Source organism: Myotis lucifugus, unplaced genomic scaffold (assembly GCF_000147115.1).
Source record: "Myotis lucifugus unplaced genomic scaffold, Myoluc2.0 scaffold_68, whole genome shotgun sequence".
Lineage (NCBI taxonomy): Eukaryota > Metazoa > Chordata > Mammalia > Chiroptera > Vespertilionidae > Myotis > Myotis lucifugus.
Genome location: NW_005871116.1, coordinates 1,327,261 through 1,615,618, shown reverse-complemented (window position 1 = coordinate 1,615,618; position 288,358 = coordinate 1,327,261). Strand labels below are relative to the sequence as shown.

The window sequence follows — 288,358 nt, the reverse complement described above, 5'->3', positions numbered from 1 at the left end:
AGGGAACTAATGCGCTTCTTGTTATAGCTCTTCCTCTCACAGGTGTAACCATAGCTGCTCCCCACACCTTCACCTGGTTTACTGTCTTTGGAGTCCATAGCAGGAGATGATAATGAAAGGATTGGAGGGACGTCTCACTGTAAAATTTCCTGAGCTTGCTTTAATGTTTCTCTTGGTGAATACTTTATGAATAAAGTTGGTTTTCCTCTAAAACTTAATGACTTTGGGGCTATTTTAATATTTTAAAACAGGGCTATAAACTCAGAAAATTCCCACACGTCCATGAACTGGGGACATAAGTGCATCAGGTGGGAAAGGAAGGTGAGGGAGCCCAGCTTCCTCTCTGGGAATGGGCACACCTGCTGGATCAGGCCGTGAGGATGAAGGAGAAGGCACGGGGAAAGGGAAGTGCCTACTGGAACCCGGAAGGCTTTCTGGAGCTGCAGGGGAGACCAGGACTTTGACACTATTTTTAGTCTTTTAAACCCATTCTAGGTTTCCTCCACGGGCCAGCTGATGCCGGGTTTTCAGACCCATTTCTCTTCCTCATAACTGCTTCTCAGGATACAAGAAAGTCTGTAAGTTGATTACACACATACCCACAGGCCCTTTTTCTTGGAAAAAATGTAGAGCTGAGGGTGAGAGAGGAGATGGAAGGAAAAAGCCAAGCTTCTCACACTTTAAGGAGCATGCAGATCACAGGGATCATGTTAAAATGCTAATTCTGATTCTGAAGTCTGGGGGGCGGGGCGCGGGGGAGGGAGGGTAGGGTCAGAACTTCAGTCTTTCTAACAAGCTCCCGGTATGTTGATGCCTCTGGTCTTCAAATAACACGTTGAGTAGCAAGGGTAGAGATATACCAGCTTGTACATTTGCAGTGCATTTAGCTTATTATTTGCCTACCTTTGGTTGGCCATCATAATTTATGATTTTTGACAGCTGGGCCATCCTCTCCTTGTCTTTAAAGTCATAGAAGTATAAAGGAAGCATCAAATACAACGTTTGTGCCTCCCAGGTATGGTTAGGAGAGCAATAGCACTTCCGAGAGGCCTTGTGTGGTGGCATCAGAACATTTCTCCTAGTCCAGGACTGAGTCCTGCGGATCTTCTGGACTCAAAGATCTGTGTCAGCCCACCGAGAGTTGGTCTCTAACTTAAGAGAGACCTCTGTTGAGCAAGCTCAGAGCACTGATGCTAAAACTGAAATGCCAAGTCATTAATCTACCCTGGAGAATCCAATTCTCATGTTTGTTGAGACCAGGTCACGGAACCTCACCTGGGCTAGAGGATATGAGAGAATGACAGTGTAGCACTCAGTACTGGGTGGCTTTTAGCCATTTATTCCCTGATACTGTAAGCAGTGCAACAGAATGTACACGTGGTATGTTAGGGTAATGCCACCTGATGTAACAAATAAGCCCTCACATTTATAAAAGCTCAAACACAATATAGTAAGTCCCCACTTAATGTTCGGTTCTGTGACTTAAACTGAAATGACATAATGAAACCGATTCTACCACAGGCTAATTGATAGAAACAAAATTTAAGTTCCCACAGCGTCTCATCAATGTTATGATGAAATGATATTGAACAAAACAACATTGCATTTATTTTTCACTCATGAGATAGCGTCATGCATCTGCTGTTCATCGTCCCCCATGAAGTGATTCCGGGTGGCAGATTGCTTCATTCTGTGGTTCTGCTATCTCTAGGGCTTTGTGATTGATGATATCCTTTGGTCTGAAAGTGACACCCATCACTTCTGCTTGGATGATAACTAGTCACATGTTTACATCTGAGAGCAAAGGAGGCAGGGAAGGATAATTCCAGGCAGGAAGCCTTATTACCAGTGAAAAACTATCTAAATCAGGAGAGCTCAAAATGTGGTGGACAACTAGCTTTCTCTGCCGATTGAAATAGCAGTCCCCATTGCCTCCGCCCCCCTTTTTTTCCCACGGAGGCATGCTCGGTGGTCTGGGTAGCCAACATGGAGTGAGATATTTCTTCGCCAGGTTGGAGAAGTGTAGAACTGAGGTCTTTCTGTGGGGATTGTGGCTATGTCCTCTCACACACACTGGAACACGTTATTTATGTGTTAAGTGAGAAAATTTTTGCCCTAGTGTCAGATCTCTCGTTGGAAAGCTAATTATAATTATGAGGTTCTTTGGCCATTGGAACCAGAACAAAGGGTATGAAGATTAAGTATTTAGTGAAATTAGGCTGACAGTTAATCGTATTCATCTTGCCAAGGAGACCATATTACTCTCTTGCCAATAGTCCCTGGAGAGGACTAACAGAGATGCCCTCTCTGACCTCTCTCTTCACAGCTGACTAACAGCCCATAGGAGAGACACACTCTTCACGTTAGATGTGTTCATTAGACTTGTCAGTGACATCATTACGGTCAGCCCTGCCGGGCCTGCCTGGGGGCGATGCTTATCTCTACAGTGTGCTTTTATATACCTCTGTTCATTCACTGTGTATAAAATATCAGTGTAGCCCAGCCGGCATGGCTCGATGTTGAACATTGACCTATGAGCTAGGAGGTCAGGGTTCAATTCCAGGCAGGGCATATGCTGGGTTGCTGGCTTGATCCCCAGTGTGGGCCTGCAGAAGGCAGCCAATCAATGATTCTCTCTCATCATTGATGTTTCTCTCTCTCCCTCTCCTTTCCTCTCTGAAATCAATAAAAATATATTTTAAAAAAGAAGAAGAAGAAAAAATATCAGTGTAATTTTAGTGCTGCTGTGAGGGCTCTAGTATTTCCTTGTAATTTGGAGTGTAGCTTACCGTAGCCCAGTGAACTGACCACAGACAGCAGGTACTTCCTTGCTTCGTAGTAGAGGGGAAATTAATCAGAAGATAATGTGACTAAATCCACACGGTTTACTAAACCATGGGAAGGAGGTGACTCAGGGTGAGGACCACCTAGCTGGTTTCAGGAGGGGGGCTGGGCACCAGCAAGACCAACCACCTGCTTAGAGGCTTGGAACTTTGGGCCAGCCCACCTTCTGAAGACCAGAGGGGAGCTGGAGATGGAGCTCAGGCCCATGGACAGTGATGTAATCAAGCCCATCTTATCATGTACCTTACTAAGACCTCTGAACACGGAGGCTCAATGGTTGGTGAACACATTGATGTGTGGATGTGCTGGAGGGTGACCCTCCTGGACTCCAGGAGGAGAGGAGAGAGCACTCAGCATTTCTTCTCCGACTCCTTCCCATGTGTCCCTTCATCTGGCGGGTCCTCCTGATTTATATCCTTTATAATAAAACTGTAATTGAAAGTGTAGAGCTTTCCTGGGTTCTGTGAGTCATTCCAGTAAATTACTGAAACTGAGGAGGTCACGGGGACCTGCATTTTAACCAGCTGGCTATAAATTCAAGACTTCCATACAGAAACCTTGTCTGAGGGTCCAGCCTGCCTGGCCTGCCCTGTGGAATCCAGACCAAGACTGCAAATTCAACTCCTGCTGATGCCAGTCTGCCAGCTTGCCCTGTAGATACCAGACTTGTCAGCCCTCACTGTGGTATGAACTGATTTCTCAATATAAAGCTCTCTTTTCTCTCTATACCACACACACACACACACACACACACACACGCACACGCGCGCACGCACGCACACACCCCAACACACTATTTGTTCTGTTTTTCTGGAGAACCTGACTAATACAGAAGTACAAGTGGCCTGGGAACCCCCAAAGTAAGAAGTAGCATCTGATGTCAGAGAATTCTTGTTGAGGATCTTGCCCTGGAACCTGTGGGGTCTGCCTTAATTCTGGGTGGGTAGGGCCAGAATGAATTACAGTACTCCTAGGTGGGGTTGAAACAGAGTAACTAGATAAGTCGTTATTCACTACATTAGCTCATATTTCAAGGCCCAATTTACAAGTTAAAGCCTTTATATCAAGCATGTCAAACTTGGGGCCCACAGGCCACATGCAGCCCACAACGAATATTTTTGTGGCCCAGCCAATATAACGGTATGTAAGAAACCAAAACCATTATAAAATTTTTATAACTTAATTTTTACAATATCCTGTTATACATAATTATTAATAATGAAGGACAACGTTCGATAATGACTGATGACTATAATCGTGTTGCATTCATGTTCCTTAAGCGCCTTACCGCAGGCGCACCATTTCTCTCCACTAATACTACCAGCGAATATTTTAGCAGCCGATGGCCACGTCATTAGTCTTGGACTGACTTGTTTGGTGTGCGCAACAGGAAATAATTGATTTTTGGAGAACAAGAAAAATAGGTTTATTTGCGTTACGCTTATTAATTTGTGCAGTTATTCAGTGTCTGGTAAGTTAACGTTCAAGAAAAAGTATTAATTTTTATTAAAATGTTCTATTATTTCATGTTAACGATGACTCATTTATTTTAGTCCTTTGTATTCAGCATGTCTCTATCGAAATAAACCCACGTTTCTATGAAAATTATTTTTTTGTGGCCCCATACACTTGAACCTTGTTTATTTGGCCCGTGTTAGCCTTTGAGTTTGACATGTGTGCTTTACTCAATCTTCCAGTAAGATTGACTTGCTCTCTCAGTCTCCCATGCCTCTTTTGTTGAGTACATATGTACCTTTATATCCAACCTACTGGTCAGATGGATAATAAAGATTACTGTATTTTCTCTAATATGCATTCAGGCTAGCACGTTACTATTGTGCTGTTGTCAATGGATAACAGTATCTTTATTTTAATATTAAAATGTTTCCTGGTTATTTTGCATTTTTGTCTGGTGACTAGCACAGTTTATACTTTGCAGAAACTAATTTCTAGTAAAAAGAAAAAGTCCTTCGGAGCCCCTGCGAGTCCTTCTCCTTGATGAGAAGTCTTTACCCAGAGTAGACAAAGAACCGGCCCCCAATTTCCCGGGGAGGGGCCACCAGACTAATGCAAATGCTCCTGCAGAACTCAGCATTGAAATGTTGTTTTTCAAACCGCAGGGGCTGGGCGTGCTATTTGCCCTGGGTATTTACCCGTGTCGTGAGGAGTGTGAGTGTATTCTGTGGACTCACCAGGCTTTGTTTTCTTTGAACAGCTGCCTCATTGCAAGCTACATACAAATCCCACACAAATGACGCAAACCATTAACATTCAGAAGTAGAAGTTGATCTAGAATAAGGTAAATACATGAACAAACAAAATGACAATGCAGATATTCATCAGAGAGATGAAACTTTGGAAAGTTCTCTTTGGAAAGTTCTCTCTCCACCCCACCCTATTGTTTCCCCACTTCTGTGGTCACAGTGGTTAAGAGTGCAGCTGGGGATGGGGAAGACAACCGACTTCTTCCACGTGAGTGCACATGTACTATCCTCTCAGGGAGGCAGTGCCTGCCTCTGCCTGCCTGAGCATCCTGGCCTGGCATGCTTCGATCCTGAATGGCCACCAGGAAACACAAGGACAGATACAATGTCATTCACGAGTGGTTGATTCATGAACTCCACATTTATGATTGCGTGTCTTCTAGATGTTAGAGACCGTGTTTAGCAATTGGCATCAATCTCAATAAGTCATTGTCCTCTCTGCCAGAGTGCTTAGAAGTTCAGAGGGGAATCAGACAAATTAGGAAATTACACATCAGTGTGGGGACATGAGGGGTAAGCAGAAGGTACATTAGGATTCCTCCATAAACCCTGGGAATTTATTATGCCACACCCCTGATTAAAATTCTCTCAAGTACCCCCTTCCCCTCCAGACTAAATCAAAACTTCTTAGACTGGCATGTCAGCTGCTCAGCCATGGCCCCCCGCCAGTTCTGCCAAGTGTCATCTCAGCCACTGCTCGGCAGCCTCTCTGGACTAGGAATGCTGAGCTAAGTAGATGCCCACCGATGGTTTCCACTCAGCCACCTGCCAAATGGCCCAGCATTTGCCATTTTCTCCATGAGATACATAGACACCCACCTTGAGACTTGGCTGTCCTCTTGCGTATCCTGCACAGTCCGTCGTGTATGTTCCCAAACCTATGTAGGCCAGCTGTACTTGCTATTGCAATGCTGTGATGCAAGCTGATGAAACATGGGTATACAAAGGAAGACTGATGTTGATCTATCAGAACAATCTTGAATGGTGTGAAAAGACTTGATAAAGGCAGGTTGCAAGAATTCTGCTAGCATAGGGTTGGAAAGGTGATGGCAAAAGATTGGAGTGGCAGGTGTCTTTAAAAGTTAGGCAACTGCACTTGGATTTTTTGGAAAGATCTTTTTCATTTTAAAAAAAAAGCAGAATTCTAAAGATCAGAGGATGTGTTATAGCGTGCATTCCCTATGAATTCTAGGCAGCATGAAACTATAATCAGTGACCCATCACTCAAAGGAACAGCCATGGCCTTGGAACAGAAGATTGATGAATGGCCATACAGACATACGTTTTTAATTAAAATAAAGTGTTACAGGTAGATGCCTATTATTTTTTTGTGAAAGTGCCCTGTGTTTGACTTTCAGGAGTAAGCACCAACCCCCAATCGCTTCCAGCTGAGACAGGTAAGGAGACATCACCCAGTGTATCTGTCACTCCCACATGTTCCACAGTCTGTCGTGGCTCCGTGACTTTGAACATGCTGTTTCCTCTCTTGGAAATGTCCTCTTTGCTCTCCACGCTCCTTGGTCTGGCACATTCCTACTCACTCTCTGCTACCACATTAAGTGGACTTTCTTTACGTTACCCTTCCTGGGCCTTCTTCCTTAAGGCATCCGTGTGTGTGTGTGTGTGTGTGTGTGTGTGTGTTTCTTGCCCAGCAGCAGAACCCCCTTCCTTTATTTGGGGAACCCCCCACTCTCTGAGGCAGAGCCTGTTCCTACCCATGGCTACGTCCCAGCACATGAACTGAGCATGGTTGCAACTGACCACAGGCATCAACTCTGCCTGTAAACCAGCAGCCAGGGACGTGAAGGCACTGCTGGGAGTCTGCTCTGGGGCTGCTGGTGGCCAGGGAGGTGGCTGCTCTCAGCTTCTGGAGCTGCCGGTCATAGAGATGCAGGGTGTCTCGTGGCCTCCATGTTTGGTTCTTTGACTCTCCCAGATATTTTGTGAGCTCTCTAAAGCCTTTTATCAATTCCTTCTCTGCTGAAATTAGCCAAATTGACTTTTATTGCTTAAAGCGACTAATCCTGATACTTTGCTTTAAAGTCATGATACGACATTGTAACGGTTCCTGTGTGTCTTTGCCCCCATGTGAGCGTGAGCTAGGACCATTCCCTCTCATCTTTGTAAGCTCAATGCCCAGCACAGTGCAAACGAATACACAGCAGATCCTCAACAAATTTCTGTCAATTCATTAATTTGTGAATTAATTACTTAATTGATGAAAAAGTTTCCTCTGAAAACCCAAACCCATATAATGACAGCAGGTGGCACCAGAATGGGTCCTTTCCAGTGGCTGAGGAGAACTGTGGCCCGTTGTGGGTGTCCCTCCGTCCGTATTTATCACAGAAGACACGCACAGTCATGGAGCGTTTCATAGCATTTAATTAAATATCAGAGACTTATATACTTAGCAGCTCTGCAAAAATGTTTGTAATGCATGTGGAAAGTACATGGTCAAATGAGGAAGGTTTACTGTAGTGAACAGTGGATGTTTTCAAGAATAACAGCCCCACCCCCCATCCCCCCAATAAAAAACACCCACTGAGCTGGCAGAAATGCTATCAGATCTGTATGGTTCCAATTGTCCATCCATGGATTGTTCCCATCTTCCTGGCTTCTTCGATCTCAAAGCCCCTCTAGCAATGCTATGAAAACACAAGCATATGCATCTGAAACAGCCTACACTCGGCTTTCTGAAGCAAATTCCCATGGAAACCAGGGTGACAGAGAGGCAAAAACTGGTAGAAAATCAACCAAATAAGCAGGGCTCCCTACTTTAGGTTGTTTCATTGACCAACTTCCGCTGTCTCTCCATCAGTTTTCTTTTCATTTCTCGCTCTACAGAACTAGCAGTTTTCATCTCTCATTCACACATAGTCTCCGATCAGAAATTTTTCTTGCTTAATAAAAATCCAAAGGGTGGTTGATCAGAGAAAATTTGTCTCCTTACATCATACGTTTTCTCAGGGTATATATATATATATTCAAGCATTAGCAGCAGTGAGGATTATGTGTATGATACATGGTTTATAAATGCTTCCAGGAACAGACAGGCAATCTCACACTAAATTCAAATTATTACCTATGCCAAACAGCCCTGAAGGATTTTGAACCTGGAGGGGCTCAACTTTTCTCCTCATTTCTTTAAGAGATTGTCTGTTTTTTTCAGGGATGCAAACTTATGGCTTCTAGTCCGGACTTAACATGGAAGACTGAGTAATTTACCTGTCTTCTGTGTCTCCATTTTTCCATAAGTTGGAGGTATTGACAGTAAAGACTTCAGAGGGCCTCTCTGAATAGGGTGCAAAAGAGCCAGGTTGGGTGGGAGGTTTCCTGGGATGGCCCATCTCCTCTTTGAGGTCACCGTGGCTCCCATTTCTGCAAAGGGTGAAGAACACATGCCCACCTGGTGGAAGATGTCTTCCGCTCACATGGGCAGGCTCTGTGTTTCCTCCTTGCTGGTGTACTGTGGTATTGTTTCTGTCTCCAGCAGGCACTGTGCACATGCCTCCAGGATAGCACTTCATATGATTATAACCATTTGTTTACAAAGCTGCCACTTTCATTAAATTTTTCACTGAATGAGAGCAGGGCTCCAACCTTATTTGGCTTAGATCTCTTGTTCCTAACCCTGTGGTTTGTACATAGCAGGCTTTTCATGAATACTTGTCAAGGAAAGGAAAGAGATATCGCTCATGGAGGTCCTGTGACGATCACAGGCATGAAGCAAATCTGAGCGATGACGGGATTATATTCATTACTACTGATTCAGAGAAAAGGACTTGGAAAGTAAGAACCAGCTGAAGAGTAGATGCTCTGATTACTGTTGGGTCTAAGCCAATAGATAATATCTGTTAGTCCACCCTTGAAACTCCCTTCACAGACATTCCAAAACAAAACAGCAAAAATCAAAAATTAAAAACAACCCCCCCCAGACAAATTCAAATCAGAACAAAGAAAAAACATACAAAAGGTAAATGACAACAAGCCCCAACCAAAACCTGTCCATCTTCACTTCCCCATGCTGCATGTGCTTATTGTAACTCCATCTCCTTGAGGTTGTGGTGGCATCGATGGCTGCAGAACTTGGACAGTTTGAAGATGAAATTGGGTCGAGGCTGCCTCTATACACACAGAAGGATTATTCCCCCTTCGCTGCTACCATGCTCTGGGGTGACCAGAGTGGACAGCAGGTTTTTCTTCCATATGTGCATCTGGGAGTGGTAGCAAGAGGATTGGGCTCTTGATAACCAACAATAGAAATCCAGGGCTTCTCATTTACCACCTCCCTCCAGGGTAATTAAAAAAAAAAACCAACCAAAACACAACACAACACAAAATGAAATGGGCTTTGTGGCATTCACTTTTTGCAGACTTGGTGGGCCATGCCTGGTACTCCACATATTCTGACACCATTTCTCCCCTATTCTCTTCCCTATAGCTTTTTGGTTCTGGTGACCCTGTGTCCCCATTTGCCTGGGACACCCCCAGTTTATGCTTATTGTCCTGGAGTAACCTATAATAATAAAAGCATAATATGCTAATTAGACTGAACATCCTTCCAGACGTCCTTCCAGATGACCTTCTGGATGAAGCCGGTGCTACGAGGGAAGCCCTGGTCCCAGGTGCCTGCCGGCGGCTGGAGGGAAGCTCAGGTTCTGGGTGCCAGAGGGGAGCCGGTGCCAGGCAGCCGGGGGAAGGAAGCCTACTCTTGAACAAATTTTGTGCATCAGGCCTCTAGTTATTTATAACTTCTTTCACTTTCAAAAGTGATCCAGTTTGGACTTGAATTATATAGTCATCCTGTTATTAGTGAGGGTGGGCACTCAGGGATGGGACAACTCCTAGTTAGGAGGAAGGCACATGGCTCCAGGGAGACTGCCCTTAGACTCTGGGCATCAAATTTTGGCTCTGCCCCTGGCTGAGTGGGAAGCATGGACAAGTCACTTTAAGCCTCAGTTTTGTCATCTATAACAGGGAAAACAATAAGAATAAGAATTGCTCCCATCTCCCAGGATAGTGGTGAGGATGCAGTACCGGACACTCAGCAAGTCCTATCATAGCAGCTCTTCTTCTTGTCCTCCTCACCTTCCTTCCTGGCTCCCTCCTGCCTTCCTCGCCCCTCCATCTCCATCCTTTCCTCCACCCTTTCTTTTGCTCTTTTCTGCTTTTTGTAGTTTCTGAAATAATTGAATCCTTTGGACATCTGAAGCAGAATGCTCCTGCCACACGCTGAAAGTGGGGAGGGAGGTGTGGGGGAGCGATGATTCCAAATCCTGTATGTTACAGAGAGGGTTGCATCAGTTTTGTCTTCTTCATGCTGTGAGGGAGAGTGGGAGCTCAATCATGTTTGTTGTTCACTTGGTTCCCGTCCCGGGTTTCTTACAGTTCACTGGTTTTGGTAGAAGCTGGACATGGTGACATATGCTTCTTCTTGGTTTGATCCCAAGGGGGTGAGGAGGAGCTGTCCCTGGGAAGCTGGGTTCAATGCCAGGATTTCTGATTGGAAAGGAAATGGAGGGTGCAGGGTGGCATTTGTAGTTCCAGGCCCAAGCAGCAGGCCCTGGTACACATGAGGCCCATTCTTGCCACCTTCCCTGCACTCTGGGGACCTGGAGGGGGGGAGTACAGGGGTACCACACACACTGACATTCCCAGCCAGGCTCTGGAGGGATGCATCTCCTCTGAAAGTTTTTGGGGTGATGACTGCATGCTTGCTTGGCCAGTTGGGGCCCTGCACACCCCCTCCAAGCCTCTGCTTCTCAGGCTCCTCAAGTTGTGCAGGAAATGTGTCTTGCAGAAAGCCTTCCACTTCATCTCTAGCTTGAATGCCATCCACCTTATGAATCTGGCAGTCCAGGAAACTTTCAGGATTGAAACTCACGGTCAAATTCTGCACCAAAATAAAAAGAGAGAAGGCATAAAGAGTGCACCAGAGAGACACACTGTCAAATGTGCTGTTCAGGAAAAGATCTAAAAACTTCTGACAGGGGTTTACCAGAGCATATCAGAGATGAACCCATATGTTCTAATTGTCTCTTTGCTTTTGGAGGTGCTATGACACTTGGGGTCTGAAATCACCACTAACTGTGCCCTCCAGTCCTGAAACGTATATTTCATTTTTGTTTCCTACCTCCAGAAGCTGCAACTAGACTCTTATGAGGAATCCTGGGTTAGGAATACCCAAAAAACAAAACTTGAGGTTCAACAATTCCTAATCCTGCAATATTATTCCTGGCTGTTGGGCTGCCTTGAACATAGTGACAGAAAAGCATCAGAAGCACTCACCTTTTTTGGTTTCTTACACAGTTGCTCCAGAGTCTTCTTATGATCAGGGAGACTGGGCCATACAATAGGCTTAATTCTGAAATAAGAGGACATTGATAGATGAGAAGAATGGCATAGGAAGCAGGCACAATAGATCTTTCCACTTATTCTGAGCCAGAAATCAGAAGAATGCATTTCTAGTCTTGGCTCTGCCATAGCTAGGTGGGACACATTGGGGAAGTGACTTATTTGGACATCAGTGTCCTACCATCTGTGGAGGAGTTGGACCAGAGATGGTTTTCAGTGACCTATTCTGTGGATGAGACAAAAATAATGATACACCTCTGGGAAACAGTGCTGGAGAAAAGGAACAATGAGGCGTGGCAATGAAGTGGTTTGGTGTAGTTATGAAGCTACAATGGGACCTTCTCATCTACTCCCAATATATATGTTGTCATCTTATTCCTTCTCTTTTTTTGCAGCAACCCATTCTCTCTCATTTTTGTAGAAGTGAGGAATATTTTCTAAGTTACCCAGGGAAATTGCTTTAAGATGGTGCTTTTCAAATTGGAGTATTTGCATTCTTGGGATATGTGGCCCTGTGCTGATAGCATCTTCCTAGAGCATGGACTGGTATGTGTTTAAAACATCATTTTTTTTAATGATGTAACAAACATGAACTTTTCATAAGGTAGAATGCCAAAGTCCCATGAATGTTGTGCTAAAGTAAGACTTCACATATATTCTACATTTTTCCATGGGTGTTTTCAGTTGTGCTGGAATTCTGGAGGCAGGGCTCCTACTTCTTTAGGAGGGAAAGTTGGGGGGTGGGGAGCATTCGCCTGATGTTTGGTTTATATATTTCAGCTCTTAGGAAACTGGGAATTCATGAGTGCCTGAGAATGAAGAGGGATGTTGGCACTATAATTTCTGAAATGCCTTAGTCCCCTTTGTAGTTCTAATCAGTAAGTAGAGTTAGAGTTCTGACTCTCTGGGATCCCACATAACCACCCATTTGATTAAAGGAATTCACCTTTTTTTCCATAACACACCGGCCAAGATGACCATCACAGCCACAGAGAAGAAACTCAGAATGCTGACTATTAGTAGAACAGGCTCCATCTTTCCTGGAATGCAAAGATAGTTCTAAGTTAGCCATCATTATCAGGATGAGCTGAGTTTATTGAGTAACTCGGGTTCTGTATTATTTCTTGAATGTTGTTCTTCAGGGAACAGGATGATGTCATAGCTTTATGGTGGAATCTTGACTTCAGTAAGTGGCACTGATTTAGGTGACCAGGTTCAGAACATCTGTCACTTGAAATGTGAAAGTGACCTAGCATTAAAGATATCAGCAGTTGTCTAGCTGGTGTGGCTCAGTTGGTTGAGCATCATCCCATGCACCTGGAAGTTGCCTGTTGATTCCTGGTCAGGGCACATGCCTAGGTTTTGGGCGATCCCCAGTGTGGGGTATGCAGAAGGCAACTGATTGATATTTTTTTCTCTCATCAATGTTTTTATCTCCCTCTCCCTCTCCCTTCCTCTCTTTGAAATCAATAAAAATATTTTTTAAAAGACACCAGCACTCCCTTCTAGACTCCCGTCATCAAGAGAAAGGAGCCAAACTGGGGGGTGATAAAATAGATACCCTCCTCGCAATCTCAGTCATCTCATCCCCCAAAGGGGAGATATATGTGCGATGCTTCAGGTCCCCAGGGATCTGCCTGAGCCAAGTCCTTTGGCTTTTCTGGCCACTCTCCTTTCCTGCACCAGCAGGATATTTTCATTATTCTGGAAAGAAGGGCATGGGAGAGCCCCATCAGCCTGCCAATCTGCCTTCCACAAAAGTGTTTCCTAGAGGGGCCTTAGAAACACCAGGCACTGAGATCCCAGTCTGAATTGGTAAACTGGAGGCAGTGGGTGGGAATTTTGTTCAGAAGTATTAGCAGTGATGGCGAACCTTTTGAGCTCGGCATGTCAGCATTTTGAAAAACCCTAACTTAACTCTGGTGCCGTGTCACATATAGAAAGTTTTTGATATTTGCAACCATAGTAAAACAAAGACTTGCATTTTTGATATTTATTTTATATATTTAAATGCCATTTAACAAAGAAAAATCAACCAAAAAATGAGTTCGCGTGTCACCTCTGGCACGCGTGTCATAGGTTCGCCATCACTGTCCTAGGAGCACCCAGGCCAGTAGAGTCCAGACAGCCTTCATCAGTTGATCAACTCCCACTCCTTCCTGGTTCATCACAAAAAGGGCAACAATGGCAGGCCCTCTCCAAAGAAAGGCATCCTCTCTCTTGCTCTCGTTCTCACTCACACACTTTGACCTGCAAAGCTCTCTGCGGGAAACAGAGTCTGCAGTCACTTCTCACCTGGGCCCTTGGCCTCTGGAGTTCTGAATCGGAAACTTGGACTCCATTCACTCCAGAAGCCTTTATAATAATCAGTAGGGATGGATCGGACTTTAATCTCATACATGGCATCAGGTTGTAGCTTTCTCTGCAGGAGTGTCAGCTTTGTACTGGACAAATTCACGTGCTGAAGAGCAAAAAGTGCCACAACATTTTTAGGATGAAGAAAGAGGTGCTGCCCAGATCTCCCAACTCATTCAAGTTGAGCATCTTTAGTCATGTGGACATTCGCTCAAAGTTCTCTCATATTTGTTACAAGAAAAAGCTGGCATGTGGAAGGGCCAGCAGTAGGGTTTGACAGAGGCTCTGAGCTCATAAATGATGCGACAGTTGGTGGAAGAGGGCAGTGGTGCCGTGGTCTTTATTCAGGTGAGCTGGGCTCCCCCAACTCTTCCATCTCTTCTTTTTCCTTCTCTCTCCTTTCACATCCCAAGAAAAGGTGAAAGGGAGTGGTAAGGTGAGTGAGCAAAAACTATTTCCCTCTAAAAAGCTATAATTCTACCTTCCTCTCTTCTTTTACTCCATTCCACTGCTCCCACAACTTCCATAAGTCAATTGTTATGACTTGGTGGTGTTTTTGCCCGATTTACCTGTGAAAGTTGTGCTAAATAGGATACCTTTTAAGGATCCCAAGTAAAGAGGATTGATTTTTATTTGGTCTTGACTTATATTGTTAGCCCAACAATTTAATTTAGAAACACTATAAAAATAAACAACAACAACAACAACAACAAAACACCCCCTCCCCCAAAGGGGGGCGGGCAAACAGAGTTAGAAGAGGACTGGGCCAGAGGAGATTTGAAACTTTTACTCTTAGAAGCTTTTTTCAGTAAAAGGTACATTTTGAGCACAAAATTACTAGGGGACCTCCCTAGGACCCAGGGCCTAGGGCCAAAGTAAATGTACCTCTGGAAGAAAAAATATATATAATATTAAGAAGTTCCTATTTTATAGTTTAATACATTTACATATTTTAATTTATATATGTAACTTATTTATTCAGTATATTCATATACACATATTTATAAATTTCATAACCTATAAATGTAGTTGACCCACATACCATCCAATCATGTTCATTTTTTTCCTGGTGGTAGGCTACCTCATGTATTAAATTTTTTACATATTTCTTTTGCAAGTGTGATGTATTAAATGTCACCACAAAGTCATTTGCTTCCTCACGATAGATGACTTTTACGTCAAAAGGAGCCTCAGGTTTAACTGAAAAGGAAAAAGAAATGAGGTCAGCCTAGAGGGCAGTCAAGAAAAATAATTATAATTTTAAAGTTCACCTACTCTGAAAATCACATTCCTGTTTAGAAAACCATTTCTTCTTCTCCAGGTTCAAAGCCCGACTACATTTCCCAGCCTCCCTTGCAATTGGGTGTGGCCTAGAGAGCAGTGTGAGTGGAAGTGCTGTGCAGTACTTCCTATCCTGGCCTAGAAACCGCACATGTGTGACCCTATGCCTGGTCCCCTTTCACTTATTGGGGTCATATATTGAAGACAGTGAAGCTACAGGACGAACAAGCCCTGAATATTGCTTGGAGGACCTCCACCCACAGGTTAAACATACCCATTTGGTTCTTAAAAGAGCAAGAAATAAACTTGATGGTGTTCGAGATATCACGTGTTTAGGGCTTATTTGTTACAACAGTTGCTAATTTTACACTAAAACACATTCTTCTCATTTTTGAACACTTGTTATGAACTAGCCCCAACGCGGAGTATGTAGACTTCAAGTCTCCATTGTTCCAATAAGATCAGGTGGTAAGTCTACTCCTCGTTTCAGCTTTCTATAGAATTCGAGGGTCTGCATCCTGGCCCTGGCTTGGACCTTCCAGTGTGACCTCAGGCTGCCTCCTCCTTCAGGCTCTTTTGCTTTTGCTCTAAACCCCTCTCTGGCTTCTTCCTTCTGCCTGTCTGCCTCACAGCGTGGCTGCTAGGGTCACATGCACCATATGTGAAATGCGGTTGGAGGGAGATAGGTATTATTTCAGGCAGAACAAATGCTGAGGAAGGTATTGAATTCCTAGAAGAGCATGTGTGTTGGGCTGCCTCCCCACACTGGCAGGAGGCTTCCCCCTCTTGGCCTCTTAGCTGCTCTTTCACCAAAGCCTGGGAGGTCAGTTATCTGAAGATGTGGCAGCCACTGTTCTGCATGGCTTATCTCAAGAGGATGGGGGAACACATAAGTTAAAGTCTAACCTAAACCTGTTGTTAATGAATGAGAGAGTGTGTTCATCAAACTTTCACTCAGCAGACGGAGCTGGATTCCGGGCAGTCCGAGCTGGGCTCTCAGACTGACTTGCTGACCCAGTAAAATGAACTCGTGCGGTGGGGTTTGACCCACATACTGCCATCGGTTTCTCATAGTGCTGACTGGCCAGGTTTCTCCTGTAATGCTCCAGCAGTACTATAAAGAGGAAGTGGCTCCTTCCTTACCCTCGATGTCTCATGAAAGGGGAAGTTGATCCTCTATTAACGTGGATGCACTAGATAAAGGGACGGTGCCCTAAAAGGAAGCAGGAGGAAAGGAGATGGGTGTACAGAAACAAGTCAACAGAGAAGGCTGTTAACCCCTTGACACTTGCCAAGCCGGTTCCTGCCCTTCATTGAAGGGAATAATTAAAATTCACATTCTCAACAAGCAATCTGCCATGGAGTTCCTTCCATCCCCATCTCCCGAGGAAGATAAAGGAAGAATTAAGGGAAGACCAGACCAATATTGATTATATACCTACTAAGTACCAAGTGTGTTAGTTGTGCCATCTTCCATCAGCAATCACTTATAGCTAATATAGTCTCAGAGAGGCCCCTGTGGGGGTGGCTTAAGGGGACTGAAATTCAATCCTGTCTGACCTGATCCTCGCGGTGCTTCTTTTAGCTTTTGTTTCTGACTCTGTTGCTTCCCACTGGCTTGTTCAGGGCCCCTCTCCATGTCTGCCTCTAGCCTAAGTGCTGTCTATGAGCACATTCGAAAAGGATGCTCATTCCTCAAGCAAACAGTTTAAAACGTGTATTAATTCTTGCACAACCTGAGCAATTATATAAATGTACCCTGCCAAGAAAAGTAGGAAGGCAGGACGCTGCCCCTCTAGACCTAAAGACAGGAAGTGGGTGAGGAGGTAGGTCACTGCAGGGGAGCCCTGGCTGTGAGGTTCACTCAGGAGCATCCAGCTTACATTTCATTAAGTGACGGAGCCAGAAAAGATGCTACTGTAGACTCACCTCCACCACTCCTCCTCCTCGTTCCCCAGGGGTGCTTTCCAAAGGCCTGAGGTTCTCCTGTAATACTCCAGAGGGGTCCATGCTACCAGCAGTGTGCACACACTGCCTCTCCCCACCCCCACCTGGCCCCTCAAATGAGGCATGTCAGGTTTGTAGACTGCTGGGTGGTATAGAATATGGACCCTAAGAGCCCTGGGCATGTGAGATCTGGGGATTCCGATGGGCAGGGTGCCCCCCACCCCGGGGCTATGGATGTGCCAGGAGCGTTCACACGCTCTCCTATAAGATGCACGCGGGCCATGTGTGCGGCGTGGGCTTCTGTAGGAAGGGGCTCTCCTCTGCTGCTGCAGGGCTCTGCCAGAGGACTGAGAGCGAATAGATAGTATTTGTAATGCAAATGGTAAACCTGCAATACAGTGCTCTCTGCAGGGCACAAACTGAACACCCATCCACAGCAGCCGGGTCTCCAGATGAGCAAAACCTAGCTGGCTTGTGTCACAGACTGTGACTGTCATCCCCACCTGGCTGGCACTCACACCTGTTTGGTCTCTTCTCCACCGATACTTGTTCACATCTGGAACTTTTGCCTTCACTCTTTATTTTATCACCTCAGTGAAGTAAAGCTGAGACTAAATTCCAAGTTTCTCTTTATGGTCTCTAAGGAGTAGTGCTCTCCCTACATTAACTTTATTTTTAGAGGGTAAGTCAGGGGTGGGGTTGAGAATATGGAGAGACAGAGCCATAGTATTTAAAACCAGCAAAAGAATTCATCTTGTCAATCACTTTGAACAGTTCTTCATACATACATATGAAATCTCCACAGGTAGAATATGTACAAGTAGTTAGGATTCCACTGTACTCATGTATCATAATTGGCTCAGACCTCACCCTATACCAGGGTATCTCTGAGTATAAAGAACTTTACTCACCTCAGGGTCATAAATCTGTAAGCAATGAAAAACATTTTTTTATCCCAGTCTCTCTGATTGTTTTGATTTACTTGCCTGGTAACCAAAAGTTAAATTGGTAATTGAAATTGACTTATAACCAGTTAATTGAATGGATTTATTGATTTTATTATTATGTATATCGATATTATATAGATTCAAAGAAAACATGCAGATGAGTTTAGTAATTCAAATTATAATTATAATTTTATTTGAACTATATTTTTTAGCCAAATGTGATATATGTATTCTAGGTCAAATTAGATTCAGCATCTATCTTCAATAATAGGGTCTCTTAGGAAGGTGTGATAGTAACTTCATGTGTCAATATGGTGTCGACTTGTTTGGTCAAACACTAGTCTGAAGTACAGTATTTTTTTTAAAGACACAGGTAACATTTAAAGCAGTAGACTTTGAGTAAAACAGATTATCCTCTATAGGATAGTCTTCATCCAATTAGATGAAGGCCTGAAAAGCAAAGACAGATTCCCAGAAGAAGCAAAAATTCTGTCTCAAGAATTCTACATAAAAAACCTGCTCGAGTTTCCAGACAGCCTGGCCTGTCCTGGGGAATTTGCACTCAAGACTATAATATCCATGCTAAACTCAATTTCTAGCTTTCTGGCTTGCCCTACAAATTTCAGATTTACCAGCTCCCATAATCGTGTGAGCCAATTTCTTAAAATATCCTATATAATAAAAGCCCAGTAACCATAATGGCATAACGACTGGAACAACCACTTGACCAGTTGCTATGAGGTGCATTGACCACCTCTTGGTCCCTCCCCCTGCCCACAGGCTCCAATTGCAGCATGGCGAACAGGGAACCATACGGGGGGGGGGGGGGGCGCACCGGGTGGGTGGCAGTGGGGCAGGACTGGGGACTGGCGAGCAGGCGGAAGATGGCCGTGATTGCAAGCTAGGCCTAGGGGCCCTACCCGTGCACGATTTCCTGCGCTGGGCCTCTAGTATATATATATATATATATCTATATCTATCTCCCTTAATGGTTCTGTTTCCTCTGGAGAACTTTAATCCAGAAGGTATATTTACTTTTTAGAATGATGTGATTATTTAGCTAAACACACTCAGAATGTGGTAAGTATAGGGGGAGAAGACTACAGAAAATTTAGGAGAAGGTGAGATGAGGAAGGAAAGGACATGAGTGAGTGGATGACTGGAGACCCAGCTCCAGTTTAACACATCATATGGATGAATTTCTCTTTAATGTATAGGTTCCAACCACTCTCACTCATGGAGTGTGAAAACCCAGAGAATTATTACGGCAAGAATTAATAGCATAAGCTTCAAAACTTTCATTTCTTTTAAAAATGATTTGACTGATAGACACAAAGAATAGACTGACAGCTGTCAGAGGGGAGGGAAGTAGGGGGGCTGGGTGAAAACTTGAAGGAACCAAGCAGTACCAATTGGTAGGTGCAGAATAGCCACAGAGATGCAGTTTGCAGTGTGGGAATACAGTCAAGGATGTTGAGATAATGGGGTATGGGACAGGTGGGGTGCTTGGAGCAGCGGAGGGACCACTGTGTAGGGTGCATGTTTTTTTCTGGCCACTTTGCTGAATATCTGAAACTGGTGCAGAATGGTATTGAATGCAAACTGTGGTTGAAAAATAAAATAAAAATTATTTGTATCAGAGAATTTGCTATTCTCTAATGCAAATAGCTTTCATGATCTGTGTACTTTTAAAATCCAGAAACTCCAGAGATGGTCAATATCTTCAGATACCCAGATTGGAAAAGTCATCCCCCCCCCCCCCGCACTCTTCTTACCTATATGGACTATGCTCATTTTCCTGCAAGTTAAGATCCTTTGTCCAAGCTTCACACATATTTTGCTGTCTCCAATCAGTAAGAATTTATTTGTCTTGATGAAATATATCTCTTGCAGTTTAATAAAATTCAGGCACCCTACAACCAAAAGGGCGTCACTGTAGGAAAAAAAAAGGGCATTTGTCTTAATTCAAGTAGTAGTTTCTGTATACAATGGAATAACAACACAAGTATGCTTCATTTGTGTGGCTTCAACTCTGACCCTAAGATGATCCAGATGTTGGGACTAGCAGAAAAATGACTTTAGAGCAGCTCTTGTAAATATGTTCCAGGGCTAAACATAAAACATTGTCAAGGTTATGGAACAGATGTTTAATCTTAATGGAGAAGTGGAAACTATAAAGGAGAACAAAATAAAAATACTATAACAAGTATCTACAATTTTTTTAAATGTACTGAATGTATGGGATGGATTTAACAGCAGATTGAAGATGGCAGAACAAAGGGTTAGTGAACATGAAGATAGTCAATAGACATTATTTATTCTGAGATAAAAAGTCTTGGTGACCTGTAGAACAACATCAAAGGGATAAATGTGATTAACGGTCCAGAACAAGAAGAGAGAAAGAAAAGAATTTGGCTGAACAAATATTTAAAAAAATAATGGCTCCAAATTTCTCAAATGTGGAAAAAAAAACCACATCATAAAAGCTAAGCACATCATAGTTGAATGGCTGAAAAACAAAGACAAATAGAAAATCTTGTAAACATCCAGGAAAAATTATCACTTTCCATCAGAAACTATGGAAACCAGAAAACACTGGAATAACATCTTAAATCTCTGAAGTAAAAGGCACCCAAATTGGAAAAAGAAAAAAAAAGACCCTTTATTTGCAGACCACATGTTTGTTTACATGGAAGACCATTTTCTCCAATACAATTACAGGAAATAATGAAGTGAATTCAGCAAAGTCATTGTACAAAAGGCAGTTATATTTCTATAGTTTAGTATCAAAAAATTAGAAAATCATTTTAAAAAAGAACAGCTCCATTTCTGCAATAGAAATATAAAATGCTTAGAAATAACAGTTAATAAAAGATGTTTAAGGCCTTTGCAACAACAATTACAAAATATTCCTGAGAGCTATTAAAGAAGATCTAAATAAGTGGAGAGCTACTTTCCTGGATTAGCAAAATTCAGTAAGAAAAAGATGGAAAAATCCTTCAAATTGGCATATATAATATTAAACAAAATCTCAGCAGGATTTTATAAATATTGATAAGACAATTATAAAATTTATGTGGAAATTCAAAGAATAGCCAAAACAACATGAAAAAAGTAGAACAAATAGGATTCTGAGCTCTTGAATTAAATACTGTAAAGCTATGGTAATCAGGACAGTGTAGCACTGACATAAGGATAGATAAGTTGATCAATAGAAAGTATAGAGAGTTTGGAAATAGACTCAGACCTATAAGGTTAATTGATTTTAAAACAGGCACCCAATCAATTAAATGGAAAATAGAAAATCTTTGCAGCAAATTGTCCTAGAACAACTGAACAGATGTATGGAAAATATAAACCTCAATCTTATACAATATAAATTAGATATGGATTATGGACCTAAACATAAAGGTTAAAACCATAAAGTATTTAGAAGAAAACAGAGGAAAGTATCTTCCTAACTCTGGCAGTAGACAAAGATTGTAATGACACAAAAAAAAATATAAAAGAGAAAAATGATGGATATTTTGGTCTTCATCAAAGTGAAAAACCTCTGGTTTATTAAAATACACCATTAAGAAAATGAAATGGCAAGCTACAGACTGAAAGAAAAATAACTGTAATACATGTGCCTGACATACAAATTGTATCCAGGACATATAAAGAATTTACACCCATCAATAATAAAAAGACAAATAACTCAATAAAAAAAGACAAAAGCTTTGCCAAAACAGACATACAAATGGCCAACAAATACATGAAAAGGTGGTCAACATTATTTGTTATTTGAGAAATGTAAATAAAAATTACTGGATACTGTTTTAGACCCAAATGTTAGAAATGATTGTAGCTCATACATTGTTGGTAGGAGGTGGAATGGAAATCTGTTGCGCAGTTTCTTCTAAAGTGAAATATACACCTTCTCCCATGATACGGCAATTCCACTCAGATTTTTATTGCAGAGAAACCCGTGGAGAAACAAAACTGTGTATTGACAAACTGATTTGTACAAAAATGTTAACAACTTAAAAAAAGAATAGTCTCAAACTTGAAAAAACTCACATGTCCGTCAAAAGGAGAAAGGATTAACATTTGTGATATATTCATAGGGTGGAATTGATACTGAACAATTGAAGAGATGAATTATGAGACATGTCAACATAGATAAATCTCAAGAACACTGTGCTGTGCAAAAGGAGTGAGACAGAAAAGAGTAAATGGTGTGTTATTCCGTTTATAAGAACGATCAGAAACTGGCAAAACCAAAGTGATAGAATTCAGAACTGAGACTGCCCACAGGAGTAAAGTGTGAGTGGAAGGGGACCTGAGGCGTCCTCTTAGGGCAAAAGAAGCGTTCCCTGTCTTGACTGAGGTGATGGCTACATGTCAGATTTGTTTCTCAGAATCACTGCAGATCTGTACATTTCACCATAGGTAAGTGTGACTCCCCAAATGAATTATCAACAAAGAAAGTAAATCAAATAAATTAATAAAGCACATAAAAATTAAAGAAGTAACGGAACATATGTATCCTCATTATAAAGTCATTGAACAATGCAGGATAAAGTAAAATTACTACTTTCTCTTCTTTTCTCAACCTCCATATAATTTCCCTCTTCTGTGATAACCATGATTACCACTTTGTTTTTCCTACATGCTCTTTCAACCCAGCCACACAGCCCCCCCAAAAAGGTATAGCTGGGTCAGATTGGAAGTGGGGATTGTGGCAAAAAAAGCACCTCTGTGTAAGTTTGCTTACATGAGAAGAATCCTTCCCATTAATCATCCTATCTAATAATAGACAAACATGGTAATTAACCATACCTTCGCTACGCCTCCCATTGGCTAATTGGCACGATATGCAAATTAACCCAACCAAGATGGCAGCCGGCAGCCACACAGCTGAAGTGAGCAGGAGGCTTGCTTGCTCCAGTGATGGAGGAAGCCAAGGTTCCCCACCTGCTGCAGCCCGGCTCTGAGCTCCAAAAGCAACAAAGTTTCAATTATAGAAGCTAAACAAACCCCAGATACCTGCTTTCAGCAGGCTGTGGTCTCAGAGCTGGAGCGAGTAGGAGCCGGCTCTCAGCTCCAGTGACGGCAACAAAGTTTCAATTATAGAAGGTAAATAAATCCCAGAATAAACAAAAAAGAAAAAAAGGAGAGGCTGGGAGCTTCAGTTGCCAACCAGCCTGAAAACGGCCCTCAGCCCCTCACCCAGACTGGCCAGGCACCCCAGTGGGGACCCCCACCCTGAAGGGGGTGTGACCAGCTGCAAACAGCCATCAGCCCCTCACCCAGGCTGGCCAGGCACCCAAGCGGGACCCCCACCCTGATCCGGGACACCCTTCAGGGCAAACCAGCCGGCTTCCACCTGTGCACCAGGCCTCTATCCTATATAGTAAAAGGGTAATATGAAAACTGACCCTAACAGCAGAAAGACTGGGAATGACTGGTCACTATGACACACACTGACCACCAGGGGGCAGACGCTCAATGCAGGAGCTGCCCTCTGGTGGTCAGTGTGCTCCCACATGGGGGAGCTCTGCTCAGCCACAAGCCAGGCTGATGGCTGCCAGTACAGCGGTGATGGTGGGAGCCTCTCCTGCCTCCTCAGCAGCGCTAAGGATGTCCGACTGCAGCTTAGATCTGCTCCCCGCTGGCAAGTGGACATCCCCCGAAGGCTGCTGGGCTGCCAGAGGGATGTCTGATTGCCAGCTTAGGCCCAATCCCCCGGGGAGCAGGCCTAAGCCAGCAGGTGGTCATCCCCCTAGGGGTCCCAGACTGCAAGAGGGCACAGGCTGGGCTAAGGAACCCCCCCCCCCCCGAGTGCACAAATTTTGTGCACTGGGCCTCTAGTATAAATATATTAAATCATAGGAAACAGGCTCTAAAGAGGTCCTTTACTACCTCTAATCCAGAATACGCGTTGGTTTTCTTTAGTAAATTGGATATGTGTACATGTTTCTCTGCATGTGCTCAAGCGAGCCCTTCACATGATCACCCATGGACTCTGTGTGGCTGGAGGTGAGGTGGGCATGGAGCTAAAATCCAAGGAGAACCCTTCAACTTTAGGTGCATAATCACTCACCTTTGGGCTGCTATGGTTTTTAAGTGACTGGTTAATCTCCATTTAAGTTTGTTAATTGACTCAATATATTTTCTCTTTGTGGGACATTCCTTAACATCGTCTCCACTGCCCTCCCCCCCACCTCCCTGCCAATGTAGCTTTTTTTGTTAGTTAACTATTATCTTTTAGGGGTATATAGTTGTTCTGGTTTTGAGTGTGTGTGTGTGTGTGTGTGTGTGTGTGTGTGTGTACTTATATTTTGGGAGTTTCTCAAGGGTGTGTTCTTTTTTGGGGCTAAATGCGTTTTCCCACTTGACATAGAGTACAAGTAAAAAGCCAGTGTTTAAGGTAAGCTTGATGGATACCAGGAAGTTTTGAAGATGGCAACATTGGCAAGATTTGATGAATAAGGATAGAAGGGGTGTATTGAGGCAGGGTCCTATTTCTAAAGTTCGGGTAAATATGTGATGTGGAGAAATTAGAAGAATAATGGCTTTTAGTTCAATCAATGAGTGTAGAATATATTGGGAAGTAAAGCATGTGTGGCATATTCTGCTATAGATCCTTAACATGTAGCAAGTTCCTGGTACTGTTGGAAGTTTAAGAAGAATCTAAAATGGTATTCTCAGTTCATTCCCACTTTGGGGGGAAAGAGATTAATGAACAATGGAGTATGAAGTTCATCATATGGCTGTCTTGTGAGCCTGGGCATCCTTTTAAGGGCTCTGAATTCTAGGAGCTGCTTTATGGAGCAGGGGTGGAGTGGGGGAAGCCTTGTCAGGAGACTAAGATAAAACTGTGGCCTGGAGCAGAGAGTCTTGCTTTGAGCCACTGACCCTGGCTTCAGGCGATTGGAGGAAACTTAGTGTGCCCCTATGCGTAGTTCAACTCAATTCTATCCAATTCATTTCAATGTACTTAACTAAATTAAAACAATTTACTTGGTTGCTAACTATGTATTTATTGCCAGGGTTAGGAATGTTCTGGGACTCCATGGTCTAACACAATAGCCACTATCCACATACTTATTGAACACTTGAAATATGGCTAGTCCGAATTGAGATGTGCTCTTAATATGAAATACAGAGCAGACTTGGAAGGTTTAGTATGCAAAAAAGAATGTAGAATATGCATATTGATTACAGGTTGATAATATTTTGGATATATTAGGTTAAATAAAATATATTATTAAAATTAATTTCACCTATTATTTTCCTTTTAAAAATGTGGCTGTTAGAAAATTAAAATTTCACACCTGGCTCACACATTTGTGAATTGTATTGCATTTCTGTTGGATAAAACCATTCTTGGGTATTTAAGGAAAGGTATCGAGTAGTACTATAGGCTAACAGATTTGACCCTGTGGGACCTTCCATGGGGACATCAACTCTAAATCACTCACACAGATCCCCTTGTTCTGAAAATAGGGAGAGACTGCCGGAGACCACAGCCCTGTTTCTTTCTTCCTTCCTTCCTTTCTTTCTTTCTTTCTTTCTTTCTTTCTTTCTTTCTTTCTTTCTTTCTTTCTTTCTTTCTTTCTCTCTCTCTCTCTCTCTCTCTCTCTCTCTCTCTTTCTTTCTTTCTTTCTTTCTTTCTTCCCTTTTTATTGATTACAGAGAGCAAGGGAGAGGGAGAGATAGAAACATCAATGATGGGAGAGAATCATTGATTGGCTGCCTCCTGCATGCCCCCCTACTGGGGATCGAGCCTGCAACCCAGGCATATGCCCTTGACTAGGATCGAACCCAGGACCCTTCAGTCTGCAGGCCGACGCTCTATCAACTGAGCCAAACTGTCTAGGGCAGCCCCTGTTCTTCACCTCACCTTCATCTTCCTAAAATTTCTGCAGTCTTTTATAGTTTAGTGTGATGTGATATTTACATGGAAACATTAAAATAAAAAATTATTTCATTCCTTATTTGGCCCTGAAAAACAGAATCTATCTTGAAAATATGGGACAACTTTGAAAGTCAGTGTAGTTTACTATAGAGAGGACTACATTACCAACACTTGACAAATATTGCTAGTGAAGTCTAGAGTGTGAGGTAGAATCAATCGGCAGGGTGTAGCCTGCGACATGGGTGGTAATTGAGGAAAACAAAACATGGCACATTTGAAGTGGTATCTGTAGGCGTACATGGCAGTGACTGTGGTGCCCCCAAGAATGTGGAAATAAAGAACGTACAATTGCCTTCTGAGAACTGACTATAAAAATTATGCAAACACCTACAAGGCAGGGGCCCAAATTCAAGTACCGATGCAGGTGATATAAATGAGAAATGAGGGCCTAACTTTACGACTGATATTTAAGTCCCCATCTATAGAGGCAGCCAGAATGCTGTCCATCTATTTTTTTGATGTATGTGCCCAGTATTATGAAACCTGATTTTTACAGAGCTACCTAGATATTTAAATGCTGGCGACTTGTTTAAAAAATTTAATCACATTGAGATCTGAACCAACTCTAGTCTTAAAATCAACAAGCAAATTTCCTCGGTTTGCTTCTATATTTACTGAATAACCTTTTGATCACATTTTAAATGAAAATCATACTACCGAGAGCATTATGTACCATCTCCAGGCACTGACCTATGTTAGTTGCTCATGTTTCTATCCCAATGCGAGGCAATTGTTATGATCAGAGAGCTTGATTAATCTTCTGGGGTCACAGAGCTAGTTTTGAATTCCAACCTAGATGCCTATTCCCAGCTCCTCTGCTTTGTCACTCCAGGTACCTGACAGCTAGCTAGAGTTCTGGCAAATGAAATATCTTCAGGTCCCCCAGTGAGAGTAGATTTATACTCATATGAAACCTATGGGCCCTCTCTGTCCCTCCTTCCCCAAATGCCACCCTGAGCCCAGTAGGAATCTCCAGGTCTCTATGAGAGTTGTATCTACGACTGTGAAGTAGTCACTTGGTATGCTGGTGTTCCAGCTCTGTGATTTCGCCTAATTTGAGTTCATCCCTGAGAGACGGATTTTCACATTGAACACGAAGCAACTAGGTTTCTAAACCTGAGAGATGACGGCCAGATCAGGCAGGTGGTAAATTCATCTAACAAATGCCCCAGGTAAGCCCGCTGGGAAACAGCACCTGGTTTCTAGCAATAATCCCACCTGTGCAATGATGTTAGCAGAAAGCACAATTTTCAGTGATTTCCAGTTTCTATAAATTTATATTAAAGGGGGGGGAGCTCCATAAAGTTAGTTTCAGGGTGGAAAAGAAACCCAATCTAAGCAGCAAATACAGCTCTCCATTTAAGTAAATTTAATTTAAGATACGTGGTCCACTCTGAACCTAGGAGTTCCACCCGTCCACTCTCACGGTGTAGATACCTTTGTGAAAATAGCACCATGACCTACTAAGGAGTTCATACTTATTGTTTCACACTGAAAACATGTGTTAAGGTGATTCATTTCCAATGGAAACATCTGAATCCAATTAAAAAACCCAAATGGGGACTATGGATAGATTAAAATACAGCAGGAAATATCAAGACCTGCTAAAGGACATGGGAAAGTTTGCTCACGTGGGCGTGGAAGTGGTCAGATGGCCTGGGAGTGAAAGTGGGCAGAAAGGCCAGCCTCAGACTCCCTAAGAGAAACCACAGTGATCACTGAAGTCCACCGACGGCGGTGTGGGAACCCAGAGTCAAACCTCTATGTTTGAAGGAGGTTTTGCCCATAAAAAGGAGCGCATCGTTTGCATGAGTTGTTTGGTGTTTTCGTGTGGTCTAGTCGCAGCACAGACTCTGGATAGTGTCAGTTCCTATTCTCTCGACATATTTTATTCCTGGAAAGAATGCTACAGAAGTGAACTGACAGAGGCAGATGGGGAGCATGCTATGAAATTCAAGTTCAAGACCATATCAGTCCAGTGACTGCAGCAGGGATCTCTGCATGAACAGATGCAGGAAGCTCCTGTAAATTAAATTAATGTATGACATGGAATTCAGGGCTTGTCTGGACCCCATATCAGGGGGCGAGGATTGGCTGAGTGTCTACAGAATTGCAGAAGGCCTCTTACTGCTGGTGGATCCTGACCCACTTTCCTTACAAGGAAACCAACTAAAATTAGGTCATCTGATAGGACTTTGGAGATAGCCACACGTCAGAATTTCAGGTTAGAGTCTTTTTTTCTGGTCACCAGAGATCGTAACTCTGAACAGCAAGAGCTGATTTGTGGAGGAAGGAGAAGATGCAGCTCTCTGAGCTCTTACCAGACTTTCAAATCAGAGACTTTCTCTGCTTCTTGGCCTTTCCTCTGAGGCTGCAAGAAGCCAAGAGCCAATTTATTCCTGTGGGTTCTTGGAAAATTGATATTAAAAATAGGACCTAAAGTCAAACTGTGTTAGGAAGGTGAAAGTTTGATCTATATTCATAGATTTTTTTTAACTTAATGCCTATTTTCATTACTTATTACATACTGGCTATGCTTTCTAATTAAATTACTAAAGGATTAAATTATTTAGTCATCACAGCCTCCCTGCGAGGTAGTATATCTCATTTAACATAGGAAGAACCTGCAGAGATAAGTTACATAGCGAGCTGTAGGTCCAAAGCTGGTAAGTGGTGGTGGTGGCATTCGAAACCAGGCACCAGAGTGCGGCTTGAGGACACGAGACTGTCTCCTGTCAGGCCAAGAGACTTTTCTTAGGTGAAGCAGGATTTAAATTCTGCTATGAAGTCAGGAGGGAGGTGGGATCTCCAAGATCCATACCGTCATTTGGCTGTAGCAGCCGGACCTGAAAGATGAACCTGGTAGTTTCTTTGCAAGAGTCTCCTGGCGAAGGCCAAGGAGTCCAGGACGCCCTTGAATTCATTGGCTTGCACTATTGGATAATCAGCCCCCACACTCCTTCCTCTGCCACTGTTGCCGCACAGCACGGGAAAAGAAAGATTTCTAAGCACCCATCGGAGCCCCCACTTCTCACCATATTTCAAATTCCAGGTGGGTGCTGTTGACGTCCGGGTCATCAAAAGCACAGCTGAGCAGGTGCTGGGAGCCGTCCACCTCCAGCTGGCTGTAGCAGGAGAACGCGTAGTCGGGCTCCGCGTCTTCTAAGTCTCCTGGGGAGAACAAAGCAGCTGTCAGTGAGGCCGATGCGTGCACGCGTTTGAGAGGTGCAGTGACGTGAGTGACACGGCAGCCTTCGGGGGCGGACATGAAGAAGTGGGTATAGTTTTTCTAAAGAAGAAAAGCCCAAAGGCAAAGACGAGAAAAAGCTTTCAAAACCAAACTAAATAAAAATCAACCCAAACCAAAAGAAAACCCAAATGAACATAGATTTTTCTAGTAGAAACAAAAGAACAATTGCAATCAAGAAATGACCTCCGAATATTTCTAGATATTCCTGCCATTGGGTTAATGCCCTAGAGATCTAGAAGGAAGCACTAAGCACAGTCTTTTTTTTATTTAAACGGTGATTTCTTCTGTTGTTTGTACATTTCAAGTAAGAGATACTTCTCTCCATATTCATATGCTACCTAACCTAGCCTTTGGCTTTATTACCAATCTCCATGTACTCCCTCTCAAGAGTGTCTTTGAATGAAGGAAGGTGACAGAAGTCTTACAGTCAAGGGGTAGCTTTCTGTTGTCTAAATAGGCGTCCCAACCAAAAGCACTGTTGGTTAGCTCTGTTGTGTGGAGATTAATTTAAGGTAATTTGTCTTAAGCTACCAACTGAGGCAAATGTGATTAGAAAAAAAAATTTAGGGTGGGCCAGAGGGGGTCGATGGGCGAAAAAAATGGAACATATGTAATACTTTTAACAATAAAGATTAAAAAAAAAAGAAATTAGGTCTGACAGGACTTAGATCTCGTGGACTTTCCCATAAATCTTATAGGTACTGCTTCTGTGCTTATCGATCTCCAATAGCTAACTTATCTCATAGATACGAGCACGTTCTGAAGATATGTGGGGAACCAGAACTTTTTTACAGTCACTTTGGGAAAGTTCTGTCACAGTTGAAGGCCCTATGTTGAAATAGACATTTTGTATGTATACTTCACAATACTTAATAGAGGAAAGTCTGTCAGCAAATGGACTCAGACAGGAATGAGTGAAAACCCCGAGTCACCGCAGCCCTTCTGAGCGCGCGAGTGTGAGTGTGTGATTGTTGCAGGCCCATCAATCCTTAGACTAGATGTTTATAGGGCTTTAAATCAGATACGTCTAGGGCTTTAAATCAGATATAAAATATACTAAAGTTAACCCCAGCTGAGTGTCCACTGTGCCATGAGAGGTCCAAGCAGCACCCCCTTTATTTAACCCCCCGGCTGGTCTGCAGGGAAGTTAGTGAAGCCGGTGGTGAGTGGGCCAACCAGCCAAGAGACAGGTGGGTTCCGTCAAAGCACCGCATCTGGAGAAGCCACGTACACCAGCTGTGGGCACTGCTCTTTCGGGACATTCCTGGAATCCACCCAGCTCACAATTCTGCCCCGGCCAAGCCCCCTATGCCATGTCAGCAGGGCTCAGCCCTGCTCCTGAGCACAGTCATAAACAATGCGGGCAGCCTCCCACCCCTCAGGGCCCATGAACCATGCTCATCCTAATCCCCAGACCTAGGTCTCGGTTCCTGAGAGCGGGTGCCTCCCCCAATGGAAAGGTTCCGGGTAGTTTTAGCCTGACCTTCTTCCATGGCCGCCCTCAGACCTCCCACCCACCCCGTACAACAGAACCTATATTGCTATTTGGATTCAGACAGCCATGGGTCAGCATTGTCTCCAAAATACTTCAACATGCAAAGCCACCCAGAGAGAGAGAACAGTATAGAGGTGCTGGACAAGGGCAGAACACAGCACCCCTACCCTGCCCTCAGCCACATCGTCTGGTAAAGGGAGTTTGCCATGTATTCTCATGCAGTGTACAGAGCACTGGCCATACACTGAAGTGGGAAGGTTTCGAGGTGTAGCTCATTGACTCGTTAGCAGGTATTACTAGGCAAGAAAAATTTCCCTCCACCACTTGCAGAATTGCATGTCATTTTACAAAGAGGATGCTCTGCGTGAACGCAGCTGGAAAATGTCTTAGGTAAGAGTAACATGCACCGTGGGTCAGGTCCCCATCACTACAGCTGGACAGATGCGGGTGCACGTCCTGGCGATTCTGCTTTGGAGCTGTCGTCCTCTGTCAGCTGCCCCAACCTCTCTGAGCCTCAGTTTTCTGTTATGTAAGTTCATGTTATCGTGAGGAGCAAATGCAAAGACTGGGCTTAGAACACAGTAAGCACGCAATAGGGGTTCACTATGACTGTTAACACATTTTGAGAAATAAGTAACGAAAAGGTAAAATAACAGTTCTAATTCCGAGAATATGAATGTGAAACCTTTGGAGCTTCTTTGAAAAAGAAGAGTTCAATGTCAAAGGTGTTATTACTATGGCTTTGAAATTGCATAGGGCTTTTGAACAGTAGTGAATCAACCTATTTTTAAATGCTCAGTATCTCAGCATAGTTTTTCATAAAAGAATATGTTGGAATGTGTATTATAGACAAGGTAGTGTGATTTAGATGTCTTCCCACTGAAAGGAATTGGTTGATTAAAGGTGTAAGTGGTTTGGATTTTTAAAAACTAGTCATTATTTCTCTTGCTCATCCTTGTGGTTATCAGAGAACTAACTTATCTGTCAGCAAACAGCCGCTGATTAATTTACACACCAAACTGGGAAGTATTTTGAGATGATCATGTGGATGGAAAGTCACAAATCTCCTAAAAATGTCCGAAACTTAAAAAGCTGAAGTGAGAAACCCAGCTTTCAATTAGAATTCTTATTTCTTGTAAAAATGGTATGGTCCCAGGGAGAAGCAGAGGGAGTGTGTTTCACTCCACAGAGTGAGGTTCCTGTGTTCCGTGCCAAGTCTCTCCGCGCAGAGCTCCAGGCGGCGTTTACGGTGGAATAATGAGTGTCCCCCACACAGTGAGTCACGCATGGTCACACTGAGAAATGTCAACAATTCCTGTAATGAAAATATTCTAGGGACTTCCATCCTTAGAAGTTACTGACTTAAACCATCGAAGCTGAGTCATTAGGCTGACATGTGTGATATCTTTGATAAGAAAATACTTTTTAACTTTTAAAGTAAAAAAGTTTAATTTTCAGGAACAAATGGGTGGCCCCACTTCCCAGGTCGCCCTGCTGCTGCTGCGTTACCCTTGTCTGCAGGTTTGTTGCAATTACAATCTATTTAACCAAGCAGGCATCAGCGTCTTATAGGTACCAAGGATCCCAAAGAGAACTACTAGATGACAGTAAATTTGTTAATAGGGAGACAATTAAATGTATTTCAATGAGACAACTCACATCTTTAGCTATTGTTAGTTACTAAGAATCTCACATAAATCTATCAAAATACCTTTTTTTGAAGAAATTTTCAAATATTGTAAATTTAAATATTATAATTGAACATCCGCTGTGTCCTACACTCTTTTAGGTGCTGGGGATGCAGCAATGGTAAGTGCAGACCAAGCTGTTGTTTCTAGACGTTACTTTATCACGAAAGTTATGCTTTTGAAACCTCCTAAAAAGCTAAGCAAAACAAAATCTAGCTGATTTCTTAACAAGATATAACCTACAGGCTCCACTGTTGCATTCCATATGGGTGTTCTTTTCATTAGAGCAGAGGTATTGGCCAACATTAAGATCCACATTTGGAGGTCAAATGCATTTCTCTGGACAATTCTAAGACTTTACACACCACCTCAGGATTGCCCCCAGCCCTCAGGATTGCCCCCAGCCCTCTGTCCTGGCGGTTAGAACATACACAATGACCGAGTACATGCAAAGTCCTCCATTCCAGCCCAGTGCCCGGCTCAGGTCTGCTAGGGAGCCACCTGAAGCCATTCGCGAGATCATCTGAAATCCTAAAGAAAAGTTAGAAATGACTCACCATTCTGTGCATAGCCACTTTCTCCAGAAACGACTTGAAGTAAACAGAAAACAAGACCAAAAGCTGTACCTAGAATTGTCATTCTGAGAGAGAAAGAGAGGAGAGCAGGCGTGTGAGCCTACACGTAGGAATGAATGAGAGAGAGAAAGCGCGCGAGAGTGAGTGAAACAGCCTTAAGTCTACAGTGTTAAGGCTTTATACTCACTTAACCACAGACAGGGGGAAGTATAAACACGGCAAAAAAGAAGGCATGTGTCAGAAACAGGAAGTCAGAGTAAGAAAGTATTGCTGCTCCAAACAGAGGAGCAAGGAAGAGCTAGAGCAGTTGAAATTGTTCTACTTCTCTCATGGTCCCGGCAACCCCAAACTCACTGTGCTTGTTTGAAAGTAATGTGGTGGGTTCCAATGTGGACTCAAACTATTTCAGATTAGAGTGTGAATGGGGCCCATTTAAAAGGAATCCTGGGACAAAAATCTAAACTTAAAAAAACCTGTTAATTGTCAGGGGTGAGTTTTGATTTAAAGCAAGATTCTGCCCTTAAGGAGGTGACTTTTTGTAGGTATATGTTAAATGTTCACCTTCAAGCTCTGAGAATAGTTTCACCAGAGGAGCAGTTTTTCTGTCCTCTGGTAGTTACTTTACCTCACCCTTCAGATTTGGCACTGAAGAGTTATTTAAGAGTGACAAAATACGGCTAAGGGGCCAGATTGGCCTACCACCTGTTTTTGCAAATAAAGTTTTCTTGAAACATGGCTGCGTTTGTGCTACAAAAGTGGAACTGAGTAGCTAAGACAAAAGTGTAAAATCTTCACTGCTCGGCCTTTTATAGAAAAAGTCTGCTGAACCCTTGTTTATCGGCTAAAATAGTTATTTTCTCAGTGAATTTAAAATAGGATTCTAGTCCAGCCAGTGTGTTTCAGTGATTGAGTGTCGACCAGGAACCAGGAGGTTGCCGATTTGATTCCTGATCAGGGCACATGCCCAGGTTGCAGGCTTGATCCCCAGTAGGGGCGTGCAGGAGGCAGCTGATGGATGATGTTTCTCTTTCATCTATGTTTCTATCTCTCTATCTCTTCTCCCTTCCTCTCGCTAAAAATCAATAAAAACTTATTTAAAAAATAAAATAAAATAGGATTCTATTTGTGAAAGGCTGATTGTCACACAACTTTTCAGGAACATGTGGTCCATGTAAATCACACTAGTATCTACATATGCAGGGCAGAAGCCTGAGACAATGGGAGATGATTCAGGCTCTCCCTCCATTTGTCTACCAATCAAAACATTTCCTGTCACGGTCTCATGGATAAAGTGGTGATATTTGTTAAGCCTGGCTACCTCTTGGCCATCCTTGGATTTTTGTCTTTAAGCCATTACTAGTGTAAGAAGGCACAGGTTAAGAGCGGTTCAGTCATTCTGAAGGACATACTTCTGCTCATTAGATGAATAATTGAACCTGGTTTTAGGCTATCAAACTCTCTCTCTTGATTCACAGGGGTTCTCTTTTAGAAAAAAGTCACATGAGTACGACTCTAAGGTCTGAGGACACAGATGTTGCGTGGACAGTGGGTTATGAGCTTCTGTTTGATTCACTGTTACTCGGTAGAATCGGTCCTCTGGGCCCGTGGCAATGGTTAAATTAACAAAGATAAATAGAGTCTTTGAAAGCTGTGAGTTAGTCTCATCATTACTGTTCTGTGACAATCTCAAAATAAGAGGTGGGGCATTTGTACCAGTCTCTGAGAACCTCTCTTCAGGGCTGAGGCAGATCCAGCGACAGAGATGGAGAGCCCTGTTTATAATGCCTCACTCCAGCCCAGCCGGTGTGGCTCAGTGGTTGAGTGTCGAACCAGGAACCAGGAGGTCACAGTTCGATTTCTGGTCAGGGCAAATGGCTGAGTTTCAGCCTCGATCCTAGTAGGGGGCAGAGATTGATGTCTCTCTTTCTTTCTCCCATTTCTCTCTCTTTTGCTCTCTTTTCCTCTCTCTCAAATCAATAATAAAAAAAGAAAGCTATCATTGTAAATTTTCATAAACGAAATAAGCGTTCAAGAAGAAATCACACCAACACAGATCTCATGAACTACTCACAGGTTATCACTCCATGAGTAATTGGGTCATGTCTCTTTAAATCCTCTTGTTTATCATTTAAGTGGACTATCATTTTGATTGTATCTCTTTCCTTTAGTTGTGAAGATTTAAAAGAACAAAGCCTAGACACAATATTTTGGTACAGCATGTGCTGGTTTGCTCAGGGGATTTCCACTGGGGTGCTCGCTCTCTGCGGGTGGGGCAGGAGATGCCGAAGGACCTCAGAGAGAAACCCAGATAAAGCGTGGGGAGCTCAAAGCAATGAGCAGGCTCACTCGTCCTTCTAGGGGTGACGGGACCCAGGGTGCCTTCTCTACCTTCTTCACCCAGGTCTCGTGAGTCCTTGGGAGACTTAGGAAAATAAGGAAAGACAGCTTCACTCCAACTGTCCCCCAGATGAGAGACATTTACGATGCTGCTTTGTCACTATTGCCCATGAGAGGAGTGGAGAGAGGAGAAAGGCAGGTCAGGAAGGCAGCAGGACCCCTGAGCCCCCAGCTGCGAAGCCAGGAGCTGAGCGGTGGACTGTGCGCGAAGCAAGTCCTTGCACACAGCAACTTGGTTGGATCATACATCGTCTCGCAGCGCTCCTGTCTCTCTTCCTTCTTTTATATCTTGTCTTCCTTTAGGTTCACGAGTTGCTCTGAAGCGCTGAATCATGAAAAGGAAAGGCATTTGATCGTTTCTCACAGTGACCTGGTAAACTCCCAGAATCAACCAGCTAGCTATGTTCCTCCTTGCCATTCCTGTGATCGTTCAGACCACTTGTTAAACAGACAAAACACATAAAGATGTTCTTTTCATTTCGTACTGTGGTAGGTTCTGTGCCCTCTGTCTGTAACGGGGACAGTCCGAGAGAGCCGAGATAAGTGACTCGCAGCTGGCCCTGAGAAGCGGGACTGTTGGGGTTGGAGGAGGGTGTGTCATTACCTGGTTGTTCCTTGTTTGTCGACTTGGTGAAAGCGCACCCCAGCCAGTCCCAGATTTTTCTCTTTACTTCCCATCAGTTAAGGACAAAACATTTCTCTGGGAAAATTCGGGCTGAGCATCTGAACTTATTACGAATCTTCCCCATCTGGACTCCTCTTAGGAGCAGAAATTTCACTTCCATTCGTGACAGAAAGTATAAAGTTAGTGGGACAGACACTAATGCATGATCTCTTTCAGTGTCCTTGGGAAAGAAACTGTCTCAAAAGCAAAGTGTTTCTCTGGGCCAGTTTTTAGAGAAAGCTTATAAAATAACCCTTAAACATTTAGCTATATGTCTTCAATGAGAAAGAGTTAAGGATACTCATCTTCAGATTGAATATTGAAGGGCAATAGAGTGAAACAACAACTACTACACAACAGTAAGAATAATAAACAGTATCTGCTGCTATAGGAGTATCCTGGGCAAAATCTGATGTTTGAGAAATACTCAGAAAGTTCCAACACGTTCAAGAAATCTGTTTTAACTGCCCCTTCCCCTACAGTCACTTACCTTCTTTAATTAACAGTTAGATTTGATCCACAGCCCCTGCTTCCTGCTGGAGAAGAGAAACCCATGCCAGCTCAGCGGAGTGACTAAGGACCCCCAAAAACTGTGGGAAAAGAGAATTAAAGCCACTCAAGAGGGTCAAGTGGGTGAATCTGGCTGTAGGAAACCTAACCTTGGTCTAGTCCTAAATGAGCCTCTTTAGTATTTTATCAGTGCGTGCTGAGTCAGTCCCTGGGGCTGTCAGGGGGAGTCCCAGCATCATGAAGTTTCATTTCCAGGAGCATAATATTTTCCTTGTTGTGGCTCTTCTTTCATTTCCCTTTCCTCCTACCCCACGTCTTCAGCCCCATGCCTTGCTGTCGTTTGTGTTCTTTCTGGGCAGAGTTTGAAATGTCAAAGTTGTTTTGTCTCTACAAGATCTTAGTCTTGGTCTTTGCATGCAACAAAAATGGCATCTTTGGAGTGCCAACTGTTCCTTCTTTGCTGAAGACATTTCTGCCAGAAATGGAGTAGTTTGATGTTAGGACATGCTCACATTTCGGTAAAAGTGTAAACAAGAGTGTCTATCTCTGGGGAAAGTGACTTGCCTTCTGGCAATGACTGCAGATGGCAGTAGAGCAGCTGAAGCAGGTGTTGGCCTCTCTGTAACTCAGAGTCTCTCTCTCAGGCCCTTTCCAGAAGACAGTTCATGGTAGGATCCTGCTCATAACCCTGATGTCAGGCACAGCCTTCCACAGAGAAAAATCTGGCTCAAGGGAGACCATCCTGGGCCTTGGCCCATGGCCCTTGTGTTGGGGTGAGCTTCTATCCTCCCATAAACCACTTTCTAAGGGACTGCAGTGCTGATTGCCACACCTGCATTTAGACTCAGACAACTGGGAAAATTGGTAAAAGCCCTCTATTCTATGTCATGTGCTTCCCCTGCCAGGTTAGAACCCAGCATCTCTGTGTAAATTGAGTCCCCAAAACAGCATTGGTATCCAATAACTTCCCAACCTAAATATGCAAAGTCAACATTAAAAGTGATCCTGAGTGGTAATGTTCATGGACTGTCACAGAGAAATAGCATGTGTTCCTAAAAAAGAAGAAATAAGAGGTGTGTTTGTTGACAGACTACATGACCCTGGGCTAAGTCACTTCCAGAAAAATTTCAAGAAAATGGGGAAATAGTACCTGCTTTTGCTTACCCAGATGTAAACATTTTACTTATCGGTATCAGAAGACATTGGAATTTAATATAGAATTTTTTGTTGTAAGTATCAGTTGGGTTATGTTACTGAAAGAAGGAGATGCAGAAATATGGTGGCTCTAACAAAGGTGCAAAATTTACTGCTCTCTCATAGTAGATGATTCCTGGGGTAGGCAGCTCCATGCCTTCATTCAATTAGGAACCCAGTCTAGTCTTTCATTTCATAGGATGTTGTTCTTGTCTATGTATTTGAAGTTAGCTTACCAGCACATTGCAGTCCTTGGGAAGTAGATGCAAAAAAGTGAAAAGAAATCAGTTTCCTTTTCAAGGGCATGATCTGAAAGTTGCATATATGATATTATTTCTACTCTTAAGCTATTGGCCAGAGAGTAGTCCCCATGGCTGCTTTAGCTGTAAGGGAGAAAGGAAAATGTGGTCTAAAAAGGAGTAACTATGGACTCGAGTAAAACTGCAGGTTCTATTTGTAAAAGGGAGAAGGGGGAGAATGCATTTTGGGGAGAACAAGTAGCCTCTGCAAGAGCTGTATGCTGAGTTGTTATGCAAAAGTATGTCCATGAGAACATAGGCAGCAGTAGCTATCTCCACCTACAGGGGGAGAGAGAAGGCATTTGCTCTTGGGATTAAAGGGTGTGAAATGACCTATCAGGTGAGTGGGTCTAGATCTGGGTAGGGTGAGCTTGCACTTGGCCACTGAGGAAGTAAGAATTTTAATATTTATACCAGGGTCATTTTCTCTAATCTCAGATTTTTGCTCCTAAGAGGCTTTAAAGAGAAGTGAAACTTTAAACCCGGGATTCTAATTGGGGTACTCCATGAATCCCCTGAAACTCTAAGCAATATATGGGGGTAAAGTTATTTTTTTAAAAATTAGACTCTCAAAAGGAACTGTGACCCAAAATATTAAACTTCAATACATTGACCCCGGGGGACACCATGCGAAAGCAATTGAGTTGTCATCATGGGGCCTGTGGACTATGAGAAACCCAGGCAGCTGTCTCTGAGACTCTTGACTTGCATTTTTGGGTTCTGAGATACTGCAGGATCCTAATGCATCCTCTCACCGCCATCTCGGCAGGTGAGGGACGATATGTCCAACAGTGCAACTCACGCATCGAGTATTTGTGCTGGCTTCTACCTTCCCAACTCCGGAGCAGCTGGGAGCAGCTGTCCTTGCTTATTCCATCTCCAGCGACTGGACGGCGGTTGGCCTTTCTCCTGTGGAGGCTTCTGACCATCTTCTTCTTTCTAAGCACTGCCTGTACCTCTTCCAAAGCAACTGCCTTTCTTTCTGCAAACAGCGCAGTCTATTCCCTAACTCTGCCCCAAACCTGTGCTCTCTTAGCTACATTCTCTTCCACTGCTGGAAGCCATAGAAGAGGACTTACTTCTGCTCAATGAAGAATAATGGCAGGGGCAGGTAGGGAACTCAGGGTACATCCTGTGCTTATTTTTTCACTGAAAGGACTCTGGCTTTTTCTAGTTCATCATGGGAAGCTGAATTTTGCCTGAATTGTACAATGTCTCCCCTGAAGGCAAAATCCTATTTAAGTAAAATCGTAGGTCATTCTGGGCAGTGCTTTGTGCCCGTGTTTCCAGAGGGTCCTTCATAAAGATTTCAGAGGCTACCGAAGTGCGTAGGAGGGAAGAGGAGGAGGCTGAGCCAGGTGCTGTGGGTCTAGCTCTAGAATGGTGATGTTTTGGAAATATCAATCACTGCTTCCTCCCTGCCCTGCCCATGTGTCTTCCTTCTCCTTTTTGCCCTTATTCCTTTCTCTTCATAGAAGAGCTAGGCATTCTGAACTCTTGACTCAGGGTGTCAGCCTAGTTAGCTAATTGTTGATGGGCAAGGAAGCAAAGGGGGAGTCAGACATGATTGAGCATATTCACCCGGGAAGCGGAGGCCTGTTTTCTTCACCAGGAAGCTAGAGCTCCACACAAAGTGCATGGGGATTAGAGCATTGCCCAGCCAACTCTCCTCCCTTCCCCTCCTGGACTGTGGGGGTGTGGGGATGAGGAGAAGCAGGGGGAGGTAAGTACATGCACAATAAAGCCAAAATGGCACAGGGAGAGGTGCTTGACCATAGAGGCCTGTCAGTTTAACATGGGAAAGGGATCATTAGCCAGGGGTGGACCCCATCAGAAGTCCGAGAAAGTTTGGGAAGTTGATTGGTCATTTTGAAAAAACTCCTGGTTAAATAATCTCTCTCTCTCTCTCTCTCTCTCTCTCTCTCTCTCTCTCCCTCACTCATGAGAGCTCCAAAGGACTATGAAGCAAATATTCTAGATGCTGGCCCTTGTCTTGGCCTTGCTGAAGGCAAGATTGGATTTTTCCCTGGCAGGAGAGAAGGGCCATCACAAATAAATCACCTTGTCACCACACCACAGTCTCCCATGTGCAGATCCTTGAAATAAATGGTTTTCTCTCAACCCCGTGGAAGATTTATTTTCCACCCACAAGGGCAGAAAGGCGCTAGTTGAAAACACTGAAGAAAGTATCTCCTGGCTTTTGAATTGCAAAAGCCTGAGCCGTGAAGACAGTAAAGAGAAGAATGGCATGAAGAGAGTCACAAAAGTACTCTCACCTTCTCTGTACCCTCATATATCACACTGTCCCTCCCTCCCTCCAGCAAAGGGTTTGTATTGGGGAGGAGAGAGCGAAGAGAAGGGAGAAAGGATATGAAAAGAGGGCATGTCCCCAAGGCTCAGAGGGAGCAGCTCAGAGATGGAGCCCCTGCTGCAACCGGCCTTCCAATCCCTGGGATCTCTTCGCAAGATAAACCAGAGCCTCATCTCTCCACTATGGGGACCCTACACACCACCATAACCCAGAGCTCTACCAGCCGTCCTTCCCATGGGGCCAGGGAAGATTTTACTTCAACATGGCCATCAATTTCCCCTCTGACTGCCCACAGGGACAATGCTCTATTATGGTCTGGCTTTTCCCCCAATGAAGTTTTGGGTGAGTGATAAATACAGAGAAGACACAAAGTACAGCCTTGGACATTCGGATAGGACTGGAAAGAGGAAGAAGAAAATCCCTGAACTTGAGTCAGGTCTGAGGGAGGAAAGGGGAAGCAATTTGAGTTGAGTAGCTGTTGGTCAATATTAATTTGGAAATATTAATTATCTAGTTTGCTCCTAAGACTTCATTAGGAAACCTAAATAAAGAAGTGCAAACGAAGCTCCCGGAACTCCTTTATAAAAAATTATTTCCATTTAAGATCCCTTTGAAAAAAAAGTGAAATCCGACCAAACCGAGAGAAGAGAATTTGCAACAAGTTGTTGAGGATAGAGAGTTAGTTTTGGTAGTTTGTGTCTTTCCAGGAATTTGTCCATCATGTAGGTAGTCTGCTCTTTCATCCCTGATGTAGTAATTTGAATCTTTTCTCTTTTTTCTAGATCAGTCTAGTTAAGGGTTTGTGTAAGTTTTTTTGACATTTTCAAATGTCTTTCTAATGTACCATAGGTATATATTTTTAAAGAAAATCATACAAAGGAGAGAAGTTGGGAGGGAAATATCTTGGTGAGAATACTCCTTAAAGCCTCATTCTGATATCTGACTGGGGAAAGTATTACTAACGAAAGAGTCACATTTTAGTATTCTAGAATGATTAGCTAGAATCACAGCACAAATACAAGAAGAGATGAGTCATAGTTCAGATGATGTGATTGGAAGAATTAGATGTTGTTCATGGTAGCTACATGGTAGAAAGCATAGCTGACTTACGATGGGACAAGATCAGTGTGTGGCCGGTTTTCCAAGGGCCTTGTGAGAGGCCTGCGTGGTCACATGTGGCTAAGAAATAGGTTTTAGTGTTGGTGGGCAGTTGGCTTCCTCTATCTAAACTAATAAAAGAGAAACATGCAAATTGGTGTCACTCCGCTATGCCCACCAGCCAATCAGGATGAGCATGCAAATTAACCCAACAAAGCTGATTGTTAATTTGCATATGCAGGCGCAGAGCGAAGACTGAAGATGACTGAAGACTGAAGAGGCATGGCTTCTCCACTGCGGCCGAACGAAAGGCCTGGGTCCTGGGTACTGGAGGAAAACCAGTGCTGGCAGCCAGGGGAAGGAAGGCTTATTGCACGAATCTTCGTGCAATGGGCCTCTAGTCTTAGAATAAAATGGCTGTTGTGTATCTGTGGAGGAAACAGGGGCATGGATGCAGAGAGCTTGAGTATCCAGAGAAGGGGTGAGGGACCACGGAGAGAGAGACCCTGGCCTGAACTGCTGTGAGAACTGTCAAATGACATAAGCCTTTGGGTAAACAGACTCTTAGGCTGTGTGATGGTGAATTGAACCATGTAATAGCTCTGCTCCAAAGTCCCAAGACATTGGCAATAAATTTTATATTAGTTACCAGTGCCTTCACTGTGGGTTTGTGTGTGTGTTTAGTGTGACTAATTTTAGACTGGCTTAAAGAAGGAACAAGACTGTGAGAGGTGTTTGATGGTTTTCATACCATTGGGCCCCTGAGCTGGTCCTCAAGGGTAGCAATGGCACCACCTTCTTCCACCATAATTAGTACATGTCCCTGGTTAAATTTTCAATATATTGCCAACTCCCCTTTTAAAATTTCACTTTGAAGAGAAAATTTCACTCTTCTGATGAAAAAACATGGGACTAGATGATCTGTAAGTTCATTTTTATGGAGTGACAGAATAAATATGACTAGATTAAATAAAGGAACTAGAAGAGAGCTGATCTTTGGAATTTTCTAGCAGTTTTCATTTTTTTATTTTTATAAACAACAGGTGAAGGAGAAATAGTTGGGGCAGCGAAAACTCAAGAAGTGACAATTTACAATCTTAAAGAGGCAAAGTTTACCTTTGCAATGTATGAATCCTGTCTCTCAATTCTGTGAGACTTTTTTCTTTGTCTGATAGAAGCTTTGGCACTGCCTTTATTTTTTCATCTGCTTCCTTTGCATATTTTTTCTTGTTATTCAAAGTGAAGCTCTGGAGGTTATAGCAATATCAGTAAATAATTAAAATGACCCAAGAAGGTGAAGTTCAGCCATCCTCTCTTCTTTTTCTGTTTAATATATTCTGTCCTGGGCTGTGTGAAAAGAGAGAGGAGAGACAATGACAATCTTGTGTCACAGAGCTTCCCTTACCTGACTATTCAGATTAACCAATTGTCTCTGTTTCCTTTACACACGCTGCTGATACTTCAGGCCCACTGATCACCTAGGCATGCTGCTCTGACCAGTGGGATTGTTTATTTACCAAAGATAACTTTCATGGGTCTGCAAACTTATTTTTGCCAGATGTATTTGTTATTGTAATTACCCATGTTAGTTCAATACTACATAAACTGATGATCTATCCATATAATAAAAAGCCATTATTTCTATAAAGTCACATTTGAATTATTTTTTAAGAGTTGATTTACTCATTACATTAAAATATGGTCATCAAACTAGGTGTGTGACAATTGTTAAGGATTGGTAAGAAAAAAAATCATCTACATGTAAAGGCATTCTTCACTCAGTTTCACAAGTATCCTTAGTTTATTGGTTAATTAAGAACAATTAACTGGAAATTATTGGAAAAAGCCTTCTGAAGACACATAAAAAATAACACCAAACTCCAATTAGAGGACATTAACTAAAAAACAAAACACAAAAAAACAAAACCCTTAGTCTTCTGTCAAGATATTGGCAGATAAATGGACATTAATTTGTCAAACATGCTTAGATTATGATTTTTAATGATTTTGCTCTTTATTCTATTATTTTTAGCTAACCGACCAACTCCTACTTCTGCTAGGAGAACTTCTCCAGTTACAGCTTCGGTGTTCCTTACCCAGTGCAGGATTGTTGTGCTGTGTATGCCTTACTTTAACACTTTTAAATGGTGGTATTATTCCCATGTTAAATTCCCTAAAACTTAGAGGGGTTAAAAGACTCACTCAAAATTACATAACTAGAGTGTTCATAGCAAGAAATAAATAAATGAATACACTGCAGATCACATCAGAGAGACGGTACAGGGTGGTGGAGAGAGCCTGCCTGGGAAGCCCTCCCCTGAGCCTCCGTGCTCTAATTTAAAAAGTGCACAGAATGATGCTTTTGCCGAGACATGAAACTTAAAGCATGTAGCAGGAAATGGACATGTAACAAGTATTCAGCAAATGTGGCTATTATTGTGGTAGGCAGTTAGGCAAGACATGAGCAGGGCAGGGACGATGGGCCAGGTACTGAAGGTCACAGGGGGGAAAGGCCTGGGTGCCTAGCCAAGAATTGTAGGTGGGACCTCGTTCCCAGGGTGACCTTTCTTCCCCTAGTGAATCGCTGGTCATGCAGTTTGGATGCCCCACCCTTGTCCTCCCTAGAGATAACATCGAGGCATCAATTGTATTTCAGCTCCAGGCCCAGAAAAGCAGCAAAACCAGACACGCCAGGATGCCATGGTTGACCTCTGGACCAGCTGCATTGGATAATGAACACCAGCCAATCAGTGGAGACCTAGACCCTGAAGGGACTCACCTGGAAAGCTGCTGAATAGTCTATTGTGATCTTCCCCTGGGAGCTCCCCTAAAATCTCCCCCTAAAAGCCCTTAGGATGGAGGACCCAGCACGCTCTCCCTCCAGGGAGCAGGCATGAGCCTTTCCTCCCCACCCTGTCTCCAACGTGCTTTTAAGAACTTCTAAGCTCCAAGGGCCCTTCCTTTACCTCTATAACTTGTTTCCTAAGCCCATTTATTTTCTCAAAAGTCTTGCAATTAGCAATGGCTCCTCAAAGAGCCAAGATGATAACCCATTTTTTTCTATGAATTACTTTTGTGATTTTCCAAATAAATGTTCTCTTATAATTTGAGTCTTGGCTCTGAATTCTTTTTTTTTTTTTCTGAATTCTTTCCCAGCCAGAACCCAAGTACTGAGGTTGCTGAACCCAGGTCCGGTCTGACCCCTCTGGTCTAACACCAGGTGCTGTTCTTGCCACCACCAGCATAATCATTAGATCTGCGTTCTTTGTTGTCCTCAGCACCTCTGTTGGTGCTGCTATTGGTTTCCTTTGTTTGATTCCATGCCAACCTGGGCTCCTTCTACCCAATCCCCAAAGTCAGGCAATTCAAAATAAAGCAGGCACGTTCATCTTTGGAGGTCAGTCGCACAATGCACCGCGCCTTCCCTGTTAGACCAGTCTCTGGTCCTGGTGCTGTGTGGGTTCAGCCCTTGATCATTGTCTCCCAAGTTAACCGGGTCCCAGGAGGTTAGAGAAGGGCAGCTGGGGAGGAAGGAACAGGCTGCTTGCTCTCTGAAATAATTTAAAAAACTCATCTTACTGATGGAGAATATGAACTCAATGGTCTTCTCTGCATTCCCTACATTTCTCTTTTCTTCTTACTTTATGTGCGTTTTTATTTGCCCTTCATTTGGCAAAAAAAAAAAAAAAGATGTTTGCTTATTGTCAGTTTTCCTGTATAGAGATACAAGATTTTTGGTGATTTTTGTGTTTCCTCTCTGTTCCCATCAATTTTGGTTCACAATTGTTCAGAATGTCTTCTCCTTTTTGGTCATCAAGATGATAACCCATCGTTGTGTTTCACATTTGCAAATGAACTAAGAAATGGGATCCAAAAGGGTATTTCACTATATTTAAAGTAATAGTTATTTGGAAATTTAAAATTTCATCACTTGGAAAATTAAATAAAAAAAATGTAGTCAAGATGATATATCAGAATGTTAGAAGTATGTTAATGCTAACCACTGACTCCAGACAAAAACGTCAACCTGAATAGTGTCATTTCAACAGTTTAGTCATAAAACATCACTTTCAGTCTTTCTCTGATTAACACTGAAAAAAATAACAACCCAAAAAACCAAAGCCACTACCCCTTTCCCTCAACTTTCTAGGTAGATGTTTGGCGATTACAAGAAATGTTTGTTTACGAAGCAATTGAGGGAATGACTATGATACAAAGTAAGAATCCATTATGAATGCCGGCAGGCAATTAGGCATTGTTATGACCATAACTGAGGGGTTGTGGAATCCTGAGTACATTTTTCATAAAAACAATCTGAGAGTTCTGAATGGTGAATGGAAAAAAGCCCCAGGCAGGAGAGAGAAATACAGCTCATAATAGGAAAAGTACCAGGTAAAACCAATTCATGGGAAGACTGCATTGCAGTGACGAAGGGCAACCCTCAAAAGGCTTGCAATTAGCAATGGCTCCTCAAAGGGCCAAGTGGATAAATGCATATGCAAGGGACCCACTATCCTTCAACATCATCATCATCATCATCATCATCACCACCATCACTGCAAACACATGCTGAGCATCTTGTTTTATCTCGTTTAATTATTTCAACAAACTTATTTAGTAGGAAACTAAGCCTTTGAGATTTTAAATAGTAACCTCCACAGAGTTGTGCTGCTATTTTAAGGGGGATGCAGGTCTGTATGATTCCAAACCCATGCTCTTAACTGCTATACTAATCTGACCCAAAGAACAAAATTTAAGGACGATATACCGTGTCAGGGGGAGCAGGGTTTGCCACTCCAAAATATGCCTTTTGGGATAGAGACTATTTTAAGGCGATTATTTTTAAGAAACAAAAGACTCAGGGAAAACCTTAGCCTTTCCCCCTAACTGCTTACGAGGAACTGAGAGGAGCTGCTCCAGGAAGGGCGGTGTCACCATAGATAACTACAGTGTAATAGGAGCTAGTGTGTGATCGGCAGGAACCAAAGTCCTCTGTGTGTCCCAGTGTTCAGGTGGCCCAGCAAACATGTATTTACCAAACGCTTGCTTTCCATCTCCAGGTGAATTGCCTTCCTGTCTTTTGAAATCCCAAGCCTCAGCTGCAGATGGCTTCTAAGCCTCAACTGCCCAGTGTTTCCTCAGGGCTCACGTTCTCGTACAGACTTATTAAATTTGGTTCTTTCCCCCTGTTGATCTGTCTGATGTTAATTTGACTATTAGCCGGACCAGAAGAACCTGGAAAGCTGGGAAAGTATTTCTTCTTCTTTTACACTTGGCTAGCCCTCCTGTAAGGAGCAGGTACCCACTTCAGCTGTTTCTCTGCTGCAGTTCCCATAGCCTCCTGGGGGCTCGTGCAAATGAGGATACTGCTTATTAGTCAATGTCCTGCACTAAGTGAGGAGTCCCTGAAAGGAAGGGACAATGTCTTGTCCATTTCTGTATCACCATCATAGCACCAGCGACAGGGGCAGAAATAGAATGCTGGGAACCAGCTGGAATTGTAAGAAATGAATCAGGCTCTGTTAACTGTGAGTGCTTTGTTCTGATTAAAGAAGGCACATTCTAACCTGGCTGGCAGCTGCACTCAGGACCTGGGAGCTCACCTGGAAATCAGCCCTTCCTCCCCATTGGAGCAGCCTATTATCATGGAAAGATGAACAACCTTGTTGCAGAAACCAGAGCCCTTTGAAGACCCCAACCCTTGCATATCACTAAGATCCCCAGCCCTTTGGCATACCTGCAGGCCTTTGCAAATCTCCAGCCTGCTTACCTGTTAACTGCCCATTTGGCATACCCTTTAACTACTTCCCCATGTGCCCAATATAAGCAGCTGGCTTATGGTGGGGTGCAGAGCAGATTTTTGTGGATGACCTGCTGCTCTCCCATGCTGCTGGCAGTATTGGCATAAATGCTCATATCTGACTCAACCCTGTCTCTGCTTAATTGCCTCAAGTAGTGACAGGCAGCCTGGACCTATTGATTGTCCGGTTACACCAGGTATACTGTATTGAGAAGATGAATGCATGGTTGATTATTTTTAGCATTGATTGCAAAGTAGGAGTCATGGAATCATAACTGTATGAAACATCATTACAAGTTTTCCAGTTTAATTCCTCATAAATGTTCGCTGAGTAAAGAAAGCTTGAAAGTTAATTCCTTCATGCAGTGATTTAGGCTCACTTTTCTTTTGTTGAGGTCAGGACACATCAAGAATTGCTATGCATGGGTGTTCAGAAGAGCCTTCACATACGTGGAGACCATTGCTAGGTCATATGTAAATCTCAAATCCTATCCGAAGGCTTCTTAATGTCTGTTCAAGTTCTGCTGCTGCTTAGTCTTAGATCACAGAATGGGATTTGGGGTGCCAGTATATGCCTGCCAGCCCCGACTCCCTTGAAAGCGCTACCACATTTGCTAAAATTTGGAAAATACTCCCACACCTTCCATGAGGACAATGTTATTTCAATGAAACTTACAAGGAAAGAAGAACCTTCTAGGTTCTCAGGGACAGAGTAGCTTCTTATTTAAATTTTAAATGAGCCGACTTCAAGTTTAAAAAGAAGATTGAATTTGTTTATCAACCAGGCTTGAAATGCCCTCATAATTCTTCTTTTGACTCTCAATGAAAACGAGCCAGTGTTCTAAGCATGCTTTCTGCACTCATCTTCCTTCTTCTTTGGTCTCTTCCCTTGTTTTGCTGCAGATGACACATGATTGGCTCAGTCCAGGCTGGCTGCAACTATTCCCATCTTGGTTATCTTGCTGTGAGTTCCGATATCAAAGAAGCAAGGTCTTAACCATTGCAGGCACCGTCTTGATGTTTCTTGATGATTTACCAACTTGCTTGCCGAACAACAAAAAAGGTGTTCAGGTAGAAACCTTTGTAGAGATTAGGTTTTCCTGTTTACATGGTTTAGGCAATAGTTCTATCTTGACACCCTGGCTTTTATTTTTGTGATGCACCAGAAGTTGACGTTGTCTTAGCCACTTTGAAGCTGGGCTGTGTTCTGAGACTGACTTCAAACAAGTAGGATTAGATCTTGTTTTCCAGGCAATAAAAACAAAGTAAAAGCCATGAGCCAATTTTGAATAGAAATTCAAAGGATTCTGCACCTTCCTCTTCTGTTTGGTTTCTGAAATCCAGTTTATCCTAACCCCTTTCTTTCAATAGACATGCTACCTTTTGAGTAGGTAGCCAACGTATGGTGTAACTCAGCACTTCGGGCCAGAACCATGTTGATATCAGTTTTTGCTTACAGATGAAAATTGTTCTTGAACAAATTGTGGGAACAAAGAGCTTTGCTTAATCTGACACTCTGCTTGTGGTTTATAGGTGTTAAAAACATTTCCCCAATAAGAGAACACCCGAAATACATGCAATTAGCATCTTGGCAATTATTTAATGAAAATGGATGGATGTATGTTTTTCATCTGGATGATTCTAGAACTTGCAGACACTAGACCCTCCAAAAGCTTAATCTTGTGCCAGTTTGAGGTGTATTTCCATATGTCCTAAATAAAATATTTTATGTACAGGAGGGTCAGCATAACAAATGTGACATCCAGGTAATAGTTTACATGATACAGCCCCCTCCCTCCCCGTGCACAAGAAAAACTGCCAAATAATTTGATCCAGTCCTGAAAACAGCTTTTAATCTAGAGGTTCAAAATGATTCATTCAAATATGAGTCATCATTCTAGTAAGATGAATCAAACTGGTCACTTTAGGAGAGATAAGAGCTGACTAAGGGAGCAGTTTGGTTCTTAAGGATAGTTCTTAATAAATCATTAAGAACACTCAAGGAGAAAAAAGGGGAACCTGGAAAGAGATGTCTCTATCTGAAGAGCAGGGAAGGATAGGGTTTTGTGGTAGCATTTTCTCTAATTTTGCTCCTGCCTGATTGAAGAAGTGTTTCCATAATGATTTTAATTCATGTTCCCTCTCAATACATGTTTCGGAGAAGCCTTATATAATTGGAAATAGGTCAGCCAGTGTTGGTAAGTGATTTGCAATTGGGCAACACATTCCCGTCAAAGTAGGGCAGGTCAGTGCCCTGCGAAGCATGATTCTACTTGTGTAAGTAGGAGTTCATTTTTTCACAATCAAAAGCCACGTAACATTTGAAAACAAAAGGGAAAAAGGTAGAGTTACAGAGCCCTCTTTCCACAGTGATGAACTATGAGTCGCAATCCAGCCAATGGAACTGAAAACCACAGTAACAGTAAAAATTACCTTTAAAGCAAAGTATCATTACTATGGCACCAAATACTTCAGAATTCTGGTAAATTAGGTACCCTTAGAGGCATGCTTCATTAGGAATCATCAATAAGTAAAACACTTCCTGGATCAATGCATGATTTAAAAATAAAACAAAAAACCTGAGAGGGTGTGATTAAGAAAGGAACTTACTTTACTTAAAATTGCTTTAGAATCAGCAACATTTATATGTGAATTTGATATGGTTCTTATTTCATGCAATTCACCAACTCGAGATGACATTAATTGTAAAGTTCATTCCAGCTTCAGAGAGGCTCACTTGTGGGGAAGCAAAGTCCATCGTGTGGAAATGGCCTTGCATCAGGGTGTCTTTTTTTCACTCTAGTTCCTATAAACACATGCCTTTAATATTTGTAATCAGTAGAATTATACTGCTGAGAGAGTATTATGTTGCTTACTCTCATCCTGAACTCAGAAAGGATTCCCTATTAAAGCAGACAATTAGTATGTACCATGCTACGAAGTTATGAGGGGTGTGTGTGGAGGGGTGGGGGCAGTCAAACAGCAAAACACAAGACTTTGGTGTTTTGTCTTATGTCTCATCCTGGGTGTCCCTCCCTATCCATGGATCACCCTACATGCCCTGCAGGACTGTTTAGCTGCATTCCAGGAACCAGCGACAGGTCTGAATTCCCGATGGACCTTACCTTAAGGTGCTGGGGAGGAGGCAGGATGGGCCATCATCTCCCTGGTGCCTTCTTGTCCCAGAGAGGCTGCTGCCTTGCCAGGGAGGTGGGGCCAAACACTTACTGCCCAGTGCCAGTTCAATATTGGTCTGGAAGGGGAAGTTCTGATGGGTCAGAGGTTATCGTTTTTCCAGATGCCTTGGTGATGCCCCCACCATCTTATTCACACAGGCTTGTCTACTTGGTGGAGGTGAGAGGGACGTGATGCGATTTGCCCAGGAGGACTAAATGTTTACACCTGGTTGGCACCAGAAGCCCCGAGAACACCAACTCTTTCTGACCCGCCTTAACAAACCACAAGTAAACAGTATGTTAACCTCCGACACTGTTGTGAGAAAAGTTAATGAAGGTGACACGAAAAAATGAGGCAAGGGAGATGGTCTGTTCTCTTTCATGGTTAGAACTTTCTCCTTTGGGAAAGAAACTTCTCAGAAAAGAAAGAAGCAGAGAGCAGATGTTTTGGATAGCTGGACACCTAGATATCTCATACTTTTCAATTTCCCATAAAAATAAACGTTTTGGGTGACGTAACTGAATGTATTAGATTACATATATTTTCAGGTTAAATAACTTTGCCATTGAAATCTGTATTTTAAAAGGAGAAGGAGCTGGAAACCTATATTGTGCTCCATTTCTGAAATGGTTATAGCATTGCTTCAGACTACAAAACCGGGACTGTGGCTTGGAAACAAACTTTGATATTATCTGAAAGTCTTAAAAAAATGCAAGTGCGGCTGTATTTTTTTCTAGCTGTTCTGCTGTGTGTGTATTTTAAGTGTCTGATTGTGCTCAGATGTGGGTAAGTGGTGGGGAGGAAAAAATAATGTTTCTTAACTCTGCGGATAAGAGGATTTTAAATTCGGTGCATTTCACATACTTGGGTCATCTGCCCTACATTCTGCCTCGTGATGTGGGGTAAATACTGCTAACTTGGTGTTTATTTCTTTGGGGGAAAACAAGCTTTGAAGGGAGCTGTTGCGGACAGGTGGTGATTACTGAGCTACATAAAGGGAAATTGATGATACCTCTCAATGAGGACCTCGGGGGCAGGGGATTCAATCACAGTTATGGTGCCTACCCTTATGAGCAATTGATTTGGGGAACCCACCTCCTGTCCTCCCTGGTCATTATTGAGATACCAATCTTCACTCTGATTTTGTTTTTTCTGCTGAAAACAACCAAACTAGGAGGTATCATGTAGGCACCAATGAGCTAAGCCTGGATTCTCACACATTCATACCACAATCATTATAAGGAAATTAAGAGAGGAAGACCATGTTCTGAGAACATTGAGGGGAGGGGTGTCTCACATTTTATCTTAAAATATATGTGTAATTTGTTTTTGATGTCATACATAGGTGTTTGTTTAAAATAAAATAGGGTTTTCCCAATTTCTTTATATATAAACCTACTTACATATACAATAATACTATCATACATGCTATTTAACACAATTTTCCCCTCATTTTTGTATTTGCCATTTTCACCCACAATCACATCCTGCCACCTAAATCTAGGCTAACAACTTAGTGTGTGTCTTCTCATATTTTTCTACATGCGTATAGAATCATATATAGCAGCACACGCACATGTATATACACATAGAACACATAGTACACACATACATATGCATGCAGTTTTTGTTTTTTATTTTAGAAAATGGAATCATATAATTAACATGCTTTCCTGAATCTGGCTTTACTCACTCAACATACCTTGTGGAAATGTCTCTAAATCAACTACTTACCTCTGAAGTTTCTCTCTCTGTATATTTTTCCTTTTTTGTTTATTTTTTTCATCTTTTTAAAATTTTCTTTTATTTTTTTTATGATGACATAGTGTCCCATGACCTGCATATATCTTAATGAACTCAATCATTTCCTCTACGAGGGCCATTTTCCTCCATCTGTTTCCACTGATCTTCAAGAATGGGATTGTTGGGTGAAAGACTTCAAGTATTTAGACTTTTAACAAATGTTGTAAGATTTCTTTCCAAAAAACATGTATTAATTCACACTTCTCCCAATATGTATTAGAGTAATGTAATTTTCAAGATGCTTGTTATTCAATGTGTGCTCCATGGACCAGCAGCCTTAGCTTCACCTGGGAGCTTGTTAGAAATTCAGGGTCTTAGCTGGACTCAGGACAAAAGATTTACTGAATCCCAATCTGCATTTTAATAAGATCCCTGGGTGACTCACATGTACTTTTTCATTTTGAAATCAATGTTTTAAATCATTTGCAATCTGTGTAAAAGTGAGAGGGGGTGTATTTGTCAAGTATCCTCTCTGGAAGGATAATTAGGAAATTAGTCATAGCAGTTGACTGTTACGTGGAGCATTGTGGGACTGGCAGACAGCACTGGGGTGGAAATTTGCTTTTCACCATATATGTGTGTAACCTTTGTACATTTCCATGTGTATTATTTGTTTAAAAGTTGTTAAGAGCAACTGCTTGCAAATACAATGATTACTTTCCACCCTCAAGTCTTCAGGGAGATGGCAGCCCTGTGGCTCCAGTGGTTTCTATTGTTTGTTTGTTTGTTTTTTTTGACAAGTAAACAACCATAAGCAACATTTTGTTGAAAATGATAAGATAGCAGCACTTTACATTTTAAAAACTTAGTGAAAAACATCTTAGCAAAATCCGTTTCCAGGAGGATGTGGCACCCAAAATGCACATTTCATTAAACAATTGAATATAAGAAGTGTCCCCAAAGTCAGAAGTGATGCTTTGGTATATCACTGGGCAGACTCTCTCTTTAGTGAAGAGAAGCTAGCACAGGCAGCTGATGATGGTGACCAGGTAATGATTGCTTTTAAGTGGCAGGACGTTGCTAAGCAAGAATCATGGGGGAGAAAGGAGAACCTGGCATCAAATTCCAGTTAAGGCAGTGGTTCTTAAGTTCTAGAATATATATTTAATTTCTTCTGCCATAATTACTTAAATAGGATGGACATTATTTTTAGGGTTAATTAGGGGAGCACACACCCGTTAAAGCATCTTCACAGAAAAGGACTTGGTCTGGCCCGGGAGTCAGTATATCACATTTTAAATTCTAGTTTGGGAAGCCTGGTGAGGCCTTCTCTAAGCAGCCCAGCTTACTTTTTGAGGATATGAAAATGTAATGATGTCAGTGGGGGTTATCTGATAAGGGAACATTTGGCAGGGCAAATGTCAAATGACAGAGTGAGTCAATGTCATTGGGCACCTCCCAACTTTTTCTGCGACATCCCCATAGTGTGAAAACCGTGATCACCATCCCAAGTAACAGAAAATACACTGCGGCCATGACATTGGTACTGAATCTAGCTGCTCTAGCTTCTTCTATGCTCGGGGTACACTTTATCTCAGGATTTTACTTCTGCATACGGGCTTCTGAGTCCCAGACTGAGTTCCTGCTATACCCACAGCAGAAACTCCCAATTCATGAGAAATAGTGGTTTATTTCTGGTCTTCTCCATGGTCTAGGAAAACACCAAGTACCTAAATAAGATGGTCATGGCCAACCAGCTACCCTCTAATCAACTCTTGAGGAACTTCCAGGGACAGGGACCAGCCAGCTGTACAGTCATTGGCTCCCACCTGGTGTTCAGGCACTTCTTGCTCTCTCTAGCATGCAAATGGAATTAATTTCCCCTGTCCTCTGTGGGAAAGAGCAGCACGTGTCACCTTCCAGGGAAGTTGAGGGACAGGGGGGTGTTCTCCATTCTCAGGTCCCTGCAGCTCAGCTGGGAGGATCTCTGGGTATTGGGTGGGTGCTGGGGCAGGTGGGGAACCAGAGGATGGGAGGCAATCCAGGAAGTGCTTTTACCCAGAGTTCCCCTAGAATCAGTTAAGAGGTTTTCATAAAGTCTTATTTTCCTAAAGAGGAAAGGGGGTGGCAGTGCAAAGGAACAGGATGATGGGGTGGGCATAGGAAACACATCTGACCAAGCTCTTCCACCTCTGGGAGTTTCTGCCAGGGGAAGCGGGTGTCTTATGAAGTGAGTCTGCAGTCACTTGGGAAGTAGATCCACCAGCTGTGGTTTGGGAACGACGGTTTGATCATAATTTGATATGTGAGTTTTGAGTAAACTCGCCACCTCGGTAGCTTTGCCCTGTTTCTAGTCATAGGAGGCGGGGTGGCTACAGGAAGCGGTGCTGGCTTTTCCATTTCAATTCAGCCTTGCAGATAACATTGAGAGTTAGGTACAAGGTAGGTGCACTGCGATTCAGCCTCCTTCTGCAAAGGAACGCGTGGGCAAGAGCATCAGCAGATTGTGCAATGCGGTCATGTGCTTATTCTTGGACTTGGCCTAGTTCACCACTTCCAGGTTCCTTCAAGGCTCAGCCTTGTCCCACGCGTATGTGCAAATCTCTCTTCTATCCTCCAGTGTCTAAGGTGGATGGGACTCGCGGGTGATAAGAAATGGGCTGTAGACAGGGTTGTGCCTTTGATCTTGGTCTAGCTGTGCACCCTAGCCTCCTGGGGCTCAAATGTCTGACAGTCTAGGAATTGATGAGCAACAGCTGGAGAGCCCTGGCTGCTGCCTGCCTTCCTTCTTCAGGTTGTTTTATGGTTTCATCCTCAAGGCTTGAGTGTTCAGGTATGCTGGCCACGTCAGGGCTGCTGAACATGGCTGGGCGGTTTGTGCACTGCAAAAATGCAACCAGTTGAGAGGAAAAAGGGAGATGAACTCTCTTAGCTGATCTGCTGTGCCCGGCCACGTGCTGAGTGTCTGGAGGAAGGGACGTCTCCCCGAGTGTGTCCGTGGAGAGTCATGCGAAGGTGCTAGATGAGCGAGTGGTGACCCTGGGCACAAGGCTTGAACTGTGAGCACTGGGTGTGGCAGCCTGTTCTTGCTGCCATGACCAGTCCTTCTGACTTGCTGGGAGTGACCCCTTTGGAAAACCTGATCGTGCAGAAGCATGAATACAATCACTTGGCTTACGCAGAGTTGGCCCACGGAGGGTGTAAAAGTATTGAATTAATTATCAATATTTACAGTTTAAGACATTTTGCATAAAGACCAGAATTTCTGGCTTCCCATGGTATTGCCATTGCCGGTGACATTGGGTGGCAGCCAGTTAGCGTGTGACAGTCTTCGCTTCGCCCAGTGGCCTCGCTAACACCAAGGATAAAGGGTAATCGCTGTTTATCATCGTACTCGTGCTTGTTTTCTTCAGTAAAATTAAGGAAAAAAGTGAAGTCTATCCTGTACTCTCTCTTTTTTAATCCCCACCTTGAGATATTTTCCCATTGCTGTAGGACAGAGTAGAAGGGAGGGAGGGAGTGGGGAGAGAGAGAGAGAGGAGAGAGAGAAACATCAATGTGAGAGAGACACATCAATTGGTTGCTTCCCACACATGCCCAGACTGGGGTGGGGCATGGAACCTGCACACTTCGGTGTGCAGGCTGGTGCTCTAACCACCAACCAACGCTGGCCAGGACTATCCTGCGCTCTCTTTTAAAATTAAAGACAGACTGAGAAGCCATTTTAAAAAAACACACAAAACAAAAACCTGACCAGCTAAGTGCTTAAAAAATGCCTGTCCAGTCCCTCTGACATTTGTGTTTGCAGCCTGTGCTCTATGGTCAAATCATCTCATAACCACGCCATTGAGGAAATGGGAGGAATTCCGTTGAAAGCACATGAGTCTTCATTTGGCCATTACATTAAGCCACGAGGCTCACAGAAGAACTTGGCTTATTATGACTCCTCTGCAGTAGAGGGCTTACCCTGGGAAGTGTATTCTGGGGACTCATCTGTTCCAAACGTCCCCAGTCTAGAGTGTTTGTCAGGATAAAGGGTTTAGACCTGCCTGCTGACCTGGGAGGCCAGATGGTGAGTGGACCGCATGCGGCCAAGTCAAAGGTCAAACAGCCGGAGACTGTGATTAGACAGGAGGAGACCCACATGGGGGTGGGGAGAACAGACACATTAGGAACACAGGGAAGGCCAGCCAGGTGGCCACAGAAGGTGGGGTCCGTCTGTCAATGGGGTCAGATCCAATAAGCCAAGGCCCTGCTGGCAAAATGCTGCCAGGGCGAAGGCGAGGCTCCAGGGCATTGAAGAGGCTGGTCTGTAGCTGAGGGGAGTGAGTGGGACTTTCCTCACGAGGTTATACCTTGTGATGCCCCTGCCCGACCCACAGTGGCAGGTTAAGAGCCCACATCTGGAGACAGATCCTTTCCCTCCCGGTAGGAGTCCTAGCCTCTTACTCGCTGTGCAGTTAGGTGGATCCCTTACCCCCTCACGCCTAAGCTCCTTTTGCTATATAATGAGGGCAGTAATATACCGACCTTATACGGTTGCCTGGAGGTGAGAATTAAATGAGACAATTCTTGGAAAGTGTGTAGAACAGTAGCTGGCACATGTCAAATACCCAAGAAGTACGTATTACTACCCACTGGCTACCTCCCTCACCGCCCTTAGAAAATGTAATATTTAGGAACATGGGTCTCAGCTTGGAGGAAGTTGCCCTTTGGGAGAAAGAACAGCAGCATAGCTTTACAAGTGGCACCTGGCATTTTAAAGAAAATTTCCAGATGGCACCATGGGCGAGCTTTATGAGGGGCAGCCAAATTCAGCAGGGAATTGCCCACATCTCCCGCAGCAAGAGAAAGCTCAGTGGTGTGTCCTCCAGTGCAGGGCACTGTTCCTGTAGACTCTTCGCAAGAAGAATGGTGGCAAAGGCTCTCCTTGACTTAGAGGGACTTTACCATGAACTGGGCACAAGCAGGGAGGCCGGCGGAAGCAGCAGCCCTCAGCCTTCAGGGTGCACGGTGAAGTCTGCCGTAGGCGAGGAGGATGCTGTGGTTTCGGCCTGGTTTGTGGGGGCACAGCAAGGTGAGGCTGTTCAGACAGGGCTTGGTGTCACTGTCTCCCTGTGGTTAGCCTGAAGTGAGCAAAGACACAGCAGTGCTGGCTCGGAGCTCAAGTGCTCCAGGCGCTGCTTTGAGCCCGCATGGCCCTCTGGGGGCTTTGATCTGCAGCCACAGACTCTGGTGGCATCTCTTTCCAGATTTGTTTTGACACAGGCTTGAAAACAACATGTTACTCTGTCCTTATGCTGAGAATCTGAGAGTGAACGTGCTTACAGATTTGTTTATCCCTCTGTCACCAGCATCCTTGGTGATGCCACCAGTAACAGAGGACACCAGCTAAGCCTGTGTCAGAGAACATGACAGGAAAACCATGGGAGACCACAGGAGCTATTCCACCAGGACACACACATTTGTTATTCAGACAAATGTGCCGGTACAGTAGGAAAGGCAGATTAAGTTGGGCAAGGTGTAGGGGTAGAATTAGGGCACCTTTGTTTAAGAATATGAAATGGGTAGGGAGTTGAGAGGGGCCTAGAGGGAGCCCAGATGGTAGGGGCCACTGGGCTGACCTATTCGGGGGTTAGACCAGGTTCCAGGTCCTAAAAGCAGGTTCATTGGCTTCCATGAGTCAGTCAGCCTCTAGCAGATGTGACTTCACTCACCTCTCGTCTCTAGAGCCGCAGGGGGAGAGTCAGAAAGAAGGAATGTGACCCCCTTCTACCTGTACACACACAATCCTAAAAGGTTAAAATCAGTTCTCTCTATAGATTTAACATGAGAGATATATTTAAGATTATAGGAACAACTTTACTATAAAAAGTTCCTCTCCACCTCCTAGAATTTCTGTTAAAAGGAGACAGCCCTCTCCATTCATCAATTCATTCCATAATTATTGAACATCTAACGAGTACCAGGGGCTGTGCTGAGTGGTGCTGTGTAGAGAGCGCCTGAGAAGGCACATGGGCATTTCTTTAATTATTGTCAGCTGAAGCCAGTGGTGTTGGCAAAGCCACGTCCTGGAAACAGGCTTTGCCAAAATGCAGGAATGTTGTCAGCTTGACCTTCAGCCCAGGTGCCAGGGGGTGGGTTTTGTTATTTAGATCCAGCCAAGCACCAGGAATGAATACAACTCGGGCCCACCCAAGAATGCACATAATCTCCTTTGTCTTGACTTTTAGTAAAACTTCCTGTTTTTTGCTGTATAAAATAAATAGCTGTATTGGCTCTGGGTCCCTGTCCCTGTCCAGGTCAGAAGACAGTGGTCCCACCCGGCCCCAGCTTTTTTCTTCCATCTCTGTGTCTGTCTCTTTCTTTCATTTTCTCAATCCCCAGCCGCCCCTACTCAGTAACCAGACAGCTCTCTAGCTGTGCTGGACTCGGAGAGGAGAGAGAGACATACTTACAGTACTGTGTGAACTTGAGTGTGAGGAAAAGATAAGCATAGAGTCAGATTCTAAATAACATGCTAACATGTAATATGGCGAGCTGGCATGGCCACGGCATACTCGGCCCCAGGGCGCCTTATGTGCCACGCCAGCTCAGCCAACTTCAGTGACCCTGAGATGGGGCGGTGAAGGATGGAGAAAAGACAGACAAGAGAATAAAAGCTGGGTCTGGGTGGGATGCTGCTCCCGGATGGAGATACAGTGCCACAGACTATAAGCCGTGTCTTTATTTTATAGCAGATTCCACAAGGCAAAGTAAGGGCGTGGTCAAGATGTTTACAACATTCTCGTGGGTTTCGATCCTACTCAACTACATGCACCTGAACTCTATTAAGCCCATATCACTCAGGCACATAGGGCCACGTGTTTGGACCATAGGTTCAAGCTTACAACTATAGCTGTTGGCTATAATTGTGCTGCGAGGGCCCTGCCCTCCAAGCTTGGACTTGCACATGGCAATGAGAGGACTGTGCCCTTTCATTAGTCCGAGGCTTGAACCTGTCCAAACACTGTAGCCGCTCTCCACAATGTAATTTATTTGACAGCAAGGGACCAGAGGAAGGTTTTTAAGTAGAAGTGTGACATGCTTAAAGCAGAGTTCTGGGAAGGTTATTCGGGAGAAGTGTAGAGGCTGGGCTGGGGTAGAAAATGGGGAGGGGGGTGGGTTTGGGAGAAGATGCAGGAGGATCTTTTGAGGTTCTACTACAAGTGTCCAGATGAAAGCTGTTAAGGGCTTTTAAAATAAGGTGGACACTGTGGGAAGTGAAAGGAGAGGAGAGATGAGAGAGACATTTATAAGGAGAAATCAATAAGACTTGGGTGTGGGGGGGGGCAGAGAATGAGGAGGCAGGGACTCACTGAAGGTTTGAGTGTGGGAGACCAGAAGACCCATAAGCGATGCCCTTAATACAGGACTAGAAGGTAGGAGGAGGGGGTCTCCCCAGAGAACCTCAGAGATAGATGGAGCCATAAAGTCATCCACCAAATGCCCCGTCCAATGTCTGCATCCCTTCTGATCCCATTGTAATCCCCCTTAGGGAACCACAGGCTGGCTTGGGCAGGACGACAGCTAAGTGGCTGAAGGCTAGTATTGGGCTCCATGGGTGGGAACTCTATTGCAGGCAACTATGGGGTGCTCAAACAGTGGGCTAAGCCGAGCCAAAGTGCTCTAAAGAAAGGTGAGACCCACACACCATGGAGACCCAGCTGAAAGGGCCCTTTGGGGAGGTGGAAGTTGGGGTAGCAGAGCTGATTCAGTAGAGAGAGAATTGCAGTAGGAGCAGGACAAAGAGGTCAAGTTCTGGGCTCCTGTCATGGCTGCCAACTTCCCTGCCACCTGGTGTCCTGCCCCTCTCAGAAAACTTCCAGAAACAGGGAGCTTGGAGCTCCATGGGTTCAGCTGAAATCTGTCTTGCTGCAACCTTCACCCTAGTGTTGCTTCATCCCCTGGGGCTGCAGAAAAGAGACTTCATCTGGACAGCTTTGCAAATGGCTGGGATGGAAACCTCTCCAGTCAAGGCCCCGGCTGAGGGAGTTTGAGTTCCCTCACTTCTGAAGGGATAGATCAGCTCGTCTGCATTTATGGAGCGTGCACGTACGAGAGTATGTGGCCAGGAACCGCACATGGAGTTGCAGCAGAGGCCTGACCACCAGGCGTGGAGGAAAAGCTGTGTCTCCCTTCCTACCTGGAACTTGAGGACACTGGATTCTTTAGGGCCTGAACCACAGCAGACTAGATGCAATTTACTGGGAACAAGCCTTGTGTTTTTATTGTGAAAGACTGCTAAGCCGTACTTCCTCCATCCCGTGCTTTGAAATGGGCTATTTGTATCTTTATTGAGCAAACTGGGTAGGAGGAAGGCTTTTGGGATTAATACAAGGTTTCTAGTCTGTGTCTATTATTTACCAACTGTGTGACTTTGGGCAAGTTACACAATCTCTTGAAAATGTCGTTTTCATTATATGTCAATGGCAAGCTGCCGAGTAAGCATTTCGCAGGGTGGTGAGAAGTGAAAATTGAATGCCTGGGGTGGCTCTCGGCACGCTGCCTGCCTCTTGGTAAACCCTCGGCAATATTTGCTATTATTATCTACTAGAGGCCCGGTGCACAACAATTTGTGCACTCGGGGAAGGGGGGGGTGTCCCTCAGGCCGGCCTGTGCCCTCTCGCAGTCTGGGACCCCACAGGGGATGTCCGGCTTGTTTCGGTCCGCCTCCCTCAGCCCGGGCCCAGGTTGTTCCTTCCGCCTCCCTCAGCTGCCCAGCCGGCTTGATCGTTCCTGCCTCCCTCAGCCCCCGGCTGGCTTGTTTTGCTCCCACCTCTGCCGCCCAGCTTGTTTTCGGCCGCCTGGCTTGCTATGCTCCCAGCGGATATATGCAAATTAACCGCCATCTTGGCTGACAGTTAATTTGCATATACTCACCGATTAGCCAATGAAAAGGGTAGTGGTCGTACGCTAATTACCATGTTTCTCTTTTATTAGTGTAGATTGTTGCCTATTAGTAATATCTTAACTTGGTCATTGGGTCCTCTTTCTCTTATTAAACATAATTTAATTCAAATCTCTTCCAACATTGTGTCAACCATAATTATAATTTGCATGGATTCTGTATCTTTCTTTGAATTTCTTCGATGTTTTCTGTCACAGAGGTGAATAAGACAGACATAGTCAGTATCTCCTATAGCTGACAGTCCACTGAGGAAGAGACACACTGAATTCTTCATGTGGTAAGTCTTCTGTGCTTGCTGAAGACACTCCACTCCAATACAAATTCACTTGTCTTTTTTTTCCCCACTCAGTCTGTATTGTTTACCTTGTTCCTGAGGATATATGAGGATACCAAAAGTGATCCTGTAACATGCCATGCTGATTTCCAGAGGAGAGTAACTAGGATAAGAGACCTCAGATCCATCTCACAAAAGCAACAGATGGAGGGGAGAGAGGGGAGAAGAAGAGAAGAGAGGGAGAGAGAGAGAGAGAGAGAGAAATATGCTGAAGAGGGTGACAATTTGGTGGGTGAGTTTGATGAAGATGAAGAGAAGGCAGCCATAGTTGACATAAACTTCCAATGAGGCCAATGTTATGCTGGCAGGAGGTGGCTTTTCAAGCACTTCTTGCCGACACCTCCTGGACCATGATTCGGAGGAAATGGTGACTCCCTTGCAGGTTTTCCCCAGGAATTCATCTAAAACATCAATCTTTATTATAGATGAAGAAATGGGTCTTTGATTTAAATGGCCATTGTGAGACAGGTGTGAAGGGGGTGGAGACCTATTTAGGGAAAGAAAGAGAAGAGAAAGATAATCCAAAGAGGATTTCACATTTTGGGAAAAAGCTGTCAATGCGCTACTGTAGGTCTTTGGTAAAAGATGAACTTCAGGAGAGCAGAGGGCATCCTTATTCCTCTGTTCCTTTCTCTGGAATAACTAGAATTATTTGACAATAACTAGAATGACATGTGAATCAGCTAAATTGTAATTGTGAAATCCCTGGTAGAGTTTCTTCTGCATTTCCCACCCAAGCATGCTTCTGAGTCATTAATCTTCATTTCGAAGACAAAGTTTTGGGAACGAAGCCTTGGGAAAAGCTTAGTCCATAAGAAGCAAATTTAGGAAATGTGTCACTTCCTGGAAATAGACGATAATTACCACCTACAATAGAGACTGCTCATTGTTTTAGTGAGCAATCCAAATGTGATATTTCCACACATTTTGCATAAATGCATCAACACAGTTTAAAGCTGGTTATTATTTTACTCTTAGGTTCTTGGGCATAGCAATAAAGAAAATAACACAAAATCCCTCGCTTCCTGGCACTGACAACCTAGTGGAATGACAGACAAACAGAAGAGTAAATATATAGTTTGCCAGCTGTTGATAAGTTCAATGGGAAAAAATCAAAGTGGGGGTGAGCCGTGTGGGGGTGGTGAGTCATTTCTATTTTGTATTATGTGTTGAGGAAAGGCCTTACTGGCAAAGTGTCTTTAGAACAGAGACCTGAAGGAAGTCAGGGACCAAGCCCAGCAATTTGGGAGAAAGTCCTTCCAGGCATTGAGAGAAAATAAAAAAAAAAGCCAAGGTCCAGAGGCAGGGGCATGCCTGGTGTGTTCCAGAATCAACAAGGTGGAGTTGTCCCTTAAGCAGAGTGGGCAGGAGGGAGAATAGCAAGAGATGAGATCAGAGAGGTAGCAAGGGGTGAGATCAAGGTGAGGACTTGGACTAGACGCTGAGTGAGGTGGAGGCCAATGGCGGATTGGAGCAGAGGGGTGACGTGACCTGACTTGCATTATTAGAAATGGCTCCTCTGCTGGCTGTGGACATGCGCTTGTGATAACCATGACCTATCCATGTGGTAATCAAGTGGACAGCAAAGGAGAAGGGTGCCAGGAAGACGGGAATGGAAACTTCGGCACTAGCTTCTATAATACCCGTACATTATGGAAATAGAGGGGTCATCCAGGGATTGACTGTGGATAGAAAACACTGAACCCTGGAGACACAACAGTTTGGAGACCCAACAACATCTGTAAGAGGAGGGTCCAGCAAGATACCCTCAGAAGGAGTAGCCAGTGAGGATGGTTCATAGGAGCCCAGTCACTGAGAATATGTTATCACTCCCTTAAAAAACAAAAAAAAAATTTCTTGAGATAAGTATTGAAGTATGGTAGCAACCATCTATAGTTTAACTTTAACCCTGCTGTTTGGCTTATGTACCTATTTGCTTTGTTTAACAATAGAAAAGTTACTTTGATTTTCTGAAGTGTATAAATCATCCCATTCGATTGAATGACTATCCCATTGATTGTGATCTTACTGGTTATCGAAGCACATTCTTCTGTACCTGGGAAACAGGACAGCACAATTATCCTAAATTGTTTTAGTGGCCACAGATAATGCGTTCCAGCTGACTCAGTGGTCCCAAGACCAGGACAGCACAATGACTCTAAATTACCTCGATGGCTCTAGATAATGAGTTCCTGGCAACCCAGTGGTCTCAAGACCCGAGGGCTCTAGATAAGGTGTTTCTGTCAATTCAGTGACCCCGAGACCCAAAACTATAATTAACATGCTTAATTCTGCTTCTGTAAACTGCTTTTTTCGAGCCAGGTTCCTCATTCCAAACCCTGGGATGTAATCAATACCTTTGTGATCTTTGCCTATATAAGTCTGGTTTTGCCACCATCTTATTACTATGAGATTTGGGAATGACCCCTCATAGTCCCGGATTGCAATAAATGTGACTCTTTAATTCGACTTCTTGAGGCGTCCTTCTGTGATTCGCGGGGTACATTACAACAGTATCATTGAATTGATTGATTTGCTAATTTATACAACTAAAAAGATGCAATTGTACATCCATCTCTACAGGAAAGTATAAAAATAATATTTCATCCTATTCTATGATGAAAGAATTAGGACTAGACTACAGGAGCATGAGTGTACCAGCAGCTGATGAAGTAGCCTTCTCCTTGGCTAGTGGGATGAGCCGTGGACTTTACAGCACACGGAGCAAGAACCACAAAACGTCCACAGCAGAAAGGCCCTGGTGTGGAGCTTTGGGGGAATTTTGACTGCATCTGCCTCCTCTAGACACATCTCATAGGGATTGCTCATGTGTGGATTTTTTTTGGAATATCTTGTTCTGGCGCCTTCTATTTTTCAGAATCCCTTCAAAATGCATTCCTTCTCACTTTGAATTTTTGCTCAGAAATTTAAGATTTATTACAGAATATTCTCTGAGTTAAAGAAGCCCCCCTCATAACCTTGTAGGGGTCATTTCTACACGTACAACAAAAACATACATGACAAACACCGTGTTTGCATTGGATGTTGAAGGATTCATTGCCAAATTGTAACCATCGCAGCCTTTTGTTTTCATTTCCTGTCCTCTGTCAGTCTTGAGGGAGATCTCTCTTCATCACTTCCTTGTATATGCTCACTCCTTAGCAGAATCAATTTAATATCCTAAGAGAAGAGATTTAAAGGGAAGTTATAAACATTTACCAATGACAGGATTAATGATCACCTAATACGTGGCAGTGATTAAAGAGTAAGTAGGTTTTTATTGTTTTCCTTTGATAAAATTGTTCTCTATTTAGTTTGAATCCTCTCCTGCTTTCCCTCATTTCATAATGGAATTGTCCCATTAGCTTAAATCACGTTTATAAAAGCAATTACATGGAGTTTGGCACATAATGGGTAAGCCAAAAGATTATTTCCCTATTAATGAATAAAAAGCAGTACTCAGTTTCTATTAAAGGAAAATCCTAATGCTACATTAATCATGTCTCCAGACTTGTAGACTTTTAGAACAGCAGATTACTGAGAAGGTGGGGATTGCCTCATTTCTTCATTTTTTTTTAATACCAAGGATAGAAGGATCTGTTTTTCACCCACTTAAAATGCCCAGCTTGCATTTTAAATCACAGATATTTTTCCAATCTACTTGTAAATTATTATTATACTTGTGATTTTAAAAAAATCTTTATTGTTGAAACTATTACATAGTTTCCCTTTTCTCCGCCCCCCCCACCCCTTCTAGCCTGCCCCTGCGCCCTACCCCATTTTCACTACCCTATTGTTAAAAATAAACTTAAAATACTATCACAACGTACCAGGGATACAAACACTTGTGGAAAATATAGAATTATGTTTATGCGGTTTCTAGTTTGCTCCCCCCCCCCCTTCCCCTACACACAAATTTAGGGAAGTTTTTTTTCTTCAGAGCTGAGTTCCAAAGGTTTCAGTTTGACTGTGGCCACTTCACTCACAAAGACATGAGTTAGTTCAGCCGAGTGACACACACGCAGGCTGCTTCTCCATGTCACTGCCAGGAATCGTAGTGAATCATTGTCTTGAGGAATGCTTCTTTGAAAACACAGATCTTCTACAGTCAAAGGCCAATCTTCAGTGCACTGAGTGAAGAACTGAGAGAAGAAGAAGTCCACCAGCCAAGGACTCTGAAAAACTTTAAATAGTGCATGTACCGACTGTCAACTCGGGGGCTTAGGGATGAGCTGACCTGTGGTTATCTGACCTTCCGTAGCATGGGGAGAATTGAAAACTCCAGATACTTAAACCAACCTGGGCTACGTTTATAGCTGAAATCGCAGGCCATCATGTTCAGGAGCAGTTAATTGAGAAAAGCTTGAGAGTCTGGAAATGTTTGACCTGGGAGCTTTGAAAGCATGAGGCACTGAAGCAGCCATCATGTTTTGTTATAAAGGTAAAGGAGAAGGTGGAGCCTATTTTAAAATCAGGTGCCTTGAAGACAAAACAGCACGAGAGTCCCTTCTAGTCACACTTACAGTTATAGGAATTTGGTCCTCATGTGATTGGGTCTTCACAGAAATTCTCTTCCGATTTTAACACAAACAGATTTATCATATCTCCTGTTGAATGGGAGCCTTAACTTTAAGGCTCTATGTTCCATTTAGAGCAGTGATTCTCAACCTGTGGGTCGCGACCCCTTTGGCGGTTGAATGACCCTTTCACAGGGGTCGCCTAAGACCATCCTGCATATCAGATATTTACATTACGATTCATAACAGTAGCAACATTACAGTTATGAAGTAGCAATGAAAAATAATTTTATGGTTGGGTCACAACATGAGGAACTGTATTTAAAGGGCCAGAAGGTTGAGAACCACTGATTTAGAGGTTAGTTAAAATAAATTTACATATAATCAGCATGTGTTCATGATAAGAAACAACATCTGTTAGGTTTGTATAGAAAATCGTGTGTTCGCTTGCATTTTAAATATATTTGTCAGAGGAAATTAATGGACTCTACTCGCTAATAACCAAGTCACAATGCTCTCATTGCTCTTGTCCCATTTCACCAAAGCATTTTCTTAATAATTTAGGAACCTTTCTGGAAGATAACCTTTTTGTAGCAGATCTATGAAAGTAGAAATGAAATAAGTGACTCTACTTGAACAACTATAAAATCCAACATAAAAATTCTGGATTTTCCATGTAGATTTTTCCACAGGGTTGTTCCAGGGTTTGAACCTTTGTCTCCAGGGCCCTGCACCAGGGACCGCTTTCCTTCTTTCCAGAGCGGACACTGAATTCAAGAGGCGACATGCCAGCTTATTAGTTCTCCCACACATAGCGTTTACACAGCTCAGAAATATTTCCTGTGCAATTACCATCATACCCACTGAAAATAATAGCTAGTGGCTAACATTTATTGAGCGATCTATAGCTGCCAACCACCTTTATATCTCTATATGAAGTAATTTAATCCATACAAGAACCCTGTGAGGTATGTGTGATAATTAACCCTGTTTTACAGATGGGAAACCAAGGCATCATGAGGTCACTTGCCCAAGAGCATACAATTTGTTGGTATGAACCCTACACACGGATTGGGTTCATCAGTGTGGTCCCGAGCCTGCTCTCCTAACCACAAAGCCAGGCCACCCCCAGCAGGAGCAAAATAAAACACATGAAAATAATTATGCATACTTGGTTTCTAAATATGCACTTTTAAAATGCTGCTGCTCTCAAACACGAACCTTGTAAACAGAGTTGTTGCCCAACAGAGCTGTTAGGCAACAACCTTCACTTCCCACTGTTGATAAGAGCAAACATTGTAAAAACCACACTCTAGCTCTAGCTTGTGCTCTACTTATCTTGAGAGATCTTCAAATAACACCACTGTGGTTAAAGTTCATTTTAAAATGCGATCTATTTACTTGTACATGGATATCTGGAGCAAAAATGATGACAAGACCTGTGCCTGAGTCTTCAGAGTCTTCTTTCTTTTCCTTTCTGTCTTCCTTTCCTCCCTCCCACCCTCCTTTCTTCCTTTATTTCTCCCTCCCTCCTTTCTCTTTCTTCTTTTCTTTCCTTTTCTGTTCTTTTTCTTTTCTTTTCTCTCTCTCTTTCTCTCTTTCTTTCTTTCTTTCTTTCTTTCTTTCTTTCTTTCTTTCTTTCTTTCTTTCTCCCTTCCTCCCTCCCTCCCTCCCTTCCTTCCTCCCTCCCTTCCTTCCTTCCTCCCTTCCTTCCTTCCTTCCTTCCTTCCTTCCTTCCTTCCTTCCTTCCTTCCTTCCTTTCTCTCTCTCCCTCCCTCTCTCTCTCTCTCTCTTTCTCTCTCTCTCTCTTTCTCTCTCTCTCTCTTTCTTTCTTCTTTCTTTCTTTCTTTTTCTTTCTTCCTTTTCTATTATTCTTTCCTTCTTCCTTCCCTCCCTCCTGTTTCTCTCTTTCTTTTCTTCCTTCCTCTCTCCCTTCCTCCCTCCCTCTCGCTGCCCCTCTCTCCTTCGTTCCCTCCCCTCCCTTCTTATTCTCTCTCTCTTTCTCTTTCCTTTTTTGCTTAGTGAAAGTGAGAATAGAGCATGTTACTGGAAAGGAGACTTCTTTCATTTTAGAATATCAGAATTAAGCCTTTTCAGGTGGCAGGCTCAACTCCCCTTGATTCGCAGTCATGAGTGAGTCCTGATGGTGGTGGCCCACTGACTCTCCTTAGATGCCTCAGTGGCGTGACAGGGACGAGATGTGAAGGTCAAGGGAGGAGAGGCGAGGAAGCTGACTCAGCAGAAGCACTCTGGCAGCAAGGGAATGAGACTGAACAGACTGACGACTGGCTGACAGACACACTCTCTTTCTGCTATTGGAGCGTCAGGCCATCCTGGTGCCGGAAGCCGGGTCACTGGGGTCAGACACCCTCAGCCAGGGGAGACTGGGGAAGGTGCGGAGGTAGTTTGGGGGGCAATACATCGAGGTGCTCCTGGAATACAGTGGGTAAGGCCCCAACTGTTAGATTGCTGCCACACGGGAGACAGCCCTGCGCCAAGAGGAACCATGTCATCCAAGATGCCAGCAGGACTTCAGTGGAGGTGACTGCAAACTGATGAAACTCCCTCCTAATGAGGAAAAAAACGCGTTAAAAACAGTCTCCTGGCGGCCAGCTCCCAGGAGTGCGGGCACCTCCCAGGGGCGGCTCTCCAAGGCAGCACTGCGGGGCCATGTTCTTTTCTCTGCAAAGTGCCCACCAGCATCTTTAGCATCTTCTCTGCGAGTTACCCACCGCGGTGGCCAGTCATTCGGCGAGAGGAGGGGTGATCGCAAGTGGTCCTGACGTCTCGGGGAGTTTTCCTCCCATCCGGGACACCTGTGGTATCATTTTATGCTGCTACTTATTCTTGGCAATAGAAGATGAATGCTATTGTCCACAAGGCCAAGGGGTTTTGAAAAATCTTTTTGCTGGTTTAAAATAGAAGGGCCGCTCCCTGAAATGTGGACGGAACACGTGGGATGAAATGCAGTCTGAAGTCACGGGCTTCTGGAACCCACTGTACCCAGAAGGATGGCTAACAAGAGGGAAAAAGGGGGACAGATCCCCACAGCTGATGACTCCCCACCCTGTGTGTGACACTCACTCACCTGTCTCTCACTGCTCCTTTATCTAGTCCTGGTGAGCTCCGTCCCCACTAATTCTAGGGGTGTCCTGACTTATGCCCTCCTAACCTGAAGTGGGGAAGAAAGCTGCCCTGTACTAACGAAGGAATAAAATAGAAGACGCTGAAAGGGACACGCGACATACTAGTTTCAGCGCAAACAGCAGATGCTTGTGGAATGTGTGAATAACTTGGAATAACGGCCAGCTGTGTTTCCAAATATCTCAGACCTATTTACTAGTAAACAAAGAGACACCAATAATTCTTAAAAGAGTCCTGTAAGATGTAGAGGCATAATGGCACGCTATGGTTAAGACAAAGACAGAAGCCTATATCCTCTCCCCATCGCGTTTCAAATCAAATCTGAACTTCTCCGGGTGACCTCTGGGGTCTTTGCTACCTGGCTACTTCTCCGGGTGACCTCTGGGGTCTTTGCTACCTGGCCCAATCTAACTGCTCTGGTCTTACTGCTCTGATCTTATTGCTCTGGTCTTACTGCTCCGATCTTACTGTCCCGATCTTACTGCTCCGATCTTACTGCTCTGATCTAACTGCTCTGGTCTTACTGCTCCGAGGGCAGCACCAAGCCCTTCACCAATGCCCGTCAGCCGGTCAGGCTGCTGCTCCTGCTCCTCCCATGCAGTCCTCTCCACACCTTTGCCCAGGCCTCGCCTCTCACCTGGGAGGCTGCCCCAGCTCCACCCCACAGCAAAAGCCAGGCGGACACCCCCTCCTCTCCCTCCACTTTCCCAAACCCTGGCCATCTTTAAGGACTCGCTGTCTAGCACACACATACAGAAAGCCCTATGTTTTGAATTTCTCTAATTGTACGCTTGGGTGCTTCACCTTATGTTATTCTCATGTGGTTCCTGCACGAAAAAGTTCCTTGCAAACGGAAGTGTATTGCTCGGGAGCAGCAGCTGAGCTGGGTGCTCATGGGTCCTTCTATGACGGGCGTCCGCGGTGAGTGCTGGGTGTTGACTAGGAATCACAACAGCCGTCATTTCTGTAGCGCTTGCCACGCGTCAGAGACCATGGCAAGTGCTTCCGATGCATAATCTCATTGACTCCTCGCCACGACCCTTTAAACAGGAAGGGCTGCTATCCCCACTGAACAGACGGGAGAGCCAGCACCAAGAGAGAGTTAAAGTCAGGTTCTAGGGAGTGGTAGACCCCAAACTCAGTCCCATGACTTTCTGATTCCAGAGCCTGTGTTCTTAAATGTTATAATCATGCTTCACTGCTAGCTTATTAGAGATCCACTTCAATTATTACGAATATAGGTAGTAACCTTTGTATGAGAAAGGATCACCAATTTAGATACAAAGATATTTAAGTTTGGATCATTCCATTCCTGGGCATAGGTAGTTATCACTGAGAAGTCAAGAGAAATGCCTCTATATCACCTGTATTTTACCAAAGCTAAAGTGCTTGTATCTTAAGCTCAGCAAACGTGTTTTAGTCCAATAAACAACTAGCAGGAGCCAAATAGGAGAACTTCACGCATGTGAGAGGGTCGCAGCAACCTGCCACACCCTGGGAGGGGCCAGCCTCTGTCCTCCTACCCTTGCTGTTGGCGAGCTGGGGCTGGCCACGGTGGGGGTGCATTCAGCACGTGGGTTGAAACTTGCTTGGTTACTGAGTGAGCTCTGAGGTGCCGCTCTTCCTTTCGTCCTTCCTTTCTTCTGCTGGCTTGGTCCAGTCTTTATGTGTTTCGTCCTCAGTTTCCCCATCCACCCGATCTTTCTCAGGCACTGTGACCGCGTGTATTACGCAGACAGTGTGTACCATGGATATGTCAGCACTTGGCTGGGGATCATGGTTTCACTTCTCTTCGGCAAGGGGGGATTTATTCTCCACACGTTTCAATCACAGGCTCGGGTCGTTAGGTGGCGGGAATTATCCAGAACACAAATGCTGGCATCCATCTGGCTTTAACTATCATCTACCCCCAGCCTTCTGTTGTAGATCCAAGGTAATCCTATGGTTCTGATGAGGCAGATCCACAGTACTAAGAGAACTACCCTATTGTTTCTAGTTCCATCCATAGTATCGAGAGTACTATCCCTAGTATTTCTAGTATTATCTATAGTACTGAGAGCATTATCCCTTGTAGTTCTAGTACTATCTATAGTGTGAGAACACTATCCCTAATATTTTTAGTGTTAGACATAGCACTGAGAGTACTACCCCTAGTATCTCTAGTACTACCTGTAGTACTGAGAGTTCTATCCCTAGTATTTCTAGTACTATCTATAGCACCGAGAATACTATCTCTAGTATTTCTAGTACCATCCATTATACTGAGAGTACTACCCCTAGTATGTCTAGTACTGTCCATAGCACTGAGTACTACCCCTAGTATTTCTAGTGCTATTCCTAGCATTTCCAGTACTATCCATAGCACCAAGAGTACTAGTCCATAGCACTGAGTACTACCCCTAGTATTTCTAGTGCTATTCCTAGCATTTCCAGTACTATCCATAGCACCAAGAGTACTATGCCTAGTATTTCTAGTACTACCCATAGCACTGAGAGTACTACCCCTAGTGTTTCTAGTCTATCCATTACACTGAGTATTATCCTTAGCATTTCTTGTATTATTTATAGCACTGAGAGTACTACCCCTAGTATCTCCAGTACTATCTATAGTACTAAGAGACCCCTAGTACAGATAGCTATCTGCACTGTGCCTGGCCTGCTGCCCTGGGGGATTGTAGGCTGGCTTATCTGGCCAGATGCCATTCCCAGCTCAGCTTCCCCAGACCCTGTCTGGCTGAGTCCAGCTTCTCCCCGCTTCCTGCTAGTCCACATCTGAATGTCCCACTACGCTCCAACCTGAGCTCAGCCGAATGAGGATGCCTTTGGGTGATACTCACAGGAATCCTATAGCCGGGATAACTGGAAATCAGGTCTTGAATAAAAGGATGCTTCAAAAGAACAGAGACTTCTATCGGCTCCAGATTCTTGGCACCCAGGTCCTCAAATACTTTTATGAAGTTCTTAAGAAAGATAAAATTAGTTAATCTTACAATTCTGCAAATGTTAAAAAGTGTTTTTTACTTAATAAATTCCATAAAAATATGCTTCGACTTGGGGCCACTTTTCTTAGGCACAGGTTGCTTCCTTTACCGACCTCTAAGTAGGCGTTCTCGGCCCTCAGGTGGTGGGCAAATCTGTTGGCGTTCTGGGCTTTGTTTTGTGCTCGGAACACTTGGAGCAGTGTTTCCAGAGAAATCTTTTCCGTGTTGATATTTTCAGGAATTTCCGGTTCTCTTTCCTCCCTTTCCTCTATGAATTTCCTGTACGCACTTAGAAAGGCCTCCTCTGGTTCAGAATAGTCCTGCAGTGGGGTCTCGTCAGTAAAGAGGTAGGTCTGCACAAACAAACGAAGAGAACATGAAGTCAGACTGAATTCTTCCCAGGAACAGAGGCATTTAAAAAGCACCAACTCTGTCCCCGATTTCTTATGCCACGGAATGACAGTGCCTACCACAAGCTAGCTCCACAAAGCCAAGAAGAGAGTATGTTGGCCAAACTGAAAATCATGTCCAAATCCTAGCCCAATTCTGTTGGTAATTAAATCTAACCGAGGGGGGAGGGGGGGGGAAGAGAGAGAGAGAGAGAGAGAGAGAGAGAGAGAGAGAGAAGAAGAATTTTCTATCAGGTGAAGATTTTGGAATTAAGCACATCTATTCATCCATCCATCCATCCATCCATCCTCTCCTCCATTTTGAACAGCTGAAGTGCTACATGGCATAAGTGTGAAGCTGGCCTTGTCTCCACCTAGGAAGCCTGGGGATCATCACAGTGGCTGCCCATCCACAGTTGCCCAGGGTAGTGAAATGCACGGAGAGATGTGAAACCGCCTGCTGAGCGAGTGAAGAGTGAATGAATTCCTATTCAGATGCAGCAAAGGTGCTGGGTGGACACATAAAGACAGAGCCTGTGGGTGAGCCAGTGACTAGTCAGGTGAGAGCAGCGGGTGATACCAGAATTAAAGCGAGAAGGAAACTGGTCTCTCCGCACTATCTCCATGGAGAGGAACTAGCCTTTCCAAGGCCTGGCACGAGCAGCATGGATAAATGATTTTTCAATTTTAGCTAAAGGGTAACAGTTTAATCCTTAATTGATTAGTGTCAGATGATGCTTTTAAAATTTTTGTGGTTTTTGCTCTCTAGGGGGTTGGGACAGAATGGAACTAGTGGTTCAGAGGGAGGGGAGAGGGGAGCGAGGCTGAGATTGGGACCAGAGCGACTAGCTCGGCCTCCTGGCAGGACTGCAGGGCGTGTAGAGGGGACCTTCCCCAACACACATCTTGGAAAGACCACGGGTTTTAATGGAGGTGCGTGACCAAAGCCAGGAGGCGGGAGAGGAGAAGAGCCAGTGTGTCTGAATGAGCAATTATTAGTGGCATCAAAATTCTGTGTGAGTCACTTTGTCATCAGATTGTGGCCCTGGCAAATGCTATGTCACACTCGGGAACGCTCAGAGGCAGCCCTGAAGGCCTCCCAGCAGATGCGTCTCTGGAATGGTGCCGGACCACGAATTCCTATATCCAATCAGTTCATTCTCGCATCTCAGGGCGGGGCAGGTCACTAACAGGACCAATGTGGGCAAAGCATCAAAGAGCCAAATGGAATAAAAACGTGTGTGTTCCCAACCCCAGGGCCTCCAAGGCTGTGCCAAGATGCTATAACACGACTCGCAAACTCTGGGAGATTCAAGCGCGTCGGTTACTAATTTCCAACATCCAAACCCCACACCGCATGGGTCAGAATGAACCATTTTCCAACGTGTCAACTTCCTTCAGGTTTCACTGGGACGAGGGCATACTCATTCGTGCTCCGCTTTTGAACGTCTTTTAAATTACCCAAGAAGAAGGGGTTTAAATGGGAGGTCTGTACCACACCAACTAGAACAGCCGGCGTCTCAGAAGCAGAGTAAGAAAAGCGGAAACATCCGGGAGGTTTCTAGTTGTTTATGTGACAAGCAAAAGCAGAGCTCTGATTCAGTGCCTTGGGAGTGGCTGTGAATCTGCTGGAGGTGTGATTTCTGAGTAGGCTCATTTTGGCTTCCTGAGATGAGGTTGCCCAGGAAACTAGAACACAGTTGGAAAGGGCACAGGAACAGAGCCGCATCATCGGATGCAGGGTGGCAGGACAGGGGTGAGCAAAAATGAGGGAGGTGGGTGGATCCTGTATGTCAAACCTCCTAGGGTTCACTCCAGCCAGGAACAGGCTGGTCCGTGTGGTGTGGGACACGTGCATTCCCTGCCTGGCTCCTCTCCGGGTCGCTCTGCTGTTCTCTGGTTGTGGGTCAGTTCAGGGGCAGCGTCCTCGGGTTTTCAAAGAGCTCTTGAGAGAAGCCCTCCAGGGGAGCTGCTTCCTGGGAGGGGCAGTAGCTGACTCTGAATGGGTGATTCAGGGGTAGAGGGGATTCCACCCTGATAGCTGGCTTGGCTGCTACCCACCACGGCAGCTGTCTGTTGCTGTAGCAACAGCTCTAGCAAGGGCGTCCTTTTCCCTGGTCTCTGGCTCCTTGCAGCCTCATGGCTCCTGTTTTTACCTCTGCCTGGAATAGCTGCTCTCCTCTGCTTTACCTTGGAGACTGGGTCTCTTCCTTCCCCTCTCTCCCTCCCTTCTTTCCTGCCATGTCTACAAACAGTTGAACACTTGCGATGTGGCAGCTACTTTGGGGTAACATGTTGTCCCCAAATCAAGGTAGAAATAACTTAGCAAAAGGATTCCATGGATAAGCAACCGCCTTCTTGCCTCTTTTGCGCCCCCTGCAGTCTGGCCTCAACACCGCAGCCCGGGAGGGCCACACATTGTCCATCAGATGGCCACACTCCAATGACTTCTGGTCCCATCTCTTGGCAGGGCCTGCCAAGCCCTCTGAGCTCTCCCCCGCACTTTCCTTTCCAACCACTCCTCCAGCTCACTGCTCTCCAAGTACAATGGCTGACTCTCTGTTGCGGGGCGTACACTAGGCGTGACCCACTTCAGCTGCTTTCGCATTTACAGCTGTCTTCACTTGAAATGCTCTTCTCTCAGAGATCAGCCAGGCTCCCCACCTTCTCTGGGCCTCTGTTTATATTCTCTCCACAGAGAGCCCACCGAGGAAGAACAGAAAAACAACAACATTCCATCATGAGAGTCACAGATCTATCCTCCAAAGATCAGGGCAAGCCTAAAAAGTCATGTCAATGGATACCTAATAAGGACATTAATTAGTACCCTGGCCTGGGGCTTTTTCACCAGAAAAAGCCCAGCAATGCCAATGCCTTAGAAATCTAAGGGGAACGTGGGGTCTTGTTAGATATTAAGCTTCTCTGTCCCAGGATGCAGGTGACACAGAGCACCTGGGTTTTCAGGTGGCTGGGCTTTGGCCTGAAACACTGCCAGCGTCACAGACACGTGGGGTGTGTCTAAAGTCTGAATGGGTTTTACACAGGGTTTCCATAAAGCCTTCAAATAGATTGGGCTGGCCCCAGCTCTTTCTCATTTATCAGGATTAGCACCTCATGCAAAAGAAAGGCTGTCCTTTACGGAGAAAACTTGGATTCCGCCAAGAAACTTTGAGCAAATTTTGACAACTACAAAAGAATTTTTTTTTTTTTTTGGACAGTGGAGTCCGATTGAATAAGGCTGATTGAAGACCTAGTACATGCAACTTGGTTGTGTTAGTTACCCAGGAAAATACGGAAAGGAAAAGAACACAGTCCTTGTTAGAAGCGTAGGACTTGCTGGCATCCCCCTCCAGACCCCAGGGCTGCCCCGTTTCTGGAACTCAATTACCTCTTCTGTGAGAAGTGAAATCAGTTCGATTGGCTGGAAGATGTGCTTCCCAATGGCCACGCTGAGGGCCCTGTAGACCCCTTCTTCGGCGTTTGGGTGGCAAGCAAAGTAGAGCAGCATCTGTGTGTAGTCGAGCAGGGGTGGCTCCTTCTCAGGGTCGGCGAAGAGCCTAAAGAAAAACTGCCACACAAAGGATTTCAGCCAAACGTAAGATGCACGCACTCCGGTTGTCCATGCACTCTGTGGACAGGCCACGCAGACGCCCTTGCCCAGCAGCTGTGGAAAACGGTCACTTTCTGGGGACAGAATCAGTAAAACTAACATATAGTGCAGTGATGGCGAACCTTTTGAGCTCGGCGTGTCAGCATTTTGAAAAACCCTAACTTAACTCTGGTGCCGTGTCACATATAGAAATTTTTTGATATTTGCAACCATAGTAAAAGAAAGACTTATATTTTTGATATTTATTTTCTATATTTAAATGCCATTTAACAAAGAAAAATCAACCAAAAAAATGAGTTTGTGTGTCACCTCTGACACGCGTGTCATAGGTTCGCCATCACTGATATAGTGAATGGTATTAAATGAAGAATATGCTAAATAAAATTTTAAAACCCCATAAAAAGTAGGGCTTGGAATTCTAACTGCAAAGAAAACTGTATGCTAATCAATGGTATGAACATATTTAGGGGAAAAATGTGCTAATCAAGATGGCGGGGACCACATGTTAAGTAGGAAAAGGGAACCCAAGAGCAAGGACCCTCGGTCTGTGCTCAGCACCACCATGAGTCCTGAACATAAAGCTTCCGGTACCCCCTCTCTGTGTGGAGTGGGGAGAGGAGGAACTAACAATGCCAAAGCCACTGGGTCTCTCGCCATTGAAATCTTTAAACGGGCCCACCTTGCTCTGGATTTCGTACTTAATCTGCTGACAGTAACGTGACTTCTTCCCACAGGGGCTCACCTCCAGGGAGAGAGTGCGCTACCCACTGAGCATCCGTTGTTTGCTAAGCCTCCCTCTCATGCTGGGGACCAAGGGGGCAGCCAGCTCTATGCACAACGTCTCGTGCATTTGGCAGCACGAGGAGCTGGTACGTGGGAACCTAACATCCTCTGGGGCCCTGCAAAGCTGAGGCCATGCCTGAGACCCACAGGCCACACCTCAGACCTATTGGACCTGTTTGGGGAGGTGACTGGCTCTTCTCAAACACGTGCATACAGTGACCTGGAGAATGTTCGAAATACAGACTCTAATGGAGCCGATGGTCTGGAGCAGCCTAAGGTCCCGTACAGGTAGCAAGCTCCTAGGGGGCTCCAGTGCTGGGGCCTGGCCTGTGCTGTGAGGAGCGAGGGCCTCGATCCGAGATACCATGCTGTTCTCTATCACCAACAATCCCTACAACTGTGGGCACATCTCCTGAGACATATTAGTACATGAAGACGGAAAAGGAAATTTCTGATATTTGGCAAATCTAATAGATATGGAAATAAAAATAATGTTTATAGGAAAATGCATAAAATCGGTTATGCTAACAAAACAGAGAAGAATCAGAGTTTGATGGGATCTGTAAGTTCACTCATTCAGCCACCCTTTATCAACCGTTTGCTGAGTGTCGCTGTAAGCCAGGCCCGAAGCCAGGCTGAGATGCTGAGAAACACCCTCTGATGCTAAGGCAGCCTTCGGTTTCTCAGGGGTCATGATCCCGCTCGCGGGTTCATCCAGGACCATGCATTTCCCTCTCCTTATCCCTTGCCTTTGAGCTACTTCAGGGGTTTCCAGAAGGACTAGGAGCATAGGGGGCTGACCCTTTCCTGCTTTGCTGCTACTCGGTCCCGGGGCGACCCACACCGTCTGCCTTCTGGCTCTAGCGGCTGGGTGAGCAACTAAAAGGCTCTGCCCTCGACTGATATTTCTTTTTCTTTTTAAAAATTCAATTTTTAAAATTGAATTTATTGGGGTGACATTGGTTCACAAAACCGTACGGGTTTCAAGTATACAACTCAACAACACAGCATCTGCACATGCATCACGCACCCTTCGCTCCCAGCAAGGTCTCTTTCTGCCCCAAACATCCTCCCTTCCCCCTGCCCCCACCCCACCCCCTTTCCCTCTGGCCGTGACCACACTGTTGTCTGTGTCTATATGGGTTATGCATATGTGGTTTTTTTTTTTTGTTTGTTTTGCTTAATTCCTTCACCTTCTTTCATCCAGTCCCCTAACCACCCTCTCTTCTGACAGCTGTCAGTCTGTTGCATGCATCCAGGCCTCTGGATCTATTTTGCTCATCTGTTTATTTTGTTCATTAGATTCCACATATAAGTGAGATCATGTGGTGTTTGTCTGACATTTCTAAAAACTTCTGTCTGGAAAGGAAGGTGCTATTCAGTCTGCTGGTTTCTTGCCAAGTAATGAAGGACCTGTTCATGTCTCTGCAGATTTGTTCACAAAATCGTTCAGAGACGGCCTCGCGAAGCTTTACAGAACTGATCTCAGTCCCCCAGGGTCCCATTGTAAAAAACACCAACAACCCAGACAAAAAGCCGCCCCTGAAACTGCCACCTGTCTCGGGCTCCTGGTAATTCCCGGGCGGTCTCTCCTCCCTGCTCTCCTGCTCGCATTTAGCAGAGGTGCTCATAATATGTCATTCAATGGAAGGAAATCGCTCCCTTTGAGGTTATAACTGGAGTCATGTTCAATTTTGCTCGGCAATTTCGGACTCATGGTCTCCTGGAAATGGAATAATCGAGCTACACAGCTTGCTGTGGTGTCTAAATCTACCCTCCAACTCTTCTCCTAGCTTATTGAGTTTGGCATATTTCCATATTTTAAACATTTACACTGAAGTCAGAGTCATTTTTAGATTTTAAGGTATTGCTTTCTATTGTGGCCTCAGGAATAAAAGGTAATGGCATGACTCTATTATTACCACCAGTGTATTACCACTATCATTATAGTACTATTATGAATAGTTACTCTTGATATTTTAGATAATAATGAAAATCCAATGCGCCATGGCCAATACCATATATGCAAACTGTTGCTATGTTATACCATGTTAGTCAAAATCAGAAATGAACAAAAACATATACAGGTAAAATGACCGTTTTCATCCTAAGCTTTTTGAATTGGAAGGGCACTTAGAGACAAATGTGGTGAGTAACACATTAGCTTATTAGACAGATGAGAAGATGGAAGCCAGAGAGGTGGTAGAACTTGTCCAAGATCAACTAGAGCAGTGGTTCTCAACCTTCCTAATGCCGCGACCCTTTAATACAGTTCCTCATGTTGTGGTGACCCCCAATTTCATTGTTACAAATTGAACATAACTAAAGCATAGTGATTAATCACAAAAACAATATGTAATTATATGTGTGTTTTCCGATGGTCTTAGGCGACCCCTGTGAAAGGGTTGTTCAACCCCCAAAGGGGTCACGACCCACAGGTTGAGAACTGCTGACCTAGAGGGTCAACAGTGGAATTCTACCTAAGAGTGGGCCTGTCTCCTCCCCAGGGCTCCTCTGTGCTGCCACTTAGAGAGTGTTCCTCTTTCCCTAGGGGGTGGAGCAGAGGAACTGGAGGGTGGCAGTGGTGTCTAAAACAAATTACACAAGTGGAAGAAAAGACAAAGGAATTGATCAGTGTCAAAGTACTCAATTTTAAAAAAGTTCTCACTCAAGGATATGTTTTTATTGGAGAGAGAGAGAGAGAGAGAGAGAGAGAGAGAGAGAGAGAGAGAGAAATATTGATGTCAGAGAGAAATATAGATCAGTTGCCTCCCTTACACACCTTTTCTGGGGATCAAACCCACAGCCTAGGTATGTGCCCTGACAGGAAATCAAACCTGCAACATTTCGGTTATGAGATGACGCTCCAACCAACTGAGTCACTCAGCCAGGGCGAAGTGTTAGTTTTTTTTAAGATCTCAGTAATTACCTGTATGAGATGCTCCAGCCTATGGAATGGCAGCGGTTCAAGAGGATTTTCTGGAATTTTTATATCTTCATCCTCTGTAAACCACAGACCAGCCTATAAAAAAAATAAAAATTATTAATGTAGCATGCTGAGATATAATTATTCCGCTCAAAGCCACAGAGACTGAACTCACCTTGTGCAGGTGTCTGAAGTGGGCTGGAGAAACCTTGGAGATGCAGAAGCAAATACTAGAACTAACACTTGCATGTATTTTGATCATTTGTAATTTTTATTTTTAAAAATGTAATCCTATATAATAAAAGCCTAATATGCAAATTGTCCCCTTGACCAGGAGTTCAACCAGGAGTTTGACCGGGGGTGGGGCCAGTGGCAGCAGTGGCAAGCGGCCAGGGGAAGCGACCTCCCGCCCCCGAGGCCGGCAGCGGCGGTGGTGACAGGCAGTCTCTAGGGACCCTACTTGTGCACAAATTTTGTGCACTGGGCCTCTAGTAATGTCTATAATACATCAGTTGCAGTAGTACACATGTATAATTTACAGATGAAAATCCACAAATGAGGGATGCTAGCTGTGTCTGAACTTGGAATATGCGATGAGGCTTGAAGGTTACTGCCCTAGATTTTGCTCACACAGCAATATTTTGGAGGGGCCTGCTGCACCAGTGACAGTAGCTTGCATTCCACTCGCCCTGTCTGAGTTGCTGTCTGTTCTCAGAGCCCATTGTTGGTTCTGGAAAGTCTTTGTTGAGTAACTGACTGACTGACTCAAGAGCTCAAAGGTCTACTTTTTACTGACCTTGCTGTTTCTCAGCCCGTATCTAACACCTATTATGAAATCCCTGGATTCCCGTTTGGTAATGCCTTGCCCATCCCTCCCTTCCCACAGCTGCCATACTGGTGTGGAACCTCATTACTCCATTACAGGCTCCCCCTCCCCCCGCCCCCGCCGTCATCTAGGAGCTGGTTATGTGTCCAGGCTCCCTCTGATTTGTTTTAGCTTGTACCTTGCAACCATATCAACCCTCTCACAACTTTAATCTTGTCAAATCAGTCTCTGCTCAGACCGCTTTCTACTTTCTTTTTGACACATCGTCACAAATCTTAATGTAACCTTGAAGTGATCAAACTGATTCGAGTAACCTCTCTGCATGTCTGACAATATGTAAAGTATACAGAACTGGGCACCCAACAATATAAACTTCACACTATCTGGCATCCAATAGAAAGTTACTAGGCATGCAAGAGAAGCTAGGAAACATGACCTGCAGCCAGGAGAAACATCAACCAATAGAAATGAACACAGAAATGACACAGATGATAGAATGCACAGACAAGGTTATATTCACTTAGCGACTCTAAACATATTTCATTTGTTCAAGGATGTGGAGGAAAACATGCATATAATGAAGCAAGAAATGAAAGAAATTAATAAACCAAACATGAGCTTCTAGGGATAAAAAGTACAATACCTCAAAGGAAACATCCACGGGATGGTGTTAACAGTAGAGTCGACGTGGCAGAGGAAAAGTCAGTGAACTTGAAGACACAGAAATAGGAATGAAGATGAACTAAAGTACAGAGAAAGAAGACTGGAAAAAATGAGCTAAGCATCGGTACCTGTGGGGCAATAAACATATGACTGGATTTTGAGAAAGCAGAGGGTGCAGAAAATAATATTTGGGAAAATATCCTGAAATTTCTCCAAATTAAACAAAAAACTAAAAAACCCACAGATTCAAGAAGCTCAATGAACCCCAAGCAGAAAAATCACTACATGGAGGAACATAACAATCAAATTGCTGAATACATGTAACGAAGAGGAAATAGTAAAAGAAGCCAGCGGGGGAATGAAGAAACAGAGCTAGGATCCCGCCCCTTTCCCCCATCGCTCAACCAACTCTCAACTCCATATCCGACGGTTTCAGTGCACAGGAATCTTCCTTGATTTTTAAAACCAATGGTTCATTTAGATTAGTTTTCCAAACGTTTATAGCATTTCAGAAACTACAAAACTGTTTCAAATGTTCCACACTTGCCCTGGCCAGTGTGGCTCAGCTGGTGGGAGCATTGTCCCTTGCACCAAAAGGTCGCCGATTCGATCCCCAGTCAGAGCACACGCCTAGGTTGCAGGCTGGATCCCAGGTCGGGGCACATATGGGAGGCCACTGATCCGTGGTCTCTCTCTCTCGTGTTTTTCTCCCTTCCTCTCTCTAAAACAATAATATAAAAACAACAACATATCCTTGGGTGAGGATTAAGAAAAAAGTTTCACAGGCAAGAGGGCCACATGAGAAAGAACAAAATAACCTAATTGGAAAACGACTGATGGTGTTAAAATAGTCAGTCATCCATGAAAACGTTCACACTATGAAATGCTGACCTGAACCTGCGTAGCAAGCAGGGCTGAAATGGATAAATCGAGGTTCAGGCCACCACCCCCTGCCTCCCTGGGGAGTGAGGTGATTTCTCCTTGAAACATGGAAATGCCCTTGCAACTCGCTTGCTAGCTAGAATATGGCCAAAGGATTTTTTCTTTCAATGCTTTTCCTTAGAAAATAAATAATTACTGCACTGCTGGGATCCTGGGACGCCTGCCTCAAGAAGCCTGCGATGACACGCATGCTCCCCGAGAGCAGGAGTGAGAGCTGAACACCAGAGAACTGCACACGAGAGTGACCACACATGCACGCGTGACAGAGGCAAGCGTGTGACGGCGGCTGCAGGGCTGCGGGGAGCACAGGGGAACGGGCTTTCATGCTCGCATGCAAGGCTGAGCAAGGCGCAGGCCCTGACCTCACACACCTCGTGTCTCCTCCATCGTGAGAGCCGGGAAATCAGCACACTCTCTCATGTGGCTGCTGTGGTGAACGCGCAATTAGTCAGAAGAAAACGACAGACAAAATAAACAGCGGAGGAGAGAGCCTTCCTCGCCCCGAAAACTTCATCTCAGCGGTGGGCTTAGACTATTGCCCCGTTGACATGACAACATGGCATTGCCATAAACCTTACAAAGTTTTGCCCTAGAAGCTGCTTAGACTTTTCCCATAGAAGAACTGTTTTTGCTGAGCTGGGGAGGCTGGAAACCTGTAAAAGTCATGACGGGGCATGGTCCAGGGCCTGTCCAGGTGGCCTGGTTGTCCCGGGGCTCCCGAGGAGTGGGAACTGTGGGGGCAAGAGGAGAGGGCAGAGCAGAAATCAGCTGCTCCCGGAACACGGGCGGGGGCCCAGCAGGTATTTCCGAGTCTCTCTAAGGCAGCAGCCAGCCCTCTCTAAGAAGCTCACGCCTTTGGTAAAGCAGCTTTCTGGGTTTTGGCTCAGGACTTCGGTAAAAGTCGCTAACACCCTTTGCTCATCTCACGTTTGCGAAAAAGGATGTTTAAATTGATATCCTGTGTTAATGGGCGCGCACTGTAAACAGTGAAGGTGGCTGATTGCACCGGGCCCGCTTTTAAAAGTCTTGAGCCAAAGAGAAAAATCACCTTCACAAGTTGTAAGCTCGGGCCAGCTTGTTCAGAATTCATAAATGGCTCTACTTGGGACGTAAGTCAGAGCCTCATCACCTGAGCGCTGGTTTGATCAGCCTGGGAGGACTCTTCTTACCATGTAGTGCTGTTACCTCCGGCTCAGTTGTGAGGCGTGAGAACCTGGGGGCTGGCGTTCATTACGGGAGAAAAGAAAGCGGGCAGGGGTGATCTTTCAGTGGTGGCATGCACTTGGGATACAGGCATCTAGAGGGTATCACCCTCTTTCAAAATGAGCACCTTCCAAGTGTGAACATCTTTTGTGTCTGCCAGCAGCGTGAACTGGTCAGCAACAGGGGGAATTCAGTGAGTAGGCAGGCAATGAGCAATGCAGGCCCTTCTCAGTTATGGGGTTTCTCTCTCTCCTTCCTTACTCACACTTCTCAAAAATGAGTTTTTTTTCCTTCTGTTCACTTCCTAAAGGCCTCACCATTCCCTCACTCCTCTGCGATCCAGATTCGGCCTCTGCCAGAACTGCTCTGGTAAAGGTCCCCAGTCACATCCGGCTTCCTGGGTGGAAAGTGGGCTGGGATTAGTGCCACTGGGCGTCGATAGCCACCTGCATATACTGCTCGTAAGTGACGGTGCCGGACTGCTCCTTGTCCACGGCCTTGAACCTCTGCAGGGTCTCCAGCAGCTCCTCCTCCAGAGGGATGGGCCACGGCAGCGAGGTCACCAACAGGAATTTCCGCCAGTCCACCATCTCCGAGTCGATTGTTAATACAGAAGTTAACTCCTGAAACTAGAAGAAAACAGGAGATGCCGTTGGAATGTTTGTGTGATTCTAGGGCAGGGGTGGGCAAACTTTTTGACTCGAGGGCCACAATGGGTTCCTAAACTGGACCGGAGGGCCAGAACAAAAGCATGGATGGAGTGTTTGTGTGAACTAATATAAATTCAAAGTAAACATCATTACATAAAAGGGTACGGTCTTTTTTTTTTTTAGTTTTATTCATTTCAAACGGGCCGGATCTGGCCCGCCGGCCGTAGTTTGCCCACGGCTGTTCTAGGGTGACGCTCTATCTGCGCATGTGTCTTGGTAAGAGATTCGGGTGAAGGAAGTAGGATTTCAGCCGCTCTGCACCAGGCAGTCAGTACCTAGAGAGCGGTTCATCTTTCGCTTCTTTGACATTTGGGTTGCTGCTTACTGTTACGTGATACATTTATACACGTGTCCCCAGTTGATTTTGCATGTTTTCAACAGAGGCGGGAGAAAAGTGAGAAAGGGGCTGAGCAAGGCATACAGCCTGTAGGGAAATACTCCTTAGCCGCTTTGTCTTCTGGTATTTCTTGAGAAACAGAGGAAGATGAAAAGCAGGAACTGCCAGAATCATCTGCTTTTACTAGTCAGGACCGTCCCATCGGGTAGCAATGGACACACGCTTAGGGTCTGAGCCTCATCGGCTCAATCATGTTTCACTGACTGTGAGCATCCCTGTTCCCTCTTCCAATACCGAGCACGTGTCTTACGTTCATCCATGCCGTCATTCAATTTTTATTGGTTGCCTCCTAAATGTCAGATACAGTGCGAGTAACTGGTTATTCTTGAAACTATTGATTTATTGATCAAATAAAATTTCTCAGAGCTTTGAAGCCCAAACAAAACAGATGCTTACTTCAGGTTGAGTGAGGTGCATCCAACTGCTGGGAAGGCTGTTGGTTCCAAGGTTCAGTGTCACCAAGTCAAGAAGAATGTCAGTAAATGGTTTAATTCCTATTATGCCTATAACACAATGAAAAATATTTTTTTCAGTTATGTGACGGGGAATCACTTTACTAATATTATGTAAAACAATAACCTTTAGAGAAGCAGAAGACATTTTAAAAGCATAAAAATAACAATTTCCTGATGCTCTCCCATTATTCCTTTCCTGGGACTTCATATTTTAGTTTGGAGGGTTTTTGTTTTTTTAAAAAACCTTTTACTCAGAATTGGTTGAATTTTTTAAAAATACTTAAACTTTCCTATTATACAGTAGGATGCAAGAGTAAAATGTTGCAGAAAATATGGGATAAAGGTGTTTCAAAGGCATGCAAATAAATCACCGCAATGATCAAGGTAACACATTTATCCTCATTTCACTCTTTAAATCAGAATATATTTGTTTTTATAAACGTAGGGAGATTTGAATTATTAAATGATTGGATTGAAATTATTAACTCAACCATAAAATTGACTCACTATTTCAAAATAGAATTTTTAAAAGATCACTACTAACCTTTCAAATGCGTTGCTCTTATATACTAATCTACTTTACCCTGTCCAGCAAAGATGTTTGCTTAGTTGGTTTCTCATTTCGAATTGTACACACATGCATTTAAAAGAAATAGGAAAGCAAAATAAGTGAATCTGCTTCAGAAATGTCTAACTCCCATAGCAGAGGTTCCTGCTAGAGCTGAAGAGACTCCTACATGTATTGGGTATCTTTCAGGTTCAGAGTGTATGGCTATTCTTTTTTAGAAATAAAAAAATGAAAACTGTAGACATAGCATCTCAAAGTTTTCTTTACTACTAAATTTTTAGCATTTATAGAAGTCCAAACTGAACTTTATCATTTCCTTTAACCTTTAGAAGCATGCAGTAATCCATGCAATATTTCAGTGGTTCAAACCAAATCTACAATTTTGAGATTTGGACGGTAATTTTCTGGGGAGCAAGAGCAGAATGTGTTTTTCTTTGATATGACTGGTCATCCAGCTGGTTGTTCAGAAATAAATTCTGTATCTTTTTAAAAAAATCAAACCTGAATATTCAATTTTATAGAGATGAGGATACTTTTCAAGGTAGTAGAATTTTCAGTAAAACGATCTTTACATGCTATCGCATTGGTTTTCAGGTAAGTTAGAAATAAATCATTCATGTTCCTCAAAATGAAACCATAAAAAAACCTCTTTGGAAACAATGAAGAGGCTTGAAATACTTACAAATTCTGGTAGATGTAGAAAATATTCCCACTGTCTCTAATAGCCACGGTGCAAGCAAAGTGTTGTAAGACTATACATTTTTTATTGTTTTTTTTAGAGGGGAAGGAGAGGAGAGAGGAGAAAGGGAGGAAAGCAGAGGGAGAGGAGGAGGAGGAGGAGAGAGAGAGAGAGAGGGAGGGAGAGGGAGAGAGAGAGGAGGAGGAGAGAGAGAGAGAGAGAGAAAGAGAGAAACATTGATTGCTTGCCTCCCAAACGGGGATTGAACCCACAACCTTTTGGTGCACAGGAGGACACTCCAACCAACTGAGCCACAATACTTCTAGTTACACAGGATCTGTACACATAACTCTCGGAAAGATGACATAAAAATAACACCATTGCTTAGAAATAAACACCTCCACCCAGACTGTGAAGGCATGTGTGGATATACAAGTAGAATCAGAGTGTTATTGGAAAACCAGTTTTTGGATTTTTGCTTTGTGTGTCTGGAGATACCAAATGCCTTTTGTCTTTGATGCGAAGACCAGTGATGGCTTTACTTTTATATTTCAGGCTTGAAAATAATTTTTTTGTTTCTGCTGTGATCAAAGATGAAGTCAACATTTGTCATATTACTGGTCACTTTCATCATGGCTTCCTGAGTTGGATGAGCAATCCGAATTAGGTCTTGTGTCACCAGCTGAAGATAGTGTTCTCATATTCCATAAATGGGTAGCTTTCCTGGGGTCAATGTTATTAATGTCTGGAGAATTCATTTGAGTAGTCAGGAGATCTGACATGCCATCAGCCTTGACCTTGGCATGCCTCTGTGACTTGGTGCATTGCATCTGACGAAAGCCCCGCTGAGTTTGCCGGGAGGGTCAGCACGAGGTCCACTGTGGTCAGGATACTTGGATATCTGTGTAAGCAAACCAAAGTCACAACATCTCAGGTCAATTTGCAGATGTCCTGTAACCTAGGAGGGAAATCAAAAAATGTGAAAGATTGATATTCCCAAGATTGACCCTAATATTTGTAAGGATCAGCTAGTGTGCTGATGCTCACCCAGCATTAGCCCCTAATTTCAGCATGCTCCCCTCAGTGGGCACTTCATCGATTTGCACATTGGCAGCTGCCAATGCTGGTCTATAATGTGCCATCAGGATGGCCACCTCTTTATCTTCGAATTCTGCCATCCATATGCAAACAAAAAGTTACTGATATAAAAAGCACTCACACAGACGATCAAAGAACCGTAGGCTCAGAGTCAGCGCATATAGGTTACCGTGATTGATCTCTGCGGGCCACGATTGAAAGCTTCCAGTCACAGCTGCCTCCACCACATCTTGGCTGGCATCTCTGAAACAGCCTCGCAGCCTCGTGATAAGATGTGTCAAAACCATGTTTCTCACACCAGAAAAGTTTCCTTTTCCTTTGAGGCAGTGGCCATGAAAGTGTGCGACTGAAGCCGCCCCAGTTCTCTTGGCCTGGGCCGGGGAGAAACATATGCCCCACATCAACCATTAAATGGAAAAGCCCCTGGCAAATGATTTCCCAAGAGATCATCCCCGGCTCCTCACCTCGTCTGATACGTTCGGAGCATTTCCCGTGGCGACTCCAAGGTAGCAAATACATCCGCGATTGAAGACTTTCCGTTTTGGCTGACATGGGACAGAGTGCTAGGCTCGTTAACGACATCCGCCAGGACATGAACACATCGAACAGTGTCTGCTCAGAGAAGGAACTCTGGAAGTCCTTTGACTTTCTCACGACCGGTACGACTTCTGCCTTCACCCGTCTGTACCACAGGTTGGGAATAAAAGAGTGGTCTATCTTTCTCAAAATTATTATTTCGAATTGCTCAATAAAAATATTTCCTATTATTCTGAAAAACTAAAACAGTGGGTTAGTTCAGAATTACTCACTGAACGCAATTGGTGGACAATTGCAGGGTGTCCCTTGGGAAGGTCTGGAGGGCTGCCTGTAATCCTGCAGCCATGCCTGCCTCCGACCGCAGGAGGCATCACAGGATGGAGGCGAAGGCCTCTGAACGCAGTTACCGGGGAGCTCTTGCGTAGCGGTGAACTTGATAGAAGTGACAGGTGCTGTGGAGGAGGTCTCTGACACCGTTGTGCGGGGGAACGTTCTGGAACTCCGCCTCATAAGAGAGTTCATGGTGATGTGCTGAGCAATACACAGCCAGCACACGTGGCTGGATTGCTCTTAAAAGCAGGGCCGCCCAGCTGTTTTCTCCCTCTCAGCCAGAGGCACCATCGCTTCCAGAACCAACCAGCTTCCTTCCCCAGTCTTGGCCCGACAGCCTAAGCTGAAGATTTCCCTCTAGAATTTTCTCAGTGGCAGTTTTGATGGCCAGAGGATCCTTTCTTTCTACTGTTTGTAACCCAACGAGCTGGCAATGCACCTTCCATGTGCAAACTGCCCATGGACCAGTTCAGCATCCTCCATCGCTCCGGCTGAGAGCGCATCCCGAGGACAGAGAAAAACTGACTTCTCTCTAGTTCCTCTCTTCAATCCCCCGAGTTCTACTTTAGCAATAAGATATGTAAATGTTCTTGCTGATTTGTTAGCTCAGAACACGGGGCCAATATCGACACCCTTCGTATCATCCACCTTGCACATCCAAATCAAATCTTGGAGGGGCCTTCTGGTCTTGGTGATAGCATGGCAGGATCAGAATAAGTTCTGGACTCTCCCCAGGGTTACTTGGCTCGTGGTCCCCGCCGCCCGCTCCGTGGAGGCTCTGTTCACCGGAGGACCGTCTGCTGCTCCCATCAACGAAGCCCCGGCATGAGCCATGCTGAGCTGCTGCGCTCTGAGAAACCCAGCCCTAAAGCTGTCAGTGCCGTAGAAGAACCTCACTTGATTTCTCCTCGATTTCACTCCATGATTACGACACAGGCCACAGAACCTAAGGTTTAGGATCTCATCATATACAAGCCAGGGGTCTTTTTCTTTCTTTCTCTTTTTAGCCAGATTTTCAAAAATTGATTGTTCTTCTTTGGAAGGTAGTGGTCAAGCGTCCATGTTTTTCTCTGTGTTTCGGTGACTCGACTCAGATGGTCTGCAGGGTCCCAGCCTTTAAAACAGCTCCACATTGTTATGTTAGTGTCCGCCAAAGTCTACCCCCAGTTTTGCTTAATGCCTGCCCTCCCCCCCCCCCACTTTCTCATCGTTTCTGGAAAAAATCAAAGTGCGTGCTTACTACTTACCAGGCATCCTGGTTAGTGTTTTCAATGGCTCATATAATTTAATCCTTATAATACAGTCTCCTTACTTTATAGTGAAGAAAAGGGACTAATTACTATTATCACCATTTTATGGGTAAAAGGACCAAGGCACAGGGAGTTACTGAATCTGTGCAGTGTCACAGCGCTCACAGTGGTGGAGCTGGGCTCCACCAGCAGGCAGACCTCCATAGCCCCCACATTTACCTGCTTCATTATTGCGGGGTTCTCATAAGGGCGAAGGGGGCTGTTCTTCACTCTAGAATCCATTTCTCCATGTGTTACAGGGACACTGTATTTGCTATCGTTTCCTTTCCATGGTGAGAAAAAAAGAACGACAGGACATGCACAGCAGTGTGTCTGCAGGATCGGATGTGGGCCCTGCCGGTGTGGCTCAGCGGTTGAATGTCGACCCATGAACCAGGAGGTCAAGGTTCAATTCCTGGTGAGGGCACATGCCTGGGTTGTGGGCTCGATCCCCAGTAGGGTGTGTGCAGGAGGCAGCTGTTCAATGATTCTCTCTCATCATTGATGTCTCTCTCTCTCTCTCTCTCTCTCTCTCTCTCTCTCTCTCTCTCTCCCTCTCCATTTCTCTTTCAAAAATAAATTAAAAAAACAAAAAACCTGCCTTGGATGTCTCTTCTCTCCTGCACTTCTCCGGCAGCCGCACAGCCACCTTGTTACAAAAGGGCGTCAGGCTTTGAGACCCGTCAGGTGGTTTTGTAAAGCAGCTGAGATTCATGCCTCTTGTTTTCCTTCCCCGAAAAGGTCTAATTTGTGATGACTTGTCATAGAGGGGAGTGTATACTTACCCAGATGGAAGCACACAAAAATTAAAATTACACAAAACAAAACCCTACAATACCAGCTTCTCTCTGAAGGCAGGGAGCCCGGCCCACATACCTACCTCCTCACAGGCAACAAGCCAGGCGCCCTGGCTCCCGCCTCCGGGCTGGCGGGGGCTTTGTGGATGGAGTAGTCCCCGCTGCTCTCCTGCTCGCCTCCTCCTTCAATCCCTGCTCCTCATCCCTCGGCTCCACCCGCCTTTGGTAACCCTCCTCTTTCGTGCCCTTTGTCAGCCACTTGAGACTTCACGACTTGACCACAACCTCTTTGTGGTCCTCACCTCCTGCCTCTTGCCCCAGCTGGTCTGTGTGCTGTTCCCTAAATACGTCATGCCACCTCCAAATCTCAACGTCTGCCCCATGTCCCCGGTGCCTGGCCTGCCCTGCCCCGCTTCTCTTCCTGGAAGCTCCTGTCCAGGAGTCTCCGGCCAGCGAACCCCTGTGCTGACCCACATGGGCGGCCATGACTACTTCCTCCCTTGAGTTCCTGTAAGACCAAGGAGCTGAATGGTCGCGCTTAGCCACCACAGCCTGAGCTCTGACATGGTGCCCTCTGAGACAGTCGCAGATCTAAGGGTCTCCCAGAGGGGTTTGCGGAGGGCTCCTTGTCAGTTCTCAGAGCAATGCGAGAGGCCTTGGACCACTGAACGCTGCCTCTCCTGAGGAAGGAGTGAGGGTCAGATTTTCTGGACCCGTTCTCCCCAGATCGCCTCTCAGCAGAAGCCCAAATAGCTCTGAACTGCATCTCTGCAGGCATTACGCGGAGTACGGACAGGCTTACGAGATAAAGGAGTTCTTATGGTTTAAATGGGGACAGAGGACATTGCTAAAGTGTTCTAGTTTCTACAGACTCCAAATTGCTTCCACTGGATAAGGGCTGTCTTTCTGATGTACTTGGCACTTGCTGTTTAGAGACAAGCTGTACTGACCCAGAGCCTACTGCCATACAAAAATGAGTGTTTTTGTTTGGGATGCTTACGGTCCCTGGGGAGCCACATACCCCATAGTTTAATTCTACCAGGTGATATAATTTTTTCTGGATGTGTTCTAGGGGTAATGCTGCAGGTGCTAGTAGGATATATGCACCTTCAGGGTGCTGAGCTAACATTTTGAATAATAATAATAATAGTTTACATTAATATTGTATAATGCTTTATATTTTCTAATAATATACTATTGTACTTATGTAATCAAATAATTTATGTTACACTTAAATTGTACATTCTAGGTACCAGACACTTTCTAAGCAGTTTATGTATATCAATTAGTTTAATACTCATAATAACCCCATTAGTTACCCATTTTACAGATGAGGAAAGTGAGATAGAGAGGTTAACTAGCCCAAGATCATATTGCAACATTTGACAAGAGTGGATTTGAAAAGAGCTGTCAGACTGCTCTTACCCATCGGTGAATCTTCTTACCCATCCAGCCATGCTAGCATGGGGTTTGATGCATAGCTTCCAATGCCATGCCAATATTTGCTTTTGTTATAATTCAGAAAATACTCACTAAATCCCCTCTATGTTGGGAGTATGCTCAATTGATGGGACAAATGTCTTGCTGATTCAGGGGCTGCCTCTTACTTAAGCTGTTCTTAAGATACTAAAGGGTGCATGCCACCAGGCAGCAAGAAAACGCTAGCACGAATGTTGTTTCATTGCATTTAGCATGTCCTTGTATGATTATCACACATAAGGTCATTTTTTCCTAGCCTACTTATGACAAACATATTAAGAAATGATATGTTATGTCTAATTACTACCTTTACCAAAGGAGACTTAGAATTGTCACAAGCAGCAGAATTTGACCAGGAAGGGAATGTTGAATATAAGCATTAGAGAATATGATACATTTTCAATTTTACATTATCTTTAGTAAGAACTATTTTTTAAATTGATATTTAGAGAGAGAGGGAGGGAGGGAGAGAGAGAGAGAGAGAGAGAGAGAGAGAGAGAGAAACATCAATTGATTGCTTCCTGTACTTGCCCCATCTGGGGACTGAACCCACAACCTAGGTATGTGCCCTGACCAGGAATTGAACCCACGACCTTCCAGTGCATGGGATGATGCTCCAATCAACTGAGCCACACTGGCCAGGGCTAGTAAGATCCAGTAGATTAGCTAATACTCAGAAGAAAACCCCTTAAGCTTTAGTTCTTGCCATTTATGTACAGAGAGTAACTACTCACAAGTACTTAAAGTATCAGTCACTTGCTTTAATCAAAGATTATCTATTTCCTTCTACAATTTTATTTATGTAGAATAATATTAACACCATTAAGTTACACTTTATAACTCTATTTTCATCATTCATGTAAATTTGGTAAAAATATTCTTACTGCAGGTCTAGTAACATAATGACTGTTATGTGCAAATATGTAATTTCTTTTCCTAGAAAAAGAAATCCATCTGTTCATTTTATTTTATATATTTTAGTGAGCTTGAAGTTTGCATTTGAAATACCCTGAGCTGCTCTGGCATATATGAAATAGTGTAAGAAAAAGCTCCTATTTCTTTTAGCTTAGAAATAATAGCAATTTTAAAATTCTATAGCAGGAAGTTCTGTCGGATCACACATTTAGAAATGTACCACCTTCTGACAATTGCTCCACAGTTTCAAATCTGTTATTACTTCCACTGAGATTGTCTTTTGATATCATAGAGTTGTAGGGTAAATACAATGGAAAGTATCATAAAATATTGTTTTCTAACTTTTGGAAGGAATATGACAAAGGATGTCATTGAAAAGCTAGAAAGGCGTGTATCATTTAAGGCACTGAACAACAGTGACAGGAATGTAGAGGGAAGGTGAAAGTCAGACTTGAAGGTGTCATGAGAGAACCTCTAATTCTGTGACTCTGAGGCACAGGAAGTGGAATAACTATTGTTTGCCTTCCCCTTATAACATTAGCAAAAACAACAGCACAGAAGATGACTTCTGTTGGTAGACTACCCAAATGCTGTGCAAAGTATTTTACATGTACTTAAGAAGCAAAATATCCAATAGATATTTTTTCCCCCAAATGGTATACTTGAGTTAATAATAAAGAAAAGGGATTGAACTGCTTGCTCATAGACTGTAACTCATTTTGAACCATCAACATTCACAAGTCCCTCAGTATTATACAGCCTTGGAAATTCTGCATGAAGCACAACCAGCATCCGTAAACCGGGGTTAAGTCCCCAGCTTGGGTGGGTGGAGGTGGCTCCCCAGACAGAGGAGGCCTCCCTATCCGTTTGCCTGCAGCTCATGCAGATGGGGAAGGAGCAGCAGAGCAGGGTCCTGCCCTTTCCTGAAACACCCCAACTCATGCCTCATATACACACACTTCCTAGTAACTGTTCCCCAACTTTAAATCCTCCCCCCCCCCCGTAACCTTGCCATGAAGTCACTCTTCACTTCTTTCGGTTCCTCCCTCCAACTTGTAGTTGCACAAAATTTTGCCTGACCAACCTCCCTACACACTGATTCTCCTTCGCTTTTCATTCTTGAGTACGTTTATAAAGTTCATATTCTGTTCCAGAAAGAACCTAAATAGATGTCTAGGTCTTCTTCTTTTTCGCTTGCCTATGCAAATTTCACTCCAAGTCCCCAGGGCAAGTGGTTTTCCTTTGACACCTACTTTGTTAAAAATATAACTCCCTCCTTCTCCCCCTCCCTGCTTCCTTGTCTTCCTTCTCCCTTCCTTCCCCTTTCTACCATACTTTGAAAGCTGTTGTACTCTACCATACTCTGAAAATAGATAACTGTATCAGTTGACATCTTTTAATCCCAAGGGTCTCTAGAGTTATCTGAGACATACACATGTCAAGTTATAGCTTCTTTTTTGTTATTTATTTTTAAACTTTTGGTTGAAATACAAACTCTGGTTTTAAGGTTGGATCTAAGAACGCATTATGGTTATCATCATAGCTACTAAGGCCCCTTCTGAAAGGGATTAAGAGTGGTTGATAATCTTCAATATCCACTTCCACAAACTCACAATCCCAGTACAAAGCCTAAAGCAGAAGCACACATGAACCCGTCTCTCCATTGCTGAATGGAGCACTGCTCCAATTTACCAACTCACCAGCCAGGAATGATGATCACCACACGGCCAAAGAGTTAGCCACTGTTTTCCTTCCATTTGTTAAATTCAGATCTATGTTGTATGAAGCAAACAAGAGATGGACTACAACAAAGCCAGGGCTCATTTTGGGGCCGTGCAATCCCAGAGGGCTGATTGCGCTTGTGGGCAAGTGCTTACCGTCCTGGCGAATCCTGACCTTCTTTGGGCTCTTTTCATAGCCATCGTCTTCCTTACCTTTGGGTGCAATATCTGAGAACTGGTCTCGCAGAGTGTCCAGCTGCTCGATGGTCAGGGTGCCATTCTCTTCCCTCTCCACGGGCGGAGGGCGAACCGGAGGAGTGGGGTCGGGGAAGACTTTTATGTCGCCATTAATGAAGAAGCCGTCCTGGTCTAAATAAAGTTCGTTCTGAATTTTCGTAGCCGTTTCAATGTGATAGCGAGCTATCTCAGTTAGTTTCTCCACACTGAAAGTGGAAAAAATGGAAAGGGTTATTGCCAGTGAAGACCCCATGAAGTTAACACTGCTTGCTTATTCGATACACACACAAAGTTATGATATTCTATGGCTAAGTTAGACAATTCAATACACAAATTTAAAAATTCTAACTCCTCCTCAAATCCATTTCTGAAGAGGCAGGGTATAGATAAATAAATGCAGATTAGAATCAAAATACATGCTTGTGGTAGAGCTTACAACCACGTGTTTTATATAAAGCTAAACAAGAAGGGATATTAAATAAGGTTATATTTGTATTAGAAGATATTTTATTGCATAAGCGAGATATGTCAAGTGATATATTTCATTCTAAGTATGAACCAGAATCTATACTAATAATAGAGGAATATGCAAATTGTCCAGGGGGATCAGGCCATCAGGGGAGAGCAGTTAGGCAGTTAGGGTATCAGGCCAGGAGGGGAGAGCAGTTAAGGGGATCAGGCCAGCAGGGGAGAGCAGTTAGGGCCATCAGGCCATCAGGGGAGAGCAGTTAGGGCCATCAGGCCATCAGGGGAGCAGTTAGAACATCAGGCAGGCAGGTGAGCAGTTAGGAGCCAGTGGTTCCAGATTGCGAGAAGGATCCCGGATTGGAGAGGGTGCAGGCCAGGCTGAGGGACACCGCCCCTGCTCCCCCACCCCCCACCCCATGCACGGATTTCATGCACCGGGCCTCTAGTATGGTTATATGCCAGAAAAAAACACACTTGTAATATATGACTGTTGGAATAACATGCTCATGTGGAATCAAGATAAATTATTAAGTGAATCAAATTTATATAAGCATATATAAACTGAAGGCTAAGTAGTGATAGTTAGGGACCACTGTGGTCGCTGGGCTGAGCTCTCATTCCAGGCCACTCCCTAGCCATGGGTACTTGGGTTCCTTACTGAATTCTCTTAATACCCTTATCTTTGCCATGGAGCCAATTACACACAACTCCATACCTCATGGCTATAAAAGTGAAATCACATAGGGCATGGATTTAAGCTGCATTGGGGATTATAGTTACAGCTCTATTAAAGGCCAAAAAAGTTTTATAGGTAAGTACTGTATCACTGTATTACTGGGAGGATTTTGGTCATAGCTTGCAACACAGATTGAACATAATAGAAAAAAATGCATGTTTAATCTGTTCTTACAGAATTTAGGAATACCAAAACATTCACATACTGAAATTGTTAAAAAGTAGTATGAATTGCTTTCTTTCCAATGATACCCTTCACTTTAACTCCAGCATACCATGTTGGTGAGTGTCCATAGAGTATGTTATCTAATTAGTTTGGACTTGACGGTGTTAGTGTGCTGAGGGGCGGAGGAGGGCATTGGATGGCTGAGCCTACAACTGGTGAGTGGGAGGGACTCCAAATGCAGTCAGAGAGCAAGCCATGAGCAGGATATCATAGTAAGCAGGCCATCTGGTAAAAGGTTACCAAGAGCAACCTTAGCAAGAATGGGAGGGGGAAAATGCTAGAAAAATGAAAAATGGGATTCGAAGTTCCAAGGATTCTGAAAGCCCTATTTTATTTTTAATCCCTGAAGGATTTTTGCAATAACCAAAATAGAAAGCTCAGCTGAGCAGCCCTACGTTTCAACTTCTTGTGGCCACATTCAGAGATCAGAGATATGCAGATACATAATATGCACCTGAGAACTATGAGCAGATCTGATAAAAATGAAGAGCATTTACATGTGATGGCTCATGGGTGAGAGCTGTGACTCCTCAGAATGAAGATGACAGGCTTTCATTGCTAAGGGACAGGCAGAGCACAGACCTGCGCGTCAGTGCTCTGAGTTGCTGATGAGTAACTGACTGACTTGGCTGTTCAGTGAAATCATTGTAAGCATGACTACAGTAAGGTTACCAATGGAGTGAGTATGTGAGTGTGTGAGTGTGTGTGTGTGTGTGTGTGTGTGTGTGTGTGAGTGTGTGTGTTACCATAAAGCAACAGATATAAACAGCTGGGATAAATATTTTACAACAGAACTTTCATTATGAGACAAGGATTGGAGAAAACAAGCCATAACAACCATCTCTTTTGCCTCTGAGAGTACTTGCCATCTGTATCCAGGATTTGCCATATGTACGTAGCAACTTCCAAATGTTTAGTTAATGTTTGCTGCCAACTCTCGTATATCAGAATCTATATCTAGTAGAAGCCTGGGAAATACTCCAGTTGGAGCGCTTCCTTTTACAGATGAAGCCGGCCTGCGGCGATCAGGAACGCTGCTCATTTGTGGACAAAGTGGGAGCCCAGGTCTCCTGAGGGCTATTTTCACGCTGCCCAGATGGTTCTTTACTCCTTTTTAGGGGAGAATTAAGAGGAGGAGGCTCACTGCCCCTCACAAGCAGCGAGAGTCTGGAAAGCCTTTGGAACCCAACGGAAAAGCGGAGCAGGGGATCATTACCCTTCCCAGGGGACCAGCATGACGAGTAAAACATGTCATGACTTCTCAGCCTCCCATTGACTGGCCCTGACTAGTAATAAGCCTGGCATTAGAAAGATATGAAACATTACCTTACTTCTGAAAGGTATCTAAAGATTACCTATACTCTTACCTTGTAAACTAGGTCCTCATTGAGCAGTGTGAAAGCCAGGCTCTTAAATTATGTGCAAGACTGGATATTGCAATACAACCCTTTGAAATGTGATTTACCATTTGAAAAAAAGAGTCAATACAAAGATACATGTGATTGTCTAAAAGGTCAAAATCTCTATTTGTAAATGTAATTTGCATTTGTATACACCTTAAAAATTGTTGTCAATTTTGGTCTTCAGAAGTTACCGAAGTGTATTTTTAAAGAGTCCTGCAGTACTTTACCTGGCCATTTCACGCAAGTACCTCTCACCAAGCCACTTTTCCAGGAGTTTATATACATCAACCACCTTCGTTACTAGATCTTCAAGGTGAGCCAATGCTTTAATCTTTATTAGCTCAAGTCGGAACTGGGTGGCTATCTCTATTTAAAAAGAGAAATAAGGATTTTTTAATGTATTATATGTACATGCATATTCTGATGAACTGAAGTCAAATTTTAAAACAATCATGCTTCGATTTGTGAAACTTTAGACACACATTTAATCTAAAAATATGGATAATACCTCATTGAATATCTCATTGAAAAGCAGATGTGGTAGAGACACTTGACAGTTTATTTAAACCAAAACTGTAGAGCTTTACATTTATTACACCTCAGAATAATATTCTCTTTGACAAATTGGAATGGAAAAACACAAATAGATAATGTCCTAATTTCTAAAGGGGGAGTCTATTGATTTGGGATGACAGTGCCATTGTCTTTCTCAGCACTGGGAAAACTAGGGTCAAGTTCATGTGTCCCAGAGCAAACTTCTCCACATTCTACCAGTTTAGCTCAAGCATTAATTCACCTGCTAGGAAGTCTTTCTTGACATTCCTCCCCCCGCCCCCAATGCTCCCTTTGTCCTGTAAACCAACTTTCAACATCACAACATATTGGGTTTTAATTTTGTTAGTTTTGTGTTTGTGTATATATTAATGTGTTCCCAGCAACTGTTACAGGACTGGCACATAGTGGAAACCCAATAGACATTTATTGTGTGAAGGAGGGAATTAACCACAGCAGGGGTCATGTATGAATGAACTGAAAGATGAAGTAGACTTAACTACTGAAAGCAGAGGTGGAGATGGGCAGTGGGAGAGAAGATGTGTCCTGCCTTTCCTGACCCCACCGATCTTTCTATGTTCAACTTACTTCCTGTGTTCAATTTACCTGCTGGGAAGTCTTGGGATATGGAAGCAGATGGTAGTGGGATGGGGGAAAAGGAGAAGAGGAGAGAAGCAAGGGATGGAAAACATCAGTAATAGTTAACGGTCATTGAGCAGTTAATGTGTCCTAGCTGACCTAATAACGTAATGTTATTATTTTGTCACCTACTATATTTACCATAGTTCCTTTCCAATTAGAATACTTTTGCTCATTTTCCTGACCTTTTCAAGTCCCACTTAGCAATGCATTATAAGACAACTCAAGGAGCCCAGAGGAGACTGTCTTGTAGAGTCATTGCTATTCAGAGAGGAGGTCCTTGGACATTATTGATCCATGACTTGCTCTCCTATGGGCTTTGGTCCCAATAATTCACTTTCAGGGCCTGTTCAACTTTGGGTAGGTTTTATTTTTCTAATGAGATGCCTAAGTAATTCTTACTAGAATACCAAGCCACCTACCTAGCCTTCTTTCCATCTGTAAAATCACACCAACTCTAGAATATTCTGTGTTTCTATTCTTTGAGATTATACATTATTGCTACTCTCCTAACCCCTTCCCAAAGTCTCATTGTTGTTGTTGTTCTTTGAGATCCTAGCAGACAATTGTACAACAGTCAGATCTGGTCTTCCTATGGTCACAGGAAAACAACCAACTGAATGCTGTACTTTTCAGTTTGCTTTGTGTCCCTGAAGACACAGTTTGAGCTGGCTGTGGGCTATTTGCCTACTGGTCTATTTTCTACTGAAAAGGATCATCTTAGTTCTTTCTAATTGTTACCTTCAAATTGCAGGGCAGCAATGTGTTCCTCCTTTATTTTGACTCTCAGTTCATTCTTCTTTTGGATTTCGAGCATGTCCTCTGGGGACAGTGCTGTAGGAGTGGCCTCTGCTGTAGGTGGTGATTTACCTGAGAGGCCAATGAAACCCAATAAGCTTACAGTAGACAAGTGTGCACACATGGTACTTGGACAAAATGAGTATAAAGTAAAATGTGTAGAGCTATAACCCTCTAGCAGTGGTTCTCAACCTTCCTAACGCCGCGACCCTCTAATACAGTTCCTCATGTTGTGGTGACCCCCAACCATAAAATTATTTTCGTTGCTACTTCATAACTGTAATTTTGCTACTGTTATGAACCGTAATGTAAATATCTGATATGCTAGTATTTTTCAATGGTCGCGACCCACAGGTTGAGAACCGCTGCTGTGACTTAGAAAGGAGAAAACCCTGGTCCTGGTAGTGTGAGTGTGAAATATTGATAGTGTCTCCCTGAGAACTCTCCACGTGGCATCTGGGCTGGACACAGATAAAAATGCCCTATTTGTGTGGCATCGTGGGAAAATGAGGTTGTGCAGCAAGTGCAGACATGGTTCCAGACCAACTCCAAAGAGGTTGCAATTTAGAGTATGGGGACAGAAATTGGCAAACCTCAATGCACCGTGGATGCCATTAGCCACCTGTAGAAGAACAGCTCTGTAAGGATTACTTACATTAGCCAAGTGTTTCCATGGTCTTCATCAAGAAAAGACCAGAGGATCATATGGCTGAAAGGTAGCTGATGGTCAAGAATCTGTAGTCTACTTAATTACCTTGCAACTGGCACTTAACTACAAGTACTTCAGTGATTGCATAAGAACATTAGAACCTGAGAGTTTGTCAGTATTGGAGGATTTCACAGTGTGATTCTTAGTTGTGGGCCCAGTTTACATAATTCTACTAAGTTCAGTAAGTAGTTCTTGGAGGACCTCCCGCAAGGGGTTTAAATCTTTTGAAGAAGACTTAAGTGTAAACTAAGAAATTGTAATAAGATGTATTGATAACAACAGTGGATCTATGTATAAGTTACCGGTGAAAGAGAGCGTCTTCATCTGCATTTCTGTTTTATCATCTGTGAAATGAAGAGACGGGATGTGACTAGTGATTCCATGAGAGTGATTTGAAGCATTTCCTTCGAGTGTTGCCTATATCTTCTCTTTTCATCATCTGAGATGAACTGAACTGGTGTGTCCTTTATCGTGGTGCTACTCTTCCATTTGTGTCAAGTGCCACCACCCACACCCCTCCCTCCCACCCATGGCTGCTTAAGTGGACTCCATTGGGAAGTGTTTCCCTGCCCCTCAGATGGAGTGGGGTGACCTTGAACCTCCCCTCCCGAAGAACAATGAGATGCCAAATGCCCATCTCTGCTGCTAGACTCCAGTCCCATCGGGCGAGGGGCCATGCTCTGGTTTCTCTAGAATTCACCGTTGTGTCCCCAGCACCCATGGGAGTGTGTTTCACATAGCGGGTGCCTAACGCACATTATGAGCAACTGCTGAGTGGAGTGACTGTGTGCATGTGCTTCCATCTCCTCCTCTCTTGCCCCACGTCCCTGCAGAAATGTACACGAGGAAGCATTCGGGAGGGGGGGGGGGGAGGGAGGTAATGCTGTGGCAGGGCTCATCCCCAAGGTTAAGGGGAGGTCTCTTGACTCTCCAGGAGGCCTCGAGGAGAGAAGGACTTGCTTGAAAAAAACCTGAATTAAACCTTAAAGGTACATGCACAGAATTAGCTTTTCACTTTCTCTTGGTTACTGCAGCGAGTGTCAGCCGCTTGGCACACACTTTTCAGATCACAGTGTGTCATCTTGGAGTTCTGCTAGCATGTTCAAAACTGCCGTTGAGGCTAATTCTACCCTGGCTATGCATGGCTGCTTGGATAAACAAGTTAGGTAGGGTTAGGGTTAGGGTTAGGGTTAGGGTTAGGGTTAGGGTTAGGTGCCTCAGTTCCCAGGAACCTGGGTCTCTAAGTTAAACCTAGAGGCTATGTGCGTGGTTAAATGCTGGGTTCCCACCAAGGTGAGGCTTAAGCAGCCACAGTTCTGGATGCCCAAACCATGAATACCTTTCTCTTTTTTTAATGAAGGTCTTTTCTTGGGCGGTTCCTTTTTGGCTTTTTTGTTAGCGTTCGTCTGAGGAGATTTTTCTTTGGTTTCTGCTGGCTGGTTTTCTTTCTCCTCGTCCAGGAGCCTCTGATGAATTTCAGCAGCCACCTGGTTGTATAAGAGCAATATTTCAGTGAGGGCAACATTGTGAAATATGGTAACCTTTCAGCTTTAGTCCTCAGGTGGTTCCACTGAAGCCACCGCAAACCACCATGGCCTGTGTTCAGGCTTTCCAGCGCGCACACTGCAGCATTCTAATTGATGGAAACCTGGCCAGGTCCCGAGAGGCAGCTCCCTGTGGAGGCTGCTCACCTTCCCAAGCCCTGCCTGCGGGGGGTGCACCCTACGTCTCCTCATTGCCGCCTCCAGACCATGACAGCTCCCTGGTTATGCAAAAGTCCCCTTTGAAAAAAATCTCAGACCCTATGGACCTAGCTACCCCTGTCCTCCCCAGTTCCTAGTATTTCTTGGCCTTCAATCAGGGGCATTCCCCTATATCAGTGTCTCTCAATATACATTCTATTATTATTATTGACCCCCTTTGGAATTTTTTTTTAAGATTTTTAAATTGACTTTTATAGAGAGAGGAAGGGAAAGGGGGAGAGAGAGAGAGAGAGAGAGGGAGAGAGAGAAACACCAATGTGAAATCAAAACATCATTTGGCTGCCTCCTGCACGCCTCCTACTGGCAATTGAGCCTGCAACCCTGGGCATGTATCCTGACTGGGAATTGAACCAGCAACCTTTCTGTGCACGGGATGGTGCCCAACCAACTGAGCCACACTGGCCAGGGCTACTCCCTTTGGATTTTTAAAAATAGTTTTCCCATCACCCTCCCCCTCCCCCCCCGCATGATGTTTTAATACTGCAGGAGAGATTGTATCTGTCTATGTATTTTATGCATATCTTTGTTTTATGCATAAAATGGGTAAGAACTTTTCATGCTCCCCAAGTCGTTTTGGGAAGCACATGCCCTGTATGGACTGGGCTCCTGGACACTTGAATCCTGAGCTTCATTCTACTCGAAGACCAGACGTCGCCCAGGAAGTTGCAGTGCTTGAGGAGGACCTGTCCTACAGGCTCACCTCACTGTTGCTTCTTAGCTTCCTCTACTCAGGAAACTCTCAGTTTCTCTTCATCCCAGCAAACCTCTCCTTTCCTTGAGGAACTCACAATCTCCTTAAGGTCATGTGACATCAAAGTCATACATGCCTCTTAGAAACATAAAAGCAGGATTCAAAATAATTATGAATAATATTAATTCGCAAACGATCCTCTCTCCTATGCTTTCTACGTGTTTTTTAAAGCTCCAGAAGGAAAGTAGTCCCATTTTGAATATCTTAACAAAATGATCTGCTACACTTAAAATTTCCCAAACACTTTCATATACATTATTTCATGAAATCTTTTCAACCATCCGAGAAAGAGAAGGTAGGTAGAATGTCTTCCATGTTATACATTGAAGGAATAGAAGACTCAGACTTTCCTAAAATCACATAGCTTCATCAAGACGGGTAGCCAGTGCTCTTTGTGCTGTAGCATCTTCTCTTTCTAACAGTGTTTTACAAATGTAAAATGTCTACGTGTCATATTTTAAAATGTCACTTCCACCAGGTAACTTTAATGGGACTCACAAGACTTGCAAATTATGTTTATGCAGCTCCATTAGCAATAAAAATAATAATTCATACCTCCCTTTTTTTCCTGGAACTCCTAGCTCTGGTTTCCTACTCTCTGGTGCTTGATAGCTTTTGTGGTTTCTGTGGTGATCACCACTGTGATTGCCAGCATCACTAATATTAACATCAGCGTTATCGGTAGGGAAACAGCAGCATTCAGGGCTTAGTGCCATGTTAGATGTGGGCATTATCTAGGTGTAGGGTATATAACAGTTTTAGAATCTAGTTAGTATTCAAGATAATAAAAAAGTAAAAATTAAAACAATGATCTAGATCAGTGATGGCGAACCTTTTGAGCTCGGCGTGTCAGCATTTTGAAAAACCCTAACTTAACTCTGGTGCCGTGTCACATATAGAAATTTTTTGATATTTGCAACCATAGTAAAACAAAGACTTACATTTTTGATATTTATTTTCTATATTTAAATGCCATTTAACAAAGAAAAATCAACCAAAAAAATGAGTTCACGTGTCACCTCTGACACGCGTGTCATAGGTTCGCCATCACTGGTCTAGATAATAAGATCCAAATGAATGGGAGAGGCAATAACTGTTAAAAGAATTGGAAGAGCACAGGTCATAGAAGACTAGGACTTCCGAAAACAGGCAACCAACTGGTCAGGAACCAAGGTATAAACTAGTGCTGAAGACTTAAAGAAAGTGTAGAATTTATGTGAAAAAGGAAGGAAAAACAAAGTTTAGGAAAGAGAAATGGCATTAGCCAAGGCATTGAAATGGTTAATGCCCATTGAAAATATAGGGTGCGATATCTAGTCAGTTTACTAGAGGGTTTGAATGGGAAAATAATCCCCCCAAAAATAATGAGGAAAAAAATAAAATTAAGGGAAAAAAACACAAAGTAAAATGAATTAATGAAGTTGGACGTTAGTTCTTTGAAAAGACTGATATAATTGATAAAGTTCTGGGTAAGCTGATCAAGGAAGGGGGAAGGCACAAAGATATTATCAAATAGATAATATACTGTGTTATAGTAACACAAACATAAAAATATATTTTAAAGAACTTCATGCTAATACATTTGAAAATGTAGAAATGGAAAAATTTCTAGCAACACAAAACTTACCAAAACCAACCCAGGTTTCTTCCCAAGAAGACGCGAAAATAGAAATTACCCTATATCTATTTAAGAAAATGAATCCCTGTGTGGAGGGAGCAACAGAAACTCTTCATACAAACTTTCTACAAACTTCCTATAAGCCTAGGTGTCTTATTGGCAAATGCTACCAAACATTTCAAGAAGAAAAAATTCTAACTTCCACAAAAATCTTTAAAAGGTATATCCCAGCTCAACTTATGAGGCTAGTTTTACCTGGATGCTGAAATTACTTGTTCAAAATTTAAAAATCCAAAACAGGTTATTAGGAAGACAAATTCAGCAATGTGCAAGAAGGGCGAGGCTTCATTACAATGCTGGACTTATTCCAGGGATGTGATGTCAGTTTAACATTATAAAATTGATCAACATATTTCACATTAGCATAAAATGGAGAAAAAAGTCACATGATAATCTCAATAGATGCAGAAAAAGCATTTACTAGCACAATTCATTTAAAAACCTTCATAGTAAGCTAGAAATGAAAAGAAAGTTTCATAGCCTGATAAATACTACGAAAAAATAGCTACAGCCAACATTGTCCTAACTCTTGACAAGCTGATGTGAAAACTTGTATGGAAAGGCAGAAAGCCTAGCAAAGCCCAAATGCTCTTGACTAATGATGGCAAGGTGGGAAGATTTGCTCATCCAGATAACAAATCAGTGTACAATATCGTGTGGTTTGGGTACAAGGATAGGCAGATAGAGCAATGCAGTTGACATAATTTGTGATATGTGGTGGCAAGGATGATACTGCAGAAAAATGGGGAAAGACACTAGCATTGCCTCTGAAAGCAGAAGCACTATGTATACCACTGACATGGAAGATAGCACATATGCCCAGACGCATGCCTCACAACGATGGGTGCACGTGCACATCAGGGGACAAGTTCAAGAATGTTCACAGCAGCAGTAGCCACAATGACATCCAAAAGGGAGCCCACATGTGTATCTGGTTAAACTGTGATCTATTTGTATAATGCAATGCTATACAGTGACAGCGCTGAACAGAATACAGCTACGCTCAACGGGATGGGCTGAATATCACAAATACTTTTGAGCAAAAGAAGACACAAAGAGGCAGAAGGTAGGAGTCTATTTATTTAAAGCTCGAAGGCAAGCAAAGCTAAACTATGCTGCTTAGAGGTATAGACTTGGGGAATAAAAGAAAATCAAGGAAATGATTGCGAAGCAGGCAGGACGGAGGCTCCTGTTTGCAGGGATGAAGGGGTGAGGGCTGGGAAGGGGCACATGGAGGACTTGGCAGGTGTAGACCTTCTCCTTTCTCCCCATTGGGGGTTCCATGAGTATGTAATCTGGACATGCAATTATATTTCATGTACCTTCCTTATGTGTGTCAAAATGCACACTGAGTGGTTTTAAAAAGAAGCAAGACAATGGCAAGAGTTTACAACCCCCTTTGAGAGACAGGAAACAAGTAGGAGAACAAAAGAGAGGGGCGGGGGACAGAAGGGGGACACTGCGGCTGCTGTGGGACAAGGGCCAGAGAAAAGAACCCCGGAGGCAGAGTGGCCAGGAGGGACTCAGAAAAGCCCAGCCGGAAGCACTGATCACTCGCCAAGAGAGACTGTCATGCAAGATCCTCTTCTACCTCTTCCACAAAATCTTTTGGCAAGTTGGCACTGCTTTCTGTTGGAATGGGCTAGTTCAGGGAAAATCGGAGAAGGCTTGGCACAGAACGAAGATGGAAACTGCATCGGTGGGCCCAGGGCTGGAGGATGAGGGAACAATGTCGACCGAGTTGAACTCCGTATGAGCCTTCTGTAGGGGATGCAGCCTCGAACTAGATTACAGTGACCTGTATGCTCTTCCTTTCTCTGATTTGGTGCAGGCTCAGTGCAGGCAGGACTATCATTACTTTACCTCCCAGGGAAGGAGAAGAGGACATGAACTCTGACATCATACAGACCCAGAATCAAATCTCATTTTGACACTTACCTGATGAGTGACCTTGGGCAAGTTTCTTAATCTCACTAGACCTTGGTTTTTCAATGTAAAGAGGATAATAATACTTACCCCATAGGTTACTTGTATAAAATGCCTAGCAGAGGTTATAAACCAGGGGCCTAACGGGCAGATGCGTATTTCGCTTGGCTCGGTAAATCTTTAAAAATTTGACTTAATTTCTAACATGTTAACATCAGTAGGTGTCATATAAAAATATGAATTTCTAACTTTTCTTGTAAAATTGAAAATCTGATCATACTGGGCTTCATCCTTCAATGGAAAGTTGGTTCGGACCGAGTAGCCCATGACTCTTGAGACAAAGGTGTGATTTCCACTTGGCCATAGTCCCACCCTTCCCTATTGCCTCACACTTGACCCACTTCATTGACACTTCCGATTGGCCCTGTACTTGGAACCCTGCCTGGCCCAGCATAAAAAATAACCTAAATGTTGGTTCATTCCTTTTTTGAGCACATATGTTTGCTGTTTTAATTGTTTCATTTTATATTTCTTTCAGAAGAAAAAGTGGAGATATTGTATACAATGCTTGCAAACATGGTGTAAATTTTTTATTCATAATGACCAAGATTGGCATTTAATGAGTGGGTATTACTGAAATATGTAAACAAGCACAGCTTACCATGTGGGATATTGCTAAGGAAGCCTGCTGCCAGGTGTCCATTATCAACTTCTCATCTGCCTCGAAGTTGAACTCTACTTTCTCTAGCGAATAATCAGTCTTGCCCTTCAGTATGGCTTTTGCTTTTGGTTTGGATGCAGCCATGTCCGTAGGAATGGATATTCGAGAAACTAGAGGAACTCTTTGGAAAACAAACAAAAAATATAAAGACTTTAACAGAGTTTTATTTTCCATGCCTATGTTACTCTGTGAATTTTGTTGTATTGCTTTAAATCTCCACTTGCAAAGTTTTCCTGGTAGAGCTCTTTAAATACAGAAAAGACGACAAAAGACTGCATTCACATCTTTGTGGTCTAGAACGTCTTAGAAAGGAAAACAAGAGGAAACTGGAAACAAACAATGACAAGACATAATTTTCAGGGTGTGTTCTTAGTAATTGCGAGGAGGGGGATTAAACGATGGCAATGAAATGCAACTTTGAAATTTATCCAGGGCATACACTTCCAACCAGGAGCAAATCACCCACAGGAAACAGCAAACCATGTGGAACGGGCCTCACTTCTTTCAGCTGACTCGCATCTGGCTTTCTGAAGCGGACGGTTAGAAAGCGGGGTGTGACAGGGGTGGTGGGTCTGCAAGGGGGTTCCAGGGGGGCAGTCACGTTCCAGCGGTGAGTGGGGAGGAGTTCCAGCAGCCTCCCCACTCTTTTTTTTTTAAGTTGAGCAGCTTTTTTTTTTAATTGATTTTTTACAGAGGAAGGGAGAGGGATAGAGAGCTAGAAACATCGATGAGAGAGAAACATCGATTCAGCTGCCTCCTGCACACCCCCCACTGGGGATGTGCCCGCAACCAAGGTACATGCCCTTGACCGGAATCGAACCTGGGACCCTTCAGTGCACAGGCCAGCGCTCTACCTATTGAGCCAAACCTGTTAGGGCGGCCTCCCCACTCTTGCACTAGCATGGCCAAGGCTGTCTCCTGTTCTGTAAAGTGATGTGGGAACACGGAGCTACATCTCCCTCTCCCTTCCGGCAATCCTATGGCTTCCATGTAGCACGTTCAAAGCCGCAGGGGAACAGTCCATCACCTCAGGGTCCTAGGATCTCAAAGACCAACAGGGGCAGGAGAGAGCCTCGGGGCAGGATGCTCGCTGGGACTGGGGTCCTCTGGGTGACAGAGTGAGAGAGAGAGAGGCGCTCCGAGGGTGCCTTTGCTGAGGCCTGTGGAGGGGAGTCAGGAGCGAAAGGAGAACTCGCATTGGGTTTGGCAGTCCAGCTGCTGGGGGCCAGAGCAGTGATGCAGACGGCGGATTGTGAACCCCAGCAAACATTTACCTGGCCTTGTTGTTTCTGTGTTGTTGATCCTCGCCTGAGGACATCTTCCCATTGATTTTTAGAGAGAGTGGAAGAGAGAGGGAAAGACAGAGAGAAATATTGATGTGAGAGAAACACATCGATTAGTTGCCTCATGCACACACCCTGACCAGGGCCCTGGCTGGGGAGAAGCCTGCAATGAAGGTATGTGCCTTGACCGGAATCGAACCCGGGACCCTTAGGTCTGCAGGCCATTGCCCTATCCACTGAGCCAAACTGGCTAGGGCTTAAAGACATTTTGCTGTCTGTTCGTAGCTTCTCAGGGTTTGGGATCTTGCCCCTCCCGGTCCCCACCTATTGGGTCTATAAAATATTTTTTTTTATAAAACTTTTGTATTTCACAGGAGTGTTTGGCTGAAAATATAATTTTTGTTCCACCCTTACCACCAACTTAGTTTTCTTACTGGCAGGAATCCGATGTTAGACCATTCATGTCTTTTATTAACATCATAATCACAGATGACTGGGTCTTTACTATTTCTCAATTTTCTTACCTGTAAAAGAAGACTCATAACCCCTTCCATTTTCATGGACATAATATGATACATACACACATACACACAGAACAGCTCGAGATTTCGATGAAGCGGCAGAGGCTCACAATCCCTTACTAGAATCCCTTTGGTTTCAGCATTCAGAGTTCATACACACTATATCATTTCTATTATTCGTAGCAGAGTCTGTGGAAACATTCCATAACAAAACACACGATACCTCTGCAGCAAAAATGAGTAAATATTCACCATTAGTCGGATAAATAATGCATATCAATAGTCCTAAGTTGAAGTTAGAAAAAAATGTTCAGTTTTTAGAGCTTTTTTGGATTTTGGATTTGCAGATACAGGAGAGTATTCGATTTAAAGTCTTAAAGTGTTATGTTCAGGCAAATTACAGTGTGACATAATAATCAGTCTTACCTAAATTGGCTTTCCAAACTCTCTCTATTATCCAGTTGGACCAATGGGATGCGAGTAAATTTCTTATTGTCTTCTATTGGGATTTTGCCTTCCATTCCCTTGTAATAATCTTGAAGGAGTCTCTTTGTATCTTGAAAACGGTTCAGTTCTGCCTTTAATAGCAAATATAATGTCAATACCGCCCCCACACAAAAAAACCCACACTGATCTGTGCAAACTTTCTATATAAGCTCTGTGAGCACTATTTTAAAGCATTTAGGTTGAAATCAATTTTCTGGAAATTAAGAAAGAGAACTGGCTACACGTGTATGTGTAAAATTTCATAAAAGTTGAAGAAAACTGGTGACTTTGAATTTTCTGTACTTACTGAGTACTAGAGGCCCGATGCACGAAATTTGTGCAAGAGTAGGCCTTCCTTCCCCTGGCTGCCGGCACCGGCTTCCCTCTGTCACCGGGACCCGGGTTTCCCTCCAGTTGCTGGCTGGCACCCGGGACCTGAGCTTCTCTCACAGCCCCAGCTTCATTCGGAAGGTCATCCGGAAGGATGTCCGGTCTAATTAGCATATTACGCTTTTATTATTATAGATTAATCCACTAAAAAAAGAACATTTCTATGCCTCTTAATACTGTGACAAAAGATTGCATGATGTCTGATGTAGTGTAATGTATATTATTCATTATTTTGATATTAAGAATTCTTTCTGTGTCCTGTATTCAAGCAATCAATACATTAATAAACATTTTGAGCGTCTTCTGTCATAGGTCCCATGTTAGTTGATTTGAGAGATACTAAAATGATTATAAATATAAATGTAAAATACAAATACAAACAACTGAAATACAAAATAAGACGAGGCTTGGTCCTCTAGTTGTGGAAAGAGGATAATCAGGAAAGTAAAGTGATGATGGGCAGTTCTCTTGCCACAGGTCCATCCTTGCTCAATATGTAGGGTAAGATCACTCCTCCATGCTCCCAGCCAAACCCTCTGCTGGCTTCGCCAGTAGGTGCCTTGAGGGGAGTGGAGAAGCACAGAGGAGCTGGTGACGAGGCGAGCATCAGTTATTCACCAGTGGCCCCCTGCCAGCCAGGTCATTTCCCTTTGCAGCAAGACACACGTGAGTTTTCCCACCTTTGCTGCCATCAGGTGTCAGTCTTGTCGGCGCATCTGTGCTTCTCTTGGGTTGTGTAAACACGGCCTCCCGGACTTTGCTTTAGTTAGTGGGGCTACTTAAACAGGTACCTGAGGGTTTAACGACTGAAGCTCTCATGCAGATGTGCTCCATATAGCCAGTCCATTACAGAAGGCCTCTACCCTAAAAGGAATGGAGCTGGCCTAGTGTTCAAAGCCCTTAGCTGCACCTGACCCGAGGGTGTTCCTGAAGGGATCCCCATGGTTACCAAGCAATTAACGTTGTCAGTTATTTCATAAGAAAACAACTTTCAAGAGACTGTCTTGTACAATTCGTATTCAGTTTGGAACAAATACATGTCTGCTCTGCATTGTAGTCTATAACAAAAGACAAGAACGGTTTCAATAAGTTTGTTTTGATCCCCCAAAGCTAAGCCAAATTGCTTCTGAAAAGCTGTCCTCTGCAGTATCAAACTTTTCTAGCTAAAACAATGAAACAAGAAGAAATTCATTTGGTTCATTCGAATCTATGTTCTACAATAGAATTACCATTCATATGTTGTTTTAAATTATGGACACACTTGAATTACTCTTGGATTTTCAACATAAATATATATTTAAGTAACTTCAAACTAGCATTTTGAAATGATTAGGAAAACGAAACATCTTCCTTGCCAAGAAACCCAATTGAGTTTTAAAATATCCACATATGGACTAATTTCACAGTTTGGCAGTAAGTGTTTGTACCTGTCGTGCTTAGATTTGCAGAAACAGTGGTGAGGAAATGAGTCTTGTAAACTATACTCATGTGAACCTGCACAAAACCCTTGGCAGTGAGCAGCATGCAAAGGTCAACCCGTGTACAAAATGGGTATTGGCAAATAATGTTGGGGAAGTGAAGAAATTGTTGTGAGGTTATAAAAATCATTAATCATTAAACTATAACATTACATTATTTGGTAAATAAATTGAGAGACCAGGAAATTATTTCCTCTTTAGCTTAGAGAACTGAACTCTTTCATTATGACTAAGTTTAGTGGATCCTACTTTACACCATTGGTATTTGGCACAGTGCTGGTATCAATGCTCTAGGCTAACATTGTTTTGTCATTTTATACAAGAGGGCAGAATTTGATACAGCTATAGCTAACCATAAGTAAGATGCCATTTTATATCCAGGATTCTCATATAAGCAGAATTGAACAAGACTCCCCTCACCTTCATGATAACTAGTAAATAATGCTTTCTTATTATTTCTCTTGTCCTAAAATCTTAGTGACAGGAATCTTAGAAATGATCTAGGATAGCATTCTCTAAAATTTATTTGGTAGAAAATGTATCCTATAGGCCAGTGATGGCGAACCTTTTGAGCTCGGCATGTCAGCATTTTGAAAAACCCTAACTTAACTCTGGTGCTGTGTCACATATAGAAATTTTTTGATATTTGCAACCATAGTAAAACAAAGACTTATATTTTTGATATGTATTTTATATATTTAAATGCCATTTAACAAAGAAAAATCAACCAAATAAATGAGTTCGCGTGTCACCTCTGACACGCGTGTCATAGGTTCGCCATCACTGCTATAGGCTATCCTCTTTTCCCCATAGTTGCTTTTAGCTGTAGACCCGGTTTCTCAGAAAGAGAGAGAGAGAGAGAGAGAGAGAGAGAGAGCTCCTTAAACCTAGGTATTGCTGACAGAGTTATACCATTTCCAAGTATTGCCCAGACTATTGAGAATGATTCACAAAAATTCTCTATTCCCTTTACCTGCACTAGTGGATTTCAGTTATTTCTGCTATAAGCGTTTGGCACACCTGTTCCAACATTCAGTCTCTGCTTGCCCAAACTCATGTCCTGGAATGCTACCCAGACTGGCTTTAGCTGCTTGGTTGTATCATTTTAATCTCTTGCACAATCCATGCCTTGGAGGTCCCATCAGGATCCCAGAGTTAGTCATTGGTGAGGTTGTTCCAGGCCAACTGTGGTCCAACCTCACAGGTTTCTGCTGATTTTTCAGGCCAGCGGTGGTCCAACCTGCCATGCACCAGGGGTTTGTTCTGGCATTCACAGACATTTGTTAAAAAAGCATTCATTGAACACCTACTGTACCTTAGCTCCGGCGATTACCAGCTAAATATTCTCATTTTTGCAGTAGGTCCTCATGTAAGTGAATCAGCAGAAGACTAGAAATGGCCCCTTTCCATTCTCTGCCCTGACTGCTATTCGCTTAGGAAAGAACACTCATGTAGACACAGCTTGACCACAACAGTCTTCTTATTCCCCTTAGAGAGATTAAATGTCAGACAGGCTTCTTCCTAACCCTAGTCTCTTAACCTCCCTTGTTCTTAGTGTATTTACTTTATTTACTTATTAAATATATTTTAATTGATTTCTGAGAGGAAGGGAGAGAGAGAGAGAGAGAAACATCAATGATGAGAGAGAATCATCAATCGGCTGCTTCCTGCATGCCCCCCGCTGGGGATTGAGCCCACAACCCTGGCATGTGCCCTGATCAGGAATCGAACTGTGACCTCTGGGTTCACAGGTTGATACTCAACCACTGAGCCATGCTGGCCAGGTGGTATATTTACTTTAGAAAACTTGTCAGTGTAAATCCTTTCTCTGTCCCTTTGAGCTATCTTTTGATAACCTTGTCGGTTTTAGAACCCAGGCTGTCTTTTTCTAGGACCTGGGAACCATCTCTTTGAAATGTAAGCATCAAGAAAGAGAGCCCTCTAGGTCTCGGCTCCTTTGAGAGGATGCCTTGGTCCAAGTGGCACAACTTCCTCTTGAGCATAGGACATAGTGGACTCCCCCTTTAGGCAAGGCTGATCAGAAACACAGGTGGCCTAACTTGTTCCCCGCACCCCACCCCAGGTCTTAGAAACGGTATGCCCTTATCCTTGGCAGAGCTGGGTAGCCACACGTGGTCTGTGCTCTCTCCCCTACTGTTGATAGTAGCCTGGGGGGAAAAAAAATCAATGTCTGTCTTCTTGTTCAGTGCAGCTTGCTATTTAACAGGCTGCAAATATGTTGATCAGGTTGTTTTCATGACTGGTCTGCTCTTCCAATCCAAGCATAACCTTTTTTTCTGGCATCAAATGCTTGCTGAGGCTGATCTGGCCCATACTTCTGAGCTGCTCTCCTGGGCTTCGGCTGGCCACTTTGGGTGTCCGATGTGAGAGGCTAACGAGGGAGCAACCATCAGAGACACCATCTCCGCTGGCCCCTCCGCAGCTCTAGGTGGTCCAGAAGCAGAGCTGGTGGGTAGTTGCTTGAGATGCTCCCAATTCTGGTGCTTGTTTGGCTGGAGCCAACATGATTTCTTTCTGCTGACTTCCTGGGCTTGGAGCTCAGGGCGGGCAGAGCGCATTGAGTAAAATGAGCCCTGAACAGACCTTTGCATTCCCAAAGGACTTGTTTACATGAGGAACATGGCTGTGGCAGGCGGAGTCGAGGTCATCCTGACCGGCGCTCTTACCTGCATCAGTGAGAAGAAATTGTTAATCAGTATTGCAGTCGAGTCCTGCAACCAGCTATTGCTAATGATGTCCAGCCGCTCCTGCTCGGCCTCCTCCTTCCGGGCATCACAGATGTCCCACAGGCGGTCTCGTAAATCCTGGGCAGAAAGAAACATCGCTGTTTATTACCTCAGTGTAATAAAACTCAAATCCTTTTCCTGTCTTAAAAATGTCCCTAAAGAGAATGTTGACTTAATACACGTCATTCGACAAATATTTATGTTGCTTCTATTCTGTCTGAAAGAGACCAAGTCATATGCCCATGTTTTTGCCTTGGGTTTTCCCCTTGACTGAGGCACTAATCCCCCAAATATCCACATGGCTCACTCAGTCACTTCTGTACTGAACTTGCTCCTTCTCGGAGGGCCTTCCCACAACCGCTCTTGAGACTAAGTGTTCAGGCCATTCCCCTCTTCATCCTCACACCTCAGGGAAGCAAGAAGGGCATGGGCTAGGGGTCTGCAGTACAAGAGAGCGTGTGGCCCAGCAGCTTACATTCACTCTTTCGTGTAATTCCGCCTTTGTTTCCTCATCATCCCATAAGTCCTCAGGAAGAGAGTTGAAATCAGCCTGCCATTGAGATACAAAATCTTGCTTCTGATCTGGACGCCGTAGAAAATGCTGGAAACTTGTTCTGTCAGGCATTAAAAGAATGAGCTGGTACTTACGTGTCATGCCTGCAAACTACAACATTTGAACTTTGGCAGCTTTCCTTACCGAATCTCATACAAGAAAGCAAGCACAACGTGCTGGTCTTCTCGCAGGTTCCTCAGGACGAATTTGATGGAGTTTGCATAGGAACGTTCTATTAGTTCCCAGTAAAGTGCTAAAAATGAAGGCATGTCCTGTTAAATGGAAAAGCATACAAATCATCATTTCAAAGTGAAATTCTGAATAATTGAGTCAAAAGAGCAATACTAAGCAAGAAGCCAAGATGCAACTGCTAATATTTAAAAAGTCTCTGTGAAACTTCTTGCTCCTTTTTCCTTCCCCTCACCCAGCTAATTCTTGGGACTACCTGTCTCATAAAGCCAGGAACAATGGTTGTCTTACTTGAGACTGTACAGTTTTCCCTATAATTTCCACATCCCTGGGGGACAGTAGGTGCCCAAAGAAACATTTATTGAATGCATGCATGAATGAATGAATTGCATTGTCACAGATGTCGCATTTTACCTAAGTTGGGAAATTGCCTTATATAGAGAACACCTCGTGTTCATGTCAGAGTGAGGATGAGTTATTTCTCTGAATTCATCAAAGAGATTTTATCTTGTTCTGTGCACCTTGAAAACTGGAAGTTTCTTTTATGTTATCTTTAACAATGCAAATAAATAATTAAAAACCAAGAAATAATCAAAATGAAATAAAACTGATGATCTTCAGTATAAATTTACTGTATTACTTATTCTCTTATTGGCTGTGCATTTATTTACTCAGGGAATCACATATGGGGTCATTTGACTTAATTTTCTCTTCAATTCAGAAATGCCAAATACTAGAAATAGATTATTCAGTCTCTATGTGGACCTCACTGATGCATTAAGCACGACCCCTAAAGTGTCACACAACTCATGTTACTAGAAAATTCTTCCTTGTGTTGAGCAGAAATTTGCCTTCCTGCAGTTTATTTTAAAAAGTAGCATAGTTTGGCTTAGTGGTATCAGTTATACACATCCATAATTATATAACTTCATGTTCTTATCTTCACATATTTTCTGTGGTAATTTCCCCCTCGATACGAATTAATTAATTAAAGAGTTTATGTTGTAATTGGGTAGGTAAGCCATTTCCCTAGGAAACCTCAATAAAAACAGCAACACCACAATCACTGTAATTCATGACTGAGTCTCAAATGCCTGGCACAGATGGTCCGCTAAAGGAAAGGCCTATCTGTGATTTTCCAAAGATGGTTTCTCTATTAGGGCAATCAGATGTATCCAGGTGGCAACTGGGCTTTGCAGTTGTCAGAGAACAAAGGGCTGAATGAAGCTTCCAGGGCTCACCTCGGGCATCTCCTCACCTGAATTCGTGCACCCATTTACTAGTAAAGTCCTCAGGCCAGACAACTACCTGTTCTTTTATTAGCTTAGTTAGCTTCCAAACATTTCTTCTATTTCTGAAAATCAGAGATTAAACTTCATTTGGAAGCATTATGATGGGTATGGGAACATGGGAAAGGAGCTATAATTTGCTGGGTATGTGCTCTGGGGAAGTCATTTTTCCAGGAAACTGCATCTCTGCTTGTCCCTGGGGAGAAAATGGGTCCTCACAGGACCCACTGGCTCCCCTGATTTCTGCACTCAACAGCAGTTCAACAACAGTGCACTCAACAGCAATTCAAAGCATGACTCAGTAACGAGGGAGTGGAGAAAGGATGAGATGTGGTTCAATGAATAGTCTTAAAAAATCATCTCAGTTTTTTGATGAATATATTCATCAACATGTATGTAATGGTGTGACTCTTACTGTAAACAATAAAAAGAATATGTTCCACTAGCTTGAATCTAAACTGCCATACCTCAGGAATTGGTTCATTCACGTAGACCCATTCTTCCGATCCTGGCTTTGGTGGTGGTGGCACTATTGGGGTAGGTGACTGAACTGTGGATTCAGCAGGTGATCTCCTTCCTGATGCTTTTCCTCCTGACAGTTTTCCTTTAGCAGAACCTTAAACATGCATATAAATCATTCCACTACAAGTAGGTGAATGGGACCAGATTCTGGCAGGCGAATAAATATATGAATGCCATGGACTTCAGGCAATTCATTAATTACATTTTAAGCAACTCTGGGTAGCATCAACTAATCAAAAATAATAAACCTCATTTTCTACAGCCCAGACATTAGCCAATAATACCAATACTCGTTTTTTTAAAGCAATACAACCTCTCTTGTTCGCTTGGCTATGACAAGCAACTTGATATTTTATTTTTATCTCTGTCCTTTCTTCCACAAGGAACATATAGTTCTTACAAAGTTTAGAGTCTAGAGAAAAGTGTATTTCATTTACTATTGCAAAAACTGGTACGTGAAACTCTTCACCCTGAATGAGAAAGAGGGCAGCTATAACAGAAGTGGTACTTGGTGTTCCTTGAAGCCCAGGGAAGGCGAGGGAGAAGAGGAGGTTATTGTAGGAGTTTTCCAGAGCTGGTGAGGGATGCGGGGAAAGAGAAGAAGGCATATGGTACCTCCTGAATAGTCCCACATTCCCTGCATGAGACATTGGGTTTCTGAGTGGAAAACTATATTCCTTGCTGGAGTCAGGGAGTATGGATAAAGGTAATTGCCATGCCATAGCCTGGCTGAATTAAGGCATTAAAGAGACAGAAGGAGAGGAGAGGGGAGGGCAGCTGAGGGGAGAGAAGGGGAAGAGAGAGGAAGGAGAAAGAGGAGGCGAAAGAAGAGGAAGAAAGGAGGAGGAAGAGACCTAATTTTCAGTTCAGCATCAAGATGGGAACGAGACCTGTTAAGTGCACCCTAATGATCCAAAAGACTGTGACTGACCAAGGCACCTTTGATTCAGGAAGAACATTACGTCCTTAAAGGATCGAGGTTGTCAGAGTGTAGAAAGTCATTCTGTTTAAATTCTACTTATCTTCAGATCAGTTATCCATATTCTAGATGTAGTTTATAGATGCCTGTAGAATTGGGAAAACATTCTTTCTGAAAAATATATGTATATAATGTTTTTTGAATAAAAATGCTCTTTAGGAAGTAAATATACCTTCTACTTTAATGCTAGTTAAAATATATGGATTATATGTAGAGGGGAAATTGGCAATTGTATTTTGCGGGTAGTTTAGGTGAGTTCTCCTTATATATTTAAAAAGAGTATCCATTATCCACAGGTCTAATGTTGTATCTAGATTTTTTTTTTTAATTTAGAAAAATTTAAGAAAATCTTTGTTCAGTCAATAACCAAAATGTTCATCTATTTTTTTTTCTGTTGATAATTTTTTATCCTTTGACTTGACTTTCTGGTGCAATAAAAGTGAGAATGCTATGGCCACTTTAAGATAAATTTCTCTAAGAAATATTCCTAAGAAGAACCTTGTAATTATCAATGTGAGATGGAATGAGTTTCTTTTTCTTCTTCATCTATTTCAAATATTATTAAACACAATAGAGTTTCAGTAAAATAAGAGCAAATTTTTTTGTAAGTCCCTGGAGTTACTTAAGTTGAACTAACTACATCACTCCAGTGTATGTATTTTACTGGTTGAACTTGTATCTGCTCATTGTTTGTTTAGAGTCTGTATACTTTTATGATCATAGAGCATGTGCACTATTATGTCTAACTTGATGGTTTAGTACCTATTATGCATAGGTATAATTAACTCCTACTTTTGATGATCTATATATGTAAAAGGCTAATATGCAAAGTGTCCCCTCGGGAGTTCAACCGGGAGTTTGATTGCTCGCTATGACATGTGCTGACCACCAGGGGGTGGTACGGAACGAAGGAAGTCCGGGGAAGGAAGGCCCCGATTGGCCCTGATTGCCGGCCAGGCCTAGAAACCCTACCCATGCATGAATTTCGTGCACCGGGCCTCTAGTTTTGTAATAATCCTTCATTTGATTTTGTCGATCACACTAAGAAAGCAAGGGATGAATCACGTAAATGTGACAATTATTCTCCTATTAGTATAAGCAGGTGAGAGGTGAGCATAAGTAATAGCCTTTAACATTTCAGCTAAAATTTTTATGTCAGTGTTAATTCACCAAGTGGCTCTAGTTACATAAGCCCATCAGGGCATATGATCAGAGAAGGGTGATATTCTCTTTGAAATTCATAGTTATGTATCTTTAAATGCCAAAAATAAAGATTGTTTTTTAGCACTTCATTTTGTGAACTTTGCACACTCTTGGGAGGCAACTACATTGGCAATTTGTAATGAAAGTTAAACAGAGGTACACACTTCATGACAACCCATTCGAATGCACCCTGGAAAATGCCAACTGTCTGTATCCATAACTACCTTTCAAGCTCTAATTAACTGGCCATTGCAGCAGCTTCAACATAAATCTAACTAACATGCTTTTAGAAGCGGGGATTTCCTTTTACCAACTGTCAATTACTTTAAAATATATACCCCTTATTTCACAGAAATAGTTAAGATAAAATAGAAAAAAAAGCATAAATGAAATTAGGGTCAGGAAAAATACAACTTAAAGTAGAAGGTCAAAACCAGGGGAGGAATTAGAAGGCAGATACTGAGACCTAGGTCCCTGCATAGATACTAAATCTGAGTCGCTAATCTGTTCTAAACTTTTAGACAGAAAAACAAAAAAGAGGAAATGCTATACTTTAGCTAATTATCTAACCACTTAGAGGAAGAAAGATTTTCCTGTCCCTTGATTCTAAATGAAATTTCTCACCGAGGATTTCCTATAGGGGTCATGGAATGATGTAGTGGGCATGCTATCCCTTCAGAAGATATAATACCAGATTATTATTGGTATAATGAAAGTTTCACCTCCACTGCTATGTTATGTCATGAAGGTCGTTGAGGATTTTATACCAAAGTGATTATCAGTGAAAGCAATTCCATGGGACCCAAGAAATAGGTTCAGTATGTAGCTTTCTGATGGCATAGCTTAGCCCAAGGATAACACCTATAGTATCTGTGATGAATGGATATTATGTATATTAGATGTTCTTGAAATTATTCCTTACAAGCATCACTTTTCTCAGCAGGACCTTTGCTAGGAGCCAGGCTGTGGAAACAATGAGATTATATTCTCCGGCAGGAGTGTATGGCTTACAAATGCCTGAGAAGAGTATTCAGTGTTTACCAATAGTCTAGCTTTTCACTGAGACAGTTAGAAAGTGCAGAATTATATTTAATCAGATATACCTTTTCTTTTGAATGCAGTATCACCTTTCTTCCCCTTTCCTTCTGGAGGCGAGTCTTGCTTACCATGCGGGGGTTCTAAATAAAATTCAACACATATATATCATTTATGGTTTTCTTTAATAGTCTGAGCTATATGATTTGTAAGCAATCAAATGTTACTTCTCACAGATAAACAGTTACATTTGTGAAACCCATAACATGGCTCAGGCCTTTACTATGAGTTAAAATTCATCAGAAGACAGCCTGTGGTTCAGAAGTTCTTGAATGACAGCCTTATTAGAACTATTCTATTCTGTCACACAGAAGTTTAGTCCTAGTTTAACACCAACATTTTGTAGTGGATTTGGTTGTAAATTCTTCACTGCAACAGATCTGTAGAGTTTTAAAAGTTAGTCACAGATCCATTCGAAGCGTATGGCTGTGTTTGGATTTATTTCAACTGAAGAATCCTTATACAACATGAGAACTGAGTCAGTAATAGAATGATGCCAAAACACCTTGAAGAAGAGTTAAATAACCACGTGCTTTGATATGGCTCATCCCTGAACTTCCCTCTACCACAGACTTGGTTACCTTGTGACTTCTGCAGTTCCATTTTGCATTGACTATAATTTGCAATGCAAAGGGTAGATTGGATATATTTATCATGGATTCCCTGAAATCTAGTCCAAAATATATTGGAAGAGAGAAAATGGGAAACTGATGATCTGGACGTCAATAAGATGTCCCAAATAATAAATCAGTTCCTTGAAAAAAATTCACTACATCCTGCATTATTCAGTCAATAAATTTCATCATTTTTTCCCTTTATCCTGGTGCTACAGTATTTTTCTTCAGTAGAAAGATGAATATATAGGGCAATTTAAATGCCTGTGATGGAGAGAGACCCCATCTGAACCTATTCTTTGTACAGTGGGGCCTTGACTTACGAGGGTCCCGACTAATGAGTTTTTCAAGATACGAGCCGTCTCTTGGCCGATTTTTTGCTTTGAGTTGCGAGCTAAAATTCGGGTTACGAGCCAGCTTCAGATACCCCACCGCAAGTTGGCGCAGCGAACGTCACAGTGAATGCCACAACATCAGCCCAGCATCACGTGTCTCACTCGTTCACTTTTTGATTTGACATACAAGTAATTTGAGTTACGAGCTCCGCACGGAATGAATTAAACTCGTAAGTCAAGGCCCCACTGTATTTAGAAGTGATAGTTATAAGAATATGTAAATGCATAGCACATACCACTTACATTTAAACATCTCAGATCCAACAACCAGGAGTACATAGAAATAAGACCAGTGTAAGACATAGAGAAGGAGTACCTTGAATCTTTGTTAACTTCTATAAAAGGATTTGATACGTCTAAATAGCTGACCTCCAAACTCATAAATAAATAAATAAGAAATTCAAACATTTGAATTCATTTCTTTTTAAAGAAATAAGCTTAATAAAATAATGATGATGATGATGATAAAAGTGTACGTATGCTTCTAGTTCCTTTAATAACATTATTCTGGGTAATCAACTGTTTAACTTGCTCTAAACTTAAGCTCAAGCAACAGAGAAAAGAAGGTAAAAATAGAGGTACCTAAACACAACTTATAAAGTATTGTGGGCAAGTCTAATTTCTGCTGGGACAGCATGCACTTTGTCCACTTTTTTGTTGTTTTCTTATTTGTTTTAAAATATATTCTGAAATCTCAACAAATATTCTTAACGCGCAGCATGGGTGATTTTATCACATTGAGAATTTTAGTTTTAAATGGAATTCTGACTTTTGGTAGTAGATTTGATACTAAACTCTTTACTAAACCATAACTACAAGTTTTCAAGCTTAATCCCAAGTGCATTTGCAGCAGATATATAAAATGCAGACACAAATCACTTAGTACTCACTATTCTATGCCTATGCCTCACTCTTGACCCCATTTCCACCCTGATTTTTTTTTTTTTTAGTATTTCTTCTTCTTTGCATCTCAACACCTAAAGGTGATTCTAATTGGGTGTTTGAGTTGGGCATGTTCAGAGGCCTCAGACTTTTAGTTCTGAAATCTTCTCTTTTGAAAAAATTATAAATTTTTATATTTAAAAAAAAAACCTGCTGGAAATTTTCCTCCTAAAATTGCTTATCCAAGCTTCCCTGAGCATTAAGGGCAGCGAGGCCTGTTCTATTGCCCCACCAATGCCCCAAAGCACCGCGATCTCCTTGCAACAGAGATTACAGTTGGAAGGCAGTAACTAGGCCTCCGGAGATGAATCCTTCTATACATTTTTTTTTTTATTTTATTGATTTCTTACAGGGAGGAAGGGAGAGAGATAGAGAATTAGAAACATCGATGAGAGAGAAACATCGATCAGCTGCCTCCTGCACATCTCCTACTGGGGATGTGCCCGCAACCAAGGTACATGCCCTTGACTGGAATCGAACCTGGGACCTTTCAGTCCCCAGGCCAACGCTCTATCCACTGAGCCAAACCGGTTTTGGCCCTTCTGTACATTTTTAAAGATCAGGCACCAGCCCTGTCCTTGGTGGAAAAAAGAGACAGCAGATACAACCACTCTTTGAAGCAACAATAGCTTTATTATATCTCCAGTGCACAGTATTCAAGAACAATTTTAAATTCACAAGGAAACTTCAGAAACTCAGACTGAACTGTGTCATGACCAGAAACACCAGAGATTGGTTTGAGGGCCTGGCTCAGGTACATGGACACTCCCACCTGTGAGCAGGCTGAGGCTGGGGGGAGGGAGAGCTGAGCCACAGGTTGAAGGCCTGTCTCACTTGAGCTGCTGTGGAGACTATCTTCCCAGTTCTATCAGACATTTTAAAGATTTCCATTTTTCCTCCAATCTATGAATTGTTTTTGTGTTTTTTTTAATTCCCAGTGAGATAGTGGGGAAGGGTGTATATTAAACTCACAGCTTTGTGCATTTCTTTTGTTTTGGTTATTGTTAATCCTCACCTGAGGATATTTTTTCATTGACTTTTAGGGAGAGTAGAAGAGAGAGGGAAAGACAGAGAGAAATATCGATGTGAGAGAAACACATCCATTGGCTCCCTCCTGCACGCATCTGACCAGGGCCTGGGCCAGGGAGGAGCCTGCAACCAAGGTACGTGCCCTTGAGCAGAACTGAACCTGGGACCCTTTGGTTTCCAGACCGATGCTCTATCCACTGAGTCAAACCAGGTAGGGCACAGATTTATGTTTTATTGTTCATGTGATAAAAAAACAAACAAACTTCTTTTAGAGTTTGTATATTTTGCCTTTAGTTAAGCCCCATTTTGTTGGAATATAATGGTCTTTAATAGACCATAGCATGTTGCCAAGTCTTTGAATTTATTTAATATAAATAAATTTAATTTAAAAATATTCAGGTCCATTTCAAATTTCCATGAAGCATGAAGATGATGGGGTTGGAAATACAATCATGATACACTATCAAGAATATACCCAGGGAGCTCAGCAGGCGTGGCTCAATGGTTGAGAATTGACCTATGAACAGGAGGTCACGGTTCTATTCCCAGTCAGGGCACATGCCAGGTTGTGGGCTCAATCCCCAGTAGGAGGTGTGCAGGAGGCAGCCGATTGATGAGTCTCTCTCATCATTGATGTTTCTATCTCTTTCTTCCTTTCCCTTCCTCTCTGAAGTCAATAAAAATATATTTTAAAATAATTTAAAATCTTTTTAGATATACTCAGATAGACTTGGGTAACTGTACCACCTGCCACTCATAAAGCTGAAACCAGAAACTACGGCCACATTTGTTCATGTATACAGCCCAAATTTATGATGATATTCTACCAACATCATGCATTTCAACAATTGAGCACTTTACATTTGTCATTATTTTCATTGTCTAACACGTAACTTAACAGTCCTTAGTGGTTAAGAATCTAGAAAACACGGAAGCTACGAAATATTTTCTACACAAACTCTTTATCCACATATATTATATATTACACCATATACTTCTATCCTTTTATAATCACACTGCACTGAAGATTAAGTTACATACAAATCCTAGTCTCTAATGAGTACTGTTGATTTGTTCCCTTATTCTGTGGATACCTGCGTATGCTAATTCTCATGGTCATAAGATGTTCTCACCGTACGTCAAACTACAGTTCAGCACACAGACGTCTGTCCTCCTGATCTGCTCTAAATTCCTGATTATACTCTGTGCCTTTTCTCTTCCCATCTGTGGACTTATTCTAATCGGTAGATCTGGGTGTGAGGACTTCATGGTCCCCGCCCCCGACGCAGTGAAGTGCCTGGGCTTTGTGACAACCAGGCTCTTAGCTACTAAGGCTCTTCCACTTCCATCTGAGCGTATGGCTTGTATCCATATGATTACAGTTGCTCAAAGTCTGACTCTAGACTAGTGGACCGGGACTACCATTTGCCATTCTCTTCTAAGTGAAAACGAGACTGGCGGACAGGATGGCAGATGGTCCCGTCAATCACCTGGTGGTGCTTTTCCTTTGCCAGTTTTCGGGTGCTCATGCGGAGGGTGCGTTTCCTTCTCCTTTTCTGGTTCAGGAGGCGGGGGAGGCGGCGGCGGCGGCGGCAAAGGTGGAGACTCAGCCAGGAGAGCTTCTTCCTTTTTCGCAGCTTCCTTTTCTTCTAGTTTCCTTTTAACTTCAAAAGGACGAGAAGAATGAACTTTGATTAGGAATCTCAAACACCTACTATTTCACTTGACCTACTATTAACCACCTAAATGGATATCAACTGTCCGTACTGTACTGATTTAAGGCTACGTTTATGTTTTCGGGCTCTCCCTTAAACTATCCAGTTCTTAAGATTTTCAGCCTCGCTGCTTGGTAAGAAATGCCATTTCCCTCTGATGATGGTGGTGGTGAGGCTGGGATGGGAATGGAATGGGGATTGTGTGTGTGTGTGTGTGTGTGTGGCTTGTTGAGGGGGTGCCGAATGTAAAAGCAACAATCTAAACATAGCTAATGTGGTGGAATAGGAAAAAAGGATTATTTCAAAATTTCCAATGGAAAAAACAAGATTTAAAAAAGTGTAAAGAGAAGGTGAAGAGCAATGTGATGGAGGAGGTGGGGGTGGGGTGGAAAAGGAAGGGGAAGGAGATGTCAGCACCAATGTCTATGAGTGAATAGATGTAAAGCGCTTAGAATAGCACATAGTACGCCATTGAGTTTTAGCAGTTCATTCATTCATTCATGTAACAACCATTCACTAAACCTGAATTGTGCCTTGAAAGAAAGGAAGGGCTGTAACAATAAGGTAAGACTACCACTGCCCACCACCTGCTACTATTCCTACTGCTGCTGCCGCTACTACTATTACTGCTAGTACTACACTACTAACTACACTACAAACAACACCAGGCACAGAGCTGGTTGCTGAAGATACAACAATAAAACGAGAGAGAAACATCACTGCCCCGTGAAGCTTGCATTCTAGTGGTGAGAGGCAAACCATCCATGTGATAAATAAGTTAATTTTTTTTAAAATATATTTTTAATGATTTCAGAGAGGAAGGGAGAGAGAGAGAGAAACATCAATGATGAGAATCACTGATTGGCTGCCTCCTGCACGCCCCACACTGGGGACTGAGCCCACAACCCAGGCATGTGCCCTGACTGGGAATCGAACCGTGACCTCCTGGTTCATAGGTTGGCGCTCAACCACTGAGCAGTGCCAGTGAATAAGTTAATTTGTATGAGAGGTTGGAAGGTGATAAGTGCTAAGAAGATAAATAGAACAGAGTACTGGGGATTCGAAGTGCTGTGGGGCAGGCAATGAAGTTTTAAATAGAGTGCTGAGCAGGGCAGGCCCATTGAGAAGGTGGGGTTTGAGCAAAGACTTGAATAGAGTCAGGGAGCCAGGCCTGTGGGTAAGGGAGGGAAGAGTGGCCCGGCAGAGGGGACAATCAGCCCAGAGCCTTGAGTGGCAGAGCGTGGCTGGCTTGTGTTTTCCCAGGCTCCTGTTATTGTGAAGGCCCTTTGGCTTTCATGATTCAAGTTCACCCCTTCTAGCACACTGTCCTTGCCCTCCCGGACCTTCATGCTGGAAATGGCCACAGCTTTACGGCCTGCACCCCCGGCAATGAGTCCCTACACTCTCGTATGGCTGTTTCTCTGTTTCTCTTTGGACATCCTTCCTTGGCCTTAGATTATTCTCTGCAGTTCAGCAAACAAGGAGGTTTCATTCTAGGAGATCTGAATTAACTTTTTCTCTGATTATAAAGTAATATGATTACTATTTTTTAAAAAAAATCAAACAATTTAGACAAGTAAGTAGAAAGGGAAATGGCCCGCTCAGGTTCCTTGCCTTTCTCCTTTCCTGACCATCAAGTACTGCATAGGCTGCTGGACTCTTTTCCGTGCATATTTAAAACATAGACACACTTTTAAAACAAAAATGAGATTACTTACTATATAACCTGCCTTTTCCTATTTAACTACATATTATGGTCACATTTTTGTGGGCATCAGAATATATATAAAAGCACCATACCCTTTTATTTTTTAACAGAGTACTAAGTAAATGTTTAGTATGCTAATGATAAAATATTTGTTAAAATAACTGATTGGACTGTAGATCTTAGACAAGTGGCAGTACAGTCTGCTAATGAAATCGGCGATTAGAACGTAAAATCTTTAGAAAAATGTTGAAGTGAGACGGATAGCTGAGAGAAACAAATTGCTTCTAACCTGCAGATGTTCGAGGCTACAGCTTAGAATCAGTCTGGTTTTGCCTCCCAGCCCAGACTCTGAGATGGCTGTGTGAGGTATGTTCCTCCTCTCGGCCTCATACCTGACCTTCCAATAACATGCTAAGCCGCTTAAATAATCGATGGATCTGGTTTTTATTTTGTCTGAAAGCTTTACGTGGGTGTTCCAGGAGCTTGTCTTTCTAAGTGGGAGGTCCTAGCCCCCAAGGTGGTTGTGCCTGATACCCGGGTGCTACTTCAGTGTCAGGCAACTGACACATGATGGTATGTCGGTCGCAAGTCTAATGGCGGGGGGCGGCTGGCAGTTTTAGAATCCTTGTGATACTAACTTGGACAATTTTTTAATTAATCCAAGAAACTGCAGTTGCCAGTTTAATTAGGGGTAACTGATAAAAGGGAAACATTTTGCAAATCATTTCTCAAGGGTAGGATTCCACTTGAAGTCTGGCATTGACAGTGGATGACTCCTCATTCCTTTCAATAATAAGTTCCAATAGTACCATGGGACAATTATTATTGGTTAGATGAAAGACAAAGGAGGTCAGGATGGTTTGACTTGGGTAATATGTATCCGAGGTCAGGATGGTTTGACTTGGGTAATATGTATCCCAGAAGCAGGCATATAAGTCAACAGTTGCTAATCAGTAAATTCACTGTTCCCCTCCCAAAAGGAGGATTCACGCACTGTTTCCTTATAAGGCTCAGGTTGACAGAGTGATATCTTTACCCTTCTCTATATCAGGTTGACAGAACTCTACTATTATTGTTTTTCATATGAAAACAATGCTTTCAGCTAGATGACCTATTTTAATTAAATTAAAACAAAGAGGAAAAAATATTTTATTTAGAAACATCTGTGGCAGAAAATTAAAATCAGAGGTATAAGACATTTGTAGATGGCATAATCCAAATACAAAATAGGACTTTGTGATCACACTCTCATTCCCTCCTAAATTCATTAAAACCATACATTTTGATTATATGAGCTCAAAATTATAAAAAAATATAGTTACCTTTATTCTCTTTTTTAACCATTTCATTCATAACCATTTCTTTCACTTTTTGGCATAAAGACTCTGTATCTACTTCAGCATTGATTTTTATCAGAATATTTTCCGGTTCTGTAAACCATTGCTCCAATAAAGGCCAGTTGTCCAAGAAACCTATAATTCTACAATATCAAAATATTATATAAACATCACATACTGATTGAAATATTCAAGTAACATTATGCATGATTTATCTCACATCCATAATGAAAAAACACACATTGCCAATCTAGTTAAATCTGAAAGACCAACTTTAAGAACTCTGCAGGTAATGGAAGAATATTCACTTTAAAGAAGAAATTATTTAATACCAAAAAGCCATATTTTTGAGGTGTATGAAAGAGCAAAAGGAGGTTTAAAATAGAATCATTTCAGGAACCTTTTAGTGGCAGTTCAGTTCTCTAAGGATACATGGTCTGCACTCACAGGGGAAGAGCTGAGTACACTTTTGAGGGCAGCTGCAGCCTGAGCTGCCTACGTCATCTACTCTTTTCTTACGAGATAGAAATTGAAGAGATCGTTGAGTAAGTGGAGCTGGTTCTGACTTACTTGCTTTACTCAAATATATTCTTGGAATGATTCTTGAAACTTTCCTGTGTTCCCTGAGAGGCAGTAGGTTTAATTAATGTCACTCAAATTACTTGTCCCTGGCTCACTATGTATTTTTAGACTCCTCAAGGTTTCATAAAATTGTTTAAATTTTCTTTTCCAATGAACAAATTGCATGCAACCAAAAGAATAGTTTCTTTTTTTAAAAAAAAAAAAAGCTTAACTTCATTTTAGCAAACCAAAAGTAGTTTTAGAACTACACTCTGTAGTCTGCTGCCCAGCTCTGAGATTTTATGGTTTTCATCAGCATTTGCTGAGTAGGGGCTGGATTAGGATTCCATATAATGAACTTGTAAGTTCCTGTAACCACAGAGGGAGGTGCTACCTGATTTAATTCTTCCCTCCCAGGTTATGGTGACTGGTGCTCTATGTCAGCAAACTAGCACACAACATCAAAGCTACTTAGTTTTGCTCTACCTGTAAAAGACTGAATGCTAGGAGATACATCTTTTCCCTGGATCTGATGATCCCAAAGGGACGTGTTGTCAGTCTGTTCAAAGGACAAGAAGCAAGGACACTGAGTTTTATACTAACCGATGCTGTATTTGGTCTCTTAAATTCTGGTCACCACCCGTATCTGGTGTTCTAGCAGCTACATACTGATAGACATCTTCCTGAGAAGTCTCCGTTGAAAATGCTTTAGCTGTGACATGAAAATTACCTAATTAGATAATTTGCAAAACGAGTCAAAGTTGCTGACACGCTGTTAAAATGTATTAGGGTGACCTGCCCTTACTCTCTCCTGCTTGGACATGTTTTCTGAAATAGATGTTAAAAGCCTTTTCCCATAGCTTAGGGCCAGCAGGGGCAAGATAAGAAGTACACCCTCTGCCTGTTGGACCTGTGCATTCTCCTCCCTTGACTCCCTTGGACAACTCATGCACCCACATCCTGACCCTCTATTGCATAGTTTTACCCTAAATAAGAGGATCTAACCCCCCTCTTGGGGCTGACACTGACACTGGTCTCAGCCCGCTGTGAGAGAATGCAATAACATTTCTTAAACTCTCACAATGTCTCTTGGCCTGGCTCCTGTCATTGTGGACATAACAAAATGTACTGATGCAAGAAAGTCAAATAGATATGGCCCCACCTTTGGTCCAAAATGACTTAAAATGCTTAATAAGATGTTGAAAGAGTGTAGTTTTGGGATCAGAATTTAAATTTCCCTTGGAAATTGGAGAAAACATAAAATACAACAATAAAGAGGAGTTGTGGTTTCAATGGAGAGGGTCTCAGGATTAACTATGAAGAGATGACAATGAAAAATGATGGGTCATCGTGAATAACAGACTAGCAAATGATTAGAAAACCATCATCAGGATGTAAAATTTAAGAATGAAATAACAGGGTAGACATAAACTCAAATATGCATACAAGTTATTTGTCAGTATTATATTACTAATAAAGTAATTTATCTTTCTTCATAGACTCTATGATCTTTCCCTAGGGTAGAATAAATATAAAGGAAGAGACCACAAGAGACCAAAAATAATAACAAAAACAATCTCAACAGCTCTGATTGATCCCTATTCAGAATTAATAGTATAAAGCCCATAACACTCATAAATTTAGAATAAATAGAAAATCATGAAGAGGGGAGGGGAAAGCCTTGTACTAGATTTTAAAAAAAATAGAATTACTCAGGCAATACAAAAGAACATTGGAGAGTGAATTAACGGTGTTCAAGAAAATGAAAGACCCTCACAGGATATAGCAATCAATTTTTTTCTATCTACATTCATGGCAGAAAAAGAGGAACTGGATTTAGAATACAGAATAATGCTCTGGTTATTGATAAAACTCAAAGATGACTGACATCAGTAATGGGTGATGGAAGGAAATTGTGGGAGCTTTTCTCAGGAGATGCTGCCATGCACCATCTCAGGGTCACTTTCTTGTGTATGTCAAGGCCTTCAGCACATGGATGAGCATTGCTCTCTCCCCAACCCTACTCCTCTCTACCTCCAGCGCTCACTACCATGGCCACAACTAGGATTTTGTGGTCACCTTGAATGGCTCCATCTCTGCAATCTTAACGATTTATACTCTGATGATCTGTCCAGTACTCCCATGTCACTGATGAACTTCTTTGACATCAGTCATTCCCTAAACATCCTTTTCCACCAAATTAGCAGCATTATCCTGGCTTTGCTTTATTTTTTAGCAAACCAGAGTTGCATGGTTGAACACTTCAACTTCTCTACCTCATCTAATAACTTTAATTTCTGTGTTTTGGCTTATACTAATATACTAATATCAGTAGACATCTTAGAAAAAAAACTCTGAAGAAGAGACCCCAAGAGCTTCTGGGTTGATGAATGCATCCACATTCTGGGAGGAGGGTGCACTCCAAGATGCACAGGGACACTTCCAGACCTTGATCTATGCACCCCTTTATCTGGCCATTCATCTACATCCTTTATAACATCCATTATAATGAACCAGTAATCATAAGTAAAGTGTTTCCCTGAGTCCTGTGATCCATTATAGCAATTTATCAAACCCAAGGAGGAGTCATGGAAGCCCCCATATCTGTAGTCAACTTAGACAGAAGTATTATTAACCTGGGGATCCACTACTTGAGATTGACATCAGTAATCGGGTGAAATTTTGTGGGAATGAGTCTGCACTAATTCCATTAGGTAGTGCCAGAAAATAGCTAAATTTTAGGATACCCAGTATCCTAGAGAAATTTAAATTGTAACTGAGGTCATTAAAGGAGGAGGAGGAGGAGGAAGAGGAGGAAGAGGAGGAAGTAAGGTGCCCAACTTACCCATGATGTCATTCATGCGATCCAGTGAGGAATTATCTGAAATGTCTAATAATATGACAAAATCAAATACACCTGGGGAAAAAGGCACATCTTTGGCAGTTATAGGATCAACAGCCAGTGTGAACATTCGTGCTTTCTTTTCTTCCAGTTCCATGAGATTTCTGGTGCAACCTGTGAGAGCTTGCTCCAGAAGCTCTGCTTGGTTCAGTGTCATTGGAAATCCATCGAGGACCCAGCCTTGATCCACAGGTATCTGACTAAATTGAAAATGGACAAACCATGAACATGTCGGTAGGCATAAGTACATTAGAAATAATACAATGAATCTTTCCTTTATCTTTCTTTCAACTTCATAACAATCTCCTCCTGTATGAATATTATTTATCTACTAGAGTCCCGGTGCACAAAAATTTGTGCACTCGGGGTGGGGGGTCCCTCAGCCCGGCCTGTGCCCTCTCGCAGTCTGGGACCCCTCAGGGGATGACCACCTGCTGGCTTAGCCCTGCTCCTCGGGGGATTGGGCCTAAGCTGGCAATCAGACATCCCTCTGGCAGCCCGGCAGCCCTCGGGGGATGTCCACTTGCCAGTGGGGAGCAGACCTAAGCTGCAGTCGGACATCCTTAGCGCTGCTGAGGAGGCAGGAGAGGCTCCCACCACCACCGCTGTATTGGCAGCCATCAGCCTGGCTTGTGGCTGAGCAGAGCTCCTCCATGTGGGAGCTCACTGACCACCAGAGGACAGCTCCTGCATTGAGCGTCTGCCCCCTGGTGGTCAGTGTGTGTCATAGTGACCAGTCATTCCCAGTCTTTCTGCTGTTGGAGTCAGTTTGCATATTACCCTTTTACTATATAGGATAGAGGCCTGGTGCACGGGTGGGGGCCGGCTGCTTTGCCCTGAAGGGTGTCCCGGATCAGGGTGGGGGTCCTGCTTGGGTGCCTGGCCAGCCTGGGTGAGGGGCTGATGACTGTTTTCAGCTGGTCACACCCCCTTCAGGGTGGGGGTCCCCACTGGGGTGCCTGGCCAGCCTGGATTAGGGGCTGATGGCTATTTTCAGGCTGCCTGCACTCCCTTTAGGGTGGGGGTCCCCACTGGGGTGTCCTGCCAGTCTGGATGAGGGGCTGAGGGCTGTTTTCAGGCTGGCCAAGCCGGCGACGGAAGCTCCCAGCCTCTCCTTTTTTTCTTTTTTCTTTTTTTTTTCATTCTGGGATTTATTTACCTTCTATAATTGAAACTTTGTTGCCGCTCCAGCTCCGAGGCCAGGGCCTGCTGAAAGCAGGTATCTGGGGTTTGTTTAGCTTCTATAATTGCAAATTTGTTGCTTAGAGTGGAGCTCAGAGCCCGGCCGCAGCAGGGAGGAAGCTTGGCTTCCTCCATCACTGGAGCAAGCAAGCCTCCTGCTTGCTTCAGCTGCATGGCTGCCAGCCGCCATCTTGGTTGGGTTAATTTGCATATCCTGCTGATTAGCCAATGGGAAGCGTAGCAGGGGTACGGTCAATTACCATTTTTGTCTATTATTAGATTAGATAGTAAATTTGGGTTAACTAATCATTCACTTGCTTAAAATCCTTCTGTGGGTACCTGCTGCCCTCCAAATCTATTCTAGAGGCAATGACATGGTATTTAAAACTACCTGGACACAACCTCCTTACCTATCTTCTCTCTCACAATTTTGTACTATTTACTTCAAACAAAGTGATCTCCTCACTGTTGTGTGAGTATGAATTAGTTTGCACTTTCTAGATTGTGTTCCCAGGCAGTTTCTCCACTGAAACTATTTCCTCATCTATACATAGTGGGATAGCATACCTCACCGGGTGGTTGTGAGAATGAACTGAAATGATACATTTTAAGACCCTAGTACATAATGGATACTCACAATGCCAACCTGGGAAGTTCTTCCTACTCGACCCAAGCCAGCATGGAGTCATGACCACCTGATCTGAACTCATCTTTCATTCACCTCACCACACAACTGGTAATTATCATATTTCTACTTAGAAAAATTCAAGTGAGTCTCATTTATCTCAATTAAATTATAAGTTGGGTACCGACCCTCAGTGTAGTATCCTCTATAGAGAATGGGTGATCTAAGAATTATTTTAGTTCTTTAAATTGGAAAACAGTGTGAAAAGGGTATAAACTTTAACTTTGTTCTTCTAAACCTCTAAATCGTGCACAATTGAGATTTTGGTGTTTGGATTAAAAGTTATGGTCTTGTTTCTTTTTCTGTTAGGACTATAAAAAGCAGGAAAATACCTCATTTTTGCTTTTATAACTTGTCCAGAGTTTGGTAAAGCACCACATAGAATCGGCTTGTTGGCCCACAATGGAGATGTTTCTTGAGCCCCTCGCCAGCTCTGTGGGATCCCTCCTCCACCCACAGTCTCAGGAGCTACTTCAGAGGGAGGAGGTGGTCAGGGTCACACTTGATCAGCTGTCGTGTGATGACATCAGGTGATATAGGGTGAGAAGACCTGGGCGTTGGCTCTGGCCACCCTACTAACCAGACACGTAACCGAACTGCCTCATGGAACTGGCACGTGCCTTACTTTCCTCATGGAAAACGGGTGGGTTTGGACCAGATGAAAGAATGTCAAAGTGACAGAATTCCTCTGAAGGCGCCTCAGGAGCAGTGGGGATGGTGGTGAAAGGGCAGTGAAGAGGGTAATGTGCAGACACTCGAACGCCGCTGAAGCCAAAGCTAAGATCTGCTTTATATAGGGTGTCCCAAAATTCACGCAAGAAGTAATTTTGAGAGAAAAAACAGGTTTATAATTAAAAATTATAAATGTTTTATTAATTCATAAAGCATACAGTATAGGGCTATGTATGGAATAGCACATCGGGTAAATGGTCCCCACGGTTTTGCTGGCACATACGCAAAGCCGTGGTCTTCATTGTCCCTGCTCCTGGGCCATAATTGGTACTTGGTAATGCTTATCAAATTGAAGAGATTAAAATCAAAGGGCAACAGATATTAGAATCTGATTCAATAAACCAAGTAAAATTAGGCTTTTATTTTTGTTGTTGTTGTTGTTAATGCTCACACAAAATTCAAATCTTGCGTGAATTTTGGGACACCCTATAGCTGCTTTTTTTTTTTTTTTCATACACAATGTTTTGAACAAGGAGTCCCATAGGTTAAACATATTTTGCACCAGTTCTGAGAAATGTTACAACTAGTCGAATGAGATCCCTTCCAGCTCTGAGGGGGAGCATCCCTGTGACCCACTTTCAGTACTGCATTCCAGGAACAATCATTCCAAGATACATCACAATGGAGAAGCAACTCAAACCTTCAATAAGGTCTTAAGAAAACACTAAAGGCGGAGTCCATTCCAGATGCAGAGCACAACTTCCCTAAAACCTCCTTCCCTCCCTCTCTCACGGGTCTCATGTTTCTTACACAGCACAGCTACCCCATTCTATTTCCTCACCCACACCAGCTCTCTTTCATGGTAGCTTTTTGATTCTTTTTTTTCCCCCATCCTTCCAAACCTCATCTCTTTATTATATGTACCAACTGAGCTTTTATGGCTTCTTTTAATTTGCCCCTTTACTGTATTACAAAGAAGGCCTATGGAGAATTCTCCTTCCTTAGAAAAGAGGAAGATTACAGAATTACACCCTATTTTGGCTTTTCTTCATCCCCTATCACATGTCACCTCTGTGTTCTGCACATAATTAATTCTTGCCTGTGCACCTCTACATTCTCACCACCTTCTTACACATCACTGCTCAACCTTTGGATCCCTAAGTTCACACCCTCCTCCTGAAATACAAAAAGAGGAAGCACATTGGCCTGTGAACCCATAGTTAGAGTCTCTCCCGTCCATAATCCGTCGTCCATTGGCTTTTCTAAGTAGTACCTGATTTCTCTTTGAATGTCTCACATGTTATAGAAACTGACCTGAATTAGCATCTGGGTGAACAAAATGCAGTTGATAAAGCAGAAAGTGAAATACAGGCATGTAAATCACAAAATATATCTTGATCTTGCTGTGTGTTTTCTTATATAGATTAGTAGTAGCATTCATTAGATATTAAATATAAAATATTTCTATATTATTTTTATAATCTCTATGTGGTAGATACACAAATAATACTTACTTAATAGCATTTACCATGATGTTAACTAGCAATGTGTCAGAAACGCTCTTTCCTTTCTTCAGCAATTTTTCGGATTTTGCACCAAGCTGAGCACGCACCGTGAACTATAAAAATAAACAATGGATGGTAGAGTACAGCTACTTTAAAAAATAAGATTCTAAATATTTGGAGAAAAAAACATGAAGTGGTCATTTTCTCTGATGAAGATTCCAATCATTTGTGACAATTCTGGGGTCAGCCAAGCATTTAAGGAAAATGTGTATGCAGATTTTGAGGTTCCTCCTTTGTGGCTCCCTCCCTTCCAAGATCTTCTTTAATTTTCAGCATCCCAAACTTCATCCTCTAATAATTCAAATCAGAAAGATGGAGGCTTTCTGCTAGAGTTCTAGCAGCTCGTACCATGTAGCTGGTATGCCTCTGGTATGACTTGCAGAAGTGTGGCTCCTGTCCAGCGATGCTTTCTTCATTCAATGGTCACATTCAATACGTTTTCTGCCTGGTGTGTGTTTGCTGCTTTGCTTTATCCACCTGCTGTTGGCCCTCAAATAATAAGCTTTTCTGTTTTGGCCAGCTCTAGAATGTCATCTGTAGAAGGGCTAGTCCAATGAAGCTACTCTATTATATCAACTTCCCTGATGCCGCTTCTTGACTCAGCCACCAGACTGAGCATTTTATAGGTTAAATAATACTACATCTCTATTCAATACCCAGAAAGACTCCCCCTTTTACTCCATATGTCCTATCATTGCCTGTAAAGCCCTGATGGCCTGACCCTTCTCTCTTCCTGTGCATCTGTCTAGTCTCATCCCCTACTCCTCTCCCATGGTACCAAGCACCTTTCTGCCTCATGGTTGTCATCCAGCTCTTCTCTCTGCCTGGAGTGCATCCTCAGGTCCACTTGGATGACTCTCTCAATCTTCCTTCAATCTGCTTAAACTTCACCTTCTCAAGGAGGACTGCCCCATGTGAAACAGCAACTTCCCCTTGTTCCACCGTCTAGGTCCCTGATCCCCCTTACTCTACTCTACTCTATTCTACTCTACTCTACTCTACTCCACTCTATTCTACTTTTTCTCATCTCCTGGCATCATCACCATCTAATAGACCATACAATTCATTTATTTGTGTGTTTGTGGTTTATTTTCTGTTTTCCTCTATTAAAATGTAAACTCCATTAGGTCCATAAACTCTTTTTTTGTTCAGTGATATGTCCCAAATCATTACAACAGTGTATGAAACAAAGTATAACCTTTGACTTGAACTGAAATACGGACTCTGGGGGACCTATAACTCAATAAATGTAATATAAAAACACACTTAGCCTTTCTGATCATTTATATTTCAAATACACAGAGCAAAAATTATAAGGCCCCCTTTATCATTTTCTCTATTGGTCATTATGTTTACAGTTTGTTATATATCCTTCCAAAACTTTTTCTCTCTTTAAACAGTTTTGAAATCTAAAACATTATTTTTAATGTTTTTCCATGATGAAATGCATAAAAAAGTAATCTAATGTAAAAAAAATAAAGTAAATGAAATTATACTTGATTAATCTGGCCATTCTATTTGAGCACATACAGTGAATTGTGAAAATAAACAAAAATGTTTCCATATACAGGAAAGCAATACTATATACAGAAATATTAGTTTCCACTAAAACAATAGTGAGTGAATTGTTGTAAACATTTTTTCAGAAGTTAATAAAATATTCTGTAGAGTCACAAATAAGGCAAAGAGTTAATTCTGGGAAAATTCTTTAGAGGTAAAGAGAGTCTGAAAGAAAATAAAAGTCATAAATTGAGTGGTAAAGAAAAACACATAAATATAAATTTGGCATAAGTCTAAAATAAAAGAATGTGTTTACTTTCTTACTTGGCAAAACTGAACATAAATTTCCACTGCTTTAAAGATAAATAATATAAAAAATATAAAGTAAACTCAGATTTAGCTTATATTTTACTCTCAGATTTACTTTAACCCAAAGAGGAACACATTGCTATTTCATTCCACTTGAAGGTACTCCTAAGAGCAAGGGATCATGATACATTCCAATATACCAGCAACCAAAATTAAGATTACAATACTTACATTAGACACACTGTCACTTAACTTGATTTCTTCAGCTTTTGGTGTTTTATTGGTTTCAGAACCTATCAACAGGAAAAAGTGGTAAGAACAAACTCCAGTATTTACAACTAACAACCATGTTAGCATCTGACCATCTATGATTTTGGATTGATGGGTCATTGGATCCAGTTATGCCTAATACTCAGAGGAAGGAAGTAATAGAAATACCACAGTATGGCTGTTACCCTCATTCCACAACATTAAGATCCTAGCCACTGTGTGGCTTGGTGTTTTCTACCTCCTTCCCTCAGTATGGCGCACTCACAACAATATCCTTAGAAATACATTCATATTGGGGTTTTCTTTTCAGAAAACAAGCCAAGTTTCTCAAGAAAATGTTAATATTTTTATTTTCCTGGATTATCTAGTTATAAGTAACAAGTCTAAAAGTAGAAAATGTTAGAAGACAGAGGGGTTCTGGTTAAATTCTGGTTAAAGTTTTCAGAGTCCATTTATAATCACTGTACTTTTGTAATAAAATAGCTTATACAGTATTTAGATTAAAAATTAATAAAAATATCTGGAAGAAACAAATACCCCAAATAAGGGACAGATATCTCTTTTTAAATGATGGAAAACTCGGCTGCTCTAGGGAGTTGCATGTTCATAGGGAATCTAGGCATTGTCCAGTGGTGATGGCGATTGTGATGATGGCACAGGAGGATCTGAACATTATTCTAGAACTAGAGGCCCAGTGCATGAAATTCGTGCATGGCAGGGGGTCCCTCAGCCAGGTCTGCACCCTTTTGCCATCCGGGACTGCTGGTTCCTAACCACTCACCTGCCTGCCTGCCTGATTGCCCCTAACCGCTTTTGCCTGCTGGCCTGATCACCCCCTAACTGCTCCCCTGTGGCCTGATCGCCCCCTAACTGCTCCCCTACCAGCCTGATCACCCCTAACTGCTCCCCCCTGCTGGCCTGATCTCCCCTAACTGCCCTCCCCTGCCAGCCTGATTGCCCCTAACTTCTCTCCCCTGCCGGCCTGATCGCCCCAAACCGCCTCTGCCTCGGCCCCTGCCACTGTGGCTTTGTCCAGAAGGACGTCCAGAAGATGTCTTGTCTAATTAGCATATTACCCTTTTATCAGTATAGATATGAAGAAATTATTGAATATGGAAAAGCCGTCACTAGCAGACATAGAAAGTATATTTAAGACTTAAAATTGCTTTCTACCAGTGGTTCTACAAAGGATCTAAAGAACTGGAGCTAATTTCTCATTAGGTTTGGGAAGCTTGGTTCTATTTGCTTGCCCATGGTTAGGAATACACTGAGCATTATCTAAGGTACCACTGTTCAGGTGGCTTGAAGAGTCCAGACCCTGCAGCCTCCCTCAACACTGTGAACAAAGCAGTAGTACGCGGAGAGGGCCCCAGTAATACTCACTCACCCAGACCTGCACAGGTGAAACAAACAATGAAAAGCCAGGAAGAAAGGAGGAGGATATATTCTGGTGGTCTTGATAACACAGCCAAACTGAGCAACTACTTGAAGGAGTGTGAAAAAAATTTCGTGTTATTTTTGTCTCTTATCCCTAGTTGTAGACAAAGGTTAGGGATCTCTGTGTTTACCTTGTTCTGTCTGTCAAATGACCATGGAGACAATTATGTGAGACTCTCCTGCAAGCACATGTGTGCTCACATACATGTGTTCTTACTGTTTGTCTGTCCCTCTAAATTAAATGATGGATGAGATATATATATTATTGATTTCAGAGAGGAAAGGAGAGGGAGAGAGATAGAAACACCATCAATGAGAGAGAATAATGGATCGGCCGCTTCCTGCACATCCCCTAGAGGGGATTGAGCCTACAACCCAGGCATGTGCTTTTGACCAGAATTGAACCTGGGACCTTTAGTTCACAGGCAAAGCTCTATCCACTGAGCCAAACCAGCTAGGGCTGGATGATGTGTTTTAATGTCTTACTTACTAAGTGTAGTTTTATCTTCTCCTTCTGGTAAGGCTTCCTCTGAAAGTAGATCAAGTGAAAATTTACTTTGAAGATCCTTTGGGGAGAAAACACACAAACATGGACAGGTTTTAATGTTGTCATTTAATAGCATTATAAATTTCATTTCTATAAGTAAGGTTTGGAAAAAAAACACTATTCGTAACATTAAAACATAAGTGATATTTAGAGGGACTGAATAACTTCCAGAAAGAAACAAAGTTTGCCGAAACCGGTTTGGCTCAGTGGATAGAGCGTCGGCCTGTGGACTGAAGGGTCCCAGGTTCGATTCCGGTCAGGGGCATGTGCTTGGGTTGCGGGCACATCCCCAGTGGGAGATGTGCAGGAGGCGGCTGATCGATGTTTCTCTCTCATCGATGTTTCTAGCTCTCTGTCTCTATCCCTTCCTCTCTGTAAAAAATCAATAAAATATATAAAAAAAAAGAAACAAAGTTTGGTGATAATTGTACTTATGGAAATACACAGTAACCTGTGGCGGAATCTGTCTTTCAATTGGCCTTCAATTACTATGTAAAATACAGCAACTGCCATTTTGAAAACACAATGGAAGATGAGAAGAGGTAGAGTTTATGGAAACCACCTGAGAAAGAACAATCCTAGAGATGTTGGTCATAGCTAACAATAAGGGAAATAAAGTAAAGATTTGTGTTATCTGGCACCCAAAAGGTTAGAATATGAAGAGTACCACAACATGGAAGACAAAGCATCCCACAGTGAGGAAAACTTCGTTATTTTCAGAATCCATAGTTAAAGGATACTTATTTTATAGCTCATGCCAATGATCTAGATTAGATTCTCTGCTAATTCATTCAATTGCAGAGACAGCATAAGGTAGGGGAAAGAGTTTTGGGTTTAGAGCCTGGGATCCTGATCACAGTCTAGGCCAGTGATGGCAAACCTATGACATGCGTGTCAGAGGTGACACGTGAACTCATGTTTTTGGTTGATTTTTCTTTGTTAAATGGCATTTAAATATATAAAATAAATATCAAAAATATAAGTCTTTGTTTTACTATGGTTGCAAATATCAAAAAATTTCTATATGTGACACGGCACCAGAGTTAAGTTAGGGTTTTTCAAAATGCTGACACGCCGAGCTCAAAAGGTTCGCCATCACTGGTCTAGACATTACCAAGCCCCTTATCCCAATCAAACCAATTCATGCTTAGGGCTTCTACTGTCTCCCAAGGTGGGGCCATATTCTCCTATTTCCTGCACTAGAACCTTCATGCAATAATGTAGCAAAATGCAACACTGATGAGAATGTGATGCTGGTAAACCTCCCTTCAACCCTCCACCTCCACAAATTGAGGTCTATGAGTTTAGATCAGAGATTGGCCAACAATGAGCATGGACCAAATTTAAGGAACTGACTATTTTTATATGGTCCGTGGGCACTTAAAACTCCATAAGACACCATTGTGAGCCTGGAAACTAAGCCGGGTGTCACCCTCCACCCCCTGTCCCTGCTCAGCTCTAGCACTGGCCTCGACCATTGCCCAGGGCTGGCTTTGGCTCCAACTACATGATGGGGATTCTGCTGCTGGCCACTGCAAGGCTCTCAGGAGTTGTAATTTCATTCTGGGCGCTGGTGACTTGCTGAACTCCGTACAGCACTCTTATCCTCTCCCCTCCAGCCCTTAAAATTCAGGCCCTCCACCCCCTCACCATCAGTGGCTCTTTCCTGAGGAGAATGCCTCTAGCGGAAGGTGACTGGGCACAAAGTCAGACCATCACCCTGGACGGACCACCCAGGGAAACTGGTGGTGGGGGGTGGATTTTCTCTTGTGGTATATAAGTACCCCATCATATCCTTCATTTTGCCTCTTGACCCACAAAATATAAACTATTTACTCTTGGGACCTTTACAGAAAAGGCCACCAATCTCTGGTCTAGGAGATCTTTTAGATTCCATCTAGCTTCAAATCTCATATATAAGGTGCAAGAAAGATAACTAAAATCATACTTGCCTGGCTTTCGCTACTATGCAGATCCGATAGAGCCTTTTCTTCGGCTTCATGATGAATTAGAAGGGTCTCACTGACTGTTTCGTTGTCGTGATATGCTTTGATAGCTTCTTGGAGAAGAGTGTCAATAGAAAGCACCTGAATGGGAAAGTCTAAAGTACAAAAGGCAGTTTTACTGACAGCTTTTCATGTAGGACACTGACATCACCGTCCTTCTGTGCTGGGTTCGCTTTCTCACACTGTCTTAAGGGCCCCCTAGAACTGCGGTCTGGATCAAGCTGCTTTTTTAAATTATTATGTTAGAATTCACAGAACATACCAGTACCCATTTTGACCATTCTACAGACACACTTCAGTGGCATTTACATTATTCACAATGTTGTCCAACCATCACCACTATCTTGTTCCAGAAAAATTTTATCATCCCAAAAGGAACCCCTGTACCCATTAAGCAGTCACTTCCTACCCTATCCCTGTCCCTGGCAACAACTAATTTGTTTTCTGTCTCTATGGATATTTCTATTCTGAATATTTCATATCAGTGGAATCATACAGTATGTGGCCTTTTGTGTCTGACTTCTTTTACCCAGTATCATGTTTTCAAGGTTCATTCATGTTGTAGCATGCATCAGTACTTCACTCCTTCTTATGGATGAGTAATATATCATATTTGTTATCGATTCATCAGTTGAAGGACATTTGGATTAGTTCCAACTTTGGGTTATTATTAATGGTACTGCTATGAATATTCCTATACAATGTTGTTTCTTCTTTTTCGAACACCTGTGTTTAATCTTTTTGGTATATAACTAGTAGTGGAATTTCTGGGGTCATATGGTAATTCTGTGTTTAACTTATTTGAGAAACCACTAAACTGCTTTCCATAATGGCTGTACCACTTTACATTCCCACCAGTAATGTGTCCCAATATCTCTACTTGTCTTTTTCCCATTAAAAAAAAATTACACCTGCCCAGCCAGTGTGGTTCAGCAGCTGAGCACTGACCCAGGAACCAAGAGGTCGCCAGTTAGATTCCTGGTCAGGACACATGACTGGGTTGTGGGCTTGATCCCCAGTGGGGGCGCATGCAGGAGGCGGTCGATCGATGATGTTCCTCTCTCATCGATGTTTGTATCTCTCTATCCCTCTCCCTTCCTCTCTCTCTAAAAATTGATAAAAATATATTTTAAAAAATAAACCTATTCTAGTGATGTGAGGTGGTATCTCACTGTGATTTTGTCTAGTTGCTTTTTAAGGAGGGCGCTTTGACATCTCAATAATGACCTACGCTTCTTTGTCTTAGATTGATGCAGGATGGCCTGGCCTCAGTGCAAATTTTGAGCTTTCCCATGAAAAAGGGAAAAATATAATGAATAAAAATGAATTAAACAGATGAATATCTGTGATTTTGCCTCTAACTGAAAGAACTTCTACAGAGAAAGACTAAGGCTCATCAAAGACAGAGTGAAAATTTAACAAATATAAAGAATGAAAATATTTACATTTTTTATATTATATAATTTTCAGTGGATTTCTCTTGCACTTGTGACAAATTATTAATATCCTACTTCATCTATTGGTAACGTAAGTAAAATTTATGAGGAAAGTTTAAGACTTGTTATTTCTAGTTATACTATGCATCATGATAATATAGCATATCCATATAACCAGGTTTGCCTGGGACAGTCACAGTTCATGACTCTATATCAGTAAGTGTCTGACTTAGAAACAAATTATTTGATCATTCTATTATGAAATTCTTGATGACAGATTTTCCTAATATATCAGCAGACCCTCATGTATATTTTCTACAGACATAGCCATTTGCAGTTACAGTCAATGTTAAGATAATTTGATAAATACAAATATAAAAAGAAAGAAATTCTACCTTTTTCTAGAGCCTTTAGAGCAGTTGTTTTTCCACTAAATGTCTTCCCTAATATGCACCCTTTAATAGCACATGAAGGCAATTCAGATTCTATTGATTCAACTTGAAGGGGAAGAGATTTTTCAGTTAGTCTGTGAACCACATGGCCCAATATGCAATTGTTGGAGGGTGGTAAATTTTCAATCATTTCTTCTGGTAAGGCCCACTCTCCAACCATGTTCTGTGAAAGTAGCAATGAGACAAACAAAACATAATATTCTTAAAAGTGGAATTTAGGCATTTAAGGATATTGAAAGCAAATCTAAATTATAACAAACAAAAGCTAATCAATACGTCAAATTATTATCTATAATAATAAAAGTGTAATATGCTAATTAGACTGGATGGCTGAACAGCAGAAGGACCGTCCAGTCGACCTTCCAGATGACCTTCCAGATGAAGCCGGGGCTGTGAGGGCTGAGTGCCTTGCATGAATTTAGAGCATCGGAACTCTAGTATTACATAAATGACTAATAACGTGAATACTTTCATATTAGAGAGCAAAAAATGAGCTCACCACATAAAAATTAAGGAAACACACACTAACCCAACTTAAAATCCATAATCCTATCTAATAAAAGAGAAAGACGCAAATTGACCGTGGCCCTGAACGCTTCCCATTGGCTAATCAGGGAGATATGCAAATTAACTGCCAACCAAGATGGCGGGTGGCAGCCAGGCACTGAAGTGAACAGGAGGCTTGCTTGCTCCAGTGACGGAGGAAGCCAAGGTTCCCCACCTGCTGCTGCCGGCCTCTGAGCTGCAACTCTAAGAAACATTGTTGCAAATATAGAAGGTAAACATTCCCCAGAATCCTGCTTTCAGCCAGCCGGGCTTCAGCCAGCAGGATCGCAACAGTGTTACAATTATAGAAGCCAAACAAACCCAGATCCCTGCTTTCAGCAGTGGCGGTCTCATAGCTGGAGCCGAGCCTCAGAGCTAAAACCGGCTCTCAGCTCCAGTGACAGCCATAGAAGGTAAATAAATCCCAGAATAAAAAAAGAAAAGAAAAAAAGGAGAGGTTGGGAGCCTCAGTTGCCCGCCAGCCTGAAAACAGCCATCATCCCCTCACCCAGACTGGCCAGGCACCCCAGTGGGAACCCCCACCCTGAAGCAACAAGATGGCAGCTAATTTGCATACTGAAGGCAGGCGGCAGCGGGAAAGGCTGTCCGCGGTCTGGGACCCGGATCTGTGACCCTGCTGGGCGGGGGGCAGTGCTTGAGGCTGTTCACGGTCCGGACCTGGATCCGTGACCTGGCGGGCGGCGGGGAGCACTTGAGGCTGTCTGTGGTCTGGGACCCGGATCCATGTCCTGGCGGGCGGGTGCAGCGCTTGAGGCTGTCCGTGGCCCCAGGACCCGGATCTGTGACCCTGCCGGGCGGGGGGCAGTGCTTGAGGCTGTCCGTGGTCCCAGGACCCAGATCTGTGACGCTGCCGGGCGGGGGGCAGTGCTTGAGGCTGTCCACAGGACCAAGATACGGATATGTGACCCTGCTGGGCGGGGGGCAGTGCTTGAGGCTGTCCGAGGTCCCGGGACCCAGATCCATGACCCTTCCCAGCGGGGCGGCAGCTCGCACAGGGGTGGATTGGCCGGGGTTGGGCAGGGCAGGATGCCTGGCTTCCACCCAGCCCCAGTCACTCTGGGCAGGTGAGCAGTGCAGAGAGCCTCTGGACAGGGGAGGCAGGCCAGCGGAGGGCGGCCTGTACTCCCCACATGGCAGTGGTGACAGCTGTGAGCGCGCCAAGTGGAGCCTGCAGGCTGAGCTGAAGTAGCGCCTGCAGGCCATCAGCGCCCAGGAGTGGCTGCGCAAGATCCGCCTCCTGGCCCAGAAGGTGCAGGATGGCAGGGACAGCCACCATGGCGGGCCAGACTGAGGTCCTCCTGGCCGCACCACGGGGGTTTGCGGATCTTCAAAGCCAGAGGCCTCCGGTGTGCACATCCCCCCTGGCATGCGAACATCCCCCAGCACACTGTCACCCTCCCACAGTTGCAAACCAAGGCGTGCACAAGTTCCCCCCGCCTCTCCACTGCACTTCCATCAACCCAGCATGCCTAACACCCCCACAGGATGTGCACACATCCCCTCTGATGCGCTCACGTCCTTTGGAGAGTGTCTGGGTGTTCTGGGTGCTGAGGGTGGGCGCCTGTGAGATGACAGTGAGAGGGCGGAGTGTTGATACCCTGTTCCCACGGAGGCCAGTGCAGCTACGAGATCACCTCTGGGGGGTTAATGCAGGTGCTGAGGCAGGAGCAGGTGCAGACAGTCACACCTGGTGGACGCGAGCGGCCCTCGCTAAGGTGCCTTCGGTCAGCGTTCAAGATCAAGAACCTAGAGGCCGAGAGGAATTCCGTCCTCTCAGTGAAACAGTGGGATAGTCGGGGCAACTGTAGAGAAGGAATGTGCACTTTGGGTGCCAGCACCCATGAGCGAAGGCCACCCTGACTGAGCCTCGCTTGCTTGGGGCCTAGCGCACTCCTGCCGGGCAACGGGTGACAGGACGTGCTTTTCCGAATTAATGAGAGAAAACGTTGATTCTCCTGCTGCCCACGAAGGTGGAAAGTGAAGTGGGGAGACATGTGGGGAGTGAGCGAGGTTCCCTGTCTGGGGGTTCCAAATCTGCTGTTGGTTTCTTTCACTGCTGACTAGAGATATACAGGGTGTCCCCTCAAAATGTATACACACTTTGAATACCTACTAATTCCAATGGTTTTAAGCATAAGAAAGAAACAACAATGGAGCTGATATCTGTTAAAAGTGTGGGCACAAACAGGTAGTTGGACATTCCCTGAGAGGTCTCAGATTGGAGAGGGTGAAGGCCAGACTGAGGGGCCCCTTCCCTCCCACCCCCACCCCAGTGCATGAATTTCGTGCACCGGGCTACTAGTAGTTTATAAAAGGAGGCATATTGAGTTAAGTGAAGCAATTATAGTCCAGGTTGAGCATTAAGATACTTAAATTAAAACTATAATAACTAAGCAGATAAAAAACAGTAATAGTTTTATCTGCTATTTCATGCCCAATATGGTGTCTATGTTTAACTCCTGAGTCTATGTTTAACTCCCAGTTTTTTCCAGGTTTCTTGCTGAAATGATCAATTAGAGGGAAAGAAAAAAACAACACTACAGACCACATTCTCTGAGCTCTGTGTAATAAAACTAGAAATTGATGTTTGAAAGATATAAAAAATGTAAATTCTTAACAACTAAAATCAGTCTTTTTGAGTAATTCTTGATGCAAGAAAGAAATTAAAAATATAAATGTCCAAAAAGAAAATTAAATTTATTTATTAAAAATATGGGATGGGATCAAACTGTACTTAGAGGAAAATTCATAGTTCCTTAGCATAATGCCTTGACTTAAAAAGAAGGGAAATAAATAAACTAAACATTGAAAAAATATTAAAATAAATTTAAAAATAAGGAAGAAGGGACTCATAAAAATGGAAATTGATAAATTAGCAAACTATTGAGATACCTGTTATTGATATATTCCTACATTTGTCCATGATAATCCTGATAATAAAATTGCTATTAGTTCTGAACAAAGGTGAAGAATAGCAAGTATCAATTTTGTAATATAATAGAAAGAAAGTAACAGATTTTAAGACTTAAAAATCTTTAAGAAAATGTTATGTATAACTCTACTATAAAAACTTGTATTTATTACTATATGGTAAAATGATATTTTAGGAGAGTAAAAATGATACAATTTTTAATTTAAGTGGAATATTTGAAAGATGAAAACCATGAAAAAATTGGAAAAATTGTCAAAGAACTATATCCAGAGGAATCTTGAAGACCATAATAGCCTACCATAATTAACTGAAATATAAGTGTTGTTTAGTTTTCTAGAGAATGGAATGAAATAGAAAGCTTTCCAGTTCACCTGGAAAAACTAGCATAACCCCGATACCAGAAAGATATCAAAAGTAATTGACAAAAATAGCATCCAAGAAGAAAACTACAAGCCAACCTCACTTGGAAATATCAAAAGTAATTGACAAAAACAATAGTAAAAGAATTAGCATTATAAGCCAACCTCACTTGGAAATACTTTACAAGAATCATGCCTGCAATAGTAAAAGAATTAGCATTATATTAAGAGACAATAAAGATACCAATTGACATTTACTACACAGTATGTGCCATATACTGTTGTTCTTATGTATTATCTCACACGATTCTCACACGACTCTTACAAAAGTATTCTTACCTTTCTGATTTTTCAGAAGAAAACACCCAAGCATTATAGAAGCTAAATTTCTTGTCAAGTGTTCACAACAAATAGTAATGGCAGAACTTGGATTGGAACGCAGGCAGGAAGATTCTAGAACATGTGCTCATAACCTCTATACTATGTTGAAGTTGTCTTGCCATAACTAAATCAGAGTTATTTCATGAACACTGGGAAAGATAAATATTAGAAAACCTATTACCATATCACATTAATAGGCTAATTTATTTTTTTAAAAGCCATGATCATTTTGACCAAGAAGCATCTGATTAAATTCAAAATTCATTTCTGATGAGAAAATATATATAAAAATTAAAATGAAACAAAGCAAATCCTCTAATATGCAATGAATTGATGATGACATCCTTAGCACCTTTAGGATCGATATGTAGTGGTGAACAAAGATGAATGATACATTTTTCCATTAAAGGCAGGAATAAGAAAAAGATGCTCATCATTAGCATTAATAGTCACACTATTCTGGGAGTTCTAAACAAGGAGTTCTACATTAAAAAAAAGAAAGAAGTTGCAATGTCCCTAGGGAAGTAGAGGTGGCTGTGCAATTGAGTCCCTGGTATAGAGATGGTTGCTGTTGCTCAGAGGCGCCAGAATAAAGCCTTCTTCCATCACTGAGTTAGTGTAGAATGCGGCAGAACACAATGGGACAGAATATTGACCATGAAGAGAATGGAATGCTTAGATTAGAAAAAGAACGGAGGCCTGACCTGTGGAAATAAGCAAATCAAGGTGTGTTTTTTTGTTGCTGTTTTTTTTGGGGGGCACATTTTTCAGAACCATCTTAAAAACACAGCTGAAGACCAAGAATAAAGGGTAAGTCAAGGTAAACATCTCAGGTTGGAACAAGAACATGATGAGTGAAAAAGAGGTCAGAAGAACTGGAAAAAGAGGTAAATTCAGACCAGAATGAAGATTACTAGTTTCACTCCACTGAGCAAAGGAGATTTTCTAGTTCATTAGTGAAGAACCAGGTTTTTCTTTTACATAATTATATAATAAAATTATACTAGAGAAAATTATATAAAATATTTAATTTTTACTCCTTCAGGTACTGTTATAAATAGACATCTAACTATTAGTTTCAGGACTGATGCCTAGAGTATCACCTGGTATAAACCAGTACTTTAGTAAGACACTATTTTGTGTGTAAATGTGCTCCTTGGTCTTAGCACTAATTCATGTCAACTGACATGCATGTATAATGAACAATTAACATCTCTTTATTTTTATTGTGCCTATATAAATACCATCAATATGTATTTTTGAGAAGATAAAAGTGCAAGACTCAAAATCTATCAACACCTCTTGTCTACCTACACACAGAGATCATAAAATTACAACAGAGTAAACAACCTCTGACCTTGGTTAAAAGTCATAACCTCTTTGCTAGTAGTATTTTTATTAATTGACTTACACCGACCTTTCCAGAAACTGAATTCTGAATTCCTGGGACCATGGTATCTCCCAATTCTTCCTGTTTTCACCGATAACATGGACCTAACAATCTGCTTACCGGCCGGGATTCAATACACTCACATGGTTCTCTATATCATGTTGTTGCTACCTCAGGTTCCTTAGTCTTCTGATTCTGGTTACATCCAGTCTGTCATATCGTTTGTGTCCTGTGGCCTGATAAGTCCTTGTCCTTGGTCCCCTTGTTATTAACTATGGCTACAAGTATCATGAGCATTTGCAGACAGACTTGATTGAGAACAGTGTGTTTGAGTGTGCACACTTCAAAGACACACCTAAGATCTCCCAGGTGACCAGTTCACTGGATTCCCCACCTCGACTGCAATATTGCCCAAGTGGCTGGATGCTGCTGCTGGTGGAGATGCATGGTTTTCTCAACACGCTTTGCTTGCTTCTCTGAACATGATTACCCCTGGAGCAAAGCAAATGCACCTCATTCTCACTTCTTCTAAAGATCCAAGATGGAGTTAGAGCTTTCTCATCTATCCTTTTAAAAGAGAGGGGGGACACGGTTCACTTGGACGAACCTGTGTTAACGGAATCCGGACCTGGAGAAACATCCAACTGTCATGTGAGTTCCACTAGCACAATACTCAACACACACACATTGGGTTATGCCAATGCTATCTAGTAGCAACCTTTGAATGTGGCCTCTGCAGAGTGGCGGTACTGGTTTGAAAGTACACACAATCCAGCGTGTGTCTTCGTCAATGGCTAGACTTTACCAACATCTACATGGCCTGAAGTTGTCCAGCTATTCCCAGTCTGGTGGGCTCCAAGCATCTCACAATTCAAGCCCTAAAGCATTCATACCTGCCAGTTTCCTTGAAATGCCATCTTTTTACCTAGAGATACTAAAACCCAACAACAGACATATTATCTGGTTACAGTGGCCAGAAAACGAATAGTGGAAGCTTCTAATAAACTGACCCCAAAAAATGCCACATGAGGTAACTCCACAAAATGAGGCTAGGCCTCCTTTAGAGTGCAGTGGCCAAAGCACCACAACTCCACCCTGCCTAGGCTTTGGAGCTGCATGAATTCTGCATCTACTACGGCTGGCTTTTCTTGCACACCACCCAGCAGAAAGTGAGGGAGAGAAGACAGTCTGTGATGGCTGAAGTACAACTGAGGCTTGTAGATGCAGCCTCTGGGGTTGTCGTAGCCATTATCAAGCCTCAAATTCCCGAGAACATTCTATTTTTGTCATCATGATGACCTTTTCTTTAGCTACTTGTACAGGCTTCCTTCCAGGTCAACCACTTCACCAAATGTCTCCATTTTTTATTGTTATGAACCCCTGTGGGCACTCCTCCCCCTGCCCGGCCTCTATTGAAAAATAATTACCAATTGTACTGCATCTTCCAGGAAAGTGGCTTTCAGACATTTTGGCCATGGGCCCTCCATAAGAAATGCATTTTACATTGTTGCCAGTATTTGTGCACAAGTACGTGTAAGACAGGAAAAAATGTTGTATGAAACACCTATCCTTACTACTGGTGAGGTGCTTTAGTTTCTATTGTACACCATTGCATCATTTCCATTATGTCGTGCTTCTATTTTTAAAAAATAATGATTATGACCTATGAGTTAATTTCATAATCTATTCTCAATCCACTGCTTGAAAAACAAAACAACAAAAAACAACAAAAAAATAAAGGATGTTTTATTGGACAAGACACCAGGTACCCTCAGTTCTGATTTCATGTGTCTAAGTACCATCTTGGATTCATCTCTTAAATAGGAAGGATAAACCCTTAACTTTATACTAACAGTGACTCAGCCCAGACAGTTACCAAGTAGAGATTTACCAAAATATATTTTAAAAATAATAACATAATTCTAGGTGCAATTTCTCATAATTGGTAATCATTTAAAGATCCGGTTTATTCACCTTTTTTTTAGATCTTATTTGTATGGTTGATTTTAGATCTTAGTTTCCCAAATAAGATTGACAGGCACAACTCAACCCCAAATCTAGATCAGGAAATGTCATCATTACAGATAGAAGTCGGCAAGAATCCACAGGCCATGTACAAAATTAGCTAGCTCTGGAAGCATTTATTTTTTTATATATATATTTTATTGATTTTTTACAGAGAGGAAGGGAGAGGGATAGAGAGTTAGAAACATCGATGAGAGAGAAACATCGATCATCTGCCTCCAGCACCGCCCCCACTGGGGATGTGCCCACAACCAAGGTACATGCCCTTGACCGGAAACGAACCTGGGACCCTTCAGTCCATAGGCCAACGCTCTATCCACTGAGCCAAACCAGTTAGGGCTGGAAGCATTTCTTGAAGTCAGGGTTTGTAGTATGAATTTTGAGAGAGCTTCTCCATTAAATCAAGGCATCTTTTTATGGCAGCAAAAGCATCTCAGTTGAAATGTAATAAATTATTAACAACCTATATGTTTGGGACTTTATAAGAAGCACTGCCAGGGACTTTCTAGTGTCCTGGAATGGGTAGGAGCCGCCTGTGTGAATGGGCACGTAGGAGGTGATGTATGGAGAGCTGTTTGTGACCTGATTAGCTTCATATTCCTAACTGGATATTTGCCTTGGGTCTCCTAAACTAGGTTGATGCAACCATGTACCACATGACGGGCAGATAATAAAAACAAGGGGCAGGCATTCCAGCTCTGTTTGTGGCAATTGCCTAGGGCCTCCTCACTTTGCTTCCAAGCCTTTAATCCGCATCTTCTTCTGTTCCAGCTCTGCCTCCCTTCCAACCATCCAGCTTCATTTTCATTCTCTAGTCTGGTTCTCACCAATCTCCGCTTTGATCCTTGGCCTACTCAAAGGACTTGGCTTGAGCCCACCTCTGCCGCTTCCTGTTTCTGGCTACTTTCAGATAAACTATCTTGATCATCTTGGTTCCAGTTCAAAGAAATGAACCTCTGGCACGAGCAATCCTGGCTGATCTTCTGTTTGGATCTGTCCTGTCTCCTACCAGAGGTAATCAGACGTTATAGAAACACACTTATTACTATGGCAACATGGAAAATCCAGGGGCTATATTCCAATTACTGGAGTTTGGCATTCAGAAAAAAAGCCATACTCCACAATGGAGTACGAAGGTAAAACTTCGTAGCTTTCAGAGCTTCTGTTCTTTGCCTTTCCTTCCCAGGCTTATTCTCCTCCAACCACTCAAAAACCCTGAGGGGATCTGGGGGAACTGCCTAAATTTGTAATTCAGACTTTTAAATTCCTGGCAACTGCCCATGATTCTCAGGAGAAGCAGAAAGCGTGGTTGGATACTTTGCATGATGGGGAGTCAGCTCATGTAACCTGGCAGCCCTATATGGTTTCTTAACCACAGTGTGGAACTTTTTGATGGCCAGGTTCCAATGAGAAGAATGGATCTTGCCCTGTGCAACCCTTAACAAGGAGGGAGAGAGGAGAAGTCAGCAGCTGATGGACAACTAAATGCTGACGTCTCACCTTGGAACTGTCATGGAGTGGGTTCTGCGTTGGGACCCAATTTGAAGGTCTCAGAGCAACTAGAAAAGTTGAGCCGGCCCTGCTGAGTGAGCTTGGCAGCCTTTCTAAGTCACCTGACTTCCAGTCATGTCATAGCACGGTTAGCTACCCGGCCACACCTTCCTGCCAGGCTTGCCTGTAGATTCCAGAGGAGCTAAGGGCATGGGGATGTCCAGCTCTCACTGATGTTGGCAGGGCAGATGCACCTCCAGAGAGAAGGTATGCCTCCATGCACCTCTATGCTAGAGTGCTCAGTCTGAGCCCCCTACCTATTGTCAGGAAGTGCATACGTAGCCCATGGTAAGCAGGGAAAGACAGCGGTTAACTCTACTTCACCCACAATGCTGAGCTGAAGACTGTTCTGGCTACAAGAAGAATTGTGAGTAGCCAATGCCTGCCTCTCAGCAGATCCTGCAGTTAATTCTGTCTCATTAGGAAATGTGAAGACCTGGTCCTAATCCTAATAATGGCTTCCACTCAGAACCTTATCACTTAGGTCCTAGCAGCAGCCTTCCCCAACCTGCCCTGACCTAATGCCACGGAAATAGATGTTTAGTTCTAGCCTATCACAAAAGGAGACCCAGGTAACAAATTCCACCTACTTTGTGCCTAATTTGAATCCCCCTACTTTGAGGGAAATTCAAATTGGCCTTGGTCAATTACCCAGCAGGTGATGACGATCACTGTCAAAGCCGAGAGGCCTACACCTGAGAGGGCCTGGCTCCTCACTATGCACAACCCAACAACTCTAGCTTCTAACGGTCCATAAGTCCAGAAAGCCCCGCACTTGCAAGAAGGGGCAGGCTTCTTTTTCTCACTTATAGATCAGGCAGCCAGATCTGGGCTGACACTTTGTCTTGCAGGTCTGATTACCAGGAGCAACTGAAATGAAGCCACTTGGAGAGCTCCTCTGTCCTGAAAACGGATATTTCTGTGCTGCTGAAATTCAGTGACAAATCAGCGGCAAACAATGGGCAGGGGCTTCTGCGTGGCACTCTGATGCCAGACGTGCTCAAAGTGACTCCGCGGAGGAGATCCAGGGAGGAGTAGCTTATTCAGCCCAAAAGGACAGGTCCATAGTCCTGGTTCCATTCTCTGCCCTGGCAAGCACCCCGGCCCTCCTTGGGCATTGAATGCAGCATGTTGGGGATTACAGCAGCTGTGCAGCTAGTCCAGTGCTTTTTACAGCCCAATTGCCTGGGTCTGAAACAAATTAAGACTCTAAGGCTACTGCAGTCCTCCTGACCCCCAAATGCCCTTGGGACATTTTCACACTGGACATTATATCAGCTCTCTCCCTGTGAAAGGACCACCAAACAATTCTAGAGTTGGTAGCCCTTCTAATAAAAACAGTAAACTGTATTTCTTAGTTGGTCAAACTATGCTTTATTCACCAGGGAGGTGGTGTCTCCCTCAAGATCACTTCGATACCAACTGCTATGGTCTTGCTGCTCAAAAACTTTTCCAGAAGCTTCTACATCTGAATTCACCTACCTGCTACCATTGCTCAGCCAGGGACAGTCAGAGAGACAGACTGGGTTGGAATTTCTCTAATGTCACATAAGGTTAATACCTCAAAGAGGTGTAGACCACTCCAAAAAAGCTTATAGGTGGCCCTGACCCAATATATCAAAGACAACTCTATGTCCAATGTACCAAAGTATATTGCTGACAGGCCCTGGGAACTGGACAGGAGCAGTGGGGGAAAGAGGGTTCTTTCAGGTGGGAGAGTTCTCAGCCCAACACCTCTGCCCCACACCAAAATTCAAAGACTTTCTTGGATCCATTCAAGTTTCTTGAGATTTATTGGGCCCCATGACCAAAGTTCCCCTTCTAATCCCTCTACTCCATAGACTCAAGACCTCTGCCAAACCCCTCCAAGTCCTCTGAAATCCTTGGAAGATAGCCTTGTTTCTTGATAACCACAGGGCTAGGATTACTACAGCTCCCTTTGAAAATCAATACATTAATATTCTACTTTGTAAATTAGTATCACTATGTTTGGTTACCATAAATCAGTATTACAGGACCTACTGGTAATTCCACTAAGACACCGCCACACAATGGGGCCTACCCTGGAAAAGCCGGCTAGCTAGCCTTACCAGTACAGGAGGATTTAGAGAGCTGGAGACAAAACTCTAAACAAATAGAGCCAATAAGTGCATGACATAAAAACGAAACTAGAACCATGGTGGGAATATTCCTTTCAGTACCAACCTTCCTTCCCTGCTCCTATTTTAGAGGCGGATGGTTATTCTTGTTACCTATCTTGGGAAACGTTTGTATATCAGCAGATGCCTCTTACGTTTTAATCCAAAGAAGTGATAATGTGTGGCAGCAGGTACAATGGCAAACAGAACTTTTAAAGTAGGAGGTTTGACAGATTATTTCAACTTCCATCATGTAAGCAACTGTTCACTCAAAAGTAAGCTATACTCCCACAACGCTCAAAATAGAAGATACAAACATATCTTCATAGTAAAAAAAAAAAAAAGAAAAAAAAAGGTATTTTAAGACTTCTTTCTCAGCAAGGAGCAAAAAAAAAAAGCGATGAAACAGCCATTTCATTTGAATTCAAGGAGTCTTGCACTTGAGGTATTACCTAAGCTTGCACTCTGAGGTATCTCATAAGTATCCTGAGTAAACAGGTATGTTACAGACTCTATTGTGTCTCTCCACAATTCATATGTGGGGCCTTTGCTAGGTGATTAGGCAATAAGGTTTTGACAGTGGGGGTCCCCATGATGGGAATAGTGTCCTTTAAAAAGGAAAGAGACAAGAGTTCTCTCCCCGCCCCCCTCTCTGCTCCATGTGAGGACACAGTGGGAAGGTGGCTGCCTGCAAGTCTAGAAGAGAGTCCTCACCAGGAAACTGAATCTTCTGGCACCCTGATCTTGGATTTCCCAGGAGTGTGAGAAATACATTCCTATATTTTGAAGCCACCCAGTCTACAGTGGCAACCTGAGTTGACTAAGGCAATAAATATCTTTTAAATAATTTTTTTTTTAAAATGGGTATTTACAATCACTTACCTGCTACTAAAATCTATCACTGTGCTTGTGTCAGTTACCCAGTGATTTCACTTGAGTGACACAGGCTTCAGATTGATATTCTGCCCATAAGAAAATTTGATTAAATAATAAGCTATGAAGAATAGGTCATTCACTGGGAAGCCAGGGAGCAAAGCCAGAGCTAAGCTGGCGTGTCCACTCTTAGAAGCTGAGTCTGAAAGCCACTGGATCAATACTAAAGGCTGGAGTTGAGAGTAAGAACAAGGCAGTGTCTGGAGCCTTTCAGTCAGACAAATCAGATGAGACATAGGAAGGCAACCCCATGGTTGATTTAGTCCCTCATTCCTATTCTCCAGTGGAAAAGGACCTGGCAATAAACAAATATATAAACAATGTATAAACAACCCTGGGGATTTGCTGAGAAAGAAGGTGTGTATACATCTGGTGTAGTGACAGGAGCATGAATGTTAAACCACAATATATACAAATGCATCATAAAGTCTAGTTAGTCGAATATCATGAGCCAACAGTGCTATTGATAAAAATGTGCATTACAACATACACTCTAGGGTTAGCCCAACAACCGCAACAAGCTCAAGTGATCATGAGCTTAAACAGTAATTTTCCAAACCAAAATAACAATGACAAAACTTTGGTCGACTTAACAACATGATATACTGGACACAAAATATCCTTCTTTTGAATTGGGGGAATTCCAACTAAAACTTGTTTGTTGGCATGCACAGTAGAGCTCTACAAATTGCCAAGTGTGTTGTGGCGGAGACTTCCTGAAAAGGACTTGAACTTGGGAGAGTTTGGGGTTTACCAGGAGGAGTCCAGTGCGTAACTGAGAACCACTGGCTGCTGTGAGGACCGTGCCTCCAGAGAGCTCGAGTGCTATTTTACACTTTGCCCAGTTCATTGTCATTCATTTACTTCATTCATGCATCCCTTCAACAACTATTTAGTGAGTATTTGATGGCAATATTTCTAACCTCGCTTCCCCTGCTGCCCAGGGTGCACTGGGTTTTCAGGGCTCTTCCCTGCTCACTGTTTTCCTGTGGCAGTTGCCTGGGAATCCCAGTAGGGCCCGGCTGTTCCATGATGCTGTTACAGCCTCCTCCCTAGGAGTGATAAGTGAATGATATCTCTGGCCATACCATTCCTGAATGATAGAGTGTGATGATGTAGGAAATAATGTTAAGAAATAAGAGACATCCCTAGCCGGTTTGGCTCAGTGGATAGAGTGTAGGCCTGTGGCCTGAAGGGTCCTGGGTTTGATTCTGGTCTTGATCCCTGGTGGGGGGCGTGCAGGAGGCATCCAGTCAATGATTCTCTCTCATCATTGATATTTCTCTCTCTCTCTCTCTCTCTCTCTATCTCTCTCTCTCTCTCTCTCTCTCTCTCCCTTCCTCTCTGAAATCAATAAAAAAATATATTTTTTTTAAAAAATAAATAAGAGACAAACTTTTGGCAGCTATATATGATGCATACATGAGCAAAATTGTGTTTCATGCCAATTTCTAGGAGTAATATTTAAAATATTTAAGCATGATAGTTCTCTAACAGAGCTTTAAAAGTGTGGGCTCAAAACTGGGAGATATTAGTTATTTAAGGATGGTGTTTATGGGCATCAATAAACTATGCTAAGAAGGTAAACCTTTGGAAGACTGATTTCTAAGTTATGCATTTAATACCTAAGGACTAGAAAGGCTGAGCAAATTTAGCAATGATAAGTATGGACAGCTGCTCCCTTCAGCTAAACCAGGCTGTGTTGTCCCCCTTAAGCCAAATAATATATTTTACAAGTTGAAACATTTATTTTTTTGCTTGCAGGCAGGAACAGTTAACAAGATCCCGAAGAGACAAAAGAAGTGCTAACAATAGGGAAGGATTAATGTATAACATCTGCATATTATTTTCCATCATCTGGTCAAAAGGAGCAAAGTATATAAACACAAATCAGAAATCCTAAGGTAATTTTCATTTCCCGAAAGACAGTAAAAGCTATATACACAATAAACTGCATTGCCAGACATTCACACACACACACACCTAACAAAAGTTTACAATTTCCTACAAAGGATGTGGGTAAGACGACCGTGTTCCTGTGGTAATGATTTCCCAAACAAGAAAAAAAAGTTAAAAAGACAAATCTTTTGCTAAGCTGCAGGCTACCCGGCCTCCTGATTTATGAGAACAACAAAAATAGAGTAGATAGAGCTGTTTAAGAAATAAGTTAGAAATCAATATTCCATGAATCAGCAAGATCTATCAAATAAAACGACAATTTACAGTGGAAAGAAATTCCTTTCATAACTTGATATTGCCAAAAAATTTTATTTTGTAGCATGACACTTCAGATTGACACACTACCTCTAGTATGTTCTGTGGTCAAACGAAATAAATATGCACACATATCCCATAAGATTCTACTCAATCCTTAATAAATAACAGTTCTCTTAGTAATACAAATACAGATTCATCCAATTAAAATATGGTGTACATTTAGTTTCTCATAATCTCATTTTCTTTCCTTGCCTTTTTGCATATTCTTATCTTCTTTCAGTATTTCCATATTAGTGCTATTTTACACTTTGCCCAGTTCATTGTCATTCATTTACTTCATTCATGCATCCCTTCAACAACTATTTAGTGAGTATTTGATGGCTTCAACAAATGATTGTGCCAAATCATTCATATTGCACTTACTGCCCTTCTGGAATTAATTCAATATTTCTAATAATAAATATTTCTATCTCTCTCTCCCTCTGCCTTCCTCTCTCTGAAATTAATAAAAACAGACATTTTTTAAATGTACTATCTTCACAACAACAAAATAAGTAGGTATATTATTATTGCCATTTCACAAATCAGTCTTGACACTAAGGGAGTGGCTGCCTGTGGTCTCACAGCTGGCACATGGCAGTGCCAATGATGAGCCCTTGGTCTGTCTGACCCCAAAGGCTTTTCAGCAGCTCATCTGAGGAAAACAATTGGTACCCAATACAAAAACATCTTTGAATAAAGTTTTGTTTGAATCTATGCTACTCATAAAGCTCAGACCTTCTCCTCTTTCATTGGCCACTAAGAACAATATAGTCTTTAGATACATTTTTAAAGAAATACCCTTTAACAGGGATTTTTTGAAGCAAAGGTAGTTAACTCATACAAAGAAAAATGCTGATTGATAAAAAACATTTTAAAATTCTGCAATTTATCTGCCCAGGAAATGTGCTATGCTTGATTACTTTCAGACCACTCATAATATTAACTGGGAGTAACAGATAATAGACCATATGTAGTTAGGCATTTACAAATGAGTACTTTACTACACATTAAACCAAGGGAAAAATGCAAACATAAAATCCCATTTTTATTAATAAGAATAAAATAATACCACAAAATTAATGTTAACAGGATGTTTATTATGTTGCATTCACCTTAATTACTCCATTTTTGTTCGTACCTTATATTCTTCATAATCATTGTTGTCTAGCAAGTCCCTTTTCTCCATTTCTATAAGTTGCTCTGCAGAAGGCTTAGCTGGCAGATCCTTAATAGAGGCTTGCTCATAAATGGGCTTTCCATGAAAAAACAGTTCCTTCCAATCATGCATAATTTTATATGGAATCAGACTATCGCAAAAGAAAAAAAAGGTAGAGATGAATCAACGGTTAGTCATACATACACCTTAAACTATAGTCTTTCTATTATATATTAGAGGCCTGATGCACGACATTCATGCACTGGGGGGGAGAAGAGGTTCCTCAGCCTGGCCTGCACCCTTTTGCAGTCTGCGAGCCCTCCAGGGATGTCCGACCGATGTAGAGGCAGGCCACTGTGCTCACCAGCCATTAGTCTGGCTTATGGCTGAGTGGTGCTCCCCCTGTGGGAGTGCGCTGACTACCAGCAGGCAGCTCCTGCATGGAGTGTCTGCCCCCTGGTGGTCAGTGTGCGTCATAGCAACTGGTTGTTCTGCTGTTCGGTCAATTTGCATATTACACTTTTATTATATAGGATACATTCTCCAGGGTCTGCTGTTTGAGACCAGGGATTCCAACTTGCTGTTATATTCTTTTTTTAAAATTTTTTTATTTTATTGATTTTTCACAGAGAGGAAGGGAGAGGGATAGAGAGTTAGAAACATCGATGAGAGAGAAACATTGATCAGCTGCCTCCTGCATACCCCCGACTGGGGATGTGCCCGCAACCAAGGCACATGCCCTTGGCCGGAATCGAACCCAGGACCTTTCAGCCCGCAGGGCGACGCTCCATCCACTGAGCCCAACCGGCCAGGGCAATTCTTAAAGGTTAATAAAATGTCTGGGGCTTAGTAGGTTTGCATAAATGAATGTTACTTAAAGACACTGTTCTTCAAACTTTCTGACTATGAACTAAGAACAATATATTACAAAATGATTCACACTATCATAATACTTAGGTTTTTTATTCCCAGCTGTCTTGTTAAATGGCTGTGTGATTTCAGGAAATAATTTAAATGCTCTGGCAATAGTGCCCTCCTATACAAAATGAACAGGTGGAACACTTTTCAAGGCCCCTTTAAGAAGCCAGTTGGTTTACATATTTTCATATTAATGTATAACAGAAAGATCGACTGTATGGTTGTCTTATTGTCACTGAACATTTGTTAACCTTTGAGATGATTTATCAGTAATTATTTCTATTTAAGTCTGAGGGATGACTAGAGGAGGTAATCAGACAGAGTGATGGGACAACAGTTCCAAGATGAATAAAGCGGGCAAGGAAGAAAAGAGACTGACATGGCTCAGATACAGCTCTCTAAAAGTAGCTGGACTAGAGCTTGAAATTACGACTTAACCAGCAGTAGTTCATGTATTTCATTCTGAGACATGGCACCACATGGATGAACCTTGAAGACATGCTAATGAAATCAGCCAGATAGGAAAGGACAGATGCCCCATGTTTCCACTTACACGAGGGACCTCGCACAGTCATTTTCATAGAGACAGAAAGTAGAACAGTGGTTTCCAGGGCCGGGGAAGGAGGGAGGGTGGAGTTATTGTTTAATTACCCAGAGTTCCAGTTTGGAATGATGAGGGAGTTCTGGAGATGGATGCTGGTGATGGGGCACAACAATGTGAATGTACTTAATGCCACTGAACTGTACACTTACAAACGTTAGAGTGATACATTAAAAAAGTAGTATTTAAAGTTATAATTTAAAATATAATCATGTTTTCCATGAATAAAATATTAATAGTTGCTAAAGATTTCTTTATGGAGATATGGAAGTTTAGAAGTTAATAAGCTCACGCATAGAAATAACACCAGAATTATTAAAGTGTCATTGGCTTCTATGATGAAGTAAATAATTAAATCATTGAATTATATATTGCCCAAACTTAATCTTGCAGTTATTGAACTAATAGCCTACTATTTGACTATTAATAATTTTGTTAAGGAGCAGTCTTAACAAAAGTCAGTTCATATAAATAGCTTGATACCAAAAATATATATACTGATAATATCTTTCTTAGTGCAGAATATAGAGAAATTAAAATCAGTTTATCTTGATTGTTAATCATGTAAACTAAAAAAAATCTTAACATACAGGGGGTGGCAAAAGCAGGTTTACTGTTGTAATACAAATAAGTAATAGAATAATTAATAAATAGTAGAAGAATTAAACTCTGTTTTGAGTACTCACAACTACACACCTACTTTTGCCCACCCGTGTTCATGTGCAATTAACTTATTCAGTTGCAATTAAAAGACACATTTTCAAAGGAAAGCCTCCTTAAAAGTTCTATATATCAATACTTCTGGAACTTTAAAATTTTATGTATTTTTAAAATTATAATAAAAATAGTTTCATGTAGGCAATATGCTCTCTATATTAATGTTCATGAAGCAGGACTTAAGAGTAGTAAGGGGCAGACTAGTATATGCCTCCGTGAAATACTACAGTAATCAAACTAATGCATATAGGAAGTCTTGAGCTTGCTAGAGAGTTGTGCTCTGTAAGTGGGTTTTTAAGTCATATATTTGACATAGAAATAATATATGTTTCCCTTTTGCTTTGGCCACCAGGAAACTCAGATAAAATTTGTAGCTCAGTTGCAGTAACTGGCAAACCTGCTGCCCATATAACTGTGTTTCAATTTATCCCCTTGTTGTTAACTTTCTACTTAAATTTAGATTTTCCCTTGTTCTTATTTTGGCATAGTCTTAATATTTCTTGTTTTGCTCAATATTTTCTTATAAATTGCATTAATTATTAGTAAAAGAATCTTTAAACAATTCCTGTCTCCTAGGAAGTCCCGAGTGTTTCAAATAAATTATCATAGTTGTCTTAGTAAATTGTAGTACATTTACACACATTTAAATGTCAAAGACCTCTAAGTGCATGTTAAATAAGGCGAGTCAGGGGTGAATTAAGTCAGTATCCAGGTTCTCTGGACCCCACTTCTCAGCCTTCTTTTCATGAAACATTTTTCTCTCTTCCCCACCCAGTGTCTGCTTTACATTCGTAACCTTTCTCATTCTCTGGGGTGTCTCTATTGTGTTAACTGTAAAAAAACAAGACTTACTTATTTGTCAAAAGCCGGTATTCTGCCACTTTCGTGGACAAGTCAAGTATCTGATCCAAAATCTCTGTGCATGCTAGGTAGTGCTTCTGGTAGAGGGCCTGCGCTCGCTCCACAGCGATCTGCTCGTGAAGTTCCCGCTCTCTGATGGCTTGTTCTTCAAACTCGAGCTTGGCTTGTCTTGCCAAAGCCTAGGGTGACATAGACACTTTTAAATCACCATGACTGGGCAGCGGTTGAAAAGAAAATAATGTCTTCATTTTAATAATAACAGAAATAAATCTCTAAATAGAATGAAACCTCCTTTTACACCAGGAAAAACAATGATAGGGTCCCTTCTCCTGAACACGTTAAATTCTGAGAATGATGCCAAAGACAAGTTCGGAAATACTCCCCTTAAAGCTTACTGATCAGCAAAACCGAGTACGGACGAAACTGGGGCTAATCAGGGAAAGCCCAAAGTGGACTGAGGATAAGTTGGGTCTTAAGTGTTTTAAACGAAGTCCTGATCTCACGGGTTTCAAGTAGTCAGGGACGAGACAGAAACAGGCGCCTTTGCCCAGCCGGTGTGGCCCAGTGGCTGAGTACAGCCCCATGAACCAGGAGGTCACTGGTCCCATTCCCGGTCAGGGCACATGTGTTTCTGTCTCTCTATTCCTCTCCCTCCCTCCCTCTCTAAAAAATCAATAATAATAAAAAAAACATTAAAGGGAAAAAAAAAGACACAGGCACGTCAGTGCTAGACCTCAAGCACGTCTGTCCTCTTTGTACCCGTCTAAGGAGCCTTGCTCAGACACAGCTGCTTGGCCAGTGCCCTTCATAGGGGAGTTCTAGAATACTGATTTAGACGTAGAAAATCCTTGGGAAATCCCCGACAAATGTTACATGTGCTTAGACATCAACAAAACCTGCTGCTGTCCCAGCCTTAATGCATTGATAACATTCATGCCTAGAGACATGTATTTCTGCAGAAAGCAACGAAGTACTTAAGCAGTTTGTCATTACCCTCAGCTCGGTTTGCACTATTGGTTTGTTTAAAAAACCCTTTCTTCACACAAGTACGAAGGTCGAACTCGGCACGACCAAATACCGCTTTTCAGGCAGCTATCCCGGCTCCTTGAGACATTCTCTCCTGTGCTAACCGGCTCCAGAAACAAGACCTGCCTCCTGTGCCGTAACCCAGTGAGGGCCAAACAGAGGCGAGCCTGGGCCTGGATGGAGCTGGGATGGGATCTGAGCCCGGGTTCCGTACAGGAGTCAAGTACTAGCTGTGAACTTGGGCCAATCAGGGCCTGCGACTCTCTCTCCTCTGTGGACAGCGCAGATACAGTAGGGCCTTGACTTATGAGTGTCCCGACTAATGAGTTTTTTGAGATACGAGCCGTCTCTCGGCTGATTTTTTGCTTTGAGTTGCGAGCTAAAATTCCAGTTATGGGCCAGCTTCAGATACCCCACCACTAGTTGGCGCAGCGAACGTCACAGTGAACGCCACAACATCAGCCCAGCATCACGTGTCTCACTCGTTCACTTTAATGATTTGACATACGAGTAATTTGAGTTACGAGCTCCGTCACGGAACAAATTAAACTCGTAAGTCAAGGCCCCATGGTATTAGGAAGATTTGCCATGAACAGGAAAACTGACTGAACCGTCTTGTCACAGCAAATATTCCTTATCATGATGCCGTTCACACAGGACTGAAGGCATGGCAATAGACTGTGACTGTCCGCTGCACTGAATGGGAGGTCCTTTTGTCTTGTTATTGTAGTTCTGCTTGTTTTATTGTTGCTGGGAAAGGGGCCGGGCTGTGTGGCCTCTGAGGCCAGCCCTGTCCCCGTGGCCGGCTGAGGAGTGACAGGAGAATGCCTTAGCCTCGTGCAGCTCTGCAGGCCCTGTTTCGTAAGAAAGCAAACAGCTGAGGTACAAAGCTTTATGGCATGCTTTAGGAAGCGCGAAGAGTTCTGGAGAGAGGACTCTGAGAGAACAGTAGTTAGAAGAGAATTTATGGAGAAAGTGACAGTAAAATGGGTCATGAGCTTGGTTTATTTCCAGGTCATGAGCCTGGAAATATTGGAATACTTAGGGTGTGATCAAACCCAACCTGAGGGCAGCAGGGCCATGTCTGTCCCTAGGACAGTGGTTCTCAACCTTCCTAATGCCGCGACCCTTCCATACAGTTCCTCATGTTGTGGTGACCCCCAACCACAAAATTATTTTCGTTGCTACTTCATAACTGTAATGTTGCTACTGTTATGAATCGTAATGTAAATATCTGATATGCAGGATGTATTTTCAGGGATCTCAACCCACAGGTTAAGAACCGCTGCGAGCTTTCACCTGGTACACCTCCCTCCCTCCCTCTCTCCTTCCCAGTTCCTCCTTTCTCTCTCCACCCCCATCTCTCTACCCTCCCACTCCAAGTCCCTTCCATGTCTTTCTTCCATCTTTCTAGCTACCTAGTCTTCTACCTCTACCCACACTACCACCCCGGACCCTGAGCTAAACTCACTGTAACTTCCTGTCACATCACAGCAAAGTGGGTTGCAGCCCCAGGAAAGAAAGAAGGAAAGGGCAAAGGAAGCCTGTGGTGTGCGTTCAGACTCTGGAGTCTACAGACCTGGCCTGCTCCCAGCCTCGCCACTGAGAAGCTGTGTGACTGAGCTTCTAGACCTCATTTTCCTTGTAACATGTGGAAAGGATAGTGGCCACATGAAACGGCCATTGTGAGAGTACATAAGCATGCAATGAACAGAGCTCAATGCCTGACTCAAAGTAAATGCTCAAAAAATGTTAAATATTAATGTGTTCGATTATTGTTAAAACAATAGTAGGCCAGGAATTTAAAATCAGAAACTGTCTTAATAGATACCCAATTTTCTTAAAGAGATTAGCAAAAGCAATCTAAAATCAAAACAAAACAGACAAAAACTCCTAAATAATGTGCACAACTCCAGGTCTCTCTCTCTCTCTCTCTCTCTCTCTCTCTCTCTCTCTCTCTCTCTCTATCTCATTTTACCAGACATTGGCTTAAGCCCTGGGGAAACAGTATTAACAGAGGCACACATGGTCCCTGTCCTCACGGAACTCTCACCCATGGGAGATACAGACAAAAAGTCACACAAATCCACCGATAATTATGCACTATACGTGTCACTAGGGAGAGTCGTGGGTGTGAGGGTCCATGCAGCAGCCTGACCTGGACACGCCATGTGAGGGGCTCTGCAAGATGACCGCTAGCTGGGGAAAGGCAGGTGGAAAGAGGGGAGAGAGAGAGAAGTGGCTTCTTCAGGGTCCGAGAGACCAGTGTGGTCGGAGTCCAGGGGATGGAGGGGACAGGTCGGAGCAGGGGTGTGGTGGGCAGGAAGCCAGGGCTGGGTGCTCTTTAGTGTGAGTCACGGCTGTGGTCACATCCGAGTTACCAGTATTCCCCTGGCTGCAGAGCAGAGAGCAGTGTGGGAGGGGATGAGAGCAGGACAGACAATTTGTATAAGTTCAATCTAATTTTCTCCTTTCTTCATTTCTAACAAGTTATCCGAAGTCTCGTTAAGTCCTGCATTAGGGAATTTCTGCAGATGGAAAAGATGAAACTGATGGAGGCTCCTACTGGCTTTAAAGCTACATCCAAAGGCAAGTGAGTCTGAATTACTCAGAGAGGACAGAGGGAAATGTGCTGAGAACACGGAGAAAGGGAAAGGGGTACCCCACTCCCCTGCAGCTCCTGGGGAGCAGCAAAGCTTCAGAGGGGAACATGTGAGGGGCCCACAGAGGCCGGCATGGCCTCCTCAGAGACCTGTGTGCTGATGGCAACGTGTGGGCTGGCGTAGCTGAGTCTCAATGGCAACAGGCTGGCTTGTGCCCGGTGGCCGACACGTTTCCCTGATGACTTGACCCCGTGACCTGGCCACTGTACAGCTCTGTGGGCAGCGGTGAGCTGTTGAGTTTAGCTGAGGTCGATTTGAAAGACTAAATAATGTTATGACCTTGCACACGCCAGCTGTGGTTGCCAATGCATAGCCACCAAACATAGAGGAAGGAGAGCTGGCGGCAGGAGGAGCTGGGGTGGTGGTGCTGGCATGGAGGGAGATGGGCAAACTGAAGAGATTTTTATTTAGTCCCTGCAATCAGCAGGACTCAGTGATGTTTGGGATATGGAGGAGTGAGGACTAATCAGACTTCAAGTGGGCCTGAGGTTTGGTTGGAATATGGAACCTTAAAAAAGACCAGTTTAGAGACATGGGTCATAAATTTGACTTTAACGTGTGATGTGGATGTGAGATATATGAAGAGAGAGGTCAGGGACGCAGCTGGACACATGGATGCACATGTCAGAGGCCGGAGACATAGATGCGTGAGTCCCATGTCTGTTGCAGTAATTACATCCCGTGGCTGTGGAAGAGACTGTCTGAGGAAGCAACAGAGGAGAGAAGGGAGAGTGGGGGGCAGGACTCGGCTTTAAGGACCCCGTGAATGCTTTGCTATTCCAGGAGAATGTCCTACACGAGAGCAGAGGCTAAGCGGCCAAAGAAACAGAAGGAAAGCCAGGAGCGTTCTCAGCTGTGCTCAACAGGATTGGCCAGGAAATCGCGAGTCCATCCCATTCACAGTAATAGTATGAAGTACTACCAACAGCTCATGAGCACCATGAACAAACGTTAACGTTTTTAATAAATTTAAAGGTACTTATCGAATTCTCCCACCGTAAATAACAGCAAAACTACAAGAACAGTTAAAAACTAATTTTAAAAACGTCCTGTGCCTTCACAAAGGGGAAGGATACTGCTGTAGAAAGCAAAGGATGTTTTGTGTTTTTAGTGGATATTACCGGAAAGAAAAGGTGATAGTGTTCCCTTGAAAAATTCAACTCTTCTTTATTTCATTCCTCCTTATGCACTAGCCACTGTTGATGGAGGAGGGGATAAATACAAGCTGTGAAACTAGCCATCTCAAAGGGAGGGGCTTCAGGGAGCAGCTACCTCCGCGTCAGGAAAGGCAATCCCGTGGAGGAAGGGATGCGATTGTTAGGTCCCTGTCTCTGAGGCTGCAGTGGACCTCGGTGGCCCAACCTTCCGCAGTCTGTTCCATCCCAGGTGAGGAGAGAGAATGCTTCTCAGCCCAGGGAGACCAGCGCTGCTACAGCCACATTACTATGCTGCCCCTGATTAACTGGGCTTGTGAGGCAAATGTACTCTACAAACAGGCACCTGGAAAGGTTAGCTAAACACATCATTTCCAGGGTAAGCAAATGCACTCGATCCGTTCAGCTTCACTCCTGTCAGAAAAGGAGGAATGAAACTATTATCCAGACAATTCCGCTCTTGAGAGGACACGGAGGTCAGTGTCCACGCAGCCATAGGACTGTGGAGAGCGGTAAGATCTGCAGAATCAAGACTAAAGGGGAAGGGTAAAGGATGGAGATGCTGTGTGCGTTTTCACTGTAGTTGTACAAAAATAAAAAGGGGGAGATAATGGAGAGAGATCATTGAATGGCAGCCACATACCTACAGCTTTGTTTACCTTGATAGGTAGGAAGAAGCAAAAGTAACCTCAGAAAGATTTTTAAGGGAGATATTGTTTACCGCTTCTCGATCGAGAGCATCCTGGAAATCTTTAAGTCGCCTCTCCTCATATTGTTTTTCTCGGAAAATTCTGTTTTGCCATAAGACTTCCTTCTCGTGGCGGACGTGCATGAGCTGCACGGCGATCCTGCGCTCCTGCTGGGACTGCCGCATGAGCCGGTTGATCAGCTGCTCCTCCCGGTAAGCCTCCTGAGAAGACCATTGGGGGAGCCAATCACTGTCAAGGTCATGTCCTAGTTTCCCACTGGGCTAAGACCCTGACTGTAAACAGTGTGGGAAAGGTATAGCATTCATCTGCATCACTTCCCGCCATTTGGTTTAAACTTAAACATGGCAAACATCAAGTCATAAAAATAAAAAATTTCCAACGAAGGTTGCATACTTTCGGTATCTAGAAGAAGCATTAACGGATTTACTAGTATAGCTCCCTGTTATTTAAATAAATTATTGCCTCATTTAAAATTTGAAAAAGATAAATCAGGTGATTGTTTTCAAGGTTTTATAAGCAAGGGATCTGATTCTCAATTTTGAGTATGTTTGCAGAAACGTGGAATTGTGCTGTAGGTACTCTTAACGGAAATGCTAGTTGTGAAAACAAATAGAGGCGCTATCTGGCTGCAGATGGAGGATTTGATTAGTTCCCTGAGGAGGCATCTCAACACCTATTGAGTGAGGAAAGGCAAAAACCGAATAGAATGGGAAGACGGGGAAGAGGCTTAGGAGAAAGGACCTACAGCTTATCCTAGAAAATTGTAATGGTTGCAATCTGGAAGACAAACCAGATGCATTCTCTTGGTTCTCTTTCAGAGAATTAAAGGGGAAGCAGTAAGTGAACAGTGGACAGAGCATGGAACTGGGATTCAGAGGCCCTGGCCAATGCACCGCTGTGTGTCCTAGACAAGCAACTCGGATTTTCGGGGTCTCTTTCTGGACAAGTCAAATGAGGGGTTTAGGTGAAAGGTGATCTCCAAAGCCCCTTCGAGCTCTCTCACTTGTCTAAACAGAGACATCATGTGGAAGGGTGAGGTAATTCAAGTCCTCAAGGGGGAAAACTCAAAAGAATACCTGAGAATTGGCGTTGCCCATTTAACACTCAATAACCCAATTATTTAAGAAGCAAATCTGGCATCATTAATGACACAGTTTCACACCATCTCTCCCACTATGTGATTATGAGAGGAATACTGCGTACCTTTTCAGAATCAAGATACAAACAACAACAATACTGCGGCAAATGCCACAACTTGAACCGGGGAATTATGTAAAAATGTAGGTAAATGTGAATCTGAAGTGGGAAATAACCTTTTAGCACAAAGTGATGTTATGATGTCCCATTGATATCTGAGGCAGAGTGGCAGATGACACATAAGATACGCATAATGTGCATATGAAAGACTGCATTTTGTGACATTTCCAACAGTATCATTTAACCAGCATCCAAATATCTAACCTCTTGTGCTTCGTGGGCTATCAGCTGGTCCATTAACAGTCTCCGGCGTCTTTTCTCCCTTTGCTCTCGTGCAAACGCGTCTTCTTTGAGGCGCTTTTGGATTTTTTTAATGTAGTCGTCATCCGAGTAAGTGCTTAACAAATCGGCAGTTGTCTGGGCTGCTGTATCTAAAGAAGGCTTGGGTGTACTGAGGACAATAGTTTTTATTTTAGATTCAAAACAATATGATCACGGGCCACTACTTGTGAGCATGGAGGAAGAACTCAGGAGAAGGGTCCTCGGAGCCCTCTGCTAATTTGTCATTATATTATAAGCATGAAAGTGAACACTAGAACTTGAGTGTGACACTTCAGTGTGGTCAACAGGTTCCGCTTTGCCTCCCTCCTTTTCTGGACTCGAGCTCTGGGGGCCTTTTCTCTAGGCCCATCAACTCCTTGTTCTTTCACTTCTCACGATCTTCACTCTACCCAGACACTCTGGATTTCTCTCCCTCTTCTTCCTCCTGGCTCTAGGCCTCTTGCTTCCCCTGTTTTGAGTCAACAGTAGCACAATATTGGTAACCCAAGTGTCAGGGGAGTCACGGGCATACTAACGCCAGGACACAGAGTACTTCCAGGGTGGTTCTGTCCACTGCCACTCTCTCTCACCTATGCACGTGCAAGCTGCTCTAGGACCTCCCAACTATCGGACTGTTGAGGGCAGTGGCCCAGCTCCTGCCGGAAGCTCGGCAGTTGAATGTTGACTTGCTCGTCATGCCACACTCACAGGCACAGGTCTGACCTAGCTTCTCCACCAAGTCCTGGAGACCCAAGATGAAGAGACCTACTCGGGGATTTGTCCTACCTCATGTCCACAATTAAAGGCTCAAGGAGAGCTGGTCTCACCAACACAAAGCACACACACTCAGATGGTGGCTTAGAAGAGAACTGCTAGATTCTTTCAAAAGTTATCATTAGAAGATGTATTGTTATGTCTATAAGGATCAAATAACCAATTCCCATCCTCATACCTCTTTAAAAAATAAACAATGGCCCTAGCCGGTTTGGCTCAGTGAGTAGGCCTGCAGACTGAAGGGTCCCGGGTTTGATTCTGGCCAAGGCACATGTCTGGATTGTGGGCTTGATCCCCAGTGTGGGGTGTGCAGGAGGCAGCCAATCAATGATTCTCTCTCATCATTGATGTTTCTATCTCTCTCTCCCTCTACCTTCCTCTCTGAAATCAATAAAAATATATTTTTTAAAAAAGAACAAAGCCATCTATAATAATAAAAGCATAATATGCTAATTAGACTGAACGAACAAAGCCAGGGCTGTGTGGAAAGCCCAGGTCGCGGGTGCCTGCCAGCAGCTGGAGGGAAGCTCGGGTCCCAGGTGCCTGCCTGTGGCCGGAGGGAAGCCCAGGTCCTGGTTGCCAGAGGGAAGCCAGTGCTGGCAGCCAAGGGAAGGAAGACCTACTCTTGCACAAATTTTGTGCATCAGGCCTCTAGTTCTCTCATAAAAAAATAAATAAAATAAATGAAAAATAAACAGTGTAAGACAATGGTATAAGATATATCATAATATGGCTTGCCAAGAAATCATGAATTTTAATATTGGGAATAATTATGGTTTTTAATATTATAAATTAATAGTGTATTTGTTTTAAAATATAACAATTTTACTTAAAAGACAGGACACATTATCGTTGTGTGTAGGAACCAAATGGTCATCAATTCTCATACAGAGAAAGTTACTCTTGCAAAAGCACAGCTAGTGCATGTTCAATGAGGCAATAACTGCATGTTAGAGTACAGATCACATTATATTATAGTTCATTATTTCTAGGTTTGCTGCTCCCTGCTGAACTCTGAGCACATAAGAAAAGCACATAAGAAAAGTATCCAATTTTATACCTCTCTGTACTTAGGTCTCATATGCCTGCCATGTAGCTGATGTTTGCTAAATTTCAAATGATATGCTAAGAAGTATAATATACATGTGATATAATTTTTTAAATTACACACTAAATTTCTGGTTATTGTATCAGCAGGGGCTCAGCCTTCAGTTCATTCTGTCACTGAGAGTTGCTGAGCAGAAATTGAGTAGCTGTCAAAGTCTCAGTAATGAAGACAAAGTTTATCCCAATCTATATATCAAGATTTAGTACAATTAAGTATTTATGAAAATTATGTAACGTAACTTTTTTAGATCACTCATCAAAATTCTTACCATATTTTTATATAAATGTGTTGTTTAAAATATTTTTTTCCTAGATTGAGCATGGATGAATGGCTCTTTTGACACTGTATTTATGCTACCGATAATATAACGAATATACTTTATCAGTCGGTTCATTCATCCACCCATCCATCTGTTGTCTTATTACAATAAAGGTCTGAACAAAGCTACATGATACTTCCTTGAATGAATATTCATTTTACTAGATATGGGTTTTTTGAGGGCAATAATTATGTTTTCTTTTTATCTGCTTGCCAGGCTTCCATAGAGTTAGGATATGTGTGAATTATTAGTACTAGGAAACTTGGCCAAATTTGTAAGTATTAAAAACAGCTTGTTAGGAAGAACCGACGGGAAATGTGTGAATCCAAGTGTCTTGTTGCAGCAGCCAGCAACCTCAGCTACAGAAGCAAACAGCAGGTCACATTTGTTCCTTGTCTTAAAAAGTAAAGACGTACATGTGAGGGGAAAGTAGCCATGGGAACCCTTGTGTTGCTCCCGTTGAGACCTTTTATTCTCCCACGAGGGGAACAAGGGGCTCTGTGAGGTGACATCCCGAGGAACTGTCGGGAGCTGGCTGGGAGAGGATAGCAGTGCTTTCGGGCATCAACTGGTATGGTTTCACAATGAGCCCAGAACATGCTAGAGTCTAAGCTAAGAATTCAGAATGTCTCCAAAAAAGTAGCGATTGCAAAAGAGGCTTCCGAAGGACCATGCTGTACCATAGCCTTGGTTTTCTTTCAAGGTTTGCTCTAGCCCAGGGCTTCCCAACGTTTTCCACCTTAGGGCCATCAGAGAAAATGCTCTTTGTGCAGCACGTGGAAGGGACGTTCAGTCTCTGATGAGGCTGGTCACGGCGAGGGGGGACTGGTCCAGGGACTCTTGCTGCCCGGGCCCTATCCTGCCTTTCTGAGAAGGGAAGGTGCATATTCATGGTGCCCAGGGGGAAATCTCTAGCAGGATGAAGAGGAGGCTCCTACAGAGAGAGGACTTCTGACAGACATTGCTATGTCCCTCCTTTTCCCCTCCAAACCGAGCCCAACTTTTATTCAGAAAAAAACAATGTCCCTAGCCAAAAACTACACTTCCCAGCCTCCCATTCTGCTGCGTAGGACAGTGTGACTGAGTTCCAGCCAATAAGATGTGAGCAGAAATGTTATATGGGCCTTCTGAGAAGGCTCGTAAAAGGAGCCATTTAAGACTGGAGATAGCTACTTTGGCCTGTCTTCCTTCCTGACACTGGAACATGGGCCAAGTGGCCGGAGCTCCAGCAGCCATCTGTGCATGTGACGGTGAGGATGCAAATCACACAAGAGGACAGTGGAGCAAAAGGCACAGAGGAGCTCAGTTCTTGAGGACCTTGGAGCTGCAACACACACCTTGGATGCTTACGCTCTGATTTCTGTGACACACGAACGAAGTAAACATCCATCTACTTCAACCCACTCTTGTCTGGTGGTTTCCAAAACTAACTGGTAGAGAGACCGAGGCTCAGGTCCAGTCAGCAAAGGCCACAGGAAGCAGGGTGCGTGTCTGCAGCCATGCTGTACAGGGATGGTCTTTGAATCATCTAACCGACAGGGCAAGGTCACAAATCAATTGGAATGGATGCTGGGGCAGGGAATGGGAGATGCTGCTGTGCTTGGTGTCCCCTCTGGTTGCTAACTTGTGTGGTGTCCTAGGAAAGGAGCTGGCCCTGGGGCCACAGAGACCACCATCCACCAGAAAGTAACGAAATATTCCAAGACGGCCCTGCTGGTGGATGTCATGTGTTTATCACTCCAGAGTGTGTGGCTGGTGAGGTGAGTGAAAGAGTTGGGGGAAATCCAGCGGTTTCATGGGCCAGTGAGGTGGATGTGGTGGGTTCAGGCGGCGGCCACCTGGGTGTGTGGGCATGGATTGTGTTTTCTCATGGAGTCGGGGCAGCACTGGAAAATGGGAGTGGGAACCATGGCTGGGCATCAGGAGTTTCTGCAGAGGGTGGGAGGGGAAGTACTGCATGCATTCTTCATCCGGCTTTACTTTCCTGCCACATCTGACTTCCGCGCCACTTTTTCCTAGCTTTTTCTTATTCCTCCTCATTTGACGCTGTTTCCTTCCCTCAGAAAGATTAATATGGGACTGAAGTATATAATTTGTGCCTTTCTTCTTTGACAAAGATTTATTTCAGTCTATAAATTTAAATTCTATAGATTGAGTAGAGTTTGATAGTTTGCATAAAAAAAGAAAAACACCTCAAACTGCTCCTATATTATACATAGTCCTTAATTGATTATAGTGAGTCAATGACCCCCCCCCCCCACCATAGGAGATCTTTATCTTTGGACAAATGAAGCCCATTAACCAGGCACTTTTTCAATTAAGTCACCAAACTGACTTAGTGACATTTGGTCAACAAACTGATTCAATAACTCTATTGAATCCCTGTGTTAAATGCTGAGGAGACACATAAGAAACCAACTAGCGTCTAAAAAAGGTTTTGCTGTGGCAAACTTAAACTTGAAACAATTTTAGTTTAGAAAATGTTAAGCAGAGAATAGAAAAATAATTGAACGTCGCATTATAATAGCCATTTTCCCTCTTGAACTTTACAAAAGTTGTTAATGAACCATTAATCTGAACTTTAAGTCATTTATATGCTTTCGTGTACTGTCATAATGAAGCATCTACAGAGTGAAAAGGTCTTCGGAACAGCTATTCCAGGTACACTATTCCAAATATTCAAAACCTACAGCTTAAAAAGAATGTAGCTTTGTGATTATTAAAATAGTTCATATCTCACCTTTCTTTTGCTTGGAGATCCTTTTTTAGTAATGCTTCAAACTCCTTAATCTCATTGGCCACATCCTTTAAAAAAAATTCATTATCAGTTTTCTGCCTCTAAAAATCATTGAAAACTGCCACATACCCTATTTATTCAAATTTACAAGATAACATGCACTACTAACTCAAGCTAATTAGGAAGTGAGCTTGGAAAAGCCACACTCCAGCAAATTTCTAAAATTCTGATCTGTTACTTCTCCTCTGGATTAAATATACCTAAAAAATATAAAAATTGCTTAACCTGAATCATTTAGTTCACATTTCAGCTCTGAATTTAATAAGAGTTAGGACACAATTATTTTTAAATTTAAAAACATTTATTAAATTATAGTTGAGATTTTTAATTGCAATTCTTATAAATGAGGATACGCATTTTTGGATATAAATATTTCTTTAAAAATCACTGCCTCATGCAGCCTCATTTACACTATTAATTTGCTCTCTATTAGTTCATCCTCTGTCTACTGCATTTATTAATAAAATTTAATCAACTCTAGGAAATATAAGAATTATGTACTTTACTAAAATGGGGTCAGAAGAAAACATCCGTGGGTAATATTTCTTAGAATCCACACACGGGATTTTTTTAATTAAAAAAAATAAATGTAGCCCTGCCAACTCTGCTTTGCCAGCATTGTGAGCTTGAGTAGAACATGCCAGCTTTCTGAGTTTCAGTTTCCTTATCTACAAAATGGGCAAAAGAATAGCCTACCTAGAGAGTTATGTATAAATTAAAGATCGTGTCAAGTGTCCAATCCATAGCTTGACATATAGCAGATGCTCCATAAATGGTAGCTGTTCATCTTCTTCTTGGGTCATTATTGTAGTGGTATGCAAACTACAGGAATTTGTATCAAAATATACTATTATTCCCCCACAGAACAGAATCAGATGGTATCCTTTGGCATGGATCGCTAGCAAAAACTCACTTGTGTAGGTAACTTAAATTTAAATATACTGAAAACAAGCAAATCACTCAACATGTCTAGGATTCATAGAAAAATAGTGCAGCTGAGTGAACACATTAGGGAGGAATAGCACAGGCACGGTATGTGCGCCTCAGCTGGCCCCTGTGGCCCCCACGGGAGTCATGCTGACAGCACCCGTTCTGGCCCAGTTCGTTAGCGATCACAGAAGCCTCAGCACAGGCACTCACACAGGTGCTGTCACTTAACCAGAGTCTGTCACCTCTGGCCCAGAGCTGCATTTTCTGTTTCTGAACAAATAACATGAAACGGACTGAATGTGTATACCATGGAAGCGTTTTCATGAGAAGGGACATGCCAGAGATAATTTGTAAAGAAAGTAAGCAGTTTTGGGAAATCTCTCTATATGTTTTAGGGAACGATCATTCCTTTATTAAATAAACACAACCCAGTATTAAAGGACAATCACCTACCTCTGCCTCTCTTTTCTTTTTCATCATCTTTTGGGCCTCAATTGCTTTCAGAGTACGGTTTGATGTAGGTTTTGGAATCTGTATGATAGCCGCTTGGATTTTGGCCATTATTTCATTCTGTCGTCTTCTGCTCAGGCGTTGCTGAATACCCCATAGACATTAGTTTAGTCATTCAGTTCATCAGACTACTAGGCAATGTCACACACTCATAGGAACACACACACACCATTTCCCCATTGACGTTTTCAGAACTCATCAACTAACCAATGGACTGGGGTCACAACTGTATGATGTCACAAAGCAGGTGTCAACATGACTTAGTTTGGAAAGTATGATATTAAAACACAGTTTTGGAGTCCCCAACTTATACCAGTCAATTGTGTGTATTTTCATTCTGGGTGCTGATGCAAAAAGGAATGTAAAGGTTTCCCACACACAAACACGAGTATGATTCTTTCCCAGTTCCACCTTCATGACCTGCCCGATAGTGGGAAGAGAAAGTTCTGTCTGAAGATGATCTGAAGAGGAAGCTCAGTCTAGGACAGTGATGGCGAACCTTTTGAGCTCGGCGTGTCAGCATTTTGAAAAACCCTAACTTAACTCTGGTGCTGTGTCACATAGAAATTTTTTGATATTTGCAACCATAGTGAAACAAAGACTTATATTTTTGATATTTATTTTGTATATTTAAATGCCATTTAACAAAGAAAAATCAACCAAAAAATGAGTTCGCGTGTCACCTCCGACACGCCTGTCATAGGTTCGCCATCACTGGTCTAGGAGAAGGTCTCTGGGAGGACTCCTGGGCACTCGATAGAAATGACAAACTTCCCCCAAACTCAGTCACACTGAAACACTGAATTCATAAAATACTGAATTCATGTCATGTCACTAAGTCATGTAAGATGATTACAAAATCATCTCTTCTCTATGTAGGCAATCATTATTTTAAGAAGACATAAGCAGAAGGGCATAATTAAAAAAAACATTAGGTAAAATATTTTACAAATAAATGATTTAGGAGGTAACGTGAAACTAATCATGACTTTACTACTAAAGCAATATATTAAAACAAATGAGATCATTAGTATCTACATCTAAATATAAGAAATGTCAATAAGAAATAAGTCAGAGATAAAATAATTCTAAAATTTTCTTCACTTCCTTTTCTAAAATGCAAATTGTTACTTAACTGCAATATGTTTATCCTTTATCTTAAGAAAACCAGGAAGAGCTAGGCTCTCTGTTTTGTCCTATTTGCTTCTTATCATTTTAACAGTTTATTTCAGGATATCTAATGGTATCATACTTTGTTTTTCCCAACTTTCTTCGGAGACTTTCTGCAGGAGCCTCGGCAGGCTGGTTCCACCTGGAGTCCCAGCACCCGTCCTCACCACGAAATGCCCAGGGAAGCCCACCCCCTTTTCCAGTCTGTGGCAAGTAATGTGATCCTAAGACTTTCCAGAGTTCGTCCCTCATCTTTCCCTCCCTCCTCATGAGGAGCTGGCTACATTCAGGATATGTTAACTTCTTATCATTCTAAATATATGAATTTATATAAAGTGGGTTACAGTGCAGTGAGAACTCTAATTCTTTTGCCTGCAGGTTACACATTCCATACACACAGCCCCCAGCAATTCTCTGCAAAGTCTGTGATGACTCCACACTCTCTTGTCCTCTCAAGTCCGTCATGTCAGAGGAGATCACACAAGACTTTCAGAGAAAGAGGAGAAGCAACAGGGAGTCAGTCAAAGCCTGAAGGGCCAGGAAGATGCTGAGAGGTTTAAGGGGGCTGGGAAGGGAAGCAAGCCACACTGCCAGGAAGAGAGAGATGGGGGAGGGTAGGAAGACCAAGGGGTTGCAAAGGAGGAAGAGGAGAGAAGAAATGTCCACTCTGTCTCCCTCTGTGGTGACAATGGCCACAGCCTTCGCTGAGGAGCCAGGACCCCCCCCCCCTCCCCATCACTAATGCAACTGATTCACTGATTTCTACCAGACATCTTATAAAGCAGTGGTTCTCAACCTTCCTAATGCCGCGACCCTTTAATACAGTTCCTCATGTGGTGGTGACCCCCAACCATAAAATTATTTTCATTGCTACTTCATAACTGTAATTTTGCTACTGTTATGAATCGTAATGTAAATATCTGATATGCAGGATGTATTTTCATTGTTATAAATTGAACATAATTAAAACATTGTGATTAAGTACAAAAACAATATGTAATTATATATGTGTTTTCCGATGGTCTTAGGCGACCCCTGTGAAAGGGTCGTTCGACCCCCAAAGGGGTCGCAACCCACAGGTTGAGAACCGCTGGATCAAGTTGTCCTGCCATTCCAGAGAATGGCAGTTCTTGCTTCTTAGCTATGAGTGGAGGTGCCAGTGAGCAGAAGTGGAGATGGCGACAAGGGGAAAGTGAAGGAGAGAGAGGTAGGAGCAGGCAGAGCACGCGTCGCATCGTGCCTCAGCAGCATGCAACTTGGGCTACATTAATGCTTATGCAATGTGTACTCAGGCATCAATCACACAGTATACTATGCACTCATGAAGTTTTGTTAAAATTGTGCTAGAGAACCTTTTCCATATTAAAACTTCTTTGTTGTTCCTTGAGTTTTTGAAATTTTTCAAGTTTCTCAGATTGTATGCGGACAACATCTTCTTTCATGTGTACGTATTTTTCTTGAAACTTGTGAGTAACCCGCATCAGATTGAAATCAGTTTGACGTGGTATCAGGTTTCTAAGTCTCTAAATGAAGAAAGCATTTCAAAAGATGCCATTATTAGAGAATAAAGAGTATATCGTTGTTATAAGCACACATAACATTTGTCTTTGAAATAAAATTTCTATAAGATACTATTGTTGGTTGCTAAAATAATTACAAGCCCCATTCTAATGACTCACATCCTTAATTGATGTAAGGAGAGAATACAAAAATATGACTCGAATTCTTTCTTACAAAATAATCTGATATATATAGTTGTATAGTAAATTTTTGTCCTGAGTTAAATTTTTAATAAATGGTATTTAAATTATTGGAACTATATTTTTATAAAAATAATTTTATAAAACCAATTTCAACAAGTAAGAGATAATATAAGTCAGGTTCTTTCTATCACTTGAGCCTCTCTCTTCCTAGTAACAAGTGAGGAAACATTAAAACTTCCAGGCCACTGGAGAATGCGATATTATAAGAAAATAAACTTTTAAAGATGATTGTAAAGTGGGACACAGAAACATGGACCATGTATTTAACTAAAACTTTTATATTCAGAAGTAATCTCCGTTGAAGCTGAAGACTTACTGAAAAAAAAAAAAAGAAAGAAAAGATAACATTGGTCCTCCTAATGTGGCCTCAGTGGGTCCTGCCACTTACTCAGAAGAATGTTTGAGGACCTTCGAGCTGACTTTAAGCTCCTCCACACCTTCGGCCCTTTTCTCTATGAAAAATGGCCTGGCCTCCATCTCCACAGGGACAGCAACAATGTAAGATCCTTGATCAGCTTACCTCTCTGCTTCAACACATATCTATGTCTTCAACTTCATTCTTACTTTCCCCCCAACCCAGGAAGTACCCACGGAGATCACAGAGAGCCTACTGTTAAGTGTGTGACTCCTAGAGTCAGATCGTTCAGGTTTGAGTTTTAGCTACTTGCTCTGTAAAGCTGGGCAAGTTTTCTAACCTCCGTATCTCAGTTTCACCATCTGCAAAGTGGGGAGAGAAAAAATACCTATCTCATAGGACTGATGCGAAATAATATTAGGCAAGACAATATATAGAAAGCACCTGGAACAGGGCTTGGCACTTCATTAAAATTCAGTGAATTTTGATATTACTACATAATAAACACCAGTGTCTTCCTCCATCTGGGACTGAAGAGTGTCATCTCTACTCCTTCAGCTGAACCCCTGCCTCATTCCTCCTCTTTCCTCCCAGAGGCTCTCCTTCCACTTCTTCCTCACACCAGGCATCTCCTGCCACTGATTTCCGTTACCTCAACCAGCAGGTTGTCCCAGTATCTCTATCCATAAACAAAGTCTCACGCTTCCCTCGAGCTTCTCTCCCACAGCTATTGCTCTTATTTCCTTTTCTCCTTCACCTTCAAGTTTCTTGAAAGAATAGTCTATGCTCCCTCTTTCTCATCTCCAATTTATTCCTCAACTCACTGCAATCTAACCACTAAACTGAAACATTTTTCTCCCCCTAAAATGTAAGCTCTAAGAGGATTTGGGTTCATTGTGCAAGTGCCTGGCTTAGAGTAGGAGCCCAGCATATAAGTGTTCAATGGATGATTGGCTGACTCTGGTAGGTCACCCAGGGCCAACATGAAACCCAATGGTCTCTAGTCTGACCTCATCTACCCAGCTCTGTAGAATTTGTTACTGCTGCTTATCTTGGACTTTACAATGTCTTGTGTATTGTCTTCTTGAAGTTAAAAAAAAAAGCCTAACTCTGAAGTAGATAGAGATAATTATCATTGTTTTTACAGTTGGGATAATTAAGACTGTTCTAGGGACTGGCCCAAAGGTAATCAGCTTGCAAGTGAAGAACGCAAGATGCAATCCTGTGATTCAGCTTTAAGCCTAATCTCATTTCTAGCTCTCATGGGTCCTGACTTCATTCTGTTACCAGGCTCACAAGGCTGTCCATTAAGCATACACATAGCTGAAAGTAGAACTGTCCCTCACATCTATTATGTCACTGTTGCTTCATAATTAAACTAAAAATTTTAGTTACTTCCATTTCCATGGAGTGCAATGCATCAGTGCAGCACTCGCCATTATCCTAGAGACCTGGAAGGGTTAATGCATTTCACTGACCATAAGGAAATAGCACCGGAACTGAAGGTGATTGCCACCTAGGAAGTTCTATCAACTTATCAAAACGTGTGTAGTGAGTGGTCGCAATGTTGAAAGAAAGCATGGTGCTAGGCATATCCCTTGAATTTGAAAGACTGAAAATCTTATGAGGTCATAAGACAAATCAATATTGAAAGTCAGCAGCGATATCAGGAACAGAAGGTGAACACCAGAGAGTGAGAATTACCTGTCCCCAAGGAGGTGCCCGTGAAGAGACCATGTGTCCTGGGAAGGCTGCACAGGAGATGGAGTAGATGGAGAGAAGTGTGGGGACAAGGAGAGATGAGAGGAGTCAGCTTGGCTGAGAAAAGGAAAGAGTAGGAATAGACACGCAAGGACAGGCTGCCAATCAATGCAGAAGCGAGACTTCCTACTGAGGACTATGAATAAATAATGTTTACAAGACAGACTAAGAACATTTAGTGAAAGCTGTTGCTTATCAGTCTAAATTGGGAGACAGGATATATGTAAAACAGAAGGTTTGTAAGCAAAAGAAGAACCCGGTGAAAGTGGAATTTAGGGACAAAGCCTGAAGCTCAGGAGTCACGTCAGTAGGTTCATAAGCAAATATGGCTACACAGAGAGAGAGAGAGGAGTAGGCATAAAAGCCCAAACAGAATTTGATAAGCTATTGGAAATGTGGATAGCATGAGAGAGGTATTAAACATGGATAAATGCATTGAAACTATTAGTATAAAGTAAAACCCCACTATAGCCAAGCACATAAGGGCCGCATAAGGGACACGTACACCCACTGGGGCTTCTCACGTTTCCTTCTGTACTTACATCTCGGAAAGCCTCGCTTTTGATGTTCTGAAGTCGCATGGTGATCAGGGGCTGCATGGTTTGCATTTCTGCCCCAGTCAGTCCACTTTTCTTCTTTTTCTGGAGAGCCGTGTACAACTGATATAAGAGTTTCGTTGCCGCACCAGGCTTTTCTGTGATAATGTTGCTAGCCACTTTCTGATCAAACTGCACACCCAGGAGGTGAAGTGTTGGCTCCAAGCGAGAAAAATTATTCAGCTTGGCACTCGAAACACTAGGCATTAAAATATTTTACATATTTAGACACTGGCATTAGATTAAAAACGAATATCAGAGATACTATCGTGGTCCAATAGTCTGAAGTATGCTGTGTTCTTTTAAATATATCATTCCTCTCTAAAACCACTCAGTCATGCAAATACATTGAGCTCTCCTATTGTCCTGAAATTTATGCAATTGCTAGTATTTCTCTTCAATGGCTAAATTAAAACTCATTCATTTTATACACTTTCCTGCTAAAACAGATGTTGGAATGGTTATAAGAAGTCAATACAAAACCAGAAAACTAGATTCCTTCTCCTAAGGGAAAAACAAAACAATGGTTTTGAAAAATACCACTACTCAGAAGTCAAAATAACAAATTAAATGTCCATTTCTTCAAGTGATATTATTACTAGAGTCTGAAAATAGCCCTGAATAATGCATTGTCAACTCAGATGTTTTTGAACACAGAGAAACCACTGGGACATCTTTGCTCTGGAGACAGAGTATGTGATGTAAGTCATGACTCTAAGGAAAAGAACTGAATTCTGGGAAAAGTCTTCTCCCTCCCTATTTTCAGTTCTAATTTGCCAAGGGATTACCTATCTCCTCTTCTTGCCTCTTGGTGAGGGAATACATGTTTCAGAGCAAGTAGAAGCCACCCTCTCCGGGGTATCTGTGTCTCTTTATTTTTCATCCTTTTAAGTAATCTGTTCATTTTCCATCTTTTGAGATGGACTAAAAATATTCTAAAACCGAGAATTCTTTCAGTGTTAGGTGAGTTAGGATTTAGATTTTTCCAAGGCAAATAACTTAGTTATTAGCAACATATACTTACTTTATTGTTTACATTTTAGTGTAAAGCAACTAAAAATTATTAGACAAAAATCCCCAAAACATGAGCTCTGGCCCTAGACAGCTGCCCCCAAATAGATTTTAACAAAGAAGGATTTTCTCCCCACCAAATACACTAGTACAAAGGTCAAAGCCATGGATTTACTGGTCCTTGCCTTCTTTAAAAGACTGGTTGTCCTGGAAAAAAAGTGGGCTGTTCCACAAACTAAAGATGGAGGGTGTTCCTTTGTCAGGAGCAGTAGGTCTCCTCCCCATCTTGGGGATTGCGATGGCTCTCAGTGGGCAAGAGAGTCCTCTGTAGCGGGAAAAGCAGGCTGTTACCTGTGATGATGAGCAGGGCGCACCCCCATCCAAAGGTGGGGCGAGGTGGGAAAGCTGCCCTGTGTTCAGGTTGCCAAGCCCTAAACCTGGCACGAGCCCTATCCATCGACTTTTTCCTAATTCTGGAAATTAGTCGAAGGCCTGTAGCAATCCAAGCATCACCGATTTAAAAACAACAGCTGCAGCAGCAGCAGCAACAGCCAATCTCAGTCAGCAATGAGAGCTTTCAGTCATTTTATTTCTTTCTTTTGTGTTAATCCTCACCTGAGGATATTTTTCCATTGTTTTTTTAGAGAGAGTGGAAGGGAGAGAGAGAGAGGCAGAGAGAGAAACATTGATGTGAGAGAGACACCCTTCACACACAGCCCAACCAGAGCTGGGGAGTGAGCCTACAACCGAGATACGTGCCCTAGTCTGGAATCAAACCTGGGGCCCTTCAGTTCCCAGGCCGACGCTCTTTGTGCTGAGCCAAACACTTTTTGTCATTTTAACTCGCCCATTTCCATTCCCATCTTCCCTGCTCGCTCGATGGTAGCCTTGAAGCCCAGCAGCGTTGCCACAGAGAAAGCTGCAAAACCCAGCAGCCGTCTGAGAGGTCAGATTTAAAGCTCCTCAAAAATATGTAAAAATAAGCAAGAGCCTTACAATCCAGCAATTTTGGTCCTTGGTGCCTACTCAAAAGAACTGAAAATCTATGTCCACACAAAACCCCGCCTGTGGGTGTTTACAGAGGCTTTATTCATAACTGCCAACACTTGGAAGCAACCACGATGCCCTTCTGCAGGTGAATGGATACATAAACTGCGTGACAGGAAGACAGCGGGATGTTATTCATCGCTTAGAAGAAATTGGCTCTCAAGCCATGAAAAGCTGTCGGGGGACCTTAAGTACACATTACTCAGTGAAATAAGCCAATCTCAAAAGGCCGCACACTATATGATTCCAGGTAGAGGACATGCTAGAAAGGGCAAAAATATGGCGACAGTAAAAAGATCAGTGGCTGCCCAGGGTTGACAGAGGAGCAGCTCCAGGCCAGTAGCCGGCAGCCAGGGAAGGGAGGTCCCAACCAGCAGCTGGAAGGCCCCGATGGGCCGATTGCCGGCCGGGCCTAGGGACCCTGCCCATGCACAATTTCGTGCACCGGGCCTCGAGTGTAATAATAAAATAGATAAACAATGATGCCCCAGGGTTGAGGTGGACGAGATGCACAGGCAGCATGGGGGGTCTGGGGCCAGGACTCTGTATGACACTGTAATGGTGGGTTCATGTCATTACACGTTTGCCCGAAGCCACTCGGATGGCTACGATAAGACAGGCAATAAACAAGCGATGAGGAGGTGGAGAAATTGCAATTTCACACGTTACAAATGCAGGAGGAAGAGACAAGTTCCACACCAAAGGTGTTCTTGCTCGGTTTAGGCTTTAAAAGGGATCTTGAGATTGATGATTCTTAAAAGTTACTGTTGGAGGCTAAAACCATGCAGATGCCAGAGGAATTGACCCCTTTTTTTAAGTAAGAAATAATCTGACTCACTTGCTTTGGGAAAATTCTGAAAAGTCATCCTGGAGTTCAAATTTGTGTAGAACTTCTCCAATGAGATAGCCACTGGAAAATGCCTTTGCAAAGGTCTTGGGGCCTGAATTTAAGCATAGAGATTAACAAATCAATATGTTGCACATAAAGTCTATATATTTTAATTATTTATTTATAGAGTGAAACTCCATAATTTAATTTGAACTCAAAATTCCATAAAATTAATTCTAGAAATATTATTTTAATAAGCAAATAAAAAATTGAGGTTTAACGGTAGATGTCTTCTAAAAATTCCTGCATAAACATATATGAATACTCGGTGACATATGAAATTTTGAAAGGAAAGACAACTTCTGACCAAATTAAAACACAACCAGTAAAATTCATCACCTTATATTTAAAAACAAACCTTCCATGTGTTTTATAAAATCACACTGCAGCTCCTTAGTTATCAGTACAACCTGTGGATGGTGATAGCACAGTATTCTGACCAAGCAAGGTACAATATAACTTTCTAAAACAAAATGAAGACTTGATTTTAACCTTTTTACAATGGACATTTCACAAAACCATCTGCACCTCCTTAAATTCAGCCAACTGGACACAGTCAAGCTTCTCCTTGGGGCTATGGAAGGCGACTCGGGTCCAGTTGTTGTGTGTGATGATGGAGACAGCCCAGAGGAAAGCAGGCTTTGGAGCCAGAGACACGATGTGGACATCTTGGCTCTGCCCCTTAGTAGCGGTGCACTTCCTGAGTTTCTCATCTCTAGAACAGACAGGACATATCTACACCTATCTTGGAGACCTATTTTAAAGATTAGAGGTAATGGTAAGAATCGCTTAGTACAACGCCTGCCAGATAGGAGGCATCTCATGATAAGTGCAGAGAAAAGAAAATTAAAGTGTTAAACAGAATTTGCTTTCTTTAGAAATGTCCTTAGTTTGGGTTCACTTGTATTTTTCTCATGAAGTAAAGGATATAGGTTTACATGGTATTCAAGGGTGATGTATAAAATTGATACATGCATTATATTATCATAGGACACTGCCATCACCTCTCAAATGACTTCAAAATCCTGCAGACATCCTCAACATGTTTCTTTAAGGATCTTTTAAGCAATAGCAGTCAAAATATTATATGTCATTGTAGTATCATAAACTCATTTGTGCCAGATTGTCCTCTTTTATCTATTTGACTGATAATCAGGTGGCAAATTGAATATGAAGAAATGTTGAATTTGTCGATCTGATGCTTGGTGTGAGGTTGCAGTGGGGCAAAGCCAGTTGTTCTATAAAGGCCACAGCCCAGAGACCTCATTCAGAACACTACACGTTATCACAGGAATAAGATTCTTGCATATATGACACTAGCCCACAATTTTGCCCAAAGTCTTCCTAATTTTTGTATATTTTATACTCTTAATAATATTCCAATATTTAGGTTGAACCATCTATATATAAAAGCCTAATATGCAAATTGTCCCTGCAGGAATTCGACTGAGAGACCGATCACTCGCTATGATGTGCGCTGACCACCAGGGAGCGGTGCAGAATGAAGGAAGGCCCCAGGCCAGTAGCCGGCAGCCAGGGAAGGGAGGCCCCAGCTGGCAGCTGCAAGGCCCCAATGGGCCTTGATTGCCAGCCAGGCCTAGGGACCCTACCCATACACAATTTCGTGCACCGGGCCTCAAGTATAATAATAAAATAGATAAACAATGGTGTCAATGATTCCCACTGATTCCATTCACTCAGGATGAGCTCCAGAACTGTCTAGCATTAGCATCTATTGGCCATGTCTCTGGCATCATACAGTAGTAGTTGTTTGAAGCAACTGAAATCCAAATGGCTGTCTCCACCTCCAAAGGGCAGAGGTGTGCCACCACCTCCTCCTCCCAAGTCACGGCTGCTTTCCCCTTTCCTCAAAGACCCCCCATTGCTGGCCACCTCTGCTGTGCCCTGGTCTCAACTGCCACCACTGCCCTCACTGTGCCATCTGGGCTGCTCTGGATGTGCCTTGCCCCTCTTCTGTCGGTTGCTTCCTTCTCTCTGCTTGTTTCCATTCTTTCTTCCCTAGTCCATCCCCATTCTTCTCTTGGTTTTCTGAAGAGCCATTGGACAAAGAGCCATTGTCAGACTACGGATTTCTGGTGATAGTCTAAAGACCATAGCTTTGCCCTCAGGAGCTATGTTGCATTCAGAGGGTCTCATTCGTCTTCTCCTTCCCTCTGGATTTTGCACTGGGCCTGCTGTTCATGCTGACTGAATACTAAAGTCTAGCTCATGAATAACTGGGGGATAACTGTGTCTGATTCCATCACTCTCAATGTGGCAGGCAAACAGTCTGCAGCAAACTGCTACCAAAAGGTCACTAGGAAAATAAAACCATAACCCACTTCCTTTGCGTTGGCATGTCGTATTAATAATGCAATTCTGATATGGGTAAAATAGAGGCATTTATGGGTATAAAGGTCAAAGGAGAACAATAAACACTGATTATTTCATTGTCAAGGAGTTCACTACAAATAAACAATTACAAAAAAAATCTATGTGCAGTTTTGCATGCATAGGACACTGCAGATTTTACTGTGTGCCACCCAGACCGAAAAGAGATGAAGAGTGAAAAACTATAGCAACCAATAAAAGCAACAAAGGAAAGACATGTAGAAAAAAATAAAGAAAAAAGAAGAATATATGCAAGGAATTAGACAAGAAAAGAAAGTTATCAAATATATATATATATATATATATATATATATATATATATATGGATATACACACACACACACACACACACACACATATTCAGAATTCCTAATATATATATTTTAGGAATATATAGATTAAAAAGTATGAGAAGACAGGTAAGAAGTCAGAGAGAGGGGTGGGAAGAGAGAAACAACAGGGAAAAAACAAAATCAAAGAAAAGTTTATTTCCCCTCTTTGGTTTATCATATTTTTCCTCCTAGTATGTGTTCCTGAATATCATGACTAATTTCTTGACAGCCCACTCTGTAAGTTAATTTGCACTAACAATTGGCATTTCCTGCGGGAAAGAAGAGGCGGGTTGATTCTAGGACAAGGAGCAGTGAAGAATATGAGAAATAACTAACCCATGGGAGCCAGGGAGGGGCTTCATGCTGAGCTCTGATATGCTTTACATCGGGATAAGCCTGGTTGGCAGCAACTCAACCGTGCCGCCAATCTTCCACGAGGCGTAACTCATCCCCAGCACTAAAGTGTAGTTTGCTGAGAGCTGTGAAGTGGGCCTTCATGAAAGGTGTGCATTAGGCCAGGACCGCGGGGCGATCGTCCCTGCGCTTCTCCACCGGAAGGGCCCTGAGCCAGAGAAAGCACGGGAAGGAGACAGGCCTTCCACACTCCAAAGCGGCCACGAGGGGAGGCAGATTCTCTGGCTTTGAGTCCTTGCCCATTTAGAAGCCACTGGCCTTGGGCATCTCTACCTCATGAGAGTTGGTCTGAGAATTAAATGAGATAGTGCATGCAAAGTGCTTAGTGCTATTCCTGGCATATCGTAAATGCTCAGTGACAATTTTTGTTATTCTTACTGCCTCCTAATTTAAGATAACAGGTTATATTAATTAGTTAATTCAGAAGCTCAATAGTAGATCCTCAAGGACTACAGTACATTCTTACCTAAAAGGTGATTCAGTACTCAGAGAGCAAATATTCGACATTGTCTTTTTTATTATTTATTTTATTGATTCTTCTACAGAGAGGAAGGGAGAGGGACAGAGAGTCAGAAACATCGATGAGAGAGAAACATCGATCAGCTGCCTCCTGCACACTACCCACTGGGGATGTGCCCGTAACCAAGGTACATGCCCTTGACCGGAATCGAACCCGGGACCCTTGAGTCCACAGGCAGATGCTCTATCCACTGAGCCAAACTGGTTAGGGCTTGACATTGTCTTTTAAATTAAGATACAGGCCGACACTTAGGGCCAGATAAGCTCTAACACTCCAACCAAAAACACGTGCAATCAAAACACAGTTGAATTCCACAGCAAAACATCTGAGTGGGAGAAATAAAGACTAAACATAGCGTCACAGCATTTCCAGTCAAGGTTTGCCACCAAATGAATAAAGAGACATTTGGGTGTTGGACTTGTGTATATGAGTCTGTAGACCTACCCATTCTATGCTCAATGGCCTTCACTCTTCCTGTAATAGAAGAGCAACGTTCCAGCCTGCATTATCAACCACATTTAAAAAGTCAAGCAAGTTTACTTTTAGTGGAGAGAGAGAAGAGCAGCTGCTGAAGACGGGGAACCGGCCTGGCCTCATCAGGCCTTGGTGTTCCTAGGCACTGGCCGGCCCCCAGGGCCAGGCCTTGGCATTCTCCTGCCAAACATAATCAGGTTCACAGCACACCAACGCCGACAAGGCCACTCTGAGACGCTGATGGATCAAGACGAGAACAAAATCCCTCTGTAATCATGTTTGTACTCAGACAAAAACAAAGTTGTCCAAAACACAAAAATGACCAAACATCCACTAATCTTCCCATTATGAGTGGTTGCTGCTTTTTAAGAAAATGTTTTTATTGATTTCAGAGAAAGGAAAGGGACAGAGAAAGAGAGAGATCAATGATGAGAGAGAATCACTGAGCAGCTGCCTCCTGCATGCCCACCACTGGGGATCAAGCCTGCAACCCAGGCATGTGCCCTGACCTGGAATCGAACAGTGACCTCCTGGTTCATGGGTCGACACTCAACCACTGAGCCACACCGGCCAGGCATGTTGCTGCTTTTTTACCATTCGTGGCTTTGTGGCACTTTATTCTCTCCACTTCCTGGATAAGACTTATTAAGGTGCCCTTCCATACAGATGCCTATGCTTCTGACAGTATGGAACTCAGAGCAAAGCACCAGTTCCTTGATCCCTCCTCAGAAACACCTAACACAAGTACAAATGCTTTAAATCCTTTCTCACACCCTCTCACTGAGATGCCCCACAGTTGCCAACCGGACAATAAACCTGACTTTGTTCAACTACAGGTGTATACTGCGATCTTGTATAGAGGAGACTGGCCACTTATTTTCCTCCAGTGTGAGGATAGGGTGGCCAATCTTCTCCTTTGAAGACTTGATCATATTTCCCAAGATTTACTGTTCAAAATGCAGTCTCTGTGTTATTATAACCTCCTTTCATGGTTTAAATTTTGGGCGACATTCTTTTCTTGAAACTTCCTATCTTAAAATTTTGAAACTGATTTACGCAACAGCCTTCTGTTACTAGATTTGCTGTCTCAATCTCTAGTCCAAAGAAGCCAAGTTTTAATGAAGGGAAATGCTGCTGAGCTAGCCAGAAAGTATTAAAATCTGTGGTATCATGTGAGGAGCAATATATTTCCTAATGACTCTGAGGGGTGAAGCATGAGAAAAATGTGTGGTTTAGTGACACCAGATTATAAGAGGAATGAATTCACAGTCAGCAGACTCAGAATCTACTGCTAACTTGCCACTACCTAGCTGTATAACCCTAAACAAATCTCTAAACATATCTTATTTATTATCTTATATGCCAAAGAAGAATTAAATGATGTCTGAGATTCCTTTTCAGATCTCAAGTTCTATGAGTCTTTGATATGGTAAGGTCATCATAGGCCAATAATAGGTCACCACAATCTATATATATAAAAGCTTAAAGTGACTGCTATGATGCTCAATGCAAGAGCTGTCCCCTGGTGGTCAGTGCCCCACAGCGGGAGTGCCGCTCAGCCAGAAGCCAGGCTCACTGCTGGTGAGCGCAGCTACAGCAGCAGGAACCTCTCCTGCCTCCGTGGCAGCACTACCGAGCAGCAAGCTGAGGTGGCAGCAGTAGGTGCATCGGGCTGGGATGAGCGGGAGCGGCAAGGTACCCGGCCTGGCTCAGGCTCCTTCCCAGCCACCTGCTGCCTCACACACTGGTACATCCCTCAGGGAATGTCAGAATGCTGGTTTCAGCCCAATCCCCATAGGCCCTGCAGGGATAGGGCCAAAACCAGCAGTCCGACAACCCCTGAGGGATCCCGGATTGCGAGAGGGTGCAGGCTAGTCTGAGGGACTCCACCGGTGCATGAACCCATGCACCCAGGCCTCTAGTATATTATAAAATGTATATAAGTAGTCTATAAAATATTTTAATAGCTCCTTTTAAAAAATAAAATTTGATACTCTTGAAAAGGTCTTAACATAAGACCCAATCAACAAAGTCTAGGTAGTGCACAAGGAGACTCAAATAAAGAATGCAAATAATAAAAAATGTCACTCTCTAAAACAAAAATTACTAAGATTTAATATGAAAGGACAAAATTAGCCACCTATGGAAACTCACTTATACAAAAAAATTAACAGCCTATCTCTTATAACTTTATCTATTTAATTTTTTTTACATATCATGTAATCTATAATCTTTGGATATATTAATTAACCTTATTAAGAATAGAGATTTGCTGCAATGAAAGAATAGACAAATATTGTAATTTCAGAAACTTTTGTAGTAGTGACACTGGAAAATTGAGCAGTAGAGTTTTTCCTGCGCTGGTGGGAAAAGAGGAGGAGGGGGAGGAGGAGGAGGAGAAATAGGAGGAGAGGAAGGAAGGAATCTGACTCTAATAGAATCTAACCTAATCTAATCTAACCTGTCACAGCTATGTAGATACAATATCTGTGGAGCAGATAAGTAAAACAAATAAAATATTAGCTTAATTTGAGAGCTCTTTTGATAATACCTAATTTCTGATTGTCAGTGAGCAATCTGATCTATAAATTTTCTCTTCTCCCGAGTACACCCGCCCATTAAGATGGTGCACTGCTCAATTGCCAGGATCGGTTGTTCTGCTATCCTTTCCTCCTGATAAATTGGTCCCCTGGTTTATAAAATCAGGAAAATGTGATTTCAGTTAGTAGGACACAATTCCCAAGAACTTGCTTAAAATAATAAAACAGCTTCTGAACTCACAAAGCTGAGGGTCAATGTTTCCAGGGTGACCTTCTCAAGATGAACAAATCCATAAGATTCAGCCTATACTCTTGCCTCCCTCGCAGACTTTTAGGTAATAAACAATTATTTACTAAATGCCACCACATGACAGGCACTGTACTAGGCATTAACATAAAGTGAGAGACAGAAGAATTGTTGAGATAATATATTTTTTCAGGATCTTAATGTAGTAGATGTTAAGAACTGTGGTAGGTATTTTTCATTTGCAACCTCATTTAATACCCTCCCAACTACATAGCACTTCTTATTCTTACTTTAGGTATAAAATGGGGACCTAGAGATTATTATTTCTATTTTGGATACTGCAAAATTTTCAACATAGCCACACCCAGAATCCAAAAGAGCATGGACTATCTTGTACATCCATCTTTACAAAGGATCTAACTGGTACAGTACATGGAATTCAAAGGTTTCTACTCAATTATTAAGAACGTTCACTTTTTTTGTGGAGAATATTCTGATGCTAGTTTTCTCCTATGATGAATTCATAAGAGTTTTGTAAAGCAGAGCCAATGTTTATTTTTGAAAATAATGGAGGGTCCTTAACATTTTTTACAGCAAATTCTTTAGTAACATTACATTACTTGTTTTTCATTATGAAAATAATGGCTTGAATTTCAGGTGTCATTTTGTGTTGAGCAACTTTTGTGTAGTCTAAGACATTTCATTAACATACACATCTGAGCACCATTTTCTAGGGGAAATGGTCGGGTTACATGTAACTCACTGAAGATCCTTAGCTTTGATAACATAGATGTGAATCTTCATATGTCGGGACTTCACAAGTTCCTAGTGACTCCAGAACCCTCCCTCCAGTAAGAGGAGGGGGATTTCTCAGTTAAGGGTCATTGGAATTCTTTTTCTTTACAGCTGATATTCAGGGCAGTCCAGGCAACACAGAGGTCAATAACGTGCTTTATCCAAATCGACTTCTGCCTTTCAGAATGATCCAGAAATCAACGGACTGTAGCTGCCTCTGAAAAATGACTGAACCATTATTCAACCTCGTCAAGGAAGCACATGCGCTCCTGTGGCATCCTTCTCCTGTTCTCTTTGTCCCAGCAAGTAACATAAAGACAGAATCACTTCTAAACCAACGCTAATAAGTCTACCGTTGGCACCTAACCATCGAGGAATTAGGTTATGCCCTGTGAAGTTACAACAGGCCTTGGTGGATGAGTCTCTGTATTTGTGACTTCAAATTGAGCAATGATTCCTATAAAAGGAGCTCACATGAATAAACTTGGGGAAGCTGGGTTATTTAAAAATATATTCCCTACATATAAAGTTGTACAAGATAGTGCCCACGAGCACAAGTCAAAGAACTAGCTTCAAATTCTAGCTGTGCGACCCTGAGCAAATCTCCACGCGCTCTCAGCCCCTTTTACTCATCGGCACACCTGGGACAATGTCCTTAGGGTTTTTTGTTTGTTTTGTTTGTTTTTAGGATTAAATAAGAAAATCGACATAAAGGGCTTAGCACAGGGTCCGATGTAAGTGCCCAAGTGTTCAATAAGAGGTAGCAAGTTGGTGTTATGCAAGGGTGTTTCTGGGAAAACAGCCTGAAATGATTTGGGCTGAAAACCACTTGCCTTGAGCCAAAACAATCCCAGCTGGAAAACTAACGCCTGTTTTTGAAACAACAGAAAGACGCTGAGAGGGAGCAGGGTGCTGAGCTGGGATTCCCTGGCTCTCCCGGCAGATGCCAGCATGTACAGCCGCCTCTGTGAGATTTAGAGACTTGGGGTGGCGACTGCGTGGCTGGGGATGAAGTCAGGTTAGAATAAAGTTAGCTTTGGGCAAGAGTGAACAGTCGCCAGCTAATGTCTGTAAATGTGGGGCTGAACCTGCGAAGTGTGTACATGTCAACATGTTCTGCATTAAGTCACACCTGATGGCAAGGGTATGGAGAGGACGCCTGGGGTCTACTTTACACTGGAGGCGACACACTCAGAGAAGGTACTGCTAAGGCTCCAGGAGCACACACATTTCGTGGGCTTGCCAACACAGCAGGCCAGGGATGGCACCGTGGGGAAGGGAGGAGCCTGGCCCTGCCTGGGGCGAAAGAAGAGGGGTCACCCGCTGCACAGGCGCCCCACCTGCGCAGCTCGCGCGGGCCTCGCCGCCTTCCATCGGCGGGGCCCCGCTCGGCCCCAGCCCGCTCTCCGGGGCTGTGACACTCACTCACGGTCTGGGACGTCTTCACCTCTTGGTTGAGCCACTCGCACAAGATCTCCGACATGGTTCGGCCTGGGCCTCCGACGGCTAGCGGCGGGGAAACCAAGCCTACCTGTTCGCGTCCTCCTGTTGCCACGGGCAACCCGTTGCTAAGGAAGCGTATCCCGGCCGGAGCTCAGTAACAGGCTAGGAGAAGAGGGGTGACCGAACCCAGGCGCGGAGGAAAGAAAATCCTGGCCTGCCCCCTTCTGGCGGGTATGACTGCGATGTGCGCAGGCGCAAGATGCTCCCCAGGACCTGAGATTGGGGGGTAAGGAAGACTGTTCAAGAGACCCCTGGGGTTTTACAGGAGGGAGAGGTGCCTGGCCTCAGGTTTCATCACAGGGAGAGTCTTTGTCAAAATGCAATAAAAAAAAATAATTACCTGGAAGAAAAATCTGGCCAGAAAAAAATTTTTCATTAAATATTTATCTCTCAAAACATTTTAGAGAGTTGAATTCCCTATCTCAGCCAGCACTGCCTGTCCTCCAGGTCTAGCTCATCAGTCATCACCTTCATAAGACCTTCCTTCTCCCTCCATCTTTCCAATCCCTTCACCCTTCTGAGTGCTAAGAGTAAATCCTATCCTTTTAACGTTCATACTCGACACCTAATCTTGCCAACCACCCACAGCCTGGCCAACAACTCAGTTTTGCAATCTTCTAACGTGTTTCTCAACACTTTTTTTTTTCAAAGAGCATTAATTTAGGCTCTCAGAGACAACGCTGTATCTTGTTATTTATGGCAAATAACAATAGCACGGTGAGGGTTTCAAAATTCTTGGAGTCTTTTATACTAAAGCAGATATGACCCTTTCTACTATTTGTCTTATTTTCCAGGTTCATGGGATTTGTCTTATATATGGCTTGTGTCTTTCGCAGGCAAACACTTAAATTTTCAATCATAGAGAACAGTCGGATTTGAAACAAAATCAAGTTAATAAAACAAAACACTTGGTGCCATGTGATAAAAAGTGAGTCATATATTCTATACCTAAGAAAGAGTAGCCAAAGTTCATTTATCAGAATTCTTGCTCTAATTTCTTATTTTCCCATACTGAAGTTTTCAGAGAAGCCAAACCACACGTTAGTATCACAAACGTAGAGCCCTAAATTCATGTCTTGTTCCCGCCCCAGCACAAAATTAACATTACCAGTAAACACTCCTTTTTTTGCTGACTGTAATCGAATTGTTCCTATAGCAATAGTGTGCTTGGGCAGATAGGCCTGCAATTTTATCTTTCTCATGGATTATGCTTTATGGAAAACTGGATTTTTATGCATGCCAAATTTTACAACTAACTCTGCTGCAATTACTCTCTAAAAATATTTATATATATTTTCCAGGGAATAGGGTTTTGTTGAATTACTAACTCATAAAAGTTCATATCCTCTATACTTCAACTTTTGATGGGAATCTTTCGTTTTTATGCTTCCAATGTTTCATATGTAGACAACAATCTAGCCTGTATTTCTGAGTACAGGATAGATCACAAAAAAGGAAAATCAGTAGAACGATTTCCCTTTATTGTGCTATTCCTCATACCTTATAAAATGTCAGTGGTTTCTTATTTTCTATAAAAGTATATGCCAAACTTTTCAGACATTCCATAATCTGATTCTATTTTTCTCTGTGAATCTCCAATTTTACACATTCCATCAGGGATAACAATATACCATGCTAATTCCTGTCTGTATTTTTATGACCAGTTGTACCAAAGTCTACTCTTTAATTCAAGTCAAATTACTTTTGTAAAATTTTGTTGACAGCCCTAATTGACAGCCTTTTCATCTCAACTCCAGTGGGTAAGATGCACCAGTAGAGTCTTGGATATCTTAATACATGGATTGCTTTTCATTTTTACATACCCAGAAGCTAGAACAAATTTTCACATGCCCAGATCTAAAGCAGTCAAAATAAAATTTGAAAACAAAGACAACAGCTATACAAAATGTTATAAATATTTTAAGGATGTAAATTAAAATATGGATGTAATATGTGGACAGATCTGGAAACCCAGCCGTACAATAAAAGCTATTTTATAAAAACCCCAAAAAACTGACGGAAGGTCTATATCTGAAAACTCTTTTGATTAAAATGTAGAATTCATTGGATGACTTACAGTAAAATAGAGACTGTGGAAGAAATGAATAAACTTGAAGTAGGACACTAGAAACTATCCAAACAACATAAAGAGTAAAAAGTCTGAAAAAATAAACAGAGCTCCATGACTTAGAGAACAATATCTTGTGTAATTGAAGATCTAAAATAAGATGAAAGAGATATTGGAGTAGAAAAAAATCTTTGAAGACACAATGGCCAAACATTTTCTGAATTTGATTTTAAAAAATATATACATACATATCTTTCAAACAAACCCAAACAGGAAAAACTATGCATAAGCTCATTGTCAAATTGTCATGTTGTCAAATTGCATAAAGATGAAGATTAGGAGAATACCTTAAAAAGTACAAAGAGAAAAAACATAGGTTGCCTATAGGAGAACAATGAAAATGACAACTGGTGGTATAAGAAACAATGCAATCCAGAGGACAATAGAATATTTTTAGATTATTGAAGAAGCATTAAATCTATAATTCCATATCCAGCAAAAAATGTTCCTCAACAATAAGGGCAAAATAAAGGCATTTTTAGATAACAAAGGCTAAAGAAGTTTGATGCCAGCAGACCTACACCATGAGATTGTTAAAATAAACTCTTCAAGTTTAAGGAAAATAATACCAGATGATAACTCATTTATCCTATATAATAAAAGCCTAATATGCTAAGTGTCTGGTTGACCGGTCAGCCGTTCAACCAACCAAAGCGTAATATGCTAATGATATGCCAAGGCTGCTCAACCACAAGCTATGATGTGCACTCAACACCAGGGGCAGACAGTCAACTGGTTGACCAGTCTCTATGACATGTACTAACTACCAGGGGGCAGACCCTGACCAGTAGGTTTGCTTGCTGCTGGGGTCTGGCAGATCAGAACTGAGCTAGATGGGTCAGACACGCCCTTGAGCCTTCCCGCTGTCCCTCCCCAGCTGGCCAACCTCCTGAAGCTCTCCCCAGCCCCAGTCGTGCACTGGTGGGGTTTCTCAGCCTGGCCTATGCCCTCTCACAATTCGGGACCCCTCGGGGGATGTTGGAGAGCCAGTTTCAGTCCGATCCCACAGGCCAGACTGAGGGACCCCACTGGTGCACGAATTTGTACAACAGGCGTCTAGTGTGTGTGTGTGTGTCTGTGTGTGTATGTATATATATGGCTAATAGGCAAAGTGTCCCCTTGGGAGTTCGACCAGGAGACTGGCAGTTCAATCTCTCTCTATGATGTGTACTGACCCCCAGGGGGCGGCACGGAACAAAGGAAGGCCCCAGCTGGCAGCTGGGGAAGGAAGGCCCCAATTGGCCCTAATCACCTAGGGACCCTACCCATGCATGAATTTCGTGCACCAGGCCTCTAGTATCAACATAATAGAAGGAAGAACACTGGAAATGGGAAACATGTGGGTTAATATGAAAGACTTTTTTTCTCATTTCCTCTGTTTTTTAAAAGAAACTGATGAATGCATGTATAATAACAATATATCTTTGTATTTAAGACATATGTAGAAATAAAATATATCCCAAGAATAACACAGTGAACAGGAGGGGACTAAGTATAATTGTATTATTGTAAAGTTTTTAAAATAACCTAATGTACTATATAATCTATTTTTCCAAATTTTATAAGAGTTTATTTGACCAGGGGGGTGAGGGCATAAGTGGGTGTGTGGGAGGGGGGGAGGGAGGCAATGGGGGGGGGGCCTAAGGACACATATGTAATACCTTAATCAATAAGGAAAAAAATTAAAAATAAAAAAGAGTTTATTTGAGCCAAACTGATGACATGCCTGGAAGCAAGATCTTGAATGCTCCTATATAATATTTTTAAGGTATATACCAACAAGTTCTGGTTACATATTTAATCTCTAAAGCAACCCACTAAAATTTTTTTAATGATATAGCTGAAGGTCTGGTAAAGAAATTATTGAAAGCATATACTGAAGCCAACAGAATGCAAGAAAGGAGTAAAAAAAGGAATAAGAAAAAATGGGACAAATAAAATAAGTGGTAATATGATAGTTTTAAATTCAACTGCCACCAATAATTTCATTGTGTATAAATTAACCGAACACTTCAATTAAAATGCATAGATTATCAAATTGGATTTTTTAAAAAGCAAAACCCAACTATATACTGCTTAAAAGAAATGCACTTTAAATATAAAAGACACAGATAAGTTAAATTTTGGAAAAACACATTATGTAAACTACAAAGTTTAAGTAGCAATATAGATTCTTGACAAAGTTGATTTCATGATAGGAGTATCACTAATATTAAAGAAAAACACTAAGAATATATATAATAATCTTATTTGTTATACACCTGAATAACAGAAGCAAAACCCTACAGAACTAAAGGAAAATTAAAATTACATAAACTTAAAAGTTTATAAAACTATAATTGGAGATTTTAACACTTCACTCTCAATAATTGAAAAACTAGATAAAATGTTTATTAATGATATAGAAAACTTGAAAAACACTGTATTGACAAGATTAACAAATTGATATTTAGAAAACAATATACTCAGCAATATATATTTACTACCTACTTTGGAAGGAAGCAGCTTTTGAAGGCTGATTGGTCAACTATGTGGTAATACAATTAAAGCCAAAGATACTGTAGAAGATTATATTGACTCCTTGATGACTTCAAAATCATATGAAGAAAGTTATTCTCATATTTCTTCCTACTATTAACTGTATTTTCATTATGATGCATTGTATTATATTCAGTTAAGTTCTCATTAATTTTTCAAACTTCATCTGTTCACATTTTTAATTTTTTATTAGTTCCTTTACACATGTTATAAAAGAAATTACCATTTCATAATGTAGCCATTGGATAATAAAAAAAGTTTACTGAATTGTTATATTTTTTATTTCAAGGAAAATCACAATACTAATTTTATAAGGAAAATGTTATTAGAGGTAAAATAAAACATATATTTTGGGAGCATTTTAGCCATATATCTACTCGATGAAATAAGCTATACTATAACCACATTCCTTCTTGATTATTTATTTTTAGGTGTTTTTTTTGTTCGTTTGTTTTTAATGGATGGGGTGGAGATAGTGTCTTTGAATGGCCAGAGCAGTAACATAAAACTACATTTCTATGGAATGGTTTATAAAACCAGAATGGTAATTGCTTTTATTCAGCAAGAATGAAGGGAGTATGTATGCTTCATGTTGAGTAGCAATTTCTAAACTCTTGAATTTGATCAGCTGGCAATATTCCAAAAGCAAATCTGAAAGCCAATGTAAGGCTGCACAGTTGTTTTGTCTTTTAAGTAAGAACATAAAAACAAATGCTATACTTCTCTGGCCATCATTTCACATAAGAAAGAACAATTCACACCAAAAGAAGTAAGAAGCACAAAATGTGAAAATGAACAGTCCTTTAAACTGATAAATAGGCTTTATGAAAAGCCCCAGTATGTCATAATAGTCTTGTGAATGTCTTGATAGAGTGGGCCTATTATCATCAAACTCTGTCCCAGAACCCAATACCTAGGCAGTACCACTTTAGGCTCCATGATACTTGCAACCCTTCCTTCCCCACTGGAGTGTGTGTGTGTGTGTGTGTGTGTGTGTGTGTGTGTACATGTGAGGGCAGAGTATCTGTATGCGACTTCTTCAGCCTAAGCCAATTTCTTTTTTCAGGGTACCACCTATCTTTCTATGCCCTCTGAAAGAATAAATATAGTTAGATTTTTAAATTAATTTTTTTTGTTGATTTCAAAGAGGAAGGGAGAGGAAAAGAGAGATAGAAACATCAAGGATGAGAGAGTATCATTGATCGGCTGCCTTCTGCATGCCCCAGGCATGTGCTCAGACTGGGAATCGAACTGTGACCTCCTGGTTCATAGGTTGATGCTCAACCACTGAGCCACGCTGGCTGGGCTATAGTTAGATTTTGTTTGTTTGTTATGTTAATCCTCACCCGAGCATATTTTTTCATTGATTTTTAGAGAGAGTGGAAGGGAGAGGGAGAGACAGAGAGAAACATCAATGTGAGAGACACATTGATTGGTTACCTTCTGCATGCAATCCAACCAGGGCAGGGGAACTGAAACCAAGGTATATGTCCTTGACTGGAATCGAACCTGGGACCCTTTGGTCTGTGGGCCAATGCTCTATCCACTGAGCAAACAGGCTAGAGCAATATAGTTAGATTTTTAAGGAAATATTTTTATTGGAATGGTGATTTATAAACTTTAATAGAAACTTTAATAAGAGGCCTTTTTCTATAGAACCTATAGAGTCCACACCCAAATTTCACTCGAGAATTCTGCAATATAGGAAAGAATGGCCCTTGATAAGTCAAGTCCTCAAGAAGAAAAAGTTTTCCTTCAGATCATGTGACCTCTGGGACATTGCTAAATTCTTGTAGCACTAATCTGGTGCTTTAAATCATGCTGTCTTGAATTGTATCAGGAAGTCAAATCCAAAGTAAGATCTGTATTTGCTTTGGATACTAGCAACTTCCATATCACATTCCTACATATCTGATCTGAGCATGTGATTAAATGATCAAATCCTCTTTTGTGACAAAAGAGGTGAAAGTTTGAGAAGACTGACTGAGTCAAGCTGTACCCAAAAGAGTTTCAAACATCTAAGGGAAACATGAAGTTAGCTTCAGTTTCCTTACTTAGTCATCAAGCACTGTATTTCATCAAGTTAATAACAGGGCTTCAAAAGTATTATTGATTCTAAACCACTCAGATGTGACAAAGGCAACCTGTTATGAAATTATAATGAAAATGCATCTGTATTTGTTAAGAAACTTGAGTTTTTATTCCTAATTAGTTTTTGAAAAGGGGAACTCAGTGTTCAAGTACTATTAATTTGATATGTCTACCAGATGGATCTCTTTTATATTCCTGCTAGTCTCACCAAATAATCCCTATTAAAGATACTTAGTGCATCCCCAAAGACAGGGCAAGATTTTGACAGCTACCAGGAAATTAATGAGTATAATATATGCTAAAATAGCAATGATGTGGTGACCAATAATTATAGTAAATTCTATTACTTAGAAAGTACCTTTATCTTATTAGTCAAGGTAGAATTTTTATTCTAACAAAAAGGTTCATGAGTACAAGTCCACAGGGTATAAATTTAAATAATTTGCAAGTCAAATAATGGAAATATTCTGTATCAGGAAATCACAGGCAAAAGAAGGTATATATTTAACTTCCCTTACTAGCCCTGAGCAACCTCCATATTGTATTCTTTGACATATATATCTATAACGGAGGCCCAGTGTGTGAAATCACATGGCCCCGCCCACTGCGCGCGCCCGCCATGCCCACCGCCCCTCCTACCAGCCAGCCCCCAGCCTTGCTGCAATCGGAGGCTGTGGGCCATGAGGGAGGGACCAAGCCACACAGTGTGAGCCACAAGCCTCGCTCTGCTGCCGCAAGTGGCTCACAGGCCGGCGGGAGGGACCGAGAGGTGCCCCATGCACCTCCTGGTGACCCGTCTTTTTGTTGTTCCAGCGTACAGCATTATGGCTACTGGCCTTTTATAATATAGATATATAAATATGTTTATATATGTGCATATGTATCAAACATTACACAAAAAGTGGAAGAGCAAATCACTGTGCTTATTTCTAGCGCAGGTTGAAAAGACATGAGTATTTGGAAGCAGAATAAACCATCATTATATGAGAAATCCCTATAAAATAGAAACCCAACGCCTGTCATTTAACTCCAATGCTGCTTTTCTTTGAGCCTATAAAGGTTTTGGAAATCAGAGCCCTCTAATCAACTTGAAGACCATTGGAAATTTGAGGTCAGATTTTACAACTTATTTCACTTACAACATAGTTACCTGTTAATATCTTATGAGAGATCGGCAGGAGTGGGGGGGAAGGGGCTTGTAGATCAGCTGGGTATAATGAAAGAGATCACTATCCCAGAAATGGAAGGGGAACTGATAAGGGGAAGGTGGGAGTGGAGAGATCAGTTTTCCTTCCACCCTAAATTTACAGAAGGTTAAGTCTAACCTTTAGGATAAAATCTGGGGGCCAGCGGTACTACATAAGAGAAAAATCAAAGAAGTTCTGAATAAGATGTACTTTTAAGATTCTCAGAACTGATACCCGTTTTGAAGTATCATGAATGACTCCATGGGGTGTGGGGTAGGAAGGGAGGCAAAAAACATTTCTGATGGGGAAGGGGCAGAAAGACTTGATGATGAGTGCTGTAATATAGCTTCTATTCCATTACAGTCACAAATGAAAGAGTGAAAGATGTGACAAAAGAGGTGAAAGTCAAAAACCAGATGAAGGGAAAAGCTATTCTTTTTTTTTCAGTTCACACAATTACAATATGATGGTGACTTGGTCTTTTTCTTACATGCCTTACTCATATTATGGAAATAACTAGTGAGGGATGAGTCCGAAGATGGAAAAGCCTGATATGGGTAATTTCCTTTTGGTAAAAATGTCAGTCATGTACTCCGTTGGCAATTTAGTATCTAGAGATGACTGAGCTGATTTCATTTCTGGATTTAACCAAATTGAACTTCTGAGTCTGAAAAAGAGAAGAGGAGGAGGAGGCAGCAAAGGAAGAGGAGGGGTGAGTACAAGAAAAGGGAGGAGGAGAAGGAAGAGGAGGAGGGAGGAGGAGGAGGAGGAAGAGGAGGAGGAGGAGGAGGTAGAAGCAAGGAAGGAGAGAAAGAGAAAGAAAAATAAAGTAGAGTGAAGAAAAATATCTCTGTGATCCACAGCATCTGGGCTATTTGATCTTGAAGCTAAGCATGGGAGCTAATGTGCTACCCTCTGTCAATCATACATGTCAGATATTTCAAAAAGGACACCAATTTGAATAAGGAAAATTTATTCTAACTAAAGAATACGGGAAACTTCGGATGTCTTTCTATTTGGTATTTGGTATAAGTATTTGGATCATACACTTATAATAAAGTTATAATAAAATCACATTCCTATAAAATACTCTAACGTGTCCCTTTTGCTGATTTAACTATGATTTAATACTTCTATAGACATTGCACTATTTTCTTGCAATTAACTTGAATTTCAGGAAAGCACTAAAGAAGATAATTTAATGCTGTAGCTAATTTGAAGAACTAATACTGAAAAGGCTTTAGCTTTAAACATTTGTAAATTTGAGCTTTAATATATGCAGTTCCATTTTGGTTAGCAATTTAATCATTAGGGTAAAACCACAGACATAAAGCTTATAGGAAGGGATAGTAGAATACCTTGGTTGGCTATAAAAAAGCAACATTATAAACTGTTACTGTGGCTGTTTAAAAGACTTGTGTCTCCATTGCAAATAAGGAGAAAGTGTTGGAATCAGAAGATGTATTGTTAGATAACACATATAAACATAAATGCTCTAGCATATTACTGTAGTAAGATACTACCTCAGAAGAATGAGAACTTTAAAAGCTATACTAAAAAATAAAAAAATGGTTGGAAGTTACATTTCCCTCTGCAGCCAATATTTTCTTTGGAACAAAACACCAGAATGAGGAAGGTTTTTTGTGAACTTGAACCAGTAGCACTAGATTGGTGTTAAAGTTCGTTTGATGATGTTTTTTCAAGAGCCTAAATAACATTAGAAGATGGATTATGTATCTCATGTGACAAACACTGAAAGTTGCCCCTTACTTCCCACCCCCCCCCCCGCCCACAAAAAAATGATGATTTGATGTGACTGGTAAATGCTTAGATTATGGTTGAGGGTCCTTTGATAATGGGTAGATAGAAGATAGGGACATCATGGAAAAACAGAAAAATGAAAAGGCTTTTGGGCTCAAGAGGACTAGGAGAGTAGAAATAACATTTCCCAGCTATGTGGGAGGTTCCAGTACAATCTGGGCTGAGAGCTGAGGCATTTGAAAACTACGTGAACACATTTCCTAGCACTCAGATCCTGAAGAGATACAGGTTAAATGTGATCATGCAGACATTGGGATTAAAAGATATTTTTAAAGAACACAAAGAAGTCAGCAACTGCATTGAAATAAACTTGGCATCTCACGCTGGAGTTTTATATTTGCTCACCTGGGCATTGTCCCCAAGAACATTACCGTCTGTATTATTATTCTTCTGCCTCTCTAGACCTCATTTCCCAGTGAAATGTTTATGATGTAGACTCTTTTGGGGGGCAGTCTTATCTCTGGCGATAAGGGTTTTTTCCCTTCCTGGTATGAAGGGAAAGGGAGGGAAGAGGAGAGGGAGAACACTTTCACTAGGGGAATGTATGATCTGTCTTCCGGCCGATAGTGGGACAGCAGAGAGCTCATCCTGTGTTTGCTTTTTCTATTGCTTTGAAGCTCAAAATAATCTTTATGGCAAAATGGCATATTTTGGGGTGGAATATTCTGATCTCCTACAATCTCCTGCTATGTTAAAGAACTGTTTTAAGTTGATTTGAGATACTCTTACTGAAATGATCCATGATCACCCAATTTCTAGAACTTTGAAAAAAAATAAGGTGGCGTGAACTTTACATAACATATAGCCATCTTTCCTCAGAGCAGTATTTCCTAGTATTTCCTGAAGTGAGGTCCATGCATCCAGTGTAATACACACGAGGATGTAGAAAATTTATAAATTCCTTTTACACCTTTTTACTTGATACTTTAATTTTTTTGGTATTTTCAAATATTCATTTTATTTATTTAGTAAACATAAATGGTGAGGAAGTTCATGTCTATCTTGTATAGGGTGTCCCAAAATGCACGCAAGATTTGCAGTTGAATTGAATTGCAAATCTTGCGTGCATTTTGGGACACACCCTATATAAATAAATAAATCGGGTACCTCTGATTTATTTATTTTTTTTAACTATTTAGGGTTTAGAGATTTGTCTTCCAGTTCTTTTTCTTTAAGTGACTACATATTGTGTCTTTTGTGGCAAGTCACTTCTCCCTTCTAGATTTTGATTACTTAATATGTAAAACGAGGAGTTTGAATGAAAAGTCCATCTATCTTTTCAGGTTTCTACTTTTCCAGGGCCCTGGGGAGGCAACACTGTGCCTAACATAAAATTCAACTTGAAGACTGCTGTTATGTGCGTGTTCGTGGACCTGGAAACTATCGATTAGATCTACACAGCGCATGACATAATCATTTTCATTATTATTATTACTAGAGGCCTGGTGCATGAAATTTGTGCATGGGTAGGGACCCTAGGCCTGGCCATGATCAGAGCCCATCGGGGCCTTCCAGCTGCTAGCTGGAGCCTGCCTTCCTGCTGCTGGCCGGGCCTTTGTTTGTTCCGTGCCGCCCCCTAGTGGTCAGCACACATCATAGTGAGCAATCAAACTCCTGGTCTCCTGGTCAAACTCCTGCAGGGACAATATATATATAGTAGTAATTGTCATAAAAGTAGCAGTGCGAAGTTCAGATTGAAGTCAGCTCTCTTGCTACTCTCTTGCTATTCCCTTTCAGTGTGTTCACAAATAGTTCCTGAGTAAATTCCAAGCACTCAAACCAAAAAACCTTTTCTCTCTTTAGAATACTTTTTCTCGGGAAATTTTATAACTCTTTTTTAAGGCATGTTATAGATGTTCCAAGTTGCTAGGCAACTTGTCCTAGGGAACATTGACTGATAACCTTCTTGTCAAATCAATATCAGGTTCAGGTACCCAAGGAAATTCTGGTCTGAAAGAAAAGTAAGACAGGCTCTTCCCTTTCCCTTACAAGTAAAAAATAAATTTAAAAATGCCTTCTGTTTTCAAAGTTAGAGCAAAAGGTCACAGTGCATTTTTGCTCATAATATAGAAAAGTCTTTCTTAGCTTTCTCTTCATCTTTTCCCTCTAGGGCATTGCAAAGAGGATGAATGAGAGCTGGGGACAGGATAGTGGAGGAAGCACTTTTTCTCTCTTCTTTCTCTCCAACCTGCTCTCTCTAAAGCAAGGGTTCTCCACCTGTTGTCTGAGACCCTTTCAGGGGGTCTGTAAAGTCAAAACTATTTTCCTAGTTACACTAAGACATTATTTGCCTTGTCACTCTTATTTTCCTATGAATGTGCAGTGGAGTTTCCCAGAAGCTATGTGACATGTGCTATCATAGCAGATTGAATAGGGAAGGATACACGAGAATCTAGCTGTCTGCTCATAAGCCAAAGATTAAAGACATTTGCAAAAGTGCAAAACGATGCCACTCTTCCCACAAAATGCTTTTGTCTTTGAACATGTACTTTTCATAAAGACATGATATTTATGTTAATATGCCATGGATTTATTATTATTATTAAAATAAGTTACTCAGTGAATATTTGAAAAATTCTCCATTTTAATTTTAAATGTGGTAAATATTGATCGATACTAATTTACATAAAGAAAATCTCTTTATAATATTTAAGAATTTAAAGAGGTTCTGAGACCAAAAATTTGAGAACCACTGCTTCAAGTAGTTTCCTCTGTAACTGAGAAGAAAAACTAGGAAATAGATAAACCTAAAATCCAGAGAAAAAGACCAGAGGCACTGAAAAGCTGAAATAAGTCAAAAGAATAGGATATAGTACTTGGAAAACCTCTCCCAAACTCCATCATGGGGTAGATTCAATGTGAGTAATAAATGAACCCTTTAATTCAAAGTCATGTGAAAGATTAGGGCCCTGGCCAGCTTGGCTCAGTGGATAGAGCGTCAGCCTGAAGACTAAAGGGTCCCAGGTTCGATTCCAGCCAAGGGCACATGCCTGGGTTGTGGGCTTGATCCCTAGTAGGGGGTGTGCAGGAGGCAGCTGATCAATGATTCTATCTCTCTCTCCTTCTCCCTTTCTCTCTGAAATCAATAAAGAAATATATATTTTTTTTTAAAAAAAAGAAAGATTAGGCTGGAAATAATAAAATAAAGGAAGAACTAAGGATAAGTGAGAAAAGGCTCAAATTGGGCTCTAGATTTTTAATACTCAATAAGGTGCTCTTACCGTTACCTTAAAATATAGTATTTGTTTAATGCGCCACAAATTGGTGTGTCTTCGATGTTTGGATTGCTGTGTATATGGCATCTGTGTATTTGGCTTAAAGTTTACTGTTTGGAACCTGTTGTTCTCTCATCCAGTCCTGGATGGGAATGTTAGCATAGACTTACAGGTTCAGAGCAGAGATTTTGGCATCAGCTGCCTGGGTTCAAATCCCAGTTTTTCAAGTTACTTGATTTTCTCATCTACAAGGTGGTGTTGATAGCAATAGCAACTCTGTGGAGTTGCTATGAATTTAAAATGAATTAATACTTGTTACAACGTGATAAATGCTCAGCATGGTGCTTCTTAATGCAGTGCCTGGCCCATAGTATGTGCCATATGCATGTTCAGTTAATAAATGAGTGGAACCTGCAATGCCCAGGTTAGACGCCATGAAAAAGCAAGGACCTAAACTGTGAAGCAAACACAATATTGGGAGCAGATCAGAGTGAATTACTATGTGGGTTAGAATGAGTCCATAAGGCTAATCCCATGTGAAGTCAAGAAAAGCTCAACCAGCTAAAGAGGTTTTAAAACGAGAGGAAAATAGGGTTGGTCCAAATGAACCCTCATGAGAAATGCCTCACAGGAACTGAGCTCCTTTGAAGGTCTGAGGAGGCTTGGCCCACACCAGCTGACTTCCGCAAGTGTGGAAGCCATGACACTCTGAACCCAGCATTCACTCCTCCAACGATAGAAGATCACCACCACTGCTGGATGGCTCTTCATTCAAATGGCACACACAACGGGTAACCATTTCCAGTGCTAGATCTCTTCTAAAGTCTGTTCCAAAGCACTTAAGAAATGTGTTTTAAATATTTTGAGGTAGAAAGAAGGCGGAGAATTTTTTTTAAGTCATACTAAGTTTTTTCCCTCAGGGGAAATTTAATTAAATTTGAAAAAAAAAGAAGGGGAACTTTTATTTGCTCTGGCATTTAAAGTAATCTGTTCTAATCTCATTAAGTAATCCAGATGCTTTTGAAAACACCCTCATTCAGTACTTTATAATAGTTAAATTTTAATTAAATGCACTATTTATTTGCTAATCTTATTCAAAAATAGGACCTTGCAATACAAAATTTATAATTCAATTTGGCACATATGGTTGGATAATTCTCTTTTAAACAGCAAAGGCTTTTAACTATTGTGTATTCAGAAATAAACAATGGGTTTAATATTTTAAAGTTAGACACAATTTTATTTGATGTGGTTAAATATTTCACAATAGCTAAACTTCTGATTTTCAATGGAAATTATTTTGTTTCTATGAAGGTTTAGATCATTGACCTAGGATGGATTAGTCTCTGAATGCAAAATGCCTATTGTCTGTTCTATTTGAATAGAAGCTCAAATCACCGTCTTTAAGCTTATTATATAACTCCAGAATGGTAGGAGTAAACTTCTGGAAAAATTAACACTCTAGTGTCCAGTCAGTGTGGCTCAATGTTGAGTGTCAACCCATAAACCAAGAGGTCATCAGTTGAATTCCTGTTCAGGGCACATGCCCAGGTTTCAGACTCCATCCCCAGTAGGGGTGGTGCAGGAGGCAGCCAATCGATATTTCACTCTCATTGATGTTTCTATCTCTCTCTCCCTCTCCCTTCCCTTCTCTCTAAAAATCAATAAAAACATTAAAAAAAATCAACACTCTAGTATGTGCACTTCACCTTGCAGGAATCCAATAAGCATACAGGTCATGACTATAATGGATGCCCTTCTTCTAGAAGCAAAGTTGAGGAGCATAGCTTTTCAGAATTTCCAAATAGATCCTTCTCTGTGCTATTGTATAAGGAACACTGATGTAGAAGGGAGTGGCTTTTCTCCTGTTCCTCTTTAAGAACAATGAGGAAGAGTTCATTAGACATACTCGCTTTTGTTGAGAGACGAACGTCAGTTGAATACTTGGATTTTTCATGTGACATCTCTGTTGAGAGCCCCTGAAGTATTTTGTAAATGTAAAATTGTAGGCAATCTCTGGAATGGAACATAAGAAACACAAGGATTATGAAGTTATAGACATGCCCCTCAACTCTTTCAAAAGATAACATTTTTAGAGAGCTTACTAAAGAATGCATAACACCAGAGGAGAAAGGCAATTTTTTAAAAAGGTGGCTTTGAAAAAGGAGATTTCTGAGCAGAACAGAGTAAGTCCTCTGCTGCCTACGTTGATCGGCTCATTTCAAATAGTGACAGGTGAAAGCCGATGCCGGATGAAAGAGCCTGAGTGGGGACCACAGCTCGGTTAGAAGTGAGGCTATCACAGCGCTTGATGTGCGATGAGCCCTCAATAACAACAATATTAGCATATGGTTAACAACAATATTAGCATATGGTTAATTATTACCTTAGAAGGTGAAGTCGGTGGCAGTAACTGAGCCCATTCCTCCCTATTCCTTAGAGGCCCTTTCACCTACCTCCTTGCCTAAGTGGTGTTAATTCATTTATTTAACGAATATTTAGTGGGTGTCTAGTGTATGGTAGGCACTGTTTTAGGCACTAGCTGACCATCTTGATCTTACCTGGGCCTAGAAGACAGGCTCCTCCTGGAAATCACTTCCACCGTTTTGTGTTCCAGGAAACAGCTCACTGCAAAGAACCATCCTTCCTCTTACGGCTTAGATAAGACTCAATGATGACCCCCTTGTGCCGGGGTCCAGCCCCGGGGGTCCAGGGGTTCCCAAAGGTGTGGACGGAGTCGGCGAAGAATGTTTTACACGGAGACAGCGTTCAGAACTCTCTAGCTCTCTTTAGTCTCCGTGGATCTTCCTGTGCCTGGGGAGGCCACAGAGAAAGATCCCAAGGCAAACTGAGCCTTTATTTTATAGTCAGAGTTAAACAAGGAAGTGGTTACCAAAGTTACACTGTTCTTGTGAGTTTCACTTGTTTACACTGTTCTTGTGAGTTTCACTTGTTTTTGTTCTTGTTGCACTTCCCTCAGCCCATTAGCTTCCCAGGTAAGATCTAGGGAGCGTCATAAGGTCAGGCCTAATTATGCTTAAGAGGACTGTGCCCTCTAAGCTGGGACTTGTTTGTGACTTTGCCAACAGGTCAGTCCGAGGTTTAACCCTATAGCGGCTCCCCACACCCTTGTTTATCTACAACAAGGCCAGACCCTCCAAATTCCCATTCCTTATCTCGTAAGTGATTAGCTGAACCGATGGTCCCCATTGACCGATGTGAGTAAAATGCCCACTAACCCAAGTTTTCCAAACTTAGACAGGCTTCTCTCCTTCCTTCAGGAAAAAGGGAACTGGACTTTGGTGTGCCCTTGAACACAGGAATATGGAATAACCTCTCCTTCCCTCCTCAGTGACAAGAATTGGTTAACCTAGGGTTAGATATTCACTGATTGACTGTCCTGTCACTCCAGCTGCTCATCTCACTTCCACTCTTGGTTTTGTCTAGTCTCATTTAGTCCTTCCTATCAGAAATCCCTTATCGATCTGACCTGTGAGATGCTTGCAGATATCATGGTTGGAGCGCTGCCCTATTGCAAATGTCCCCACTATCCCCTCTGGATTGCCATAGTCCCCTTTCCTTAATTGGAATAATCCTTTTGAATAAGGTAAAATGAAATACAAAATTCCAAATTGTTTTTTATTTGACAGACAACACAGCAGCAAACAAAACATACAAAACCCATGCCCTCATGATGGGAGAAATAGACAAACAATAAGGAAAAAAAAGCATTTGTCCTCTTGTGAGATTGCTTAGGAGAGAAATTTAAAATGTTAGGAAGTCAGAGGGTAAGGGCATTTTTGGAGCCCTGGTAATGGTGGTTGGCAAAGAGGTGATTTTGCACTAAACTTCCTCTTAACTTCCCTTTGACTTTGTTGAGGAGACTATTGAAGAGACGATCCCTATTCAAACAGTGAGACCTAAGGAGTCAGTTTTACCTTCAGGCACAGTAGTAGTTCAAAGCCAATGCTTCTGATTTTGCAAGGGCTTGATATACATAGAAGTTGGTCCCAAACTGTATATTGGAAGGAGGATAGATGAGATGCCAGGTGGTCTTGCCACCACAGACTAAGTAAAGGTCTTACTAGCTTGGGGACATAAGGGAGAGGAATAAGGGAACACAAACAGGAGGTCCCTGAACCCTGGCCCTCTTTCTCTTGTCTGGAACGGAATCCCTGTATATGATTGAGTTAAATGATAAACCTTTGCATAAGTTTGGGAATCTGAGGTCAGAGGGTACCTTACTTTCATTGTGAAGTCAGGAGAAATGACAAACTTCTCACAGTAGCCCCTCTGCCATCCCTGTTCCCTCACACCCAAGCATGCAACCACAGAAGAAATCCTATATAATAAAAGCCTAATATGTAAGTGTCCAGTTGTCTGGTCATTGGTTCAATCAATCAAAGCATAAAATGCTAATGATATGCTAAGGCCTCTCAACTTCTTGCTATGACATGCACTGACCACCAGGGGGCAGACGCTTCGACAGGTAGGTTAGCTTGCTGCTGGGGTCCGGCCAATCGGGACTGAGCGAGATGGGCTGGACACGTGCTGAAGCCCTCCTGCGTCCCCTCCCTGGCTGGCCAACCTCCCGAGTCCTTCCCTGGCCCTGATCATGCACCAGTGGGGTCCCTCGGCCTGGCCTACGCCCTCTCCCAATCCGGGCTGAGGGACCCCTCCCCCCCGAGTGCACCAAAGTCGTGCACCAGGCCTCTAGTGGTAGGATAATATGTTTAGGCAGAGAAGGATGAAGGTGTCTCGCCACAACCCTCCCACCGACACACACATCCCAGAAAAGAACAGGAGAATGAGCAAACTTTTCTCAGCCCCTGTGAGTTGGGAGGAAGTGGCTGAGAGGACCACAGCCCTGGAGCGGCATCCATCAGGTTGAGGAGGATACAGATGTTCAGAGGTCCGTCCCTGGAGAGCAGAGGGGTTGGCGCTCTCTCTGCATGTGCATGGGGACTCCATGGAGGAAACCAACAGGTGCCAATGTCCATGCACAGAAGCCTCTCTCCCAGTGAAGGCAGGACAATACGCGAGCTAGAATTTAGAGATCTTCCAAGGAAAGAGGGCCAGAAGAATTGGAGGAAGCCTGATTTCACTGAATTCATGCCAGAGACAACTGAGACAAAATCTATTGCCCTGAATTGATCGGACGAGGTTTACTACTATCAAGTGAAATCCAACCTTAGAGATTAAGGTTTCATTTCCTGAGCATATGGTTTGAAATACCAAATTGGTTCCATTATTGTACAGTATTACTTATTTGTAGTATTTTTTAAAAATATATCTTTATTGATTTCAGAGAGGAAGGGAGAGGGAAAGAGAGATAGAAACATCAATGATGAGAGAGAATCATTGATCAAGCCCGCAACCAGGGCATGTGCCCTTGACCGGAATCGAACCTGGGACCCTTCAGTCCGTGGGCTGACACTCTATCCACTGAGCCAATCTGGCTAGGGCTATTTGTAGTATGAATAAGCAGTGAAACCATCCCACAGTGTAGCTGTTTCTGTTTCTACATTTTATTTCCCGTTATCTAGCAGAGCACCTCTGGAACTGATGTTCAGCTCTTTAATTTGGGGCACTCAGTAAACATGCTTTTGTTTGTTAGTCTTCTTGTGTCTTCCCCATGAAAATTCCCTTTGGGTATCCCTTCACATTAGCCCGAAGAGGAGAGGCACCTTCTCGTTAAGGAGAATGAAAAACGAAACCATCTCACCAGTGTTATCTCACTGCACAACTCCAGGGGGCGGCACCTACACTGTAGTGCATGTAAATGGTGCTTCCTTGAGTATCACAAAGTGAATTGCACCACTTGCAGGCAGCCACTCTTTAATAACCTGGGTATATTTACTTTCACCCAGCATTTAATGCGTATTTTATACCTTTTGTAAACATATTTTAATCCTTGCCTAAAAATTTTAAAATGTACTAAGTATGTCATAATTTATATAATAATTTATATTTTTTAGACAACTAGTATGTTTACTAGTATATTTTCCTATTAAAATTTAAATGGATAGCCCTAACCAGTTTGGCTCAGTGGATAGAGCATCGGCCTGCAGACTGAAAGGTCCCAGGTTCGATTCCGGTCAAGGGCATGTACCCTGGTTGCGGGCACATCCCCAGTAGGAGGTATGCAGGAGGCAGCTGATCGATGTTTCTCTCTCATCCATGTTTCTAACTCTCTATCTCTCTCCCTTCCTCTCTGTAAAAAATCAATAAAATATATTTTTTAAAAATTTAAATGGATAACTATTTTGTATACAATTATTTCTTCACATTTTGAATTGCTGCTTTGTGACAAATTCTTAGAAATAGGTCAAAGGGCATGAACATTCTCAAGACTCTTAATACTCCACTAAAAAATATTTTCCAGGAATATTCTTCTGATTTACTTTCCCATTAATGGCTTATGAGAGTGGCTTTTTCACAACTTTGCCAGGATTAAGCAGTCCATTTATCAAATGGCAATTGGCAAAGATGAAGACAGTGAATGAGCTGGAGGGAGTATATATGACTTGTACATTTCAGGAGGACAATTTGTCATTTTCTGAAATGACTTTAATGTATGCAAGGACATTAGAAACATCACACCATTGAATGAATAACATCAATGACAAAAGTTTTTTGTAAGAGAAAGTGGGAAGCATGTGCAAAAATGAGCATTGAACAATGTTTATTAAGATGTTGCAAAGTAGTGAAAAATGGAAGCAACTTAAATAGATTATTGAAAAATTATAAAATAACTGCATACTAAAGCATTATAAAGCTACTAAAATGTTGTAGAAAAATATTTAACATGGAATGTTAATGAGTTTAGTAAAAAAAATTAACCAACATATCAGAAAAAAATATTTTTGAATTCTTAAAAACTATATGTTGATTTAAAAATAAGAAGAAGTGCTTCTTATTTTTAGAAAGAGATATCAAAATATCAACAGTAGCATTTGGGGTGATTCTGTTCATTTCTTTTGTTTTTCTCACTATGCTTTATTCTATAATAGAATTCCCATATGTGGATAATTCCACATATTTCACCATTGATAAACATTAATCAACTTTTTAAAGATTAAAAAGTTTTAAATTCATATAAATGTGTTAGTTACACTTGGAAGTCCATCTGAACAAATAGCACATCTCCCTAAGTCCCCTTTCCCAATGTCTCCCCTCCCAGTCAAACCTAATTATTGCCAAGTTAAATACCCCTTTGCTCCTCAAAATGCTGCCTGTTAACCAATGGCCACCACATCTTCAGGGAGGTCTCCAGCCCCATTCAAGACCTCCAGAATGAGAACTGACAGGTTCAATTTCTCTATATGATTTGTATTCCCATTATCATTTGAGAGACGCTGGGTCAGGAGTAATGAGAATGAATGCTTTCAATTTCCTTCTTTTTTGTTTTTGTTTCTGATTTAAACCTGACCTTGGGGGTAGAAACAACTATTATAGGACCATCTGCCCAGCTTGAAACGAATTTTATTTTTCAAGTGCCGCTGTATGATTTCAAACCAAACAAATCAAGAGAAAGTTTACGTTTTCCTGGAAAATTCAGATGGGGGGGGGGGAAATCTCAGACATTTGCTTAAGTATATCTGTCAATGAGATCTATTGTTCAAGTGATGAGATTCCTTCTTCGTAACCACAGACCTCACTGAACAAAAACATAGATGCCTTTACATGAGCAAGTTTTACATCATGGCTCAGGGAGGACATGTTCTGCTGCCAGGGCTTCTTTTTTGGTGAAAGTGGCTACTTTCTTTTTTTTAAAGATTTATTTATTAATTCATTTATTTTCTTTATTGATTAAGGTATTACATATGTGTCCAAAAGTGGCTACTTTCAAAACTACACTCCTAAACATATGAATAGTTCAACTAAAACAATTCAGAAAAATAACATGACCCCTTACACTTCTCACATCTGGTGGAAAATAATATCCCTGGTTTGAAAGAGCAGATGGAAAGTGTTTTCCTGGAGATCAACATTAATAAAACAATCTCTTCAATCCTTGCAAGAATTTCCCTGTGGGTACACCTGTGACAGAGTTCCAGGGAAAGAAGGAAAGAGCCCCGTGGAGACAATCACGTCTCCTCGTGTCACCGACGAGGAGCAGAAAGGAGAATCTCTAAAACAGCTCTCCCGCTGCTTCTGCTTTCCTGAGTGGTTTCTGTGCGCATTCCCAGAAGCTGCTTACGTAGCTCATCAGTTTGGGGCAGGTGCAGATGGCCACACCAGGTCAATTCTTTGACTTTCCTGGTTTCAACAGGTGGGGTCTAATGCCCCTCTCTTTGCCGTTGCGGTGGTTTGGTGACCAACAGAATTCAGAGAAAGTGGCATCGAATTCTCTTCAGGGCTGGCTGGGAGGAAAGCCACGCAGCTCTTGCCTGGCCCCTGAGCAGCCAGGCTGCTGGATGCTTCCCCAGGACTCGCTCCTCTGGGGACCTGGCAGGCGTGCTGTGAGAAGCCCAGGCCATGTGTGATTGCTCTGGGTGACACCCCGCTGACAGCCCCGGGAGTGAGTCAGTTTGCTGTCCATTGCAGTCGATGATTGATGATTGAAACCTCGGCCAGCGTCCGACGGCGACAGCATGCGAGGTCACAGTGAGGATCACCAGCTGAGTTCTGCCTGAATTCACGATCCCAAAATTATAGCAGAAGAGCTGTGTAAGATGCTAAATGTGAAGTAATTTCTCTCACAGCGACAGACAAAGCACCAACAAATGCCCGCAACCCTGTTGTGGAGGCTGCTCTCTGTTGCCCATGTCACCAATAGCAACCATAGCTTTGCCTGGTCATCAGTGATGATCTGAGATGGCTAAAACGTCATTTTCCGAGCTTCATTTTGTTTTTCAAAACTTAATTACTCAATTGAGCCGACTGACAGCAAAAATGAATTGCGTTGTTGCTAGGATTGCATTTGTAGAATGAAGGCAATAGCTTTGAGTACTTTAACCCATTAGAAAGCTAGGCACCGGCTAAGAGGAGGATTACCTAAAAGGTAAGGAAAAACTAGTGAACGAGAGAATAAAAGCACAGTCGGTTGCTTTTGCAGAAAGCTTTTAAAAACATAATGTTGTCCCACAATTGTTCCAGAGCCAAAGTTTTTTCCCAAAACTTTAACAAACATTTATTTTTTTGTGAAAAACACCAACTATTTTCAATTACTAAAACATGTTGATATCCAACACATGGCTAAAGGGATTTCTAATTTAAAGTAAGAGTTTCTTGCTTGAGTGGCAGGTTACTCTCAGTCTACAACTTGGTATTCTTGACTAAACAAAAACTGAAATGTCTAAGGTAAAGACCTCAATCACTTTATGCCATTTTTAACTAGAGTCCAAAGACAGCTTCCTGCCCCTACAGGCCAGCTTCATCCATCTATTCAACTATCTAAACACAGGATACAATCTAAACTTGTTCCTTCTTTGATGCTCACCCAGGCCATGTTTTGGCATATTTGAATCGGGCATAGGAATCCCAGATGTTGTCCATAGGTGTGTGTTTTTCAGAGCTGAGGGGGAGAGGATTCCGTGATGCTATGATGGCCAGAAGATCCAGAATTACTGATTTCTACTGTGTGGTCCTATATCCTCTTGTCTCCCTGAGGAGCCTGTGGGATTAATACACTGAATGGGACAATGACAAATGGGAAATCAAGCATTCACTTTACTCTTAGCTGGACTTCTGCCAGATACCATAATATAAGAATTCCCCATAGAGTCGGATTATGCAATTTAGGCTTATGGCAAGCAGTCCTCTCTTTTCCCCATTGGTCCCCAAGTTTGCTGACAATCCTAAAGTAATGCAAGCTCCACGGCGTCTAAGTAATGTTTAAAAGAAGGAAGAGGCTCCTGGGTTAATCGACCCATCCTGCTGCACAGAAGCAAGAAAGTAGAGGGAACCAGAGTGAGAGTGAGAGTTAGGGTCATGCCAACATATTTTATCGAAGCCCATAGAAGCCGGAAGTCATAAAGGCCGTGCGCTGCCACCATTGTTCACTCACAGTGGCCATGCTAACGGGTAAAAATGGCTCCACTGTATTAGCCACTTCACTCATGTTATCACCTGCACTTTTCTGCAAGATCACAGCGGAGTATAAATTCCCTGTAGGACTTGATAACAAAAGTCTCTTAACAGATAAGCCAACTCTATAAAATGGGAATTTCAATACCTGTAGTGGAGGTCTGTGAGGAAAGAATACGAGGCATAGGTGTGCACATTTCACACAGTGCTTGTGAGGTGCTCAGTAGATGTCACCATTGTTATAATGGACAGCACTATTAGTGGTAGCCGTCTCCTAATATTTTAATATTTTAAGATAAGAAAGTTCAAACTAGAGAGGATACGTGACTTGCCCACAGTGAACAGGTAGTAAGGCAGGGAATGGGCTCAGATTTCTAGACTCCCACAAACAATCTAATATGCTTTCCCCCTCATTGTTATGCCTCCTCTGTTAGAAAAGTATCTTTATTAAGGGGCCATCACATCCACAGGCCTAAATTTTATAGTTTCCTGGTCACTTTCTAAAATAATGGAACACTAGCCACTTCTTTGATTTTATTGTAAGAAATTTGTTTTACTTTTCAAAAACTCACATTTATCTCCATATTTTCTCCTGAGGAAGTGGTAAAACAAAATTAAAACCCCAAATTCAATTTTAAGGGATGGAAAATTAAAAGCAAGAAAAGAAGAAAGACAATGTATTTTGTTTTCTCAGATAATAACTATCATGTCTTTCAACTCGCTTCTTTTTTCATTTCATTGTATTTTCTTTCAATGAAAAGAGAGCCAGGAAATATGAACCTGTACTCCAAGGGGAAAGATTGGAATATGGGGTAAGTCCAAGGATAGTAGGAAAGAGACTGCCTCATGTTGTCCTCCATTTACTCTAATTTCCTAACTTCTCCACAAATGGAAGCAGCAGATAAATGTTTCTGGTGATGTCATAGGTGTCTGGAAAAAATTTATTTCCTATGAGTTTTGTTTATAATAGATTGATTTTTATGTTTTGTCCTGATCTTATTGTTTCAGGACAAGACCAGTTGTTACATCTTATAGCATTTCCTAGTGGCCTTGTGCTTTGCAAAGGGACAAAGCCTAAGTGCCCATCAGCAGATGAGTGGATTAAAAAACTGTGGTACATCTACACAATGGAATACTACGCTGTGGTAAAAAAGAAGGAGTTCTTACCATTTGCAACCGCATGGATGGAACTGGAGAGCATTATGCTAAGCGAAATAAGCCAGTCAGAGAAAGATAAATATCACATGATCTCACTCATTTGTGGAATATAATGAACAACATAAACTGATGAACAAAAACAGATCCTCATCTCAGTTCCCTGCAATTTCAGATTCAGACATTCGATTCCCAGCACCCATCCCAAGTAAACCAAGGGAAGAATAAAATCTTCCTGCAGAGCGGATCACATCCATTGATATTTGAATGATTGATCTTCCCTAAACCTATTCCATCTCTGATACATAGTCTAAGGTAATAATGGGAATGCCTTTTCCCTAACAGTGGTTTAGTCTGGGCATGGGTATGTGGTGCAATTAAAGCAAATGAGACAGAAGGCGTCGTTAGATGGAGGTAAGGGAATAGGGGGAATCTGAGATGATTGAGATGTAGCGATTGTATCCTAGGCTGAGTCCCCTAAAGGAGTGTCTGAGAGGTGGGTTCTTGTGAAGGATTGAGAATGTTCTCTCTGGAGAATGAGAGAGAGAAGCAGAATCGAGTGTAGAAAAACAGTTAAGTTACCCTGACCAGGTGGCTCAGCTGGTTGAAGTGTCTTCCGTACACCAAAAGGTTGTAGGTTTTATTCTCCATCAGGGCACATTACCTGGGTTGCAGGTTCAATCCCTAGTAAGGGTGCATATGGGAGTCATCCAACCAATGTGTCTCTCTCACATCAATGTTTCTCTCTCTCTCTCTCTCTCTCTCTTTCTCTCTCTCTCCAATTAAAAAAAGAACAATAACATATCCTCAGGTTAGAATTTTAAAAAAAGAAGAAAAGAAAAAAAGCTAAGATATAGTGATTAAATAAGTCCTCTGTTGCAGACAGGAAAATAGACTTAAAGGATGGTGGGCAGAGTCGGGCAGACATAGTTAGAAGACATTTTATTGCCCAGGTCTAAGCTAATGAGCAACTGAGTCAGGACATGGCATGGGAGTGACAGGGAGAAAGAGACCTCAGAAACAGCTGAGAAGTGGGATCAGCAAAACATGGCGATAGATTACTTGGGGTTAAGGCAACAGGAGAAAACAAGTACCATCCCACAGTTTCCAGCCTGACTGCTGTGGCCACGGATGAGCCAATAAGATGAGAGTGACAGCAGAATTGAGAAGCTCAAGTTGGGTATCCTGCATTTATGGTATCTTTGGGGCATTCATGAAAAAATAGAGGGTAAACGTTGGCCCTGGAAGTCTGAGATCTGTGAGGATAAACTTGGGCTGAAGATGCCTATGCAGTTGTCATCAGGGTATTTATTGTGGGTGGCAGGCAAAACCACAGGAGTTTCCCAGAAGAAGTTGTGTGACTGTGGTTGAAAAATAATGATCCCCCCAAAGATGCCCATGTTAGCATCCCCGGAACCTGTGAATATGTTACCTGACATGGCAAAAGAGTCTTTGCAGACATGGTTAGGTTAAGAAACTTGCTATGGGAGGTTATACTGGATTATCCAGGTGAGCCCAGTGTAAGGGGAAAGCGGGAAGGTCAGAGTCAGGGAACAGAAGCCAGAGATATAGAGAGATTATACAGGGGTGGGCAAACTTTTTGACTCGAGGGCCACAATGGGTTCTTAAACTGGACCGGAGGGCCGGAACAAAAGCATGGATGGAGTGTTTGTGTGAACTAATAAAAATTCAAAGTAAACATCATTACATAAAAGGGTATGGTCTTTTTTTTTTTTTTTTAGTTTTATTCATTTCAAACAGGCCGGATCCGGCCCGCGGGCTGTAGTTTTCCCACGGCTGGATTAGAAAATGCTGCACTGCTGGCTTTGAAGATGGACTATATAGGAAACCAGATGAGGAAGCCAGCAGGCGATCACTAAAAGCTGAGCAAGGCCAGGAAACAAATTCTCAGATCCTTGGGAAGAAATCCGTCCTTCCAAGACCTGAACTTGAGCCCAGTGGACTGAGTTTGAGGTTTTGACCTCTAAAACTGTAAAACAATAAATCTGTGTTGATTTAAGCCACTATATATCATGGTAATTTGCTACAGCAGCCATAGAAGGCTAATACAGTGAACTTGTGTGAGTCACCTGACCTCTACAAACTCCAGATAGTTCTACGCTTCCAAAAATATGTACTGAGTAGCTACTCTGCGCCAATGAGTAGCCTTTAGAAACTAACAGACTCCTGGAAGAGAAAAATAATAATTGTAAATACAGTGTGAAAGGAACTGAAACAAATAGTTTGTAAGGGAACCATGGAGTCAAAAAAGGTGGAGGGGTCAGTTCTCTCAAGGATAAGGAATAGGGAAGGTTTCACAAGGTGGTGAACCTTAGCTGAGTACCAAGGGGTGTCTGCAAAAATTACTAGATGATCTCAAAAAGGCAAAACTCTGAAATCAATGAGCTCTTTTCAAATGGAGTAACTAATTGGGAGGCATCTTGGGAAATAGGCAGCCATTCTTGATTGATATAACAGATTTCCTCAATTACTCTTTCTGAACTTCTCTGATTGGCGCAATTTACACTCGTCTCTCCAGATGATCACATTTAAATATAGCCTGAAATTCTTAACAACACAAATGACTAAAATTAATAATACTTCTATGCTTAATTGTTTGTCTTTATTTATTAATTCATTAGTTTCCTAGCAAAAACTGTGTGGCTTAAAACAACAGAAATTTATTGTCTCACATTTCTGAAGGCCAGAAGTCCAAATCCAAGGTGTTGGCAGGGCTGCGCCCCCTCTGAAGGCTGTCGGGGAGCATCCTTCCATGCCTGGTGCGTGGTGCTTGCTGGCAGTCTTTGGCTTACAGCTGCCTCATTGCAGGCACATGGGAAACTTCTTCCTGTGGGTCTTCACATGATCAGCCTTCTGTGTGTCTGTCTCTGATTCTAAATTTTCCCTTTAAATAAGGACACCCTAATGACCTCATTTTAACTTGATTCCCTCCCTAAAGATCCTATCTCCAAATAAGGCCATTTTTTTAGGAACAAGGGATTAGGTCTCCAACATATTTTGGGGGAGGATGCACAATTCAATCCATCACAATGGATGACTTCAGTTCATTTATATTTATGAATGAATTTAAAAGGAGCTAAGAATATTGAAAAGCTACTTTGTCCTCTCGAAACTATGCAGAGGAGAAACTGTAAGGTAAAACTTTGGCAATAAATAGGGTAAGAGTAAGAACAAGAAGACAAAAATCAGAAAAAAATGTGCAAATAGTGACACAATTTACTTTGCTTTGTCTTAAACTTGTTAAATTTTATATGTAATATTATTAAAAATTATTTAACTCTTTTAGAAAATTGTTTATATCATCTGAATATTATTATACTTACAAGTTATTTCATTAGATAATCTGCATCAGAAATCAGATTAGAAACAACCACTAGTGAACGTAGAGTTGTTTTCACATAAGGGAGTAAAAAGGTTGATCATGAGGTTGGGCAGTTGGAGGAGAAAAATGGGGAAATGATCAGCAGGATACCCTGTTGCTTTACTCCCCCTAGGCCAGTGGTTCTCAACCTTCCTAATGCCTCGACCCTTTAATACAGTTCCTCATGTTGTGGTGACCCCCAATTTCATTGTTAAAAATTGAACATAATTAAAGCATAGTGATTAATCACAAAAACAACATGTAATTATATATGTGTTTTCCGATGGTCTTAGGTGACCCCTGTGAAAGGGTCGTTCGACCCCCAAAGGGGTCACGACCCACAGGTTGAGAACCACTGCCCTAGGCTTTCTCACAGGAAGGGGGAAGAAGGAATCAGGAATTCAGACAAGCAGTCAGCTAGACTTTTTTAGCGGGAAGTTATTAAAAAGTCTCTCAATATGACACCCTGTAGTAACTGTTAGTCATTACAGCTGCGAGGGGACTGCCAAGCTGGGCTGCTTCTGAAGGCCTGGGCCACCCGGAAGTACCAGGGCATGGCCAAGAGGGGAAGGGCAACTCCAGGTACATCACACAGGACCAGGTACAGGCACATGCTATCAGGTGTGCTCTAGATCGGAGTGAAAACAACATAAACATAGTGAAGAATCAATGGCAAAGACACTTCAGTTTTAATTTTCTTCCTCCAGTTTGCTTTCCAAAGTTACACATTTTTACCCTTCAATATGCATGCCTTCATTTTATTTTAAAATAATGAGAGGAAAATATGCAAACATGTAGTCAACTTGGAAAAACTTCAGACTATTTAAAAGATAAGGTCATCACCAAGACACCATTTCTTTTCTGTTGTCTGAAATGCCAGTGAAGTAACACGCGGTTTCTTGAATATGTATTCGTTTCCTGTGGCAACTGGCATTCCTTGGCTTGAGGCCATATCGCTAATACCTGACCATCTTCACATTGCTTTTTCTCCTTTGGTCTGCGTCTAACATTCTTCTGCCTCGCTCATACGGGTCCTATCTCCAAATAGGGACATGTGATTGCATGAATAATCTAGAATAATTACTTCATTGCATCTGCAAAAACTTTTTTCCAAATAAGGGCACATGTACAGGTAGGAGGGATTAGGAACTGATGTCTTTGCGGGGGACATAATTTAGGCTATTACAAATACAGACCTTGCAAAACTAAAAACATCACATAATGGTAGTAAATATGCAAGGTAATATTGAGTGATGTTAAATTTGGTCCACTCTGGTGTCATACAGACTTGGGTTCATGTCTCCACTGTGCTTTTATTACCTGTGTGACTACGAGCGGGTGACTTAACCTTTCTGTACCTCACTGTCTTCACTGGTAAAATATTACCACCTCCAGAAAGGGTGTGAGGAGGCTAGATGAGGTAATACACTTAAACATTTAGCTCATGGCTTGCAGGTGGCAAGCTTTCGATATTACCTATGGATAAAGTAAGAACAGGAGTGGAGGAGAGCTCTGTGGCACTTCTAATACTATCGTCAATTGTGTTCTTTCACATTTAAAATTACTTCCTTTGAATCAAAGATAAACATAAGACAACTTGAGTGCTTTGCTCTAAAGAAAAGACATCACAATAATCTTTATAAAAGAATAGAACCAATATCTAGGAGCAAGAGGTGCCATGGGCAGAAATACGGAGCATGAACAAATGGGGACCTCAGTGGGCCTCACAGCAGTCTGAGTACAGAATTTATTCCCAAGGAAAAGAACAAAGCAAACAGCAAAAATGCTTTTGAATTGGCAGACATGAATTGCTTAAAGGATGACCCAAGGGGAAGTCATGATTTTAGATTAAAATAGAATAAAGTGGATAGGATTGTTAGTCCCAGGGCCCCTCTTCATGCCCACCACCATTCTGTTTTTTAAAACATAAGAACTCGTATCACCAAAGAAAGATCTCATAGAACTCTGTCGCTTCCGTAAGACAGCAATTTGTGACGCCCCCTGGGAGAGAGGATGTGCAGCAGGCAGAAGCGTGTGCTGCTTTCGCTCTGGCAAAAGTGCTTTCCCGCCCACTCCTTTTTTTAAAATTTAGAGTTGAAGACAATTTTGAGAGAAAGACCTATTTCACATCAACTGTAAATTCTATTTTGGAGAGAAGAGTGTGGGTGAAGTGTAGGTAAACATAAAGAACATCAAGATTAGAGGAAGAAACATAAGGAACATCAAGATTAGAGGAAGAATTCTTCAGAACCACACACACACACACACACATGCACACATGCACGCACACACAAATACTCAGAATGACATAATTAGCTAAATGTCTTTCCTTGTCAGCTTCACAAAATGGTTGCCATCTACAGGAAGTCCCGTTTTCCCCTGGAGTTAGGGTGCATAGCGGTGTGTGGCTGGAGAACAGGACCCACCTGCTTTATCCCCCTCCTGCTGCGATCGGAGAGAAGACTTCAGCAATCTTCTCTCCAGGCTGATCTCAGCAGAGGTGATGGGTTCCCTTGTTCTTTTCTGTCCACTGCCGCCACTTCTCCGACACTAAGTGCTCGTGGGATTCTTATCGCTTCCCCATAACTGCATGATTGAAAAGCCCCCCGTCGGAACCATCGCACACGTTTTTGCTATAGTCAACGACACTACTCATCCTCAGGGAAGGTCAGGTTGGGAGGAAACCTGGTAACTTCTCATGTTGGGAGAGTCTGACTCAGTAGGTTTGCCTTGGGCTCAGGAACTTGAATTTCTTAACATCTTTCCAGTAGCTTCATTTACATGATGCTTCCTGGTCACTTAAGTAAATGTTCCTTTTCTCTGGAAGAGAGAATAGGAAGCCAAGATAATTTTGCTCCTGGGATGTTTAGTGCTCTGGGTGTGGTGATGTTTACACCGCACGTGTATGTGTGCGTGTTTCCGGGTGTGTGCATGTGTGCGCATGTGTGTGGTTTAGAGTGTATGCAATAATGCCTATTTACTTCCAAACATTTGGAAAATTCTTGACTATTAGTGCAAATAAGAAAGCAAAAAGTAAGCTCCTTAATAACTCAAAAACTTGAAAATTACTTGCGACTTGATTATAATGCCAATGACAAAGATAGATAATTGAAGATGGAATAAAAATAGCAAAGAAGTGATTCGTTAGTCTAGAATATAACTGCACATGTTCTTAATCTCTTTCACTTCCTTCTAATTATAGCATTTTATGAATTGCATAATCTTTGAAGCCCATTTAAATCTTTTGTTAGAGCAAAGTTGCCAATAACTAATCATAACAATGGTAACAATACTAGCAACAGCCGACATCCATTTAACATCTGTTAGGTTCCAGGCCCTATGGCAAGTGCTTTACATGTAATTTATCTAAATTCACAACTATCTTATTGAAGGAATATTATTAATTTTCCTGTTTTACTGATGAGAAAATCGAGTTACCAAATAGTTAAGTCCCAAACTGCAAAGCAGTTGGGCTGAGGTGACCCCATGAAATCTGATTTCAAAGCTTGACACCTCTATTAAATAAACAAAGCTGTTAACATTCAAAGAAATGGCATTTCAGAGCACAGCTGTATTGTAACTTCCGCAAAGTGTTGCCTCAGGACATAAGGCCCAAGACCAGTTTTTCATTGCTTCATCCATTAGGTATACCAACCACGTCTGCTTCCCGAAGGAACTTGAGCTGGTTCACAAGAGTAGACACCAGAGTGAAAAAAATCCAAGAACCAGGGTCTTTAACAACAGGAGGGAGTGTGAATAGTTCCCATCAGAAGACCTCGCTGAAATGAGGTCACCGTGATGGTAGATGGCAGACCTAGGATTCGAACGCAGGCTGTCTGTGCTTCTAACTCCTATGCTCTACTGCAGGTCACTGGCGTCTCCGAGCAGCGCTGGAACTGCAGATATTTCCTCTGAGTATTTCAGCTGTGTGGTAGGTAAAGGGTAAATTGGCCTTTTGCTCTGATAACTCACTACAGCATTTGGGACAGGGATTTAGAGAACTGGATACTCGCGCCTCAGCAAGGACATGGGACCCAGAAGACTTGAAGGCAGGACCAAACTTTCTAAGTTCCAGGACTTTGCATCACCCTTTCCTGGGACTAGAGACCCTCCCAGGCTTCCCTTCACACTCAGACTGTGCTCCTGAGCCTCCCTCCGCCTGCCAGGCTTTTCCTGACCTGACTCCTTGGGACCTGTCCCTCCTGTTTGCCTGAAGACCGGATCCTTCCCCATTCCCCGGTCTGTTCCTGCATCAGTGGCCCTCTGCCCGAGTCTGCCAGTGGCAGGCGCTGGAAGGAGAGGGAGGAAGGGAGGAACTAGGACATGCACCCCTTCTCTCTGACCTGTCTCCTCCATGGCTCTACTTCTGTGGGACAAGTCCAGCTTCCGCTGAGGGGCCCTGACTTGGGCCCCGCTTATCACTCAACTTCCCCTAGTCCTCCCAGCCCGGGCTGCTATGGCTTCCTGCCACTTCTAATCTTTGATTGCCTCACCCTCCCACCGGCTTCTGATCTCTTCTACCACCCATGCAACCAATTCCATACGTTAATTCCCTTTATTTTTAATGCAGTAGCACTTTTTGTTTTTTTCTCATGGATGTGACTGATACATCTCTATTTATCTGCCTCCACCACACTGGACCTCTTGCCTTTCCTTAAACACAGGCGTCTTCCTGCCTCAGGACATTTGCACTAGTTGTTGACTCTGTGAAATGCTCTTCTCTCAAATGGTCTCATGGCTGACTCTGACATGCCATCCCAGTCTTGGCAAAAAGGCCACCTCCTCAGAGAACTTACCTGGTCATCATGTATAAAGCAAACGTCTCTTTTCCTCACATTTTTTTTCTGCTTAATTTTCTCCTAATACTCATCACTAGCTAAAATGATCTTGCTTGTGTATGTTTACTTACTCATTGACCATCTTCCTACAGGAGGATGTAAGCTCCGCAGGAGTGGATATCTTGGGTGTCTGGCTCACTGCTGTGCTTTAACACAATGGACAGAATGATGTCTGACTCTGAAACATTCGTTGATGGACAGACTGACTATCTGACTAAGTGATTTGATGAATAAATGCAGTTTCAGAGTAATGACCATAGGATGGCAAACAGGTAATCTGATCAATTAGTAACATCTACAGGGAATATAAACCATCCTGGCCTGGACGATTTCAAGAGTAAATCTTAACAGTGATTTCATGGAACCTCAAAAGAATTTTAATGTGGTGCCTGGAGCAGGCTGGATTCTGAGAGTCCATTACCACAGTGGGTGCACTCGTCCGCACTAACGAGAAAATGTACCTCCAGCTGGCTGAGTGGCTGTCCACCTAAATTCTGGAAAGCGTCTGCCTACCTCAAAATAATAGTTTCAGTTTTATATATTAGCTGTTGTGCTGCTCCTTCTGCTTCTCAAAGCAGCTCGTGAAATATAAAGTAGGGTATGCATGTTTCTATTCGCTGCTGAAGCAGAGAATGTGCATGTTTGTTCCAAAGCGATACCTGTTGATGGCAGAAAATTTAGGAAATGCATAAATCGCAAACAAAACAAAAAAAGGAAAATCATCCAGAGAAAATCGCTGTTAGTAATTTTGCACAGAATCTTCCAGTATCCTTTTGTGCACACATGCATTATTTTCACAAAAACTGTTTATTTTATGCATACTGCTTTGTAACTTACTTTTCCCACTAAAATAGATTGTGTACATTTCCCCAATCTATCAAATGTTCTTCTAGCATACTATCATAAGAACTGTATCATTATTCATCATAATGCTATACATCACAATGAATTTAATTATTTTCTTATTGGTGGATTTAAGGTATTTTCATTTTGTAACAGTATATATATATATATCCTGTATAATAAAGAGGTAATATGCAAATTGACCGTCATGTCCTTGCACAAGATGGCCACCCTCATGTGGTCACAAGATGGCCACCCCCATGTGGTCACAAGATGGCCAGCAGGGGAGGGCAGTTGTGGGCAATCAGGCCAGCAGGGGAGGGCAGTTAGGGGTGACCAGGCTAGCAGGGAGGGCAGTTGGGGGGGGGGGGCCAGGCCGGCAGGGAGGGCAGTTGGGGGCAATTGGGCCAGCAGGGGAGCAGTTAGGCGTCAATCAGGCAGGCAGGTGAGCAGTTGGGAACCAGCAGTCCTGGATTGTGAGAGGGATGTTCGACTGACGGTTTAGACCCAATTGGGCCTAAACCGTCAGTCAGACATCCCCCTAGGGGTCCCAGATTAGAGAGGGTGCAGGCTGGGCTGAGGGAACACCCCCCCACCACCAGGTGCATGATTTCGTGCACCGGGCCTCTAGAGTATGTCTGTATGTGTGTGTGTGTGTGTGTGTGTGTGTGTGTGTATGTGTGTATCTTTAGTGAACATTTATTAGCTATATGTTTGCACAAATGCAAACTCATTTCTTTAAAATATATTACTATGGAGCAATTGCTGTCTTCTCCACAATTAATAATTTTTGCCATTTAATATGGACATTGAGTTATGTCCATGTTAAAATAATTCATATTTTTTTAAAAAACATTAGTTTTAGTGCACTGTGTCCTTCCTTTGAAATATTTTTCTTCATTCATAAGCTTAATTTCATTTTACTTCTTGATCATTGGATATATGTCTTCAAGTTATTTAAGAAAGGTGAATAAATGGGTGATAGACTTGATGAGTCATTCTAAATGCAAGTGTGGATTTTTGATGGCTTTTATACATGATAATCAGTTTAGTCTGGGACATGTTTGATCACTTAGCCCTATTGCCATATGTTTTTGAGGAAGAAAAATCTTGGCCCAATCTGAAATTTGGCTCTATATATGGGTCAACAATACATATGTAGATATTGATATAGACATAATGTAGATATTTGTAGATTTAGATATAATCATAGGTATAAAGATCTATTTTTCTCTAGAGGTTTTACAGGCCATTTTTTAATCCTTGCAAATAAAAATATTGTCAGATGCATTTAGTTGTAGATTCTTTTTCATTTATTTTGCCTAGAGAATGGATAACTCTTAAAAAACACACACACACCATGTAGATGTTTGGGGGTTTGAGAAAGTTTCTTATCATTATTTCATAGTTTTTGCTCTTCTCTATGAATATTTTTCTTTTGTTATATTTCCCTTCTCTATTTTATATCTATCCTCTTTCCTTCCTTGGCATTTCAAGATAGCATCTCAACCCTCTATTTCACCTTTTCACTCATTATTTCCACCCTTTGTTCCCTGCAATGTGGGATTTAATGTTTTTATTATCTTTTTAGTTTCTTAGTAATTGCTCACTGTCTTATTTGTGTGTGTGTGTTTTTTATTTGGACTGTTCTCTTTTTATTTTGGTCTTTTTTTTCTTATGCCTTTTATCTGTTTCAAAGAAATCATATCTACTTTTATTTGATGAGACTGCCAAAATATTCTTAGAATTTTCTTCTGAGATTATTAGTTCATGACTTTCCACCAATGTGCTTTTTTTCCTAAGTCTTCAGAAAACTGATTGTTTTTCATTTTCTTCTCTATCAAATCATAGATACAGGTTTTTTCCCTATTTCGTTCTCTTTCAACTTTTGTGCCAGTCAAATTCCATTCCCAGATTTGTACCTGGATACAAAGATGTAGACAAGTCCCAGTCCAATTACCAATTTTTGACAGATATTTACTTTGTTTTCAGTTTAGTCCTATTCTCCTTTTTTCCCTACATATGATTATTTGAAAGTCTGAACAACTGAAAGAGATGAAACACTATGTCCTACTGCCTATTCTTCCTGTGTGTACCCTAATGAGTTAGCTTTCCCTCCAGGAGACTGTGCTAAGTTTAGAGCTGATGCATTTAAATGAACCTAGAACTAAGGAGGGATGGGGGCAAGACATGCTTCTCTCTGTTTTTTAAAAGCAAAGCCTTCATAGAAGAAGAGCCGACCGCACGCAGTCTTCTGGATAAAAAAGTCCCTGGTTCTCACCTGTTTCTCCCCCAGAGAGGCTAAATCTCAAGACAAACTGAACATGCCATCAGGTGAAGTCCACATGGGTTTGCTCAGTATCATCCACCTGTCTTATCATTACAGGCAAGTTCTGAAAATGTCTGTTTTTAGGATGTACATTTGACAACATTCAACAGACATTTATCAAGTCTGCAATATGGCAGTGCTGTAGTGGTTGCTGGTTTAACAGTTGTGATCAAAACAAAAGATTCTTGCCTTCATACAGCTTAGCCTCTCATTTGTTTGTAAATTTTAATTTTTGTTGTGAGGTGTGTGGTTTTTTTTTTTTCTATGTTCCCTTTGGTCTTATAATGGAAAACTGTGAGATGCCAGAGGTGGAAGGAGGCAGAAGGTAGGAAGTGCTGTTACTTCAAGACCAATTTGAACATGAACCCACTTTACTTTTGTATTCACTCTGTATTGTCTTAAACCCCTGGTTTTGCCATTCCACATGTGGATTCCAGTGTAACCATTTACAGAGATAATTACAGTACAGTGGGATGTTCAGAAATGCTCCTGTATTAGTTGCCTATTGTTGCTATAACAAATTACCACAAAATGGCTTACGACCACACAGATTTATTACCTTATAGTGCTGAAGGTCAGAGTCCAAAGCCGCTTCCCTGGGATAAAGTCAACCTGTTGGCAGGAATGCATTCCTTCTGGAGGTTCCAGGGAAGAATGCATTCCTGCCCCTTCCCAGGTTCGAGGGGCCGCCTACATTCCTAGGCATGACTCTTCCTCTTTGGAGCACAGCAGTCCAGCCTCTCCTGCCATTGTCACGTCTCCTCCTGACTCTGCTCCCGCCTCCCTAATAAAGGACCTTTGTGATTACTTTGGGCCCAACTGGATAATCCAGGATAGTCTTTCCAGAGTGAGCACCATAATCACCCTTGCGGAATCCCTTTTGCTACGTACAGGAACAGATTCACACGTCCCATGGATTAGCATGTGGACATCCCAGGGGACCATTTTTCATCTACCTCCACCCCTTTGCCTGACTTTTCTAGGCAAAATCATGCATAGAATATTATCAAATGTACCCTTTCCCCAAATCTCCATTTTGTTGGCACAACTGTTTTAGATCTCCACTGCTGCATAGCAAATGCCCCCCAAATTCAGCAGCTCACAGCAACAAACATTTATCAACTCCCAGTTTCTATGAATCAGAAATCTGGGCACCATCACCTAGGGATCTAATCTCACCTGAAGGTTTGACTCAGGTGGGACCCGCTTCCAAGCTCAGGTCTTTGTAGTTGGCAGGCTTTAGCCTCTTGCTCTGTGGGTGTCTCCACAGGGATGCCTCACAACGTGGTAACTGGGTTTTCCAAGAGGAGCAATCAGGAGACAGAAAGAGAGAACATGCCCAAGATGGAAGCCACATGTTTTCCTAGCCTACTCTTGGCCATATTCTGCTCACTAGAAGTGAGCTGATTCATGCAGCCCATGTCCAAGGGGAATAAATAATGCATGACAATCAGGAAGCTGTTATCCCTGAAGGACGCCTTACACTCAGGCTGCTTACCACAAACACCCTCGTATGTTGAACTGGAGGGGCTTTCAATGCCAAAATTGTACAAATCTTCCTCTTTTTCCGGTCTCACATCTCTTGGCTTCAGATATTAGGTAATAATTCTAGAATATTTGAAAATATTTTTAAATGCAGGAATTTTTTAACAGTCTGGGCAATTATTTAATTTATTTGTGAAGAATATGAACAAAGTTTATCCTTATGGATTTCAAGCAACTTTATTTTAACAGTGCTTTATTTTATTTGACAATAAAGGCTGGAGAGAAAAAAATACTGGAATAAAATTATTGCCCCAAATTTAGATACTCTAGTAGATATGCTCAGATAATAGAGTCAAATGAACGAGGGAATGTCTCACCATAAGTATCAGAATGTCCTGTGCCAAAATAAATAAATAAATAATGCTGCATTTCCCTCCTACAGTGAAATGAACTTACTTGATTATTTTAAATAATGGATGACACATTTTGCACATTTCTCTCATTTCTTATTACTTTTCTCCCCTTTTTGTTTGAATAATGCAAATCAACATACGAATAATTTTTTATCATTACAGTAACAATCTAAATTCCAGCACACAATTTTTCCAGTGCATTAACAAGAGTTCTTCCCTGAGGAATTTCTATGCCCATCCACCAAGGAAAATCTGTCAGTGATAATTGATGTTGTTTATTCAGTGTTAGTTCTACCGAATTGGTTCTTCCTCTTGGAAAATATAATCTTAGCATTTAAAGTCAGTACATTAGGTCTGTTTAGATATAATTTTTTTCATTACTAAGGAAATAGGCATTGGGAGCTTGAAGATACAACATGTAAAATGATAAACTTGTTCACCTAGCTGAAGTCAAGAAGTGAAATGTGGAGAGGTGGAATGAAACAAAGATGGCATAGTCAATGTAACCTTTCATAAATCTAAATGTGCAAAAGGAGTCTTCTATTGGAGCTGTTGGTTAGATGCTTGAGGAGAGGAATGACCTGCTTTAATTTTAAAGAAAAAAACGAATTCTAAGTAGAGGCATTTAAAATTGGTAAGAGAGAGGGTACATGAGGGGAATGGCCATGTATCTGTATTGTGTTTAAGAACTTATGTCGTTTTTTAAATGAAAAAGTTTTAATGTTGACACTATTACAGATGGCCTCCATTTCCCCTGCCCTTTGCCCACCTCCACCCACCCCCACAGTCCTCTCCCTTGGCCTTCAGCACACTATTATCTCTGTCCCTAAGGTATGCATACGTGTTCTTTAGTTAATCCCTTCACCTTCTTTCTGTCCCTATATTCTGCCTGTTATCTCCCTGAATCATTCAGGCCACACCTAAACAACTCCAGGCACAGGGCAGTCAGTACCTTAGAAGAAAGTGACTCTGTAATAAGACATTGGTTCTATATAAACAAGCATTTTATCCTGTAACTTCAACTGGTAAGTTCTAGTTGCCTTAAATATACATTTATAGAAAATAGACTCTTATGACCTAACCTGAGCCAGGTATTCTGTCTTTAACTAATCCACTATGTGTATGAGGAGGGTGGGGTGCTCACACTATATTAACATGGGTGACATCAACCATGTAAATGAAGTGAGAAGGGGAAAGTGGAAGAGGGTGATTTCCCAAAAAAGGGGGGTCTCCAAACCCAGATAAAGAGGAGTTTGGAGTAAACACATTCAAAATTCCTACTATAGCATAATATCCTGTAAAATATCTGAAGATAACCATCAGGTTTCCTATGAGTCTTCCAGTTCCCAACTTTCCACCTTGAGATTTTTTTTTACCATTTTCACACTAATTTGAACCCCTTATCTTTTTTTAAGCTCTTCAAAATTTGTATATATTACATATAATATACAGTAAAGTCAATGACTAGCATAACACACAATTCTATATACCTGTCTAATTACCATGTAGGGCAGTAAGCAGAAGAGTGTCCATAACCTCAACACTGCCAGTACTTCCTTTTTCTTCCTTTATCCCCCAAAGAAAAACACTATTCTGAATTTTAAGGTTATTCTTTCTTTGCTTTTATTTGTTTACTTTTTGGTAGTTTATTCACCTAACTATATAAATCTAACTAACTATATAACCTTTAGTTTTGCCTGGGTGTTTTTTTTTTTTTGGAGGAGGAGGAGGGACTTTGCAAAATGAACCCATACAGTATATAGAGTCAATCATGTCTTCATCACTTTACTCAACAGCTGATTTTAAAATTCATGCCTATTATTGTGTGTAGCTGTATTTTGTTTGCTTCTAATTGTGTTCTATTGAGTGAATGAATATGGGACATTGCTTAAAGCCATTCTAAAATTGAGGCACATTTAGGGACTTTCCACGTGGGGTATTGTACACAGCGCTGCTATGAACTTTCCAGATCACGTATCCTGGGGCACAAAAATACGTGTTTCTCCAGGGTACGTTCCGTACGGAGGAGCAGAAATGCTGTGTCCTAACTCACACATCCTGGGGCACAACAATATGTGTTTCCCAGGGTGTATACCGAGGAGCAGAAATGCTGTGTCCACACGTCTTCTAAAGTGGTTACGCCAGTTTGCTCCCCATCCCCTGGCAGGATCTGAGAGTTCTTGTTGCTCCACATACTTACCGTGACATAGTCACCGCCTTTCTCTGGAGACTTAGTTGTCAGCAGTTCTTGGTTAGATGTGACAGGTGTCCCCATCTGAAGTTGCCCTCAGAATTGCACCCAGTCCTCCAGGTGTGATCTAACTAGAGTGCTCCTAACTCACTTATGATTTAAGAGTTCACTTCTGTGCTTCATCTGATCACATCAATTGTGAACTAATCTACTAAACCTTGCAGTCTTATTAAGTCATGTCTCTCAGATTATATTTTTGCAGTTGATTTTTTTTCAGTCAAAGTTCAGTACGTCATACTTATTTTCACCTTATCCAATTGGACCTAGGATGCTAGTTATTAAGATGATTTAAGATAATATTAGTTCTGTCATCAAAAAATATTAGCCATCTCTCTGCTTCAAGCAAGTTTTTACCTAACTCATTGTTCTGTCGGGATGCAATCACTAAGCTGTTGAGAAGAACCTGGTCCAGAACAGAGTCCTTGACGATGTACCAGGAAACTGCCCTCAAGTGGACTCCTACCTGCCCCCAGCCCTCTCACCACCTGGCTAGACACTCAGTCATAAAAGCTTCCCTGTTATTTTACTATCCAGAAGTCTTCCCTGTATGCCTATGACTCAGAGACTTCGGGCTGCTATCCTTTCCTTGTAATACGTGCAAAGAGCCACTTTTACTGCGTGAACTTTTCCTTCCAGGACCCAGGTCATCCTGAGCTTTGACCCCCGCCCCCCGGCACCTTTCTGTAGTACAGTTGTCCCCCTTATCCACGGTTTCGCTTTACGCGGTTTCAGTTACTCACAGTCAACCACGACCCCAAAATATTAAATGGAAAATTCCAGAAATAAAAAATTCATACGTTTTAAATTGTGGGAAGCTGGTCTGAGCAGTGAGATACAATCTCTTCCCCTCCTGCTGGGTCCTGCCTGACAGTGAATCATCCCTTTGTCCCCAGCATCCACCCTGCACGCCATCCCCGTCCCTTAGTCACCTAGGAGTCATCATACAGCTGTCACCACCTCCCAGTGCTTGTGCTCAAGTGACCCCTCTTTTACTAGATCATGCCCCCCGGGCGCCAGAGCAGCAGCGCTGGCAGTTCTGAAATACCAAGGAGAAGCTGTAAAGGCCTTTAAAAGGGAAAAGGTAGACAAGTATAGGAAAAAAACAGTATCCTTGGGTTCAATTCTATTCACAGTTTCGGGCATTTACTGGGGTTCTTGGGTCACATCCCCCGAGGAAAAGGAGGCACTCCAGCACTGCAGGAGGCCCTGACACTCCCCTTCGGTTATACGGTTCTATCTTATATAAAAGTCCTTTAAAATCTGACATCTTCTGAGGAGCCCTGTGTTTTTAATCGGCATGTATTTTTTTTAGATACCCACCCCCAGTTTTCACCCTCAGTTATGAAATCTGAGTTAAATTTTCAAGAACTTCTCAACTCATGGAAATTGACTTCATTGATTCGTGTCATGAAGTGATTTTCTCTGATTTTCCTTTATGCCCATCCTTCTAAAATCTAGACCATACCTTTTATTGGCTACTGTGAACTGTGAAATGAGTATTTTCTGCCAGGCCCCACTATGACTTCTTGGCAAAAAAAAAAAAAAAAGTCTTCCACGTTGGCAGGGCTGGCTTCCAGGGCATGCGATCTGTGCTGTTGCACAAAATGTAGTGCTCAGAGGGCCCCACTTCTCCCAATGCCCTGCTCTCACCATCTTTACATTCTTGAGTCTTGAGCAAAAGGCCTATAGTTTCATTTGCTTGGAGCTCTAAAATGTATGTAGCTGGTCCTGGTACCGGTCTGCATTCATAATAGGAAATCACTTCTCTGCTGTCTCTATTTCCTTGGAGATAAAGTTGACTACAAGGCAGCTAGAATATAGGTTTTGATTTTTTTTTTTTACTCACTACTGCTTCCAGAGATATTCACTCTATTAAACAACTTACTCCAATAACCAGACCTCAGAGCTTTTGATCAAGATCCATCTCCAAAAAATTTTCTTAAAAAAAAAATCAAAATTCCTTCCAACAATAGAATCACACATTTATCACAAAAAAATGAAAAATACAAAAAAGACATTTCTATAATCCATAAACAAATAGCTTTAATATTAGAGTTTCTAATGATCTAGTTTTTAGCATAATTATGGTTATTCGGCATCTACCAAGTTTTGTAGATTAATATTTTAAGTACTATTATTTTATTATAAATATACATAAGATCAATTTTTAAAAATTGAATCCATCAAATCATAAAGAGGTTTTTAAAAGTTGAAAAAAAATTTCAAAGGATCCTCCACTCAGAAATAGCAACTCTCATAATTTTGAACGTTTTTCCTATTCTCTTTTTGCCTCTGCAGATTTTTAAATAGATTGTGCTGTGTAACTGCATTCTAAGCAAATGAATAGACACGAATAATAAATCAGAAAGCATTTCAAATGGGCTCTGTGAGAGATAGTACTCCTCACAGAGATCTTACCCATCAATATCTAACTTCCTACTTGCTACTCCTATCCTTTCTGACCTCTTGCTTACTTACACCTAACTCACCTTTCTGACCACAACATGTTACTACTGGCATCTATAGGTAGAGGCCAGGCTTTGCTGCTAAATATTCTACAGTGCACAGGAGAGCCTTCCCTTCCCCCACCCGCTGAAGCTAAAAAACTCCAGTGTAACGTAATTCTGTACTACCCAATACAATTAGAAAGGACAAAGAAATGAGAAGTGTAAATACTGGAAAGAAGACACACTTATTTTTGTGGAAGATATGATTGCATACTAGTCAAGCCAAGGAAGCCATTTACAACACTGTTGTAAATGTATTGATTATAATACAGAATAGAAAAAGAAGTCCTACTAAGAATAGCCAAAAAAGTACTGTGCATGACAGCTTATGATAGTTTAAGATTTGAAAGCAAACCAAATGTGTACCAATAATGAGAAAATGTAAGAATGTATTTCTTTTTTATAAATTGTTACTTTATGCAATCATTTAAATGTTTATTCACATTGATTTTTTGGTCAACAAATGGGTTTGGAATTTAAGTTTCCTGCAGGAATATGCTCTGATGGTGCAGCCGCAATGAGAAGAAGCATTATAAAGTCGTCACTCAGGTTCGGGAACTGTCAATCAATCAGCATCCTGCTTCCTTCACTGGGAGTCCTGCTATGAAAAATGTTAGTTCATCTACATCGTGCACTTACTGATGCTATAAAATCTGTGAATTTCATAAGGCTAATGTGTTAACTTTGAGATTATTCTCCTTATTCTGTTTACCATATGATTTGATCATAAACAACTATTACTACACACTGACTTACAAGGGTTATTAAGGTAAAATTTTCTGTTGAGAATATCTGAGCTAGGAAAAATATCTTAATGTTTTTGGTCCCAACATTTTAAAGATGCAAAATGGACATCTGGACTTACTTTTACCCTAATATTTCTATAAATACATATCTTTCCATTCTGTATTTTAATGTTTAATATGTCCATGCAAGAAAAAAATGTGCAACATGCTTTTCAAAGGCAGTTAAAATAAAAGAGCAAAAATGAAAGCAAAAGAAGTTGTAGGAATAGTTTCTACAGACCACTGTGACATTTTTCACAATTTAACACTGATTAACCATGAAGGAGGTGATGATTTGAATATTGCACCCTTACAAAGAGTAATCACTGAAACCCTTTCAAATGGTAGCATGTCTTGAATTTTATCTTCTGTCAAGAGAAGATTCATTCCAGGAAATTTTGTTCATTTTTCATTTGTTCTTTCATCAAAAGATATTGTACATTTGTAACATTAAAGGGTAAGTTTTAGAGCTGAGTACTGATGAAAAATTGAAGATGGATTTTGAGATTACAGCTCTATTTCTTCATTTTTGGAAAAAGTGAAATATTCATATTGAAAACTTGATACATTTGCTTCAGTATCTCATTTTCATTCCCATCAACACACTTCTGAGAGATGAGTTTCTCTGCTATGAATGTTATTAAAGCAGTTTGGACATATTTGTCCCTCTTCCCTCTGCATTTAGCATTATTGTCAACCCAGCCTCGAGAAGATATAGCAAAAAGCGTGCCATTGATCACATTCAAAACTTAATGTATTGAGATATATGGTGTTCATTCAAAGTACATGTATAAGTATTTAATGTGGGAAATAAACTGTGATGAATGACTGATCCAAAAAGAAGAAAAAATTTAAAAATTTATGAAAGGAGTTTTCTCTCTCAAAATGTGCTAAATCCAAGTGGTTCTCAGAGGCATTCTTTTAAACTCTTAAGGAACAGATACCTGGTGTAATATTTAAATAGCTCCAGGGCATAGAGAAAAAGGAATCACCCCAATTATTCTTATGAGATGACAATAACCCTGATATAAAACTTAACAAATAAGACAAAATAGAAAATTATATTTTAAAAATATATACAAAAAACTCACATGATATGGATTATAGGCATATATTAAAATGACTCCAGAGTGCAAAGATAATTCAATGGTAGAAAAACTATTAATATAAATAGTATAATTTATGTACCATATTAGTAGGTCAAAAGAGAAAAAAAACACATTATAGCAGATGCCAAAAAGACATTTGACAGTGTTGAAAAGCCATTATTAATTTTTTAAAATTAGAAATTAGGGATAACTGGATACTTTTTAATATACATATACTACCAGGGAAGTCAGACACACACACACACACACAAACACACACACACACACACACTCAACTCAAAAGCCAGCATCCTGCTCAGTTATAAAGTGCTAGAACTATTCTCATAAGTCAGTAACAAATCAAGAACTTCTGTTACCATTACTATTTGGTGTTGTTCCCACAACTGTCTTGGAGGGACTGGAAGCTTTAATATAAATCCTAGTGTAGTAAACTGAATAATGGGCTCCCAAAAAGGCCCTTTCTCTAATCCCTGGAAGCCGTGAAAATGCTGTAGAATACATGGAAAGGGGAAATTTGCAGGTACAGGTGATTAAAGGTACAGAATTTAAATCAGAAGATTATCCTGGATTATAAAGGTGGACACAATCTAATCACACGATCCCTTACAAACACAGAACAAGCAGTCAAAGAGTGTGAGAAGAAATTGATGCGATGTTGCTGGCTCTAAGATAGAGAGGCCCACAGAGAAGACCTGAGAGAGGCCTCTAGATGCTAAGGGTGACCTCCAAATAATAGCCAGACAGGAAATAGGGAACTTTCACTGCGAGGAACTGGGTTCTCCAATAACTGAAGAGCTGAGAAGCAGACACTTCCTAGAGCCTCTTTGTAAGAACCTACCCAGCAGGACAAGAGCATGATTTCATCTTTGTGAAATGGAGAGCAGAGAAACCAACCCAGATTTCTGACCCTCAGAAGATAATACATTTGTGTTGCTGTAATCTGCTAAATATGTATGATTTGTTATGGCAGAGTTATGGGCTGAATGGTGTTCCTCAAAAGTCAATTGTTGAAGCCCTAACCCCCAAGGTGACTACATTTGGAGATAAGGTCTTTAAGGAGGTGATTAAGGTTAATTGTGGTCTTGAAATTGGGATTCACCCTAGTTGCATTGCTTACGTGGAGGGTGGTCCCTTACACCAAAAGGTTGCAGGTTCAATTCTTGGTTGAATCCCTGGTCCGGGTGTGTATGAAAGGTAACTGATCGATGTTTCTCTCTCACATCGATGTTTAAACTTAGAGCTTAATATTTTATACAATATTATTTGAATAAAATAATGTCTATTAACAGGCTAATGTTAAATAATTTATGTTAAGCAAATACAAAGAAATATTATAAAGCAGTAAAACTAGTATATATGTTTTGGGCATAAACATTATTGTTAACTGGAAAAAGTTAATGACAGCAAAATGTGTATCTTATGTATCAAAACTATACATAGATGGATAAGGGATATTTGGGGACCCCTTATGTGCTGATAGTGCGTTGTGTCTTGATTTGGTAGTTTCTTGGTTGTTAGATTGGAGTGTGCAGTTTGTGACAATTTATTAAGATATAAAATTATGATATGCCTACACCTGTGTTATATTTTAATTAAAAAGTTTACTTTAAAACAGTATCTATACACATTTGTATTGGTACATGTGTGTGTATAATTTTTTAGAAAAAAATTAGAAATAATCAATTATTAACAGTGGTTTCTTCTGGTCAGAGGAGTGGCATTTGGGGAACAGTGAAGGGACTCTTATTTTATGTTCTACATATTTTGCATGTGAATGTTTTACGATGCATATACCACATATATTATTTTATAGGCAAAAAAAATCTCCTAAAGACATATTTTAAAATTAGCTGCACATTTATTAACTTTGTCTTTGAAATTGATTTTTACTTTATACATTCAGCTGCCTCGTGTTCTACTTGCAATTCCAGCTTGCGGGGGAGCGGGGGGGGGGGGTTCATCCCCCTGGGTTTTGCAAGCACAGTGACAAAGATGACACAGCTGAAATGAACAGTCTGAGTGACAGCCTGCTTCAAAGGAGTCTCATTTGTCTTTAAAACAAAGTAAATTACCTGGGTGGTTTCAGATCCCATCTTGTGGAAGCTTTCTTGAGAGGTGAATGAATAATTGATCAGGAGACTGCGGGCCTCTGCAATGGCCCTTCCTCTCCCCCTGGGTGCACTTGGATAAATATTTTAGCTTTAAAACATTCTTGAAAGTTAGTCTGAGACAGTGTCTGAGCTCTGGAGACACAGACTACTCAAGTGCTAGGTCCAAGGCCGGTCTTGATGAAGACTCCATGGGGTCTAAGAAAGAGTTCTTCACAGACCAAATTGTACACATTTCTTGAGACTCCCAAGCTAGATTTCATCCACCTGGGAATAGGGTTTTAACCAGAGCTGGTGCACACAGCTGTGCAATCATGCTCTGAGGCCAAGGTGCTGAGCGGCTGAAATCCAGCTTTTGTTTCTCCCCTGCCAGCTGCCCCCTGGGCCCAGCCGGGGGAGGCCCCATCTCCTACTTCACACACGTCACTATGGAGGGTAGTGGTGGCCCTGCTCGGACCAATCCTATAGGAAGCAGGACAGTTTCTTTGGCCCTGGTCACTAGAATGCCCTTTGGAAGAAAAGTGACTTGAGGCCAGTACTTAAGACGATGTTGAATTCGGATCATCTCTATTTCTGACCCTTTTAGAGTCTTCCTAAGACTTTGGTTACTTAGCTCAGCATATAGTAAAAACATAGGAATATCTGGAAACATTCTTCTTTACTTCAGCATTGTTAATTTTCAAAGCAGTTCTCAGGACTGCCATTTAAACTCTTTGATGTCTGGAATGGTAAAAGTGAGTTATTGTACTTCTTAATCCTCTTAAGGCACATCAATAATGATTAGATTTTTATGAAACCAGGCGGCACTGGGCTGGGGGTCTGAAATTTGCATTTTCATTCTGCCCGCCAGCCCTGGCTTTAAGCTAAAAAGAAGTCTTCACTCTCCATATCCTGGACGACACAGCACTAACCTCTGGGTATTTGGAACCCAACCTGTGGAGAGGCTATCACAGAATTTCTATCTGCTGGGAACTCTGGCTACCATCCTCGGTTTATGCATGAGGAACAAGGTTGCAAATGGAAGCAGAGAAGCCCTGTGGAGTCCTCTTCAGGAGCAGCTGATGATACTACAATTGCCAAAAACTTGGGGATGTGCAGGGCCCATTAAATTCTCCCAGGGCTCGGGATCCCTGAGAGAAGGCAAGGGGTGGCCAAAGCCGCCCTCCCTTTTGGAGAGAGGAATGCAGACGTCTGGTACTTCTGTGTACAGGTTGCATTCCCCAGCTCTTGGAGGTGGAGTGGATGAAGGAAAACGAACTTTTCTGTCTCAGTCCTTCTATCACCCTCCTTCTGTCTGGAAAACACGTATTGAGGTGTTGGGAGACTGAGTTCTGGGGTGTCCCATGACTCTCACTCCCGGGCTTTCATAGGCACCTGCAGGAAATCTCCAGGTGACTGTCATAGTCCAGAAAATGTGTGTCCCACTCAGAGAAGCCATGGCTGCTCCGTCACTGAGCTGAGCATACTGCTGCATCTGAGCCTGGCACCCCCAGTTTCCCCATCTGGGGCAGGGCACTGGACACAGGCATGAGCCTCAGGAAGATGGTCAACAGTGTTGGAAAGCAGGCAGGATGGTGGTGGTTCTTGCTGCCCTGATCACTGGCTTCTTCCCTCCTCCCACCTCCACCCAGGGCTGATGCTGGCTTGTGTTTTATCTAGCCTGGATCTAGGCCTCTAGATCTCCAGGTTACTTTTATCTCTGCCTCCACCACCCCCACCACCCGTACCACCACCACCCACCCCCGCCAACCCCTATTTTTACTTCAGGCAATCTTGCCTTCTCATCTAGCTGCAGAAAACCTCTTCCAGTTTGTTAAACCATCAATCTTTAGTCCATCTCACCACTCCTGAAAATCAGTCTGGCTTGCAGTTCATGCTGACCACCACCGCTGAAATTCAATTCGAAAGTAATACAAAATGATATTGAATGTGAACTGTAATTGAAAAATAAAATTTAAAACAACAACAATGAAAATACCAGAAAAAAAGACTTCACTCACATTTTGTGTAATTCTTTTAAAGTTTTCACTGCAGTTTCGAAAGTGCCAAATTTGAAGGCTTGAAAGTAAAAATGTAATAGTCAAGAAACCTAGCATTTCAATAAAACTCAACAAAAGTACTCGTTGTCAGTGTTTAAATATAGTGTTCATGGGGACTTTTTACTCCTCTATTTTCTCTATTTGTTTTTAAGTGGCAACATTCTATAAAGATAATAAACTCTGTAGTAATAAAAATCTGGTTTGACACTCTGCTTCTCCCCTTAATTCTACTCAGTGAGGAGGGCCATTCACTGGTTTTAGAGTTTGTTTCCTGACATGTAAAACAATGACATTGTAATACCTACCTTGAAGATTTCTTTTGGGGATCAAATGAAATAGCAAGGGTCATATACCTGACACAGAGTAGATGCTCAATAAATGTTGTTCCCTGTTCTTCCCTCACCCCAGGATAATGTTTTTGCTTAAATCACTTCTTTTTTTAAAAAAAAATATTTTATTGATTTTTTACAGAGAGGAAGGGAGAGGGATAGAGAGTTAGAAACATCGATGAGAGAGAAACACCAATCAGCTGCCTCCTGCACACCTCACACTAGGGATGTGCCCACAACCAAGGTACATGCTCTTGACCGGAATCCAACCTGGGACCTTTCAGTCCGCAGGCCGATGCTCTATCCACTGAGCCAAATCAGTTAGGGCTTAAATCACTTGTTAAGTGGAATAGTTAATGAATGACTCTGCATAATTCCGGGTACGTACCTTATCAATCACTGATGTTGTTATTTCTCTTTATCAAGTTACCTTGCTCAAAGTTAGGCTTCAAACAGTGATTCCATTCATTGGAATATTTTTTTTCTTTTCTTGGTGTAAATTTAATTAATAACTTTACCTAGTCATCAGTCTACCCACATACCCTAAAACCACTTGCTTTACAAGTAATCAAAGAGTTTCATTCACTGCCCGTTAACAAGAACAACAAAAGTTAATAGTATTTAGGAAAAAAAGATTTTTCTTAATTTTTTTTCTCAAAATTTTAAGTGAAAGAATTATGGCAGAAAAGATCTAATAAGTATGATACTTGTTTTAAACACAAAGAAGAAAATGTTAAAAATAATTATATACTGTAAGCAAAGGAAAATTTGAAATTGTTATTTTGTTAATCAGATTGACTTCAGATATTCATTCTTGATCATCTCTGAGGTTCAAAGTTGATGAGAGTAAACTAGAACACTAGGGAGACCCTGAACTGAGAGCTGTAATGTGTACAATCAGCATTTAAATACATTCAAATACTACTAATCTATTTTTTAAAATATTTTAAAGTGAGGCACATGGAAACAGACAAATGGTCTGATTTTTACTTTTCTCATTTTGTCTTCTTTTTCTTGAATCCAAATGCACTACCTAAATTTATTTCTCCACACTCAAGACCGCACAAGTTATCTCTGTTCCCTTTGCTGGCTTTGTACGTCAAAGATCCTTCAAATTTTATACCATCTTTTAGGACAACGATTCCATTAGAAACTTTCTAACAAATGTAAGAAAGTGAATTGGGACAAGTAGTTCTCAAAGGTGCACAGAGTACCTAACACACAAAGGTGCCTGTGATCAGGTCTAAGAGTGAGGCTGATGGAGGCGAGGTGTTTGCAAATTAAAGATATAATTGCTTTTCAGATGCTCCGTGAGGATAAGGGCTCCAGCTGCCTTCTTTATTCTCTGAGTTCAAACCCTCTGCATTTAGAAGAGCGCCGATTCTACTCCCAAGATGCTGAAGTTATGTGAGGTCGTGGAACTGCATTGGGAACATAGTAAATGAGGTCCTTAAAAGGTCTGACTCAGCAGCCCTCGGACGAAGGTCAAGTCAATTTTTCTACCACAATGCTGAAAACATAAGTGGCTAAATTGTGGATGCCAAAGAGATCCGCTCTTACTAACAATAATATTAGCCTATTCACAGATGACTGTAATGCAGACATTTGCCTTCCTCTAGAACAGTGGTTCTCAGCCTTCCTAACGCCGTGACCCTTTAATACAGTTCCTCATGTTGTGGTGACCCCCAACCATAAAATTATTTTCGTTGCTACCTCATCACTGTAATTTTGCTACTGTTATGAATCGTCATGTAAATATCTGATATGCAGGATGTATTTTCATTGTTACAAATTGAACATAATTAAAGTATAGTGGTTAATCACAAAAACAATATGTAATTATATATGTGTTTTCCGATGGTCTTAGGCGACCCCTGTGAAAGGGTCATTCGACCCCCCAAAGGGGTCGCGACTCACAGGTTGAGAACCACTGCTCTAGAAGCAGGAGTTGCTGCACTCAAATGTCCAGTCTGTTGGTAAAGGATTACTTGGGGTAGGAGGCCCCACAAAGCCAGTTTATGGTTTTGGTTCCATTACGGCTTTTCAATTAGATAGACAGATAAGAAGATAAACATTCATATCCATGTCGATCCATATGTGAATCAAGAGAGAAGAGAGATTTATTCGAAGATATGGACACAATGATCAAGGCTGACAAGTCCCAATATCTACAGGTGGCAACCAGAGACCCAAGAAAAACCAATGCGTCAGCCTGAGTGCAAAGGCCAGAAAAGACCACTGTCCCACTGTGGGCGGTCAGGCAGGCGTTCGCTCCTCCTCAGACTTGCTCTTCTACTCAGAACTTCAACTGATTGAATGAGGCCCACACAGAATAGGGAGGAAAATCCGCTTTACTCAGTCCAGACCAGAAGACAGAAAGAAGCTGATGACCTGTGGGGAATATTTTGAATCTTAAAAGGCAGACTTTCCTAATTCATGGCCAAGATTCATGGTGCAGCATCCCAGGTAACAATCCTTCACCAGAAGTCATGACCAAGATGCCATCAGTCACATTGCCCCTCATGTCCGTGGTCATCAGATATTGTAGATTGCTGTTTATTAAAGTGTGACCAAAGGGTTAACTGAATGAGATCCTGGGAGAATAAGAACACAGATTCTGGGACCTCACCCTACTGAGCCAGCTTAATCTCAGATATGCCTATGGCTTTTGAAAGTAAAAATCACTTATTTTTTAGACCTTTCCTTCAGAAAATGGCTTCAGGGAAACAGAGGCTTAGCTGAAAGCTCTGAGCCAAATTGCCCCTGATTGTTCAACGTGGAGGGTGATATCGATCTCATGTGACAATGAGCAAAGAAGAGCATAAATTGGGGATACCAAGATCCTTGCTCCAGAAATTAAATTCTGAATATCTTTTCAGGAAGTGGGTTCAGCAAATAAAATGGTTCATTTGGGCACTTTTGCTTCTTGTACCTGCTGAGTCAGCAGAGTCACCTGTTCTTTTGTAAAAAGGAAAACAACCTAATATGTATTGAGTTCCTAAAATAGGCCAGGCTCTGTATTAGGTACAATCACATACAGTACTGCTTGACTTAATCCTCAGAAAAGCCCAAGTGAATAAGATATTATTAAATATCAATGCAACTCAGAGATTCACTTTGCTTGTCCGAGGCCATACAGGCAGTATGTTCTAGAGCCACAAATGGAAAGGCTCTCTAATAAGGCCCGGGTTCTTTATGTAGCGCATATTGTTGTCCTCTTAGTTTAGAGGACAAGCGAGTTTGGAAAGTATTTATGGAGAGAATTGATTAAAAAGTATAATTATCCTCAAAAAGAACTCTTTGAATTGGTGAATGATACGTGTACTTCTATGTTTTGGGGGGAGGAAGTATATGGGTGAATGCCTGTGAGAAGCACTGTATTAAACTGTTTGATATTTTTTATCACATAAAATCCAAATACTGGAAGAAAGTATAGCAAGAGCCCAAAATGGGACCACAGAAATAGGAGTTTCTCTCTGGAAGTCCTGAGAAGTGCAACTAGCTCATTGCAACAACTGCATGTGAACTGGCCTATACCCGTTGTTCTTCTCTAATTTGGATGTGTACTTGAAGTCAGTAGAAGGGTTAATATTTGGTGAGACATGCCCTCAGGAATAAAGCATAAAGCAGAAGTGAAAAGGTAGTTTCTGGCCACCAACATTCAAGAGGTAGGAATCATAAACCATAGCTATAAGAATTTTGTGAAATACAAAAAGTTCTAGAACGTCTTAGCTTATGGGAATTTGCTTCCCTTTAGCTATTTCTCCACAATGATTAGTAAGAAAACTCATAAAAGATAAAAGGCCTGTGTACCTGTATAGCCTATGCTACAGTAGCTTCAGAAAAATTCTGACCATACAGCCCCGAGCTTCTGTTCCAAAGGAATGTCTAATGATGCTTCTTTAGAAATAGATCCCCTTCTGGTTTTTGCCCAAAGCATTCAGAATGAAACTCAAATTGTACTGTTTTTACAAAAAGGAGAATAATTTTAAAAAGTGCATAAGCAAACCGAAGAACTTTTTCCAGGTTATTACAAAGGCCCTGAGTAAGGACCAAGATGCTGTTGCACATTGGTGGGAGAGGAGAATATTGTAGGACCCAGAAAAGATCAATAACACTTGGAGAAAAAAAAACTTGGACCAGAAAAATCACAGACACTATATTCTTAATGTTTAAGAGTGTTCACCAACTTCTCATTTGAGAGGGAATTGGAAATTAATGTCAAATGACCACTATATTGAATCTATGCTGAACGTAATTGTTTAGCATAAGTTTACCAAAAAGATAAAAACCACACACAGAGTTTTGCTTTTGTTGTCTTCCAAATGTCTTGAGTTGAAGCATTCTCCTGGATATTTCATAGATTAAATAACTAACCAGCTTCCTGTGCTTGTATAAAGAAAAAAACCTGACAAGCACTAATCCTTCAAAATGTTGCTTTAGTGGGTTTATTTCTTCCTGGATATCTTGTGCATTCTTTCCAAGGTAGAAAGGAAATTAAGAGCTGTAGAAAGTACGGTTGCAGCCAGAAAGTATCCTGTTGTGTATTCCAAGATAGAGTTGGAGTAAAAATCCCGAGATGGAATGACTCAGATTAGCATTAAAGCCAGTAGTAAAGCAGATTGTGTGTCTAAGGTAAAATTTCGGGAGAAAAATAATTCCAAGGCAGTTGTCCTGAGTCTGAAAAGTGACCCCATGGACCTAATAATAGACTGGTCACTGGGGATTAAAGCCAACCAAATAAACATTGAAGGATTTTGAGGCAAATTAGGGTAAGTAAATTATTTTGATACTTTTTCCAGTGTTGAAATAAATGGAGTATTCATAGATTCTTAGAGATCACCATAGGTAGATTCTAACCAATGAATTCGGGTCTTTTCTTAAATATCCCACTGGCAAAAGTTGGGAGCAGACCAATAATTCACTTACTCAGCAAATATTAGGTAGGAAACTAATTACCTAATTAGCTCAGCTTGAGTCAAGTGCCCATCCCTAAACCAGTCAATTATAATAAGGAAAGAGAGGATCACTATGTATGAACTTGGCTTTGATCATAACAATGAATGGGGAGAAGGATTTTTTCTATGTTGCTAAGTAGGCAACTCAGTGTGTTCAGTGTAGTACATTTAATGATTTTTTCAATGTCCAGATGGTCGAATTTTCTATCACTGCTTTATTGTCTATATCAGTGGTTCTCAACCTTGGCTGCACATTAGAATCACCTGGGAATCTTTTTAAAATCCTGATTTCTGGGCCTCATTCCGGAGGATTGAGGTGATTAGAATGTGCAGGTGATTCTAATGTGCAGCCAAGGTTGAGAACCACTGGTCTATATAAATCTAGTTCCTGAGACTATGCAAATAATTTTTAAATACTATATACATTTTACATCATTAAAGAATATACCCAGTTCTTGATTCTATACAGAATTCAGATTTGCACACAAGGGATGTGCAAATCACCAAATCAAGGGTAGATTCACCTTAAAAGGTATGAAGTCTATTGCCAATGCAGAATAGAAGTGTGACTTAGGTTCATTACCAGGTCAATGTTAGTGCTGGGGATCTAAGTTGAGTGGCATATACAACAAACTTCCTACTCTATTTCCAAGGTTGGGCCAAGTATGAAAGTGAGGAAGAAGGATCCTGTAGATTTCATTGTGGGGTAGGATGGAGAACAGTGTGATGTTCAAGAGACGCCAAAGGGAAACAGACAGCAGTGATAAAGATGGTAATGGTAAAATACATTTAAAAAAATGCTCTACAGATTTTATCTGCCTTCACTCACTAAATGAAAACATGGGTTTATCTGTTACGTTCATTAATTCCTGCCACATAGTAGGCACTTAATAAATATTTGTTGAATTAACCAATGAATGAATGCAAGGGTAGATAGAGTGCGGCAAATGTAATAGAACAACATGTTACATATTATGGATGGTTTCCTCTGAAAAATTCCCTCATGAGTATCAATTGAAAATATTTCTCATCCAGAGTGAAATGCTAAAGAAGAATGAAATTTGTGCTTCCAGCACTTCCATGTCACTGGGGTCTCCATAGAAACCTGAGCATGTCTACAGCATGGCTTCACCTCTTGGGGGAAGTTGCAGTAAGAACTAATTTCCAAAAGTACTTACTGATTGGAATTCATTTAAAGTCAGAGGGTGAGGGGGCTTCCTTTGGAGAGAACAGTGGGATTCTTTGGGGTGCTTGTTTCTAAAACTAAATCTTCTGTTTACCACCCTTGAAGAATCTATTTGTTTTTTTACTCTTCCCTTTCCCTGACTTCCCCACACACTTTAGTGGATAGTTCCACACTTGAGACATTTTAATCATTTACAGAAGGATCTAACGCTGGGAGACTGGCTTAGCTGTTCATGAGTTTTCCGTTAGCATCTTCGTTTTATGCTTTTTTATGTGTCACATCCTGGGAGTTCTATATTTTGCTAGTTCATTTATCGCCCATCATTCATTGCCAGAATTTGAATTAGCAAATGTATTTTTTGTTGTTTAATCCTGTCTTTTCCCCCCTTGTCATTCTCTGTGCTTAATTTCGAATAGCAAATGTATCGTAGTGCTTTATTCTTTTGGTTCTAATCCATTGACAACATGGCTATAAATTTCCATGTTGATGAAATTCTTGTTCATGCTTGTTTTGGTGATGATCAATTTTCCATCATTTCATTACATGCCACAGTGTGTCGTGGAAAGAGTGAGGGTTAGAAGCCCTGATACTCACCCAGGTTCTGCAATTTATCCGCCCCATGAGTTTAAACTAATCACTCAAACCCTCTGCGCTTCAGTTTCTTTACCCACCCGATGAGCATAATAATACTATTCTTGTAAGATTGTTGTCAAACCAACTGAAACAATCGGCTTGTAATGTCTTCTGGAATGCACAAAGCACTTTCTCAATCTAAAGCATATGGCCAGATGTCCCTTAAGTGAGGTTGCCTGGTCACTGATTTAGGTATGAGTTTGGGCAAGAAACTTAGTCCTTCTGTGCCTCCATTTCTTCAACTGAGAAATAGGATAATAAAATTACTCATCTCACAATGTTTTTGTAGGAGTTAAGTGGGATAACACATGTAATGTGCTATCTGGTACAGAATGACCACTCAATCAATATTAGACAGTATTTTTTGACAGGGTAATTAATCTTAGTTTTTCCATAATCTAACAGAGAACCTGGTGGCTCTGAGAGGATTAATAAAGGATCATTGGGTAGATAGGAACTCAGATTGGACCATTATTTTAACAGTGGGGAGCTGTATAATAGATGCAATGTTTTGAACTCTGGTAGCTGTAACTCCAGGTAATTTATTTAATTTCTCCGGGGGATCATTTCTTTGCTTACTAATAACACAAAAGTGTTAGCCTACCTTCAAGTTCTAAAAAAGGTCTGAGAAGAAAGAATTACAGGGAAAAGAACTATTCAGAGGCAAAACCCAAGTAAGAATATAATGGAGAAGGTTTTGAGTTCAGCAGACAGGAACAACAGAGATGATTAGCTTTTGAGTCACAATAATTGACATCGCACAGTGACCTAAAAGGCAAGGTAGTTGGAAAGGCTTCTGGGTCATGGGAACCCTGAAGGATAGAAAAATTAGCTCTAAGTGTCAATTTCCTGGATTGTTGAGTGGATGAAACGACAATTAATTTTAAAGTGCTTTGAAAAAGATACAAGTGCTTTAAAAATGTGAGGCCATTTTAATAACGAGCAGATTTGCTCCTTCAATTATAGGTACTTAAAACTGAAAACAGTTGTGCTCATTCCACCAGCATCCTGTTGGTTTTGGTTGATTTAAGGTATGGCATGCATAGTCAGTCCTTCCTCATTTACGGTAAACTTAGTACCCAAAATAACTTACGTTGCTTAAATAAATATTCTTCTCTTCTTTTAAACAGAATATTTGACCTTTGCTGTGGTTATAAATTTTTTTTAAAAAGCAACACATTTTTCAATGCAAATGTGTGTGATTGCTTCTTACTCTCATGTCATTCCAAAGGTTTAGGAAAAGTTGTTTGTTTTATTTGTGTGTGTTTTTTTACTTGATATAAATCTCCATAATGAGACAAAGGAGTTGGCGAGGGGCAGTGAAGACACATGCCATGGGCCACTGAAGAAAACAAGGCACTTCACTAGATGAAAAGAATTTGATGGACATTTTGACAGTTGTGCATTTACAAATTATTCTACGACTCCGACCCACTTTCATGCCTTTTAAAATAATTCAAAAATTGTCAGCAGTGGTATTCAGTGAAGGTTTGGTTGTGACCAAAGAAGATCTAATTGTGCTGCTTTTACAAGGGAACATTTTCAGTTCCTAAGACCGCATTTTCCCAGAGGCCCTACCCATGGATATTCGTAGTCAATCATGATTTTTCCAGATGTCTAGAATTGGCTCTTGAATATCGTCCAGGGATCGAGATTTCCTCAAGCTATGAGAATAGACATCTAAAAAAAAAATCATAGCCTGGCCAGAGTGGCTCACTTGGTTGAGCATCATCCTGTGCACCAAAAGGTTGCCAGTTGATTCCGTCAGAGCACAGACCTAGGTTTGATCCCCAGTTGGGGAGTGTAGGGAAGGCAAATTGATTGGTGTTCTTCTTTCTTATCAATTTTCTTCTCTCTCTCTCTTTCTCTCTCTCTCTCTCTCTTCCACCTTCCTCTCTCTGAGCATGTCCTCAAATGAGTATTTTTTTAAAAATCCTATTTTTTCAAACTGTCCATTCTAGTATTCCTTGACATTTTTTTTAGCCTATATTAGCCTTTGGATTACCCCTTCATGTCCCACATTGTGTCCTGTTTCGGTCTAATGCGCATGGGATCAGACTTTGCTTTCCCTCTACATTAAGGTTATAGAGATATGAAAGGAACCAAGAAAGAATGAGTTTCCCAAAACTTCTAAGTCATTTGGGGGGTGGGGGTGGGGAATAGAAGGGTCATATGATTTGGGTCCTGTTCTCAAGGAGTTAACAATCCAAATGGGGGAGGAGGTTAGTGCAGAACACTGAGTGTCAAATGGTATTTACAGGAGGCAGCCCCCTCCCCTCCATGATGGCCCCAGAGACGGCCCTCCTGGTATCACACCCTGTCTTGTCCCCTCCACATCATACCAGAGTCAGTCTGTGCATCCAACAGGCTATGACAGGGCTGATGACACACTCCTTCTGAAATTAACTTATCAGAGATAATGTGGCTCGCATCTTCTTTGCTCACTCTCTCGTCCTCTTAGGTAACGCCCTAGGAGAGAAGGCAGATCCCATGTGGTCAGCGCCTCCGCAGAGAGGCCCACAGGGACCTTCGACCTCCATCAGGAGCCACATGAGTGAACTGACAACAGGATCCTGCACCAGCCACACCTTCAGAAGGCTGCAGCCAGCAGCTTCACTGCAACCTCCTGAGAGCCTCTGAGCCAGACCCACCACCCTCAGGAACGGGTAGGTAATTAATGTTCACTGTTCCAAGCCTCTAAGCTTGGAGGCAATTTCTTAGGCAGCAACATCCATCTACTGCCGTGTTCGTCAGACGAAAACTGCTCTCTAAATAAGAGAAGGCAGAAGTCAGCCAGGCGTCAGCTCCTGTGGACAGGCAGCTTGGAGAAAGTGTGACAACAGAGAAGGCACTTCAGAGGGAATAGATCGTTTGCCTGCCTCTCACCCCAGCCTTGTGGTTCCTCTGTCCAGGAAAGGCCCTGTGGCTAGTTTCTTGGGTATCTCTCCAGCACAGACTGAGCATTTCTGATGTTGATTTTGAGCACCCTTTAACGACATAAATGCAAACAATTTCTCCTTATGGAGGAGAAAAGCATGGCAACTTGTGAAGCTTCCCACCGTGTTTTAAACCCATCTGCAAAGTGGGTTTGTTTTACAACCTCAACATTGAACATCAACCCAGGAACCAAGAAGTCAATTGGTTCTATTCCCGATCAGGGCATGTGCCTGGGTTGCAGAAATGGATCTCACTTGCCTGAACTTTCTTCCTTTTGGTTCTGCTTTTCTATTTTGCTCAGACCCCTAAGACAGACAATCGAACTTGGAACTACTACAAAATCTCTTGAGCAGCAAACTTTTCTAAGTTATCATTTCCATTCATGCCACAGAGTAGTTTCCATCAGTTAGTCTTCCCTCCCTTTCTGGAAACATTTTCATTAATAAGTCATTGTTTGTTTTAATAATGCTCTGCTGAGTGCCCCTGATTATTGAATTAACAGCCGTTAAAACTGTGAAGGTTCCTTTTCTATATGAAACTCACACATCAACGTGAGTTTTATTCTTGTTGATGAGCCTCCCACGCTGCTGAGACTTTCCACACACAGTCTGTCCATGAGTTAAACTTCTTCCTGGGAACTCATTTGTATTATATGTCAGTCTTTGGAGTCATGTTGCCCACATTCTCCTTGTTTTAAGCTTAGCTTTTTTAAAAACATAAAAGACTATCTGAATTAACATTTGAAGATTTCATCAAAATGTATTTCCACCTCAAGTACATAAAAGAGTTCTTTATTTTCGCTTGCTAACAATTTTTCTTTCAAATATAACGTTTCCACGGTTCTTGATCACCATTTCCACGGTTGTGCTTTACGCCTTCTGGGTAACCAAGTTTACTATTTATCATGTGCTTCACTTAATTTTAATGCTGGCTACAACTTAGTTACTTTTAATCCCAGACACAAAACATATTCACATACTTTAAAACACACACACACACACACACACACACACACACACACACACTGATTAACATATTCTAAAAGTTCTAAAAACCATAGCAGTCATGTGGTTTTATTTGGTTAACAAACTCGTTTAATTTTTATTTTTCAAAAGGTTAGGTTTTGCCTCCAGCTATGTGTTTCAGGACTTTTCCCTTGTTCTCATTTTTAGCATGGCTTTGCACAATATGCAATAGGGGTTACAAATTTACATCCATTTCCTCCACCTTGCCCTCGTTCCCTTTGTGATGGTATAACCGTACACATTCGCTCCTGGCTTCTCTTCGTTTCCTCCATCCAAAATTAATTGACTTTATTTTTTGTTTCTGGCTCCTGCCTCATAAGGCCCATAATCAACAGTCTATCTACTATGTATGATTTTCCAGGTTTTCCAATTTTATTTTATGTCTTATCATTTGTCATTGTTCAGTTGGGTCCACCTATCTACTAACACACAATGCAAGCCTACCTTCCTCTGTGAAAATTTCCTGGATAGAGCACACTTTGAGGCTTGAAAAATTAGTATCATAAAAACAAACAAAAAACAGTCAATGGAAGAAAAGTCTAAAGGCTAATCTTCCACTAAGGAACTAGTACATCAGTACAAATCCACGGAACCTGATCCTGGGCCTGGATTCTCGGAGGTTATCACAAAGATGGCAGCTCATTGAGAGAAAGTCTACAGACTCATGGTCTTCCGAGTTTGATGTGCTGAGAAAACACTGCCCTGGGTGCTTGTGAGAGTTGCAGATTTCTAGGACCTACTCCTAGAGATACTGAGTCAGGGAGTCTGAGGTGGGGTCCGAGAACCTGCGCTCTCCAGTATTTCTCTGCAATCAGATGGAGTCTCATGCTTTGACAAGATTGCAATGAGAAACACAGAAAGCTATTACAGGAGCAATAAGTGTGTGTTCATAGCATAGATACACGGAGAAGATGAATTAAGTGTCTATGATGTGTGGAAATAGTGATCCCTCTTTCAGATTTCCTAACAGGGTCTTTAGAGAAAGTGTCATTAGAGGAACTATTTCAGTAATTCAAGAAATAACGTATTTATGGGAAATTGTCTGTGAAGAGTGTAAGGAACTATTTGAAGTTGCTTTGAACCATGAAAAGACAAAAATCTAAATAAGAGTGGGCACTGTTGACAGGCTGAGAAATTTGAAAAAGCTCCCAATGATAGCTAATTTAAACCTTACAAGGTGCATTAATTCTAATGATTCTGTCTGCTTTATTAGAAGTCCATACACATACAGCCAGCTCCCATTTAATCTAGAAAATTTTATGTAAACCAGGTGTTGGCTTATAGAGAAGCTTCTTATTCCTGGCTGCACAACAGAACTATCTGCAAGCTTTAATAAATACTTATATCTGGGCCACACCCCCTACATATTGGGTTTGAGTTATTCTTAGGCCTGGTCTGTGCATCTGGTTTGCCAAAACCTTTTCAGATGATTTCAATGTGCAGCCGAGGTTAATCGCCACGGCTGTCACTAACCTGGCAAGTCCTGCAGCAGCATCAGAGTAGAGTCCACTGTATGGGTAGACTGATACTACAGTAATTCACACCGTGAACAGTGCTTTGCAGTTCACCATTAGCTGAAAGCTCCATGCTCTGTACTTTCTTCCAAAGTCAAATGTCTTTAGAGAAGGCAGTTAGACACAAGTTGTGTTTCAGTGACAGAATATAAACATTAGTCTCACCCAGCTGGTGTGGCTCAGCATCAACCCAGGAACCAAGAGGTCAATGGTTCTATTCCCGATCAGGGCACATGCCCAGGTTGCAGGCTTGATCCCCAGTGGGGGCGGTGCAGGAGGCAGCTGATGGATGATTCTCTCTCATCATTGATGTTTCTATCTCTCTCTCCCTCTCGCTTCCTCTCTGAAATCAATAAAAATATATTATAATAAAGATTAGTCTCTTTAGTTTTATTTACATATTATTTATGTGGAAGATTAGTCCAAGCTGGGAGTGAGATGCGCCTAAAATCAGATATTAATATTCTTATTGTCACATTACTTTAGACCTTAGACCTATGTGGTAGGTGGAAATCATGGCCACAAAGACGGGTCTGAATTTTCAGAATCTGAATAGCATGAACTCATGAACAGGGCAAAGGGAGTATTAAGGTGCCGATGGAACTAAGGTTGATAATCAGCTGATTTTAAGATAAGAAAATTATCTTAGATTATCCATTTGGAACCAATATAATCACAAGAGTTCTTAAAAGTGAAAGAGGGAGGCAAATGAAGAGAGTCAGAGATATGTGACAACAGATGCAATGTCAAAGGGAGGTGCCACAAGAACTTGACCTGCTGGTGCTGACTTTGAAGAAGAGGGAAGAGGGCCACGAGCCAATGAATGGGGCCGCCTTTACAAGCTGGAGAAGTCAAGGAAATGAGTTCTCCCCTAGAGCCTTCAGAAAGGAACACAGTTCGACAGTTCTGCCAACACCTTGATTTTAGCCAAGTGAGATCCATTTTGAATCTTATGCGCCAAACTCTAAGATAGTAAGTGTGTGTTGCTTTAAGCCACCTAAGTATGTGGTCATTTGTTATAATAGCAGTAAGAAACTAACACAACTGGCCTATTACACAAGAAGAGAAATCCATGGAAACATGAAAACAATCTTGAAATGAGCTTTTTGATGGTATTAGGGCTCATCTTTCTCACGTCATGTATGATATCCCGAAGAACTGTAATTCCTACAGCTGGGTGTTGGATGACTCCTACCTTCCTTAGTGGAAACACAGCCTCTCTCTCAGTTGACAAATCCTCAGATAGATGTAGTGCACCCACTGGGTGCAAGGCACCGAGGAAGAGGTGCCCATCAGAGGGCACAGCACTGAGAACAGGGAAGCTCTCCCCTGTATCCTTCATCCTGCACAGCGTTGCCCAGAGCTCTAAATAAACAAAGCCATCATGTTGAGGATTTATCATCATACTGTGCGAGTTTTTCCTTGTCTTGACCCTCTCCTGTGTAATAAGCCCTGTGTACGTACCCTGTTCAGCGACATTTGCCTGATCTTTCAACGACAGACTATTAGTTCTGTTTCCTCAAATCCCTCCTCAGAAGTCCCTGTTCTGTGGATACAACTTCCCTCCTCACCACAGCTATGAAAATATACAATATTAGATCAATACAAACAAGGCGGTCATCCTGATTCTTGACAGAAAGTCATCAGGTGAAAAGAAAATACTAAAAGTTGTATTTGCGCAGCGCATAAGCTGGACTTCCTGGTGAAGAATTTCAGTTGCCTGGTTGTTAGTCTCAGTTTTCATTTCCACTTTTCACTTGTGTATTCAATGATTGTTTGAAAAATCATACCATGTCGTTATGCTGGGCATTAGGGATACAATGACAAACAACTCAGGCATGTCCAGTCTTTCCTGGAACTTAAAATCTGGTGGGTGTGACAGGAGAGAAAACAGAAAATTCCAATACTGCAGTATTAATTTGTTTATTTACCCACCAATTATTTGTGGGATTCTTATACTGAGCTAGTGCTGAGGAAGAAAAAGTAAGACCCAAGGCTGTGTTTTATGTCCCTAAATGAGGATGGCAGGGAGCCCCTCCCCCACCATTTTAATTTTAGTAGAATAGACTAAATATATATAGATTTTATTTTTAGAGCTGAATGCTATTATTCTCTGAGGATGGCTGTACATCTGTGGGGCCGGCCCTTTTTTCCTAAAACCTCAGCATGGCCCACTCAGTACCTTAGTTTTGTATTCTTGGGTTCTAATCTAGACTATGAATTTAAGCCTTCATTTGGAGGCATTTTTTTCCAAAAACTTGGAATTGTTCCCCAAATAAATAAATCAAAATCCAAGCCTACCTTGCAACTAAGTGACTTTAGGAGAAGAAGGTTCTGTTGGCTGCCCACATTCAAATCATCGGGAACACTTGTCATTCCTACTGAGTGACATACTCAGGGCCTGACACCCTGGAATCTGCATGTTTAGCATGGACCCCAGGACTAAGGTATGGTAATTGCTGCCTTAGAGGATCCCCAGCCTGTCTCACACTGTCATTGTTCCTTTATCAGTCCTGAGCAGTCAGGTCTTTCAAGCGTGATCTTAAAGTCAAAGGGTTTCCACAGGGATTCTGAATAAGGCCACCCTCTTAAACTAGTAAACCCCACCTATGAAATGGGAAATGACATCTGAGAAGTCAATGAAGAGCTTGTTCATAAATGTTTGATCTGAGAAGAGGGGAGCACTCAAGTGCCATCATCCAAGGCAACTTGGATACAATTCAGGTTGGCAAGACAAACTATTAGTAACCCAGACATTGAAACCTAACCAGTTACATGTAGTAGGTCTTAGAAAAGCTTGTCAATAGGTTACTCATTCCTTTGAACTCTTGAACTCTCTATCAACTTACTGTTTTTGAAATTTAAAAAAAGCATCAAAAACACTGACAGTGTTATCCAGCACAATTCAGGAGAGAGAGAGAGAGAGAGAGAGAGAGAGAGAGAGAGAGAGAGAGAGAGAGGAGAGAATAAACATCTGATCACTAAAGAAATATTTTCTTTTCTGATTTAGAAACAAGTCAACAGACTTCACCATGAACTGGAGGAAGAATTCTCAAGACTCTGGGCTCGGGGTCCATAATCACTCAGTTCTGACTAATTGGGAGTCCTGGGAGATGTCAGTACAGAGAGAGAGAGAGAGAGAGAGAGAGAGAGAGAGAGCGCACTGGCCAGAAATCTGTGTGTCCCAGTGCCCTTAGTATTTATTTTTCTCATTGCAAATTTACATGTTGACTTTTCTATAATTTTTTCTCTATTGAGTCTGAAAAAGTATTGGTTGAGCTCCCTGGCCTCAACAGCTCTCTAATTATGGTGTCAAATAGTTTCTTGACTATCAGCTTATGAGCTAAGACTCTGTGAGACTCAGCTTAATTGAGCAGCTGGATCCCTTCAATAACATTTCCAGGTTGTTTCTCAAGAAGTGTAAAATGTATTATAGACTTTTTAGAGATGTTAGGGGTCAATGTTTTATTTTACAAAGAAGGAAACAGACTCAAAAGGTGAAGGGACAGGCCAAGGCATAAGGCAAGGGCATGGATGAGTAGCCACATACAACCTTTGAATCTAAAGGCAACATAGCTCAACATTGCTTCCACAGGTTACAGTGTCTCTCACAAACAATGCTTACCATAATGACTTTGTTTTCATCCACTTATATGCCCTCTGGGCTTTTAATGATAATATACCTTTGTTAGGAGGCAAATCTTTCCATGGATAAAATGACTTCATAACTATAGATGCTTCAGATAGAGTAAATGTTCCTGGAGCCTCATTGCTTCCAAAACCTGTAAGTGATGCTGCATGATGATCCACTTCCTATGCTTGACATGGATTTCTTTCACCTTTTCAGTCATCCAGCAGTGCCCCTGCCTAAGCATACTGAAAATCAGATAGAAGATAAACAAAACTCCCTTGCTTGAAAATTTGATCCTCCTCAATTTGAAAATAACTCTCAAGTTTTGACAAGCAGTTCATGTTATATTATAAAAAGAAACCATCATTCATTATACTTGGCTTTATACTTAAGAAACCCACCAATAAGAATTAAAAGGGAAGGTCAGGATGGCCCAGGGATGTGACTTACTTCCCGAATCATGTTTAGACAAGTCTCTGGCACACAGAAATGCCTTCCAATGCCATAGCTATATAAAATTCATTTTTATCTGTTTTGCCTCAAGTTTGTTATGCTGTATTTGCTTAGTGCTTACAGGGCTAAAGAATAACAGAAACCAGACCAGAAATCACTGCATTTTGTCTGGGATCTAAATGTCATGTGTCAGAACAGTCACTCGACTCTCACCAGATTGTTGATTGGATTCACATTATGTCCTCCCCCCCCCAGCACCCCCCCCACCACCACCCATTGTTTGATTTCAACTACCCTGAAGGCATGAGCTCAGCAGTGCTCTGAGACAGTTGGCACGCTGGGTCAACAGCCCATGCTCAGAACTCAGGAAAGCTTCACCAACGGCCTGAGGAAACTTCTAGTACAAAACCACTTACAGGTTGGAGGAAAACCATGCTTTAGGTCACTCTGGGGAAAGCATCTGCATTATTCATTACAGTTTGTGTGAACTAGACAGAGAAAACATGTCCTAAAGGATTATCCAAAACACCTTAAACTGAGGTGTCTCCAAACAGTATGTTGGGCTACACAACTGTTAGAGATTTTAAGATGTAGGCGATTCTTACTCCTTCCTCTCACCTCCGTCTTCCAGTTAGTTTACTTTCATGTAAATATAAAACTATTCTAAAATTCAAAGATCAATAAAATTAGTATTTTTTTAAATCAAAGACTAGAGAAATAAGGTACTTGCCAATAGTTAGGGAAAAGAAGGAAAGGAAGGACATACCCAGGCAACGCGTTTGAGTCTGCTGTGACGTTATGGAAACCTGGAGAATATTGCTCAGGGACATTCCTGTCCAGGAATGTGTGCTGCACACAGAAGCTCCTCCTAGAGACATTTCAACAGTGAGCGATGGTGCACGTTTGCGCGTCAGAAGGTAATGAGGAAGAGATGGAAGCCAGAAATACCACCTCTGCCTCCGCATTCTGTGAGTGGTGTTTACTAATATGAAGATTATGGGCCATTCTAGGGCTCTTAGTCTGATTCTGGGAGAAAGCCCCTCAGGGGTTCTTTCATAATCACTAGCAGCTGTTGAACATCTCCTAGGTGTCAGGAATCAACGATACAGAGGTGAGCAGAATGAGGTCTATGGTCCTTGGTGTGGAGAACTTCACTGAAGCGTGGGGTTGGGCCCACAGGGCATCATGAGAATTGCTAAGATAGAAGTAAAATCGCTAAGGGGCCATAAAAAAGAAGCTTTTAGATTGGACTGGGGAGTCAGTGAAGACTTGAGCTGAGTGTAGAAAGATGACTTAAAAATAGGCTGGGGGAAGGGCTGGGCCTTGCGGCAAGAAGGGGTAGCTGAGCAAAGTCATGGAGACATGAAACAGTGCACCCCACTTGAGAAGGGCAATGAGACCTCCACAGCCAAAGAGCTAAAGAGTGAGCAGAATAATGGCTTGAGGAGTGATCTAAGGACATGAACTCTTTTAGAGCATTACAAGCAGGCTCCTCACAGCCTCTGGGGCTTTGTAATAACCCATGGAATAATCAATCCTACAAGACAAATGGAGAAATAACATAAAGTTGACTAGTGTTGACAGACTGCAGACTGATGTTCCACTGTCATTTTTATTCTACTGCATATCTCAATTCTATCATACGGAATTTATTTTAAAGGACATAAAAACTCTTGTAATGATGAATGTACAAAATCTCTGCCTCATGAAGATGATAAGTGTGTGTGCGCACGCGCGCGCGCGTGTGTGTGTGTGTGTGTGTGTGTGTGTGTGTGTAGGGGGAGGGGAGAATTCCTATACCAGACAAATTGCATCATAGAGCATCTTTAGAAATACCTCCTTGACATTCTTGGAATAAAGACCTTGCTATTCATCTGATCATAGGGTTACTTTTTCCGTGGACTATGCATATTCTTTGCATGCCATCAGGGCTCAGAACAGTGTACTTTAACCCCAGCACGCCCTTAGCAAAAATATAAATGTTGTTAGAATTGGGAATATTTCTCTTGAACAAGAGAAGACCGAGGGGCAATGTTTGCCGAGGGCTCATTTCCCGGGGATTACCACCCGTTGTGGTGGGGGGGGAATGGGAGGGTCCTAAGGGCTGAGCAGGAGCTTTGTCCCTCTCATTCACCCTGTATCCTCAAGGCCTAGCAGACGGCCTCAGAAGTAGGAACTCAGTAAGAACTGCTGCGTGGCTGGCAAATGGACGGCCGGAAGAAGGGCGGGAACATTTGGGAGTGCCGCTGCTAACTGCACAGAGTGGCACTCCCAGCAGCAGCAGGGGAAGCCAGCTGCCGAATGCCTCCTTGACGCCACAGTGCAGCACAGTTCTGAAATCAGGCCCCGGGGACCTTCTGTCTCTGTCTTTTCATAGCCTGGCATGGGCATGAAACGTCACCTTTTTGTCCTAGGTTTCCTCATCAGTAAATGAGGGATATTAAAAAACATAAAAATAATGTTTTATATCATGATTGTGAGCATTGTGATATAAATGTTATCACTTAATATATGTGGTATATATATACACACACATAAAATCAGCATACACACGTATACACAAAATTAGTTGTAACAGCATCTGGCACATGGAATTCACTAAAACACCAGTATCTATTTATGTTCTGCCTTTCCTTCTAGGTACTTAGACTATTGGATATTAATAACAGGAGAAAAGGAGAGATAGACAGGGGAATATTACACAGTTTTCCATCCTTTATTCACTGTATCTTACTCTGAATAAGGAGGAATTGAATGGGAACCATGTATTCTTGAAGGAATAAGATAACACGTCAAAATGAACCTATAAAACTCTGGAAAGTATGACACGTCTAAACTAATAAACTAACTTGAACTTTTCAGTTTGGTCAGCTGGGTTGATCTGAAGTTGAATTCACATGGACAGAAAATGGGAGCAAGATAAGTGATGGCAGATTTTCAACACATACCAGGGCAAGCAATATACTTTCTCATCTAAAAATGACTCTTTCCCTCCCTTTTCCTCCTTGAAGAGAAAGAGGAAAAGAAAATGGTGAGGGCTGAAAGGCCCAGGTAGGAGCTGACCTGGGCTTTCCCCTCAGGGCTGAATTATTGACGGGCTTACTCATCCTGAAGTAGACATTGTCCTCACATCACAATGATTCCGGGAATTTCTCGCGCTCACTAGGAAGGGGGCACATTATCTGTTGCAGGTGGTGATTGAGTCCACAATGACACTCAGCACTAGACTATTACAGGGGACTCTTTCCCAGTTCTCATCACACCCAGCTAACTTCACATCCCTCAGCCTACGCAGAAAGTAAGATTGGGGCTTGCTGGCAAATCTCTGATTCTTGGAATTGTTTGGCAGGTGGATTTGCCGAACCACTAATTTCCCCTAAATTAAAAGTAAGAGGAAAGAACAGGAACGGCCGAGATCCCTGACGTTTCCTCCGTGTTGAAGGAAGGCCCTGCTCAGTGTGGCTGTGCTGTGCCTCTAGGAGTAGACGCTGCCATGGGCGGTGCTGAGTGACTTCCCAGACACAGTAGCAGGTCGATGTAGGCATTTGCTGTGCACAGTGGGGTCGTCTCCCAAATATCCAACCCATTCTCTTCACTGAATGTCTTTGGGAGAATTGAGGAACTGACCTTCATTTTAAAAAGGTGGATTTGGCCCAGGCCGGTTTGGCTCAGTGAATAGAGGGCCGTCCCAGGTTCAATTCCAGTCAAGGGTACATGCCCGAGTTGTGGGCTCGATCCTCAGGAGGGGGTAAGCAGGAGGCAGCCAATCAATGATTCTCTCTTATCATTGATGTTTCTCTCTCTCCTCTCTTCCTCTCTGAAATCAATAAAAATACATTATAAAAATAAGTAAATAAAAAGGTGGATTTGTTATAAGGTTCAGTTATAAGATTTTCCCATTCCCTTTGCCAGTGATTGTTGTTGGAATGAGCATAGAAGCATTTGCTGGAGGCTGCGGCCTCACCAGACTTAAAAGACTCAGCCATCTAATAACTTGGAGGGGAATCGGCTGATGCTGTGGATGGACAGGTGCCAGAGGGAGGCTGAGCCCTCTATGGCACCGTGGAACTTCTGGAGTAGCCTGTAGTGTCTCCTACCTTACAATCCTCTCTTATGGAACCTAATAAACATCTTTGTTATTTCTAACCATTTGAGTTTTCTCACTTACTGCTAGAACACCTTTAAAACACAGAAATCTACTTAGAATATATAACTTGTCTTTGACATTGCTACATTTTTATGTCAACATATAGGATCAGCTTCAAAAGGAACACAGAGTTTCCGAGTGAATGAATGGATGAATGAATGCTGGATGAATTGTCAATTTTATTGATTAATTTCTATATGTCTTAGAGGAGTGTCCACTTGGGGTCTAGCATTATGATTGATAGTGAGGGTAAGTGGGTAAATAAGACTCTGCCCTCAACTTGCGCATGTATGCTAGAAGACACAGATGTAGAAAAAGAATGCCATATAATAAATGTGATCGAAGAGCTACGCAAATATTTCTGGGTTCCAGAGAATTAATGATGCCAGAGCTGTGTCTTGTAAGATAACCGGGAGCTAAGTCAGGTAGAGAGAAAGCAAAGAAGCATTCCAGGGGTTGAAGACATTATGAACCATGACATGGCGTCCATTCTCAGACTACAATGTAAATGGTAACCTTTAGAGTTGTTTGATGCACAACCTCTACTTACTGTATGCAGCAACCTTCCATGAAGACAAAGGAAAGTAGAAAACAATGTGAAAATTCACAAAACTATAAACTGTCATTCTTGTAGATGGGTCCTCCCAGGAGATAAGGTTAGAGAGACCTTCAGAACTGTATATTCTTCTTATAGAGTCATGTTCCTTACATAACATGTTAAGGAAAATGAACTTGATCCCATAGCTTACTATTTCTCCTAAAGTATGTGTATCAGCATCACCCAGGGAACATTTTTTTTGCAGACTTGCAGATCCAACTCCCAGAGGTGATCTCATGAGTGTGGGGTGGGGCCAGGGACCTGCATCTTCAACCTGGTCTCCAGTGGATTCTTCTACCTCCTAAAAATGGAAGAAACAGCGGTGAAGGTGAAGTGATGTCGAGTCACTGAAGGAGGTCAGCCAGTGGAGTGACACAGTCAAATTAGTTTCAGAAAAAGACTTTTCTGGCTGCTATTTGAGGAGCGGAGTGGGAGCTGGCAGAGTGGAGGCACTTAAGAAGATGTGCAGTAATTCAGATGAAACGTGAGGAGACAAGGGCGGTGGGGATGGAGAGGAAGCCAAAGATTTATGCAGCTCCTGTGGCAGGCCAGATGGCCCAGTGCCAGAGGAGCACTGTGACCCTCGCTTATTTTCTGGATGGAGAGCCTTATTCAGAAAACTCCTTGCGACTGTCGGAGCATCCCAAAAGCCTGTGAGACATTCCTGAAATTGACTGCACAGTGCCTGCTGCAGACATGTCTGCTCAGGAGTTGAGGCTGAGGTGGTCATTAAGTACTGTGGTCCCAGGCACCCTAAGCACCCCCATGGATCAAGAACAGACAAATCATGAGTATGACTAAAAGTATTAGCAAAATACCCCTTCAAATGCCAATTGGGGTAGCACAAGATGAGTAGTAAAGTGCTGTGAAAATTAGCAAAATACCCCTTCAAATGCCAATTGGGGTAGCACAAGATGAGTAGTAAAGTGCTGTGAAAACTAGAGGCACCAAGGAAGGAAGGAAGGAAGGAAGGAAGGAAGGGAGGAAGGGAGGAAGAAGGGAGAAAGAGAGAGAAATGGGGAGATAGGAAGAGTAGTGAAACCCACAATTTTCATCAGACCTCCCCCTATCCCATCCCAGGAGTCTGGTCAACTAGCTGAGGAGATGAATGAGCCATCTAAAATTAAGAATTTAAACACAACTCTGCCACCCTGTCAGACTTCAGGGGAGTTATCTAATCCTCCTGCTCAGTTTCCTCACCTGTAAAATGGGATAGTAATGTACCAGCTCAGAGAATGTCTATAAGTAATAAATGGGTTCACCTCTGTAAAGCTCTTAGAAGAATGTAAGCACATTGTACAACAGCAGGGCAACAATTAGCAAGCCCATGGAGGTGCTTCTTAAGTTTACTTTCAATAAAGTATATTTAATAAATCATATTTAAGATAAATTAAATTTGAATTTGAATAAATGCACCCACTACGTTAGCAATGAGTGCCCAGGGCCTGGATTGAGCCAGCGTCTCTGCATTCTAGCCTTCACTTCCCTGCTGGGACTGATGCCAAGGCTCATAGGTGATAGGACCACACAACATTTTACTTACTAGACGCTGGCTAACTATACAAGGATATAACCCGGGAACGGTCAGGTAGAAGAAATGCATAGGGCATTGTATGTGGGAAGGGGCACGGAGCTTGCATGCTCTCTGTGTGTGTGCCACTCTTTCCAAATCACCTCATGTTCACCAACCTAGACACTCTCCGAGCCCTGACCTTTGGGTGTTTATGGAGGCTTCTTTACATAATCGTCCTATATAATAAAAGCCTAATATGTTAAGTGTCCGACCGTTTGTTCAACCGTTTGAACAGTCTCTATGATGCGCATTGACCACCAGGGGGCAGACGCTCTGACAGGTAGGTTACCTTGCTGCTGAGGTCCAGCCAATCGGGACTGGGCAAGATGGGCCAGACATGCCCTGGAGCTCCCCCGCATTCCCTCCCTGGCCCCAATTGGCCCTGATCAGGACTGGATGAGAAGATCTGGACACACCCTGGATGAATCCATGCACTGGGCTGGTTTCGGCCTGATCCCCGCAGGCCAGCCGGAGGGACCCCACCGGTGCATGAATCCGTGCACCAGGCCTCTAGTGATTAATAAAATCATTGGCCACTTGCGATTTATTCAGCCTCCAGGCCCGTTTTCCTCTCCTAAAGTCAGAGGTGGAAATGAAAATTCCAACCCTCTAGACACATGGTTGGTTCTACTGGCAACCAGCAGCCTGTCCTTGGGTGGGTTCAAAGGTCACTTTATTAACATGAAACACCTTTTTTCCCTCTCAACATTTAAGAAATGTCAAGGGTTTTAGGACTTCTGTGCCAGAAATGGGACTAAAACCAAGTAAATATTTGTCGTTATAAATGACAATATCATACCACCAAACTGCTTTCCACAGCAACTGCATCATTTTGCACGCCCACCAGCAATGCACAAGGGTCCAATTTCTGCACATCCTCCCCTACACTTGTCATTTTCTGTAGTTTTTATTAAAGCCATTCCAGTGTGTAGGACGTAGTCTAAATAACTTTTATTATACTTTGGAATCACTCTGCATTTGTTCTTGGAGTTCTATTATATAGGGTAACTCCCTTGTGCATGACCTAGGAGGTTCTGGGGACCTGGATGTGATGAACTTTTTGAGGTGATGACTCAATCCTCCTCTGGTGAGATTATGTTTCAGAAATTATCACAGTGTATGTTGTGGGCAGGGAAACACTTCTTCCTAACTTCTGGTGTTTCCTTCCATGTGAGAAACTTCATGTAGCTTAACACGCCTAAGCCTGTACCCTCTTAGACATAATTGATGATGGAGCTTGAATGGAAGGAGGAGGCAAAGGTCACTGAGGTCCTTCCTTTGCTTTTCTGCTCAGGAGCCAACTGCTCTTGGTGAGTCAGTCTCCCCTCTGCTCCTCTGGGAAGGGCCCTATCCCTGCTGACAGGAGTTCTCCCCTGCTGGAGGCTAATTCCAGCAGGACATAATAAAATGTGAGAAGTCCTCAAAGGGTTGAATGGACTCTTTCAGCAGGGCTGAAAATCTGCATGTTATTACCTGTTGCTGGAACAGCCAAGGCAGTTCCCCCAACCTGGTAATCCTTTACTGTTTACCGGATCTTACCTTTGGTATGTATATCTGCTTTGCTAAAGGGAAAAATGTGTGAATAAAAAGCCCTGGGTCCAGAGATTCAAAGAGCTTAGTCACTAGAACTAAGTTTCTGTCTGGCACCCTAAAATGCCTTCCAAATTCATATTTCTTCTCTAGTCTCTTCATTCATTTATGCACAGCCCTTCTCCAGATTCCTGAACCCTTGTAGATGCGGAAAAGACCCCGGCACTCCCCCACTCCCATGCTGATTTGTAAGTTTGCCTCATCCTGGGGTTTAGTATGAGAAACCCCATATGCTTACAGATGCAGGCCACATTTTCTAAAAGAATCTCTTCAACAAAGGAGTTATTTTGGTCTCTGTCTGCTGATCTCTTTCTCTTATCTCAATTACTTTAGAGCTTAGGTTGGGAAATGAGATGTTCTTAATTGCATCCATTACTTGAAGACATCTCTACACATGTAATTCATATCATTCTATCAATTTTACTTTATGATTAATTTGATCTTGTTAAAATACAAGAATGCATGCATTTGTTGAATATATTTTATGGATGTGAGTGATCCACCTTATTGGTTGATTCTATTGAATAGAGAATTGATTCCTAGGTGTTTAAGCTGTTTGTTTAATGCATTTAGTAGCACATAATGAACAGATGGATCGGGTCTGGACTGTGTACAAGTATTATAGTTGTTATTGTTCAAGTTTTTAAAACTGTTTTTGTAGGATTGGGAAATGACCTTGGATGAGATTTTTCTCCTCTAAAATAAAAATGCTGCTTTTCTGAAATAAAATGAAGAATATGAAAAACATTAAAAAGTGAAAAAGTTCACAAGATTTGTGGGCAAGAAGAGAAAATCTTGAAGGGAGAAGTGAATTTGATTTAATCTTTCAATTATTCAGTTTAAACTGATCCTTCATAATGTTAATGCTTGAAACTATTGTAATTTGATAAGAACTGTTCTTTCATTCATTCCTTCATATCATTAGTTTTCTATTAGCACTAATTATGCTTTTATGATCCTTTTATGATCCTTCCCTATTGATGAATAGTGTGCATCTTTCCCCTTCAGCAACTTTTGTATTGCGACAAGGTTTTTATTTAATGAAGATAACTTATTCTCTAGATCAGTGACTATCAACACTTTCAGAGCCAGCCAGTCTACATATTTGTGTCCCATGTGACTATGCCTGTCTCACATTCTGGATTCTTCTATTTCAAGGCCTTTATAATTTTCCACCATGAGTATCTGAAGCATAAAATTACAAAAATTTTGTTCCAGGAACACTGTCAGCCTAGGAATTAATTATAGACAAAACAAAAACATACAACAACAAAAAACACCTTTATTTAGAGTTGTCCATGCATATTGAATCCAATCTATCCATATTACAAGAGTATCCATGGTTATTAATCATTCTCTATTATTTTATTTTGCAGTTTAAATTTTATTTTTATATAAAGGCTTTTAAATTATTTTATTAGTGTATTATGTTATAATAGAGCAAACTTCATAAGTTTATAGTAAGGGTTTAATGAGTTAATACATGTGAAGTATTTAGGACTTTTTTAGCTGTTATTGTTGTTATTATTATTATTAACTAGAGGCCCGGTGCACAAAATTCGTGCATGGGAGAGGTCCCTCAGCCCGGCCTGCACCCTCTCCAATCTGGGACCCTTCGGGGGATATCCGACTGCCGGTTTAGGGATCGGGCCTAAACTGGCAGTTGGACATCCCTCTCGCAATCTGGGACCACTGGCTCCTAACCGCTCACCTGCATGCCTGCCTGATTGCCCCTAACCACTCTGCCCACCTGCCTGATGCCCCTAACCGCCTCTGCCTGCCTGCCTGATCACATCTAACTGCCTCTGCCTGCTGGCCTGATCGCCCCTAACTGCTCTCCCCACTGGCCTGATTGCCCCTAACTGCTCTCCCTTGCCAGCCTAATCGCCCCTAACTGCTCTCCCATGCCTGCCTGATCGCCCCCTAACTGCTCCCCTGCCTGACTGATCACCCCTAACCACCTCTGCCTCGGCACCCACCACAGAGGCTTTGTCTGGAAGTAGTCCGATCTAATTAGCATATTACCCTTTTATTAGTATAGATTATTATCATTTGCCTTAGCTTTGGGGTGTAGATTATATTATTTTTATTTAATCTTGAGGTTATAAGTGTGATGTGAGCCTGAGTTTTAACCAAGACTAAGCAGCCACATGAATTCATTAGTTTGGCTTGGGCTGCCATAACCAAAACAGGCTGGTGGCTTCAACAAGACTTTATTTTCTCACAATTCTGGTAGCTGCACTCCAAGCTTTGGCCTGATGAAGCCTTAAGTGGAACAGATTTTTACTTGGTTGCAAAATACGAAGGGAAAACCCTAACATGATTAAGCCAATCCATTTTTTTTTCTGTGTGTTTTTTTATTATAGTTGGCCCTTTGAATTCTTGAGTTCTGAATCTATGGATTCAATCAAGCTTGGATCAAAAATATTTGAAAAAGAGTTACATTATTGCTGATATGTACTATGTAGTGAGGCCTAAAGTGGTTGTGTCTGTACTAAACATGTACCAACATTTTGTTTGGTCATTATTCCCGGAACAATACAGTACAACAACTATTTACATAGCATTTACACTGTATTAGGTATTATAAGTTATCTAGAGATTATTTAAGGTATACAAGAGGATGTGTGTAGGTTATGTGAAAATAAGGTATTTGTCATTCATCTCATATATGGAACCTGAGCATCCTCAGATTTTGGTATCCAAGGGGAGTCCTAGAACCAATCCACTAAGGGTACCAAGGCATGACTGTACCTAAATAAACTGCTCTACTGAATTTACCCAGTGTATTCAATTTATATAACACATCATCTCCCTATAAATCCTCTATTTTAAAAAATCTCTGAAGTCCAGCTAAACAGCTTTACTTTTACAAAAACTCTAACATTGTATAACACGCATCAGTTAAAAATGAAGTATGATGCACCACATGCTAGTCTGTTTCTTATTAAAATTTAGCAATATTGATCAAAGTGTCTAAATTTCATAGACTCGAAGCATTTCCCATTGGTATAGTTACTAATAATTAGCTTGCTTGGCTCTGGGCTATTGCTTCTCTTTCTTTTTCCTTACAAAGTGTTGTTCAAAGTTTGAAATCAAAATTACTGCTTGTTTAGTGAGTAATACTTTTTATAATTCCCACTGAGTGATGACTTGGGTTATGTTTCTCCAAGGAAAACTCACTAGCATTTAGAATTCTTTTTTAGAACCCGTAGACGCTCTCAATTAAATGCATACAGATGGAACTCATTAGGTGATTTCTTCCGGGAGGGAAATGTTTAGCTTATTTATGCTGTGTTGTAGTGAATGCTATGATAGATTCCACTTCATGTGACTGTAAGTTTTTATGAGTATGACCCTCTTTGCTTGGAAAGGCCTCGCTAACTTTGTAGACTTGCACCGTTGAGTACAAACAACTTCATCCTGGTGGTTAAAAGGCCTGCTCTGTACTTACAAAGCCTTTGTCTTGGCCTCTTGCCAGGATGTCAATTATGGCTTGTTTCTTCTGTACCAGTGTCATGTCAAGGTGCCAGTTTATGACCGGGAAAGAACGTTCTTCAGATTATAAGTGCTACTTCATTTAGATTTTAAGATCATAGCTTTCCATGGAGTTTCCTATGAAGTTGTGTCTGGAATACTCTGGAGCCAAAGCTTTCAGAGACACAGTCCAAAAAATGGTTTTGCAAAAATAGTGTAATGGTCATTTAGTGGCGAATGAAAATAGATCTGGCCCAACTGGAGGACATTCTAAATGCTTTATTGTGGCCGAGCTGTATGTCATAGATGATTGAAAACTTAGGCTCCAATGGTGTGGAGAAGTTGGAGTATCTGGGAAACAAAGGTAGCCCACCTGGCAGCTTGGAAACAAGGTGTCAGGATGACACTGAGATAAAGAAGGTGAATCTCACCTAGCTTCTAATTCTGCAACCACAAGGTACTATCCTTTTCCACTTGTTCATTCCTCCCAAAGACTGTACCTGAACACCTATGCTGAAAGCCTGTTAAACCTACTGAGTCCTTCCAGTGGGACACTGAAAAGGTCCTTCGCAAACCAATTGCACCTAGAACGTTACTGCCTTAGAAGTCCCCTACTTAACTAGATCACCATTCTAGAAGGAAAATGAATAGAAGGTTATGATAAAACAGAAACTCCTTTTAATCATTGTGAAGACTACCGACAGACTGAAATGTGATGACACACACACAGATGTGCCACTAGAAATGCAGGTTGTGTGCACTGTTATGTAAACAAACTAATTTCAACAAATTTAAAAAACATAGATAGAGCCCTAGCTAGTTTGGCTCAGTGGATAGAGTGTCAGCCTGCGGACTGAAGGGTCCCGGGTTTGATTTCAGTCAAGGGCATTTGCCCAGGTGGCGAGCTCGATCCCCAGTAGGGGGTGTGCAGGAGGCAATGATTTTCTCTCATCATTGATGTTTCTCTCTCTCTCTCCCTCTCCCTTCCTCTCTGTAATCAATAAAAATATATTTAGAAAATAAAAAATAAAAAACATAGAATCACAGCAGCCATTTAAGTTGCTTCTTGGCAATCTGTATCGAGTTTTATAATTCTTTTTGAAAGAGGAAAATATTCTTACTCTTCATAGATGTTGGAGACATGTATTTAAGACTTAAACACAAGCACGTGTAGCCATTTCAGGGTTCCATGACTGAGGCATGGGTCTTCTAGAAACTCTGTTACCAAAAGTGAGAAAAATGAAATTGCAGGAACAAGTGGATTTTGGTTAGACTTTGGTGTAGCCTCACGAGCCTTGGAAGGTCATAATGAATTCAATTCTTTAACAGTCATACTTAGATGTTCCAGAATCATTCTCATTTTATTGATTACTAAATTGTGTGCACCTTTCATTGAAAACCTTGAATGCCGTGAAACATGGGTAATTCTGGTGAGACCCAAGGTGGTCTCCAATGAGCTGTGCCTCCTGGTATTCATGGATATTGTGTACCATGTGACTTCCAAGGCTAGGCCATTAAAGGCATTGAAACATCTGCCTTGCTCTCTTGGATCGCCTGGGGAAAGCCAGGTGCCATGTTATGAGGACATACAAGCAACCCTCTGGACAGGCGCTCGTGGTGAGTATGTATCGGGCCTGCCAACAATCAGCATTAACTTGCCAGCCTTGCAAGTGAGCCACTTTGGAAGTGGGTCATCCTGTTACAGAAGACCGGAGAAAAACCAAGCAATGCTTAGAGGAATGGATTTACACTTTATTATTATTACACCAGCGGGCTCAGAGAAAAAAATGTCTTTCAGATTCTGAGTAACAACATGGAGGAAGCTGTCCCTTTTTTATCTTTCCCAGTTCTTTGTCTCCCAAACATGGGGTTTTCTGGTCCCCTTTGCAAGTTCTTAAAGAGCCCCATGTGCTGGGGCTTTGAAACCTCAACCAAAAGCCTGGCCTGGTGCCAGCACTGATAACTTCATCTGGGGATGGTTTTAGCCTCTCTAAAATGGGAGTAAACAGGTCTTGCAGGAACAGACAATTAAAGGGGCAGTGACTAGATTCAGATTGCTAGCCCCCCAAAATGTCTCTTTTTCCCCATCAATCCAGCCCTCAGTCATATGCAGGTGACTGCAGTCTTGATCACAAACTCAAGAGAGACCCTAAGTCAGAGCCACTCAGCAGAGCTGCTCTCTAATTTCTGACTCACAGGAACTTTATGAGATAATACATGTTTATTGATTTAAGACACCAAGTGTTGGGGTAATCGTTTATACATCAACAGATAACTCAGACAAATATGCAATGTATTGCTCCCCACCAACACAGCTTATCAAAAGTTTGCTTCTAGCCAATACTTTCCATAACACTGAAGTCTAGGTAGTAGATGAGGACTGATGGCAAAAATGGGTCAAGGAAGCATCATTCCAGCTCCACTTTAGACATTTGGTCCCAGTGATGAGAGTAATCAGAAACACCCTGCTGGTTACTCTGCTTTCCACACTCTGTGGTTATGAACACCATTTAAATGGCACCTGAACTGCAAGGAGGCATGAGTTCTTCAGAAAATATCAAACTGAAACATCAGTGTGTATTTTGCTTAGAATTGCTAAGTAAGCCCTGACCAGTTTGGCTCAGTGGATAGAGCGTCAGTCTGTGGACTGAAGGGTCCCAGGTTCGATTCCAGTCAAGGGCATGTACTTTGGTTGCAGGCACATCCCCAGTAGGAGGTGTGCAGGAGGCAGCTGGTCGATGTTTCTCTCTCATCAATGTTCCTAACTCTCTATCCCTCTCCCTTCCTCTCTGTAAAAAATCAATAAAATATATATTTTTTAAAAATTGCGAAGTACGGCAATGGCTTGGAAGGTTAGTTGACTACCTTGGGAAATAGTACTTTACTTCTCATACGAATGTTGGCACTGTGGATTCTACACCGTTTGTTATACCTTTTACTGGCTATAGCTCCCTGAGAAGCATGCTAAGGCAAAAATAAGAAAGGCCATTCTGCTGGTTGTTCTGTGTTTGCCATTCCTCTATCCAACCCCCATCCCAGGAGAGCCACTGTAAGGAGACTCTCAGTTCTTCTCTGTCTGGCTTTGTGCCCTATGAAGCATGACCCTGAAGCCTGCAATCCCTGGGCATCTTTGCTCCCTGGCTTCCCATTGGGTCTGGAGGGAGACCTGAGGGAATGAGGAGAGAAAATGGGGTAGTTTTTCCCTGTTCCTTTTCTGCTTCAGAATCTAGTTCTGAGAGTGTCTGTGATCATAGCTCCTGCCGAGTTGCCCTCTTCCATAACCAGCTTTAAAGAAATACAGTCTTTACTCCCTAAATTCCTCATGCCTGAGGAAGGTAACAGCTTTCTGCTATTGCTAGACCCTGGGACACTTCATATCACTTGTCCGTCTCCTTAAGTTGCCCATAGCTCTGTATGTGGTCTTCTTATTAATTCACTTGTAAGATCTTAGCTCAATGAGCCCCTTGTTTCCTTCCAGAACTCCTGACTGATAGTCACTCTAAAAACTAAATGCCCCTCGGGGTTTTAAAAAAGTATGACGTTATAATCAGTCTTTCTCAATCTCAACACTTAATAGTGCACAGAACACTATTAATATGTTTTGGGAGACTGTTCTGTGCACTGTAGGATATTGAGACAGACAACCAAGATCTCATATTTTCAGAACCGTGTATGCTCTGCTCTAGCTGGTAATCTTTTCTGTGCTGTGACTGGCTTGCTGTATGAGGCACTGCATTTCCGCACCTCCGATAAGTTTCATGGTTCATTGAAAATATTTACAGTTCCGGATGTTGTGGCTCAGTTGGTTGGGCATCTTCCCTTGCACCAAAGGTTACTAGTTTGATTCCTGGTCAGAGCACATGCCCAGGTTGCGGGCTCCATCCCTTGCCAAGGGTGTGCAAGAGACAGCCAATCAATGTTTCACTCTAATATCGATGTTTCTCTCTCCCCCTTTCCCTTCCTCTCTCTCTAAAAACCAATTTAACAAATCTAGGTCTAAAAACAAACAAATAAATTAGCCCATGATCCAATTAATCATACCACAGATTGAAGAACGTTATTTCAATGTAATTGAAAAACAGCACACAATACTCCCAAGGAAATAACATTATAGGCCTTTATAGCAATAAAAAGGAAGCTGTCCAGCATCTAACAGCCCAAAGAACTAAAAGTCAAAGTAAGAGTCATCTAAAAACGTTTTTATTTGGTTCCTGGGGGATGGGCTGGGGGCTTTTTCAGTGAAATCTACTCCAGGAAAAACTCAGGCAATTTAAATAAGAAATAAGCACAGATGCCCACACATCAAATGAGTGACAGCTTCATTTTTTGGTGAATCCCCAACTAGTTGATGTTTTTAAAAATGTATTTCTCCTTTATAAAGATTTCTTCTGGAAGACAGTTACCAATACAAGGACCCTTAGATTAGTACTAAAATTATGGTAATTAAAAAGAAATCTTAGGACAATTTGACATTGCTGATTCCTTCGTTTTGCTGTTAGTTATGATAATTTAGTGGGGGTTTTTTGCTTAAAAAATTAGATGAAAGCACATTTGAGCTCAACAGTAAATATGACAAAATAACCATCAATTATTTTCCCCCAAATGCAATAACTGAAAACATGAAAGCTTACATTTTTATAGCAAGTGAAAAAAAAAGTCTTTCTTTATTGAAGACACACAAGCAATCCATTCTCAATTTTGTATTGTAAAATTTTTAAAATGTAACATTTACTCTATGATTTTTGGTCTGATTTTGAATTAAATGCATGTAATATTTCTCAGTACTGCTCGTTAATCTGCATTAAGTAGTATGAATTCAGAGGTCTAGAAAAGTCTCATTCTTTTATTGGATAATAAACAGTGTAGTATTTTAGAGAATTTATGCCAAAGATAAATAGAATCCAGCAAATTCAATACTGCTTATTTAATTTTTTCCATTTTGCTTGGCTTCGTCCAAAATTAATTCTGTTAGCGTAATGATGCCAATCATAAGTTCTACTATCTGGCCTGTAGGGAGCAGCAGAAGGAGCTTTCTTGTCAACAAAAATGCCACTTGGGAAGCTTCAAGCCACTGCTGTGCTCAATGAAATCATGTGGTTGATTCAGATGTAGTCACCAAATATTGACTGAAATTATTGTGATCGCTAAGGAAGAACACCCCTCCACACTTCTCTTTGACACCCTTAAAAGTACACAGAACTTTTCAGTTACATTTCCTTTCAAGAATCTATAGCTGAGCTACAGATATTTGCAGTTATTAACAATTACACATATGTAAATGAAGGAAAAACTCCAGAAAACATTCCCTTTGACATTTAGTAATTGCAAAGTGAATGTTTTTTAGCAATGTGATTTCTTTTTTTTAATTCAATTTATTGGGGTGACATTGCATAATTAAGTTATATAGGTTTCAAGTGTACCATCCTATGATACATCATCTGTATATTGCATTGTGTGTTTACTACCCAAACTCCAATCTCCTTCCGTCACTCTACATTAGACCCCCTTTAACCTTTACCACCTCCCACTCGCCTTCCCACTAGCAACCACCATCCTATTGTCTGTGTCTATGAGTTATTGCTTGTTTGTCTTGTGTGTTCATTTATTGTTTTCTGTTTTATATCCCACATATGAGGGAAATCATATAGTTTTTAACATTTTCTGATTTATTTCGCTTAGCATGAAATCCTTAAGATCCATCCACGTGGTCACAAATGGCCCTATTTCATCTTTTCTTATGGTTGAGTAGTATTCCACTGTATATATGTACCACATTTTCTTTATCCAGTCATCTGCCGAAGGAAACTTTGGTTGTTTCCATGTCTTGGCCACGGTGAATTATGCTGCAATGAACATAGGGGTGCATATATCTTTGTGAACAAATGCTTTCAAATTTGGGGGGTAGATACCCAGAAGAGGGGTTACTGGGTCATGTGGTGTCTCTGTTCTTGTTTTTGAGGAACCTCCATAGGGGCTGTACCGGTTCACATTCACACCAGGGGGAGACAGGTTTCCTTTTTCTCCACAACCTCCCTAACACTTACTGCTACTTGCCTTGTTCATGATCTCGACAAAATGAACACTTTTCTAGAGAAATGTGAACACCTTCTTCCATGCCTGGTTCACATTAATTGGGGAGTTAGTATAGGCAAGACTGTTCTAAGCACTTTATAAATCTTAACTCTATACTCACAACAGCACTGTAAGGCAACCATTGGCATCTAGTTTTGCATAGGAAGAAACTGGGGCTCAAAATTATTGCTATTTGCCCAAGGTCATGCAGCTAATAGAAGGGAGAGCCAGTAGGTGTGACTGCAAATGACCACAGGAAACTGCCTCCGTGAAGTGGAGGACTTTGGGCCTTTACTAACGCTGTATCCAGTTTGTCTCAGCCACAAGGCTGCAGTCATATATTCACAGCCAGGAAGCCCATGTTAAAGGTAAGTTACATGTGCTGTTGGTTCCAAAGAGCTCTTTAATTCTTCGTGTTAACACATCAACATGGGATTCCTGGGAGTTGAGTGAAGGCAGAGAGAGCCAGACTTTCTGTATGTCCTGTTTACGATAGCTACCTAACCACGAGCAATTCAAAGGAGAGATAAATGGAGGCTTTTTCTTTCCTCCCTTTATGTATCCAATCATTTAATAAACATTTATAGAGCTGTACTATACACTAGGAAATGGTCTAGGAGGTTCTCAAGGCCCAGTGGTGGCTGAGAAACACGTCCTGCCTTCAGAACACTCAGAATCTAGTAAGGAAGCCAGAGAAATAGGTAGTTTACCAAGATGTGCAGTAAGCGCTATGACTACACTTAAGAGGAAACTAGACTTTTGGTAGTGAGCATGCAACAGAGTCCCCAGATAGTAAATTATAATGTGACCTGAAATTTATATAATGCTACCTCCCAATATTAGCTCTATCAATTTAATAAAAAAATAAATGGGGGGATTTTTTTTTTAATTCTAAAAGAATGGGAAAAAATACAGGCAGCCTCTGCAGGAATTGCTGACCTCTTAATTTTCACCCATTCAGACCAATGTGGGACTTCTAATCTGGAAAACAATAAATTTGGGTTGTTTTAAGCCATGAAGTTTGAGACAATTTGTTACAAAAAGCAGTGATAGAAAATTAATACAAATGTTATCAGGGTGTTACAGAATATCAAGACTTGGGGGGAAAAATAGATTCTAGCCGCAGTGTGCACTGAGGTAACACAGTTAACTGCATGCCACTTACTTTGAATTTTGCATAAAATATTACAAATCTTTAAAAATGTATATAACTAACTGAACGTTAAGGAAAAGAAAAGAAATTTTTTTTTAGGGAGAAAGAAATAAAGAACTTAAAATCAGAGGAAAATCTTATAATTGGTAGGATTTTGAACCAGATACAAATATTTTACTGGTAGTCAGAATAAAATGTTCCGGAAAAAAAAAAGAGAGGGATTAGTTGTACCTAAAAGCTTAAAGGGTACATAGATTGGGCCCAGATTATGCAGTCTTGGATGTCTTCCTAAAAAGTTTTGACTCTCTTATAATCAGCCAAAGGTTACAAACTGGATGTGTTTTAGTTGGCTCTCATAGTATTTTGTGTGTGTTAAGGTTTTTGTTTTGTTTGGAATTTGAATTACAAAAAGGATAATTTAAAAGTTAGGAGACTTAACATAAAATTCTAGACTTCCAGCTTCTCTTGGGAAAATAAAACAAACAAACAAACAAAAAATGATTTGGCCACTTTGGGCCACACTTGACCACAAATGGCTATAGCGTCGTAGTGACTGACCCTTAGTTTAGGCATGTCCTCTCCAGACAATTTCCAAACTCCCCGTCACTCCCTCCTGTATTATCTGCCCACTTCACAACTCTTTGTTCTTCCTGAACTTCCATAGGCATTTGGGTTTGCTGTAAGCAGGTAGTAACCATTAAAGGCATTTAAAATCAAATCTGTGCTTTGGGAAGAAAACCCTAACAGCAACTTTGAGATGGCCCGTTATATGTATTTCTGTCATTACACTTGCCAAGTTGGGTTAAAGTAATCTATTTGTATGTTTGTCTTCCCTGCTAGACAGTGAGATATTATAAAGGGGCAGAAATGCTTTGAATTCACCTACGATTCTATAGCCTAGTGTATGTGAGACCCAATAAGCAGAGAGATGGATAGGGAGACTCAACTGCATCCTAAGGAAATAAGAGGACCTGAATTAGGATGGGTCAGAGGTCATGGTAAGAAGGATACCATTGCCAAAGGTATTTAGAAAGTAGAGTTACTTGGATTTGGCAACCAGTATGAAGGGTGAAGGAAAAAAGAGGAATAAAAAGTGGCTCTGAGATTAATGTCAGACATACCATGTGGGGTAAGTTATCATGATTTACTGCTCACCAATCCAAAAAGAGCAATTATCCCACCCACGGGCTTGAACCTCTCCTATTGCACTAGGACATGGCAGATGCAGAGTGATCCTACTGAGAAGCTGTGGAAAGGCTTGAGGCTAGAAATTGGCGGGTCAGGACTGATCCAGTCTCAGGTCCCCCTCTTACCATGTGGCCCTCAGCAAATACCTTCCCTGATGATCAACTTCCTCATCTGTAAATGATGATCGCCTAACGCCACATCAAACCTATGTATATGGCTGCTTAAGGCTAAAGCTAGTTTACCTAAAAGTACTTTGTAAACCATGTTATATTATTCAAATAAACCTCACCTGCTAAGCCTGTATCTAGTCAGTGGGGATGCAAAAATGAATAAGGCACGGAAGCAAATACGCAGTTTCAAAGAAGCTGTGACATTTCATTTAAAATGTAGTTAAATAAAATGAAGCAACATTTAGATATGTGGCTGAATACAAATATATTTAATACATTTTCATTCAACATTTTCTTGGAATTCTTCCTAGAAGAATAATTTTGCAACTAACATTTTACATCCCAGAACCATGCGCTATGGGCTAATTGAGGTTCCTTGGCAGATGTTTGTATTTTTCCAAATTTGGGCTACTGCTTTTGCCAAGTTCACTGAGGTATTAACTGCGGATGATATTACTAGATGGTTATACAATGATTTCTAAAGATTTTAAAGCACTAGGGGAATGTTTAATAAACATAAATGCACAAGTCTTACTTACCCAAATCCTTCTAACCACAAACAGATCCTCATCTGTGGCAGCCACCATGCTATGTACCTGGCAGTTCTGTGACACTGTAAATTCTGGTACTAAAAAAAGATTGAAACGAGTCATAACAATGGCATCAATTTGTCAGAATAGAAGTACGTACTCAGTTCACTTCCCTGGTCTCTGCCCTCTCCCATAGATAATACACAAATACATTAAAATCCACTTAGCATGAGAGCTTCTCAGATAATACTGTGTTGTATTGCTTCGGCAATTATATAGGGAGTGAGAGTAGCTTGATTTCAAATGGTTGGCCCATTTAAAGCTGCAGATAAAAATGACATCAAGTGAGAACAGGGCCATAGTACCAACAGATCACCCGCTCAGCTAAATGAACCAAACTACTTTATCATTTTAATAGAAAAATAAATTTTAGATCATTTAGCCACAGAGAAATTCACATTATTTGAGGAGTAAATTGAAAGGACGGCTAGAAAAGTAACCCTGCCAGTCTTTGAATTTGCATGCCCAGGGTTACATAGGAAGAACTCACTGGCCATTTCCCAAATATGAATATGCAGTAAGACTATGTATTTATTAAGCATTGATGCCTGTCTTTTAATATATATCTATATATTTCTTTCAGAGAGAAAGGGAGAGGGAGATAGAGACATCAATGATGAGAATCATCAATCGACTGCCTCCTACACGCCGCCTGCCTCAAGCCCACAACCCAGGCATGTGCCCTTGACCCGAATCGAACCTGGGAACCTTCAGTCCACAGGCCAACGCTCTATCCACTGAGCCAAACCAGCTTAGGGCTATGCATGTCTTCTAAAAGAAACTTTTAAAAATTCTGAGGCACTTAGAAATGGAATCTCTTCTAACGTAATGAATGATAAATACTTTTGGTTTGGGAATATAAAAGATTACAAAACAAACAAACAAACCCCAAAACCTCAAATACTCATCAATCTGCAACTACACAGTGCAAAAAAATTATGCAGCCATAAGAAATTGAGGAAGATCTTGATATGGATAGTAAACATCCCCCAAAATATACTGGTTCTGGATAGTGTATAGTAAGTAGGCCTGGAGTGCTCAACCACCTGGTTTGCCCAGAGATAAGAAATTTCCCAAGACACAGGACTGTCAGTGCTAAAACGAGAAAGTCCTGGGCTCACAGGCACTGGTGGCCGCCCTGAGTGAGTCCAGCCCCTTTCTTCTTTAAGAACACAAATTAATCTGTGTTTATGAAGCCGGCAGAAAGACACAAAGAAAGAAACAATAATCCTTGTTTGTTTTATCTTTGGTGGGATGGGCAACGGGGTAGATGCCAGACTAAGACTGAAGATCATTATTTCATTTTATGTATATTCTAAAGTTTTTGACTGATGTGGATTTGATAGCTACTCAAAAGTTAGCAATAAAATAAAATAAAATAAAATAAAATAAACCACATAAAGAGTCAAAAATGAAAAGGCTACCTGGTTTTTTTGAGGGGGTGGGGGTAGGGTGAGATATGTTTTTTTCCTAAGTGGAGAGCAAAGGGTATGGGTCATTTGTAGAGTTGAAAGGTTTGGAAACTTTCAATGCAATTTTTTGCTAAGCTCTGCCAGCCAGCTTTGGGGTAATGGATGCAAAGCAATGGCCTGAGAACAAAGACTTGCGGCTGTCTTGCCTGTCTTGCCCGGGGTCAAGGAGGTCAAGTCTGAATTTCCCTTCAATTTCGGAACTGACCAGACAGTCTGACACAGGCTCATCAAACTACTGCCTGAAAGAAAGTAAATTGTATCAGATCAAATCAGCCTGTGAATACTGCACATTGCCTTCCCTTTGAAAGTGCAGTCTGCATCACAGATTTTGCTTTTTAATTTATAAATTAAATTATGCCATTACTCCATTCATGCTCATTGCCGTATAATTCTATAAAACACCTTGTGACGTAAAATGTTCTCTATAAAAGTTAGATTTATTTGAAAATTCGTAGTGTTTCCAAAATTGTTTGTTTTTCTACTCTTTTGGGCAGCAGAGAGGGAGGGAGGCAATAGAAACAGTAGAAGCAGTGCCCAGGGCCATACGTGGATGAGAGAGAGAGAGAGAGAGGGAGAGAGAGAGAGAGAGAGAGAGAGAGAGAGAGAGAGAGAGAGAGAACATTCTTGCTGTTGAAGTCCCTGTCTCAACCAGTCCAGCAGAGAGAGAGTGCATTTTCCTGTGCTTCACCATTTTTGTTCTATTCAGACCCTAAATCCAATAATCACCTTTTCCTTTGACATGTGTGATACTATAAATATCGGGGGGGGGGGTTCCCCGAGTTCTCTGGCTGTTCTGGGTTTATTAGTTATAGTATTCTTTTCCCCACGATTCCTTCAATGATTGTATCTCTGTGTTTGGTATTTATATCTCTAGTACTTAACATAGAACCTTTTACCTAAGAGCATTTGATATGTCTATTTTATTAGGAAAATGATTTGCATTTTTTAAAAGTATAAGGAGGTATATAAAACCAGCAACAAATATAAATGAGTGGCTTAATTCTGTGGTTAGAATAGAAACAGGCCTGCTGGTACCAATACAAAACTAGCCCTTTTTTCCAGAGGAAGAAAATGAATAAAGAATAGAATTGGTGCCTGAGGCAGTTTTGTGGCAAGTTAAGAAAACCTGAATGTGGGGGCGGGCACAAACTAACTGATGTGTTTTATTTTTATCTTCTTCAGTGATCTCCAGTCAACAGGACTGGAAGCTCCAGATGGGAGTTTGAAAGGGTCCATGTTCTTTGCACCAGTAAAGAGCTTTTGCATGGAGCTTACAAGTATGCAGTAGGAAAAGAACCATGCTTAAGTTTACTTCAGAATACTCCAAAACTTTTGATTAAAAAAAAAATCCCTTCTTCTCTTTAACATCTATTCCTTTATCAGACATAGATACATATCATTGCTTTAAGGACCTTCATAGAGCTAAAGAGTAAAAGAAGTCAGCTACATTGAAAATACTGACTGCTGAGTCTTGGTACCTTGGAAAATACCAGCCTATACCAATATCAAATACCCTCTGAACATACCTCAACCAAGGGGATGGGCAACGCCCCAAAGTCATACCACAAGAGGACATCCAGTACGAGACTAAAATTATACCATGGGTAACCCCTCCCCCAAAATGATAATTGAATATACGGTTAATATTCTTAAGATCATCAATCTCATGGATTATTAACTATAACATCTACTATGTGCTGGCACTGTGGTAAGCATTTTACATATGTTTTTTCACTTATATCTCAACAATCCTATGAGGTAGGTGTTACTATAACTGTTTTAGAGAGAAAATTAAGGCTTAGTGTAGAAGTAAGTTCCAGAAACCAGACTCCTGGAATTAGAATCCTGGCTGTCCCCCTTATTAGCTGTGTGATCTTGGGCAAATCACATAACCTCCTTGCCTCAGTTTCCCTTGTAGAAAAAGAAGATAATAATGGTACATACTTCAGTGTAAAGCAGCTGGCAAATAGTAAGTGCTTGTATGTGTATGACATTGAGTAACTTCATAATAACGTGCACAAGGTCACACAATTAGTAGCTGACAGGGCCAGAATTTCTGCCTAGATTCCAAAGCTGGTATCTTAACTGACATGTCCCCGAGTTACCCCAAATTAGATTGTAGTCTTTCTGGAACATTTAGCTAACAATTAGTTATGTGTTTTATTTGGTTTCACAAAACTCTGTAAAATAGCATGAATTGTTCCCATTACTTACTGTTCATTGAGCGTTTACGGCACAGAACCAGATACATAAGAGACAATGAAGAGCTGACAAAGCCCAGAGAAGTGTCTGGAGCTATGCTTGTTGAGCATAAGTAAACAGTCACTGACTCATGGTCCCCCAGGGCCCTCGATTTTATAGGGAAAGATATATTTAGAGGCCAGACAGCTGCTCATAAACTATTTGCTTCACAGTAGAAAAGAAAAAAAACAACAACAACTACCAAAGTGAAAAATGCAGCCTTCTTTTCTCTGCTTTCACACTTTATTTACATCCTCACCTCTGGTTCTGATGTTCAGAGCTGCTGGCATTGGTAGGATAATGTTGATTTTTTTTCTTTACGGGGAAGTCAGGGAAGTGATGCTGGCGTTGCTTGTGTTCCCCATGCAGAATCAGACCTGTTGCCCAAAGGGGGCTGTGCATTTTTAGGGTGTTTCCTAGAGTTATTTTTAAATAGCCCTTTCTTGTTCCAGAGCAAGTTGGCGGTAAAAGCATGATAGCATCAGGAGAACTGAAAATTTCATCTCTGTGTTGTCGGGTAACATTGACATAATGTACATCACATTATGAAGAAATGCTGGCCCCGAATGTTCGGATTGTGGCAGGATGGTAAGAAGCTAGGAAAATCCCTGGGCGAGTGGAATAGGGAAACTGAGACAAGAAAACTAAACAAGGCCAAACAATTTGAGCAACTTACAGCCAGCAACTTGTGAATTGCAAGACCTTATCTTCCCTAACCAAGGGCACTTGAGAGCAAATAGTTTATACCTACCGCCCTAACCGGGAGAATCCATAGCTTAGCTTAAGTCACCCTGGTCTGGGAAATAAGAGAACAAAGGCCCAATTAATGACATCTGCGTCAGCTAAACACAAGGACAGATGAAGTCAGGGGAACAAGTAACAAACACCCCATTAAAGCCAGACAGGCCTAAGATAAAATTAAAACAATAAAACAGACCAAAAAATGATGCCAAACTCCCCTATGCACTCATTTTGATGCATCAGCACATTAAAAATGCATCTAGGAAGCTGATGAATATTTTGCTGAAACCCTCCCTAAAATACTCACCCTTCCGGGGTGGGGGGGGGGGGGGAGCCCTCAGGACAAAAACTCAGCAAGGGCTCCCTCTAGAGCACACCCATGCCCTTTCTCAACTTTTTTTCATGCAAGGGTGCTTTTATCTTTATGGGATAATTTCTCAAAAGTAGGATTGCTCAGTATGTATAGGTAGCAGTACATAGATGTGTATTGAAATATCTTCTGGAGAAGAAATAACCTGGAAATCTAAATGTTAATTAGTAAGTAAATGCTTGAACAAATTGTGGTACATCCATACAATGGAATATTCTCTCAACACTAAAAGAATGTTAGATTTACATCTGCTGATCTGAAAAGAGGTTGGTGAGAAAAACTGCAAAGTAAAAGGTGTAATATAAAACACACACACACACACCCATGAACTTTTTACTTCTTCCTAAACTCTAAGGGTCCCCAGGAGATTTGCCGCCAGGAGAGCATGGGACAGCAGCAGCTAGTCCAGGGCTTACCCCATGATCCTATCTCCAAGGCCCCCTTTTCTCTGACTTCCCAGAGAGCTTAAAGCAGACCTGTCTTGTCTCACTTCTGTCACTGTGACCACTTCCCAGTGAGCTGACAGCAGCCCCACCTTGGCTCACTGCTTTCCTATAGCGTTTCTAGGGAGGTACAGCAGAGCTCTGCCTAGGCTCTCTTGTTCCTTCTTCTATCCCAAGTCCTTCCTTTGCGTCACTGTCCCCAGTGTTAATAAACATACTCTTAAAGTCACCTGTTATGAAATCTTTCTACCCGAAGTCAAGAACCCACACGCTACAGGCCGGCCTGTGACAGACCCGCTCGGGGCCAGGCCCTGTCCAGTAACATTCTGACCAAGTCTGTGTTTATCAGCACCAAAGGCCGTGACTCTGGAGGACTGACATTGTAAAAGAGGCCAGACAAACAGGCCTGGCTGGTCTGCCTCATTCCAGGTAGGAAGCAATGACCTCATCACACCTCGCTCAGAATCCTGGACTGGCTTCCCTAGCCTCCTGAATGCCTCAGTCTTGCTTGGAAGATTCTGGAAAAAATAACCCCAACCTTATGGTCCACTATTTCATCTCTTGAACCCAATGCTTGAGGCACACTGGACAACTTGTCCCTTCCCCAGATAAGCTTCTCATTGTCTTTTATTTTGTTTTATTGCTTAAAGTATTACAAAGAGTATTACATATGTCTCCTTTTTTCCCCCCTTGACCTTCCCCCGGCCTCCCCTGCCCCCCAATGTCATGTGTCCATTGGTTATGCTTATATGCAGGCATACAAGTCCTTCGGTTGATCTCTTACCCCCACCCCCTACCCCCTCCGCAAACCCTCTCCGGTCTTCCTGCTGTAGTTTGACAGTCTTTTGATGCTTTTAAACCAGTTAGCACATATTTAGAGAGCACTGTTCGAGGCATTGTGTTTGGTGATGGAATTGTAGTAGGGTTGCCCTTGTAGAGCCTAGAAGGAAAGACTGACATTCATTACAAGTGTGTTGGGTTCTAGGAAATAAGACAGAGCACTCTAGCAGGATAAAACTCTGGAAGCAATCCGGTGTGGGTGTCAGGAAAGGTGTCCATGAAGAAATAACTTTCCGTTATAAGATTAATCAATTCTGGAGACTTAGGGTAGAGCATGGTGATGATAATTAATTGTACACTTGAGTTTTGCTAAGAGAGTAGATCTCACCACACATACACACACACACACACAAGTATATAAGCTGATGGTTAAGTAATTACCTTGATTGGCATAGCATTTCACAATGTACAGCTATGTCAAAACATTACACTATATACCTTAAATATATGTGACTTACATATTTGTTGATCAATATTTGACAATGATTATTTGTCAGTCCTACTGCAATAAAGCTGAAATAAACAAAGAAATAGAAAAGAGTTGATCCTAGCTATCTTAGAGGCAAAATTGTAGGTGAGTTGCCCTTCTGGTTTTCAGATTCGGATTCTGTTTTCTTGCTTTGCAACACTGCTTTTCCTTCTTATCAAACAGTGAGCTGGCTGCCAGGGCTTGTCTATATCGATGACTTACAGATTCATGTGAGGTTATACTGCATTTAGAAAATGGTAATAAAGCAGTATTTCTATATTGCTTGTGCACATTTTTCTCCCTTTAACTCTAATTTATTTTTCTGATGGGCTAATTGGGAGAAATGGGCTTAGACCATTTACTCCCACTTTGAAGAAGAGCTCTCTGTCTACACGGAAAAGTATAGGAAACCTTGTTTACCTGGAATTATTTTAGTTCCCTACTACTATTCAAAGTCTTCTTGAAAACAACATAAAGTAATAGCTTTTGTGCTAGGCTATCCAGAAGCCTTGACACCAGATGAGTCTGTGGATGCCGTAGCAACTGCAGTTTTGTAGTCATGGTAACAGCCTTGTGGCTCCAGACGCAAAACCAATGAGCGTTAAGCATCACTACATTCTACCTAAGCTCCTCTGACTTTATCAAGAAGCAACAAGATCTGTATGTTCTCCCAAGTGCACGGGCCCCTCAGCGGGAGGGAAAACTGCATAATGTGCCTGACTTAAATGCCATACTTGAATTATTCAAGCAAGTGAGTCCTTATTCTAGTTTGATGGATTAAATGGTAGGTGTTTTTGTAAAAAAAAACAACTAGGTTGTTGATTTCAATTATCCAGGAGTATTGTTATGAAACCGGAGCGCATAACATGCATATTTTGAATATTGGGATTAGTACACATTTCATAGAAGTAAAACATGTAGTTTTTTTTTCAATAACACAAATCAGAAACCTCATGGGACCGGGAAAATAATTGTCATCTGTTTTGTTGAATGTTTTCCTCTCATGGAGGATGATAATAAGGAACAATATCATCTTTCAAATTAATACGTCACACTAAGGTTGCAGTAGCAAGAAGCAAATCATAATTCAACCTGCACCTGGTCTGCAATGTCTTAGAAAGGCTTATGAATTCCCCCCAACACTTTCTTCCTAAAACTGGGCTAGTAAAGATAGCCCTCATGGCTGCACATTCAACTTTCTCAAGTTCAAAAGCATGAAATGGAGAGGGCAAGCTAAGCAACCCATTCCCAAAAGGGACATAAATACTCCCCCTTTCAGTTACTCCTTCCTAGCTGTGAATGGATATATTACATATGATCACATAACTTCATATGCAAATGTGTAATCACAAACCAAATGGGTGTCCCAACCATGTTTAACTCTAGTTTACTGGAACTGTTTAACACTTCATAGCATATTTCCTATAACAGGAGATAGGCCAAAAATTAATCTCTTAATGCTATTTAAATTACATTTATCTTTTTTTTCCCCCAAGTCCATTTTTAATTCATTCTGTTCTGCTAGTATTTCCAGTCCAGGCCAGTGTAAAACAACAAAACATCCCCAAGGAAAATTGCCCTTCAAAACCAGTTCTACTTAGATAAATTTCTAATGCTTCTAAAAGATCCCAATTTACAAGACTAACTCTTTGTTTCATATATTCCACTAATGTGTATTAAAAGCCTCTATGTTTTATGTGAAATTCTGTTGAAGACACAAAGATGAACAAGACATGGCTCTCACCCTCAAGAAACTTGCTAACTACACTTGATTGAAATGGGACTTCATCTTTGGTGCTATACAGTCCAAAGCCACCAACAGTCCTATCTTCAATTCCAACAAAACGTAAGAACTGAAGGTTTAATCCCCATTGATTTTCATGTTTGTTTTGTTGTTTTCATTTTGCTGACTTTAAGATCTGGCGCCTTTTACATTATTTTTTAAAGAAAGCTGCTGTGTTTGAGAGAGAGTTTGTTACGGTCATTTTGCAATCATGTATGTGCTCTTGCTGAGGATTTCTTTTTATCACCAGTTTATAAAACAGTTATCTTAGATATTTCACTGGAATGGAAACTTTTTCTACAAGGGGGATCACAGTTGTTTGCTTCGTGGCATCTTGGGTTCCACAGTCTGTACCAGATGTAGAAGGTGTCACTGGTGACTGTGTTGGAACTGTCATCACATGGGCAACAAAGAGGAAATCTTAAATGAAACTCAGATTCGGTGAACTAAAGTTAAAAGAACTCGTTGTCCAAGAAATGACCTCACACCTCAATTTGGGCTGATTGTATAAAAAAATGAAAGCCAAATGGAGGACACTGAACTTGTTATTTGGAAAATGATCTGACCTAGCACTGCGTCCTCTTGATAATTTAGAATTAGATGCTTCTTCATTTAATGATATCATCATTTGGCCAATCTTTGCTAATACCCGATAAGCAGAAACATTTAAAAAAGTTACAGAATCACAAAAATAATATGGCTGAAATGGACATTAGATTTGTGCAGTCCAACCTCATCATTTTGTAAATAATGACATTGATGTCTCTAGGTTTCCTTCCAGTTGAAAAAATGTCAGATTTTGTTATTTCTTGACAACCCAACCACACCGAATAATTGCTTTAACTGTGTTGACTTGCCGTCAGATAAAAGTTCTCTGCTTTTAGGAACCATTTGATTTACTCATTTTAATTACTTTCTCACTTTATTTTTTTTTCTTCAGTTCATTTTATTTTAGCTTCCGCTGAGTCAGAGGACAGTTAAAGTTTATGGAGAGTTATTAGAGAAAACCATGGAAAAGTACTCTCCAAGGTGACATAATCTTAACTTGCATTGATTGGGATTTGAGTTAGACCTGGGAAAGAAACGAGTAGCAGTGGTATCAGGCTTTTTTTTAATGCTTTTTTTCCCCATTGTCTAAAGTTTTACATATGTCTCCTTTTTTCCCAATTGACACCCCCCCCCAGCCATTCCCACCCTGGGCAAGCCCCCACCGCCCAGTGTCTGTGTCCATTGGTTATGCTAATATGCATGCATACAAGTCCTTTGGTTGCTCTCTAACTTCTCCCCTCCCCTACCATTTGTCTCTGGATCTATTCTTGTTCATCGAATTGTGTTGTTCATTATATCCCACATATGAGTGAGATCATGTGATATTTATCTTTCTCCGACTGGCTTATTTCGCTTAGC

The 288,358-nt window shown here is 42.0% G+C and overlaps 3 protein-coding genes and 1 long non-coding RNA gene across 4 annotated transcripts in view; 2 read left to right on the top strand and 2 right to left on the bottom strand.

Annotated features, from left to right (window-relative positions):
* Positions 1 to 121, top strand: part of CAPSL (calcyphosine like) — a 23,255-nt gene extending 23,134 nt beyond the window's left edge. The window contains exon 6 of the mRNA XM_006090109.3: positions 1 to 121. This exon is cut by the window's left edge and continues 436 nt beyond it. The gene's annotated coding sequence lies outside the window, so the exon portion shown is untranslated.
* Positions 122 to 9,846: 9,725 nt separating this feature from the next.
* Positions 9,847 to 33,083, bottom strand: IL7R (interleukin 7 receptor). Its single transcript, XM_006090108.3, has 8 exons — positions 32,949 to 33,083; positions 28,994 to 29,129; positions 19,768 to 19,925; positions 14,860 to 15,017; positions 13,758 to 13,923; positions 12,409 to 12,502; positions 11,397 to 11,472; positions 9,847 to 11,001 (listed from the first exon to the last, which is right to left on the bottom strand). The coding sequence occupies exons 1-8, from the start codon at positions 33,028 to 33,030 to the stop codon at positions 10,498 to 10,500; spliced, it is 1,374 nt and encodes a 457-aa protein (XP_006090170.1). The 5' UTR covers positions 33,031 to 33,083; the 3' UTR covers positions 9,847 to 10,497.
* Positions 33,084 to 64,439: 31,356 nt separating this feature from the next.
* On the bottom strand, positions 64,440 to 193,183 carry SPEF2 (sperm flagellar 2). The gene is made up of 37 exons (XM_006090107.3): positions 193,035 to 193,183; positions 183,846 to 183,948; positions 180,896 to 181,148; positions 177,827 to 177,997; positions 175,248 to 175,388; positions 173,808 to 173,872; positions 168,810 to 168,996; positions 167,360 to 167,548; positions 161,787 to 161,974; positions 158,681 to 158,849; positions 142,951 to 143,170; positions 141,066 to 141,214; positions 139,057 to 139,132; positions 137,091 to 137,152; positions 135,000 to 135,103; positions 130,890 to 131,146; positions 128,648 to 128,756; positions 127,469 to 127,626; positions 124,214 to 124,387; positions 119,752 to 119,826; positions 116,412 to 116,560; positions 114,611 to 114,738; positions 114,389 to 114,527; positions 113,854 to 113,991; positions 109,239 to 109,390; positions 106,949 to 107,129; positions 101,509 to 101,656; positions 99,404 to 99,532; positions 97,699 to 97,837; positions 94,616 to 94,845; positions 84,931 to 85,037; positions 83,874 to 84,056; positions 79,797 to 79,889; positions 75,863 to 76,042; positions 72,199 to 72,438; positions 71,942 to 72,064; positions 64,440 to 64,623 (listed from the first exon to the last, which is right to left on the bottom strand). The coding sequence occupies exons 1-37, from the start codon at positions 193,090 to 193,092 to the stop codon at positions 64,534 to 64,536; spliced, it is 5,457 nt and encodes a 1,818-aa protein (XP_006090169.1). The 5' UTR covers positions 193,093 to 193,183; the 3' UTR covers positions 64,440 to 64,533.
* On the top strand, positions 110,260 to 172,749 carry LOC111826328. The gene is made up of 3 exons (XR_002829649.1): positions 110,260 to 110,354; positions 131,038 to 131,138; positions 172,708 to 172,749. It is a non-coding gene; the product is annotated as an uncharacterized LOC111826328 (long non-coding RNA).
* Positions 193,184 to 288,358: the final 95,175 nt, after the last annotated feature.

What these genes read in the sequence shown, in the direction of transcription:
- SPEF2 (XM_006090107.3), bottom strand. Translation starts at nt 193,092, where the DNA reads ATGTCGGAGATCTTGTGCGAGTGGCTCAACCAAGAGGTGAAGACGTCC. An exon ending in GCTTTCTTGTATGAGATTCG is followed by an intron (nt 114,528 to 114,610) that starts GTAAGGAAAGCT and finishes AATGCCTGACAG; the next exon opens with AACAAGTTTCCAGCATTTTC. An exon ending in TGCTGCCCTGCAATTTGAAG is followed by an intron (nt 97,838 to 99,403) that starts GTAACAATTAGA and finishes CTTTTTAAATAG; the next exon opens with AGATAGCCACCCAGTTCCGA.
- IL7R (XM_006090108.3), bottom strand. Translation starts at nt 33,030, where the DNA reads ATGACAATTCTAGGTACAGCTTTTGGTCTTGTTTTCTGTTTACTTCAA. An exon ending in AAGTGGCTATGCACAGAATG is followed by an intron (nt 29,130 to 32,948) that starts GTGAGTCATTTC and finishes TGTTCTCCCCAG; the next exon opens with GAGACTTAGAAGACGCGGAG. An exon ending in TCCAGAGGCCAAGGGCCCAG is followed by an intron (nt 12,503 to 13,757) that starts GTGAGAAGTGAC and finishes TTTGCATTCCAG; the next exon opens with GAAAGATGGAGCCTGTTCTA.